Raw genomic sequence first — 288358 nt, forward strand, 5'->3', positions numbered from 1 at the left:
AGAAAAAAAAATACGTGAGTGTCCACTACATGAAAGTAAAATACGTGTAGCAGCGGCGACCCCTCCGGAGCAGGGGCGCCGAACCCAGTAATTAGCGTTTTGTAGAACATCCAATGGATTGACAACCCTTGGACGGTGGATACCCTCCGGTTCTATGTGTCAAAACATTCCCCGGACTTTGTCTTCATATCTGAGTCGAGAATTTCCAAATCTTCAGCCGAACGACTTAGGGTGGGACTCAATTTTGATGAATGTTTGCGGTCGAACCGACAGGGCAGAGTGGAGGTTTGATTCTTGTGTGGAGGAAGGGATCCGAGGTTCATGTGGGATCCTTTTCCAAGTTTCATATTGAGGCAGAAATGAGCAATGAAGATGGGAACTAGTGGCGGTTTGTCGGTATGTATGGGAACCCAGACGTCACGCAAAGAAATTTCTCTTGGTATTTATACGAAGGGTGTACGAGCTTGGGTCAGGTCCGTTCTTGTGTGGGGGAAGATTTTAACAAGCTTCTCCTTGCTCACGAGAAGAAAGGAGGTCCCCGCTGCAATCTGAGGCAAATTGAGGCGTTCCGGAAGGCCCTTGATGACTGTGGCTTAGAAGACTTGGGGTGTTTAGGGGACCCATACACGTGGCACCGAAAACATGGGGATGACTTCCTCCGGGAGCGGCTTGATAGATGTATCACGAACTTGGAGTGGAAGGATGCCTTCCCGCTCAGGAAAGCCCACCACCTTGACTTGTGGTCATCGGACCATCGACAACTTCTTCTAGTGACGGATGACAAAAAATGCGTTACTAGAGCGTCAAAAAAGCTTATGGGCCGGAGATTCATGTTCGATGCGGCATGGTGTGACGAGGAGGTATGTCGGAGAATTGTGGAAAGGAATTGGTCCTCTCAGGTCTCGAGTGCGTTACAGAACTGTGCGACGGCCCTCTCGGATTGGGAAAAGTCCAAGTACAGGTATATGAGGGTGGAGATTGAGAGTAGCCGCAAATTACTCGAAAGGCTTACGAACTCATAGACCCCAGGTAGTGCTTCAGAAGCACTTGCAGTGGAACAGAGGCTGAACGTGTTACTGGACAAGGAGGCTGCGTATTGGAAACAGCGGAGCCGGGTTGAACTGCTGAAGAGCGGGGACCGGAACACCGGCTTCTTCCATCGTCAGACGTCTCAAAGACAGAAGAAAAACCGAATTATGGGTATTCTTGACGAGAATCAGGTGTAGAGAGACAGTTCAGAATGGATCAAGAGTGTGATTTCAAGGAACTTCGCATACATTTTCTCTTCAAGAGGTCAATGGGCTGAAGATATTCGGCTAGTCACTGATTGCGTCTCTCCAGTGATTTCCGATGATATGAACCTGCAACTTCTACGTGAGTTCACAGAGGAGGACATGAAGATGGCTTTTTTCGAGATAGAACCGTCAAAGGCTCCCGGAAGAGATGGATTCTCCGGCCTTTTTTTTCAAAAATTTTGGAAAGTAGTGGGAGAGGATGTGACGAAGACGTGCCTTGAGATCCTCAATGACGGGGTTGTTTTGGGGACTCGAATGACACCGTGATAGTCCTGATTCCGAAATGCAAGGTTCCGAAACGCATGCAAGACTATCGCCCTATTAGCCTTTGCAATGTGTTCTACAAGGCGGTGACGAAATGCATTGTGAATCAGCTTAAACCTACCATGACATCGGCTATTTCAGAGAACCAAAGCGCTTTTGTGGGAGGAAGACAAATCCTTGATAATGTGACGGTTGGGTTTGAAGGGCTTCACACGATGAGGAGAGGTCGCTTCGGGAATGGCCAATGTGGAGCTCTCAAACTCAATATGTCCAAAGCGTATGACAGAGTCGAGTGGAATTACCTTGAAGCCATGATGATCAAGCTTGGATATGCTCGAAGGTAAATCGACCTTGTCATGAGATGTGTCCGATCAGTTCGGTTCTCGTACATACTTAACGGGGAAGTGCATGGAGACATCATCCCTCAACAGGGTCTCCGACAAGGCGATCCACTATCACCCTTCTTTTTCCTCTTTTGCTCCGATGGTCTCTCGGCCATCTTTGAAAGGCTGGAGAACAAGGAACAATTAAGGGAATCAGATTTGGCAACCCCGAAGTCCATATCTCTAACCTCTTCTTTTCCGATGATAGCTTGATTTTTTTCAAGGCTACGACTAAAGAAGGAAAAGAGGTTAGGAAATTTTTGGAGCTTTATGCGACGAAATCCGGTCAAATGGTCAACTACGATAAGTCGGATGTGTGGTTCGGGAAGACGGTGAAGGAACAAGTAGAGGTAAGGGAAGCCCAAGCCCTAGGGGTGAGGATCTCTACGGGACACGAGAAATATCTTGGCCTTCCTATGACTCGCTGGCGGCTTGTGTTCTTAAAGCTAGTTACTACCAAGAGTCGGATATCCTCGAAGCTTCGGAAACCTCTCACGCCTCAAGCCTTTGGAAAGGCCTCTTGTGGGGTCGAGATGTCATTGACCAGGGCTCGAGATGGCGCCTTGGTACCGGAGAGTATGTGGAACCTCGGCAGGGAAGGTGGATCCCACGTCCAGATGATTTCAAGCTAATGTTTGACACACTCATGTCCAAGGGAACGAGAGTGAAAGACCTGAAAATGGACAATAGGCAGTGAGACATTGAACTCCTCCGGAGATGGTCCTTGGCGGAGGACATGAGAGAGATTCTTAAGATCCCCGACGTGCTGGAAGGGCGAGGATTGGATGAGTTAATTTGGAATTTCGCCGAAGATGGAGAATATTTTGTGAAAAGTGGGTACAGAGTGGCGAGCAGTACACGGACGGACGGCGAATCCTCAAACTCGAGAACTACGACGAATTGATGGATTTGCATGTGGCGCCTAAAAGTTTGGCCAAAAATTCGCATTTTCCAGTGAAAAGTAGCTCGGGAATGGATTCCGACGAATGGGAACTTGGCGCGTCGAAAGATTGCGGTGGAGCCACGCTGCCCTAGATGTGGGGCGGATACCGAATCGACTTTCCACGCTATTTGGAGCTGCCGGAAGATTTCTTACTGTGGAAAAGCACGGGTTGGTGGAAGGATATCAAATCAAGCTTTGTCGGCGATAGACTAGCCTTCCTTATAGACATGAAGACGAAGCTATGTGGAGAGGCGAAGTGTTCGTGGTCTTAATGTGGAGCGCGTGGAATAGGCGGAACGACTACATTCATTCAGGGCGGGATCGGAAACTGGTGGACCTCATCAACTGGTTTACCCAATAGCTGGACGAATTCAGAATTGCCTCCCCGAGCAAAATGGGCTCCTCCGGAGCCTGGATTTGTGGCGATCTCCTGTTGGAATAGATCTAGGGTTTAAGAAAAAGTTTAACGCTTCGTTAAGCGGCGGAATTTTAAAAAATTTATTTTCAAGTAAAAACAGTTTTTTACTAACCTAGACAAAGAGCAAGTACATGTAATTAAAAACTATTATGAGCTAAGATGTTTACTAACCTTTCTTGAAGCTTGAACCTTGAAGAAGCTTTTGGAAAGTTTGCAACGCTCGTCTCCCCTCGCAGCACGTCTCTCTTTCTTTCCACGGCACCTCGAGCAACCACGAAAGTTTATATCACTAAATCACTCGAAATAAAGGAATTAGTGAGTGGGCACTTTTAAACACTACGATTTAAGAACGAGTATTGAAGTCGCAGAGCTAAACACTAGGTCGAATGAGGACCTAGGTGCCAAGACAAAAAATCGAAAATAAACTAGAGAGAGAGAGAGAGAGAGGGGCGGCAACCACAAGTTCTAGAGAGAGAGGCTCTCAATCTCTAACTTATGTGGAATGAGAAAAATGAGAAGAATGAGGCTCCTATTTATAGGAGAGGTCTTACCTTCAATAAGGTAGTTTCCTCTTCTATAGAATATCACATATTCATGAGCCAATTTCTTCTTTTCCTCTATGACATACTCGGCCAAGGTAGGCTTCATTAAGCCTTGGATTTGTTTCCTTTTTGTTCCTTGCCTTGCTTTTTTCTCAACTTGGGCGCCTACCTCATTTCCCTTAGAGGAAATTTGTTTCCTCTTTTTCTTTTGGCAAGTATCTTCATACATTTATGCACAAAATATTCTCTCTATCTCTTGGGTATGTTGGGCGCCTATCTCATTCAAGAAAGGTCTTCTAGAAGCTTTTCCACTTGTTCATGACAACATGAAAAAGGCCCATTAAGAATTTTCAATAAAATTCTTATGAAATGAAATTAATACACAAGGCCCAATAATCAAGTCATGGCCGAGTGACATTAAGTCATCAAATGAACTTGTCAAAAAATTATTGACATTCATTTCACCTTTTGTCTCAAAAGACAAAAATACCCTTTTGACTATTTTCGTTCTTGTTTTGACTTAGCTTCCAGTTTAACTATTCATACTCGATGTGATTCGTGACAGTGACCTCATGGACCCAAATGAACAAAGCTTGAGCTAAACACTTGGACTCAAAAGTTCACAAACCTTTTCCAAGTTTAGCTTAATGCCAACTGACTCCACTAAAGAGTTGACACTGAAAATCTCTCGGTTCAAATGAATTTATTTTCTACTCAAGAATTCAACCTAATTATGATGAGCGGATCCACTGAATATTATCTATGTTTACCCTTCATGAATGTCATCAGCTAGTCGGGATTTACTAAATTACCATTTTACCCTTCTAGCTGTTATTTTCTCAACTCTTTTGTCGCTTGTGAATAAGTTAGAAACAATGTATTGACAAGGAGCTAACAAGTCACATTGTTTCATCCAAAAGAGTCAGGACTCAATTTGGACACTGGCCAGTTCATTTATTCACACTCCAAGGAACAAAGCATGAGGTGACATACATTGCATTTCAGCAATCTTGTACATGAATTCCATATCTATGAGAACTTCACAAAGTTACTCATGACATTCTCACAACTTAGTACTTCACCAATAGGCCATGTTCGGAATCACATAGTGAGTCCGAACTCTGACTTTCTCAAATGAGAATACTAAGGTATGAAATGGCATGTCTCATTTCAGGATTAAGGTAAGCATGATGCAATTCATACATAGTGACTTCGAGACATAAGAGGTTAAATGGTTTGTTCTTATCTTGTCTCTAGAAGTGCACTGCTCAATTCAGTACCTTCGGAAGATACCTAGAAGAACTATAGAGTCTCCAACTCTCAATGCCTCATAACCAGACATCATAGATTCTTCTAACAATCATACTGAGGTCAATAGTCTTTTGACCTTTAGATTGCGAATATATCGTTTTAAGCAAACTACGAAGAGTTTGTTCATGCAAATCTACATTTGTCTCTTCGTAAGTTGTTAAGTTTGTTTATGGACTAAAAGACTAAGGTTTTATCATAAAGCTTCAAACAAAGAAAGAATGAATGAACGTTTCAACTTTATTATTAAATGAATAGGCAATTACAAGCAAGAGTATTCATGAGACTTTATTACATCCAATGTACAAAATAAAGACTACAACTCTTCTTGTGGGCACCATTGACAACAAACTCCCACTTGACTCAAAGAAGGTGTGTGTAGTCCTTCATGCCTAATCCCTCACGATGTTGGTCGAAGACCTTGTTCGCTAGGGCCTTGGTGAATGGATCTGTGAGGTTGTCCACCGTTGAGATCTTCTTCACTTCCACATCTCTGCGCTGCACGATCTCTCGAATCAAATGGTATTTCCTCTCAATATGCTTAGAGCGCTTATGGCTTCTAGGTTCCTTTGAGTTAGCGACAGCCCCACTATTATCACAATAAAGGGTCATGGGCTCGTCGACGTTTGGAACAACTTCCAAATACTTAAGGAATTTTCTAAGCCATACTGCCTCTTTGGATGCTTCACAAGCAGCCACATATTCTGCTTCCATTGTGGAGTCAGCAATGCAAGATTGCTTAATACTTCTCCACACAACAGGTTAGCATGAACGCTCGTTTTCTTGAGGAGGACTTTATGAAAGATGTAAAACCTAGAAGCAAAATTGTGCTTGAAGAAAAGTTGGGTGAAGATGCTTCTACCTCATTTGTAAGAACTATTCTTACCCCAGCTGAAACATAACCTAACTCATCAAAATCTCGTCAGGTAATACTTCGACGTAGTGGGAGGGCTTCTCAAAAGCCTGAAAGGTACATGTCTTACGGAGATACTCTCGTAGCCGTCTCTGACATGGATAACCCTGTTTCCTACAGCCAAGCAATGGATGATTCTGAATCAAACCTTTGGCTTGACGCCATGAAAGTTAAAATGCACTCGATGTACGTCAACAAAGTCTGGAAACTTGTAGACCTTCCCGAAGGGATTGTACCCGTAGGGTGTAAATGGATATACAAGAAGAAAAGAGGTCCGGATGAGAACGTCGAGACGTTCAAAGCACGACTAGTGGCTAAGGGTTATACCCAAAAGGAAGGTATTGACTATAAGGATACCTTCTCGCCAGTCGCGATGCTTAAATCCATGCGCATACTTCTATATATTGCTGCAGCTCTCGACTATGAGATCTGGCAAATGGATGTTAAGACTGCCTTTCTGAATGGCAATCTTGGCAGCGCATTTATATGGCTCAACCAGACGGTTTCATTGAAGGAAGGTTTGTGAGTTGCCTAAGTCCATTTATGGATTAAAGCAAGCATCTAGGTCATGGAATATTAGATTCGATGTAACTGTGAAAAGCTTCGGTTTTGAGCAGCCGATAGATGAGCCTTGTGTTTACAAGTTAATGCACAAGGGCAAGATTATGTTTCTCGTATTGTATGTCGATAATATATTACTCATAGGTAATGGCGTGGGTAAGTTATCTGATGTTAAAATCTGGCTAGCAAAGCAATTCGATATGAATGATTTAGGAGAAGCCGCGTACATTCTGGGGATTCAGCTCTTTCAAGATCGGAAGAACCGGACTCTATCGCTCTCTCAAGCATCTTATATTGATAAGGTGATGGATCGTTTCTCGATGCAAGATTCCAAGAAGGGCCAAACACCCTTTAGGCATGGAGTCTCACTCTCTTAGGACCAGTTTCCCAAGACTGCACAACAGATTGAGCACATGAGAAAGATTACTTATGTCTCAGTCGTAGGAAGTCTCATGTATGCTATGATTTGTACTAGACCAGATATATATGCATTGCAGTTGGCGTAGTAAGCCGTTTTCAATCAAACCATGGACTCGAGCACTGGATTGCTGTTAAGCATGCTCTTAAGTATCTTCGGAGAACTAGGAACTTGATGCTAACATATTCAGGTACTGACCTGACTATGACGGGATATAATGACTCCGACTTTCACGCGGATAAGGATTCCAAGAAATCCACTTCAGGATCTGTGTTCATCCTAAATGGTGGATCTGTTGTTTGGAGGAGTATCAAGCAATCTTGCATTTCTGACTCCACAATGGTAGTAGAATATGTGGCTGCTTGTGAAGCATCCAAAGAGGCTGTATGGCTTAGAAAATTCCTTAAGTATTTGGAAGTCGTTCCAAAAGTCGACGAGCCTATGACACTTTATTGTGATAACAGTGTGGCAGTCGCTAACTCAAAGGAACCTCGAAGCCATAAGCACTCTAAGCATATTGAGAAGAAATACCATTTGATTCGAGAGATCGTGCAGCGCGGAGATGTGGAGGTGAAGAAGATCTCAACGGTGGACAACCAGGCAGATGCATTCACCAAGGCTTTAGCCAACAAGGTCTATGAGTCAAGTGGGAGTTTGTTGGCATTGGTGCCAACAAGAAGAGTAGTAGTTATAATTTATATACATTTGATGTAATAAAGTCTCACGAAGACTCTTGCTTGTAACTGCTGAATAATTAATAAAGAGTTGAAACTTTCATTCATTCTACCTTGTTTGTTTGAAGCTTTATGAAAAACCGTAGTCTTTAGTCCTTAAAAAAACCTAACAACAAATGAAGAGTCAAATATAGATTTGCATGAACAAACTCTTCATGGTTTGCTTAAAACAGTATATTCGCAATCGAAAGATCAAAGGGCTATTGATCTCAGTATGATTTTTAGGAGAACCTATGATGTCTGGTTATGAGACATAGAGAGTTGGAGACTTATCTTTTGAAGATACTGAATTGACCAGTGCACTTCTAGAGACATAGTACGAAAAAACCATTTAACCTCTTCTGTCTCAAAGTCACTATGTATGAATTGCATCATGCTTACCTCAATCTTGAAATTAGACATGTCATTTCATAGCTTACGTACTCTCATTTGAGAAAGTCAGAGTTCTAGATTCACTATGTGATATAGACAAGACCTATTGATGAAGTACTAAGTTATGAAGATGTCATGAACAACTTTGTGAAGATCTCATAGATATAGAATTTATGTACAAGATTGCTGAAATGCAATGTATATCACCGCATGCTTTGTTCCTTGGAATGTGAATAAATGAACTGGCCAGTGTCCAAATTGAGTCAAGACTCTTTTAGATGAATCAATGTGAATTGTTAGCTCATCGTCAATACATTGTTCCTAACTTATTCACAAGTGACAAAGGAGTTGAGAAAATAACAACTAGAAAGGTAAAATGGTTATTTTATAAATCTCATCTAGTTGATGATATTCATGAAGGGTAAACATAGATAATATTCAATGGATCCACTCATCACAATTAAGTAGAATTTTGAGTAGAAAACACATTCATTTAAACCGTGAGATTTTCAGTGTCAACTCTTTAGTGGAGTCAGTTGACATTAACCGTGAACTTGGAAAAGGTTTGTGAACTTTTGTGTCCAAACATGCTATCTCAAGCTTTGTTGATTTGGATCCATGAGGTCACTACCACTAGTCATTAGAGTAGGATTTGTTAAACTAGTAGCTAAGTCAAAACAAGTTCAAGTGTTGAACTAGACGAATTTAACGAAAATTGTCTAAAGGGTAATTTTGTCCATAAGGACAATAAGATATGGTATAAATGTCAAAATAAGATTTTGGAAATTTTCATATGATGACAATGTAAATTGATCCACATGGCCATAAATGAGAATTGGGCCTTGAGGATTGAATTTCATTTTATGGAATTTTATGTGAAAATTCTACATGGGTTTTTCTTATATTTTCATGAGCAAATAAAGAAACATCTAAAATCCCGTTCTAGATGTTCAATTTCGTGGCCTTTCATATAGAGAAAGAGAAAATTTATTTTGTGCATTGATGCATGAAGATACTTGCCAAAAAGAAAAAGAGGAAACAAATTTATGGCACATGCCATATTGATATTGGACATCCAAGACTAGGAAAAGGAAAACAAATTTTCAACCTTGGTATTTTGATAGGAATGGGAAATAAAGATTGTGCTCATGAATATGTGATATTTAATAGAACAGATGAAACTACCTCTTCAAGGCAATTCCTCCTCCTATAAATACCACATCTTATTCACAATGTTGAATACACAAGTTTTTGAGATTGAGAGCTTCTGTCTCTAGAATTTGGCCACCCACCCTCTCCCTCTCTCTCTCTCTCTCTTCTTGCTCTTTTATTTTGGCACCTAGGTCCTCATTAGAACTAGCGTTTTGTATTAGCTCTTTGACTCTAAGATTAGTTAATAGTGCTCACACACTAAATCTTTTCTAAATTCGAAGACTCTGGTGCTAGAAACTTTCGTGGTTGCTCAGGTTTAAGAAGACACGAAGGAGACAAGCTAAGTGGGGAGACGAGCGATTCAACCTTTCCAAAGGCTTTTCAACGCTCAAGATTCTAACGAGGTTGGTACCGAGTGAAAAATCTTTATAGTTATTAATTCTAAATTATATGTTCATGCACTTTGTCTAGGTAGTAAAATCGTTTTACGTGTTTTAAAGAATTTTTTATATTCCGCCACTTGCTAGAAGCGATAAATTATTCTTAATCCTAGATCTATTCCAGCACTTTGCCTCACTTCTTGCTAGCTTAGCGTCTATGTTGTTATTTGTATGGCTCAATAGGCAAAAAATCGTTCAAAGTATCGAGAGGATATAAGTTTTTAATACTATTAAATACATGAGATATTTAAGTAATAAACAAATAAATATATAAAATAGCATTTGTTTAAATTTACCATACATACATGGGTGATATCTAGAAATGATACTTTATTGATAGGTTTGTTGGATCCTCTATGGTATGGTTTTAAGTTTCACAAAATATTTGCATAGTTGTTTAAGACAGTGTACAACAAGAAATATAAGGCTTTGGGTTAAACAAGTCACACATGATCCTTCCGGCCTGAATTAAACTAAAAATATTCTGTTTGTAGTTTAGATATCTCATGAATGATATGATCGGATTCCGATTTCGGATCTACCATATTCGTAAAATATTTCATTGTTACCCTTTTCAAAACTCACCGAGGGTTTTTTTTATGCTATGCCTTGCTTGGATTTTAATCTCACACATATCGACTTATTTTTGAACTAGTCTCTCTGCTCTGGAGATCTTCATCGATAATTGGTTTAAGGAACTGATTGCTACTAATGTGTTTTATTTGTACAGAGTTTTGTAAGTAACATGTAATTTCCGTTTATCGTTTAGTCAATCTTTGCGAGAGGATTACCTTGAAATGAGAAGGAGTCTCTGATCTATACAGACCGATTTCCTTTCACCAGAAGATCAAAAGAGACTGTAATTTGAGAGAGAGTATGCAAATATGAGTCCTTATACCTTTGACTGGTTATTATTGGATTGTTTTAACACCACCGGTCGTATCAATTTCACTGACAATGTCTTTTGTCGCTGAGCATGGTTGACAATTAATTGTGTCCTTCTTGTTTTTCTTCTTGTTTGGTTACTTGATTAATCGATCTTGCATAAGTAGTTACTTGTTCAACTAGTCGTCAAAACCAATAGTTGAATGACATTACTTGTTTAGTAATTTCAGTAGAGGTTATCAAGCCAAATTAACTTTCTGATAGAAAAAAAAAACACTTTACTCTTTAATTATAGCAGTTACCCTTTAAAAGAAGAAAACCAAACTCATGGGTCTAGTGTAACAAAATTCGGTACATCAGCCATAAACAACGCAATCTCTAAATATGGGAAAAAGTCATTTACGTGCGTGTTCTCGCAGTAAAACATACTTGATAAATATTATGGTAGATATACATAGATAACTTATAGATGCACTAATAATATTTGGCTTTAGAAGGAAGTGGCAAAGGTTGAAATCCATAACGAAGAGTAGCTTCCAAAACGTTGTGGAATTCAGAGACATTGGAATAGTTGGGGTTGATGATCTCCCCACACTCGTGCTCATTCCAACCTTCCAATCTATGCACTATTCCGGCTATACGCCATGCACTCATCGCCCTTCTCGGCAACCAATTCTGTCACGTATACACGTATAAATATACATTACATGTCAAACAAAATTGTATGCATGTTCCAAGTGAAAATGTATTATGTTTCATACCTCGCAAGCATGAACATTCTCAAGCGATTTCGGAGTCAATAATGCAGGCGTGAAGTGGTAAAAGCAGTCTTTCCGCAGTTTAATTGGTGGAAATTGGGAGAATGGAATAAAAATTGTTCCTTTGGCAGCTTTTTCTTGTTCTTCATGGGTCAGCCCATCTCCAACTAACCAAATCTGCATGGAGTGATTGTAGATGTGATCTCTTAATATAACCCTTTAATTTAGTTATTAATTATATGAAATGCCCTTGTATATATGTTATTGATTCGAATATAGATGCCTGTTTTTTTTTTTTTTTTGCCTACATTGTAATCAGAGTAGGTTTTCGAGAGAACCAGATTCGGCGTCGAATTGTTCAATGATTTTTTAAGCTTCACATACTCGTCATTGCACACAGTTGCCACCTAAATAAGATCAAGTATTGTTCAAGTCGATTGATCAGTCTATTACTTTAATAATATACCTACATACACATCAAATGAATAAATCAACTAAAATATATAGAATAAAATTACCCGAATACCCTTGTGACACAAAGCAGACACAACAGCATAAGCAACCTTAGAAAGTTTGCCTCGAAATAGAACTTGTGTTTCTTCTGTTGGTATGCTGTTCATAATTACAGCCACAGCGAGAGTTGAACCATCGACGATCTTAACGTTCAGATTAGGGTGTCTCTTCACATAAAGCCCACCATTGCAATTTAGTTCCTCACTCTGCAAAATTAATTTGAGCGTACGTATATATATATATTATTTATATAATAGCCATCTCACAGCGCCTGACACATATTTTTTAATAAAGCAGCGATATAGTCATTGACCACTAGTACAAAGTGAAGCTTCACACACGACAAGTTTCAGACGTGGACTAGCTCCCTTTTTTATATAGCCACTAAAATTATTAAATGGGGTTAAAGCGGCTATATAGCCAAATAGAATTTAAATTTTTGCAAAATAGCCATAATTTGCCAATTATTAGCAAATTAGCCCAAGTAAGATTAATCTAGGCTGGATTAAATTTAATCCCAACGAACTGTAAAGACAGAATGTAAGCTTTATGAAGACTGGATTAAAATTAATCGAGACAAGATTAAAAGTCATAGTACTCTCAATTGGCTATTTTGTTATACCTAATGGAACTATATATTGCTATTTTGCAAAAATCATAGTTTTGAATTGACTACGGGGAACATTAAAACACAAAATAAACTATAGAAAATAAAAATCTACAACTTACTTGGTTTAGGAGACCTAAGCTTATGACTCTAATGCCTTTCTCTTCAGCGTCAAGTATGGCTTTCTCAATCAAGCTGTTTATAGACGTGTTTTCCCATTCCAACATGTACTGCAAGAAAGAAAAAAAAATACATTAAGAGATACTCCCTTTTTATTTTTTTTAATGTTAGCGAATTTCCAACGAATACCAAATGTACAAAACACACATTTTTAAAATATGAAATAATGCTATACGATTATAACCTGGATCTTGTACTTGGGGACAGACCATGTCTGTAATTTAAGATTTTTAAAACGATGTCTCTCGACTACAAAGGTTTTCTTTGAAATCCACGTCAGCATGATGGACCAGAGAGTGAGAGGCCACATGAGCCAGAGATACCACGCGGAGGCGTAAGGCTTGGAGGCAAAATCAGCAAAGCCGAATTGTAAATGGTAAATGGACTCAGGCGTTGTGAGGTGCGTGAGATGAACCACGTCAGGCACTTCCTCCCCTCTCTTCACACACGCTTCGTACGATGAATCACACGATATGTCCATTGTTCCGTATATGAAATCGTATATTGGCATGAACAAACTATAATTCGTTCTGAATTGAGTGTGGTGTAACGAATGAAACCTGAATTCAAACATATATATAGGTCATTAAAACTTTATAATGTAAGGATCTTTAATCTAAATATTGGACTTATATGTTAAATAATTATATATTGTAGATTATCAACAAAGATTGTCTGTTCAAAACGATTGATACGATTTATGAATGGTTAGATTTTGTATAAACACTATGGATTCTGTTTTTGTGATGACCGCTTACAATAAAAAGCTCGCTATGTTAGTTTAATGATTGCCTGTGAATAAAATTGGTCCCTAAGTTACATGCAGCAAGTATCTACTTTTGATATCAAATAATCACAGTAAAACGGGAGAGAAACAAATGGACTCTCTATGATATATTTGTTGATCTAGATCAAATGATATGGACTCTTTTATTTAATTTAGTTTTAATCTCGTAGATGTTCTGACATGATTAGTTCTTAGTGTCATCAAAATATTACGATGCAAGACGACCCCTATTTGCTCGAGAAATAAATACAGAAAATTGAGAACTTACGTGGGCGTATACATAAGGTATTTGAGTGGAGGGAAAATAGAGAAAAGCCATTTGGGGAAAAACTCGAAATTGCAGTGACCCAAGTTATTCATTACATCAATGAAGGTGATATATCCAGCAAATGATGCGATTGAGGCCGTTCCTGTGAACAATGTTGTTATTATCGGAATTGCAAAAAGGATGGAGTACGAGATGTGCTCTGCAAATGGATGAATCACAGCTGCCAATAAATGGATCAAACATTAATAAGTTCAACGCAAATAGGAATAACAGAAAAAAAATACATAAAAAAAACAAAAACAAAAAAACATAAGTGAGTTATGTGATCACAAAGGAAAGAGTGATGAAATGTGTAACTATTTTAGTGTAACTGCCAGTTGGAAATATATGCAACCCAGCTAGATCCAAATATTTCGTTATCATTTTGTAAAACATACTATTTTTCGTGTCTATTATAATTTGGACTTTTATATGTGTATATAATTTGGACTTATATATGTTTTTATATGTATATATATACAGTTTATATATATATATATATATATATATATATATATATATATGTAGTTATGACAGATATATTGCATCAAACAAATTTAGCTGATTATTCCATGATAATTGTTTTAGAATGATCAAAATCATTTTAAGAAAAGAATAGAATTCTTATCGTAAAAGACAATTGCTGATTTTTAAATTTAAATTATAATCATGTCTTACATAGTAAGATTGAAGATATATTTATAAAGAACTTTAGAGAGGAGTTTATCATCAATGTTTATTTAAGTTAGTCTGAACAATTTCTATAAATTAAATTAGTATTTCGTCTTTGACTCATCATTCAATTAAAAAAAAAAAAAAAACCGTATAACTCGTTATTTAAACCGTCATTTTTAATAAAATTAGTACTACTGTGAAGAACTCAATGCTTCGATTATTTTGAGACTAATGAAGCTATTTATGGTTTGTGTATAATGTTTATTTAACGTCAAATATACACTTATCTATTTTAATTTGAAGAATTTTTTTTCAACGTGTACATTTAAGTTTAAAACTTTATCTATTTTTTAACAAATATTCTAAAATGTTAATTAACCCACTTAACATCTATTTATCTAGTGGATATCGACATACATGTCGATCGCACAACTTTATTTTTGATGAAATTGTTGTGCATTTGGTTAAAATAAATGTAAATCTGTAATTACAGCAGTTACAACAATAGGAGGGGCTGTAAAAGCCCAAGTAGTAGTAGAAGTAAAGTTTAGAGCATATTTAGCCAGTAAATGTGCTGGATTGTTGTTAGCTCTAGGACACAAGGAAAATGAGCAAGAAGAGAAAGAGGCAACAAGATTGCGGATATAATCAGTGACAAGGCCCATATCAGTCGTCGCATAGCTTTAGAAAAGTTTGAGAACACTCTGTTTATAGTTAAAATAATTTGGGTTATTAAGTTATATAGTCACACGGTTATAGTGAATTGGGATATAGCACACTTCGTTAATTTCTTGTAAATAGCCAAGTTAACTTATTAACAGATTAATAAAATACTTATTTAATCTAGTCAAACATATAAAAAAAAAGGTAGTTAATATGCTGCCACGTATGCAAGTTGGCTATTAACAAAGTATTTACTAAAGGTTGGCTAATTTACAATTCCTATAGTTTAGATACCTTAAGTAGCCACTTTTTTGTAATAATTTTTTATTTCTCGTTTTCCATTTAGACTTAGAAGATAAAATAGAGAGATGGATTCAAACTATACCACCACCCCCCCCCCCAAAAAAAAAAACTATCCCTTCTAATTTGTGGACATTTGGAAAGATGGAAAATAAAAAATTGAGTAAATTACAAATATAACATTTATTACTATGATTTTTTCATATAAGTATAATGATAATATAGTAATTTTAGAACAATAAACAACAATCATTCCACTATTTCTATTTATATCAAACATCAAAAAAATAGATTCAATTTTTTCCTCACATTATACCAATCAACTTTTTAAAATTTATAATTCATCACTTTCATTTATGTTCTCTTTTATCATAGTTAATGCATCCACTCATTTTTCCTTCCTTCCTAACAAACAAATTAAGCTGTAAGAATGGAGGAGTGACGATTTTTATGTGGGTGTCAGTTCTGAAATCCAGTTATTTGTACAAGCATGATAGATAGAGTCTCATTGTTGCTTCAAATTGTGTCACACTCCCTGAAAACTGGCCACACTAGAGAGATTTTTCTTTCTTTGCTATTACTTTGTATATTCAGATATATGGTATCCCATTGTAAAAACATAAAATAGTATTATCTGGTTGGCGTAAGTATGTGGGAAAACCTCAAATTAAATTGAGATAAAACTCTAGTTTAGTTTTCGAAGAATAATTTAGATGCATAGAGGAGGTGATTCAAGTGGGATAACACATTTTTCAGGGTCTTGTCTATGAGATTTCAACGAATTAAGAATCGCGTACCCAAGGTGACCTCAAAATCAATTAGGAGGAAGAAAGTGAAGACTTCATGTTGGAGAAGCGGAGGGGGAACCCAAGTAACGTGGTGGCGGACCTTCAAAAAATTAGCATTTTTGGCGAAATCATAGATATAAAGAAGACAAGTAAAACCTCGTTAAGGTCTTTAGCCCACTGAGGAAGTGAGCAGATCGCGACGTTGCATTCCAAGCACACCGATGGGGACCCAGTGATAGAGGATGGAGAAGAACGATGATTGAATTCATGCAGAAATCTCTATGTCACCCGTTTGTTCTACGGTAATCGATGAGACATGCAATCTTTATATAAACTCTTGGCGAGCCTTGCGGGCCAAGATCGCCCAGCGATGATTGGACACCTCTATAATGTCCTAGGAATCCTCAATCCTTGGACATTTGGAACACTCTACTTTCATATACGGGTCAACATGGACTGCAAATTATCTTTTTGTTGAGACAAAGATGCCTAGTGGGATGACAGAGGGTATCCAAGTGGGGCATGGATTGGATTTTTTTTTTCAATGTTGATCACGTGGGCATGATATTTGATCAATTTACTTGTTGGTCCACTCTCTCTTTTTCTTATGGGACGACTCATCGAGGATACACATGGTGTTGGTTGGAGGTTTGTTGGTCATTAACGTGAACTTAGCGGTGTCACAAGGATAGCAATCGTGGGTGCTCCTCTACATGCTTCAATTTATGCATTCCGGACACCGGGTTTGTAGAGGTTATTCCATTAGAAGATGTAGAATTAATAGTGAGAATAGTGGCTGTGATGCTAGGTATTATATATTCATAGAGGATTTGTTACTTGAAATTATTGTGTTTAGATCATTGTCCTCTTCTTCTCAAGACGCGAGGACAAGAGGCGGTTAATGTAACAAAGGACATAGTAAGAGCTATGAGGTTCTTGTTTGAGGAAGCATGATGACAAAGTTGGATGCAATCATATAAGATTATGGGGGAGGCTAGGGCTTGGGTGGAAATCGATATTTCAAGGTTTAGATTTATGGAGAGGGATTAGACAAATGTAGTTTAGGACGTTGAGTTTGAGGTTGTGAATGACTTTGAGTTTTGTTTCGTGAAAGGCTCATAACTTGAAGAAAAATTTGTAGTTTTTCATAATGAGTCCAGAATGGAAGCTTGTAGAGGCATAAGATCTATTTGAATTCTTTAAATGAGAAATATTAGTGCTATTTGAAAGCAAGGAAGTCAAGTAACTTAGATGAGGTGTGGCAAAGATAATTCTAGATTATTCCACTAGATTGTGTCAACGCGGAATAAGAAGCATCACAATGACGTGCTAATACATGATGATGAGGTTTAGAGTGAAGGTCATGCGAGATAGCAAAGGTAGTCCCAACCTATTTTAGAATGATATTTACCTTTGATTGTCCCTTGGTCGAGGCGATGAAGGATGCCACAATAGTTATCCACATCCGGATCATGAACGTCATGATCATACTTCTTCTCCAATCTTTTTCTAGTGAGGATGTTCAATAGACAATCTTCGTGATGGATCCTTTGAAATCTCCTAAGATGGATAGGTAGTTGGCCTTATTCTATCAACGTAATTGCACTATATGTTCAGACAATCAACTGTCATTGGTGTATATGTGGATATCCTAAATGGAGAGAGCACGTTTAATGATATCGACGACACATTATAACTCTCATTTGAAAGGGACGAAGAGGGAACGCGTGAGAGACTTAGACTAATTAATCTATGAGCCCTCATTTCTTTATTGATAAGCTAAAGCATACTATAGATAGGACTAGTCATTTAAGATAGGCAATGTACATTTAATAGAGAGAGTTTGATCACAAATAACGTGATTGGATTTTTGGGTATCCACACCAAGCGCCGACAAAGATTCGGTGAAGGGAAAATATATCGCATTGAAACTGACACATACAACCGTACTATCGGGTATAGTGAGCTTATCTGAGAATAATGATTAAAAAGTTGGGTTTATAGAGGCATGAGTGTCAAAGATGATGCGACTTTTTACATCAGTAAGGTTATCCTTCAACACTAATAGGTCCGTATGGGGGCATGTCAAACCCAACGAACACTACGTAAATAACCCTCTCTCCATATTCATATTCTTGTTATACATTGAGCGTCTTTCTAGCCTCCAACGAATGGTGGAAAGTCGGGGAGCTTTGGCTAGGATTCATTTTCGGCGTTCAATTTTTTAGTCTGTCTTCTATTCGATGCATATGATAGTTTAGTCATCTTCAATGCTACTGAGGAGGAGTGCGAGGTCATGTGAAATTATTTACAAACTTATTCTAAGGGGTCCGGATAGATTGTGAAGTTCCCCAAATTAAACCTTGATGATTCGTGCAAGAAATATCAACACTTATTTTATGGTAGGCAAGAGCCGGCCGATACTACATCCCATGCGATGTGGAGTTGCTCTTGAGCTCATAAAATGTGCTACATAATAGGCTCCATGTCTCAAATTCTACGCAGAGGACCAGTCTAGCCTTACATACACCGTGATTGCAGGTCTAACGGTACGTGATGCTAAATTTTTATAATCTTTGTCTCGCATACATGGAACATTAAAAATTGTGTAATGATGAGAAGTAAGAATCAGACTCTTGATGAGTTTAGTGAACCAAAAACACACAATAAGCGAGAACTGGAACATGATACGAGCCAATCAATTTGGCCACCACCACCTCCTGATAACGTTGCGTTGAGTGTATATGCTCCCTTGATCTTTGAAACTAAATCGACGAGTTAAGGAGGGATTACAATGTGGGGTGGTATTATATCGATTTTAGTTTATAAGACGGGGTTTCTTAATGTAGTAAGTCTAGGCGACAACGATTAAGAAATACATCAAGGAGGCCAGCCACGGGTTAGAGACGTGTCCAGATTCAATTGGTTTGTGTTGGAGTCTTCATCAAACACAATAGCAGAGAGGGGTGTTTTGATAGGAACAATATTCAAAATATTATTGCTCTTTGTGCATCTTTTGATTGGCGATCGAGTTTTGTGTCAATCCTAGAGTTTGTAATGTTGTAACCCATGTTTTAGCTAAATTTGCGGTGCTGTTCCACCATGCGCTGAGGAGGCTAGCATTCAAGACTACTCTGTTATCCGTCGATGATCTAATAAAAAGGATACTCCTATTGATTTTAATAACAAATAAAGAAGTAAAAAACATTCTCTACAAAATTGGATTTTTTAAAATAACCAGAACATAGTTAATTATTTTCTCAAAGTTGAATGAATGCAAAAAGGCGAAGTCCGTCAACTCAATCAGTTATTAAAGTTAACCTTTGATAAAAGTAGCCACGTAGAATAAATTAATGAAATGAACTAGTAATCATTTTTATTATAAGCTATACATATAGTAAGCTTATTATTATGCGTTGAAAAAGTGTAAGTAGTAGACAAGTAGTGATTATATATCTCACATATTAGATAATACAGAGGGTAGGACTTACAAGTGATTGGCTCGGTGACAATGGAGGAATGATGATGAGAGTGATAGCGAGAGTAGAGAAAATGATGATGAAGTGCTCTGTGCAGCCAATAGTATAGAAACTCCACTACACTTGCGTGTAGAAGGGCCGTTATGATCACGCCATCTGTCCTCCACAGCGGCAAATTATTACCCCCAGGTAAAATTTGGCTTCCCACATAGAATAATATTCCGTTAAATAATATTTGGTCGTCCCTGATAAGAGAGTTACAGTTTCGGAACGTTAATTTAAATATATTGAATAAGAATATCTCTAGTTAAGTATATTCAAGTGAGTTTAATTACCGTTTGAGGTATTCTACATGGATTTATAACTAATATGATAATTTTGTAATACTTTTCTAGTAACGTTTTCCATGTGTAGCAGTCTCTTATGCCAAAACAACAAGAAATGTAACATTTTTTTTCTTAAAAACATGTAAGCTTGCTAATCCTAATAAAATATGTATATTTTAATTTTACAAAACAAGAATAACATTTGAATGTCAATAACCCATATAAATCACCTCATATCATAAACAAACTACAGAAAAGAAAAATTATGTTATATAAAATGACTAAAGAAGTGAATCATTTCAAAGTTGACTTGATCGTCTTCGAATGAAAAGTTGATTTCGTTAATTATTGGGCGTTCGATCGAATCTTAGGTTTTGACCCTAAGAATTTTGTCTCAAAGTATGAAGGTCGATTTTTACACCAACGTTGACTATTTTAGTGTAAGAAAAAATTATGCAAGATGTCACATCATGTTACACAACATGCATCTTTGCTGGTGACAACACATCACACAAGATAAAATTTCATCTAATATGTTGGATATTATTGTAGATTTATTTCCTCGAAATATCTTCATTGATTATCGTCTGCGCGTTGCATAAGGAAACTTCATATAAGACATATAAGCAACCCATTGTGGTTATTCTTTACACATTGTTTATTTTGAGCTTCAGTGAGTGTTAAATTTGGAAACTCTGACATTGAGTTTGCTCATTAAATTATATCTTGTTATATTTCACTTACTCGTAGAGATTGAATTTGTAAACCCTAAATGAGTATTGATGGATCGTTAATTAAGAAATGACTAACACTTTGGGAAAGTTTTTGAATGTTAATAAGAGGATTTATGATCGATACATGTCAAAAGAGTCTGGAATTTATGGCAGATTGTGATAACAAAGTCGAAAATTAACATATACCTAGTGAATTCTGAGTGAAAACTGCCCAATAAAAAAGATTTATCATTCTAGTTGACTCTCACAATGCTCAGTATGAGATTGGCACGTGAGAGTCTCATATCACTAAGATATGAACTTCGTGTGTAGGTTTATAATCTCTTGGACACCCTCTCATTAACAGCTATCTTTTGGGGATGAGTTCTACCCAAAGGATTGTAATAATAATGATGCATGTGATAAGAGTCTGAAATTTATGGCAGATTAGGATACCAAAGTCGGAAATATGAGCCTAGTGAATTTCTTGTGGAAACTACCCAATTAAAAAGACTCAAGATTGTAACCCAACTACAATTTTTTATTCGACGAATTAATAACCAATTGAGAAACCTTCCTCAACCCATTGATTCGCTTGAGAATACCGGATCTTGGGAATCAATTTCGGGTCTTTATAAGAACACTCGAATCTACAGCTAAAACTCAAAGGTTATTAATATTTCATTCTCATTCATCCCCTTTATAAGACACACAAGCGACACTTATATAGTGCATCAACAAAAACCCTAATACCAACGACTGTAGTCTTTTTTTTCTAAAACAAACGACATAGAACTTAAAAACAATGAAAAGACGAACGAAAGATAGAACATCGATTCTGCTTTGATCCTCTGTTGGGCTGAGCTTTTCCCTACACCTTGTAGCCTTCGTTCGGAGCTTAAATTCGATATGCTGAACGCACAAATCAGACACCTGAGTCAAAAGATGCTGCTTGTTGGAGCTAAGCCTTGACGAGTTCGATTACGGGTGTCTACATATCAATGATGCAACTTGAAAGGGTTTGGAATTTATGACAGCTTGGGATGGTAAAATAGGAACTTAATATGGGCGTAGTGAATTTCGAGTGAAAGCGGCATCATTTAAGGCATCAAATCAGCACTTTACTATTCTACGTTGTTTCCTTTAATTTATATAATTTTTAGCTTTAATGTTGTTTAATTCTCAAATTTTATTATGGGTTTAATTCTCTTTATTTGTTTCTTTTTTGAGGTTGTAATTAAATTTCAAAGTACTATAAATATCTATATGAAGATTTTGATTAATGAAAAAAAGAGTTCTCTAAAAAATCATTGTTTTTCTGTTTTCTCTGTGAATCAATGAGTTCAAGATACCCTTAATTTGGTATTCATTATCTATCGAATCAAAAGGTTTTAGGAAAAATCATTGAATGATATTCATGCGCGAATTAACGGTTGTAGTTGTTTATCCTTTCCATCACCTCTAGCTTCATCATCCTAGCTTCAGAGCGAGCAACTTGTCACACATCTTGTTTCATTCTTTTGTGTGACATCTTGTATAAAAGAACCGATTTTCACATTTTATTGTGGATACGTAATTATTTAATTTATTATTTTTTTTATTAAAATATTAAGCGCTCAAAATTTAAAATTTTCATTTGGAACTTAGCTCTTAACAATTTTTGCATTAGAATATTTTAAGCAGGTGGTTGAGCGTACTTTTGGAATTTCCCAATACACGTTTATAAATATTTATAACTACTTGTTGAGTATAATATGGTAATAACGAAAATTAAATAAATATATTGAAAGATATTTTTTCATATTAGGCTAGTGATCAAAATATCTCTGACATGATAGGTATATCGTCTATTTGAGCTAAAAAGAAAAAAAAAATCTATATGCAATAGTTAATAATGATTGATTCAATATGATGACAAGACTAACCAATTTCTTTCTCTATCGACTTGGTCGAACTCAAGACCTTTGTCGAGGATTCGGTTATTTCCTTTGGCCGTTCGATAACGAGAAAGGCTGATCCAAAGTTGGTTGTGAATCGCTCTCCAAATCAGAATTGGTAATATGAGCAACGACGAAAAATCTCTCTCGTCTGGATTATCAATCATTCTGAATGATGTGTATGTCGTCTTTATAATCCAAGGCGTCAATACCACATACTGCAGTAATAAAATTACAGAAGGAGAAAAAAAGCACATTAACTTATGCTCAGTTACAGAATAATTGCTAGTATAATATGGAAAATCAGCCCTAGGATTAACCAATTTAATACGGGAGAAAACATTTCTAATTGCCTGATTAGACTTAGGACCACATCATTTTTAGAAAGCAAAGAGTCGCTGTAAATACAATAATGTCTCATTTTTTGGTACGTGAAATTTGAAACCATGTGCTAAAATGTTGCAACGTATATACGTATTTTGTTGTTAACATTATTTATTTAATAACTATTATAGTAACAAAATCTCGTAGCTATGGGGACTAAACGGCTGTAAGCTCCAGTGTGATGATTTAATTTTAATTAAACTAATGCAAAAAAATTAATAATTCAAAATACTATCAATTAAGTCTTAGTAAAAGTTGTAATTGTTGATGCAGTACAACAGAAGACATGCTGACAATCGATGAAAAATCGACACGATGACAAATGGACAAGCTAAATGATAATTTTTCATCCTATAAGTCAAATGACTATATAACTAAAAGACATTTTTAAACAAAAAATTAGTCAATTTTAAATGAGTTCTTAAATTTATCACTCATTTTTTCCTTCTCATTTTGTATAGTTCATTTATGTTCAATTATATATATATATATATATATATATATATATATATATATACAGGCACGAAGCCAGCTATAATTGAGGGGGGCTAAAGCCTCCCCTCAATTTTTTTTTTTTTTTTTTTTTTTTGCATTTTTTACCTACTTTTCATTTTTTTTTACAATTATTTACCCTTAAAATTTACAAATTAGCCCCCCCTGAATTCGTTTATACAAATCCCCCCCCCCCCCCTAAATGGAAATCCTGGCTTCGTCCCTGTTTCTCAACTTATCTTCAGTTCTACAAGTTTTTTTTTTTTAAATTTTCTTCAAATGATTTATATTAGATTTTCTTACAGCATATCTGTTTTAATTTGTATATATAACTTAGTATTTTTATAAATGCTAATTAAGTGTAAATAATTTGATACAAGATGAGTAATCGAATCTACAAGCGTGCTCTTTCATTTTAGAATTTGTATTGAAGTTATTAGATATAGGTTTATGATCGAGCCTTTTGTAAATCCCTGCAAATCAACTATAATTTATCTATTATAAAATAGTAGCATATAGGAGTAGCGAGCCGTGGTTGAGTATTTTGCTACTCAAAATAATTAATTATACATCTGTTTTCACATGTATCACCCTATATAATATATTGAAATTTGATCATTTGTAGAAATAAAACACTTGTTTGGAGGGATATATAAAACTAATTTACGTGAAATAGATTATAAGTATGCAATGTACACTGACCGTGACCTAGATTGTGTGAGTGCATATGCTAATTCGTTCTGGAATAAAGTACATTCTAGATTTGAATATATTATTAGAATATTTAAAGAGGCTGGAAAAAGAATTACCTTAAATCTTCCGAGTGGCTTCCATGGCCATTCGGTTAGAATGCCCGGCTTAGTAGCCATTGAAAGTCTCTTACTTTTTAGCTTTGAAATGTGTAAGCGTATACGCCTAGAGAAATCAATTGCCTTTCAAGGTCTTCTATACATATATATACACTCATGTTTGCATTGACATGTGAAATCGTGTCTCAAATCTTATTAAAAATCTTTGAACACGTGGCAGTTTCACCTAATGGCATTTTGCCATTAATGAAAATGACCAACCAAAACTATCATCAACCATTAATATTCCTCATCAATGCCAAAAAAAAAAAAAAAAAAATGCCCGGCACATAAAGCATATAGTCCATCAAAGGCCATTTTAATCCGGATATATTTCCTCAAATGTTTTTACTCGTCTTTATTTATTCACCTCAACCGCTTTTCTTGTACTGCATTTAATACTACGGTCCTTTTTACCACAAATATTATCCTCATTATTTTTTATTTGTTTTGTTTCTTAAAACACAATTGTTCCGTTGGCGGATAAAATAGTTACTCAACATTTATTAGCTTTTACTTCGTTTAAACTCGTGGACGGTAGACTTGTTACTAGCATACATTAGCTTTTACTTCGTTTAAGCTTACTCTATTGCTAATAGTTGTACACATGATCTTTGCGTGGGCATGCTCTACTCGATTTGGACACAATACGATTTTGGAAGATTTTATAGTTGGAATATCACTATTCACGCGTCTATAAAATCGGTGTATGTTATTTGTGTGATGTAATATATATTATCCATCTGTTGTTGGGTAAACTGAAGGGTTTCGTCATATTCTTTACATGGTAAAAGATTTCTTAGAAATATTGTTGGGGAAAAAAAAAGATGGAGGATTTTTATTATCAAATTATGTGGCTGATGAATGACAAATATTTAACTGTACAGCAGATTAGTATTTCTCCTAGCGAGGAGTATAAAACTTATAACTTAGGTGAATTAGAAATGACTCGATGTGTGTTGAATTTTTTTTTAAATGTGAATGGAAATAGATGTGTTGCGAAGGAAATGCATATGCTCTGAGCAAAAAAAAAAAGAAAAAAAAAAAGAAATACATATACAAAAGTACCACATGGAAGATATACGTGGATTTTGTAGCGGATTTTAATATTTAACTTGCCCAAGGGTTCACGTTTCCACGAGTGACCCAATTTTGTAGAGCGGCTAGGATAACATTTTAAAACATTTATGTTAGAAATATCCTTTGGGCAGATATGTTAATAACAGAGAATTAAAATCGTGCCTTTAATGTCGTTCTACATGTTTTGAGTGTTTGAATGGTGCTAAATAGTTGTAACATCCGAATACCAATACCCCTAAATGGTGTGAGAAAAAAGGTTCTTGGTTTGGCAATATAAGACAGCCTTGTCTCTCGTTCAAAGAACACCAACCAAAATTCATTTTCTTTTCTTACCGTGGTGGTAATTATGACACGTGGTTCTAGTTCGTTGGAGGCATATGTTCCGGTGCATCGCTTGTCTCACCAGTCATTGTATCTTTCAAGCAATTCCTTGTCATTTCCAAGCAGCTCGTGGAAGATCAGTATCGCTTAAGAAGCTCGTCTAGTGAGCCTCGACGTCCTTTTCTTGTTTCCATTATGATTTCAATATAAAATTTTGGTTTATTAAAAAAGAGTTATCTCATAAAATATAATATACTTTTTATTTGGATGTATAATGGCTAGTATTCTTTTATTTTCTTAATATTTGGAAATTATCTTCACATAATTTGAGCAGTATTTTCCAATTTTCCAACAATCATAAAGCAATATATAGTTTTTGGACAATTTGCATTTTGGAAGATTATTTTTTGCTTTATACTAATTGTTTGGTCCTTTTGTAGATATGTAGAATAACATCCGAACGTCAGTGTGACTCCTGAAGGGAATCCTCAGACTGTGGTGACCATTTTTATCGATGTGATTTTGTGACAAATATCAGTGACGGTATCAATGGCAACAATGGCAAAAGTCTTCACTCGTGACCGTGCGGTCTTATTCTTCTGGAATTATTTTCTCTCCGCATGAAATGTGGTCCCTGTTCATTCGTCAGTAAATTTCTCGTGAATAACATATGCTTTGATAAATTTTGATACATAGAATTGTGTTCGTTTTATTTTATTTAACTTTGCTATTTTACATTTTTACTCTCTAACGATTGAATGTGCAATGATAATTGATGATGCAAAAGTTTTGGAACACGTGTTCGTCTCAGTTTCACTGCTTTTCAAACGTAGGTACCAATGAAAAAGAACCATACTGATTGGGTTTCAATGAAAACACCCGACATTCAAGTCAATATATGGGAATTCAATATCGGGTTTTAGGTAAATGATGATACTGAAATTCTGAGACAATAACAAATGAGGTTTGGAGAGAATTAATTGCTCGTTATATATATATATATAAATATATATATATATATATATATATATATATATATATATATTGTTGACCTGTAAAATTAGTACAACAATATCACACGAAAATACACAGACTTCGAGTACGAGGACTCCTAGTACAGAGATGATTTAGGCAAGACTTTCTCTTTATATAGACGAATCTAATACAAGAGAGCAGTGTTTTCTAGAGGTTCAAAGTGAAAGAAAGTAAGTAAAAAAAGTCCTCTTTTGTTATGTGCCGCAAGCTCCTATTTATACTTGTCTGGTGTAGCTTTGTGGTTGCGGGCTCTGACGGTTATTCTGGGGAACGTGGGGTGATCAATCCCACGTTCTAGACGGTTTTTGGGTAACTGCTGATTCTTTCTTGCTGAGGTGGACGGTTACTAATCTTTGCATGATTTCTGAACCGTCAAGGTGTGCGTTTAAGTATTTGAAACATGTTTTCTTTTGGTTTGACTAGTCTTTGACCTACGGTCTTCTCTTCTCTCCGAAGTTCTGATCGGTAGGTTTCGTTCTTACCTTATGAACGGGTCGTTCCTTTTCAATGTTTAACTCGTAGGTCTATTTTACCTGAGTTCGGTGCTGGATTTTGTATTCTGCTCGGGGTTCCGACTACCCTACTCGGTGTCTAACTACTTTATCCCGTAACAGCCGCCCTCCAGTTTCTTAGTATTTTTAGCAAAAATGGTAAGGAACTATTTCGGTTTAATTGATTACCGCGTTCATCTTTGCTTGTTCATCTCGGGATGACCCGAGTAGAATTCTATATTCTTTTCTTTTTTGCAGGGTATCGTACGACGTCGTTTGTCTCTGGTACTGTTGAATCATCGCGTCCTTTCGCTTCGACGGTCAGATATGTTTGGCTTCTTGGACAAACTTAATCCCAGCCGTTCGTGTGGTCTTTATATAAGGCCTTTTCTGAAATTTTGACTTCATTTTGCCTTTCGTCTCAAATTTCACTCTCAGAGCGTTCTCGGCTTGACCTGCCTATTCAGATTGTGCTTCTCAGTTCTCTTTTTCTGCTCAGACCTTCCGACCTTCAATTTGTGGGTAAGGTTTCTTTATCCTTAACCCGATAGATAGATATATATATATATATATATATATATATATATATATATATTTGTTTTAAATTCGTTACTCGGTGGTCTATACTTTCTTTTACTTCTCGTATTCGGACCCTCCGGACTTTAGGGATCATAGTTTCTCAACTTCTTTAGGGCTATGGGAGGACTCGCGCGTCCTGACCTGAGTTTCAACCCCCGTGTCGTTCGGCGATCGGAGCCCGACCCCGATAATGTTATCTTGTCGGATGGGACCACGTTCCCTTTTCTCAAGAGCCGAGTTTGGTACCATCTCCCAGAGATCGGATGGGACCGTCCCGTAATTGCTTATGAAGAATCATGCGTGTATCCTAGATCTGGGTCCGAGAGGGTTGATATCGAGGCAAGGATTTTTGATTCGTCTTCCCTGTCGTGTAGGGATACTATGGTTTTGGAGATATCATCTTCGTCCGCTTCTTTGAGGGGGAGCGAGTCGGAATCTCGTGATACGACGAGCCTTTCTCTTTCGCAAGACCGAGGAGAGGGCTATTCTCAAGGCACTCCGGGTCCGAGCGGGAGGACATTTGGGGTCGATCTCCCGGAAGAAGAGGATGAGGCCTTGGTTTTTGAACGGAAAGAGGGCCAGTTTTCGGCCAAGGTTTGGACTTCTCGGGTTACCGAAAAATATATACAAGAACTGAGGGAGGAATTTGAGATAGCAGAAGGAATTATCATCTCGGCACCTTTAGAAAATGAGAGGGCTGATCAGCCTCCTTCCGGGAAGATAGCGTTCAACAAGGCTATCTTGAACGTGATCGGAGGATTACCGATGCATCCTCTTATCTCTCAGTTCGTTTCTGACCTGGGTTGTTCTCCTACTCAGCTCGTCCCCAATGTGTATAAGATTTTTTGTTGGGATGGCTGTGCTATGGGCGAAAGTTTACGATCGCCCCGTCACTTTACAAGATTTTTCGCAATATTATTCGTTTAAGTCGGCTCCCGGGCGACATAGTTATTATTATGCTCGGGCCCATGATGACCAATCTAGGGTGGTTACCCGTCTTCCTTCCAGCCAGAAAAATATGAAGGATTACTTCTTTTGGGTTGAAGGGAACGCCTCTTACGAAAGGTGCCCCATAAGAGCTTCGTTCTCGGAACTGGGTGTGACTCTGGTTCAAAATTCTTATTTGATAAACTGGACCAGATTTTTTGTTCTGGTTTCCTCATATGTTTTATGTTTGGTTCCAGAGTCCCTTCCACAGTATCCCGAGGACGAGCGACCACTCCACTCAGAGATCTTTGATATTTCGGAGGCTGATCGGTCGACGTTTGTGTTGTCGGACCCAGACTTACTCGATCAATACTATTATTATCCCTACTCGAGTGAGCATTCTATTCGTCTCTTATCAAATCGCATATGTTCCAATCTTTTCTCGTTCTTACTTTTTGTTTCTTAATAGAGATTGCACAGATGGCGAAGAAGAGACCCGCTCCCGAACAGGTTCCTTCTAACCCGAAATGTACTAAGGCTTCCAAGACTTCGGATGCTAGTAAGCGGGCGACCGCGTCTGCTTCAAAGGTTTCGGAACTTTCGAGCTCTTCTCCGGTGAAAAGCCTGAGCGAACCTTCTTCTGCATCCGACCACCTGACTCCGATCGTTACCTTCCTTCACGAGCATCTTCCTGCCAAGAAGGTCCAAGCGGTTCTCGGGTCTGAGCCTTTAGAGAGGCTTAACCAGGTCACCGACTCCATGGTTTCGGTACGCTTTTATTCACCTAGTCGGTATCTCTTTTCTTTCCTTGACAAATTTTGTAACTGACCTTTTTGATTACCACAGAGTTTCGTTGGTGTGGTCGGCCTTGTCGGACTACTAGGCTCCGAGCTCAGCTCTTTGAGACAACGAAACGATCGTTTTCTCAAGGAGAGGGATGCGGCCAGGGACGAGACGGTGAAGATCCGATCGGAGCTTACGCGGAAATTCCAAGCAGATCTTGAGGCTGCTCGTTTAGCAAAGGTGGAAGAGTACAAAGCTTCCGAGGACTATCGCAACATGCGCGATGACCTTTATACCGCCGGAATAAACGAAGCCGTTCGGATCCTCGGTCCGAAGAATCCTACTCTGGATACAACGGATCTTGATGAGGATTCGGAGTCAAGAGCTAGTGACGACGTGGATGGAGGAGGCGACCAGGAGTAGAATTTTATTTTCTTTCGCATTCTAATTTCTGTTCACCCGCTCGGGTTTTGAACAATTGATCCGTGGTCGGATCTTTTATTATGTAATTTTTGTTAACCCGCTCGGGTTTTGAACAATTGATCCTTGGTCGGATCTGTTATTTATGTTAATTTATCTGTGTTTCTGACTTTGGCAAAAATAGAGTAAAACGTATTTCTGAATTTTGGCAAAATAAAGTATAACTAGGCATATTTCAAATTTTAAGTTTTCTAAACATCTGTTTGCTAATTATCCTGCCGCCTAGTTTATTTAGCCGTAAATTATAAAAATCATGTGATTTAACACCAAGTAGAGAAACGCAAGATAAATAACTTCTGGAAATCACAAGTACGTGCGACCAAGCCGCTTTTTGAAATTGCAAACACAATATATGCGACCAAGCCGCTTTTTGAATGTTTAAAAATTAAAACTTAAACGTAAAATCGGCGAAGGTGCTCGGCATTCCAAGGGTTTTTCTCCATATCACCGTTCAACTGTTGTAGTCGGTATGCCCCGTTTCCGAAGTCTTCTCGGATGATGTAGGGTCCTTCCCAGTTTGCGTTGAAGGCTCCCTCCTGGTGGATTTTGGTGTGGAGAAAAACTCTTCTGAGGACTTTGTCGCCGACTTTGAATGATCTTGGTCGGACTTTCCTGTTGAAATACCGAGTAGCTTTTTGTTGGTTAGCGAGATTTCTTAATCTGACTATTTCTCTTTTTTCTTCTAGCAAGTCTAGGCTAATTTTTAGAATGTCGTTGTTTACCTCTGTCGAGTAGTTTTCTCTTCTCACTATTGGTATCATGACCTCGGTCGGGATAACCGCGTCGGAACCGTATGCGAGGGAGAAAGGCGTTTCGCCAGTTGCGGACTTCTTGGAGCATATCCACCCACTCTGACTTCTGGTCGCGTAACTTCGTTTTTAGGCCGTGTTTTATTGTTTTGTTGACGGCTTCCACCAATCCGTTGGACTATGGTCTGACTGGAGTAGAAAAAACCTTGTTAATGCCATATTTTTCACAAAAACTTTTGAAGGAATCGCAGTCAAACTGAGTTCCGTGGTTGGATACAATTTTGACTGGTATTCCAAACCGAGTAATAATATTTTTCCATACAAATTTCTCAATTGCATGAGTGTTATTTTATTTAAGGGCTCGGCTTCAACCCATTTTGAAAAATAGTCGATGGCTACAATCGCGTACCTGCATCCACTTCGGCATGTTGGCAAAGCTCCGATCAAATCTATTCCCCATTCTGCGAATGGGATCGGGCATGGGAGGGAGATGAGTGGATTAGGAGGAAGCCTCGGGATGTTAGAGAACTTCTGGCATTTGACGCATTTTTGTGTCATGTGTCGAGCGTCGGCTTTTAGCGTTGGCCAGTAGAGTCCTTGCCGGATGATCTTTTGTGCCAATGCTTCGCATCCGATGTGACTTCCGCATATCCCTTCATGGATTTCTTTGAGAGTGTATTCCGCTTCGTCTTCATCTAGACATTTGAGGAGAGCCTGAGAAAATCCTCTTTTGTAGAGATTTTGGCCTTCTAGGAAATACCGAGCAGCTCTGAACTTCAAGCTTCTAGCCTCATTTTTATCTTCGGGTAGAGCTCCGTGCTGCAAGTATTCCCTGATCGGAGTTTGCCTAATCTTGATGACTGGGATTGACTCCGAGTCGGATCCTTGGGTGGCAAGCTTCGCTAATGCGTCGGCCTCTTCGTTCATGGCTCTGAGGACTTGGGTGATTTCGCAAAGTTCGAATTCGCTTGCCAGGTTTCTGGCTTTCTCGGCATATAGCGACATCTTTTCGCCTTTTGCATGAAATTCAAATTGGGAAATCAACTCGTCTGTACGTGAATTCGGCAATGAAGTCTGCTACTGCCTGTCCTTTGATTGCTGGTCGGGGGCTGAAGCGTATATCATATTGTGTCAGCTCGATCGACCATTTCATTAGCCTTCCGGACACATCAGGTTTTTGCAGCACCTGGCGTAGCAGGAAATTGGTAAGGACTGTAATCGGATGTGCGAGGAAATAGTGTTTCAGCTTCCGAGAAGCGGTGATGAGGGCGAAGGCTAGCTTTTCGAGTTCCGGGTATCTCCCTTCCGCCTCGTTGAGACGTCGCGAAGTATAATAAACCAGGACTTGGTGCTTTCCCTCATTCTTGATTAACGCTGAACTCACTGCATGCTCCGTTACGGCTAAGTAAATTTCAAGGGGCTCTCCTTCCTGTACTTTTCTTAAAGTAGGAGGCCATGCCAAGTGCTCTTTTAGAGACTCGAAACTCTCATTGCATTGCTTGGTCCATTCAAATTCCTTGGAGCCTCTGAGCGCATTAAAGAAGTGAATACTCCGATCGGTTGACCTCAAAATAAAATGGCTTAATGCAGCTATGCACCCTATCAACTTTTGCACTTCTTTTATGTTCTGTGGTGGTGTCATGTTCCATAAGGCTGTGATCTTCTATGGATTTACTTCGATGCCTCGTTCATGAACGATGAAACCTAAGAATTTACGATTTACTAATCTTTGATATGTTGCTCCAGCATTTTTTAACCCAAAGGGCATTACTGTGTAGCAGTATAGTCCTCGGTCAGTTATAAATGCCGTGTGATCCTGGTCGGGACCATACATAGGGATTTGATCGTAGCCAGAGTAGGCATCCATGAAGCTTAAAATTTCATGGCCTGCTGTGGCGTCTACTAACTTATCTATCCTCGGCATAGGGAAACTATCTTTTGGGCAAGCCTTGTTCAGATCCGTAAAATCCACACAAGTTCTCCATTTCCCGTTAGGTTTCTTGACCAGGACGGGATTGGCTACCCATTTTGGATATTTAGTTTCTTTTATTGATCCGTTAGAAATTAGCTTATCTACTTCTTCTTTTAAGGCTATATACCTTTCGGAATTTAAAGCCCTTCTCTTTTGTCTAATAGGTTTTTCTTTAGGATCTATATTTAACCTATGACACGCTATTTGAGGATCTATCCCCGTCATGTCGGACTGTGACCAGGCAAATATGTCTAAGCTATTAGACAAGAGAGTACTTAAATTATTTTTGGTACCTGATTCAAGATATTTTCCAATCTTGAGCTTCTTCTCAGGTTGTTTTGGATCCGGAGTGACTTCCTCGACTTCATCTCCTGGGCCAATCTCTTCTCGGCTCGGAAGGCGTGGGTCGAAATCCGAGTCGATCATCATAACTTTGTGGACATCTTTGTCCTGACTCTCTTTGAGGTAATTTGCGTAACAGCTTCTTGCGATAGCCTGTGTACCGACTACTTCACCTACCCCGTGCTCGGTAGGAAACTTCATTTTCAAATATTCCACAGAAGCGATAGCCCCGAGGGACTGCAAGGTTGGCCTGCCAATGATCGCGTTGAACGAAGATTTTCCGGGGACAACCACCCACGTTGTGTTAGTGGTTTTACTCCTCGGGCTCTCTCCTACAGTTATTGGGAGTGGGACTACTCCCTTAGGCTGAATTGAGTCTCCTGTGAAACCATAGAGATTTTCAGGAGAAGGAGCTAATGCGTCTTGCTTAAGACCCATTTTGTTGAATGTGTCTTCATAGAGCACGTCGACGGCACTCCCAGTGTCCACCAATATTCGGTGTACATTCCTGTTTCCGATAAGAGCTGATATAACCAGTGGATCGTTGTGAGGAAACATCACCCACCGAGCATCTTCTGCTGTAAAGGTGATAGGCTCCGAGCTAGGTTTGGCTATCTTGATAGGCCTTTGTTCGGCTGTAAACAAGATTTGTCGGGGTCCCGCGTAGGCCTCTCTCACACAGCTCTTTTGAGCGCTCCTTGAAGTTCCTCCCACATGTGGTCCTCCGACTATGAGCGAGATTTCAGCATATGCCTCACCTTTTTGATTCTCTTGATCCCCGTGCTCGGCCTTGAATTTCTTCAGCGCTCCTCTTCGGATCAGAGCTTCTATAGCTTCTTTGAGGTTGAAGCAATCAGCAGTGCGATGACCGATGTCCGCGTGGAAAGCACAATATTTTGTTTTATCTCTCTTTGAGATATCTTTCTTGATCGGCCTTGGCTTAGGGAACTCTTCTTTGTCCTGTGTAAGACTAAATATCTCCTCTATCGGGGCATTGAGTTTATGATATTTATCAAACTTACTGGAAAAAGGCTTCAGAGGTCCTGCTCCAGACCGGCTCTTCTTCGGTGGGCGGTTATCTTCAGAATGTCGCTCCCTGCGCTCTTCTCGGTAGCTCTTTGGTGGCTTTGCTTTTCTTGCCGCCAGCCTCGCTTCCTCCGCGTTGATATATTTCTGAGCTCTTTTCAGGAAATCGTTGTAGTCCCTTGGACTAGTCTTCTGAAGTGACCACCAGAACTCCGATTCTGTTCGGACGCCGGAGGAGATCCCGAAGAGCTTAAAGTCTTCATTCAGATCGTCCACCTGAAGAGCTTGCTCCGAGTAGCGATTAATAAAGTCTTTCAATGATTCGTCATGGGCTTGTCTCACCGCTAGCAGCCTTTCTTTGGGAGTTTTCCACGAGCTGGAGCCGACAAACTGTTCCATGAATTTTCTGGATAACTGCTTCCAGGATCCTATGGAGTTTGGCTTTAGTTTTCTATACCACCTTTTGGCTGAGCCAGTCAGAGTGATAGAGAATGCTCTGCACATAACTTCTGGTCCTGCCCCTTGCAACAGCATCCAAGAAGAAAAAATGTCTAGATGGTCTCCTGGGTCGGTCTTTCCATCGTATACTGGGATGCTTGGCATCCTGAAACGATCAGGCAACGGGTGTTCTAACACGCGTGCTGTGAAAGGGGAGACATCTTCTCCAACTTTCGGGATAGACTCCTTCTGACCTCGGGCCACCTCTTCGATTCGATTCGATTCGCGCGGTCTTCAGTTTCCGAGCTTACCATGCTATTTCTGAAAGTGTTTGAATGACCTTTGTCCATAGTAGGCTGGTACCGATCAGGAATCTTTTCCTGACTAGACTGCTCTTTCTCAGATTCAGAGTCATCTTCCATTCTTTCATACCGATCTTTAGCATGTTTCCGAGATTTCTTAACCTGTGGATCCTGCCCAATGGGTTCTTTCCCTGATCGGTGTGAGGGTTCTTCATCTGGGATCACTACCGCGCTTCGCAGTGTGACTTTCTTCGCTTGCAGCCTTCTCTTCAGCTCCCTGTTATTCGCCTCTAAGACCGAAAGACGCTCTTGCATCTGTCTGAATTTTTCTTCGAGACTAGGTTCCGGGAGAAGTTCAGCTATTTCTTCCAGGGTGAGAGGCAAATTGCGATTGTGATGTTCTATCTCCGTCTCCTGGTTGGGGACAGTGATCGGGGTAGATGAACTAGCCATATTCTTCAGCTGTTTCCCCTCCTTCTAGCGCCAACTGTTGACCTGTAAAATTAGTACAACAATATCTCACGAAAATACACAGACTCCGAGTACGAGGACTCCGAGTACATAGATGATTCAGGCAAGACTTTCTCTTTATATAGACGAATCTAATACAAGAGAGCTGTGTTTTCTAGAGGTTCAAAGTGAAAGAAAGTAAGTAAAAAAAAGTCCTCTTTTGTTCTGTGCCGCAAGCTCCTATTTATACTTGTCTGGTATAGCTTTGTGGTTGCGGGCTTTGACGGTTATTCTGGGGAATGTGGGGTGATCAATCCCACGTTCTAGACGGTTTTTGGGTAACTGCTGATTCCTTCTCGCTGAGGTGGACGGTTACTAATCTTTGCACGATTTTTAAACCGTCAAGGTGTGCGTTTAAGTATTTGAAACATGTTTTCTTCTGGTTTGACTAGTCTTTGACCTACGGTCTTCTCTTCTCTCCGAAGTTCTGATCGGTAGGTTTCGTTCTTACCTTATAAACGGGTCGTTCATTTTCAATGTTTAACTCTTAGGTCTATTTTACCTGAGTTCGGTGCTGGATTTTGTATTCTGCTCGGGGTTCCGATTACCCTACTCGGTGTCTAACTACTTTATCCCGTAACATATATATATATATATATATATATATATATATATATATATATATATATATATATATAACCTAATATCACACGAGACACAAATTAAAGTACGCGCATATTGTCCATATCTGCTGGGTGGCGTGATATGGTTGAGAATTAAATGTAGATATATTTTTGTTGTTTTCTTTTTCTCAAACGATGCAGATATATAATTACATTCTGCTATTTCTACCTAACTAATCGATCTATTTGTGGCTTGGATTTCTAGCCAGCGGAGGGGGCAACGGTTTTCCAGAATGTGGTCTCACAAACGAGCTTTTGTTGCCATGAGGTCGGTGGAAGCAAAGTTTGTCAATGTTTGTAGGCTTAAGAACTCTTAGGATTTTGGGCTAATTCAAATCGCGTCTACAACAACATACCGATGAGTTCAAAGGCTTAGCTGGATAACAACTATTTGAGTCAATTCATACATAAACACACACACACACACACACACACATATATATATATATATATATATATATATATATATATATATATTTTATTTCCACACGTTTAGTACTTTACGATTTTTATTGTTTATGGTTTCATGTTTGACTAAATAGTCGCTATTTTGAAATAAATTTACTTAAATAAACAATTTAAAAACATACAAATATATTTAATTAAATTTGTTAACTATCTTCGTTTATATGTTAGTTTTATTGCATAGTTTAAATTTATATTTCGAGAATCACATCCATATATAATTATAGATTTGCAAATTTAAGTTTTTTTTTTTATGTTGTTGAATATATAGATCTGCTGTGGGGCCGGTTGCTAGTGACATCTAATATAAATGCAGAAGCCTAGACTCTAGAGTCGTTCTAAATATTGAATCTTAATATTCATTATGGCAGGAGATTACAACCAGCAGACTTGATTCTTTGGTTCTTGTTAATCCGATGAACGGTTCTTTATTGTCATTTCATTTACTTACGTTAGGCGTCCATTCGATCGAACTGTTCAGGGATATTAGAGTGTGGATGTCATTTCGCTCAAAAGGACTGTCTCTCTACGATTGTCGTTTATATTCCTATTCTAATGTCGTTTGCATACGTGTCTAAGTTTGTTATGTCAATTTAGCACATTTTCATTCACACCGAGTATAAGAACTTCATAGTTGTAATATGCTTCGTGTGAATGAAGTATTATGTTTCTTCTTGAGCCAAACACTTTCTTCGTTTAATATGGGGTCAAAGCCTCTTTCGTTTTTCACTGCTCGGAGATCTTCGTCTTCTTCGATCTAAAAATCTCTTTTTCCAATAGGTGATCTTCGTCTTTCTGATCTCTATAAATAATCATATATAATGCTTCTCAATTCATTTATTTGTCTCATCCAATTGCATCGAATCGTGATACAAACAACTACATCCACTATGAAAAATGTTGCATTTGGATGTGACTTTTATCGCATCTAAAAGTTATTTGGATGCGACAAAATTCGCATCTAATACCTCGTTAATGAATGAAAAATGAGGAATTTTTTGGCACGACTGTTGTCCCTGAAATTGAACAATTATTTAAAACTTCGGGCGGTTCGACCCAAGGCCGGACCCAGTGGCCGCACCCGAGCAAAGTGGGAGATACTCGAAAGTTAGAGTGTCGCTCCTCTAGCTCAAGAACGTTCCAATAAGCAGCTTGAAGGCATAACACTCGGAGCATTTCAATACATGAGAAATATTTTCGCTTAAAATTAGGGATGACTCAAAGAGCATGGTCAATCATGTCAAATATTTATCCTATCATATCATCACTTCATCCATAATTTAGGTAATGAGCGCATTATAACAACTGGAATAAATACGGGATCTGTCACGCAAATGTTGCAATAATTTTGACTATATGGCTAAACAATAATTTTGCACCAACTCGAGTCAGTGGTATACACAAGATAAATGTTATGATTTTGTAATATGGAAAGATTTAATATTATATTCAATCGAAAAGTAAATATATCTCGTACAAAATAAGATACTTCATGACTGACTTTATAGCAAAATTTTCGATGTTATAATAAATTAAATAAGGCCCCTAGAGAGAGGTTGCCATTGTGTGGTTTTCATGCGGATTAAAAATCTTGTCGAAAAGTCTCGACGGGATATCATTGATATTTAATTTTTTATCAAGATATTTTTATAAAATCTCGCGAGATCTAGCGGATATATCATCCAAAATATTGTTTTTTCACAAACGTAGTTCATAGTAGTCAGAATTCGCTCATATAATGGGAACTGATGAAACATTCTTAGGAAGCTTTTTCCATCAATGGAGTGCTTCCTAACTTTAGAGCGCTTCGCAACTCGCTCATCTTGTTCATTTTCTTCCTCAATATTGTATAGGATGTCACCAATATCTTGCTCGACATCTTAACAAGAGACTCATCAGCAAGAGTCTTCTTCACTGCTTTCTTCTTCTTCTCTATATCTTCTTACGCTTCTCAATAACCTCATTGTTTGTGGGCACCAAATAAGAAAACACATCATCATCCTTAGAAACAACTTTCGTCTTCTCCAAGGAGTTCTTAATAGAAACAACAACAATATCACAAGGTGCCTCTACATAATTCACTTCTCAACAACACTCTTCGCAACACAATGTGCAGAAGGAGGATGGACATCCTTCTCGACATTACGATTAGTAGGTTGAGAAATGGCATAAACCACATTCACTATAAGAGGATCAGTGTCATCCAAAGGAGACTCAAGATTACCTGAGTCCTTGATCACGTCTTCAACATTCCAAGACCTATTACCTAGATCTTTTTCAACATCACCTCTAGCAGCCTTATCATATTTCTTCTCTTCATCATCATCACCGGAATTAGAGAGAGTAGGAACATAACTATCTCAAACAATCACAAGGGGCACTTCAATCGAAGAGATGTTGAATCGATCCATAGTGGGGGCAGAAGGGTTCTCATCTTCAGTCAAAATAGACGAAAGCATAATTTCGTCTTCAGAGGAGACGTTGCGAGGCACGTAACCATTGATATCTGCCATAGAAATGGCCACATTCTTCAGTTTCATCATTATTTTCTAAGTGAAGAGTTTTCCTTTACGAGTGGGAATTACCTTAGGCGAGGCACCTCCGGATTGACCATCGGCCCTTCTACCAGAGGTCATTCTCCATAACATTGCATCTAATCTTCTAAAACAATTAGCTGTTCTACAAGTTGCTTAACCTAAAACTTGAACAACCATCTTAACAGCGTTAGTTAATTTCAATTTGTATTAAAGACGGTCACTCTATCATATTGAGTTTCCTGGAATTTTACTAGCGTATGTTGCTTGATAAGACAAACACGAAAGAAGAATACAATATATGACGTCCTCCTTCGTTGGAGTGATCCAACCATGCATATTGGAAAGCGAGGATGAAGGCGTTTCTGAAGGCCATCGATGGAGTGCCTGGCAGGCTGTTGATTAGGGATGGAAGCCCCCTACCATCGTTATTGAGAGCGAAGTTGTTGCATTGAATATTGACAAGTGGACAGATGTGCATCGCAGAGACGCCAACGTGAACTCTAAGGCAATGAACACTAATTTCTATGTTGTGGATGAAAATGTTAGATTGCTAAGGAAGCATGAAACATCCTCACTGTTACTCACCAAGGTACCAAAAATTTCAGAGAAAAATGCATTCGTCAACTTACTACTCTGCTTGAGAATATTTCTATGAAAGATGAGGAGACTATAGCAGAGTACAGTGCTACAATTTATGATATCTCCAATGAATCTTATTCTCTTGGAGAGATAATTGACAATGCTAGGTTGGTAAGCAAAGTGCTCAGAACTCTTCCAGAAAGGTTCTCCATGAAGGCTCTTGCCATAGAAGATACTCACGATATGACTTCCATGAAGCTTAATGAGTTGTTGGGATCTCTCAGAACATATGAGATGAATCTCAAGGAGAAAGAACAAAAGTCAGATAAGAAGCCAAAAGGAATCGCATTGAAGACTAAAGCTGCTCCAGAAGAAGAAAATGAATTCTTAGATCATATGGCATTTCTTGCGAGAAACTTTGGGAAATTCATGAGGAAGGTGAGGCAGACGAACGACGATTAAGGGCACTAGTATACGTCTGGCTCTCCGAACATAAGAGAACGAAACGTCCAAAAGAAGACTCGTGGTGGAAAAGAAAGCAACAACAACTAGCGAGACAAGACCAAGAGGATTCAGTGCCACGAATGTGAAGGTTTTGGGCATATAGCTACTGAGTGTGCTTACACTATATAAAAAAAAGAACACCATCTCATTTGTTGCAATCTGGAATGAAAGTGATTCAAAGTTCAGTATGGTTGAGGAAGATATGAGCTTCATAGCTCTTACTGTGGCGACATGCAAAAAAATTTGATGCTGACTTATGGAGCAGTGACTTATGGAGCAGTGATGATGATATTGAAGTAACTGATGAAGAGATAGTCAAGAACTACCACCTGCTGAACGAAAAGTGGCTTGTCGTTCTCGACCATAACAAGATGCTTAATCAGAACATTATTGGGCTAGAGTTTGAGAAGAATGAAATGGAAAAGAAAATTCTTGAGCTCTCCACTTAGATTGAACAACTTGTTACCACAGTTGAGAACTTAAAGAAACAAGTAAAGAGTAAACATAAGAGTTTCTCAAAATTGAATCAACTCAAGAAAAATGTGAAGATGCTGCATGCGACTATGTAAAGAAGGCTTTCAAGGTTCATATCTCAAGCATTCTTCTCACTCTAGAAGAAAGAAAAAGTGGATTTGTCACTATTGCAATCGCCCCGGTCACATCTAACCCTACTGTTTTAGGTATCTTGCAGATATCCGATTTAACAAAATAGAGAAGCGTGTGTTTGCCAAGCCAACTACTTCTATCTATCGTGAATGGAGAGACAAGAAGCAGGTGATGTGTTTTGCGGCATACAGTTCTACTTCCCATGTAGAGGAACGAAGCTGGTGTTGTCAATGGTGCCCACAAGAAGAGTAGTAGTGTCTATTTATGTACATTTGATGTCATATAGTCTTACGAAGACTCTTGCTTGTAATTGCCTATTCATTCATTAATAAAGTTGAAACGTTCATTCATTCTTTCTTTGTTTGAAGCTTTATGATAAAACCTTAGTCTTTTAGTCCATAAACAAACTAAACAACTTACGAAGAGACAAATGTAGATTTGCATGAACAAACTCTTCGTAGTTTGCTTAAAACGATATATTCGCAATCTTAGGGTCAAAGGACTATTGACCTCAGTACGATTGTTAGAAGAATCTATGATGTCTGGTTATAAGGCATTGAGAGTTGGAGACTCTATAGTTCTTCTAGGTATCTTCCGAAGGTACTGAATTGACCAGTGCACTTCTAGAGACAATATAAGAACAAACCATTTAACCTCTTATGTCTCGAAGTCACTATGTATGAATTGCATCATGCTTACCTTAATCCTGAAATGAGACATGCCATTTCACACCTTAGTATTCTCATTTGAGAAAGTCAAAGTTCGGACTCACTATGTGATTCCGAACAAGGCCTATTGGTGAAGTACTAAGTTGTGAGTCTGTCATGAGTAACTTTGTGAAGTTCTCATAGATATGGAATTCATGTACAAGATTGCTGAAATGCAATGTATGTCACCTCATGCTTTGTTCCTTGGAGTGTGAATAAATGAACTGGCCAGTGTCCAAATTGAGTCCTGACTCTTTTGGATGAAACAATGTGACTTGTTAGCTCCTCGTCGATACATTGTTTCTAACTTATTCACAAGCGACAAAGGAGTTGAGGAAATAACAGCTAGAAGGGTAAAATGGTAATTTAGTAAATCCCGACTGGCTGATGACATTCATGAAGGGTAAACATAGATAATATTCAGTGGATCCGCTCATCATAATTAGGTCGAATTCTTGAGTAGAAAATAAATTCATTTGAACCGAGAGATTTTCAGTGTCAGCTCTTTAGTGGAGTCAGTTGGCATTAAGCTAAACTTGGAAAAGGTTTGTGAACTTTTGAGTCCAAGTGTTTAGCTCAAGCTTTGTTCATTTGGGTCCATGAGGTCACTGTCACGAATCACATCGATAGGAATAGTTAAACTGGAAGCTAAGTCAAAACAAGAACGAAAATTGTCAAAAGGGTAATTTTGTCTTTTGAGACATATGATGAAATGAATGTCAATAAATTTTTTTGACAAGTTCATTTGATGACTTAATGTCACTCGGCCATAACTTGATTATTGGGCCTCGTGAATTAATTTCATTTCATAAGAATTTTATTGAAAATTCTTAATGGGCCTTTTTCATGTTGTCATGAACAAGTGGAAAAGCTTCTAGAAGGCCTTTCTAGATAAGTTATAGGCGCCCAAATACCCTAGAAACAAGAGAGAATATTTTGTGCATAAATGTATGAAGATACTTGCCAAAAGAAAAAGAGGAAACAAATTTCCTCTAAGGGAAATAAGAGGTAGGCGCCCAACACAAGTAAGATGCAAGGCAAGGAACAAAAAAGGAAACAAATCCAAGGCTTTATGAAGCCCACCTTGGCCGAGTGCATCATAGAGGAAAAGAGGAAATTGGCTCATGAATATGTGATATTCTATAGAAGAGGAAACTACCTTATTGAAGGTAAGACCTCTCCTATAAATAGGAGCCTCATTCTTCTCATTTTTCTCATTCCACATAAGTTAGAGATTGAGAGCTTCTCTCTCTAGAACTTGTGGTTGCCGCCCCTCTCTCTCTCTCTCTAGTTTATTTTCGATTTTTCTTGTTTTGGCACCTAGGTCCTCACTCGACCTAGTGTTTAGCTCTGCGACTTCAAGACTTGTTCTTAAGTCGTAGTGTTTAAAAGTGCCCACTCACTAATTCCTTTATTTCGAGTGATTTAGTGATAGAAACTTTCGTGGTTGCTCGAGGTGCCGAGGAAAGAAAGAGAGACGTGCTGCGAGGGGAGACGAGCGTTGCAAACTTTCTAAGAGCTTCTCAAAGATCAAGCTTCAAGAAAGGTTAGTAAACTTCTTAGCTCATATTAGTTTTTAATTACATGTACTTGCTCTTTGTCTAGGTTAGTAAAAACTGTTTTTACTTGTAAAGAAAATTTTAAAATTCCGCCGCTTCCCGAAGCGTTTAATCTTTTTCTTAAACCCTAGATCAATTCCAACAAATGGTATCAGAGCTATGGTCAAAGAGATACATGTACATGTTTTTAAAATTATGAGCTTGAAAATCATTTTCGGAACTTTACTAATTTTGTGACAAGTTAGAATTGTAATCTTAGATTTTTTTTAATTTATTGCTCATGTCTTTAAATTAAAAAGCATGTTGATTTTCTATGATTTTGGGATGTTTTTAAAACACATTAGAATCAGTTCTAAAAGTTTTTAATTTTTTATATTGAAAAACGTGTTTTAAAGGTTTGAGAAATTTCGAGTAAAATTTTGTGACTAGTTTTGATATCTTGCTAGTTTCTTATTTTTACTTGAATCGTTTTATGCTTGTTGTTATTTCTTTTATTCTATGTTATTACCCTGCTAATAAAACACAAATAAAAGCATTAAACAACATCTTAAAACGTTCCGTTACACTCGATTCTTTTTCGCACCTAAAAAGGACCAAGCTTTAATTTATTTCTTTTTCTTCGAGCTGGAGTAAACCCGCATTAAAAGTGGCATAACTCTCTGCTCAAAAATTAAAATTTAATGATTCTTGAATCAAATTAAAGCTCTGTCTGTCCTCTGTCCAATGCCATCGTTCGGCTCAAAAGGACATCGGAGCCGCCAGATATGGTGATTTTACTCCGAGGTCCGCGGCTGTCTGAAACTCCAGTTTTTTAGAAATCCGGATTTTCAAACCCCACTACCATGAGTTATAGAACTCTAATGAGAAAATTTTCTTGAGCAAAAATGTTTTTCATATGATTATAAACATGATGTGTAAGATTAAAATGTTTTGATTTTTGAAAGTTTAATTGAAATTGAATTTTTACAAAACTAGTTTGAATTTTGAAAAACCGTTTTCACTTTCAAACTTGAAAATATTTTGTCATCCAAATCAAATAAATTTTCAAAATGTTTTCAAAACTATATCTATATCACATATGTTCAAAATCTATATGCTCTTGAAAATTTGAGTGGGAGGTCTCCTTGTAGACAAGCCGAAAAATAAAAAGATGTGTAATCTCAAACTTTCAAGTGTTCGAGTGAGTTGAAGTTCACACTTCCCTCACGCACTTTCCCGAAATAGAAAATAGGAAAAGATCGAGTATGTACCTTGTGGCTTTATGCACTAATACTGCTCTGAACATGTCGATCTAGGATTCTCTTCTAGTTGTCCGCTCTGTCGCTCTCTAACTAGGAAATTTGTTTCCGAACTTAAAAGAGTCGATGAACCAACTCCAAAAACTAAGTGGGAGGGTTATACTTGTTGTTTGTAACCCACGATCCCCAACACTAATGAAAAGTGCAAGTGTCGCCGGACTAAGAGTCTCCCTCGTGGCCCTCTCTTAAATGAGAGTACTCAAGGGCGCTTTGCTCTGATCATTGCTCAATGAGCTACGTCCGAGAGTGAGACGATGATGACAAGACCTCCCCTCGGCGGATTGTTTTTCAAAGTCAATCTTTTGGACTAAGTGGTTGGTTACACACTTAGACTCAATCCCTAGTAATCCTCCCTCGAGGCCCTGAGAAAGGATGTGAGTGATCAAACCAATTTACAAGGTGGCTAGTCAAAATTGATGTATTGACATCTTGGCTATGCATTAATGATGAGTCATTTACTTATGAAAGGAGACTCGTTGCGGCCTTCCCTCGAAGGAGTAAAGTGTCATTTCATTCATAACACCTTTGGATTTTATAAAGTCTTAAACAAACTTAAATCCTAAACCAAAGACTAATCATAAACTTGTTTCAACTTTTATAGGCAATATGTCTCCCAACTCTCTCTCTGTCATTCTTTCCTCGAACAAACTCGAAAACGAAAACTACATAGACTCGAAACGTAACCTCGACATAATACCTACCGTTAACAAGCACAAATGGGTACTCACCACCCCATGTCCTCTTCTGACGAATGATGATTCAACTCAAGAGGACAATGACGCCTTAGCGGCTTGGCTTCGATCCGATGAGATTGTGAGGTGCTATATCTTGGCATCTATGAACAATATGCTGAAAGAGCAACAGCGTGACTTCGAGACTGCCGCTGACATGCTCTACATTCTCCTTGAGATGTTTGGAGGGCAAAGGCGTCAAACAAGGCTACAAGCAGTCCGACAGTTTATGAACTGTCATATGCAGGCTAGGACTCCTGTTGGAGACTTTATGATATTGATCATTAGTCATCTGAGTAAAATGGAAATCCTAGGATCTGAGATTGATAGGAAGAATGTCATAGATGTGATCTTAGAAACTCTCCCCACATCTCTTGATACCTTCAAGATGAACTACTCCATTAACAAGCTAGAGTACACTGTTACTAAGCTTATGGAGGAACTTCACACTGCTGTAGGTTTCACTAAGAGAAAGAGGAATCAAGGAGAGGCACATGCTACTGAGCAAAAAGCCTATGCCTCTGGAACTGTGAAGAGACCTTACAAGGCCGATAAAAAGAACTGTCCCGCCTATCTCAAAGCAAAGGAACATAGTATTGTACTAGTTACCGAAGCATGCTTAGTAGCTGATAATGTATCATCGTGGATTATTGACTCCGCTGCTACTAACCATATTTGTTGTTCCTTGAATGGTTTCAAGAAAACCAAAAGCTTAGAGGAAGGCGAGTTTTGTTTCAAATGGGGTGATGGGAGCCTGGTGTCTGCAAAGGCTGTGGGATCCGTGACGCTGTCTTTTGAAGACCGCACTTTCAACTTGAATAATGTTTATTTTGTTCCTACCTTTGGGAAGAACTTAATATCCGTTGCTCGTCTTCGTGAGCAAGATTATTGTTTAAAGTTCATTAAGAATGGAATTCGTATTTCGTTTCCTGATAATTCTTTTGTCACTGATGCATGTATGAAGAATGCTCTTTTCTACATCTATCCCACTCAACCTTCTTTTTTAGACACAGAAATAGATAATGATCTAATTAGGGAGCCAAAGAGGATCAAACTTTCTGAATCCTCCGATCTAACAAAATCAACACACCTATGGTACTTAAGACTTGGTCATATCAGTCTAGAAAGGATTAAGAGACTTGTGAGGGATGGTCCACTCCAAGCCTCTGCAATAGGTTCACTACCTACTTGTGAATCCTGCATAGAAGGAAAAATGACTAAGCGACCTTTCTCTGATAAAGGTCGAAGAGCCACTGAGTTGCTGGAACTAATACATTCTGATGTATGTGGTCCGCTCAGCCAACAGGCACGTGGAGGATACGAATACTTCATTACCTTCACTGATGATTACTCACGATATGGGTTTGTCTATTTGCTCAAACACAAATCCGAGACCTTTAACGTATTTAAGGTCTTTAGGGCTTTAGTGGAAAAGCAAACTGGCAAAGTGATCAAAACCCTTTGATCTGATCGAGGTGGTGAATACATGTCTGGAGAGTTCGATGACTTTCTTAAAGAAGAGGGTATCGCTTCTCAGCTTACCGCACCTGGCACACCTCAACAAAACGGAGTTTCAGAGAGAAGAAACCGAACTCTTATGGAGATGGTTAGATCGATGATGAGTTACTCATCACTCCCGCTTTCCTTTTGGGGATATGCCCTCGAAACAGCCACTTACATTCTGAACCAAGTTCCGTCTAAAACGGTTCCTGGTACTCCTTATGAAAGATGGACTGGCCGTAAAGTAAGTTTGGGCCACATCCGAATTTGGGGTTGCCCTGCACATGTGCTAAGGCAAAAGACTAGCAAGTTGGCTAGTAGGTCAGAATTGTGCCTGTTTGTGGGATATCCAAAGGAAACCAAAGGTTTCATTTTCTATAGTCCCGAGGACGATAAGACTTTCGTTAGCACGAATGCTCGTTTCCTTGAGGAGGACTTCATGAAGGATGCGAAACCTAGAAGCAAAATTGTGCTTGAAGAAAAGTTGGGTGAGGAAGCTTCTACCTCATCTGTAAGAACTGTTCTTACCCCAACTGAAACACAACCTAACTCATCAGAATCTCGTCAAGTAGTACTTCGACGTAGTGGGAGGGATACTCAAAAGCCTGACAGGTACATGTCTTATGGAGACTCTCTTGTAGCCGTCTCCGACATGGATGACCCTGTTTCCTATAGCCAAGCGATGGCTTGTTCTGAATCAAACCTTTGGCTTGACGCCATGAAAGTTGAAATGCACTCGATGTATGTCAACAATGTCTGGAAACTTGTAGACCTTCCTGAAGGGATTAAACCCGTAGGGTGTAAGTGGATATACAAGAAGAAAAGGGGTCCTGATGGGAACGTTGAGATGTTCAAAGCACGACTTGTGGCGAAGGGTTATACCCAACAAGAAGGGATTGACTATGAAGAAACCTTCTCGCCAGTCACGATGCTTAAATCCATCCGCATACTCCTATCCATAGCTGCAGCTCTCGACTATGAGATCTGGCAAATGGATGTCAAGACAACCTTTCTGAATGGCAATCTTGACGAGCGCATTTACATGGCTCAACCAGACGGTTTCGTGGATAAAGGTCAAGAGACCAAGGTTTGTGAGTTGCTTAAATCCATTTATGGACTAAAGCAAGCATCTAGGTCATGGAATATTAGATTCGATGAAACTGTAAAAAGCTTTGGCTTTGAACAGTCGATAGATGAGCCTTGTGTTTACAAGTTAATACACGAAGGTAAAGTTGTGTTTCTGGTGCTATATGTCGATGATATACTACTCATTGGTAATGACGTGGGTAAGTTATCTGAGGTTAAGGTCTGGCTGGCAAAGCAATTCGATATGAAGGATCTAGGAGAAGCCGCATACATTCTGGGAATCCAAATCTTTTGAGATAGGAAAAACCGGACCCTGTCGCTCTCTCAAGCATCTTATATTGATAAGGTGATGGATCGCTTCTCGATGCAAGACTGCAAGAGGGGTCAAACACCCTTTAGGCATGGAGTTTCACTCTCTAAGGACCAGTCTCCCAAGACTGCACAAGAGATTGAAGATATGAGGAAGATTCCTTACGCCTCTGCCGTAGGAAGCCTCATGTATGCCATGCTTTGCACTAGACCTGACATCTGTTTCGCCGTTGGCGTAGTTAGTCGTTTCCAATCCAACCCTGGACCCGAGCACTGGATTGATGTTAAGCATGTTCTTAAGTATCTTCGAAGAACTAGGAACTTGATGCTTACATACTCAGGTACTGACCTGACTATGACGGGATATACCGACTCCGATTTTCAAGCGGATAAGGATTCCAGGAAATCCACTTCGGGATCTGTGTTCATCCTTAATGGTGGAGCTGTTGTGTGGAGAAGTATTAAGCAATCTTGCATTGCTGACTCCACAATGGAAGCAGAATATGTGGCTGCTTGTGAAGCATCCAAAGAGGCTGTATGGCTTAGAAAATTCCTTAAGTATTTGGAAGTTGTTCCAAACGTCGACGAGCCCATAACCCTTTATTGTGATAATAGTGGGGCTGTCGCTAACTCAAAGGAACCTAGAAGCCATAAGCGCTCTAAGCATATTGAGAGGAAATACCATTTGATTCGAGAGATCGCGTAACGCGGAGACGTGGAGGTAAAGTAGATCTCTGACAGATCCATTCACCAAGGCCCTAGCGAACATGGTCTTCGATCAACTTCGAGAGGGATTAGGCATGTAGGACTACTCACATCTTCTTTGAGTCAAGTGGGAGTTTGTTGTCAATGGTGCCCACAAGAAGAGTAGTAGTGTCTATTTATGTACATTTGATGTCATATAGTCTTACGAAGACTCTTGCTTGTAATTGCCTATTCATTCATTAATAAAGTTGAAACGTTCATTCATTCTTTCTTTGTTTGAAGCTTTATGATAAAACCTTAGTCTTTTAGTCCATAAACAAACTAAACAACTTACGAAGAGACAAATGTAGATTTGCATGAACAAACTCTTCGTAGTTTGCTTAAAACGATATATTCGCAATCTAAAGGTCAAAGGACTATTGACCTCAGTATGATTGTTAGAAGAATCTATGATGTCTGGTTATGAGGCATTGAGAGTTGGAGACTCTATAGTTCTTCTAGGTATCTTCCGAAGGTACTGAATTGAGCAGTGCACTTCTAGAGACAAGATAAGAACAAACCATTTAACCTCTTATGTCTCGAAGTCACTATGTATGAATTGCATCATGCTTACCTTAATCCTGAAATGAGACATGCCATTTCACACCTTAGTATTCTCATTTGAGAAAGTCAGAGTTCGGACTCACTATGTGATTCCGAACATGGCCTATTGGTGAAGTAATAAGTTGTGAGAATGTCATGAGTAACTTTGTGAAGTTCTCATAGATATGGAATTCATGTACAAGATTGCTGAAATGCAATGTATGTCACCTCATGCTTTGTTCCTTGGAGTGTGAATAAATGAACTGGCCAGTGTCCAAATTGAGTCCTGACTCTTTTGGATGAAACAATGTGACTTGTTAGCTCCTCGTCGATACATTGTTTCTAACTTATTCACAAGCGACAAAGGAGTTGAGGAAATAACAGCTAGAAGGGTAAAATGGTAATTTAGTAAATCCCGACTGGCTGATGACATTCATGAAGGGTAAACATAGATAATATTCAGTGGATCCGCTCATCATAATTAGGTCGAATTCTTGAGTAGAAAATTAATTCATTTGAACCGAGAGATTTTCAGTGTCAGCTCTTTAGTGAAGTCAGTTGGCATTAAGCTAAACTTGGAAAAGGTTTGTGAACTTTTGAGTCCAAGTGTTTAGCTCAAGCTTTGTTCATTTGGGTCCATGAGGTCACTGTCACGAATCACATCGATAGGAATAGTTAAACTGGAAGCTAAGTCAAAACAAGAACGAAAATTGTCAAAAGGGTAATTTTGTCTTTTGAGACATATGATGAAATGAATGTCAATAAATTTTTTTGACAAGTTCATTTGATGACTTAATGTCACTCGGCCATAACTTGATTATTGGGCCTCATGAATTAATTTCATTTCATAAGAATTTTATTGAAAATTCTTAATGGGCCTTTTTCATGTTGTCATGAACAAGTGGAAAAGCTTCTAGAAGGCCTTTCTAGATAAGTTATAGGCGCCCAAATACCCTAGAAACAAGAGAGAATATTTTGTGCATAAATGTATGAAGATACTTGCCAAAAGAAAAAGAGGAAACAAATTTCCTCTAAGGGAAATAAGAGGTAGGCACCCAACACAAGTAAGATGCAAGGCAAGGAACAAAAAAGGAAACAAATCCAAGGCTTAATGAAGCCCACCTTGGCCGAGTGCATCATAGAGGAAAAGAGGAAATTGGCTCATGAATATGTGATATTCTATAGAAGAGGAAACTACCTTATTGAAGGTAAGACCTCTCCTATAAATAGGAGCCTCATTCTTCTCATTTTTCTCATTCCACATAAGTTAGAGATTGAGAGCTTCTCTCTCTAGAACTTGTGGTTGCCGCCCCCCTCTCTCTCTCTCTAGTTTATTTTCGATTTTTCTTGTTTTGGCACCTAGGTCCTCACTCGACCTAGTGTTTAGCTCGGCGACTTCAAGACTTGTTCTTAAGTCGTAGTGTTTAAAAGTGCCCACTCACTAATTCCTTTATTTCGAGTGATTTAGTGATAGAAACTTTCGTGGTTGCTCGAGGTGCCGAGGAAAGAAAGAGAGACGTGCTGCGAGGGGAGACGAGCGTTGCAAACTTTCTAAGAGCTTCTCAAAGATCAAGCTTCAAGAAAGGTTAGTAAACTTCTTAGCTCATATTAGTTTTTAATTACATGTACTTGCTCTTTGTCTAGGTTAGTAAAAACTGTTTTTACTTGTAAAGAAAATTTTAAAATTCCGCCGCTTCCCGAAGCGTTTAATCTTTTTCTTAAACCCTAGATCAATTCCAACAGCTGGTACTTCTCGGGACCATGCTCGGCTTGGAAAAGAAGAATTATGATACGGAGATGGCGAGGTTTGACTTGATGGACTTGAAAATCAAGACCTCCTTACACTTGAGAGAACAAGGGAACGTGTGGTACAGACCGCCAACAGCGTACACCTTGACCTTTGAGCAGAGGAAGCGGTTTACTGATTTTCTCCAATCTGTCGAATTCCCAGACGGCCTCGCTGGAAATTTGAAAAAAAACGGGACTGCTGACGGGAAGCTCACACGTTTGGAGTCACACGATTGTCACGTGATCTTGCAGAGGTTGGCTGATGGTATTCGCCCTTTTGTATGAAAACCTATACATAAGACGACCTCCATGCTTTGCAAATTTTTCAAGTTGATAAGTTCTAGAATCTTGAGAGTGGAAGATCTCGAAAAAGCACAAGATTCAATCATTGAGATCTTGTGCAAGCTTGAGATGATATTCCCGTCTGCTTATTTCACGTTCATGGTTCACGTGGCAATTCATCTACCAGATGAAGCATTGTATGGCAGTTCGGTGCATATGCGATGGATGTACCCAATTGAAAGATACCTTGGGACGTTAAAACATTTTGTCAAAAATAGAGCTAGGCCAGAAGGCTCTATTGCGGAAGCTTACGTTATAGAAGAATTTATGACATTCGGTGCAAGGTATCTCGAAGACAAAAACTGTCGATGAAGTTCAACTGCGAGAGCTTTACGTTTTTCTGTCCGAGAAGTGTGTACCTGATGGGATGATGAAACCGATAGTTTTAGACGATGACCAAAAAGAGAAGGCGGAGTGGTACATTTATACCAATTTTCCTGAAGTGGATTTGTATGTTCGATTCATTTAAATCTCTAAGTGATCTCATTGATTTACATATAACTGAGTAAGGTTCCCAGTGTGGAACTCATACAAAGGAACTCTCTAGTGGGCACTGAAGATGTTGATATCGAAGCAATACATAGAAAATAATTCAAAATTTGGTTTGTGAAAAAGGTAAAAGCTAATTTCATTTATTGAAAGCAGACTAAAAAAGCTAATGAAATTTCATTTGCTTTATTTCGTATCCAGATTTATGATATGAAAGTTAGTGGTTCCGACGTGTCCGAAGAGCTTTACGCATTTTCTGCTGGTTCCTTGCAAATCACTCATCAGTATCCGAGCTGCTTTGTTAATGGCGTGAAGTTCATCACTCGTCATCATGATAATCAACGAATCACTAAAAACATCGATGTTTGTGTGCCCGTGAATGAGTATAATTTCTACGATCGAATGGAAGACGTCATCGTGCTGAACTATAGACATAACTATGAGGTCGTACTATTCAAATGCATATGGAGCGACGAGTTCTTATACCGCTAAAGAGTGGTTTACAGAGGAGCCGTACATACTCGCGACTCAGGCGAAGCAAGTCTTTTACATCCAAGATCTCGTTAAGGGTAGCGAATGAAAAATCGTTTAGGAATGCAATCATCGAGGGATATGGGACATTCCTGAAGTTGACCCGACCATCTCAGCCTTGGTCCCGTTGATAATAGCATTGTCAAACATCGAGCGTCTTAATCATTGACACGAAACCGCTACGGCCGAGCTAGTTACTATTATTGACGATGATGAAGAAGTCGATGAAGAAATGTGGCATGTGTCATTTTTTAGGGAGAAGATGTTGATGTCGATATAGAAGGGGATACTAACATGTCGCACCCAATATATTGGCGGGAAGCGTATTATATACGATATGTCGTACCTAATACTCTACCGGGAAGAGTATTATGTGCGACATGTCGCACCTAATACTCGTCTTCCCTCCATTTTTTAGATTTTCTACTGCCAAATAGGTGCGACTTTGGGTACGACATGTCGCACCGAAAGGTTTCGCACTTAATATGTGACACTATTAGGTGCGACATGTCGCACCCGAAACCTTTAACGACAGAATTTTGGGTGCGATAATATTGCACCTAAAATCGCACCCGAAGAACTTTGGAGTGCGATATTTTGGCATTAGGTGCGATATTTTGTCGCACTTGATGCCTATATATGTAGTAGTGAGCGGGAGGACATTTATCTTTAAGTATCCCGAGTCTTGAACAGTTTTTTATAATTTGTCTTGAACAACTTTACAATTGTTTTGCCGAAATTAAAACTATGTCATAGATGATCTAACAATACGATTTTTAAACATCACTTAAAGTTGCAGACACCATGTTCTGCTTTATTTATTTATTTATTATTATTTGCACATTCATAGGCGGTAATGTGTCAAAATTGTTCACACTATCCTATTTTCTTAATGTTTCCACTATTTTATGCCGGCGTGATATCTAGGTCTTTATCCTTCAGTGACTATGTCTCTTAAGATTTATGTTTCTTGTGAATTTTATCTTCCTGCTTTTATCATGGAAGAGCCTTCTTTGCCATCAAAGTATTATCACTACTACAAAATACCCTTTTAGAGTCGCTCAAAAAGCGACGCGTTAAATTTTGGACGTCGCTTTTTGAGCGACGCGTATGCTAGTGACACCCAAAGTATGGGCGTCTCTTATGACCGAGCGAGGCTTCACGTAAGCACGACGTCAGAAAAAGCGACGTCTAAAGTCTAGCTAAACTACTAGTAACATAACATATTGATACCTATATCGAAAATACAAAAAATCATCATTTTATATTCTCTAGTGACACACAATTTTCAAGCGACGCTCAATATAATGTGTACAAAAAAAAAAATGAAATATGAAAAAAAACTTACTTGGAAGCTAAAACGGGCGGCAGCGGCGACGAGTGAAAACCGTAAAGGCGACCACAAGCTAATGAGGGGCTGAAAATATATAACAACAATTTAATAAAAAAAAATTGAAAAAAACAAATAACAACAAACCGATGGGACGGCGGCAAATAACAACAAATCTACATCCTTCACACCGGCTACGAACAAAATCAATACAAAAAACTAAGATTCTTTACTCATAACATTTTGAAATCAACCAAAAAAAAAAACTTAAAAAACCCTAGAAATAATCTCTTACCCGTGAGCCACGAATGAAAACGTTCACCAAGACCGCGACGCCGGTTGGAGTAAAGTTGGTGGAGATGTGTGGAAGTCGGTCCCTCGGTCGGTGGAGATGTGTGGTGGAGGTGGGTTTTAATGGATTTTTTCTGCTTTTTGGAGAGAATATATCGAAGAAGATGAAGATATGTAAACTTCTGTGAGATTAATTGGGAATTCGGCGTTTTAAAAAAACAAAAACCCTTGGCGTCGCTCGCTTTTTGAGCGACGCCAGGCCACGTGTCTTGCGCGTCGCTCAGGCACCTGGTGTCGCTCAGAAAGCGAGCGACGCCACACGACACGTGGCCTGGCATCGCTCAAAAAGCGAGCGACGCCCCACGACGTGTGGCGTCGTTCGATGGCCTTTATTTTACTATTTTTCCAGTCAACCGAGCTCCAAAAAATTATTTCGTACGTCGCTTTAAAATGTACTCGACGTAAATATAGCGATTTTTAATAGGTATTTTGTAGTAGTGTATGCCTTAATTTATCTTTCTTTTTCGTGTTTGACGGTCATCTCCTAAGTCACCACATCTCGAATAACCTCTTTGAATTGAATGCTTGAGATATATGTATTCGCAATCCTGTAGGGAAGTCACTTTTGAGATTTAACCTCATAATCGGACCTTGTAACTTGGTCACTTAACACTCCATATCTGTACATTTCGCATCAAACTAGATGATGAGTAGATTGAGTTTTGGCTTTATGAGTTATACAATGTGCTTTAATTTTTAGTATACTCAGTCCATGGAAAGATCAAGGGCTCAAATTTGTTGACAAATGTTCCTCTTCTAAAGCCAATAAGAAGATGTCTTATGCTCCTGCTAGGCCATCTAAGTCAAAATTAAGTACATGAAAAGGGACGTTCTTGTAACAAAGGAAAATATGAATTCAAAGAATATTGGAAAATTTTAAGAAAACAAGCTGGACAACCGCACAAGATTATATTTTAGTGAAAGTTTGAAAACCAATCAAAAAAATAATTTTCTACTTGGCAGAGCTTGAAAACAACATTATGCTGGTGAAGTATCAAAACTCATATGCTTTGATACGGCCCGAGACTGTGATCTCGTGATGGGAACCGTGTTTTCAGAGCATGCGAGTGATGTATGTGTGATTAGGGGTGGCAATTTGGTCCGGACACGAAACACGAAACGGTTACGACACGATTTAAAGCGGATTTGGATCTTAATAAATGGGTCGGTTCTTAATTGGATCGAACACGCTAACACGATTAAATAATGGTTTAAAACGACACGATTACGGTAACACGATAAAAAACCGATTAATACGATTATTAAATGGTCGACACGAAACACGATTACGACCCGCACGAATATGATCCAACTAACACGATTACGAGTAATAACACGATTACGATCCATTTAAACACGATTAATATTATATATGTAAAATTATAAATTTATAACTATAAACATAAAATTATAATTATAAACATAAAATTGATATTAGAAAATATGATATAATAAAATAAAGTATATTCGTATAAATATCAATTCACGTATGATAATATATAGTCTATAGTTTACCAATTGACTTAACCCGAGCAATAAGAATCAAAATTCATATCGAGCAATCAAAATTACTATAATATCATAATAACGTATTAAATTCAATTTTATTTTATTTCAGTTTTAATTCAATTCATATCGAACAATCACGATTCACAATCACAATGACTATAGTTTCATAATAATGTATCATATTCAATTTTATTGAATTTCAATTCAATTAAAGTCATATTGAAAAATAACAATTTAAAATTGACTATCACAATAACTATTATCTCATAACAACGTATCATATTCAATTTTATTTTATCTCAATTCAATTTATATCCGAACAATTTCAATTCACAATCACAATAACTATCATCTCATAATAATTTATCTTATTCAATTTTATTGGATTTCAATTCAATTCATATTGAAAAATCACAATTTAAAATTGACAGTCACAATAACTATAGTCTCATAATAACGTATCATATTTAATTTTGTTTTATTTCAATTCAATTCAATTCATACCGAACCCTTACAATTCACAATCACAATAACTATCATCTCATAATAACATATCATATTCAATTTTATTTGATTTTAATTCAATTCAATTCACAATCATAATAACTATCATCTCATAATAACGTATCATATTCAATGTTATTTTATTTTATTTTAATTCAATTCAATACACAATCACAATAACTATCATCTCACAATAACGTATCATATTCAATTTATTTGATTTCAATTTACAATCACAATAACTATAGTCTCGTAATAACGTATCATATTCAATTTTATTTGATTTCAATTTAATTCAATTCATATCGAGGAATCACAATTTAAATTTAACTATCACAATAACTATAGTCTCATAATAACATATCGTATTCAATTTTATTTGATTTCAATTATAGTAAAATGACTTATTACCTCCATTTGCTTTCAAATTCAATATCTAATTTTTATCCAAATAAAACATTCCCTCCATAATATTCCCTCCATATTCTCCATAACATTAGACTAATATTTAGATTTGATATCCCTCCATAAAATTCCCTCCATATTCTCCATGAAACTATAAATAATTAGACTAATATTTAGATTTGATATCCCTCCATAACATTCCCTCCATATTCTCCTTAAAATTTCAACTACCTATTTTGTTTACTTTTACCCTTCATTATTTTCCCTCTTTTTTTTTTTTGATATTTTGCCAAATTTTGTGTGTGAAAAAATAGGAGAAGAATAAAGGAAAAACAAAAGTATTAGTTAGCCACGTGACTCAGTATCGATGTATCGGAAGTTAGTGTAAAAAGAAAAAGGACAATTCTAATCTTATGACTAATATGTTTTTTATTATTATATCGCATTTAATTGAGTCCGAATGTCTAAACACGGTTAAAACACGATTAAATACCCATTTAACACGACTATTAAACGGTTTAATTTAAACGGTTATGGATCTGTAAAAAAAATAAACGGTCGAATTTGGATCTAGATTTCAAACACGATTAATAAATGGTCGGATTTGGTTCTAGCAATTATTTATGCAAACACGATTAACACGACACGATTACGACACGAACACGAAATTGCCATCCCTATGTGTGATATGTGCGTGGACAGTGTTTGTGCGCTTATTTTCTTTTACCGAAAACCAAGTTTTTCCTCTTTTGAGAAAGACTAAGTTTATTTGATTCAAAACTGATTTTCTCATTAACTTAAGGTTTCTTAAATAGACCTAGGTTTACAACTTAATGGGTCGGGCCCAAATCATAAATCTAGTCACATAATAAAACTCTAAACTTAATTAATTAACTTAAATTCGTAATAATAAAAACAAATAATAAAAAAATCTAATTGGAAGATTTAAAACACTAATTCATAATTTAAAAGTCTTAATTTTTTTTATTTATAATCATAAATAACTAAATACTAACTAAGTACGTATCATTACTCTCATCCTCCTCTTTGAACTGGTCCTCAAGATCAAGCTTTGGTTAAGAGTGGTAATCTACCCTCCTTGCCTTCCAGTGCCTCGGGCTCTTCCCACTTCTCATAAAGCTCAACAAGGAACTGCCTCTTGTAGCGACGATCGGGAGTGAAAAATTTGTCACAGTGGAAACAAAGTCCTTTAGCGCGTTGATCAACCATTTCTTGGTCGCTGATCTTCTTGATCGTTTGTGGATCACCATGATCATTTCCATCCACTAGATTCCTCTCCGCTTCGAACCCACATGTACCCACTTATCCCAACGAACGAGCCCCCTACGTCAGAAATCCACCAAACATTTTTTTCTCCGCTATCGCTTGGCAGCTTTAGTTCAGATTTGTGAGCCAAATTCATGACCATGTAGAGTAACAGGTGTTTGGTATTTGGCCTCTCGACAGATACTATCCGATAATCCCGCCCAAAAATTCCAAATCTGCGAGCTCTTGACCATTTTCATCGTACGCTACAAACAAGCTTTGAATTCGACGCAATATAACTCGACCGTTCCCACTTGACGAAAGAATGTGAGTTCACCTATTGGATTGATGCTCGTAGGAAGACCAAAATGGTGAATACATTTCTTTGGAAAACTCGTGTTGGAATAGATCTAAGATTAAGAATAATTTATCGCTTCTTGTAAGCGGCGGAAAATAAAAATTCTTTAAAACATGTAAAACGATTTTACTACCTAGACAAAGTGCATGAACATGTAATCTAAAATAAAAATATAATGAGTTTTCACCTAATACCGACCTCGCTTGAAGCTTGAGCGTTGAGAAGCTTGTGGATTGGTTGAATCGCTCATCTCCCCACTTAGCTTGTATCCTTCGTGTCTTCTTGAATCCGAGCAACCACGATAGTTTCTACCACTAGAGTCTTCGAGCTTGGAAAGGATTTAGTGTGTGAGCACTATTAAATACAATGACCTAAGAACTAGTCTTAGAGCCAAAGAATTAATACAAAACTCTAGGTCTAATAAGGACCTAGGTGCCAAAACAAAAAAGAGAGAAGCAGAGAGGGAGAGAGGGGCACGGCCAAGGTAGAGAGAGAAAGGCTCACAAAAAATGTGGTGTTTCAACATTGTGAGTGTGGTGTGATATTTATCGGAGAAGGAATTGCCTTGAATCAACGCAAAAGATGCAATAACCTCTTTCCTATCATAATAATACCAAGGATGGAAATTTGTTTCCCTTTTCTCTCTTGGACGTGTACAACAATAGCTATGTGCTATAAATTTGTTTCCTCTTTTCGTTTTGGCAAGTATCTTCATACATCAATGCAAAAAATAACTTCCCTCTTTCTTTATTTGATGGAGGCCACGAAATTATCATCTAGAACATGCTTCTATATGTTTCTTTATTTGTTCAAAACAATACAAGAAAAGCCCATGTAGAATTTTCACATAAAATTCCATAAAATAAAATTCAATCCTCAAGGCCCAAATCTATCTTTTGGTCGTGTGAATAATTCACATTATCATTATATGATAATGTCCAAAATCTTATTTTGACATTTATACCATCTTATGTCCTAATGGACAAAATTACCCTTTTAGACAATCTTAGTAAAATTCGTCTAGTTCAACACTTGAACTTGTTTTGATTTAGCTATTAGTTTAACAAATCCTACTCTAATGACTTGTGGTAATGACCTCATGGATCCAAATAAACAAAGCTTGAGTTAGCATACTTGGACATAAAAGTTCACAAACCTTTTCCAAGTTCTAGCTTAATGTTAACTGACTCCACTAAAGAGTTGACACTGAAAATCTCTCGGTTCAAATGAATATAATTTCTACCAAAATTTTTACTTAATTGTGATGAGTGGATTCATTGAAACTAGATGGGATTTATTAATTTAACATTTTACCCATTCTAGTTGTTATTTCCTTAACTCCTTTGTCACTTGTGAATAAGTTAGGAACAATGTATTGACGAGGAGCTAACAATTCACATTGATTCATCCAAGAGAGTCATGACTCAATTTGGAAACTGACCAGTTCATCTATTCACATTCCAAGGTTCAAAGCATGAGGTGATATACATTGCATTTCAGCAATCTTGTACATGAATTCCATATTTATGAGATCTTCAGAAAGTTGTTCATGACATCTTCATAACTTAGTACTTCATCAATAGGTCTAGTCTATATCATATAGTGAATCTAGAACTCTGACTTTCTCAAATGAGAGTATGTAAGCTATGGAGTGACATGTCTCATTTCAGGATTGAGGTAAGCATGATGCAATTCATACAGCCATACAGCCTCTTTGGATGCTTCACAAGCAGCCACATATTCTACTTCCATTGTGGAGTCAGCAATGCAAGATTGTTTGATACTCCTCCAAACAACAGATCCACCATTCAGGATGAACACATATCCTGAAGTGGATTTCCTGGAACCCTTATCCGCTTGAAAATCGGAGTCGGTATATCCTGTCATAGTCAGGTCAGTACCTGAATATGTAAGCATCAAGTTGCCAGTTCTCTGAAGATACTTAAGAACATTCTTAACAGCAATCCAGTGCTCGGGTCCAGGGTTAAATTGAAAACGGCTTACTACGCCAACTGCGAAGCAGATATCTGGTCTTGTACAAATCATAACATACATGAGACTTCATACAGCTGAGGCGTAAGGAATCTTTCTCATGTCCTCAATCTCTTGTGCAGTCTTGGGAGACTGGTCCTTAGAGAGTGAGACTCCATGCCTAAAGGGTGTTTGGCCCTTCTTGGAGCTTGCATCGAGAAGTGATCCATCACCTTATCAATATAAGATGCTTGAGAGAGCGACAGGGTCCGGTTTTTCCGATCTCGAAATATTTGGATCCCCAGAATGTACGCGGCTTCTCCTAGATCCTTCACATCGAATTGCTTTGCTAACCAGACCTTAACCTCATATAATTTACCCACATCGTTACCTATGAGTAATATATCATTGACATATTGTTGTCGGCCCGTCTCGGACCGACAAGGGCAAGAGCGTCACTTCAACCCACGTGACTGGCGCGAGGACTCCAACGGCGAAACCTTGCCTCGGCCGTTGACCAGCCCAAACCATTGGCCAACCCAAGGCTCAGCCGGCCAAAGGCCGGCCTACTGTTCAGCCGGCCCAAGGCTCAGTCGGCCAACGGCCGGCCCAAAGCTCAGCCGGCCATGGCCGACCCAAGGGTTCGGCCGGCCAATGGCCGACCCAAGGAAATCATAGCATACATGAGGCTTCCTACGGCAGAGGCGTAAGGAATTTTCCTCATGTTTTCAATCTCTTGTGCAGTCTTGGGAGACTGGTCCTTAGAGAGTGAGACTCCATGCCTAAAGGGTGTTAGGCCCTTCTTGGAGTCTTGCATCGAGAAGCGATCCATCACCTTATCAATATAAGATACTTGAGAGAGCGATAGAGTGTACGTGGCTTCTCCTAGACCCTTAATATCGAATTGCTTTGCTAGCCAGATTTTAACCTTTGCTAACTTACCCACGTCATTACCTATGAGTAATATATCATCGACATACAATACTAGAAACACAATCTTGCCCTCATGCATTAACTCATAGTCGAGAGCTGCAGCAATGGATAGAAGTATAGGGATGGATTTAAGCATCGCGACTTGCGAGAAGGTATCTTTATAGTCAATACCTTCCTTTTGCGTATAACCCTTAGCCACTAGTCGTGTTTTGAACATCTCAACGTTTCCATCCGGACCCTTTTTCTTCTTGTATATCCACTTACACCCTACGGGTTTAATCCCTTCGGGAAGGTCTACAAGTTTCCAGACTTTGTTGACGTACATCGAATGCATTTCAACATTCATGGCATCAAGCCAAGGTTTGATTCAGATCCATCCATTGCTTAGCTGTAGAAAACAGGGTCATCCATGTCAGAGACGACTACGAGAGTATCTCCGTAAGACATGTACCTTTCATGCTTTTGAGAAGCCCTCCCACTATGTCAAAGTACTACCTGAGGAGATTCTGGTTAGTTAGGTTGTGTTTCAGTTGGGGTAAGAACTGTTTTTATAGATGAGGTAGAAGCATCCTCACCCAACTTTTCTTCAAGCATAATTTTGCTTCTAGGTCTTACATCTTTCATAAAGTCATCCTCAAGGAAACAAGCCTTCGTGCTAACAAACATTTTGTTGTCCTTGGGACTATAGAATGTGAAATCTTTGGTTTCCTTCGGATATCCAACAAATAGACATAATTTTGACCTACTAGCCAACTTGCTAGTCTTTTGCCTTAGCACATGTGCAGGGCAACCCCAAATACTGATGTGGTATAGATTTACTTTACGCCCAGTCCATCGTTCATAACGAGTACCAAGAACCGTTCATAGAGAGTTTGGTTCCTTCTCTCTGACACTCCGTTTTGCTGAGGTGTGGCAGGTGCTGTAAGCTGAGAAGCGATACCTTCTTCTTTAAGAAAGTCATCGAACTCTCCAGAAATATACTCACCACCTCGATCGGATCGAAGGGTTTTGATCAGTTTGCCAGTTTGCTTTTCCACTAAAGCCCGAAAGACCTTAAATACGTCAAAGGTCTCGGATTTTTGTTTGAACAGATAGGCAAAACCGTATCTCGAGTAATCATCAGTGAAGGGAACGAAGTATTCATATCCTCCATGTGCCTGTGTACTGAGCGGACCACATGCATCAGAATGTACGAGTTCCAACAATTCAGCGGCTCTTCGACCCTTAGCAGAGAAAGGTCGTTTAGTCATTTTTCCTTCTATACAAGATTCACGAGTAGGCAATGAACCTATTGCAGAGGCTTAGAGTGGACCATCCCTCACAAGTCTCTTAATCCTGTCTAGACTGATATGACCAAGTCTTAAGTTCCAGAAATATGTTGATTTTATTAGATCGGAGGAATCAGAAAGTTTGATCCTCTTTGGCTCCCTAACTAGATCCTTATCTATTTCAGTGTCTAAAAAGCGAAGGTTGCATGGGATAAATGTAAAAGAGAGCATTCTTCATACATGCATCAGTGACACAAGAATCATTGGAAATAGAAATTCCAATTCCATTCTTAATAAACTTTAAACAATAATCTTGCTCACAAAGACGAACAACAGATATCAAGTTTTTCCCGAAGGAAGGAACAAAATAAACATTATTCAAATTTAAAGCTCGATCTTCAAAAGATAGCGTCATTGCTCCCACGGCCTTTGCTGATACCAAGCTCCCATCATCCCATCTGAAGGAGAAGTCACCTTCCTCTAAGCTTTTGCTTTTTCCTGAAACCAGTCAATGAACAACAAATATGGTAGTAGCAGTGGAGTCAAGAATCCACGTTGATACATTATCAGCTACTAAGCATGCTTTGGTAATAAGTACAATACCTTTTTCCTTTGTTTTGAGGTAGGCATGACAGTTCCTGCGCCAGTGTCCGGGTTCATGGCAGTGGTGGTATTTGTCGTTAGACTTTTCCATCTTGATTGCTTGGGGCTTCTTCTTCTCTTGAACATTGCCTTGGTTCTTCTTCTCCACCTTGTGAGGTCTCTTCTTAGATCCAGAGGTGGAGGCTTTGTGCTCAATAGCATGTACATATCCTTGGTTCTTCTTTCTCTTAGTGAGACCTTCATTAGTGTGAAGCTCCTTCATTATCTCGGTAACAGTGTACTCTAGCTTGTTCATAGAGTAATTCTGCTTGAAGGTATCGAAAGATTCGAGGAGAGTTTCCAAGATCATATCTATTTTAGTCTCTCCATAAATCTCCGATCCTAGGATTTCCATTTCATTCAGATAACTAATGATCAGCATTATATGGTCTCTGACAGGAGTCCCAACCTTCATACGACAGTTCATAAACTGTCAGACTGCTTGTTGTCTGGCCTAACGCCCTTTCCCTCCAAACATCTCATGGAGATTATAAAGCATGTCAGCGGCTGTCTCAATGTCATGATATGCTACTGCTGGAGCACATTGTTCATAGATGCTCAGATATAGCACCTCGCAATCTCATCGGAGCGGAGCCAGGCTGCCAAGGCATCCTTGTCCTCTTGAGTCGAATCATCATTTGTTTGAGGAGGACACGGGGTGGTGAGTACCAACTTGTGCTTGTCAACGGTAAGGACAATGTCGAGGTTACATTTCCAATCAACGTAGTTTTTGCCTTTGAGTTTGTTTGAGGAAGGGATGGTTGAGAGACATCTTGCTGAAATTAAGTTGAAACTAGTTTATGATTAGTCTTTTTGTTTAGGATTTAAGTTTGTTTAATTTTTTAGGATGAACAAGACAAAAGAAATCCAAAGATGTTATGAACAAAATGATACTTTACTCCTTCGAGGGAACGCCGAAAAGAGTCTACTTTCATAAGTAAATGGCTCATCATTAATGCATAGCCAAGATGTCAATACATCAGTGCTTGACTAGCCACCTTGTAAAAAAGTTTGATCACTCATATCCTTTCACAGGGCCTCGAGGGAGGATTACTAGGGATTGAGTCTAAGTGTGTAACCAACCACTTAGTCAATTAGATCTACTTTGAAAAATAATCCACCGAGGGGAGGCCTTGTCTCATCGTTTCACTCTCGGACGTAGCTCTTCTAGCAATGATCAGAGCAAAGCACCGTTGCATACTCTCATTTAAGAGAGGACCACGAGGGTTGCACTCTTCATTAGTGTTGGGGATCGTGGGTTGCAAACAACAAGTATAACCCTCCTACATAGTTTTTAGAGTTGGCACATTGTTTGTTATATGTTCGGAAATATGTTTCCTAGTGTATAGAGAGATAGAGTCGAATTTTAGAAATTGAATCTTAGACACTACTACAAATTCAATTTCCTGATCCGGAAGGGTATTAGGTGCGACATGTCGCACCTAAATGTCGCACCTAAACTCATATTAGGTGCGACATGTCGCACCGGATACCCATCCAGATAACTAAATATTTCGCTGAAGTTAAGTGGTATTCGGTGCGACACTATCGCACCGGATATGATTTCGTCGCACCTAATACCTTTAGGTCCAACTTTTGTCGCACCTAATACCTTTAGGTGCGACGAGTGTCACACCTAAAGGTTTCAAAATTTAAAACGGTCTGAAAAATCCCCCCAAAAATTTTTCGCTGTGTGATTTCATATTCGGTACGACGCCGGGTGCGACGGCGTCGCACCGAATAAGTTTAGGGTATTATAAATACTCGAGCCCTCTTCTTTCTCGCCCGATTTCAGTCTCTCTCTCTGAAACTCCCTTTCTCTCTCTCTCTCTCTCTGCAACTCTCTCTCCGGCGACCTCGGCCCAGCCCACTCGCCCAACCCTGTCGGCCCAACCTCCTCGCCTCAGCCCCCTCTAACCCTGCTCTCCATCCTCCTCCGGCGACCCCTCCTCGGCCGATTCCAGTAAGCCCTTCTCCCTCTCTCTATATCTCTTTCTCACCATCTCTCTCAATCTCACTCTATCTCTTCGACAAGCGTCGCGGCGTAACCCTCTCATCGGCCCGCCCTTCGGCCCAGCCCCATCGGCCTCCTCGATCTCCCCTCGGCCCGCCGAACCCTCCCTTGGTCCGACGGACGTCCCAACCCATCGGCCTACCCCTCCCTTCGGCCCCCTCGATCTCTCATCAGCCCGCCCCTCCCCTCGACCCAGCTTTCCCTCCCTCGACCCGATGGACGTCCCAGCCCCTCGGCCCGCCCCTCCCATCGGCCCCCTCGATCTCCCCTCGGCTCGTCCCTCCCCTTGGCCCGCCCAACCCTCCCCTCGGCCCGACAGATGTCCCAGCCCCCGGCCCAACCCTCCTCGACCCATCCCCGCTCGTAGCCGCCCGAAGCAGCGAGTCTAGCCCGTCCCCGACCTCGCCGCAGCCGGCCCTCGACCACGCCGCAGCCCAATGTAAGTCTCACTCTCTCTCACTCTCTTTCTCACTCTCTCTCACTCTCTTTCTCACTCTCTCACTCTTTCCCCGCAGCCCCGCGTCGTCGTAGCTCTCTGCCTTGCGACTCCTCTTCGTCTCAGCGTCGCCTCGGTGAAGGTTAGTTGTTATTTGTAATTAGTAACATTTTTAGATTATTTAATGTGTAATATGTTATAAAATTAAATAGTAACATGTTAGAGTAGTTAAATTAAATTAAAATTAACTTATATGTTTAGTTTTATTATAAATATGTAACATGTTAGATCAGATTAATTAAGTTAAAAGTAACATATTAAAGTAATTAGTAACATGTATAGTGTAATTTAAAGTAATTGTAACATGTTTTGTTTAATTTGAATGCAATTTGTAAAAATTTGGTTAATTATTTAGTAACATGTTTAGTTAGATTAATTAGTAATATATATAAATATGTTTTAAAATGAATTAGTAATATGTTAAATTTAATTTAAATTTATTGAAAATTTATTGCAGCTGAGCCACGGAGGCTCGGTTTAGTATTTAATATATTAATAGGATAGTCCTAGTTGGATTTATATGTGTTTTTTTTTTTAATTACAGATTTTGGTTAGTCATTATTATAGGGGAAACTCTGCCAAATTTTTGATAGAATAAAACGTATTTGTCAAAAATTAACTCTTTCGATAACATATTTTAACGAAATTAACTAATTTTTCAAAATTGGTTAACTCGTTGATGAAATCAGTAGTGAATTTGTATAGAATAACGTATTCTAATAATTCTGTTTTATAACTAATACATGTCTTTCACATTTTCTCTTTCACTCTTATGAATTCGCTCTCGACTCTTTCAAATCCTAACGATTTATTTTTTCATCTCAATTTCATTACAAAATGAATCCTAACGATTCATATATCTCTCAATTTCCTAACAATTCACTCTTACAAAATGTATTCTAACGATTCATTTTTACCTCTCAATTTCCCCTTTCATTCAGTGGAATGTCAAATCCAAGTAGAGATTGGATTGCCTAGAACAACCGGTTGAGTTTGCTAGTATAAAACATGGGTTAACGAGTTTATCCGCCTTACAAGCAGACTCCCAAACGAAAATGGTCAATATCGTTGTCCTTGTAAGTCTTGCAATAACGTGAGATGGCACGACATCGGGGTCGTAAAGAATCACCTTTTGAACAAGGGGTTTACCTCGAGATACACCGAATGGTATCATCACGGCAAACGTCATGTGCTTACCCAAGTAGAAGATGCCAGCAAAACTAACTAGAGAGAATTCATTGGATTGCACGATGCTCTCCATGATATAATGGATCACGAGGACTTCGACGACTTTGCAGATCTGACCCCGAGCGAAGTGCGTGCAGAGGAGCAAGTGGAAGACTTATTCATCGAGTTGGAAGCGGAATTGTACCCTGGATGCAAGGAGTTTTCATCTTTGTCATTCCTGGTTTAGTTGATGCACATCAAAGTCACGAACCACTGGACGAACAAGTCATTCATAGAGTTGTTGTAGCTCTTGAGGATGTCTCATCCAATTGGTAACCAAATTCCAGAAAAACACTACGAGGCCAAGGCGAAGTTGAAGCATTTTGGCATGGGATACGAGATGATCGACGCGTGCATCAACGATTGTGTATTATTTTGAAAAGATCTCGAGAAAGCTGAAGTGTGCCCAGTTTGCAATGAGAGCAGATGGAAGCGAACCAAGAAGAATATATCACAAAAGATATTGCGATACTTTCCCTTGAAAGATCGATTGAAGCGATTGTACGCTTCTCGACACACGTCATTTGAGATGCAATGGCACGAACGTGATCGCGTCAGGGAAGAAGGGGTTTTGCGACATCTTACTGATGGTTCGACGTTGAAGATTCTAGACGAGAGATACCCAAATTTTGCTGCACAGCCTCGCAACGTACGGTTGGGACTAGCTTCTGATGGGCTCAACCCGTTTGGGAAAATGAGTCTAGCGTACAGTATGTGGTTCGTGGTATTAACTGCATACAACTTGCCGCCTTGGTTGTGCATGAAAAATGATTACCTGATGCTAGCGCTTCTGATACCTAGGCCGAGCTCACATAGAAAAGACATGGACGTGTTCTTACAGCCAGTTGTTGAAGAGCTGAGGAATTGTGGGATACTAGGTTCCAAGTGCGAGATGGGGCGAACGATGAAGTGTTTCGATTGCGTGCCGCGCTTCTATGGATGATAAATGAATTTCCAACTCGATCGTATTTGTCGGGATGGACTGGACAAGGGTATCTTGTGTGCCCCACGTGCAACCTCGAGACGCCATCTATGAAAGTCAGAAACAGGATCATCTACTATGACCATCGTCGATTCTTACCTACGCCTCACTGATTGAGGAAAGGCACTTATCACTACGTAGATCGCCACAAGAAATGTGGTAAACCTATCAAGTTAACTCCGCAAGACATACTCGATCAGTTGACTAGTGTTTCTTGCACGAAAACTGGCAAACATGCCGGTAAACGAAAACGTGCTGAGTGCGAATTGAATTGGACCAAAAAGAGTATCTTCTATGAGTTGTCTTACTGGTCAGAGTTGGAGTTGAAGCACAACATGGACGTTATGCATATAGAGAAGAACATGTGTGAGAATCATCTCGGGACGATGCTAAGCTTGGAAAAAGAAGAACTATGATATGGAGAAGTCGAGATTTGACTTGATGGACTGGAAAATCAAGACTTCTCTGTAGTTGAGACAACATAGGAATGGGTGGTACAAACCGCCAGCAGCGTACACGTTAACCCTTGAGCAGAGACAGCAGTTTACCGAGTTCCTCCAATTTTCCAAATTCCCAGACGGGCTCACTGGAAATTTGAAGAAAAATGTGACTGCTGAAGCGAAGCTCACAGGTTTGAAGTTCCATGATTTTCACGTGATCTTCCAGAGGATGTTAGCAGATGGTATTCGCCCTTTTGTGCCAAAACCGATACAGGAGATGATCTCTGAGCTTTGTAACTTTTCAAGTTGATAAGTTCTAGAACCCTGAGAATGGAAGATCTTGAAAAAGCGCAAGATTCCGTCATTGAGATCTTGTGTAAGCTTGAGATGATATTCCCGCCAGCTTTTATCACGATCATGGTTCACGTGACATTTCATCTACCAGATGAAGCGTTGCGTGGCAGTCTGGTACATATGCGATGGATGTACCCAATTGAGAGATACCTTGGGACGTTAAAACATTTTGTCAAAAATAGAGCTAGGCCAGAAGGCTATATTGCGGAAGCTTACGTTGTAGAAGAAGGTCTAACGTTCGTTGCAAGGTATCTCGAAGACAAGAAAACTGTCGATGAAGTTTAAGTGCGAGAGCTTTATGTTTTTCGGTCCGAAAATTGTGCCTTACGAGATGATGAAGCCGATAGTTTTAAAAGACGACCTGAAACAGAAGGCAGAGTGGTACATTTATACCATTTGTCCAGAAGTCGATCTGTATTTGATGTAAGTGTTCAGTTCATTTAAATATGTACATTACCTCATTGATTTACATCTAATTACGTAACGTTAACAGTGAGCATTTTAAACTTATTCAAAATAACTCTAAAGCGGGAACTGAAGATTCTGATATCGAAGCAATGCATAGAAAAGAATTCAAAATTTGATTTGCGAAAAAGGTAAAATGAATGAAGTCATTTGCTGAAAGCATACTAAAAATGCTAATGACATTTTTCATTTGCTTTGTTTCGTATCTAGATTTATGACATAAAAGTTAGTGGTTCCGACGTGTCCAAAGAGCTTTACGCATTGTCTGCCGAGTCCTTGCAAATCGCTCATCAATATCCGAGCTGCTTTGTGAATGGCGTGAAGTTAATCGCTCGTCATCGTGATAACCAACGAATCACCCAGAACAACGGTGTTTTTGTGCCCGTAAACGAGTACAAATTTTACGATCGAATGGAAGACGTCATCCTGCTGAACTATAGACATAACTGTCATGTCGTATTGTTCAAATGCATATGGTATGGTGACAAGTATAATGTAGGGCGTATAGTGCACGTTGATAAGACCACCGGAGCAATGAGTTCGTATACCGCCAAAGAGTGGTTTCCAAAAGAGCCGTATATACTCGCGAATTAGGTGAAGCAAGTGTTTTATATCCAAGATCTCGTTAAGGGTCGCGAATGGGAAATCATTCAGGAATGCAATCATCGAGGGATATGGAACATTCCTGAAGTTGACCCAACGACTTGAGCCTCGATTTCGTTGACAATAGAATTATCAAACATCGACCGTCTTAATCATCGACATAAAACCGCTACGGCCGAGCTTGTTACTCTTGTTGACGATGATGAAGAAGTGGATGAAGAAGATGAGCCATGCGCCGTTTTTTAGGGAGACGATGTTGATGTTGATACTAACATTACAACGAGTGACGACGATGAATGACTAACACCATGCAATAACCACGGTCGAATACTAATTAAATAATAAATACTAACTACAATTCATTTCGCAGGATGTCAACTTCTTCAGGTCAGGACCCATCAGGAGGAGATCGTGATCCCCCGCATGTGCCGAGGAGGAAGCAGAGACCAACGACTGGCCTCGTTTCCGCGAGAGCTGGTGTTGGGACTTCTGGAACAGACATAGTTCGTTACGATCAGACACAGTAGGCGTTCTTCCAAGACGTCAGGGAGGAAAACCCATTGATCGGGACGTTCCAAAACCGCATAGAAAACCTGATCAAGAGTACCATTCCCGTCGACCTCCCTGACTGGAATCACGTGTCTGCTCAGAGTGTGGCGGCTATTATGGGCACGATTCACAACGAGTACCGCTTCGTGTACGCTCATCCTGACACTGGCAAGCTTGAGTCAGCAAATCCTATTCCCAGCGAGATTGATATGGCTATCATTCGCGATGCGAAGAGGATGCGCCGTGGCCAAAAGTTGAGATTGTCGCAGCTCTTCTTCAAGACGTTTTACGGGAGTAAGGATCTCGGTAGAAACAAAACTCCCGAGGGCTATAACCAAGAAGCCTGGTTGAAGGCAATAGAGACGTTCGACATGCCGGAGCATAGGGTATGAGTTGAATTTTTATTTGAATTTCTTATTATTGAATTTAATTAATTTATGTCTCGCATGCGAAGTCTCTCCGCAACCGGGAAAATTCAAAGATGAAGAAGAAGAAGGCGAGACAAGGGTCGCTTAGTTTTTTTTATCACCGCTCGAAGAACGTAAGTCGCTTAATATTAACTTGCAATATATATGTGATTCTTATTTTAACATTGAAAAATTACAACGAAAGGAAGATGAGAGTATGGGCTCGGCTTTGGCGATATGGTCAGAAAAACACCATGACGCTAAGGGATCATGGACAACGGACTTCGCGAAGTCGCAAGTTGTAAGTTACTTGTTTTATTTACTATATTCAATTACTTAAATTATTCTTATCTGATAATTTTTTGTTGTTTGCTTTGTGAAGGATCAAGTCACCGCCATGACAATAGATATTTTGCGACAAGCGCAGGAGCAAAACACCGTGATCTCCCAAGAAGATGCAGAGGAGTATGCGATGCACGGAGTTTTGGGGGTACACAGAGACTAGGAAGTCGGGATAGGGCCTTCAATCCCAAGATCATCGCTGGGTGTGGCCCAAGCGCTAGATAGAGGTTCGTCAAGTTCGTCATCTCGGACCGATCCATTGGTTAGCGAGATGCGAGCTGAGATGGACACCCAACAAGCCGAGCTGCATCAGATGCGGCAACAGATCGCCTTCATCACCCCGTCTCAGATGCACCACCATCCTCCCATGACTCCCCAACCTCAGCCTGCACCGCAACCAGGTGGCATAGATCAGCAGACGCTAGATTCTACGCCTAATTCTATGTATTTTTCTTGCGAGACCGTCCTTACGGAAGCGGCGGAATGAGCGGCAGTGCGTCAGGCAGCGGCGAACGAGGACGAGGAAGCGGTTCCCGAAGTTCTTGCAACTTATTTGGTAGAGGAAATTCTACTATCGATAAGTTGTATAGGAAAAAAAATTAGGAATTGACTTTTTCGTTTTTATTAGACTGGATTTGTATGTTTAATTTACATAAGAATTCTATTTTCATAATATTATTTCTAATTTATAATTTTGTTAATTAATTTTTATTTAATAATAGATTAATTTTTATTTGAATTTCTAATATATAAATTTGTAATTTTTTTTAAATGAAAATAACATATTGGGTGCGACATGTCGCACCTAATATAATGGCGGAAAACTTATTTGGTGCGACATGTCGCACCCAATATGTTGGCAGGAAGCTTATTCGGTGTGACATGTCGAACCAAATAGGCTTCTTGCCATTATATTCGGTGCGACATGTCGTACCCAATATAAAATCACCCGTCAATTTCAAGAATTTTGGCAGCAAAATAGGTGCGAAATGTCGCACCTAAAAGTGTTGCATTTAATGTGGACACTTTTAGGTGCGACATGTTGCACCTAATACCTTTAGCGACGGACTATTAGGTGCGACAATTTCGCACCTAAAGTCGCACCTAATAAACTATTAGGTGCGACTTTTGAGGCATTTAGTGCGACAATCGTCGCATCGGATGCCTCGATTTGTTCTAGTGAGATCGATATTTTTCAAGGGAGAGCAGTGTTAATGCACAAAGACACAAGGTACATACTCAGACATTTCCTACTTTCTACAAGGGAAAGTGTGTGAGAAAAGATTTAACTTTTAACTCACTTGAACACTTGAAGTTTGAGATTACACATCTTCTTGCCAACTATTCTTCGAGTAGACCTCCCACTTAAATTTTCAAGAGCAATAATTTTTTAACATAAGTGATATAGATATAGTTTTGAAAACAGTTTGAAAAACATATTTGATTTGGATGACAAAACATTTTCGAGTTTAAAAATGAAAACAATTTTTCAAAATTGAAATTAGTTTATAAAATCTCAATTTCAAGTAAATATTCAAAATATCAAAAAATTTCAATCTTACACATTATGTTTATTGTACTTAAAAAAAAATTCGGAAATTTTTTCAATCGAGTTCTAGAACTCTCGGAATGGGATCCGGAATCCAATATTTCAAAAAATTTGGAATCTCAGACAGCGAGCACCTCGGAGTAAAAACGTCGTAGACGGCGGCTCCAATGTCGAATTGAACTAATTCTGAATGATTTCGAAAGTAGACTCGCAGGCCTTTAATTTGGTTCAAGATCCATTTAAATGCAACTTCCAAGCAAAGAGATGCACTCATTTTACCGAGAGGTATTCTTAAGCTCAATTAATTTTGGACAGAAATTCGGCCGATGACAAAAGTACAAGAGAATTAGGTGTAATGAAATGTTTTATTTAGTTGTTAAGTCTTATTGATCTGTTTTATTAACAAGGTAATAATATAGCAAAAAGAAAATAATAACAACAAAAAACAAGCGAGTAAATAAATAAAGCAAGCAAGATAATATTACTTTTTCATGAAATTACCCGAAATTGTCAAACTTTTCAAAACACGATTTTTATTATGCAAAAATTAAAAAAATTTAGAACTGATTCTAATATGTTTCAATAGCACCCCAATAGTGTAGAAAATCACCATGCATTTTAATATAAAGGCCCGAGCAATAAATTAAAAAAACAATACAAAAACAATTCTAGCAAATGCATTACCCGAGTAAAATTAAGAACAATTTTCATACTCATAGTGTAAATTACATGCACATGCTTAAAATTTGATCATAGCTCTGATACCATTTTTTGGAATAGATCTGGGATTAAGAATAATTTAGAGAAATTGCCTCATTTGCCACCAATTTCATAACATTTTCTCACTTTCCACCAAAAGACTAATATGGCCCAAAATACCACCATCTATGTCAACAATGTTGACATCTATTTTTGCCCTACACTATTAGATGTCAACATTGTTGACATAGATGTCAACATTGTTGACATATCGGTGGCATTTTGGGCCAAATTATTCTTTTGGTGGAAAGTGGGAAAATGTTATGAAATTGGTGGCAAATGGGGCAATTTCTCAATAATTTATCGCTTCTTGTAAGCGGCGGAAAATAAAAAATTCTAAACATGTTAAACGATTTTACTACCTAGACAAAGTGCATGAACATGTAATCTAAAATAAAACTATAATGAGTTTTCACAAGGTACGAACCTCGCTTGAAGCTTGAGCGTTGAAAAGCTTGTGGATTGGTTGAATCGCTCATCTCCCCACTTAGCTTGTCTCCTTCATGTTTTCTTGAATCCGAGCAACCACGATAGTTTCTACCACTAGAGTCTTCGAGCGTGGAAAGGATTTAGTGTGTGGGTACTATTAAACACAATGACCTAAGAACTAGTCTTAGAGCCAAAGAGCTAATACAAAACGCAGGTCTAATGAGGACCTAGGTGCCAAAACAAAAGAGAGAGAAGAAGAGAGGGAGAGAGGGGCACGGCCAAAGTAGACTGAGAAAGGCTCACCAAAAAACTTGTTTCAACATTGTGAATGTGGTGTGGTATTTATAGGAGAATGAATTGCCTTGAATCAATGCAAAAGATGCAATTACCTCTTTTTCTATTATGGCTGAATGTCACATATTCATGAGCACAATATGTGTTTCTCATTCCTATCATAATAATACCAAGCCTAGAAATTTGTTTCCCATTCCTCTTTTTCTTTTCCTCTTTTTGGCAAGTATCTTCATACATCAATGCACAAAATAACTTCCCTCTTTCTTTATTTGATGGAGGCCATGAAATTTTCATCTAGAACATGCTTCTAGATGTTTCTTTATTTGTTCAAGACAATACAAGAAAAGCTCATGTAGAATTTTCACATAAAATTCCCGTAACGCGTAATTAAACTATGATGGAATCTATTATTATTATTATTTATTATTATTATTATTATTATTATTATTATTATTATTATTATTATTATTATTATTATTATTATTATCATCCTTATTAATTTGTTTTGCAGTGAAATATCCACCGACGCGCTCCAGCGATTATAAAGTGTCCAAATTAATTAATGGTGACTAATTATGCTTATAAATAAAATTTTAATTTTAATAGATATGTGTATATATATTATGTCTATACATGTGTGGATATAATATTATAACTTCTTTTACATACATAACATATTTTTTTTTATTTTGACATAATTCAAAATTTTCTTAAATGATTTTGTTTTCTCTTCTCCGATGTGTAATGTGAATGTACTTGATAGTTGTCAATAGTTGGTTTCTCAAACACTACTCTCAATAATATTTTTTCCTTGCTAGTTCGGTAAAAAAATGTTAGAGGAAATTACGGTGGTGTTGAAATGTTGACAAATTTATACACATATTCATACTGATTTGAGTTCTCAATTCTTCCGTGGCCATAAATATTTGACAAAAGTATACCTCTATACACACTAGCCTCATTATCAATAGGCCATGTTACACTTTGCATGATATATATATATATATATATATATATATATATATACATTGGTATATATATATCTATACACATTGGTATATATATATATATACATTGGTATATAAACGCATATAGAAAGTTTTCGACTAAACAAAGCTTCTCTCCATAATCTCTACTGTTTTTCTCTCTTTTCTACTGAAGTAAATATTGGTAAATACACTCACTTGCTTTTCCTTATTTATTTTGATATCATCTCATGCACGCTACTCAAGTGGCCACTATATACCACACTTTCTTTATCTCTCTCTTTCTATGTATTTGCATATAGTACTATATATCAACAATAATTTAGATAGCATATACATACATGTGTATATATATATATATACATATATATATATATATATTTGAATAAGAGTTATTTTGTAGTCTGTTTGTTTATATACACGATTTTTTTCTAAATTCAAAAGTATTTTATTTTTTTGGAACTATTTAGTTTAAATACTAAATTAATTCCATAAAGTTACAGACGTGTGATTTATAATTATATTACGTGGAATTATTTATAAAGTCATACATATTTTATAATTATGTTACTAATAACAAACCATACAATAATTATAGAAAATTTCGGGGCACATATATCGTGAGCGGTCGGAGGAGACTTTCACGTTATTAACATCTATCGAGGTAAGTAAACCTTACTTACTTGCATTAGTTAATAGATTTAATTTATGTATGATTATGTGTTTGTGTGAGTTATCTATTATATGCTTGATTGATTGATATATGTCATGATAGAATATTACATATGAAATTTAGGTCTCAAGCATAGCATATCATGATAAAGTGTTCAAAACTCATGAATCCAAAGTTTTTAAGGAATAAAGGAATAAAACACTCATAATGATATGAAAATGGTTTTCATAATGTAAAAGGTGTGTGTTTATGTCTGGAGGGCGCAATTGCAAGGGGAGCGGAGTACCGGCGTACCCACCGACTGAAAATGTTTTTAATGAAATGAATGACTATGCTAGGGAAGGTCCCTTATTTTCCTATTCATGATGGGGACAATGAGCCCGTTTCGACGGGAGTATTGAGTGGTGTACGATTTCATGGTTTAATTCGTACTCTTCTCCCTCTAGCATAGAACAATGGATCCAATAAAGGTTTAACAGGTTCTTTAACCACGGTTCATTGGTACCAAAAGCGTAGGCACACACCGAGCGCTCGAATCAAAGAGAAAGATTTAAATAAACGCAATGAAAAAAAATTAGAGTTATCGGTTTCATTTTTTGTCATGTCATCATTCACGTGCATGAGGTTTACTTACTGAGCTTTATAGCTCACCCCTTTTTCCCTAACTCTTTTTTCAGGAGACGAGTAGTTGGGTACCAAACGAAGACGATGAGACGACTTGCGACATGGCTAGTGGCAAATATAAATTTTGTTATCTATTTTAGTACTAATTATGACCTTCTAATCTAACTCTATGTTTTAAATTTCCGCACTCACTCTACTATGTTTGAGAATGTATAATTATTGTCCTTTTATTTTCTAGACTTCTAATAGTTGAATATTAGCATTTTGAAATAAATAAATAAATAAATAAGTATTATGTTTTTTTTTTTAAATTATGATTTTGAATTTTAAACGGTATTTTAAGTTTCATTAAAATATTAAATAAAAGTACGCGCTACAATTCCGTAAAATGAAATTCAATCCTTAAGGCCCAAATCTATCTTATGTCCTAATGAACAAAATTCCCCTTTAGACAATCTTCGTAAAATTCGTCTAGTTCAACACTTGAACTTGTTTTGACTTAGCTACTAGTTTAACAAATCCTACTCTAATGACTTGTGGTAGTGACCTCATGGATCCAAATGAACAAAGCTTGAGCTAGTATACTTGGACACAAAAGTTCACAAACTTTTTCCAAGTTCTAGCTTAATGTTTAACTGACTCCAATAAAGAGTTGACACTGAAAATCTCTCGATTCAAATGAATAAATTTCTACTCAAAATTCTAGTTAATTGTGATGAGTGGATCCATTGAATATTATCTATGTTTACCCTTCATGAATATCATCAACTAGATGAGATTTATAACATTAGCATTTTACCCTTCTAGTTGTTATTTCCTCAACTCCTTTGTCATTTGTGAATAAGTTAGAAACAATGTATTGACAATGAACTAACAAGTCACATTGATTCATCCTAAAGATTCATGACTCAATTTGGACACTGGCCAATTCATTTATTCACATTCCAAGGAACAAAGCATGAGGTGATATACATTGCATTTAAGCAATCTTGTACATGAATTCCATATCTATGAGATCTTCAGAAAGTTGTTCATGACATCTTCATAACTTAGTACTTCATCAATAGGTCTAGTCTATATCACATAGTGAATCTAGAACTCTGACTTTCTCAAATGAGAGTATGTTTGCTATGAAGTGACATGTCTTATTTCAGGATTGAGGTAAGCATGATGCAATTCATACATAGAGACTTTGAGACAGAAAAGGTTAAAGGTTTGTTCTTACATTGTCTATAGAAGTGCACTTGTCAATTCAGTATCTTCATAAGATACCTAGGAAGAACTATAGAGTCTCCAACTCTCTATGTCTCATAATCAGACATTATAGGTTCTCCTATCAATCATACTGAGATCAATAGCCATTTGATCCTTAGATTGTGAATATACTGTTTTAAGCAAACCATGAAGACTTGTTCATGCAAATATGTATTTGACTCTTCATTGGTTGTTAGGTTTTCTTAAGGACTAAAGACAAAGCTTTATCATAAAGCTTCAAACAAACACAGAAGAATGAATGAAAGTTTCAACTCTTTATTAATTATTTAGCAGTTACAAGCAAGAGCCTTTGTGAGACTTTATTATACCAAATTCATATAAGCAACAACTACTACTCTTCTCGTGGGCATCAATGCCAACAACTCGGCCCAAGGATAGTTTGCGATCCATCAACCGTCGAAGCGTGCAAAACAACTCGGCGGCTGGTCACGCAAACAGAAATCCAACCTGTTTACGATCTTTAGTCATTCCCTGATCCTTGAACAAGTCGTTGGGCTTCTATAACCGCTCAGTGGGATTACTTATCCCGTCATAGTACGAGAAGTCCAACCTTCTTTGTCGAGACTCCCTGGGATTCGATTAGAAGTATTTAATATGCTCGACCAACTACTCTTCACCCTTTCCTTTAAATATAAATCTCCCCGAAAACACTCTCTAATCCCCCGATTCTACCATTTAATTTGAAAATCCTAATTTAGGGTTCCTTTTCTATCTTTCAGCTCCAATCCTCTAATCCAGCCAACTTCTAACTCCAGTGCTGCCATTTCGACCACAACCGCCGCCCCTTGCTCTGCTGCCTCGTAACTCTCCACCGTCGCTGCCCCTCGACCCACGTCCGAGTCCTCCATTCTAAGTCCCGCAAGAATCGTAGAGGGTGGAATGAAAACCTAGAGTCGCATCGTATTGTCCATAGCCTTAGGTGTCACCTCGCTCGTCGCCTTGGTTGATCATCATAGCTGAGACTTTGTACCCCTACCGCTGTCCTCTGACAGACGGGATCTTCAAATCACTGGAAATCACGAGCGGACAACGCGATTTCCTTCCACGTTGGTGCCGCGTTCTCGAGCATAGATGCTGCATGTCCCAACGTTCCATCGTTTAGACCGATTCCAACGACTTCCATCTTCTTCGCTCGCGGTTTTTCCAGATTCGCATTAATTGCTTCAACTCGTTTTTTTCCAAATTCTCTTGGTGGGTTCAGAGCTCCTCTGTGAACGCCTTACAAGCAACCGCCTAAGCTCCTCCGCTACCGCCGCGTTCTTCGCTGCTTGAGCTTCTGTTGCTGCCGCGTTCGTTGCCGCTTGTGCCTCCATATACTGCCTCATTTCTGCCATAAACTCCTCCATCGTTACTCTTGTCTCAAGATTTTGCTCAAATACCAAAATTGATACGCCCTGGACTCTGATCTCGTGATGGGAGCCGCGTTTTCAGAGCATGCGAGTGATGTGCATGTGATATGTGCGTGAATAGTGTTTATGCGCTTATTCTTTCACCAAAAACTTAGTCTTTTCTCTTTTGACATCAATACTTCCGCGGAATTCCACGTTTTCAAATTACGTTGACATCAATACCATTTATTATCCTAATATTTTAATCTGAAAAAAAAGCTTGTGGTTGTTATCATGGCTTATTCTTTTTAAATTATTTGAAAGAAAAACTAATGCAAACAATATGATCGTATTGCAAAAGTTCAAATCACTGAAATCCATCAAGCCAGGTTTTAATTTAGTTATTTCACTGTACACATATAAATAAATCGACAAGATACGTGTCACTAATCCATAACACATGATTATTAGTTTTGCCAAGCTATTCTTTAACTGATCATTATATATATAATGATATATTTATGAAGTAGAGTTTGGTAGAGGCTTGAAACCATGGCGCAGAGTTGATTCCCAGACTCTGTTGAAATGGAAGGAATCGGAACTGTTGATCATCTCATTCCCACGTTCATTCTCACACTCCAACCTTCTAAAGCATGCACTATTCCCGCTACACGGCTAGCACTCGGTAACCGATTCTACAATAATATCACTCATTTCAGGCAAGTATATATGTAGTGAAGAGGATTTGAGTCAAGGCGAAGCAAAAATATAAAGTAAAAACAAGAATTATAAGTTTCTGACAAAACATAATAATTAACATTTTGAAAATCTGTATATCAGGCATCTAGTAATAGAATAATGGCCTTTTATATATGTAAACATTCATTAGAATTAGTTGGTTAATTGATAACTGTTTAAAATTTCAACTCCTGAGAACATTAGGAAAGTGACTGATAAATATATGTTAAGACCCTATTGGGCTATTTCAATTAAAAACAATAATTTCTTAAAGTCAGAGGAAATTTGTTTCAATCGAAGTTGATTTATATTTCAAATTTAACAAATCCATCAAAATTTGAAGATTTGTTATATATCTAACCATTTCTAAATTACAAGATCATTTGTAAATTACAAGTAAATAGTCATTATGATGTGATGATGTGTGTTTATATTTTTTTAGTATTTCATTTGTGCTTATGAGTCTAATGATTTATTTATAATTATTAATGATTATTTATAATTATTAACGTTATTTTTTATTTTGTTAATAAAATCTCATGACTAATTACATAAATTTTATCAAAAATTGATTATATAGCGAAACTCGAGTTTTCATATGGCTATATATATCTAGCAAGCCATATTTTAATGTGTTATCTTTCTAGTAGTTTATGAAATTGTTAAACACTCTCATATATTTAGTATGAATTAGGTCTTTTTTTTTTTTGAGATAGTAGCTCTTACACTTGTTGGATGGTCATATTTGGCCCTTAATTCTTCTTTTTAGGCATTAATCCTCTTAAACGACTGGACTTGGGCAACTATATATAACACCTATTTTTTCGTACTTCAACAAAATATTATATATATATATATATCTATATATATATATATATCTATATATATATATATATATATATCATAGACATAATTAATTGGAATACGTATTTGTGTAGTACCCCTTATTATTTCCTGAAAGTTTGTTTCATAAAAATTAATATACCTGTAAAACTGTGTAATAAAAAGCCTCATTTTATTAGCATATATTTTGTGTAAATTGACCGATACTGTTAAAAATAATACTTATAATTGTTAAAAGTTTAAAACATATATTTTTTGTTGTTGACAAATATCAACAAAAACTTCATAGGGACTAAAAATGCAAAAAGTTTTTACGTTGTAAATGGTTATTTTTCTTGATATTTTTTTTTATGCTTTTAACTTTTTTTTTAGAAATTATTCACTGTTTTGGGCTCTCTATTTAACTCTATATATTGTTTAAAATTTTATTTATAAAAAAAATAAGTATTCACCGTTTAATAAAAATACTGTTTTTAAAAAATTTAAAATAATCAATATTTTGAAAATATTATACTTAGAAAACATTAGTTATGTAATTTCCCCAATAAATTACGAATCAAAGTGCGGTTCTCTTACAAGTTAAAAGACTACTGGTGATAAACAAGAAGTTATAAAGTTTAAACTTATAAATGATCCTGTATTTCTGTAGTCCTTCTAGTTTCTTTTTCCAAACTTTGTCTATTAACCACCTTCTTTCATTTTCAAGAATTTCTGGTATGACAAAGTTTTATTTTATTAACAAAATTTAGTCCACAAGATCCGTCGTAAATTAGATGATTAAAGAGTAAGTTAAATTTATTTTTAATTAATTAATTGACAGCAGTTTTTTTTTTATATATAAAATAGAACTTGAACTATTTTTTAAGAGGAGGGGAACTATTGGCCTAATTTCAACTTTAACTTTTTATTTAGTTATATATATATATATTTACTATCATTTTCTTTATTATTTACAATTTTATTATTCTACTATTTACATTGTTAAAAATCAAGCGGTATTTGTTGAAATTTTAAGATATTCATGAAAATAATATCTTCGAACGAGATACTTATGTAAACATGTATATATAATGGTTGTTTTCTTCAAAGAAAAACTTGTTAATTTTTTTAGAACGATGATAAATAATATTTTTTTCAAATTAAAAAAATTAAAGCGTCACTAATGCATACCTCACAAGCATGTATGTTCTCGAGAGACTTGGGAGCCAACATGGCTGGGGCATCGTGATAAAGGCAGTCCACGCAATTTCTTCAGTGGGAATTGAGAAAACGGAACAAATAGTGTTCCTTTTGATGCTTTTAATTGTTCCTCCTCGGTCACTCCATCTCCAACTATCCAAATCTGCATAAAGTTTTGATTATTATTATCTATACACGTAAAATTAGTTAAGTTATTGAAGAATTTGTTGCAATTAACTAATTTGTTAGTTTATTTTAAAATTATAGTAAGTTTAAAATACCAACGGTATACTTCGGTTATACCACTAAATACCGATTTATTGTCGGTATTTTTTTTTTAATTTTAACTACAATAAATTACATTTTTACTATGGTCGTGGACTATGTTTAAAATTATTATTACATGCCCAATTAATTGCATTCAAGCATTCACTTGTATATACGATCTTATTTTGTGCACGCGTACATAAGTGACCAAAATTCTTTATGCATATGTGTGTACGATATTCATTGTGGACACAATTTTTTTTTTGCTTTTACTTTATAAATAAATACATAAAAAAATACAAATATCTATGTATATTTATTAGACATGTTTCTATATATTATATTCATTTTAAAAAATAAATATTATATTTATATATTTTTTTAAGATATTATTCGCTATATCCGTAGGTAAACAATATATCAGTTATATATCATCACTATTATCGGTAACCGCTATGTATACTTTTATAAGATACCAATCGATATATCAGTTAGCACTAGTCAATATATCGCTAAAATCATAACTTTTGTATCGATATCGGTATCTTAATCATTGATTATAGCCAAAATTTTATTTTATTAAGAAAATAATCAATTAGACCGAAGTAAATTAAATAACTAAAACAGTTAATTTAATTCAATTAATTTAATTTACTTCGCCATGGTGAACTGGTTTCTTAATAAAATTATATTTTAATTATTTTTTAAAAAGAATGTGGATTATAGGCCAAATTGTTCCTAAATTATTTCATACAAAAATGTCATTAATTTTACAAGTTGAAATATTAACTGACCTGATTTGAGTAACTTTTGGAGATAATCATATTACTTTTGAAATTATCCGGCAGAAAGTCTTTAAGCCTCATATATTCATCCTCAAATGCCGTAGTCACCTAAAGTACAGGAATTTAACATCAATGTCTCACGAGTCACGATATATATAATATGATCAACCTAGCAATTTTAGCCTTAAATTTGTTTGACTCTAATAGGCTTTTGGGAATATGTATTTCTTATTGCTCATTTCATTGCCGAGAGAAGCATGAATATATACATGATGGAGATCAAATTGATCCTTATCAACTTCTGGAAGATGACAACTTTCTATTCCTAGCTCTAATTGACAGCTCCTGCACTAATTGAAAGTACATAAAATCTCTAATTATCTCATAAGAATAAAAAATACACTAAATTACATATATGAGCAGATAACTTTAAAATCTCGTAGAAGACTAGTTTGACATTTTTCGCATTCCCCTCAAACTAAGTGATAGACATTTGTTAATCCAAGCACGGAAGTAAGCCTGTTGAAAATTGGACGTCAAAAAGTGCATACAATGTTTTCGCAATCCCCTCAAACTAGGTAATAGATATTTGTTAAGCCAAACACGGAGGTAAGCCTATTGAAAAATATACGTGAAAAATTGTATTCACTGTTTTCTTTTCTTGATCTCTCTGAGTGATGTTAAGATAAGTCAATCAATACTAGACAATTTACCAAACAAGAAACAAGGAATTAGTAACCCAGTTCCGCCAATCGTGCCTACAGCCGGAGAGATGATACTCGCGGTGGAAAGAGAACTTCACTAACTGATAGAATAAGTACAGTAGCGGATAACCCTGAATGATCACATTTTCCTAAACTCCAAGACTACCCTTGTGAATTCTAACTCAAGCTTCTCTTGTGTTTAAACTCCCCTTACTTTCCACTTAGATCACTCACCAAGTGATTGATCAATGCTGATAAAAGTGCATGAACCAGCCACGATGTTATTTGTTCTTGTTAGAACCCTCTGCTATCTGTAGTGGATAAGTTAGGTCAGGGGTTACTGGAGAGGCATAAATCAACTCTTGGATTCGAACCAAGAGTAGAAGCATCGGGAGTCACGTCCCAAGTCATCTTTATAAAATCCTTAACGAGAACAAAAGAGAAACGTTAATTCTATCGGGGTTTATCTTGAGATGCTCTCCTGTAGTAGAATAAATGTGTACTAAATGTGTTGTAGAGTACACGAACCTTAATTGAAAGGTTGTCACTGGTACCCATAAGTCCTTGAGTTGTGTGTGGCAGACCAATGCGGTCTGTATGGCGATGAGTACTCGAAACCAAGGATCGAAATACCGTTACCGTTACCGTTCCGAGCCTTCGAATTTACTGGTAACCCCCCGTACCGTAAAGGAATACCGGGGGAAGCGAGAAAAAAAAAGGAAACCGGTACCGTTGAACTTACCGTTACCGTAGAGGAATACCGTTAAATACCGTATTTACCGAGGGAAATTCAGAAAAGAAATATACAAAAAAACATACAAAGTACGTAGGATAAAATTCATAAAATTAAAAATAGTGTAGAATATTTCAACACAATACGAAATTACAAACACAACAAAAAGTAAGTTTAATAACCAAAATGATAAAGTTCAACACAATCCACCAAATACTATTGTTCAACAAATTCAACATAGGAGGGATACAAATGACTACTCAAAGCGACCGTATGCAGCGGTCATACAGTAATCATACCAAGTCATATAATGAGCATATGCACTAAAGTACTTGTTCAAGTGATAGTCGTACTCATAGTGAGATGAACCAACAAACATGGAGTGGAGGGGATAACCTGGAACTGGTTGCACTGTTTCGGGAGCGTAACTTGATGCATAGGAGTCCTGGTAGTTGTAACTGGAAGATCTGTCATCATAAGATGACTCTGTGCCTTGAGGACCAATTGTTACCGATCCGAAGTTGTAGGACAAGTCATCAACGTCATTGCTAGACGTAAATGACATGGCATCATTCATACCTCCGCCCTGACCTCCGCGCACGTATCCTGAATCAAAAAAGACAGGGTGATGAAGACGATCGAAATCTTCTTGCGATGGTGCGTATCCGAGTTGAGCACCGCCGACATCACCAAATGAGGTGCCTCCAGCAGTAAAGGATCCCCCAGACCGATAGGAACCTCCATCACCTCCCCCTGATCCACCATCACCTGCACCTCCACCTGCTCCGCTTGATCTACGGCTTGAACCTCCGCCATCTGAATCCGAACTGTCTCCGGATCCGCGTTGAGGTTGGACGTCCTCGTTCAGCACTCAATCCGGATCAACTCCATGCTCTCGAGCCGCTTCAGCTACTGCCGGATCCGGGTTCTGGTTGACGTCGTCCATGTGAACTTCGTCAATCCAGCGGAGCATTTCGTCGTCTCCCTCATTGTCATTCCCCGAGCGTTCGAAAGCTCATTTGATGATATCCAAAGGATCCATCGGGTTGAGGTTGTTGTCGTGAATCGGAGTTGCTTCACGGAGCTGCAACTTCATGTTGTACGAGCAGAAAACAAGCTTCTCGAGTCTGCTGTACACTAGACGGTTCCTTTGTTTTGTGTGGACGAGGGCAAATGTACTCCAATTCCTCTCACAAGCGGAGGCGGATGAAGTTTGTGACAAAATTCGAATGGCCAACGTCTGTAAAGTCGGGGTCCAATTTCCGTAAAGCGCCCACCACTCACCTGCAATCATGTGAAATAAATCATATCATGTAATTTCTTACCATTCCATGACATAGTTAATGCATACAATTCATCTCACAAGCTTACTTGCACAAAGGGTGCCTCGTGCCGAAACATCACTTCTTTGTGAGAAGTCCCCTCGAGCGTCTCAAAATGCGATTAACTGTAATTAGAAAATCAAATCAGACTCATATATTCAGAATGTGATATAACTTGTAACAATTTATAGTTTTATACCTCTCTCCCAAGAGTTGACCTATCAAGATCCGGATGCAAGAAGTCGAAAACCTTTGTGACAGCGGCCATGTGAGTATTGTTCATGGTTATATCGGGGTTAAACAATAACTTTGGATTTAGGAAGAAAGCTGCAATGTGTAGTGGATGTTCCATTTGAGTACTCCATCTGTGGTTAACGATGTCGACACCCCATTTCTTCCCACTCATCGCTTCCAACTTCTTTTTCATCTCGTGGAAGACGTAGAATAGTAATCCCATCGTGGGATGCACCTCAGAGTCCACTAATCGAAGAGTAGTGTACATCGGCTCGAATATGGCACATACTTCGTCCACCAAATGCCAGAATCTGGGATTTAAACATGTCTCGGATATGGATGTACCTGTAGGAGTTGCACTCAATGTGGAATCATCCCACCATTGACTACTAAACATCGTCCTCAACACAGCTCTCTTCTCTCGGAGACTTCTGAGAGCTAGATAGTTCGTGGCAAATCTTGTTGCGTCGGGACGGATGATTTCACCTGGGGATGTCTCCCGTAACTTGGACAACACAGTGCCGTGGTTGTAGATGAACTTAGTCGCATCCCTCGCAGCTTTGATAGTTTGCTTAACACTATCTCTCTTCCCAATATCTTCAAACATCAGATCTAGACAATGTGCGGCGCAAGGTGTCCAGTACACATGGTACTTGCGTTGTAATTTCAACCCGGCACTCCTGTAGTTCGAACCGTTGTCGATCACAACTTGGACGACATTCTGTTTTCCGATTTCTTTGAGCGCTGACCTCAATATTCCATAGATGTACTCCCCTGTTTTCGTATGGTTTGATGCATCAACGGACTTTAAGAACACCGTCGCACCAGCACAATAAACCATAATGTTTATGATGCTCAGTCTGATCGGCCCCGTCCAACCATCAGTGAGTATGGTGCAGCCGTATTTTACCCACCGCTTCTTTTGTTCTTCAAGGTAGTTCTCCGCGTCTGTAACCTCCATATCGAGGTACTTGTCATACGGAGTTGGTATAGGAACGCCTGGACCTGCAATATGCCAATATACATCATGTTAACGTTTCAAGAACACATGCGATTCGACAATATGAAAATAAAATTACTTATCACGAATTGAGGATTACCCAGGTCTTGAGCGGACGCTATCATGTTTTTGAACTCATGCGAGGAGGCCTTACTCGCCGGCACATGTTGGTGAACAAAGAATTTTGTTATGTGTCTTCCGAGCCACGTTTGTTGTCAATGGTGCCCACAAGAAGAGTAGTAGTGTCTATTTATGTACATTTGATGTCATATAGTCTTACGAAGACTCTTGCTTGTAATTGCTTATTCATTAATAATAAAGTTGAAACGTTCATTCAATCTTCCTTGTCTGAAGCTTTATGATAAAACCATAGTCTTTTAGTCCATAAACAAACTTAACAACTTACGAAGACACAAATGTAGATTTGCATGAACAAACTCTTCGTAGTTTGCTTAAAACGATATATTCGCAATCTTAGTGTCAAAGGACTATTGACCTCAGTATGATTGTTAGAAGAATCTATGATGTCTGGTTATGAGGCATTGAGAGTTGGGAACTCTATAGTTCTTCTAGGTATCTTCCGAAGGTACTGAATTGACCAGTGCACTTCTAGAGACAATATAAGAACAAACCATTTAACCTCTTATGTCTCGAAGTCACTATGTATGAATTGCGTCATGCTTACCTTAATCCTGAAATGAGACATGGCGTTTCACACCTTAGTATTCTCATTTGAGAAAGTCAAAGTTCGGACTCACTATGTGATTCCGAACAAGGCCTATTGGTGAAGTACTAAGTTGTGAGTCTGTCATGAGTAACTTTGTGAAGTTCTCATAGATATGGAATTCATGTACAAGATTGCTGAAATGCAATGTATGTCACCTCATGCTTTGTTCCTTGGAGTGTGAATAAATGAACTGGCCAGTGTCCAAATTGAGTCCTGACTCTTTTGGATGAAACAATGTGACTTGTTAGCTCCTCGTCGATACATTGTTTCTAACTTATTCACAAGCGACAAAGGAGTTGAGGAAATAACAGCTAGAAGGGTAAAATGGTAATTTAGTAAATCCCGATTAGCTGATGACATTCATGAAGGGTAAACATAGATAATATTCAGTGGATCCGCTCATCATAATTAGGTCGAATTCTTGAGTAGAAAACAAATTCATTTGAACCGAGAGATTTTCAGTGTCAGCTCTTTAGTGGAGTCAGTTGGCATTAAGCTAAACTTGGAAAAGGTTTGTGAACTTTTGAGTCCAAGTGTTTAGCTCAAGCTTTGTTCATTTGGGTCCATGGGGTCACTGTCACGAATCACATCGATAGGAATTGTTAAACTGGAAGCTAAGTCAAAACAAGAACGAAAATTGTCGAAAGGGTATTTTTGTCTTTTGAGACATAAGGATGAAATGGATGTCAATAAATTTTGACCAAGTTCATTTGATGACTTAATATCACTCGGCCATAACTTGATTATTGGGCCTTGTGAATTAATTTCATTTCATAAGAATTTCATTGAAAATTCTTAATGAGCTTTTCTCATGTTGCCATGAACAAATGAAGAAGCTTCTAGAAGCTCCTTCTAGATGAGAGATGGGCGCCCAAAATACCAAAGAGAAAGAGATTATTTTGTGCATAAATGTATTTAGATACTTGCCAAAAGAAAAAGAGGAAACAAATTTCCTCCAAGAGGAAAGTGGGAATCGGCCAAGTGAGAGACAAGGCAAGGCCTTGAACAAAATTGGAAACAAATCAAGGCTTCTAGAAGCCTTGAGTTGGCCGAGTGTCTCAAATGGAAAAAAGAGGAAATTGCTCATGAATATGTGATATTCTATAGAAGAGGAAACTACCTTATTGAAGGTGAGACCTCTCCTATAAATAGGAGCCTAATTTCCTCACATTTCATTCATCCAAGTTTAAGAGATTTGAGAGATTCTCTCTCTAGAACTTGGCCGAAAATCCTCTCTCTCTCTAGTTTATTTTCGATATTTTCTTGTCTTGGCACCTAGGTCCTCACTCGACCTAGTGTTTAGCTCTGCGACTTCGAGACTCGTTCTTAAGTCGTAGCGTTTAAAATTGCCCACTCACTGATTCCTTCTTTTCGAGTGATTTAGTGATAGAAACTTTCGTGGTTGCTCGAGGTGCCGAGGAAAGAAAGAGAGACGTGCTGCGAGGGGAGATGAGCGTTGCGAACTTTCCAAAAGCTTCTTCAAAGTTCAAGCTTCAAGAAAGGTTAGTAAACTTCTAGCTCATATTGGTTTTAATTACATGTACTTGCACTTGTCTAGGTTAGTAAAAACTGTTTTACTAGTAAAAGAAATTTTTTAAAATTCCGCCGCTTACCGAAGCGTTAATTATTTTCTCAAACCTTAAATCGATTCCAACAAATGGTATCAGAGCTATGGTCAAAGATTAGCATGTACATGTTTTTAAAATTATGAGCTTGAAAATCGTTTTCGAAAGTTTACTAATTTTGTGACAAGTTAGAATTGTAATCTTAGATTTTTTTTAATTTAATGCTCTTGCCTTTAAATTAAAAAGCATGTTGATTTTCTATGAGTTTGGGATGTTTTTAAAACACATTAGAATCAGTTCTAAAAGTTTTTAATTTTTTATATTGAAAAACGTGTTTTAAAGGTTTGAGAAATTTCGAGTAAAATTTTGTGACTAGTTTTGATATCTTGCTAGTTTCTTATTTTTACTTGAATCGTTTTATGCATGTTGTTATTTCTTTTATTCTATGTTATTACCCTGCTAATAAAACACATATAAAAGCTTTAAACAACATCTTAAAACGTTCCGTTACACTTGATTCTTTTTCGCACCTAAAAAGGACCAAAGTTTTAATTTATTTCTTTTTCTTTGAGCTGGAGTAAACCCGCATTAAAAGTGGCATAACTCTCTGCTCAGAAATCTAAATTTAATGATTCTTGAATCAAATTAAAGCTCTGTCTGTCCTCTGTCCAATTCCACCGGTTTCGGCTCAAAAGGACATCGGAGCCGCCAGATATGGCGATTTTACTCCGAGGTGCGCGGCTGTCTGAAACTCCAGTTTTTTAGAAATCCGGATTTTCAAACCCCACTACCATGAGTTATAGAACTCTAATGAGAAAATTTTCTTGAGCAAAAATGTTTTTCATATGATTATAAACATGATGTGTAAGATTAAAATGTTTTGATTTTTGAAAGTTTAATTGAAATTGAATTTTTACAAAACTAGTTTGAATTTTGAAAAACCGTTTTCACTTTCAAACTTGAAAATATTTTGTCATCCAAATCAAATAAATTTTCAAAATGTTTTCAAAACTATATCTATATCACATATGTTCAAAATCTATATGCTCTTGAAAATTTGAGTGGGAGGTCTCCTTGTAGACAAGCCGAAAAATAAAAGGATGTGTAATCTCAAACTTTCAAGTGTTCGAGTGAGTTGAAGTTCACACTTCCCTCACGCACTTTCCCGAAATAGAAAATAGGAAAAGATCGAGTATGTCCCTTGTGCCTTTATGCACTAATACTGCTCTGAACATGTCGATCTAGGATTCTCTTCTAGTTGTCCGCTCTGTCGCTCTCTAACTAGGAAATTTGTTTCCGAAATTATAAGAGTCGATGAACCAACTCCAAAAACTAAGTGGGAGGGTTATATTCGTTGTTTGTAACCCGCGATCCCCAACACTAGTGAAAGATGCAATAACGTGGGACTAAGAGCCGCTCTTGCGACCCTCACTTAAATGTGAGTACTCCAAGGCGTTATTGCTTCGATCATTGCTCAATGAGGTACGTCCGAGAGTGATGCAATGATGACAAGGCCTCCCCTTGGGGGATTGTTTTTCAAAGCTGATCTTTTGGACTAAGTGGTTGGTTGCACACTTAGGCTCAATCCCTAGTATCCTCCCTTGAGGCTCTGCGAAAGGATGTGAGTGATCAAACCAATTTAAAAGGTGGCTAGTCAAAATAGATGTATTGACATCTTGGCTTAGAATTAATGATGTGTCATTTACTTATAAATGGAGATTTTTTGCGGCCTTCTCTTGAGGGAGTAAATTATCGTTTGGTTTATAACACCTTTGGTTTTTACAAAAGTCTTAATAAAACTTAAATCCTAAACCAAAGACTAATCATAAACTTGTTTCAACTTATATAGGCAATATGTCTCTCAACCCTCTCTCTACAATTCTTTCCTCGAATAAACTCGAAGGCGACAATTACGTCGACTGGAAACGTAACCTCGACATAATACCTACCGTTAACAAGCACAAATGGGTACTCACCACCCCGTGTCCTCCTCTGACGAATGATGATTCAACTCAAGAGGACAATGACGCCTTAGCGGCCTGGCTTCGATCCGATGAGATTGTGAGGTGCTATATCTTGGCATCTATGAACAATGTGCTGAAAGAGCAACATCGTGACTTCGAGACTGTCGCTGACATGCTCTACAATCTCCTTGAGATGTTTGGAGGGCAAAGGCGTCAAACAAGGCTACAAGCAGTCCGACAGTTTATGAACTGTCATATGCAGGCTAGGACTCCTATTGGAGACTTTATGATATTGATCATTAGTCATCTGAGTAAAATGGAAATCCTAGGATCTGAGATTGATGGGAAGAATATCATAGATATGATCTTAGAAACTCTCCCCGCATCTCTTGATACCTCCAAGATGAATTACTTCATAAACAAGCTAGAGTACACTGTTACCAAGCTTATGAAGGAATTTCACACTGCTGAAGGTCTCACTAAGAGAAAGAGGAGTCAAGGAGAGGCACATGCTACTGAGCAAAAAGCCTCCGCCTCTGGAACTGTGAAGAGACCTCACAAGGCCGATAAAAAGAACTGTCCTGCCAATCTCAAAGCAAAGGAACATAGTATTGTACTAGTTACCGAAGCATGCTTAGTAGCTGATAATGTATCAACGTGGATTCTTGACTCCGCTGCTACTAACCATATTTGTTGCTCCTTGAATGGTTTCAAGAAAACCAAAAGCTTAGAGGAAGGCGAGTTCTGTTTCAAATGGGGTGATGGGAGCCTGGTGTCTGCAAAGGCTGTGGGATCCGTGACGCTGTCTTTTGAAGACCGCACTTTAAACTTGAATAATGTATATTTTGTTCCTACCTTTGGGAAGAACTTAATATCCGTTGCTCGTCTTCGTGAGCAAGATTATTGTTTAAAGTTCATTAAGAATGGAATTCGTATTTCGTTTCCTGATAATTCTTTTGTCACTGATGCATGTATGAAGAATGCTCTTTTCTACATCTATCCCACCCAACCTTCTCTTTTAGACACCGAAATAGATAATAATCTAATTAGGGAGCCAAAGAGGATCAAACTTTCTGAATCCTCCGATCTATCAAAATCAACACACCTATGGCACTTAAGACTTGGTCATATCAGTCTAGAAAGGATTAAGAGACTTGTGAGGGATGGTCCACTCCAAGCCTCTGCAATAGGTTCACTACCTACTTGTGAATCCTGCATAGAAGGAAAAATGACTAAGCGACCTTTCTCTGATAAAGGTCGAAGAGCCACTGAGTTGCTGGAACTAATACATTCTGATGTATGTGGTCCGCTCAGCCAACAGGCACATGGAGGATACGAATACTTCGTTACCTTCACTGATGATTACTCACGATATGGGTTTGTCTATTTGCTCAAACACAAATCCGAGACCTTTAACGTATTTAAGGTCTTTAGGGCTTTAGTGGAAAAGCAAACTGGCAAAGTGATCAAAACCCTTCGATCTGATCGAGGTGGTGAGTATATGTCTGGAGAGTTCGATGACTTTCTTAAAGAAGAAGGTATCGCTTCTCAGCTTACCGCACCTGGCACACCTCAACAAAACGGAGTGTCAGAGAGAAGAAACCGAACTCGTATGGAAATGGTTAGATCGATGATGAGTTACTCATCACTCCCGCTTTCCTTTTGGGGATATGCCCTCGAAACAGCCGCTTACATTCTGAACCAAGTTCCATCTAAAACGGTTCCTGGTACTCCTTATGAACGATGGACTGGCCGTAAAGTGAATCTTAGCCGCATCCGAATTTGGGGTTGCCCTGCACACGTGTTGAGGCAAAAGACTAGCAAGTTGGCTAGTAGGTCAGAATTGTGCCTGTTTGTAGGATATCCGAAGGAAACCAAAGGTTTTACTTTCTATTGTCCCGAGGACGATAAGACTTTCGTTAGCACGAATGCTCGTTTCCTTGAGGAGGACTTTATGAAGGATGCGAAACCTAGAAGCAAAATTGTGCTTGAAGAAAAGTTGGGTGAGGAAGCTTCTACCTCATCTGTAAGAACTGTTCTTACCCCAACTGAAACACAACCTAACTCATCAGAATCTCGTCAAGTAGTACTTAGACGTAGTGGGAGGGCTACTCATAAGCCTGACAGGTACATGTCTTATGGAGACTCTCTTGTAGCCGTCTCCGACATGGATGACCCTGTTTCCTATAGCCAAGCGATGGCTTGTTCTGAATCAAACCTTTGGCTTGACGCCATGAAAGTTGAAATGCACTCGATGTATGTCAACAAAGTCTGGAAACTTGTAGACCTTCCTGAAGGGATTAAACCCGTAGGGTGTAAGTGGATATACAAGAAGAAAAGGGGTCCTGATGGGAACGTCAAGACGTTCAAAGCACGATTTGTGGCGAAGGGTTATACCCAACAAGAAGGGATTGACTATGAAGAAACCTTCTCGCTAGTCGCGATGCTTAAATCCATCCGCATACTCCTATCCATAGCTGCAGCTCTCGACTATGAGATCTGGCAAATGGATGTCAAGACAGCCTTTCTGAATGGCAATCTTGACGAGCGCATTTACATGGCTCAACCAGACGGTTTCGTGGATAAAGGTCAAGAGACCAAGGTTTGTGAGTTGCTTAAATCCATTTATGGACTAAAGCAAGCATCTAGGTCATGGAATATTAGATTCGATGAAACTGTAAAGAGCTTTGGCTTTGAACAGTCAATAGATGAGCCTTGTGTTTACAAGTTAATACACGAAGGTAAAGTTGTGTTTCTGGTACTATATGTCGATGATATACTTCTCATTGGTAATGACGTGGGTAAGTTATCTGAGGTTAAGGTCTGGCTAGCAAAGCAATTCGATATGAAGGATCTAGGAGAAGCCGCGTACATTCTGGGAATCCAAATCTTTCGAGATAGGAAAAACCGGACCCTATCGCTCTCTCAAGCATCTTATATTGATAAGGTGATGGATCGCTTCTCGATGCAAGACTGCAAGAGGGGTCAAACACCCTTTAGGCATGGAGTTTCACTCTCTAAGGACCAGTCTCCCAAGACTGCACAAGAGATTGAAGACATGAGGAAGATTCCTTACGCCTCTGCCGTAGGAAGCCTCATGTATGCTATGCTTTGCACTAGACCTGATATATGTTTCGCCGTTGGCGTAGTTAGTCGTTTCCAATCCAACCCTGGACCCGAGCACTGGATTGCTGTTAAGCATGTTCTTAAGTATCTTCGAAGAACTAGGAACTTGATGCTTACATACTCAGGTACTGACCTGACTATGACGGGATATACCGACTCCGATTTTCAAGCGGATAAGGATTCCAGGAAATCCACTTCGGGATCTGTGTTCATCCTTAATGGTGGAGCTGTTGTGTGGAGAAGTATTAAGCAATCTTGCATTGCTGACTCCACAATGGAAGCAGAATATGTGGCTGCTTGTGAAGCATCCAAAGAGGCTGTATGGCTTAGAAAATTCCTTAAGTATTTGGAAGTTGTTCCAAACGTCGACGAGCCCATGACCCTTTATTGTGATAATAGTGGGGCTGTCGCTAACTCAAAGGAACCTCGAAGCCATAAGCGCTCTAAGCATATTGAGAGGAAATACCATTTGATTCGAGAGATCGCACAACGCGGAGACGTGGAGGTGAAGTAGATCTCTGGCAGATCCATTCACCAAGGCCCTAGCGAACATGGTCTTCGACCAACTTCGAGAGGGATTAGGCATGTAGGACTACTCACATCTTCTTTGAGTCAAGTGGGAGTTTGTTGTCAATGGTGCCCACAAGAAGAGTAGTAGTGTCTATTTATGTACATTTGATGTCATATAGTCTTACGAAGACTCTTGCTTGTAATTGCTTATTCATTAATAATAAAGTTGAAACGTTCATTCAATCTTCCTTGTCTGAAGCTTTATGATAAAACCATAGTCTTTTAGTCCATAAACAAACTTAACAACTTACGAAGAGACAAATGTAGATTTGCATGAACAAACTCTTCGTAGTTTGCTTAAAACGATATATTCGCAATCTTAGGGTCAAAGGACTATTGACCTCAGTATGATTGTTAGAAGAATCTATGATGTCTGGTTATGAGGCATTGAGAGTTGGGAACTCTATAGTTCTTCTAGGTATCTTCCGAAGGTACTGAATTGACCAGTGCACTTCTAGAGACAATATAAGAACAAACCATTTAACCTCTTATGTCTCGAAGTCACTATGTATGAATTGCGTCATGCTTACCTTAATCCTGAAATGAGACATGGCATTTCACACCTTAGTATTCTCATTTGAGAAAGTCAAAGTTCGGACTCACTATGTGATTCCGAACAAGGCCTATTGGTGAAGTACTAAGTTGTGAGTCTGTCATGAGTAACTTTGTGAAGTTCTCATAGATATGGAATTCATGTACAAGATTGCTGAAATGCAATGTATGTCACCTCATGCTTTGTTCCTTGGAGTGTGAATAAATGAACTGGCCAGTGTCCAAATTGAGTCCTGACTCTTTTGGATGAAACAATGTGACTTGTTAGCTCCTCGTCAATACATTGTTTCTAACTTATTCACAAGCGACAAAGGAGTTGAGGAAATAACAGCTAGAAGGGTAAAATGGTAATTTAGTAAATCCCGACTAGCTGATGACATTCATGAAGGGTAAACATAGATAATATTCAGTGGATCCGCTCATCATAATTAGGTCGAATTCTTGAGTAGAAAACAAATTCATTTGAACCGAGAGATTTTCAGTGTCAGCTCTTTAGTGGAGTCAGTTGGCATTAAGCTAAACTTGGAAAAGGTTTGTGAACTTTTGAGTCCAAGTGTTTAGCTCAAGCTTTGTTCATTTGGGTCCATGGGGTCATTGTCACGAATCACATCGATAGGAATTGTTAAACTGGAAGCTAAGTCAAAACAAGAACGAAAATTGTGGAAATGGTATTTTTGTCTTTTGAGACATAAGGATGAAATGGATGTCAATAAATTTTGACAAGTTCATTTGATGACTTAATATCACTCGGCCATAACTTGATTATTGGGCCTTATGAATTAATTTCATTTCATAAGAATTTCATTGAAAATTCTTAATGAGCTTTTCTCATGTTGCCATGAACAAATGAAGAAGCTTCTAGAAGCTCCTTCTAGATGAGAGATGGGCGCCCAAAATACCAAAGAGAAAGAGATTATTTTGTGCATAAATGTATTTAGATACTTGCCAAAAGAAAAAGAGGAAACAAATTTCGTCCAAGAGGAAAGTGGGAATCGGCCAAGTGAGAAACAAGGCAAGGCCTTGAACAAAATTGGAAACAAATCAAGGCTTCTAGAAGCCTTGAGTTGGCCGAGTGTCTCAAAGGGAAAAAAGAGGAAATTGCTCATGAATATGTGATATTCTATAGAAGAGGAAACTACCTTATTGAAGGTGAGACCTCTCCTATAAATAGGAGCCTAATTTCCTCACATTTCATTCATCCAAGTTTAAGAGATTTGAGAGACTCTCTCTCTAGAACTTGGCCGAAAATCCTCTCTCTCTCTCTAGTTTATTTTCGATATTTTCTTGTCTTGGCACCTAGGTCCTCACTCGACCTAGTGTTTAGCTCTGCGACTTCGAGACTCGTTCTTAAGTCGTAGCGTTTAAAATTGCCCACTCACTGATTCCTTCTTTTCGAGTGATTTAGTGATAGAAACTTTCGTGGTTGCTCGAGGTGCCGAGGAAAGAAAGAGAGACGTGCTGCGAGGGGAGATGAGTGTTGCGAACTTTCCAAAAGCTTCTTCAAAGTTCAAGCTTCAAGAAAGGTTAGTAAACTTCTAGCTCATATTGGTTTTAATTACATGTACTTGCACTTGTCTAGGTTAGTAAAAACTGTTTTACTAGTAAAAGAAAATTTTTAAAATTCCGCCGCTTACCGAAGCGTTAATTATTTTCTCAAACCCTAGATCGATTCCAACAACGTTCTCTTCTTCGGATCCACGATCTCATCAATTTTTGTTTGCTTCGCACTCGCTGACTTATATAATGACGGAGCAGCTGGTGGAGATTTTGCCGTAGAACCACTGCCGGGCCCCGACATCATCCGAGCCTCCCATTCCGTCTGCGCCGCCTCTTGTCTTGACCTCTTCATAACTGCTCGTAATTGCGCTTCGTAGTCTTCTTCGTTTGATTCTTCCACGGCAACATTTTTAGTCAATGTCGTGCGAAGCGTAGATTCCAACGACTGTTTGTTCTTCTTTTTTACGACATTGCCTTGAAGTAAACTTTTCATCTCTGTTTTCACTTCAGGAGGGACTTTCTCACAGAATTTGACACTCCTCGTTGGGTCTACATGGGCTAGGTGGTTTTTCACTCTCGTGATGCCGCCACCTCCCATAATGTGCTCGCAAAATATGCACTGGTGGCGGCTACTTTTTCCGGGTATAGGTGTGCAATACTTCCTAGCTGGGTCGGGGGCCGACATTCTTGCAACTTGTAATCTACAAATGAAAAAATAACATTTACAAAATATCACAAAATTATCAAATAATACGGATTAAATCCAAAAAAATTACAAACATCAACACAAAATTTCTAAAATTAAAAACAAGTCACAAAATTTCTTCATAAATCAATAAACAAGTTCATCATAACCTTAATCATCACTAACTAATCACAACATTATCAAATAATTCGGATTAAATCCAAAAAAATTACAAACATCAACACAAAATTTCTAAAATTAAAAACAAGTCACAAATTTCTTCATAATTCAATAAACAAGTTCATCATAACCTTAATCATCACTAACTAATCACAAAATTATCAAATAATTCGGATTAAATCCAAAAAAATTACAAACATCAACACAAAATTTCTAAAATTAAAAACAAGTCACAAAATTTCTTCATAAATCAATAAACCACTTCATCATAACCTTAATCATCACTAAATAATAATAAAAAATTACCAAATAATTCGGATTAATTACAAAAAATTAGAATCATGAACACAAACCTTAAATCAACACTACATTTAAGTTCACAACTATCAATTTATACTTAATCTTAAAAAATTATCAAGAAATTTCAAGTTTTAAACTCAAAATCATCAAAAAATAAAATTTGGCCGGGAAGTGGACCGGGAAAGGGATTACCGGCGGGATCTGGGAAGATTTGGCCTTCGGCGCGTCGGGAACTGGGCGAGACGGCGGGATCCGGTCGGGAAGCTGGCAAATCTGGTCTAGGTCGCGGCGGGTTTTGAGCTCCTTCTTCCCGTCCCAAACGATGATATTTTTAGGTAAACCGGGTATTTATACCCGGTTTTGTTTTTTTTAATTGGACCGGACCGGGAAGTGGGTTCCTACCCGAATCCCGGTCCGATTCCCCTGGAACCACCGGAAACTTTCGGTTTTGGTGGTTCCGGTGGCGGGGAGCTCCAAAAAGCGGGAACCGGACCGGTTCCCGTCCGGTTCCCCCGGTATTTAAATCCTTGCTCAAAACTAGGGAGGACTTAACAGTACGGGCAGACGCTTGGAGAGAACCCAATAACAATGGACAAACACTTGGAGCCAACCCGATGACGATGGGCAAACTCTTGGAGGGATCCTATTCAGCAGTGAGCAGCCGCTCTAAGTGAACTCATTGTCGTGCCAAGGCGGCACACTTGTGCCAGTGCCAGATGAAGATGGTCAAACTAGTGGATCCCATACCATCTTAAAACACTCAAGCCGTCGTAAGACCACTGCTCGAGGTCTGAGGCTGGCTTTTTGTCATTCGGAACGTAGTAGTAGAGGATGTTGTAAAATCCTACTTGGAAGCAAGTATGTAAGTATAGTGTGACTTCACGCGTCAGTCATGCTCTAGCATTAGATTCTAGCTCTCATATTGCATACTTATGTACTTGTTTGAACGTCACATGAAATTTAGCTTTTTTCTAGATATACTCCTACTTACTGAGTCATTTAACTAATAGCTTTATGACCCTTAGTAATGTAGATAAGGGAAAAGCTCGTAAGCATGAAGCGGAGTTGAAGACCGATACCTAGCGCGCATCGCCTTGATCTATGGGCTACGTGGTCAGACAAACCAGGGATTAGTTTTATTTGTTAAAGCATTCCGGAACGTATATGTATATGAGTCGCTATAAGACTCTAAGCTTTATTCAAAGCGAAAAAAATTCTCCGGATTTTCAGTAAACTACTTTAATATATATAAACCTTCCGTGCTACTATCATTAATATGTGTTTATATTATGAGTAATGTATGATTTTGGGTCGGTCAGTTGCGGCTCATGGGTGAGCTATTGCTCACGGGTCGTGACATCCGAATCATCTTGCCAGTTGTATACTCTTTTTCCCTCTAAAGTTTGAGACACAGAGTATGAAATGCCTTGAAAGCATCTGACTTTTCTCGAAGAAAATAAATCCAGGTATATCTAGAAAAATCATCAACCCACACAAGGATGTGTAATTCTTGCTCGCAATTCACCCAACCTGCATGGGACCCATGAGATCCATGTGAATGAGTCTCAGAACCCTGCTGGTGGTGACATAGTGCACAAGCGTGTCATAAGCTATAGTTTGTTTGCCAAAAAAGACAAGCTCCAAATATTTTTCGTGTTGTGATCTTCAAGTCAGGAGGACCCCGAACTGCCTCCTTGGAAACAATCTTGGACATGCTTCTCTGATTCAGGTGCCCAAGTCTTATGTTTCAAAGATTTGTGACATCTTCTCTGCTTACAAGTAGTGGAAGGAGAGGAAGAATGAGCATTCCATAAGTAGCATTTTTCAGGGGATCTAATTCCCTCTATCATGACTAAGTAGTCGTTGCTAACAATAGAACAACCACTCTTAGAGAAATTGACAAGCATGCCTTAATCATAAACTTGGCTGATGCTAATAAGATAAGAAGTTAGACCTTCAACTAGAAGAACATTAATAAGAGCAGGGAAACCTATGACATTAAGTTGACCTTTACTAATCGTAGTTCCTTGTGCTCCATCTCCGAAGGTAACATGACTTTTCATACAAGATTTCACATTGCTCAGATAAGACTTATCACTAGCCATGTGACGAAAGCAGTCACTGTCAAAATACTAATCTTCTATGGCCATAGCCTTCATAGAAATATAAGCAAATTGTGCATGATGATCAGCACTAGCTCTTCACTCCCTATTAACCATCGTGGAAGGGGAATCGCTGGTCTTCTCTCATAGATCAATCTTCACACAAGGAGTGTGCCTCTGAGCACAAGGCAAGAATTCCATGGGTCTTTAGACCTGTGCCTTTCTCTCCAAGTGCTTACCATAGCGTTTGTAGCAATATGGATGAAGGTGTCCCCATTTTCCGCAATGGTGACACCTCCACTTGGGTATTACGTTGTAGAGATCATCCTGATAGCTTGATGTTGGTAACCTTGGCAATACCATTTTCTGAGATATCCTTTCTTTAGGCTTTGCAGGAGAGACAAATACAGTCTTTTAAGGAGCTTTGAAAGATGAGTGAAATCCAGTATGTCATTCAGATTAGAAGTACTTGAATTACACATTTGAACGGGCTTTTTCATAGCAGCAAGATCAAATGTCAGTTTGGTAACCTATTTCTTCAAGTCAGTATTGATTTCCAACAGGTTGGCCTTCTCAGTGAGAAGAGTTTCAATCCTCTTTTTCAATGAATCATATGAATTTCTCTTAATTTAAGCAATATTTTCCAACATATGAGCCTAAACATCTTCTAGTTCTTCGATCTTCTATTTTTGTTTCATGGAAACATTAGACTCATCTGCCTATTTGACAAAGAGATGTCTGTAAGCTTCTTGTAAGGCTTCATCGTCGAGTTAATCACTTTTTGGAAAAACAACATGAGCATGATAAGAGGAGCTAGACATAGATCCAATAGTAGCATTAGCAACAGATCCATCAGATATAGATTGAACTGTCTCATAAATTTTCACAGAAATGCTACAAAGTTGTTAACATGAGACTCTTCTTCTCCACTGTTAGAATAAGTATCGTTATCACTAAGAGTGATATTTTAGTTCTTTTGATGCTTCTTCAAATAGAAAGACATACGACCTTGATGTGACCAAAGCCTTCACAGTCTCGGCACTGGATCTTTTTGCCCTTGTTCTATTGACTCTGGCCATGATCATCTCTTCCTTTCCTAACATCATTCTCAGGCTTGTTCCTTGGCCTGCTAATAGGCTATCCATTGTTATTGATCACATTTTCTCAAACCTTCTCATGAAATTGTAGAAAAATTTAGCAAGAATAGCTAAGGACTCATCAAAGAATCATTCGAACCATCAATATACTAAGACGTAGAGTCAAAATTTGTTGCATTCAAGCCAATGAGCTCATCCACTTTCATCTTCGGAGTATCGTGAACTTCATCAATAATGGTGAACTTGATCTTGAATCTTTGTGGTAAAGAACGAAAAATCTTCATTACTAGTTTAGCATTTTACATAGGTTTACCAAGGGAGTGTGATTCTTTTTAGAGATAGAGGACACGAACATCGAAGACATTTATGGTCTCCTTCTTCAACATATTCAAATTTTTAAACTCAATGGTTATCGGTTGAAGACGAGAGTTCTTCACTTTGTATGTGCCTTCGAAGGAAGTTTTCATAATTTCCCACGCTTCATTTGCACTCACAAAAATGTTGATTAGCCTGAAAAAATTCTTATCCACTTCATTGTAGATAGCATTTAGTGTTTTTGATTTGCCAAGACCGGCTTCATCATCATTAGGATCCTAATCTTTTTCAGTCTTTGTTATAGAGGTAGTCATCTTCAAGAAGTTCTGTAGAAGGGCTCCAGCCATTAACAACAATTTTCAATGTATTATGTTCAGTAGACTTGATGAAACACTCATTTTGGCTTTCCACTAGCCGTAGTTAGAGCCATCAAGCAAAGGAGCGCGACTCACATTTGCAACTTCCCTGAAAGCATCCATCTCAACGAAAACAATAAAATACCAAAGAAGACACCCTAGATGTGCATGGTGCCCGCTCTTATACTAATTGAAAAAGTGTATTCATTGTCTTCTAGATGTCTCTAAGTATTGTAAAGACAAGCTTGATTTACCAAATTAAAATGATAATAAAAACTGTAAATTAAGAGACAAGGAATTGTAACCCATTTTGGTCAATCGTTCCTATTTCTGGAGGGATGATACTCTCAATGAAAACTGAACTTCACTAACTAGAATAATAAGTATAGTACCGGGCAACCCTTAATGATCACCTTTTAGGTTTTCTAAACTTCAAGACTACCCTTGTGAATCCTAACTCATCACCTCTCTAGCTGAGAGTCCTTTGCTAGGGTTTCCCAATGTAACCATTGAAGCCTCATTGCTCGATAACAAATACAGAGGTAGAACAGACAGAAGCACTCTACTGAATATCCAAGTCATTGATCCTGACTATCCATCTGTGAAACTTTATAACACATGTCACATCACAGATGTTCTAACAACGCACGAAACATCAATTTTGCCAAATTACAAAAACAACAAATCCATAGTAACGACATGTCGGAGAAAGGTTTCGTGAGGATATCAGCAACTTATAGGTGAGATGGGACATAATGGAGGATGACTTCTTTTCCTTGTATTTTTTGTAAATGAAATGTCGAGCAATCTCAACACGCTTTGTCTTATCATGTTGAATTGGATTTATTGTAATTTCTAGCGCTGATTGATTGTCACACATCATTTTCACCAGACCTGCGACTTGTCCTTTTAGTTCCCCAAGCAATCCTCAGCCAAGGTTGCTTCGTATATTCCTTCGCTAATGCACGAAACTCGGCATCCGCAATACTTCGTGCCACAACTTGTTGCTTCTTACTTCTCCATGTCACTAGGTTTCCATACACAAATGAAGAATACCCTGAAGTAGATCTTCTATCAATAGGACAACCTACCCAATTCGCATCTGTGTAGAACTCTATAGACTGATTTGTAGTGTTCCTGAATATCAACCCATTGATCGGTCTTCAAGTATCGGAGAATACGATTCACAACTCTCATGTGTTCCATAGAAGGATTGCCCCAAAAATTGGCTTACATTACTCACTACATGGCTTATATCTTGACGTGTGTGAGTAAGATAGATAAGTCTTCCCACAAAGCTTTGAATTCCTTCTTTTGATCTTGCTACTTATAACCAAGAAAATATCTAACGTATCCCAAATCTTTGATTTCAAACTCTCGAGCGCTTTTAATCGTTTCATCTCTCCTTCATGATTCCCTGTAAGAACAATGCTGTTGATGTACACCATTAGAAAAACAACCCTTCCATCATCAAAGTTCTTGAAGAAGAGAGTATGATCTGCAAGGATCGAGAATAATCATCATGTTTAAATACCTTGGTAAATCTCTCAAACCAAGCACGGGGTGATTGCTTAATCCCGTAGATTGATTTCCTCAATTTGCATTCCTTCCCATTTGTTTCATTTTATTCAAAACCAGCCGGAACATCCATGTATACTTCTCTACCAAGATTCCCGTTTAGAAAGTCATTTTTCACATCAAGTTAAAACAATGGCCAATCTTGTTTCACTGCAAGAGAGATGAGTACACGAATTGGGTAGAGTTTGGCTACTAAAGCGAATGTCTCTTCGTAGTCAATGTCGTATGTCTATGAAAAACCTCGAGCCACCAATATAGCTTTGTAACGATCCAAACTTCCATCTGGATTTTGTTTCACAGAAAATAGCCATTTACAACTCATTGTTCTCTTAGCAGGTGGAAAAGATGCAAGGACCCATGTATAATTCTTTTCTCGAGCTTTGTACTCTTCAAAAGTTACTGCCTGCCATTTTGAATGTCAAGTTCTTCATAAACCGTATGCGGAATGGAAATCTGGTCTATTACAGTGACAAATGCCCTAAAACTTGTATATAAGTTTACATAGGAAATGTGTTTCAGCAACGAATGTTCAGTAGAAGAATGACTCAAGCCCGACTAGGCTTTGAGTGAGGTGCCTCTCGCCCGACTAGGGTGAAACTGTGCAAATTGATGAGACGCAGTGCGATCAATCAGGAAAATACGACATAATAAAAATATGACGGTGCACCAAAGACGTCCCTAATGACGCACTCAAAGCCGCGTTGCACGGCGCACCTAAACCGTCATAAACGACGAACCTTAAGATGCTCCTAACGGCACACCTAAAATGCCTCTAACGGCGTACCTAATCCGCCATTCACGGAGCACCTTAAGACGCCCCTAATGGCGTACTTAAGAAGTCCCTAACAACGCACAGTAAGACATCCCTAACGACGCACCAAAGCCATCCCTAATGGCACACCTAAGCCACCATGCACACTGCACCTTATAACGGCCCTAATGGGCTCACCTAATATGCCCGTAATGGGGCACTTAAGCAACCATACACGGTGTTGTCGTACGGAAATGAACAACTATTAAAAACCTCGGGCGGTTCGATCCAAGGCCGGACCAAGTGATCGTACCCAGGCCAAGAGTGTGAAGTCGATAGTCTCGAGCTAGGTTTTTCTCCGATCAATCCGCCTCTCGGGAGAGGTAGGGGGTGAGGAGGAGGAGTGACCGTGCCTTGGTTGTCGGCTGCCTACGTACCCGTGCGTGGGATCAGGTCAGAACGTAGTTCAGGCGTGTGTAACGCAGTATGAGGCGTGGAACCTCGGTGGAGAAGCGTGCTCGACAAAGGAGACGGGGCGCGAGGAGTCCTCGGCAGCGTCTCAGAACCTCGGAGATCGCGTACGCGTCTAGCGTGTTAGACGCGCGAGGGGGACTCTAGTCGAGAACCCTAGGGCCGTGCTTGAGCACCGGAGAACGTTCGGTCAGAGGGAGCGACGTCCGGGAAGTTCCCGTGAGTGCTTCGAGACCTCTGAGAACGAGAGAGAGAGTAGAGAGACTGCTTCATGCCAAAAATGGCATCAAGAGAAGCAGAGAAGAGCAAGAAATCGAGCGTGTCGATAGGAGATGAAGAGATCATTTTCCCCTCAATGGGATGGGGTCTATATAGGTGTTTGGGGACCCTAAGGGGGTCTTTTGTCGTCCATGTGGGACTAGGAACGCGCCTCTTTTCAAGAGGAGGCGCACAAGAGGCAGCGGCGCACAACGCGCGGCACGCGGTCTGCGCCGCTCAACGCGCAGTGCGGCATTGGCCGGGCACGGCGCGCGACCCACGGCACACGGGCAGCGCCGCTCAACGCGCGGCGCGCGGTCCTGCCGGCGCGGCACACTTCCGGGCCCGTTGAGCTCCTGTGGGCTTGGTATCTTGGTTTATGGCACGAATGTTTGTTCGACGGATAGGATTCGAATCGATGCTCGACCCGAGGAGCGAAGCTCAACTCGAGGCTCGACTCGAGGAGCGAAGCTTGACTCGAGGAGACCGACTCGAGGCTCGACTCGAGGAGATCGACTCGAGGAGCAAAGCTCGACTCGAGGAGACCGACTCAAGGTTCGACTCGAAGAGCGAGGCTCGACTCGAGGAACCGACTCAAGTCTCAACTCAAGGGGCTAAGCTCGACTCAAGGAGTCAAGAGTTCGGGCGAGGATTTGGGGGCTTGCCACTTTTCAGGACCTCCGGCTTGACCATCGGCCCTTTGAGCGACGTGCCTTCTCGGTGTCTCGGATTTTCCGAAAATGACCGACAACATTAGCCCCCCAAGTTCGTCGCTCGGGAGGTTCCCAGTGATGAACTTTTTGTTCTTCTAGTTGGGTGTTTGAGGAAAATATTTCCCATGTCCTGTCACCCGAGGAAAAATCTTTTCCCTTTGCATTATGGGTGTCCCTCCCCTTTTCTCAATTGAGAGTCCCGAGATTGATTTCTCTCTCTTGTTTCAGGGTTCTGAACATGCAGAGGACGATCTCTTCGCGGGCTTAGGGGAAATTCCTATGCACGTGGAAGAGAATCCAAGCGGAGTATAGCAGTGGCTCGAGGAAGGCGAGCTGGGCGCGACCGTGCCTGCTGCTCAGCCTCAAGAAGAGTGTGCGCCACCTGGGGGCGACACAGGTGGGGAGTTTGATCATCCCACGTCCGGGGAACCTGCCCATCGCCTGGTGATCAACTTAGTTGGCGAGGGGGTTCACGACAAAGCCTGCCTTGACGTGCCGCAGTCCAACTTGGACCCTCATGGCGTGCCGGGAGATATCGCGGACGTGGATGCGGTGACTCCACTAGAGTCGGTCCTCGAAGAGATTGACTGCGTGGACGACTTTGGTCCCGAGTCTGAAGATCCCGGAGGCGATTTGGAGACATGTCCGGGGGCCGGAGGCCTCACATCGGAGCGTCCCGAGGTACCGTCGGCGGCTGCCGCAGCTGTGCCGGAGGGCAGGGGTCCTTCCGTGGAGCCAGGGGGTTCTCAGCCCGAGACCCCTGACGCAGAGGCGTTAGTATCGGTGAGGTCGCTCGCTAGGGCGGAGTGGTATCCCGAAGAGTTCTTTGCTGCTCCCGAGGACTTCGATTGTTCGGGGGTCGATGCTTCGAGCTCGCTCACCTACCGATCATTCGTTGGTCTCAGGGAGGCATTCGCCATTCCATCGTCCGTGGCGCTTCTCCGTCCCTTACAGGGTGACCGTCCTTTCCGGCCTCGTCGTGGATTTGCCGCAGTTTCAGTCGCAAGTCTCAACTGCAGGTTGCGGCTGCCGTTTCAACCCATTGTTCAGCAGCTTCTCGCCCGTCTGGGGGTGCACGCGTGTCAGATGAGTCCGGCGTTCTACCGCATAGTGGCGATGTTCCACATGGAGTGGCATTGCCAGACTGAGCGGGTGATGACCGTGAGTGATTTTCGTAATCTCATCGCGGTCTTCCCTGCGCCCGGGCAACCCAGTTTCTTCATGGCCCGCGATCGCCGGAACACTAAGCTGATCATGGATTCAGAGAAGTATAATCGACGAGCATGGGTGTAGGTTTCGGCGGAGGCTTTTGGCGACGCGCCGCTCCGGTTCGGCCCCTTGACCGAGTTTTCTGCTGACGCGGGGGCCGATGATCTCGACTTTGTGAAGGAGATCCGGGGAATGTCGGAGGCTCGGAAGGCCGTCGAACGATTTCGCTCCCCTGAGCTGATGGCTTCCACCGGGTGGTTTCCGCCATTTCCACCTGGCCGAGGCGACAGTCAGCGGACCGAGAGTGCCCCCAGTGCTGCGTCATCTCTCTCGAGCGGTGATCTTCGAGGTATGTTGACGTTTCGCACTTTTTGCTTTTGTTTTCAGCTTAGGATTTTGACTTTGTCGCTTTTGTAGTCTCTTCGGCTAGGGCGAGGGCGAGGGCGCGATTGGCGAAGGCCTCCCGGGATCCGAAGTCGTTGGCGGCGGTCCGTTGTCGGATTGCCGCGCGAAACGGTCGGGAGAAACCCAACCTTGGTCATCCACCAGAGAACGGCCCTCGCGCTTCTTTGAAGCGGCCCTCTTCCTCGGCTCTACTAGACACGTCTTCGGACTCCAAGCGTGTGAACTCGATGGTCGACGTGGAGGCCGCGGACGTTAGGGGGGAATGTTCCCTGGGCCTCGCTCAATCCTCGATGAAGATGTGGAAGAGTATCGTGGCCAGTAGTGACGTGGAGTTCTTTTGCCACGGCGTTTCTGACGCGCAGAGAGTAAGTTTCTCTTGCCTTGTCTGTTTTTGGGCTTTGCCTTTTGCTGAATTGTCTCCTTGCCTTCTCAGGTGCTTGCTCGAGCGACCCGGGGCGAAAAGATCCTTCATGACCTCATCAGACGGATGAGCCTTGCTCAGGAGGAGCTCGCTCAAGCGAAGTCTCAGCTAGTCCGTGCCGAGCGAAGTTCTCACTCAAGGGCGGAGTTCACGAGTCTCCGCGAGCAGCTTCAAGAGGCCCGCGTGGAATTAGGAGTTACCCGCGAAAAATGCGACCGTGCTCAGTCGGCGGTGGCGAAGATGGCTGAGGAGCTAACGACGGAACGTCAAGCTCTCGAAGTGGCGACCCGATCGACGGAGGTCTTCCGGAGTGAGGCGCGGGACCTTTAACACCAGTTGGAGTCGCGCACAGAAGAAGTTGGCATTCTCCAGGGCCAGCTTACATCGAGCGAGGCTGCCCGTGTTCGAGTGGAGCGCGAGCGCGACTCCTTGGCGGAGGAGGTGGCTCGGGTTACCGAGGAGAAACCCGCGGCGGAACAGCTTGCATCCGACCTTCAAGACGACTTTGATGTCGGAGTCGAGGAGGCAAGACATGCGGCGGCGGTCGAGTGTCGGGACGCCACAGCTACCGAGAATGCTTCTCAGGGGGTCACCTTCCACTTCTTTGACTCGTTGTTCCCACCACTGGACGAGGCCGATCCTGTAGGCGGCGATCCCGCCGAGTGACATTTTTCTTTATTTTTCTTGCGCAAGTGTTTAGCGCATGCCTTCTTTTAGGTTTTCATTCAGCGCACTTGTTTTAACGCTTGCTTACTAGGATTTTTCCCTTTAGCGCACTTGTCTTAGCGCATGCTTTCTAGGATCTTGGGGCGGCTGCCCTTTTCTTTGTGAGATATTATTCATCTATTTTTATGAACGTTTTTGCACATTCATCTTTTATGGCGTGTTTAGATAGGCAAGTGTTTGTGTCAATGGTCTTGCCAATTCCTTTACCTCAGCAGGATACCTTTTCAGGTGCGCCAGCCAGTTGGACGGTTCGCGCTCTGTAAGTTTTTTCAACTGCGAGTTAGCCATGGTACGTAGGTGCCTTACGTGCGCCATGTAGGCGTCTTAATGCGCCATGTAGGCGTCTTAGGTGCGTCATGTAGGCGTCTTAGGTTGCGCCATGTAGGCGTCTTAAGTGCGCCATGTAGGCGTCTTAGGCTGCGCCATTTAGGCGTCTTAAGTGCGCCATGTAGGCGTCTTAGGTTGCGCCATGTAGGCGTCTTAAGTGCGCCATGTAGGCGTCTTAGGTTGCGCCATGTAGGCGTATTAGGTTGCGCCATGTAGGCGTCTTACGATGCGCCATGTAGGCGTCTTACGTGCGCCATGTAGGCGTCTTAGGTTGCGCCATGTAGGCGTCTTAGGTTGCGCCATGTAGGCTTCTTATGTGCGCCATGTAGGCGTCTTAGGTGCGCCATGTAGGCGTCTTAGGTTGCGCCATGTAGGCGTCTTACGTGCGCCATGTAGGCGTCTTAAGTGCGCCATGTAGGCGTCTTAGGTTGCGCCATGTAGGCGTCTTACATGCGCCATGTAGGCGTCTTAAGTGCGCCATGTAGGCGTCTTAGGTTGCGCCATGTAGGCGTCTTAGGTTGCGCCATGTAGGCGTCTTACGTGCGCCATGTAGACGTCTTAGGAGCGCCATGTAGGCATCTTAGATTGCGCCATGTAGGCGTCTTAAGTGCGCTATGTAGGCGTCTTAGGTTGCGCCATGTAGGCGTCTTACGTGCGCCATGTAGGCGTCTTAGGTGCGCCATGTAGGCGTCTTAGGTTGCGCCATGTAGGCGTCTTACGTGCGCCATGTAGGCGTCTTACGTGCGCCATGTACGCGTCTTAAGTGCGCCATGTACGCGTCTTAGGTTGTTTTTTGGTGGAGCGTGTTATTTTGAGAGTTTCCTTACCTTAGCTAGCCCCCCCAAGTTTATGGGTTATAAGTTAATTTTTGATAACTAGAAACTTGCACAAAATGAATTTTTAACGGAAAACTCGATTTTTATTACTTTTGCGAAAAACTTGCGAGAAATTTAAAATCCTAAAATATTGGCTCGTAGGCCTTATTGAAAATAGAGAATAAAAGCGATAAAAATGCGGGGAACGCTAGCTATTGGTAGTACTGCCTCAAGTGCTCCGCGTTCCACGGGTGGCGAATCGGAGTTCCGTCCGTGTGCTCGATGTAGTACATTCCGTCGTAAATGACTTTGCGGACTCTATAAGGACCTTCCCAGTTCGGGCCTAGGACGCCGGCGCCTCGAACTTGTGTGTTCTGGAACACTCGTCTGAGGACGAGGCTTTCGACGGCAAGGGTTCGCCTTTTGATCTTGGAGTTGTAGTATCTTTCGACCTTGCGCTTCTGTGCGGCGAGGCGTCTGAATGCTTCCGCTCTCTTTTCATCGATTAGATCCAACTCAAGGCGCATGGCCTCGTCGTTGTCCGCTTCGTCGAACGTATCGACTCGGAATGTGGGTATCTCTGTTTCGATTGGAACCACAGCTTCGATCCCGTACGCGAGGGAGAATGATGTTTCGCCGGTGGCGTTTCGCGCGGTTGTCCTATACGCCCATAGGATGAATGGCAATTCCTCGGCCCAGGCTCCTTTCTTGTCTTCGAGCTTCTTTTTCAGGTTGCCCTTGATAGTCTTGTTGACTGCCTCGACTTGGCCGTTGGCCTGAGGGTGACGCGGCGAGGAGAAGGTCTTGCTGATCTTCAGTTGGTCACAGATATCTCTTACTCGCGCGTTGTCGAATTGTGCTCCGTTGTCGGTCACAATCGAAGCGGGGATACCGTGCCTGCATATGATGCTTTTCCAGATGAAGTTTGTCGTGTTTGCTTCAGTTATTCTGGCAAGCGGCTCGGCCTCTACCCACTTAGTGAAGTAGTCGATGGCGATAATGGCATATTTGCATTGCCTTGGCGCTCTAGGGAGCTTACCAATGATGTCCACGCCCCACTTAGCAAAGGGACGTGGTACAACGATGCTGCTTAATGGGGTCGGAGGCTGTCGCGGAATTTCCGCGAAGCGCTGGCATTTATCGCAACGCCTTGCCCATTTGCAAGCATCTCGCTTCATGGTAGGCCAGAAATAGCCTTGCTTAAGCGCTTTGATCGCGAGGGAAGTTCCAGCGGCGTGGTTCCCACAGATGCCCTCATGAATTTCGCGGAGGACCTTGGTCGACTCAACGCTATCGAGGCACCGGAGCAGCGGCGTCGAGTAACCGCGCTTATAGAGTATGCCCTCACGGAGCGTGTATTTGGATGCTAAGGCCCTCAGCTTATCGGCTTCCTTACGGTCTTCGGGGAGTTCCCCTCTTCGTAGAAACTCGAAAATTGAGTCCATCCAAGTAGGCTGAGATGCCACCTCTATGGTCCCGACTTCGTCTCGGGAGACAGATGGCCGTGGGAGGAATTCAATGGGTACGGTCCCCAATCCGTCTTCGTCGATGTCAGATCCGAGGCGAGCAAGCGCGTCAGCCTCCGAATTTTGTTCCCTCGGGATTTGGTGAATCTCGAACCAAGAGAAGGCATCGAGTTTGGAGTTTGTCTTAGCCAGGTACGCAACCATATTAGGTTCCTTGGTGGTGTAATCTCCTTTTACCTGGTTTACGATCAATTGCGAATCGCAGTGTATTCGCGGGAGCCGAGCTTCTGTGCCAGCTCTATCCCTACAATGAGCGCCTCATATTCGGCTTCATTGTTGGAGGTCTGGAAGCCGTAGTGGAGGACGTATCGCAGCCTTTCCCCATCGGGGTTAATCAAGACTATTCCGGCGCCAACCCCCCGAGCATTAGATGCTCAGTCTACCTATAACTCCCAAATGGGACCCGTTGGGTCTATTTTCCTTTTCCGAGTTAACGCATCATCGTTTAGCTCAGTTTCTGCTCTTTCCATATCGGGAGTATAGGAGAATTCTGCCACGAAGTCGGCTAAGGCCTGACCCTTTATAGCCGTTCTTGGGTGGAACTCAATCCCGTACTCGCTCAATTCTTGGGACCAGATCGCCACGCGAGTCGATGTTCCCTTTTGAAGAGCTTTACCGATCGGATGCTCGGTTCGCACCGCGATTGGGTGAGCTTGGAAGTATGGTCGTAGCTTCTTAGCTGCCGTTACGAGAGCCAGAGAAAGTTTTTCAATCTCGGTGTAATGCGTTTCCGCATCGAGTAAGGCTTTGCTCACGTAGTAGATCGGCCATTGGACCTTGTATTCTTCGCGGACAAGGACAACACTTACAACTCTTTCAGAGACGGCGAGATATACGTATAGCGTCTCGCCTTCTCTTGGTTTAGAGAGGAATGGTGGGGACCTAAAGTAAGCCTTCATTTCTTGGAAGGCACTTTCGCATTCGTCCGTCCACTCAAAGCCGTCCGTCTTCTTTAGAGCTTTGAAGAACGGTTGACACTTGTCGGTGGCTTTAGACACGAAGCGCGTCAGAGCGGCAATCCGACCGGTCAGGCTTTGTACCTCTTTGACTCGTCTTGGCGACTTCATTTCAAGGAGTGCCTTGATTTTTTCCGGATTCGCCTCTATGCCTCGTCGGCTGACGATGTAACCGAGGAATTTGCCGGATTCAACCCCGAATACGCATTTGTTGGGGTTGAGCTTCATTTTATATCGGCGGAGGATTGTGAACATCTCCCTTTGGTCGCGTACGTGATTGGTTGCCAGTAGGCTTCTAACGAGCATGTCGTCCACGTATACTTCCATTGTCTTGCCAATTTGATCGGGGAAGACCCGATTTACCAAGCGCTGGTACGTTGCTCCCGCGTTCTTAAGGCCGAAAGGCATGACCTTGTAACAATAGAGACCTCGATCGGTGACAAAGGTCGCCTTAATTTGATCGGGCTCGTGCATTCGAATTTGGTTGTAGCCTGAATAGGCGTCCATGAAGCTTAGAAGTTCATGGCCGGCCGTGGCGTCCACCAGTTGTTCGATGCGCGGGAGTGGAAAGCAGTCCTTAGGGCAGGCTTTGTTAAGATCTTTATAGTCTATACAAATTCGCCACTTCCTGTTAGGCTTTTTCACCATTACCACGTTGGCGACCCACTTGGGATATTTAGCCTCTCGAATGAAGTTTGCGGTGAGGAGTTTCTCGACCTCTTCATTTATGGCTAGGTACCGTTCCGGGTTGAACGTTCGTCTAGCCTGCACTTTTTTGGCGACTTTTAGGTCGTCGTTCAGTCGGTGCACTATTACCTCGGGATCTATTCCGGGCATGTCTGCATGAGTCCATGCAAAAACATCCTTGAACTCCCTGAGGAAGGCAGTAAGCTAAGTTTTGATGGCGAGTGGAAGTCGGGTGCTGACCTTTACAACCTGATCAGGCTTAGATTCGTCCAGGACGATTGGCACAAGATCATCGGAGGTTTCCACCTCGAGTCTTTCGATTTCATCCCGGGGGTCAAGTTCTCCGAACTTCCTTGCATCCCTTGTGCTGCATGGGTAATCGTCTTCCAGTTGGAAGATTGTGTTGACCGCTTTTCCCGCGGATTTGTCATCAACTCCTTGCACGTAGCATATTCTGGCTTGGGATTGGTCTCCAGCCATATGCCAATTCCCTCTTCGGTGGGGAATTTCACCAGTAGGTGGTACGTGGAAGTGATTGCCCTTAGCCGGTTCAACGTTGGTCGCCCAATGATTAAGTTGTAGGGCGACTCCTGGTCAACCACTAGGAATGGGACCATGTGAACGGCCTCAATTCCTCCAGGGGTCCCAAAGGTGACCGGCAGGTCGATGATGCTCTCGGTCATAACCTTTTCTCCAGTGAACCCAAACAATGGCGTTTGGGTCGGAGTCGGACGCAGCCCCCCGAGCTTCATGCACTCTAGGGTGGACTTGAAAATTATGTCAGCAGCGCTGCCGTTATCGATGAGAATCCTTTTCACCAGGTTATTAGCCACTTTGGCTTTGACCACAATCGCTTCACTGTGCGGATGCACAACTCGCTTGGCCTCTTCATTGGTGAAATACATCGTCTCGTGAGGCACGGACGGAGGTTCTTCATACGTAAAAATGACGTGCATAGCAGCGTCTTCCTGAGCCACGGCCCTAAGGAGTTTCTTCCGTTGTCGGGCTGAATCCCCATCTTGTGGACCTCCCAATATGGTGGTTACCACGTGGAGTTGTGGATTGGCGTTGGCAGCAGCCGTGGTTCGGTCGGCAGCAGCGGCTGTTCCTCCTCCCTGACCAGACTGCTGTCTGTTCGTGGTGGGGCCTGCAGCGCTGATCATGCGTAACACGAACTCTTTCAGCTCACCCCGTTGGATCAAAGCCTCAATTTGTCTTTTAAGATTGTAGCATTCCGAGGTCAAATGACCGTATTCCCGATGGAACTCACAATATCTGGATCGATCGCGAGTTGCGGGATCCTTTTTCATTGGAGCCGGGGGTGTGAACTTGTCACGTGCCAGAGCCAGAATCCGTTCCGGCGCCGTGTTCAGCGGCGTGAACAACGAGTACCCTTTGAATTTTTCCATAAGTCGCGGCTTCTGGGGTACAGGGGGTTGGTTACTAGAAACCTGGTTCCCCTTGTTTCGCCTTTTACGAGGTTCGTTCTGCTCGTGGCTAGGTTCTTCTCGACGACGAGAGCTTTGAAAACTGCTCTTGCGGCCGTCGAGGTAATCTTCGACTCCCATGAAGGTCTTAGCTCGAGTCATTAACTCGGCCATGGTAGAAGGGACACGGCCGACGACAGACTTGAGGAAGTCACTTGTGCGCAAGCCTTCTATGATAGCGGCAATTGCATCACCGTCGTCAAAGCGGTCGACCTTGTTTGACTCTTCAGTGAATCGGGCAAGGTATCGTCTAAGAGACTCGCCACTCTCTTGCCTGATTGACCACAGGTACATCTTGGTCTTCTTTTGGACCATAGATGTAGCGAACCGTGCTAGGAACATGTCCTTCTGGTCTTTGAACGAGTGGATGCTTCCTCGCCTTAAGTTCTTGAACCACTCAAAACCGGGTCCGGCGAGGGTCAAACTAAAAGCTTGGCACATGGCGCCAGGAGAAACACCCTGCATCGTCATCCAGGTTTCATAGTGCTGGATGTGGTAAGCAGGATCTGCTTTCCCATCATAGGGAGTGAGGTTCATGAGCTTGAAATTCCTCGTACAAACCTCAGCCAGTATCTGAGTCGTGAAAGGCGATGAATTCTCCTCAACGACCCCATAGGCGCTTCCACCTATTCCGTATTCTCGGAGATCTCGTACCTCATTTCAAAGGTTATGGATCATAGTGACCACATCGAGACCGGTCGTTGGAGTAACCCCTTGTTCGGGAGGAGTCACCTGCAGCCTCTCGTTAGACCCTTGACCTGCGCGGCGGTTCCCGGTAGTTGGGGCTGCCAGCGGGATATTGGGTCTAGAGCTTAGTCACTCTCTCAGATCATTGCCACGCCCAATGCGTTGAGCAGTGAGGCGGTCCCTAAGGTCAGGGCTGGTCGTACGGAGGCGCAGGCTTCGTCTACGACGGCGCGCTCTCCGTGTGCCCTGACTTTCCGCAACATTCTCCCTCGGACCTAGTCAGTCGAGAGCTGAACGTCCGGAATTCCCCTCTTGAGAAGCTGCCAGCGCATCGCCTGTTCGGGGTAAAGGATTCGACGGACCGGCTTCAAACACGGCGGGGAGTCCCCCGTCCTTCGTGAGAGAAGTCTCGATATCCTCCGACTCACCAGTACCCTCGTAATCAGGGTCGCGGTCGCGGCTTTCCTCGTTGAGGTTCTCAGGATCCCCGTTGGGGATTACCATGTCACGTACAGGTTACTTCGCAGCCAGTCGGCTGTGGTACCTTGCGTTCCTCGCCTTCAGTCGGCGGATACTCTCCTCTAACTCCATGATGCGGTTGTCCCTGCTATCAGGAGATGGAGATGGTGAGCGGGTCGAGTTCTCTTCGTGGAGTGACTCTTCGTCACCATGCGCTCGGGAGCGCAAGAAGTATTTCTTGGTCCGAGTGACGTTTTCGGGGTTGTTCACGCCCTCAGAACGTACGGGTGGTTGGCTACTCATCGTTTCTCAAGTTCGAGAAAGTTGAGTTCGCAGAAGAAAAGAAGAAGATGAACAGAATGGATTTCGGGCTGAATAGGTCGGGAAGTCCCCTCATTCTAGCGCCAAAATGTTGTCGCACGAAAATGAACAACTATTAAATACCTCGGGCGGTTCGATCCAAGGTCGGACCAAGTGATCGCACCCGGGCCAAGAGTGTGAACTCGATAGTCTCGAGCTAGGTTTTTCTCCGATCAACCTGCCTCTCGGGAGAGGTAGGGGGTGAGGAGGAGGAGTGACCGTGCCTTGGCTGTCGGCTGCCTACGTACCCGCGCATGGGATCAGGTCAGAACGTAGTTCAGGCGTGTGTAACGCAGTATGAAGCGTGGAACCTCGGTGGAGAAGCGTGCTCGACGAAGGAGACGGGGCGCGAGGAGTCCTCAGCAGCGTCTCAGAACCTCGGAGATCGCGTACGCGTCTAGTGTCTTAGACGCGCGAGGGGAACTCTAGTCGAGAACCCTAGGGGCGTACTTGAGCACCGGAGAACGTTCGGTCAGAGGGAGCGACGTCCGAAAAGTTCCCGTGAGTGCTTCGGGACCTCTGAGAACGAGAGAGAGAGTAGAGAGACTGCTTCAGGCCAAAAATGGCATCAAGAGAAGCAGAGAAGAGCAAGAAATCCAGCGTGTCGATAGGAGATGAAGAGATCATTTTCCCCTCAATGGGAGGGGGTTTATATAGGTGTTTGGGGACCCTAAGGGGGTCCTTTGTCGTCCATGTGGGACTAGGAACGCGCCCCTTTTCAAGAGGAGGCGCACAAGAGGCAGCGGCGCACAACGCGCAGCGCGCGATTCGCGGCGCGCGACCCGCGGCGCGCGGTCTGCGCCGCTCAGCGCGCGGCGTGGCCGGCGCGGCACGCGACCCGCGGCTCGCGGGCAGCGCCGCTCAACGCGCGGCGCGCGGTCCTGCCGGCGCGGCACGCTTCCGGGCTTCGTCTCTGCGGGCTTTTCGCGATCGTCTCGCTTCCGGGCCCGTTGAGCTATTGTGGGCTTAGTATCTTGGTTTATGGCACGAATGTTTGTTCGACGGATAGGACTCGAATCGATGCTCGACCCGAGGAGCGAAGCTCGACTCGAGGAGACCGACTCGAGGAGCGAAGCTTGACTCGAGGAGACCGACTCGAGGCTCGACTCGAGGAGACCGACTCGAGGAGCGAAGCTCGACTCGAGGAGACCGACTCAAGGTTCGACTCGAAGAGCGAGGCTCGACTCGAGGAACCGACTCAAGTCTCAACTCGAGGGGCTAAGCTCGACTCAAGAAGTCAAGAGTTCGGGCGAGGATTTGGGGGCTCGCCGCTTTTCAGGACCTCCGGCTTGACCATCGGCCCTTTGAGCGACGTGCCTTCTCGGTGTCTCGGATTTTCCGAAAACGACCGACAACACACGGCGCACCTTATGCCACCCTTAACAGTGCACATAAATCGTCCCTTGTGATATGCCAAGATCGTCTCTCATGACACATTCTTAAGGTGACCTCCGAAGATCCAACAACAAATTTTTTAGAGGATGACACATTAAAAACAAATGGAAGTCGATTTGACTTTATCTCATGTATTGTATCCACCGTATAAACTCGAGGGGAAATGTTATACGTTTTTCCCGGGCCTCCTAAGAAACAAGACGAATCATTAAAAAAACACTTTCAGTCAGACCCGATGGGCTTTTGAGATACGAAATGACGTTTAGCCACCATGTTTCTAGGTAGCTCGGCCGTTCGATCACTTGGCCATCAGGTCACTCAGCCACCAGACTGGTCGACCATCCGGTCACTCAGCCACCAGACTACTCGGCCACCACGACGACCCCGAGGGTTCCTTGAATCCCTAAAAGCATGTCTATGGGTTTTATAAATAGGGACCTCGACCCATAAGTTAGCTAATCCTTTTTTGAGTCTTGAAACGCTATTGAGTCTCTGACACGCTCTTTTCACTCATCTTTGACCTCAAAACAACCCAAACACATTCTTCTCACCTCAATTCTCCTAATGTTGACCGTTGGAGAGGTAACAGAGGCAACCCCTCTGTTTCCCCTTTGTAGTTCACATTTCGGCTCCTTTTTTAGGGTACTCTTGAGGATGTGGGAAGCCATTCATAGCTAGGAAAGAATTCGAAATACCGAGTTCGGGAGGTTTAGGCTCGAGAACGATCACTTGGTCTTACCTCGGGTCTAACCGCGCGAGTCTCATAAATCGTTGTTCGAAAACGAGCGACAACAATATACATATATCACTACTACAAATTTGGTTTTCTGATGCGCATGACTATCGGGTGCGACAAGTCGCATCTAAATGACTTTCAGATGCGACTAGTCGCACCTGATTGTCGACAGAGAAACAAAAAAAAAATCGCTGAAATTGAGTTTGATTTTGACTATCCGGTGCGAGTTGTCGCACCTGATAGTTTAACAAACTATCAAGTCCGACATAGTCGCATCGGATAGTTCAAATTTTTTCAGAAATTTAAATCTCCCCCTCATTTTTTCGTCCAGTTATATGACATGGCATTCTGATTTAATTTATTTTCAAATATCATCAGGTGCGACTAGTCGCACCTAATGCTTTATTGGATGCGACCTATCGCATCGAAAAGAGTTATCAGGTGCGACGATGTCGCACCTTTTCTGTAGGTTTTTATATAAAACCAAATCGCCTGCAGTTCGTCTTCTTCATAATCAGCGCCGATTTTCTCCAAAAAAAAAATTTCTCCCGCTCATTTTTACTCTGCTCCGGCCTCTCCACCACCACAACCACCTCCACGAACCTCCACAACCACCAACTCCTCCACAGCCACCTCAAAATCTCTGCCTCACACTCTCTCCGACCGGCCGCTCACTCTCTCCGACCTCTCACTCTCCGGCTCTCTCTCTGCCTCACTCTTACTCTCTCCGTCAGGTCATCGTTAGCTCTTCCGGCCGAGCTTCCGACCACCGCGGCGGAGTTCTCCGATCTCACTCTCCTCATCACTGATCTCTGCCTCACTCACTCTCTCTCTCTCTCTCTCTCTCTCTCTCTCTCTCTCTCTCTCTCTCTCACTCACTCACTCACTCACTCACACTGTCTCATTCTCTCAAACGTGCTCAGTCTCGATAGCCTCGGCGTCTCTGCCCCGACAGCCCCGCTGCCTCGACGCGTGCTCAGCCTCGGCGTCGCTGCAATCCCGGTAAGCTATCTCTCACTGCCTCTCTCTCTCTCTCTCTCATTTTGATTGTATTTTTTTTAATTTATTGAACGTAAATTATCAAATTTTATGAATTTAATATTAGAATTTCTATTAAATTATTTATATAATTATTCTAATTAATATTATATAATTATTATTATTAAAATTATTTAATTAATTTAACAAGAAAATATTGATTCTAATAGAATCTTTTATATGCTGATTCTATTAGAATCAGCATTTTTAAAAGAAAAAAAAAACTACAGATAATCAGATGCGACTAGTCGCATCTGATACTTTCGCGGGAAAAGTATCAGATGCGACTAGTCGCATCTGATTGTACTGTAACCCTCCAAAATATTAGGCGGGAAAAGTATCAGATGCAACTAGTCGCATCTGATACTATATATCCCGCTTTAATATATTATTTTGGAGTATATTTAGGTGCGACTTTTGGTGCGAGAAGTCGCACCTAAAATGTCGCACCTGATAATGATGACTTTCAGGTGCGACAAGTCGCACCTAAAATCATCAGGTGCGGATTTTCAGATGCGACTGTGTCGCATCTAAAGTCGCACCTGATGACACTTTCAAGTGCAACTTTGGCACTTTCAGGTGCGACAAAAGTCGCACCTAATGCTATATTTTGTACTAGTGTATATTAGGAATTTATTATATTTTATATTTGTATATAGAATATATATACTAGAGAAATTGGGTTAAGAGAAGTAAAACTAACATTTTATTCTAGAATGTGAGTACTTTGAAAATTTCTGCCAACGACACTTGGCTTTGAGAAATATCACCAATTAAGTATATAGAGGAGAAAGATGATGAATTTATATTTTTAATAATGAATTTAAAAATATTTACCTGGATGCCTTTTTGACACAAAGCGAGGGCAACGTAATAAGCCACCTTGGTGATACTACCTCTATATAACACTCGAGTTGTTGTTTCTGGGATATTGTTTAAAGGGTTATTAAGTTATATAACCACACATATATAGTGGATTGAGATATAGCTCACCTTTAGTTAATTTCTTGTAAATAACCAAGTAAACTTATTAACAGATTAATAAAAGACTTATTTAACACAGCCAAACATATATTTTAGGTAGTTAATAGGCTGCCACATATGCAAGTTGGCTATTTACAAAGTATTTACCAAAGGTTGGTTAATTTACAATTTTTATAGTTTAGGTGGCTTACGTAGCCAATTTTTTGTTGTTTAAAACTATAGCCACAGAAAGACATGAGCCATCCACAATTTTTACCTTCAGATCAGGATATCTTTTAACATACAGTCCACCATAAGCATTTAAATCATCGCTATGCAAATTCGTAAAGTCAATTGTATGACATATATATGTATATATATATATATATATATACATCCTGTTTTTCTTATTTTATTTCGTTTTTTGCACCAGAACCTCTTAAACTTTTTAGATAGTTTAATTATTTTCGTTTAACTTCATTTTATTTATTTGTAAAAGATTGGTTGATATTTTCAGCAACTAAAAAACTGCTTTCACTACTATATAACTGAGATTCTACAACGCTTAAAAATAGTTGTAAAATGATTCTATAATACTTAACTGTTAGAGTTTTAGAATATTAGTTGTAGAATCCAACATTTGTATTAGTTATTTTTAAAGTTGATAGCTATTTTTATGCGTGTTTTAGTAATATCCATAATTATGTCACAAGATACAGTTCACAAAATAAAAGTACAATTTTCAATAGAGTTTTACATGTAGTTTTTTTTATTTCAACTAAAAGTTAGTTGTATGACTAAAATATATATCAGAGTCAACGTGTCATTAGTGTTGTATAAAGTCTAGGTGATGTGTTATTCAGGTTGCATTCATGTCTTATAATTTTCCTCAATAATGTATATAACTCGATTGTATTATTTTATTAGCTAATGAGAATTTTCCTTTTTCTTGATCAATCACTTGTTCTTGATTTATCTCAATCTCATTTATATTATGGTTTAATAGGAATCTACAGCAATAGATCTATCGATCTTTTTTCTTGAGGTACTATTCAAGTGCTTGTTATGATTTGTCATCGGCTTAATTTTCTCTTGACTTATTACCGATATGGTAGCTCACATAAGTTCACCATTGGAGAATGCATTCTCAGGCACTTAATAACAAGTGCAGACTGCAGTCTACCATTGGCGATCCTATGAGCCCTTACAGTCTTCGTCATTTTCACATCCCTGATATCTAGTGCTCGTTCCTAAGTTGTTGAATGGAGATAAGTGCAACTCTTGGTGACAATCAATGTTGATTGCCTAGTCTATTAAGAACAAGTTAGTGTTCATAGATAGTTTAATTCTCAAGCCTTCTATTAATGATGTTCATTTGTTGAATTTAAATTTAGGGATAAGAAACAAAATATTATGATTACATGGCTATTTAATTATGTTACAAGAGATACATTTTCTGCTTCAAAGATTTGAAAATGATCTCCAAGAGAGATTTTTGGTAGAGCAATGGGCTAAAAATCTTTCACTTACATACATAATTTTTTAATCTACTCCAAGATCAAAAGAGAATTGCTTTGTATTTCTTGAAGTTTAAGAAAATATGTGAAAAGCTCTATACTTTTTGTCCAAATTTCAGTTGTAGGAATTTTAATTCTAGTAAAGTGAAAAATCTCAATTTATTTCTTCATACAGAATATGTCATGCAGTTTACGATAGAATTGAAGGAAAACTTTTGAAGCTAGGTGTTACTGATGTATTCTGATACGCCCTAGATCGCGAACTCGTCAAGATCTTCGATCACCGGAGCACCTGCAACTAATTCCCACCTGTAACAGTACAATCAGCCTCAAGCTCCGCTTGGGTATATCATATAGAATATAGGTGTTTGTATATAGAATATAGGTGTTTGTATTGTAAGAGACGGATATGTGTATTTGGGACGGGAAATGAATGGAAATCTTTTATTGAATGGTTAACTGAGATTACAAAGGGAACGATACACACGAGCCTTTCGAGAGGACTCGTTCTCTCCAAATGAACAAACTAACAAATCTTACAATTTTCTGGATAAAACTCAACAACCATATTACAATCCCTTAAGTAGTAACTCGTAGACTCGGACTTGACTTCCGTCTCGACCACGTCACCGATCACGCGCGCCTCCGGTACGTGGCTCATACCGGAGGCCTAACAATACCGCCCCGCCAAACTTCCACCTTGTCCTCAAGGTGAAAGTCGGGAAATTGCTCATGGATGACGTCGAAATCCTCCCACGAAGCCTCGAACTCTTCAAGTCCACGCCACTTGATCAACACTTCAATCTCGCCCGCTTGTCCCACAGCTTTCGGCCGAATCCCGAGAAGCCTTTCCGGTTCCACGATCAACTCTAACTCATCGGTGAGCTCGGCCGGAAGCGCGTCCGCTGGCTGCGCCGGTCCGATTGCACGACGGAGCTGCGACACATGAAAAACCGGGTGGATTGACGTGGTCTCGGGAAGAGCGAGGCGATAGGCGACCGCACCGACTTTGCCGACCACCTCAAACGGCCCATAGAAGCGAGCTGCGAGCTTCTCGTAATGACGACGAGCCAACGACCGTTGACGATACGGTCGAATCTTCAAGTACACCTTATCCCCTATCATGAAGGACTCATCCCGACGGTGTCGATCCGCTTGCGTCTTCATCTTTTGACGAGCCCGGAGTAGGTGCATCTTGAGATCATCGAGGATGTAATCGCGGTCGACGAGTTCTCGGTCCACCTCGGCCACCACGGCCGAACTCCGCATGTATCGAAGGACCGGTGGAGGGTCTCGACCATAAAGGGCTCGAAACGGGGTACATTTGGTCGCCGAATGGGACGCGGTGTTGTACGAATACTCGGCCCACGAAAGCCAACGGGCCCAAGTACGGGGCTGCCCGGACGCGAAACACCGGAGATACGTCTCCAAACACCGGTTTACCACCTCCGTTTGGCCATCGGTTTGAGGGTGGTACGGGGTACTCCGCTTCAACCCCACGCCTTGGAGTCGAAAAAGTTCCGACCAAAAATGGCTCATGAAGATGCGATCCCGATCCGACACAATCTCACGTGGGAGCCCATGTAAGCGAATCACTTCCCGAACAAAAATCGCCGCCACCGTTGTTGCCGAGAACGGTGCTTCAACCCGACAAAATGGGCATATTTACTAAGCCGGTCCACCACGACTAAGATTGAGTCAAACCCCCCGGACTTCGGCAACCCTTCAATGAAATCCATTGACACCGCATCCCACACATCTCCGGGGATCGGTAGTGGTTGAAGCAACCCCGCCGGTGACATCGCCATTGTCTTGTTTTGTTGACATATGGCGCATTGTCAAACAAACTCGGCGATGTCATTTTTCATTCCGGTCCAATATAGCTCCGCCGAAATCCGTTGGTAAGTCTTTGTTTCGCCCGCATGACCTCCCAAAGGCGAGCAATGGAAGTCCTTCATAACTTCCGTGAGTAACTTCGAGCTTTTTGGAAGCACGAGCCTTCCTTTGTAGCGAACCAAATCCTCATCCACGGTGAACCCACTCGGAATCTCTTCTCCGTTCGCCACGGCTTGCTTGAGGTGACATAGGAACTCATCCGAGTCCAATTCCTTCTTAAGGTCCTCCCAATGAGTCCACACCGGAACCTTTATGGCTTGAAATTCAACTCCACCCGAGACCCGTGAAAGAGCATCGGCCACGCGATTGCTTGCTCCAGTGCGGTATTTCACATCGAAGGTAAAACCCATCTATTTCCATACCCAATTTTGGTACTCGGCTCCGACCACCCGTTGCTCAAGAAGAAACTTGAGACTTTGTTGATCGGTGCGAACGGTGAATTTGCGGCCGAGGAGATACGGTCGCCACTTCGTCACGGCGAACACGATGGCCATCAACTCTTTCTCGTAGATAGATTTCAAGCGAGCTTGGACCCCGAGTGTTTGGCTAAAGAACGCGATGGGACGGTCGTGTTGGAGTAGAACCGCCCCTAGCCCGAAGCCGGACGCGTCCGTATCGACCGTGAAGTCTTGCGAGAAGTCGGGGAGAGCGAGGACCGGAACCCGTGTCATGGCCACCTTGAGGGCTTCAAATGCCGAATCCGCTTCGTCCGTCCACCGAAAGGCATTTTTCTTCAATTGCTCGGTGAGTGGCCATGCAATTCGAGCATATCCCTCTACGAACTTCCGATAATAGCCGGTGAGACCGAGGAATCCTCTCAAGTCTTTCACGGTTCTCGGCTTCGGCCATTCTACCATGGCTTGAATCTTCTCCGGGTCGGCTTCGACCCCGTCGCCGGTGACGATATGACCGAGATACGCTACCCGATCTTTCTCGAACTCGCACTTTCCCCGGTTCGCGTAGAGCTTGTTCTCACGTAACACTCGTAGAGCGGTAGCCAAGTGCTCCCGGTGCGCCTCCGGACTCGGACTATACACCAATATATCGTCGAAGAAGACCAAGATGAATTTCCTCAAATACGGCCGGAAGAGGTCGTTCATGAGGGATTGAAACGTTGCCGGGGCGTTGGTGAGGCCGAAAGGCATCACTAGGAACTCGTAGTGCCCGTCGTGGGTTCGGAACGCCGTCTTCGGCACATCTTCCTCTTTCATCCGGATTTGGTGGTATCCGGACTTGAGATCTAGCTTCGAGAACACCTTGGCGCCGTGGAGCTCGTCCAAAAGCTCGTCGATAACCGGTATCGGGTACTTGTGCGGCACCGTTATTTTGTTGAGTGCGCGGTAGTCAATGCAAAACCTCCACGATCCGTCCTTCTTCTTCACCAAAAGGACCGGACTTGCGAACGGACTTTTGCTCACTCGAATCACCCCGGCGGCGAGCATCTCCGATACGAGCCGGACCATCTCGTCCTTTTGATCATGTGGGTAACGATACGGCCTTACGCTCACCGGAGCGCTTCCTTCGTGGAGCACGCTCGAATGCTCATGATTGCGCCCGGGTGGTAGAGTCTTCGGCATCTCGAACACATCTTGAAACTCTTTCAACATGGCCGGTGTTTCGGTCTCCTTGTATGCCTCTAGAGAATTTGACAAGTGGTTAAGCTCTATCAAAAACCCGGATACTTCTTTCCTAATCGTCTTCATCATGCACTTCAAAGACACGAGTGATCGACCGAGCGAGGGGTCGCCTTTCAACGTAACCCGCTCTTTCCCCATCATAAACTTCGTGACTTGAGTTTTCCAATTCGTATTCACGAATCCAAGTGTTTCCAACCATTGGATCCCCAAGGTGAGATCGGTGCTCCCCAACGGAAGCGGAAGAAAACTCTCCACAACGTTCAACCCTTGTAGAATCACATGTACCCCTTGACACACGCCTTGACTTTGAACGGGTTCCCCGGATCCCAACGCGATCCCATAAGGCGTCGTCTTTGTCACCGGAAGCTTGCAATGATTCATCACCTCTCGAGACACAAAGTTATGGGTTGCCCCGGGGTCTAAGAGGCACACTACTTCTTCCCCGTTGATGACCGCCCTCATTTTGAACGTTCGGGGACTTGTAAAACCCATCACCGAATTCAAGGAAACTTTCACGCGCTCAACTTCGGCCACCTCTAGAGTTGGAGCCATCTCTTCCTCGGCATCGTGAAATTCCGTGTCGCTATCCTCATCGATCTCCCCAACCAAAAGAACACTCAACTCTTTACGTTTACACCTATGGCCCGGATTCCATTTCTCGTCACATCGGTAGCAAAGTCCCTTCTCTCGTTTCTTTTGTACCTCGGCTTCCGTCAACCTTCGCGTTTCATTACCGACACGGTGGTCTTGTGTCCCTCCGTTTCCCGGGTTGCCGTTAGCTTTCACGCCCTCGGTCGCCGGAACGATCGGTCGGCCATTCCACGGCGGTCGTGATTGACTCCCTTGTCCGTGGCCGCGGTATCCTCGGGCTCGGTTCTTGTTGTCGAGTAGTTGGGCTAGCTCCATCGCTCGTCCCAAACTTGTAGGCTCGAAGCAACGTAACTCGAGTTTTATATCCTCCTTGAGCCCTTCTAAGTACTTGCCCATTGCGAACGCATCGGGCATCGGGTCCAAGGGCTCCGACAACTCCATGAACCGTCGAGTGTATTTGGTTACGCTCGTCTCTTGCACAAGCGCACTCCATTGCTCGTGTAATGACCCTCCAAAACCCGTTCGGAAATGGCGTAGAAGCCGGATCTTCATTTCTTCCCACGAGCCGAATCTTCGCGTCTTGTTCTCCCAACAGTACCAATTATACGCGTCCCATTCGAATGGCCACACGGCATGTTCAACCTTCTCTTCGTTAGCGAGAACATAGTAATCGAAATAACGCTCGACTTTGGAAACCCAAACATCGGGGTTCGGTCCATCAAAAACGGGTAATTCCACGCGTCGAGTTCGAAACTCACCTCTCGGCCGTGGTGGCGGCTCGCCATACCTTCCGTAGTCCGCTCCGTAGCGTGGTTGCATCGCCGGAGGAAAGTCCTCTTCAAATCGGTAATCCTCGGCCCTTTCGTCACGCGGCCATGGTTCAACGGGTCCGTGACCATCCCTCGCCGCCCGTCTCCACGGGTTCTCCGCGCGTGGACCCTCGTTCCGGCGTTCTTGACCCCCCACCCAGTCCTGGAATGCCTTGGAAGTGAGCCCGGTGAGCCCGATCATCACGCCAAACTTCTCTCGTCGCCGGCTCAACTCCTCCGAACTGCAGATCTTCTCCGGCCGCCGCGCCACCTCTCCTTGGGTCTCCTCCGACCGGCGCGCCTCCGAGTCTCCACTCTCCTCCCGCCGGCGCACCTCCCAGCTGTAGATCGTCACACGCCTCGTCCTCACGATTCCTAGATCTAGATCTAGGAATCGCGCCGCCAGATCTGATGAATTCGCTCGTGCTCGCCTGGTTCTGCGCTTCCCAGCCCTCACCGGTCACGATCTCCTTCCCTCGCGCCACCACCCGATCCGGTGCGCCTCGTTCCCAGCCTTCGCCGGCCATCGGCTCCTTCGCGCGGACCCCCGATCGTTCCAATGTGGCTCGATCGCGACCTTCTCTCTCCGGCGCGGCTCGATCGCCGGTCTCCAACTCCGGCGGACTGGTGTGATTGGCTTGTAGAACCCGCTCCACGAGTTTTGTGAGTTGAGCGAATCTCTCGTCTGAAACGCGTTGGATCTCGTCGAATCTCGCCGTGACCTCGTTCCTCATCTCTTGTTGAGCCTTTTGCACCTCTTGATTCGCGTTCTGGATCTGGTCTCGGATCGCTCCGATTTCCCCTTCCACGGCTTCGATTCTCGTCGTATTGTTCTTCGTCGCCGCCATTGGATCGTGACTGCTCTGATACCAACTTGATACGCCCTAGGTCGCGAACTCGTCAAGATCTTCGATCACCGGAGCACCTGCAACTAATTCCCACCTGTAACAGTACAATCATATAGAATATAGGTGTTTGTATATAGAATATAGGTGTTTGTATTGTAAGAGACGGATATGTGTATTTGGGATGGGAAATGAATGGAAATCTTTTATTGAATGGTTAACTGAGATTACAAAGGGAACGATACACACGAGCCTTTCGAGAGGACTCGTTCTCTCCAAATGAACAAACTAACAAATCTTACAATTTTATGGATAAAACTCAACAACCATATTACAATCCCTTAAGTAGTAACTCGTAGACTCCGACTTGACTTCCGTCTCGACCACGTCACCGATCACGCGCGCCTCCGGTACGTGGCTCGTACCGGAGGCCTAACATATTCACGGCCCTAAATCAATAACGTACTCTCTCTTGTTTCTAGAAAGAGAAGTAGCGATAAATTGGTTATGATCTAAACATGACTTCTGACTAATCTAGTGTTCTTATAATGAATTTTAAAGAAGATATATAAAAGAAGCCTTTGAAGAAAGAAACTATATGGATACCCACCAAGTGTGAAGATGAAGGTCTAAGCCCGTTAGTGGATACCTTTACATCAACTTCTCCACTAGTTATATCTTCATTTTCCTCATTGCAGTGTCAACAATTGATAAGCATGGTATCATATTCCTAACTTCTTCCACAATCTAGCTAAATTCTTCTTTTGTAGGAGATGCTCGTAACTTCATTGAAATTTTCAAGTCTTTCAAGAGCTTGAGACTACTGATAAACTCTAATGTCATACTGCCTAACTATGTCACTATCCCATTTCATTCTTGTGGTGATGCCAGAATTAGTCCTAATTTGTTGTTGAAGGATATTCTTCTTGTGCATGATTTCAAAAATTTATATATGTAAGTGCACTCACCACTTCCTCATATGTGACAGATATCTTTTCAATAAAGGCTTCATAATTCAAGATATCACTTAAAGAATGTGGGTAGAAAGGGTAAGAGACTTCATGATCTCTATGCTTTCACTAAGGTTGAAGATAGATTCAACCACTACTACAAATGATGGATTATACAATCCACTTTCTACAACGCTTAACATAAGAGTTGTAGAAACTAGGGATTCTACAACGCTTAACATAAGCGTTGTAGAAACTTAGTGTTTCTACAACGCTTATGACTAAGCGTTGTAGAATCCAGGTGTTTCTACAACGCTTTTGGATAAGCGTTGTAGAATCTGGGTGATTCTACAACGCTTTTGTAAAGCGTTGTAGAAGAACTTAAATTTCAGATTTCCCACAACGTTAACACTATCCGTTGTAGAACCGTCGCCGCGGCACCATGTGATTTTCGCCGCGGCGAAAACTTTCTACAACGCAAGTTCAAAGCGTTGTAGAAGGATGGACCTCGCCGCGGCACGATTTAAACCTCGCCGCGGCAAAGCATTCTACAACGCTTTTTATAAGCGTTGTAGAAAGGAGTCACCGCGGCGATGGTCATCTCTCGCCGCGGCGAGATTATGTCGCCGCGGCTGGAAATATACTCCGCCGCGGCGAGAAGGATACCGTGGCCTAGCAGTTTTTTATGAAACTTCCTCGCCGCGGCGATGAAGGACTCCCGCCGCGGCGAGAGGATCCTACAACGGTTAGAATATCCGTTGTAGGATCTTCTCGCCGCGGCGAAGACATATTCTCGCCGCGGCGAGATGTTTGAAAATATTTAAAAATTACACAATGGATTCTAACCGTTGTAGAAGCTTCTACAACGCTTAATAATCCGTTGTAGAAGCTTAGTTTCTACAACGGATAATTAAGCGTTGTAGAAAGCTGTTGGATTCTACAACGGATTTTTAAGCGTTGTAGAAGCTTCTACAACGCAGGACTCTACAACGCTTAAGAAGCGTTGTAGAATCATTCTACAACTGTTTTTAAGCGTTGTAGAATCCTATTTTTATAGTAGTGAACAAACTGGAGTTCATCATCAACAGAGTCTCGTCGTAGATCTAGCTTGATAGGTTTGGCCGTGTCTCTTTGAATAATTTTGAATGTCAGAAGATTACTAAAGATTTTTTTTTCTTCAAATAATTAGCCTAAAAGTTGTTGTATTTTCCATTGAGAAAAGCACCGTAGATTACCCTTTCCTAGTTCTAACAATGCTGCTGATAAACCCTTTGATTTGATCTATATGTATGGAATCCATATCATGTCGAATCTTATATGTGACGCATATTGTCTGACTCTAGTTGAATTCAAACCAGATTTAGTAGGAGTTTTATGATGAAGTTAAAATCTTATGTTGGTAGTTTGATAACTAGTGTTATGTAATCTTATATTTCATTTAGATATTACATAACCAAGCTTTACCCCAAAGCTAGAGCTCATGTTTTCATTTGCTATCCACTAGGTGTTGATAATGGCTACATATTGATTGACATTGTGATAGACAAGTTTTTTTTATCTAATGAGATGATATATTCCATGATACAATATTTCCTCTTCACAGTTCTGAGTATCCAGACTTGTTTATTAATCCTATCCCCAATCTTATCGTGCATCATCGTCACCAACGAGTCTTCATTATCTTGATAAAATTGTTTCAATGGTTTTATCCACTCCTTCCCCATAAACAATGTCTTCAAGCTCTTGCAGCCAATGTTACGAGATTTATGGGTCACGTTTTAGAAATTATGTGCACCCGCATATGCAAGCGTTATGCGTCGACCCATCTTGCAGTCCTAGCCATTGCTTATTAGCGATCTCGTAGCCATGGCAAGTGTTTGACATTTTTTAGTTAAGATTTGTAAGTTGCTTTTAGCAACTAAGTAGGCTAGCAACTAAGTAGGCTTATTGCCTATGCCTTTGGCACAGAACCGTTGTGTGGTTCAAGTACTTATTTCCGAGCGAGAATGTTGCCTTGGCAAGCGTACCACATATTTGGGTTGAGACAAATTAGTTTTTCTTGGAGATAATATGTGCGCCGTGTGTAGCATTTTTGGAGCGTCGTGTATGGAGTCTTTGATGCATCATAAGAGATATCTTTTGTGCGTCGTGGGGGAAGGCTTTGCTACGTCTAGAGGGATATGTTTGGTACGTCGCAAGGGACGAGATGGCTTTGGTGCGTCACGAGTTACGGCTTTGGTGCAATGTGAGAGACGGCTTGGATGCGTCATGAAGGACTACGACTTTGAGTTTTCCGCGCGGGCGTCTTTCTTGCGTCGTGAAAGACGGCTTAAGTGCGTCGCGAGGGATGACTTTGGTGCATCATGAGAGAAGGATTACATGCGTCGCGAGGGGCGGATTTGAGTTTGCCGTCTGGAGGTCTTTGGTGCTTCGTGCAAGATGGGTTAGGTGCATCGCGAGGGATGGCTTTGGTGCGTTGTGAGAGATGGCTTGGATGCGTCATGAGAGACAACTTAGATCTATCGTGAGGGACGATTTAGGTGAAACACGAACGGCTTAGGTGTGTCACATGAGACAACTTTGTTGCATCGTGAGAGATAGCTTAGATCCGTAGCGAGGGATAGCTTAGGTGTGTTTCGCAAGATGGCTTAGGTGTGTCGCGAGGGACAGCTCTGGTGCATCGTCAAAGACAGGTTGATGCATTGTGAGAGACGGCTTTAAGTGCGCCGCGTGAAAGTATTTAGCGCACCGTGTATGACGGCTTGTTTTGTTGGGTCTTCAGAGTTGCTAGTCTCCTTTTGCCTTGTGTTGCGTACCATGTCACTAGCCCCCCAGGTGATCCGTGTTCTTACAATTTGCATTAGTATATATATGCAAAATTACTTTTGATTTCTCGTGTTGTTGATGTCTTACAAAATGGTGCCTCGTAGAGGATGGCCCGTGTTTATATTTTTTTTGGCAGCCTTGCCGCAAACTTTTTGGTTGCAACATACTCTTGACTGCGCTTGATCGCGGATCATGGTTCCAATCCCCTTCTCGGCCTAGAATTTCACCATCGAATGCTAAGTGTACGTGATTTCCTTGAATCTGTTCAGCCTGTGTCGACCAATTACGGCGTTGTAGGCCAATGGTTGGTCTACCACCAGGGATTGGATCATGTGGATAATCTCGATACCTCCGGGCATCCTGAAGGTGAATGGAAAGCTTATGGTACCTTTTGTCATCACTCTCTCACGGGTGAACCCAAAGAATGCCGTTTGGATTGGATTCGGGCCCCCTGAGTTTCATCCGCTCTATAGTGGTCTTGTATAGTAAATCATTTGAGCTACCATTGTCGATGAAGATTCTCTTCACCAACTTGTCGGTCACTTTAGCGTTGATGAAAATCGCATCATTATGAGGGTTGACGATTTGCATCACCTCTTCGTTGGTGATATACATCATGTCGTAAGGCACAAATAGAGGTTCCTCATGAGTAAGGTTCATATGCTCGGCAGCGCCGTGTTATGAGGTAGCCCTTAAGTAATTCTTTCATTGTCAGAATGAGTCGCCAAATTTGGGTCCACCGAGTATGGTGTTTATGACATTGAGCTTAGCGTTCATAGCATCACCGATCATGGTCATTGCTCCGCTTCCTTGGTCGGATTGTGGCCTACTCGAGGAGGGATCGGGAGTTTCAATCATCCGCAAGATGAACTCCTTGAGTTCTCCATACTAGATCAGGGCCTCAATTTTCTTTTTGAGTTGGAAGCGTGCAAAGGTCAGACGACCGTAATTTTGATGGAACTTGCAGTATTTTCTCTTGTCGCGAGTTATTGAATCCTTTTTAAGGAGTGTTGGGACTGTGAACTTATCACGAGCCAAGGTCAGGATATGTTTTGGTAGTACGTTCAGTGGAGTGAACGTGGAGTATTTTTTGAAACTATTTGCAAGTTGCGGCCTCTGATTCATGGATGGCTGATAGTTGGCCTCAAAACCTTTGTTTCTCTTCTTGCAAGAATCAGTGTACTCGTCTTTGTGTTCTCATCGATGGCGAGAATTTTGCTCATAGCCTTTGCGCCCGTCGAGGTAATTTTTAACTGCCATATAGGTCTTGGCTCATGCCATTAGCTCGGCCATGCTTGTCGGGCTACGGCCGACAATGGACTTCAAGAAGTCGCTAGTGTCCAATTATTCGATAATTGCGGCTATTGCCTCTCCATCGTCAAATCGGTCGACTTTGTTTGAATCTTAAGTAAATCGAGTGATATACTTTCTTGGAACAAAATTACATCTTGGTTTTCACTTGGACCATAGATGTAGCAAAGCAGGCTAGGAATATGTCCTACCAGTCCTTGAATGATTGGATGCTCCACGGTCTTAAACTCATGAATCACTCAAAGCCAGGTCCAGAGAGTGTGGTCCAAAAAGTCTGGCACATGGCCCCAGGTGTCACTCCTTGCATTGAAATTTAGGTCTCATATTGTAGTATGTGGTAGGTTGGTAATCCATGTCGTCTTAGGGTGTAAGGTTAGGGAGCTTGAAATTTTTCATTGCTAGTATGGAGCAAAATTTTCGCTTTATTTCCCCCTCCACCATATTCTCGCATGTCACGAATCTTGTTTTGGAGATTGTGGATCATCGTGACGACATCGATGCCAGTGGTCAGAGTAACCCCTTGTTTAGGAGGAGCTATTTGTCGCCTTTCGTTCGACCATTGGTCTGTATGACGATTCCCATTCTTGGGCGTATTAGGAGGAGCATTACGATGAATTTAAGAGACTCTGTCAGATCTTCACCGCGCGCGTTCGTTGGGTTGTTAAGCGACCTTCATATCTTGATTTGTGGCCCGGAGGTGTGGGCTTCATCTTGGGCGGCTTGCCCTTCGTGCACCCTGACTATCCACGACAGGCTCCTTGACAAAGTCTATCAATGGCCGAGCGTCGAGAGTTCCCTTCTTGAGAAGCAACATGGGTGTTTGTAGGTTTAGGCTTGAGATTCAATGGTATGGCATCCTTTATGCCGGGGAGTCCCCCTCGTCTTCAACAAGAGATGTATGGTGTCATCAAAATCCTCGAAAGCCTTGTTAATCAGGATCTTCATCATGATCCCCATCATTGAGGTTCAGAGGTTCCTCATTAGAGTACCCTTCTACTTTCAAAGGTCGGCTCGAGGCCAGGTGTCCATGAAGCCTTACGTTCATCGCCCTTAGTTGGCAGATATTCTCATATATCTTGTTCATACGGGCATCCCGTGCATTCCAAGTTTGAGATGGGAGCAAGTCGAGCTCTCCTTTGGGAGCAACTCTTCGTCACCACGTGCTTGAGAGCGTGCGGGTTGTTGATTGCTCATATTTTCTCATGTTTGAGAAAAGCTTGCTTTCTAAAAGAAAAAAGAAGAAGATTGTGTGGAAAGGATTTATGGTTGTTAAGTCGGGAAGTCTTCTCCTTCTAGCACCAAAATATTATCACTGAAAATTGAACAACGATTGAAGACTTCGGGTTGTTCGACCCAAGGCCAGAAAAAGTGGTCGCACCCGAGCTGGGTATGCAGAACTTGAAAGTCATGAGTGTCACTCTTCTATATCGAAGATGTCATTCGTTTGTCAAGGTGACCTGAGAAGAAGAAGAAGAAGAAGAAGAAGAAGAAGAAGAAGAAGAAGAAGAAGAAGAAGAAGAAGAAGAAGAAGAAGAAGAAGAAGAAGAAGAAGAAGAAAATAGCTAAAAGGGCGCAGATGGGGTGCCTCTGGCATGCTCTCTGACACTCAACATTAGTCTGATTACTATGAATGTGGTCGAGACATCAATATTCATTGAAAATAGTTTAGAAGATTTCTGATCGATTCAGAAGAAAATGTGTGCGGAGAGTCCTTGACAATGTTTCAAAACTTTGGATCGAATAGTTTCTGTTTGAAAAAATTTACCTCTTCTCCTCCACTGAGGATGGGTGTTTATAAGTGTGGGAGGACTCAAGAAAGCCCTAAAAGCTAGGGGCTTCGGTCCGTGCGAAGGTATGTTTGATTCTGGCCTGTTTCAAGTGGGCTTTTTCTCCTTCATGGCCCAAGCTGGGCTTTTCCGTGGCTTGGACTGATGAGCTTTCGACGTGGAATTCCTCTCAAGACAAGAAGAATTTATTATTTCCGATTTTTCAAACATAAAAAACAACTTTCATTTCTTTCGTATAATAGAAATTCCTTCAATTCCTTATAAAGCATCAACTGATGAGAATATTTCTTTTATCAATCCATCCTCTGTTCTTGGTTTCTCTCAAGCTTATTGATATTAATTCTAGCAAACATTAGTTATGTGTTCCGATTTTTTTTTCCGTAGAAAAATGGACAAAAATATTACAGGGGCCAAAGATGTGCAAAACCAAGAATTTAATGGGTTGAATGCAGATAAAAGAGTTTAAAAACCTTTAAGTATAGTGGTAATTGCTTCTGATGGTTGTTTTTTGTATTTTACCACATACATAACAAATGTTAAAGTTTTCTACAAAAATCGGTTTTTTAACTTGTAAACAGTCATTTTTTCATAACTTTTCTTAATGTTTACAACTTTTTCTTAGAGATTTGTTAGCATATAGCCGGTTTATAAATAGGAGATTAAAATACTAGCTAGACTAATATTTTATTTAGAGGAACAGTCCACGTTCATTAGAATTCCCCAAAATATTCCTTACCCCCAAATTCACATTCACAGTGACAAGAACGTCACCAAGAACAAGATCTCGATTACTTGACGGTCTCCAAATGTATTTCTTCTCCGACGGCTTTCTCCGCCTCAGAAACTCCGAATAAGAATCGACATCGGATTTCCTATCCCCGAGCTCCTTGGCCTTCCTGATCACGCTCTTGATGTCGTGCTGGCCATGGAAGCTCTCCGCGATGGACTCCCACTGCCCGGGCTTCCCCGTCGGATTCTTCACCAAACAGAGCTTCAAACATGGCGTCTCTTTCTTCTTCGGCTTCGTTGCAAGGTCAGCTTCAACATCGCTCTGCGTTTCATCGACTCTCTCTGCCGACGAAGGTTTCTCTCCAAACGCAATTCATTTCTCGTCGAATCAACACCATTCGAACGTAAGACAGTTTGTTTCAATTTATTTTAATAATTAATTTGATTGATTATTTTCCCTTGCGGCAGAGGCGGCGACAGAGGAGGATGAGGATGCGGCGGCGTGTTGTGGAACTTCGACGAGTTTCTTTCGCTTCCACGGTGGCGATTATTGTTGTGGTGGTGGTGATTATTGTTGTGGCTGTTATTCCCGTAATGGTGGTTGTTGTTGTTGTACCGAGGTCTGCTTCTAATGGCGGTCTCGGAATCGTACGTAGTCATGGTTGTTGTCATAATATTAGCTCCTCTTAGATCTAGACCTCTCCATTGTCGCTAGGGTTTCTTTCTCTCGTTTTCCAGGGAATCAATCGAATCGTAGAACCATGTTACATCTCAGTTCAAGAAAGGGAAAAATCGAGATTCGGCAATTTTGAGTCCTTTGTTCAGATCTCTGAGTCTAGGTTGGTCCATGTCTTTCCGGTCTCAAGAAATTTTGTTCGATAGCTCTGTGCTTTTGCACTAATTTTGGATACTTTGACACCAATTAGTATACATTGTATCGATTTTATCTAAATAAATTGGTTTTATGTTGAAAAATAGAATTGTAATGTTGTATATATCGTAGGTATTTGGTTCTAAATAAATCGGATTTACTGTTATATTTATCATATAAACGAATGATTTACTCAATGGTTATTATGATTTACTGTCGGATTTACTGTCCTCGATAGTTCACGGAAATAATTAGTAAATCGTATTTACTGTTAGATTAACTAGTCACCATCTCTGATACTTTTCATGTTAGATTAACTAGAAAATGTTATGGTTAATTTGTAAATGTACCTAATAAGATTTATTGTCGTTCTTGTTATGGTTAATAAGATTTACTGTTGTTCTTGTTACGGTAAATAAGATTTACTATTGTTCTTGTCACGGTAAATAAGATTTACTATTGTTCTTGTCACGGTAAATAAGATTTACTATTGTTCTTATTACGGTAAATAAGATTTACTATTGTTCTTGCTACGGTAAATAAGATTTATTGTTGTTCTTGTTACTGTAAATAAGATTTACTGTTGTTCTTGTTACGGTAAATAAGATTTATTGTTTTCTTGTTACGGTAAATAAGATTTACTATTGCTCTTGCTACAGTAAATAAGATTTACTGTTATTCTTGTTACGACAAATAAAAATTTATTGTAGTTTTTGTTATTGTTAATTAGATTTACTAATTTTTTTTGTTATGGATGATATTATTTACTATGATAGTACATAACACTAAACTAAGGGTATTATTGGAATATTAAAATGTTGTCATGATAAATTAGTTATTTTCCTAAATATATTAATAGTTGGACTATAATTTTAAAGTAGTAGTATTGTTTTAGCTAGTTGTTTAGCCGACCCTTTGTCTTGTCTTGTTTATTGTTTTGTGATCTATTTAAATTTAAAACCATTTGTTAAATAGAAGCCTATACAAACATAAAGGTTTCTAAGTCTATGATACGTGCGGTGGGTTTGGAAGTGAAGAACAGTTAGGCTCGTTATTAGTCCTTTTGAAGAATGATTTAGCTCTAGTAGTTACGATTTTTCATTATTTCCTTAAGAAATTATTTGGCATATTAACGTTTAAAAAATATTTCACACATATCATAAAGAAGTTTTTAATCCCGTGGATGCTGAATCAATTTTTCTATATGTTTATGGCATTTTTTGTTTTCGTTTATGGTGTCCTTGATTTTTAATAGTATTAAAAACATCATTTGGAATGAAGATTGTACACTTTAAATTTAAAAATCAATATTTTCATTTTTAAATTATTTTTGTAGTCTGGCTGATATGAGATATTAATACCTGGAAGAGTTATGCAAAGAATAGATTGATCAGTAAGCTGATCACACACGCACACAAATATTCTAAATTTTGATCAGTAAGGTGAGCACTTGCCTGATTTAAAAGTCCTAGACTTATTACTTTAACTTTTCTGTCCTCGGCTTCAAATATGGCTTCCTCAATTAATCTGTTGATTGATTTGAAGTTCTCTGCTCGCAAAATGTACTACCACAACAACATATTATAAAAACAGATGTCATATTTATTTTTGTTAATCCATAACATAGTTAATAAGTGACAATGGGTCTCTAACTTTTATCCTGGTGCCTCCACGTGGCGCCTCCAGGAGGCGACACGTGGCGGCACCAGGGGCCGACACGTGGCTTTTTTTTTTTTTTTTTTCCTTTTTTTAGGGAGCCTTCCGGTTTGTTTTTTTTTTTTTTTTTTTTTTTTTTTTTTCCAATTTTGAATTTTTTTTCCCTTCCAAATATCAATATATTTTGTATAATTTTTTTATGTATATTATAATCATAATTACCAATACTATATCAATAACATATATTATCATTTTTTTTCCCGATCTTTAATTTTTTTTCCCCTCTCTCATCAATATATTTTGTATATATTTTTATTTCAACTTGAATCCTGATGTCGCCAGGCAACGACACGTGGAATCCATTTTTTTTCCCTTCCGATTTTGATTTTTTTTACTTCCGATTTTGATTTTTTTATTTCCAATTTGATTTTTTTTATATTTTTTATGTATATTATAATCATAATTATTAATAATATATTATACTATATCAATAACATATATTATCATTTATTTTTTTCCGACCTTGTAATTTTTTTCCCACTCTCATCAATATATTTTGTATATATATTTTTTTCGAACTTGAATCTTGGTCCGCCAGGCAGCGACACATTGAAGCCATTTTTTTTTCTTTCCAATTTTGTTTTTTTTTTTTCCGATTTTGATTTTTTTTTCTTTCCAATTTTGATTTTTTTTTCCCTTCCAAACATCAATATATTTTGTATGTTTTTTTTTTATGTATATTATAATCATAATACTAATACTATATTATACTATATCAATAACATATGTTATCGTTTATTTTTTTTCCCGACCTTTAATTTTTTTCCCCTGTCTCATCAATATATTTTGTATATATTTTTATTTCAACTTGAATTCTGGTGCCGCTAGGCAGCGACACGTGGAACCATTTTTTTTTCCCTTCCGGTTTTGATTCTTTTTTTACTTCCGATTTTGAATTTTTTTTTTCCTTCTTTCATAAATATATTTTGTATAATTTTTGTATGTATATTAATTTTTTTCCTCCCTCTGTTATCAATATATTTTGTATAATTTTTTTATGTATATTATATTTAATACAATTAAAAGTCTAAACTTACTTTATTTTACTTATTTTTCTTTTTAATTTTTTTTTTTTTAAATATTGCTGACTCGCGCGTAGCGCGTTTTTTCAACTAGTATGACTATATAAATTGTAACGCAATACGAATGAACAAAAAACAAAAGAATGCTTACGTGTCTTGTGTACTTAGGAATAACCCATGTTTGCAATTGCAATTTGATATTTTTCAAACGATGTCTCTCTCAACCAGAAAGTTGCAGCCATAAATCCAAATTATCATTATTGACCACAATGTCAAAGGCCAAATCAACCATAAGTACCATGTTGAAGCATAAGGTTTTGAAGCTAAATCGGAAAATCCAAATTGAAGAGAGTAGATTGAATCAAACGTTGTCAAATGAGTCAGATGTATGGCGTCTGGGAATTCTTCTTTTTCTCTTTAAAGAAGATTTGTAGGCATATTCGGATGATTCATCCATCGTTCCAAAAATAAAATCGTATAATGGCATAAACAATGAATAATTTGTTCGAAACTGAGTATGATGTAAAGAGTGAAACCTGCCAAAGTATATTACAAAGAGGTATTGATTTTGTGAGAAACTAATAAAAGTAAGGGTGATGTAGCTAAATAGTCAATTTAAAGTTATGAATTTGTAAAATAATTAGGATAAATTACAAGAATACCCCCTGAATTCAAGGGTCGGTAACGAACTGCCCCCTAAACTCGAAAAAGTCACAAAAAATCACCTGAACTCTCGTTCCGTTAAAGTATTGCCCCTTCTGTCAAAAATATTCCGTTAAAATGAGCACATGACTCTCACGTGATTATTATTTGAAGGGAAAATTAATAGTATTGCTTAAATAATTAATCTCATCGAATCCTGGGCCGCCGGAGAGTGCGAGCTCGTTCACTGCGCTTCTGGAGCTCCCGCCGACTCAGGCGGTGGAGCTCTTCTCCACGACAGAGCTCCGGCTCCGGCGAATTTCCCGCGCGAAGTCGAGTTTCTCCGACGGAAGCCATATTGCCACTCGTTCGGATCTAGCCTGGCGTTCCTTTCCGATCCAGCGCTAATCGAGCGCGCGGCGATGTTCTCGAAGTACACCAGCGAGTGCTCTCCGGAAACGACGAACTCGGTGCCGTCGAATTCGAGCGCCATCCTTGAGTTTAGGGGCAATACTTTATCAGAACGAGAGTTCAGGTGATTTTTTGTGACTTTTTCGAGTTTAGGGGGCAGTTCGTTACCGACCCTTGAGTTCAGGGGGGCATGAGTGTAATTTATTAATGTTTGTCTTAATTGAGTAAAATAGCCAAAATGTGCAGCAATCTGATTTCAAAAAAAAAATTTGACCCCAAGATTAACTTTTTTGAAAGTGATCAATTGCTTATAATAATCGTCAAGAATTTTAATCTTGACTGTTAAAAAAAATTTGAAAACGTAAATTTAGCTATTTGCTGAAAAGTCGAAACTTTGACTATTTTGTTACAATAAGTTTCAAATGGCTATTTTGTACAATTTTTCCTAAAATTAATGGCAAAAACTAATTGTTCAAAAGTTTTACAGGTCTTGTAGCGGAATAATTGAATTATCCTGTGAAATGTAAATACTTTTATCCTTTAGGATGAGCAAATAATACTTAAACTAATAATTTTACAGAATTCTAGCTATTCCTCTTCATCAAAATATCATAATTTTTTTTTTATATATAATCTTAAAATAAAAAAATTTAACACATTTACAAACTTGAATGACTGACGCATATACAAAATAAAAAGTTTACTGAAAACAAATCTTGAGCTAAGAATAATAATTTGTTGAGCTTTTACTTACTTGTTATTTCTTGTTAGATTGTAACTTTATTAGTCTATGTATAAAATGAACGATTAATAAAGCTTAATAATCTCAAGGTTATAGACTTCATATAAAAATCATACAGTTTCCTATTCATATATTAATCCTTTGTCTCTCTTTCACATCGGAAATTCCTTGTTGCCATTATCTCTTTGATGAAGAGATGTCAAAGAATAAGGACATTTTTTTTTTAAACAAACTAAAATATTATAGAATTCTGTTTTGCACACAAATTTAAACTAGAGAGTACCTTGCCCCGCTTAATTGTTTAAGGACTACTTGTGTTAAAAAAATCAATTTTCCTATAATATGAAAAGTAATAATTGTTATGCAAAAAAAATTGAAACCTAATTTCGTTTTCAATCATATTAAAGCCATTTGATGTATAAATTGAAACAAATGTATATATAAGACATGATTCAAGAAAACTTACGTGGGAGTGTACATGAAATACTTGAGAGGTGGAAAAATTGTGAAGAGCCATTCGGGAATAAACTCAAAGTTGCAGTGACCCAAGTAGTTCATAAAATCAATGTAGTTGACATAGCCATAAACCGAAGTTAAAGAGGCTGTGTTGGTAAAAAATGTTGTCACTAGAGGAATCATAAAAAGAACGTAATAGGACACTAGCTCCGCAAAAGGATGAATCACAGCTGCAAAATTGAATAAAAAAAACAAAAATCCAAAAGATTACTGAAATTTCTTCAGATTAGCACAGAATATAATCACTATGCTGCAGATTAACTAATGTAGATTTTTTTAAGGTGTTTTAACTAATATAGATGACCGATAAGATGAGTATATATCCTCACCCCTCGAATAAACAGATAAGTTTGAGTTTACCAAAAAAAAAAAATATGACGACTCTTAACCATGTTGTAATGCTTTTATCACAATGAAATGTGAATCGCCTAGATAAAATGTTAACAATATATAAATTATAATAGGAAAAAGTGTTTTGTTTCCTCTAGTGAAAGTTGGTCATTGAGCTGCAAGAGAACAGAGTTTTTTCCTGTTAAAAATTCAGTTTGTGCACACTACTTTTCTTGAAGGAAAAAAAACATGACTTAGCATGACCACTTCCTTCTAGAGGGACGAATGTAGAAAACAATGCATGTATAGGTTCAAAGATTATTCATTGTAAATTTTTTTTAAATATTTTATTGATGATATACTCTAATTAAGAAGATTGAAAATATTTAAAAAAAAATAAAGAAAATATATGTAAAAATTTTATTTATTAATTACCACGCTAAATACAACTAAACAAATTTTTTCTGTACGACTGTGCATGATCCAGTCCAATCTAAAATCGCTAAAAAAAAAATTAAATCGGACCGGTCTAAACGGTTTAAAAAAATTAAACCGAACTCACTAGTACAATTAATAGCATCAGGTGCGACAAAAGTCGCACCTGAAAGCATCAGTGTCGCACCTGAAAGTATCATCAGGTGCGACTTTAGATGCGACAAAGTCGCATCTGAAAGTGCGCACCTGATGATTTTAGGTGCGACTTGTCGCACCTGAAAGTCATCACTATCGGGTGCGACATTTTAGGTGCGACTAGTCGCACCAAACGTCGCACCTAAATATCCTCCAAAATAAGTTATTAAAGCGGGAGTTATAGTATCAGATGCGACTAGTCGCATCTGATACCTTCGCGGGAAAAGTATTAGATGCGACTAGTCGCATCTGATAGTAATTCCCCGCGAAATATTTGGCGGGTTACAGTACAATCAGATGCGACTAGTCGCATCTGATACTTTTCCCGCGAAGGTATCAGATGCGACTAGTCGCATCTGATTGTCTGTAGTTATTTTTTTTAAAATGCTGATTCTAATAGAATCAGCCTATTAAATATATAAAAATTATAATTTAAAAAATTAATTAAATAATTTTTTTGTTAAATTAAATAAATAATTTGAATAATGTTAATTAGAATAATTATATAAATAATTTAATAGAAATTCTAATATTAAATTCATAAAATTTGATAATTTACGTTCAATAAATTAAAAAAATTACAATTTATTCTTTTTGTTTCCCTTTTTCATTCGAAGTCTGGCAATTCTGGAATTCGCGGCCTCCTCTTCCGCCAGATCTTGCTCGTGCGCCTTGGCGCCTTGGTGGCGTCTGATCAGCATTTGGCATTGAAGCGGATGGCGGCGTCTGAACATTCGGCATTGAAGCGGATGCCGGCGTCTGAACATTCGGCATTGAAGCTGATGGCGGCGTCGTCCCAGGGTGCATCATCGCGGGGGATGTCTGCATGGGAGACGGATGCTGCTGTGTGTAGACAAAGAACTGTCGCTGAAACGCCTCCATCTGAGCTTGTTGTGCGGCCAACGTTGCTTGTAGCTCGCTAATCACTGGATCTGGAACGCGCGTCGATGAAGAACCTGAGGACGAGCTGTCGTCATGAGCCTGAGCCAAGAGATACGAGGATCTCGGGATCGAGGGACCTATCCCGACATACCAATCTCGACGTTGCCCGAGAATAGTATCCATCGCGTACTGCTCCGCCTGGTCTATGTCAAACGTTTGGCCTGACTCCGCTGCTTGTCGCTGCATATCCTCGACTTGAGTCATAATTCGCGCCTTCAAACATATGTTAAAAAAATTATTAAGATTATCGAAACTTGATTATTAAGTAATTAACACAAGTAACTTACAAATGCTTGTTGCGCCCAAGCTGTCGTCCAATTGCCTTGATCATCTTGATGTTTTTTCTCCCACGTGTTTAACGCCGAGGCCAAAGTCCCATCTTCCCTACTCTGCAGTTCTTATGAAAATATAAGTAATGTATTTATTGCAAAAAAAATATTACAAAATTAGAATAAACTTACGTTCAAATGTCGATGAGCCAAAAAAGAAATCGACCCTTGTGTGGACTTCGTTTTCTTGTTCTTTGAATTGTCTCTGTTGCGAGTAGACTTTTTCTGCACATATTAAATTGCGTTATAATTCGATTTCATAGAAGATAACATAATTTTTTGAATTATACATTACCTTCCAATCGTCAGTTGCGAACTCCTCTATCACCTTCTCTCAATCGTCTTTTTGATATCCTTTTGGGATTTCTTTCTTGGCGACATTCATTTGCCCACAACATTTTCCTAAGAAAGTCCCTGATAATCTAGACTTTTGGTTGCGCCTCATACGCTTTGCATCGCGAATGATAGTCTGGTCAATCTGATGACGATAGCAATCCGCCGGAAGCAGCTCCTCGGTCTCATCATCCTTGTACACGAAAGTGTACTCGGAATGAAGTGCGCTCAGAATATTGCCCAACATCTGGGGCGTCACTTCGTTCCAATCACGAAGTGTGACCGGGATATGGACTTTCACCAAAGCGCCGACGCGGTTGTTGAATACTCCTACCTTTTTAATTGTTTTTCTTACGTCCTGGTAGAAAGTTTGGTCGATTGGGTCATACCTAACAACTTTCGCACCGGGCACCCCAAGCGCTGCTTTTGCCGAAGTAGACCCGGTTGTTGGTCCCCTTGTTTTCTTAGGACCTTGGGAACCCGGTGTCTCTAGCGGAGACTCATCTCCACCTGCTCCTGAACGGTGTAGCGGAGACTCATCTCCACCTGCTCCACCTGCATCTGACATCCTGTAAGATGTGAACAATATTAGTTTTCTGTTTAAAAAAAACGTGGACGGCATCACGGATTTTATTATTAACAAACCTCACATATGGCGGAGGAAAACCGTGGTTACATTATATAGTAAATAAACATACAAAAAATTAGCTCAGCCCTAAACCGAACCTCTGTGGTTCGATCACAACATTTATAAATGAAAAATCGAAATAAACAAAATATCACAAACTAGAAAAACATGTCACAAACTATTTTTCTTATTTAAACTTACAATTTCATTTCATGTTAAATAAACTAAAACTAATCACAAATTCATTAACTTAATTTTAACCTAAATTTCATTTTATATTAAACATGTCACAAAACATCAAAACATGTCACAAAACATTGTAATTAATTACAATTTCTTTACAATTACAATTAACATACTAATCAAAATTAAATTAAAGAACCTAAACATATTACTAACTATGTAATTAAAATTTACAATGATTAACTACAATTATATTAACTAACATTTACATTTACATACTAACACTTAACATTCTAAATAATTACTTACTAACATATCTATTTAATTAACTAACATTTACATACTAATTTCTTATTTAAACTTACAATTTCATTTCATGTTAAATAAACTAAAACTAATCACAAATTCATTAACTTAATTTTAACCTAAATTTCATTTTATATTAAACATGTCACAAAACATCAAAACATGTCACAAAACATTGTAATTAATTACAATTTCTTTACAATTACAATTAACATACTAATCAAAATTAAATTAAAGAACCTAAACATATTACTAACTATGTAATTAAAATTTACAATGATTAACTACAATTATATTAACTAACATTTACATTTACATACTAACACTTAACATTCTAAATAATTACTTACTAACATATCTATTCAATTAACTAACATTTACATACTAATTAACTAACTAACTAACATTTTATATCAACTAACCTAATTAACTAAACTAACTAAACTAACAACACAAACAATTTTTTTTTTTAAAAAAGGCTAGACTTACTTGGACAGCTCGGGACAACAGGGGACGGCTCGGTGAAACGGCGGAGGAGGGATCGAGGCAGCGACGGTTCGGTGCAGCGGGGAGAGAGACTCGTCGAGGACAGGGACTCGTCGAAACAGCAGGGACGCGCGAGGCAGCTCGGGACAGCAGCTTGACGAGGCTGAGCACGGGACAACGCATCAGTTCAGTCAAAGGGAAAATAAGAGAGAGAGAGAGAGAGAGAGAGAGAGAGGCAGTGAGAGATAGCTTACCGGGATTGCAGTGACACCGAGGCTGAGCACGCGTCGAGGCAGCGGGGCTGTCGGGGCAGAGACGCCGAGGCTGTCGAGGTCGGAGAGAGTGAGCCGGAGAGTGAGAGGTGAGGCAGAGAGAGAGCCGGGGAGTGAGAGGTCAGAGAGAGTGAGACTGAGGCAGAGAGAGAGCCGGAGAGAGTGAGGCAGAGAGAGAGCCGGAGAGAGAGAGTGAGGCAGAGAGAGAGCCGGAGAGTGGGAGTGAGCCGGAGAGTGAGAGGTCGGAGAGAGTGAGCTCGTGGCTGCGGGCAGCGAGTCTGGTGTGGAGAGTCAGAGCGTGGCGTTCGAGACTTGTCCGGCCACCTTTTCACGAAGCGTGGCTGGTGGCGCGCGCGGCTTGGTGGAGGAGCTGCTGGCCGAGCGCAAGCAAGAAGGAGAAGAGACGTGGTGGCAGCGCGCGCGGCTTGGCGGAGGAGCTGCTGGCCGCCGATCGAAGCTCGGCTTGACGGAGGAGCTGCTGCCGGCGGAGCGTGGCTGGTGTCGCAGATGAGGCAGAGAGAGAGACGCGGCGGAGGTGGTGGAAAGGGCGGAGCGCGGCGGAGGTCAGAGAGAGAGAGAGGGTTTTTTTTTGAAGTGCAGGGCGTTTTTTTTTAACACAGAGGGGTTTGAGCGGCTGGAGAAGAAAGGATCGCAACCTGGGTTTTTAAACAAAACCCTAATAATCAGGTGCGACAGAATCGCACCTGATTATTCTTCAGGTGCGACTAGTCGCACGTGATTATAATAATAAAAAAAAAATTCATTCGCCACGTCAGATTAATGAAATAAAAGAGGGGGAGATGAGGCCCACTCAAAAATTTAAAACTATCTGATGCGACATAGTCGCACCTGAAAGTTTCAACATATTTTCAGGTGCGACTAGTCGCATCGGATTGTCAAAATCAAAAGACAATTTGAGCGAATTTTTTCGGCTTCTGATTGACTATCAGATGCGACTAGTCGCACCTGAAAGTTATTTAGATGCGACTTTTAGATGCGACTAGTCGCATCTGATAGTCTTGCGCATCAGAAAATCAATTTTGTAGTAGTGACTATACCAAATAAGGGGAAAAAAATACCGCCGGACCGGACGAAACCAGTTAAAACGGTCTAATCTTATATAGACCATATCAGACCGTCTTAGACCAGATTATTTTGGGTCGATTTAGACAGTTAGACCGTTTTAGACCTATTTTCATTATATTTTTTCTTAAATAATAACCAATCCGATCCACTTTTTGACCGTTTTAGACCGAACCATTGTAGACATATTAACTACACCTTACTGGGAACGTTTATGCTTATTCACAAACATCAAAGGAGTCGAAAGAAATATAAATAGAATCGTGAAATGAAAATTTTGTAATTCCCTTCTAGTTAATGATATTTATAAGTGTCTATTAGTAATTTGCCACATTTACAGTTTGACGTTGTTGAATAGCTAACGTTTCGTAAATCTTAGATAAATAGTCACTTCAATAAATTACAGACGTAAATCTGAGGTAAATAGTCACTTCAATTTATTAGGCTACGTCATCTTTATGAGTATTTACTTAAGATTTACGAAACGTTGGTTATATAGCAATTTCAAACGTTTTAGTTAGCTATTTACCTACTTTTTTGTATTTATAAAAGGTAAACATTGATGAATATTCAGTGGATCTAATGTATAAAACACACGCTATTATACTGCACGTTGCTGCAGGAAAAAAATATTTTATATTTCAATATTAAAATATATAATTTATAATTTTTGTTACTAAAATGATGATATAGTTATCTCATAAATCATATAAAAAGAAAAATTCACAAAATCAAAATCAAAATCAATTTATATATTAGATTATATCCAACAAATACATAAAATAAAATTACATAAATATATATTATTATTGAAAATTAAATTATATATTTCAAGCATAAACATTTTTTAATGACTATAATACAAAATTTTCATCTGGAATGTCATTATATTTTCCAGAGATTATCATTGAATAAAATTTATATATTCAATGGGTTATTACATTTGTTTATGGAACTGTTCTAAAAAAATTCATTAAATATTTTTTTAATACGATTTATATCTCAACAATTTTTGTTTTCTTCTTCTACACATTATTGTTTCGTTAAATCATTGTTGTTAGCTTTCGCGTATTAGGAATGGTCGAGATTCCCGACTCATGGGGTCCACAACCGGCTTCGATGCCCCAAAGACGGCAAGGGAAAAACATATTTCACAAAGAATACCTCGGAAAATATAATTTTTCATTTAAAAAAAAAAAGAATCTTCAGATTTTCTCATTTGGGCTGGAGATGGTGATCCTTATCAAGTAATTGAAGATAGATAAAACTTTGTAATTCAGATACTGATTTCCGTGTCCAACTGCTTTCAACATATAATTCCAAACTATTTTTTTTAATAATTGCAAACTAATTTTGTTGTACTTTTGTTAGTGTCTAGGGGATTACTTGATGATTTTAAACTAATTCATAGCAAACTAATTAGTCTCCTTATTATGTATTTGGTTATTTTTAGTTATTTCAAATGTGTTCTGCGTTATTTCTCGGCAGATTTGCATGAAATTGTAATGAATCTATTATATTTTTCGTGTCTATGTAGATTGTAGACTGGCCAATACATATTGTATTATCACTGGTCACGGCCTAGGAATTTACTTTGTATCTTGACGTTGTTAGCAATATTACAAATAATATTGATAGAAAATACAAGACACATGCAAGGAAACTAAAATAGAAAATAAACCGGAAATGGAAAACAGGAAAACAGCAAGGAAAGGTCGAGGCCCGTTTGCCGTTTTACTTGAAGCTTTTATCGCCCTCCCACGGATTTAGTGAGCGAAAGCCTCCCAGGATACAACGACTACTAAGACGAGCAATGCACCACAAGACTCGGCTTCGGCGAACTAGAACCCGAGCGTCAGAAGCTATCACCGGACTACAAAACAAAAACAATTTCAAAGCGAGGGAGAGAGGAGTGTTGTTCTGTGTGTACAGAATGAGAGACCCGAAGGCCTTTTATAGCTGAGCAAGCAGAGTAGGTTTCGAATTTGAACCACCTAAACGTTCAGCCATAAACTCCAATTAATACATTAATGCTCACTAACTCTGCAGGTTATGAACGTGAACAGCCTTGGAAGCTCGCTCAAAACGTCTCCATTAAGTCTCCTTTACTCCAGAATAAAGGCACGTCGTATGCATTAAACCCATGCAAACCTTTGCTAAATAAATTAATTATGGAATTAAAATAAATCGTAAGTGAACTTTGCAATAAAAAGTTAAGGATAAGCCCAAGGAGCCCAAGCCCGAGACCGAGACATTCCCGAAACCCGGGCCCGGCCCGGCTCGGCTCGGCTCGGCGGCGGCGCGCGTGTGTGTGTGTGTGCGCGCGAGGGGTTAAGAGATAACCCACACACACTCTCCTCTCTTGCACTTGCTTGACCACTAAAGAAAGAGGATGGTATATAAACACCACAACAACACACTTACCCAACCCATGTGGGACTCTTGCAATTCACTTTATTTACACAAGACTAACGTGTTCTTTAAGCATACTTTGAGCATCAATTTCTAATTCATTATAGTAATGATTTTGGCAAATAAATAATCAATCTTATACCCGACGCAACGAGGAATAAGAATACGCAAGAATTAACAAATTCCGATGAGTGGACCCCACTCAAATATTAGCCACAAATTATCCATTTACTTGTAAATAATAACTTTTATTTACACATCTTCCAACAATCCCCCACATGAATGAAATTGTGAGACGAAAATTATAAAGACACGATACGACTCAAGGTGGTGATAGATTCTACGGTTAATACCAGTATAGGATAGGTAGGTAGAGCCTTTGAACCTTCCCTCGGAAAGATATGTCATCTTTACTAACTACTCAGTAGACATGATGTCCTTGAACTGTTAGTCGTTTTGTATAAACGATAAACATATCCCCCACTGATATTTCCCTGACACAGGGTCAGTTCTCATGGTTATGTTTATTTTGGCCCTGAACATTCGCCTGGTTCTGCAAGAGTTTCTAAAGAATTAAGCCCAATTAATTCTCCTTTGAAGCGGCCCCACTTCTCTCTCACATAGGTGATTCTTTTATTAAGAGTAATCCCGCATTGCTCTTTCGGAATCTCAACAATCCAATTCACAGAATCATTAAAAGCTCTAAGCTTAACCTCGTATGGGAGTCACTGTTTTAATAGGAATAGGATCAGGGGTTACCCCCACAGTGACCTTACTTAGCCATTGACAATTAGGTTGTCCCTTTGAACCAAGATCTTGGGATCTCCAGTCATCATGGTTGGGTTTCCTTTGCCTTGGCTTTATTTTCCATGGGCTTTAGTCCCATTCCTTTAGATGTCTTCTCTACTTGGTCCCTATTTAACCCTTTGGTTAGCGGATTCGCAATGTTCTCTTTGGACCTAACATAGTCAATACTTATGACTCCAGACGAGAGAAGTTGTCTAACGGTATTATGTCGTCGACGGATATGTCTAGACTTACCATTATACATCATGTTGTCAATGGTGCCCACAAGAAGAGTAGTAGTGTCTATTTATGTACATTTGATGTCATATAGTCTTACGAAGACTCTTGCTTGTAATTGTCTATTCATTCATTAATAAAGTTGAAACGTTCATTCATTCTTTCTTTGTTTGAAGCTTTATGATAAAACCTTAGTCTTTTAGTCCATAAACAAACTTAACAACTTACGAAGAGACAAATGTAGATTTGCATGAACAAACTCTTCGTAGTTTGCTTAAAACGATATATTCGCAATCTAAGGGTCAAAGAACTATTGACCTCAGTACGATTGTTAGAAGAATCTATGATGTCTGGTTATGAGGCATTGAGAGTTGGGGACTCTATAGTTCTTCTAGGTATCTTCCGAAGGTACTGAATGGACCAGTGCACTTCTATAGACAATATAAGAACAAACCATTTAACCTCTTATGTCTCGAAGTCACTATGTATGAATTGCATCATGCTTACCTTAATCCTGAAATGAGACATTCCATTTCACACCTTAGTATTCTCATTTGAGAAAGTCAGAGTTCGGACTCACTATGTCATTCCGAACAGGGCCTATTGGTGAAATACTAAGTTGTGAGTATGTCATGAGTAACTTTGTGAAGTTCTCATAGATATGGAATTCATGTACAAGATTGCTGAAATGCAATGTATGTCACCTCATGCTTTGTTCCTTGGAGTGTGAATAAATGAACTGGCCAGTGTCCAAATTGAGTCCTGACTCTTTTGGATGAAACAATGTGACTTGTTAGCTCCTCGTCAATACATTGTTTCTAACTTATTCACAAGCGACAAAGGAGTTGAGGAAATAACAGCTAGAAGGGTAAAATGGTAATTTAGTAAATCCCGACTAGCTGATGACATTCATGAAGGGTAAACATAGATAATATTCAGTGGATCCGCTCATCATAATTAGGTCGAATTCTTGAGTAGAAAATAAATTCATTTGAACCGAGAGATTTTCAGTGTCAACTCTTTAGTGGAGTCAGTTGGCATTAAGCTAAACTTGGAAAAGGTTTGTGAACTTTTGAGTCCAAGTGTTTAGCTCAAGCTTTGTTCATTTGGGTCCATGAGGTCACTGTCACGAATCACATCGATAGGAATAGTTAAACTGAAGCTAAGTCAAAACAAGAACGAAAATTGTCAAAAGGGTATTTTTGTCTTTTGAGACATATGATGAAATGAATGTCAATAAATTTTTTGACATGGTCATTTGATGACAAGTTTCACTCGGCCAAAATAAGATTTATTGGGCCTTGTGGATTAATTTCATTTCATAAGAATTTTATTGAAAATTCTTAATGGGCTTTTCTCATGTTGTCATGAACAAATGAAGAAGCTTCTAGAAGCTCCTTCTAGATGAGAGATGGGCGCCCAAAATACCCAAGAGAAAGAGAATATTTTGTGCATAAATGTATCAAGATACTTGCCAAAAGAAAATGAGGAAACAAATTTGCATATAGATGCACATGGGATTTCGACCAAACAAGCTTAGAAAGAGCAAGGAATAAAAGAGGAAACAAATCCAAGGTGTCATTAGGGCACATGTTGGCCGTGTGACTTGGATGGGAATGGGCAATAAAGATTGCTCATAAAGGCTTGGAAAATAAGAGGAAACTACTTCTTTCCAAGGCCAACCCTTCTCCTATAAATAGGACCCTCATTCCTCTCATTCTATTCATTCAACATAAGTTAGAGATTGAGAGACTCTCTCTCTAGACATTGTTGGCCGAACTCCTCTCTCTCTCTCTTTCTAGTTTATTTTCGATTTTTCTTGTTTTGGCACCTAGGTCATCACTCGACCTAGTGTTTAGCTCTGCGACTTCGAGACTCGTTCTTAAGTCGTAGTGTTTAAAAGTGCCCACTCACTGATTCCTTCTTTTCGAGTGATTTAGTGATAGAAACTTTCGTGGTTGCTCGAGGTGCCGAGGAAAGAAAGAGAGACGTGCTGCGAGGGGAGACGAGCGTTGCAAACTTTCCAAAAGCTTCTTCAAAGTTCAAGCTTCAAGAAAGGTTAGTAAGCTTCTAGCTCATATTGGTTTTTAATTACATGTACTTGCACTTGTCTAGGTTAGTAAAAACTGTTTTACTTGTAAAAGAAAATTTTTAAAATTCCGCCGCTTACCGAAGCGTTAATTATTTTCTCAAACCCTAGATCGATTCCAACAAATGGTATCAGAGCTATGGTCAAAGATTAGCATGTACATGTTTTTAAAATTATGAGCTTGAAAATCGTTTTCGAAAGTTTACTAATTTTGTGACAAGTTAGAATTGTAATCTTAGATTTTTTTTTAATTTAATGCTCTTGTCTTTAAATTAAAAAGCATGTTGATTTTCTATGAGTTTGGGATGTTTTTAAAACACATTAGAATCAGTTCTAAAAGTTTTTTATTTTTTTATATTGAAAAACGTGTTTTAAAAGGTTTGAGAAATTTCGGTAAATTTTGTGACTAGTTACTTTGTCTTTCTAGTTTCTTTTATTTACCGTATTCGTTTTATGCTTGTTGTTATTTCTTTTATTCTATGTTATTACCCTGCTAATAAAACACAAATAAAAGCTTTAAACAACATCTTAAAACGTTCCGTTACACTCGATTCTTTTTCGCACCTAAAAGGACGAAGCTTTAATTTATTTCTTTTTTCGAGCTGGAATGTAAACCCGCATTAAAAGCGGCATAACTCTCTGCTCAGAAATCGAAATTTAATAATTTTTGAATCAAATTAAAGCTCTGTCTGTCCTGTGTCCAATGCCACTGGTTTCGGCTGAAAAGGACATCGGAGCCGCCAGATATGGCGATTTTACTCCGAGGTGCGCGGCTGTCTGAAACTCCAGTTTTTTAGAAATCCGGATTTTCAAACCCCACTACCATGAGTTAAAGAACTCTAATGAGAAAATTTTCTTGAGCAAAAATGTTTTTCATATGATTATAAACATGATGTGTAAGATTAAAATGTTTTGATTTTTGAAAGTTTAATTGAAATTGAATTTTTACAAAACTAGTTTGAATTTTGAAAAACCGTTTTCACTTTCAAACTTGAAAATATTTTGTCATCCAAATCAAATAAATTTTCAAAATGTTTTCAAAACTATATCTATATCACATATGTTCAAAATCTATATGCTCTTGAAAATTTGAGTGGGAGGTCTCCTTGTAGACAAGCCGAAAAATAAAAAGATGTGTAATCTCAAACTTTCAAGTGTTCGAGTGAGTTGAAGTTCACACTTCCCTCACGCACTTTCCCGAAATAGAAAATAGGAAAAGATCGAGTATGTACCTTATGCCTTTATGCACTAATACTGCTCTGAACATGTCGATCTAGGATTCTCTTCTAGTTGTCCGCTCTGTCGCTCTCTAACTAGGAAATTTGTTTCCGAACTTAAAAGAGTCGATGAACCAACTCCAAAAACTAAGTGGGAGGGTTATACTTGTTGTTTGTAACCCACGATCCCCAACACTAATGAAAAGTGCAAGTGTCGCCGGACTAAGAGTCACCCTCGTGGCCCTCTCTTAAATGAGAGTACTCAAGGGCGCTTTGCTCTGATCATCGCTCAATGAGCTACGTCCGAGAGTGAGACGATGATGGCAAGGCCTCCCCTTCGGGGATTGTTTTTCAAAGTTGATCTTTTGGACTAAGTGGTTGGTTTCACACTTAGGCTCAATCCCTAGTAATCCTCCCTCGAGGCCCTGCGAAAGGATGTGAGTGATCAAACCAATTTACAAGGTGGCTAGTCAAAATAGATGTATTGACATCTTGGCTTAGCATTAATGATGTGTCATTTACTTATAAAAGGAGATTTTTTGCGGCCTTCTCTTGAGGGAATAAATTATCGTTTGGTTTATAACACCTTTGGATTTTATAAAAGTCTTAATAAAACTTAAATCCTAAACCAAAGACTAATCATAAACTTGTTTCAACTTATATAGGCAATATGTCTCTCAACCATCTCTCTATCTTTCTTTCCTCAAACAAACTCGAAAACGAAAACTACGTAGATTCGAAACGTAACCTCGACATAATACCTACCGTTAACAAGCACAAATGGGTAGATCTCTGGCAGATCCATTCACCAAGGCCCTAGCGAACATGGTCTTCGACCAACTTCGAGAGGGATTAGGCATGTAGGACTACTCACATCTTCTTTTAGTCAAGTGGGAGTTTGTTGTCAATGGTGCCCACAAGAAGAGTAGTAGTGTCTATTTATGTACATTTGATGTCATATAGTCTTACGAAGACTCTTGCTTGTAATTGCCTATTCATTCATTAATAAAGTTGAAACGTTCATTTATTCTTTCTTTGTTTGAAGCTTTATGATAAAACCTTAGTCTTTTAGTCCATAAACAAACTTAACAACTTACGAAGAGACAAATGTAGATTTGCATGAACAAACTCTTCGTAGTTTGCTTAAAACGATATATTCGCAATCTTAAGGTCAAAGGACTATTAACCTCAGTATGATTGTTAGAAGAATCTATGATGTCTGGTTATGAGGCATTGAGAGTTGGGGACTCTATAGTTCTTCTAGGTATCTTCCGAAGGTACTGAATTGACCAGTGCACTTCTAGAGACAATATAAGAACAAACCATTTAACCTCTTATGTCTCGAAGTCACTATGTATGAATTGCATCATGCTTACCTTAATCCTGAAATGAGACATGCCATTTCACACCTTAGTATTCTCATTTGAGAAAGTCAGAGTTCGGACTCACTATGTCATTCCGAACATGGCCTATTGGTGAAATACTAAGTTGTGAGTATGTCATGAGTAACTTTGTGAAGTTCTCATAGATATGGAATTCATGTACAAGATTGCTGAAATGCAATGTATGTCACCTCATGCTTTGTTCCTTGGAGTGTGAATAAATGAACTGGCCAGTGTCCAAATTGAGTCCTGACTATTTTGGATGAAACAATGTGACTTGTTAGCTCCTCGTCAATACATTGTTTCTAACTTATTCACAAGCGACAAAGGAGTTGAGGAAATAACAGCTAGAAGGGTAAAATGGTAATTTAGTAAATCCCGACTAGCTGATGACATTCATGAAGGGTAGCATAGATAATATTCAGTGGATCCGCTCATTATAATTAGGTCGAATTCTTGAGTAGAAAACAAATTCATTTGAATCGAGAGATTTTCAGTGTCAGCTCTTTAGTGGAGTCAGCTGGCATTAAGCTAAACTTGGAAAAGGTTTGTGAACTTTTGAGTCCAAGTGTTTAGCTAAAGCTTTGTTCATTTGGGTCCATGACGTCACTGTCACGAATCACATCGATAGGAATAGTTAAACTGGAAGCTAAGTCAAAACAAGAACGAAAATAGTCAAAAGGGTATTTTTGTCTTTTGAGACAAAGGATGAAATGAATGTCAATAAATTTTTTGACAAGTTCATTTGATGACTTAATGTCACTCGGCCATAATATGATTAATTGGGCCTTGTGGATTAATTTCATTTCATAAGAATTTTATTGAAAATTCTTAATGGGCCTTTTTCATGTTGTCATGAACAAAATGGAAAAGCTTCTAGAAGCCCCTTCTAGAAGGTGATAGGCGCCCATAATACCCGTAGGAAGAGAGAATCTTTTGTGCATAAATGTATCAAGATACTTACCAAAAGAAAAAGAGGAAACAAATTTCCCCTAAGAGGAAACATGGTGGGCGCCCAAATGTGGTCAAGAGAGAATCAAACAAAAGAGGAAACAAATCCAAGGACTTACTTGTTTTGTCTTGGACGTGCACCTCTTTGAAGGAAAAGGGAAATTGGCTCATGAATATGTGATATTCTATAGAAGAGGAAACTACCTTATTGAAGGTGAGACCTCTCCTATAAATAGGAGCCTCATTCCACACTTTTCATTCATCCAAGTTTAAGAGATTTGAGAGACTCTCTCTCTAGAACTTTGGCCGAAAATCCTCTCTCTCTCTCTAGTTTATTTTCGATTATTTCTTGTCTTGGCACCTAGGTCCTCACTCGACCTAGTGTTTAGCTCTGCGACTTCGAGACTCGTTCTTAAGTCGTAGTGTTTAAAAGTGCCCACTCACTGATTCCTTCTTTTCGAGTGATTTAGTGATAGAAACTTTCGTGGTTGCTCGAGGTGCCGAGGAAAGGAAGAGAGACGTGCTGCGAGGGGAGACGAGCGTTGCAACTTTCCAAAAGCTTCTACAAGGTTCAAGCTTCAAGAAAGGTTAGTGAACTTCATAGCTCATATTGGTTTTTAATTACATGTACTTGCACTTGTCTAGGTTAGTAAAAACTGTTTTACTTGTAAAAGAAAATTTTTAAAATTCGGCCGCTTACCGAAGTGTTAATTATTTTCTCAAACCCTAGATCGATTCCAACATTTGTTGTCAATGGTGCCCACAAGAAGAGTTGTAGTCTTTATTTTGTACATTTGATGTAATAAAGTCTCATGAAGACTCTAGCTTGTAATTGCCTATCTATTCATTAATAAAGTTGAAACGTTCATTCAATCTTCCTTGTCTGAAGCTTTATGATAAAACCTTAGTCTTTTAGTCCATAAACAAACTTAACAACTTACGAAGAGACAAATGTAGATTTGCATGAACAAACTCTTCGTAGTTTGCTTAAAACGATATATTCGCAATCTTAGGGTCAAAGGACTATTGACCTCAGTATGATTGTTAGAAGAATCTATGATGTCTGGTTATGAGGCATTGAGAGTTGGAGACTCTATAGTTCTTCTAGGTATCTTCCGAAGGTACTGAATTGACCAGTGCACTTCTAGAGACAATATAAGAACAAACCATTTAACCTCTTATGTCTTGAAGTCACTATGTATGAATTGCATCATGCTTACCTTAATCCTGAAATGAGACATGCCATTTCACACCTTAGTATTCTCATTTGAGAAAGTCAAAGTTCGGACTCACTATGTGATTCCGAACAAGGCCTATTGGTGAAGTACTAAGTTGTGAGTCTGTCATGAGTAACTTTGTGAAGTTCTCATAGATATGGAATTCATGTACAAGATTGCTGAAATGCAATGTATGTCACCTCATGCTTTGTTCCTTGGAGTGTGAATAAATGAACTGGCCAGTGTCCAAATTGAGTCCTGACTCTTTTGGATGAAACAATGTGACTTGTTAGCTCCTCGTCAATACATTGTTTCTAACTTATTCACAAGCGACAAAGGAGTTGAGGAAATAACAGCTAGAAGGGTAAAATGGTAATTTAGTAAATCCCGACTAGCTGATGACGTTCATGAAGGGTAAACATAGATAATATTCAGTGGATCCGCTCATCATAATTAGGTCGAATTCTTGAGTAGAAAACAAATTCATTTGAACCGAGAGATTTTCAGTGTCAGCTCTTTAGTGGAGTCAGTTGACATTAAGCTAAACTTGGAAAAGGTTTGTGAACTTTTGAGTCCAAGTGTTTAGCTCAAGCTTTGTTCATTTGGGTCCATGAGGTCACTGTCACGAATCACATCGATAGGAATAGTTAAACTGGAAGCTAAGTCAAAACAAGAACGAAAATTGTCGAAAGGGTATTTTTGTCTTTTGAGACATAAGGATGAAATGGATGTCAATAAATTTTGACAAGTTCATTTGATGACTTAATGTCACTCGGCGATAATATGATTAACTGGGCCTTGTGAATTAATTTCATTTCATGAGAATTTTATTGAAAATTCTTAATGGGCCTTTCTCATGTTGTCATGAACAAATGAAGAAGCTTCTAGAAGCTCCTTCTAGAGAGACTAGGGCGCCTACCCTAATAGAGAAATAGGAGAGTTTATTTTGTGCATAAATGTATTTAGATACTTGCCAAAAGAAAAAGAGGAAACAAATTTCCTTCAAGAGGAAAGTGGGAATCGGCCAAGTGAGAGACAAGGCAAGGCCTTGAACAAAATTGGAAACAAATCAAGGGTTCTAGAAGCCTTGAGTTGGCCGAGTGTCTCAAAGGGAAAAAGAGGAAATTGCTCATGAATATGTGATATTCTATAGAAGAGGAAACTACCTTATTGAAGGTGAGACCTCTCCTATAAATAGGAGCCTCATTTCCTCACATTTCATTCATCCAAGTTTAAGAGATTTGAGAGACTATCTCTCTAGAACTTGGCCGAACTCCTCTCTCTCTCTCTTTCTAGTTTATTTTCGATTTTTCTTGTTTTGGCACCTAGGTCCTCACTCGACCTAGTGTTTAGCTCTGCGACTTCGAGACTCGTTCTTAAGTCGTAGTGTTTAAAAGTGCCCACTCACTGATTCCTTCTTTTCGAGTGATTTAGTGATAGAAACTTTCGTGGTTGCTCGAGGTGCCGAGGAAAGAAAGAGAGACGTGCTGCGAGGGGAGACGAGCGTTGCAAACTTTCCACAAGCTTCTTCAAAGTTCAAGCTTCGAGAAAGGTTAGTAAATTCTTAGCTCATATTGGTTTTTAATTACATGTACTTGCACTTGTCTAGGTTAGTAAAAACTGTTTTACTTGTAAAAGAAAATTTTTAAAATTCCGCCGCTTACCGAAGCGTTAATTATTTTCTCAAACCCTAGATCTATTCCAACAAATGGTATCAGAGCTATGGTCAAAGATTAGCATGTACATGTTTTTAAAATTATGAGCTTGAAAATCGTTTTCGAAAGTTTACTAATTTTGTGACAAGTTAGAATTGTAATCTTAGATTTTTTTTTTTAATTTAATGCTCTTGTCTTTAAATTAAAAAGCATGTTGATTTTCTATGAGTTTGGGATGTTTTTAAAACACATTAGAATCAGTTCTAAAAGTTTTTAATTTTTTATATTGAAAAACGTGTTTTAAAGGTTTGAGAAATTTCGGTAAATTTTGTGACTAGTTACTTTGTCTTTCTAGTTTCTTTTATTTACCGTAATCGTTTTATGCATGTTGTTATTTCTTTTATTCTATGTTATTACCTTGCTAATAAAACACATATAAAAGCTTTAAACAACATCTTAAAACGTTCCGTTACACTTGATTCTTTTTCGCACCTAAAAAGGACTAAAGTTTTAATTTATTTCTTTTTCTTTGAGCTGGAGTAAACCCGCATTAAAAGTGGCATAACTCTCTGCTCCGAAATCTAAATTTAATGATTCTTGAATCAAATTAAAGCTCTGTCTGTCCTCTGTCCAATTCCACCGGTTTCGGCTGAAAAGGACATCGGAGCCGCCAGATATGGCGATTTTACTCCGAGGTGCGCGGCTGTCTGAAACTCCAGTTTTTTAGAAATCCGGATTTTCAAACCCCACTACCATGAGTTATAGAACTCTAATGAGAAAACTTTCTTGAGCAAAAATGTTTTTCATATGATTATAAACATGATGTGTAAGATTAAAATGTTTTGATTTTTGAAAGTTTAATTGAAATTGAATTTTTACAAAACTAGTTTGAATTTTGAAAAACCGTTTTCACTTTCAAACTTGAAAATATTTTGTCATCCAAATCAAATAAATTTTCAAAATGTTTTCAAAACTATATCTATATCACATATGTTCAAAATCTATATGCTCTTGAAAATTTGAGTGGGAGGTCTCCTTGTAGACAAGCCGAAAAATAAAAAGATGTGTAATCTCAAACTTTCAAGTGTTCGAGTGAGTTGAAGTTCACACTTCCCTCACGCACTTTCCCGAAATAGAAAATATGAAAAGATCGAGTATGTACCTTGTGCCTTTATGCACTAATACTGCTCTGAACATGTCGATCTAGGATTCTCTTCTAGTTGTCCGCTCTGTCGCTCTCTAACTAGGAAATTTGTTTCCGAACTTATAAGAGTCGATGAACCAACTCCAAAAACTAAGTGGGAGGGTTATATTCGTTGTTTGTAACCCACGATCCCCAACACTAATGAAAGATGCAATAACGTGGGACTAAGAGCCGCTCTTGCGACCCTCACTTAAATGTGAGTACTCCAAGGCGTTATTGCTTCGATCATTGCTCAATGAGCTACGTCCGAGAGTGATGCAATGATGGCAAGGCCTCCCCTTGGGGGATTGTTTTTCAAAGCTGATATTTTGGACTAAGTGGTTGGTTGCACGCTTAGGCTCAATCCCTAGTATCCTCCCTTGAGGCTCTGCGAAAGGATGTGAGTGATCAAACCAATTTAAAAGGTGGCTAGTCAAAATAGATGTATTGACATCTTGGCTTAGCATTAATGATGTGTCATTTACTTATAAATGAAGATTTTTTGCGGCCTTCTCTTGAGGGAGTAAATTATCGTTTGGTTTATAACACCTTTGGATTTTACAAAAGTCTTAATAAAACTTAAATCCTAAACCAAAGACTAATCATAAACTTGTTTCAACTTATATAGGCAACATGTCTCGCAAACATCTCTCTATCTTTCTTTCCTCGAACAAACTCGAAAACGAAAACTACGTAGATTCGAAACGTAACCTCGACATAATACCTACCGTTAACAAGCACAAATAGGTACTCACCACCCCGTGTCCTCCTCTGACGAATGACGATTCAACTCAAGAGGACAATGACGCCTTAGCGGCCTGGCTTCGATCCGATGAGATTGTGAGGTGCTATATCTTGGCATCTATGAACAATATGCTGAAAGAGTAACATCGTGACATCGAGACTGCCGCCGAAATGCTCTACAATCTCCTTGAGATGTTTGGAGGGCAAAGGCGTCATACTAGGCTACAAGCAGTCCGACAGTTTATGAACTGTCATATGAAGGCTAGGACTCCTGTTGGAGACTTTATGATACTGATCATTAGTTTTCTGAATAGAATGGAAATCCTAGGATCTGAGATTGATGGGAAGAATATCATAGATATGATCTTAGAAACTCTCCCCGCATCTCTTGATACCTCCAAGATGAACTACTCCATAAACAAGCTAGAGTACACTGTTACCAAGCTTATGAAGGAACTTCACACTGCTGTAGGTCTCACTAAGAGAAAGAGGAATCAAGGAGAGGCACATGCTACTGAGCAAAAAGCCTCCGCCTCTGGAACTAAGAACAGACCTTACAAAGCCGATAAAAAGAACTGTCTTGCCTATCTCAAAGCAAAGGAACATAGTATTGTACTAGTTACCGAAGCATGCTTAGTAGCTGATAATGTATCAACGTAGATTCTTGACTCCGCTGCTACTAACCATATTTGTTGTTCCTTGAATGGTTTCAAGAAAACCAAAAGCTTAGAGGAAGGCGAGTTCTGTTTCAAATGGGGTGATGGGAGCCTGGTGTCCGCGAAGGCTGTGGGATCCGTGACGCTGTCTTTTGAAGACCGCACTTTAAACTTGAATAATGTTTATTTTGTTCCTACCTTTGGGAAGAACTTAATATCCGTTGCTCGTCTTCGTGAGCAAGATTATTGTTTAAAGTTCATTAAGAATGGAATTCGTATTTCGTTTCCTGATAATTCTTTTGTCACTGATGCATGTATGAAGAATGCTCTTTTTTACATCTATCCCACTCAACCTTCTCTTTTAGACACCGAAATAGATAACGATCTAATTAGGGAGCCAAAGAGGATCAAACTTTCTGAATCCTCCGATCTAACAAAATCAACATACCTCTGGCACTTAAGACTTGGTCATATCAGTCTAGATAGGATTAAGAGACTTGTGAGGGATGGTCCACTCCAAGCCTCTGCAATAGGCTCACTACCTACTTGTGAATCCTGCATAGAAGGAAAAATGACTAAGCGACCTTTCTCCGATAAGGGTCGAAGAGCCACTGAGTTGCTGGAACTAATACATTCTGATGTATGTGGTCCGCTCAACCAACAGGCACGTGGAGGATACGAATACTTCGTTACCTTCACTGATGATTACTCAAGATATGGGTTTGTCTATTTGCTTAAACACAAATCCGAGACCTTTAACGTATTTAAGGTCTTTAGGGCTTTAGTGGAAAAGCAAACTGGGAAAGTGATCAAAACCCTTCGATCTGATCGAGGTGGTGAGTATATGTCTGGAGAGTTCGATGACTTTCTTAAAGAAGAAGGTATCGCTTCTCAGCTTACCGCACCTAGCACACCTCAACAAAACGGAGTGTCAGAGAGAAGGAACCGAACTCTTGTGGAGATGGTTAGATCAATGATGAGTTACTCATCACTCCCTCCTTCCTTTTGGGGATATGCCCTCGAAAAAGCCGCATATATTCTGAACCAAGTTCCGTCCAAAACGGTTCCTGGTACTCCTTATGAACGATGGACTGGCCGTAAAGTTAATCTTGGCCGCATCCGAATTTGGGGTTGCCCTGCACACGTGCTGAGGCAAAAGACTAGCAAGTTGGCTAGTAGGTCAGAATTGTGCCTGTTTGTGGGATATCCAAAGCAAACCAAAGGTTTTACTTTCAGTAGTCCCGAGAACGATAAGACTTTCGTTAGCACGAATGCTCGTTTCCTTGAGGAGGACTTTATGAAAGATGCAAAACCTAGAAGCAAAATTGTGCTTGAAGAAAAGTTGGGTGAGGAAGCTTCTACCTCATCTGTAAGAACTGTTCTTACCCCAACTGAAACACAACCTAACTCATCAGAATCTCGTCAAGTAGTACTTAGACGTAGTGGGAGGGCTACTCAAAAGCCTGACAGGTACATGTCTTATGGAGACTCTCTTGTAGTCATCTCCGACATGGATGACCCTGTTTCCTATAGCCAAGCGATGGCTTGTTCTGAATTAAACCTTTGGCTTGACGCCATGAAAGTTGAAATGCACTCAATGTATGTCAACAAAGTCTGGAAACTTGTAGACCTTCCTGAAGGGATTAAACCCGTAGGGTGTAAGTGGATATACAAGAAGAAAAGGGGTCCTGATGGGAACGTCGAGACGTTCAAAGCACGACTTGTGGCGAAGGGTTATACCCAACAAGAAGGGATTGACTATGAAGAAACCTTCTCGCCAGTCGCAATCCTTAAATCCATCCGCATACTCCTATCCATAGCTGCAGCTCTCGACTATGAGATCTGGCAAATGGATGTCAAGACAGCCTTTCTGAATGGCAATCTTGACGAGCGCATTTACATGGCTCAACCAGACGGTTTCGTGGATAAAGGTCAAGAGACCAAGGTTTGTGAGTTGCTTAAATCCATTTATGGACTAAAGCAAGCATCTAGGTCATGGAATATTAGATTCGATGAAACTGTAAAGAGCTTCGGCTTTGAACAGTCAATAGATGAGCCTTGTGTTTACAAGTTAATACACGAAGGCAAAGTTGTGTTTCTGGTACTATATGTCGATGATATACTACTCATTGGTAATGACGTGGGTAAGTTATCTGAGGTTAAGGTCTGGCTAGCAAAGCAATTCGATATGAAGGATCTAGGAGAAGCCGCGTACATTCTGGGAATCCAAATCTTTCGAGATAGGAAAAACCGGACCCTGTCGCTCTCTCAAGCATCTTACATTGATAAGGTGATGGATCGCTTCTCGATGCAAGACTGCAAGAGGGGTCAAACACCCTTTAGGCATGGAGTTTCACTCTCTAAGGACCAGTCTCCCAAGACTGCACAAGAGATTGAAGACATGAGGAAAATTCCTTATGCCTCTGCCGTAGGAAGCCTCATGTATGCTATGCTTTGCACTAGACCTGATATATGTTTCTCCGTTGGCGTAGTTAGCCGTTTCCAATCCAACCCTGGACCCGAGCACTGGATTGCTGTTAAGCATGTTCTTAAGTATCTTCGAAAAACTAGGAACTTGATGCTTACATACTCAGGTACTGACCTAACTATGACGGGATATACCGACTCCGATTTTCAAGCGGATAAGGATTCCAGGAAATCCATTTCGGGATCTGTGTTCATCCTTAATGGTGGAGCTGTTGTGTGGAGAAGTATTAAGCAATCTTGCATTGCTGACTCCACAATGGAAGCAGAATATGTGGCTGCTTGTGAAGCATCCAAAGAGGCTGTATGGCTTAGAAAGTTCCTTAAGTATTTGGAAGTTGTTCCAAACGTCGACGAGCCCATGACCCTTTATTGTGATAATAGTGGGGCTGTCGCTAACTCAAAGGAACCTAGAAGCCATAAGCGCTCTAAGCATATTGAGAGGAAATACCATTTGATTCGAGAGATCGTGCTGCGCGGAGACGTGGAAGTGAAGAAGATCTTAACGGTGGACAACCTCGCAGATCCATTCACCAAGGCCCTAGCGAACAAGGTCTTCGACCAACATCGTGAGGGATTAGGCATGAAGGACTACACACACCTTCTTTGAGTCAAGTGGGAGTTTGTTGTCAATGGTGCCCACAAGAAGAGTTGTAGTCTTTATTTTGTACATTTGATGTAATAAAGTCTCATGAAGACTCTAGCTTGTAATTGCCTATCTATTCATTAATAAAGTTGAAACGTTCATTCAATCTTCCTTGTCTGAAGCTTTATGATAAAACCTTAGTCTTTTAGTCCATAAACAAACTTAACAACTTACGAAGAGACAAATGTAGATTTGCATGAACAAACTCTTCGTAGTTTGCTTAAAACGATATATTCGCAATCTTAGGGTCAAAGGACTATTGACCTCAGTATGATTGTTAGAAGAATCTATGATGTCTGGTTATGAGGCATTGAGAGTTGGAGACTCTATAGTTCTTCTAGGTATCTTCCGAAGGTACTGAATTGACCAGTGCACTTCTAGAGACAATATAAGAACAAACCATTTAACCTCTTATGTCTCGAAGTCACTATGTATGAATTGCATCATGATTACCTTAATCCTGAAATGAGACATGCCATTTCACACCTTAGTATTCTCATTTGAGAAAGTCAAAGTTCGGACTCACTATGTGATTCCGAACAAGGCCTATTGGTGAAGTACTAAGTTGTGAGTCTGTCATGAGTAACTTTGTGAAGTTCTCATAGATATGGAATTCATGTACAAGAATGCTGAAATGCAATGTATGTCACCTCATGCTTTGTTCCTTGGAGTGTGAATAAATGAACTGGCCAGTGTCCAAATTGAGTCCTGACTCTTTTGGATGAAACAATGTGACTTGTTAGCTCCTCGTCAATACATTGTTTCTAACTTATTCACAAGCGACAAAGGAGTTGAGGAAATAACAGCTAGAAGGGTAAAATGGTAATTTAGTAAATCCCGACTAGCTGATGACATTCATGAAGGGTAAACATAGATAATATTCAGTGGATCCGCTCATCATAATTAGGTCGAATTCTTGAGTAGAAAACAAATTCATTTGAACCGAGAGATTTTCAGTGTCAGCTCTTTAGTGGAGTCAGTTGACATTAAGCTAAACTTGAAAAAGGTTTGTGAACTTTTGAGTCCAAGTGTTTAGCTCAAGCTTTGTTCATTTGGGTCCATGAGGTCACTGTCACGAATCACATCGATAGGAATAGTTAAACTGGAAGCTAAGTCAAAACAAGAACGAAAATTGTCGAAAGGGTATTTTTGTCTTTTGAGACATAAGGATGAAATGGATGTCAATAAATTTTGACAAGTTCATTTGATGACTTAATGTCACTCGGCCATAATATGATTAACTGGGCCTTGTGAATTAATTTCATTTCATGAGAATTTTATTGAAAATTCTTAATGGGCCTTTCTCATGTTGTCATGAACAAATGAAGAAGCTTCTAGAAGCTCCTTCTAGAGAGACTTGGGCGCCTACCCTAACAGAGAAATAGGAGAGTTTATTTTGTGCATAAATGTATTTAGATACTTGCCAAAAGAAAAAGAGGAAACAAATTTCCTCCAAGAGGAAAGTGGGAATCGGCCAAGTGAGAGACAAGGCAAAGCCTTGAACAAAATTGGAAACAAATCAAGGCTTCTAGAAGCCTTGAGTTGGCCGAGTGTCTCAAAGGGAAAAAGAGGAAATTGCTCATGAATATGTGATATTCTATAGAAGAGGAAACTACCTTATTGAAGGTGAGACCTCTCCTATAAATAGGAGCCTCATTTCCTCACATTTCATTCATCCAAGTTTAAGAGATTTGAGAGACTCTCTCTCTAGAACTTGGCCGAACTCCTCTCTCTCTCTCTTTCTAGTTTATTTTCGATTTTTCTTGTTTTGGCACCTAGGTCCTCACTCGACCTAGTGTTTAGCTCTGCGACTTCGAGACTCGTTCTTAAGTCGTAGCGTTTAAAAGTGCCCACTCACTGATTCCTTCTTTTCGAGTGATTTAGTGATAGAAACTTTCGTGGTTGCTCGAGGTGCCGAGGAAAGAAAGAGAGACGTGCTGCGAGGGGAGACGAGCGTTGCAAACTTTCCACAAGCTTCTTCAAAGTTCAAGCTTCGAGAAAGGTTAGTAAATTCTTAGCTCATATTGGTTTTTAATTACATGTACTTGCACTTGTCTAGGTTAGTAAAAACTGTTTTACTTGTAAAAGAAAATTTTTAAAATTCCGCCGCTTACCGAAGCGTTAATTATTTTCTCAAACCCTAGATCGATTCCAACAAAATCACACTATGTGCTCTACCAATAGCAGATTGGTTATCACAATATACACATATTGCAGGTACGGGTCTAGTCCAATCAGGAATATCTTCTATGAAGTTCCTAAGCCATTCAGCTTCTTCGCCACATTTATCCAACGCAACAAACTCAGATTCCATCGTGGATCTAGTGATCACAGTTTGTTTGGAGGATTTCCAAGATATAGCCGCACCTCCCAGAGTGAATACATATCCACTAGTGGCTTTAGAATCTTGAATATCTGATATCCAACTCGCATCAGTGTAACCTTCAATGACCTCAGGATATCTTGTATAGTGTAGACCGTAATCACGAGTGAATCGTAGATACCTCAGCACTCTCACGATTGCTTTCCAGTGTTCAGCACTTGGATTACTCGTATATCGAGCTAGTCTACTAACAGTGTAGGCCAAATCAGGTCTCGTACAACTCATCAAGTACATGAGACTGCCTATCACTCTCGCATATTTAATTTGGGAGATGCATTCACCCTTTATTCTTAGACAAGTGTTGACTAATGTCAATAGGAGTTCTAGAGACTCCAGAATCACTCTTTCCAAACTTGTCCAGAATTTTATCAACATAGTGTGATTGATCTAGGACAATTCGATTAGTCGTACGAGTAATCTTGATCCCTAAAATTACATCAGCAAGTCCTAAATCTTTCATATCGAATCTTGAGTTCAAGATATCTTTCGTGGACTGAACCATGCGATTATTGCTACCCACAATTAGCATGTCATCAACCTATAAACATAAAATCACATAACCATTATTAGTGACTTTAATATACACACATTTATCACACTCGTTGATTTTAAATCCATTTGACATCATCACAGTGTCAAATTTCTCATGCCATTGCTTTGGGGCTTGTTTAAGGCCATAAAGCGACTTGACCAATTTACACACTTTCCTTTCATGTCCACGAGCAATACAACCGTCGGGTTGAGTCATATAAATCTCTTCTTCGAGATCTCTATTAAGGAAAACTGTTTTTACATCCATTTGATGAATTTCTAAATTTCGTAATGCAGCGAATGCAATTATCAATCTTATGGATGTTATTCGCGTCACGGGAGAATATGTATCAAAGTAGTCCAACCCTTCTTGTTGTCTATACCCTTTGATTACAAGTCTTGCTTTGTACTTATCAATAGTACCATCGACTTTCATCTTCCTCGTGAAGATCCACTTAGAACCAAGTGTTTTACTTCCAGGAGGAAGAGCAACCAACTCCCAAGTATGGTTTTGCAAGATAGAGTCTATCTCACTTCTTATGGCATCTTTCCATAAATGACCCTCAACGGAGTTTACAGCCTCCTTGTAGGTTTGAGGTGGAGCCTCTAGCATATAGGTCAGAAAATCAGAACCAAATGTTTTTTCTACCCTTGCTCGTTTGCTTTGTCTAAGTCCTTCGGACTCTATCTCGTCCTCAGACTCGTCATCATTTTCTTGAGTTATTTTCTCAATATCGTCAAGAAATTGGTTTGATGAACTGGGTACATCTTCCTTAGACTTATAAGGAAATACGTGTTCAAAGAACGAAGCGGTTTTAGATTCCATAATTGAATCTTTGTGTATATCGGGGTTTTTCGAGTCATACACAATGAATCTATATGCGTTACTATGTTGTGCATATCCAATGACGACACAATCTACAGTTTTTTGTCCTATCTTCATTTTCTTTGGAGGAGGAGCCATTACTTTGGCTAAGCACCCCCACATTCGCAAATATTTATAGGAAGGTCTCTTTCCTTTAAATAACTCAGACGGAGACTTATCCTCCTTCTTTCGGGGTATCTTGTTCAAAAGGTAATTTGCAGACAAGATTGCTTCCCCCCCACATTTCTTGGGGTAACCCAGAACTCAACAACATCGCATTCATCATCTCTTTCAGTGTGCGATTCTTTCTTTCGGCAACGCCGTTTGATTGAGGAGAATAAGGAGGAGTGACTTCGTGAATAATACCATGTTGTGCACAAAATGCCCCAAAAGGCTCAATATATTCTCCTCATCGGTCACTTCGGACCTTTTTAATTTTCTTATTAAGTTGATTCTCAACTTCTAATTTGAACATGGTAAATTTCTCAATTGCCTCATCTTTGCTCTTAAGCAAGTAAACGTAACAATATTTTGTACAGTCGTCAATAAAAGTCACAAAATATTTATTACCACCTCTTGTTGGCATGAACTTTAAATCACATAAATCGGTATGGATTAAGTCAAGAGGTTCGTTATTTCTTTCAACGTTATGGAAAGATGTTCTCGTTAATTTTGCTTCAACACAAATTTCACATTTATGTTTTGAGTCAATATTAAACTTTGGAATGCAATCCAAGTTAATTAAGTTTCTCAACGTGTCATAATTCACATGACCTAGTCTACCATGCCATAAATTAGATGACTCAATCATATAAGCGGAAGAATTATTCTTATTAATTTCATTGGCCTTGATGGCAATTACATTCATCTTGAACATCCCCTTCTTAATATAGCCTTTGCCCACATACATCCCATTCTTAGATAGTACAACCTTTTGATATTCTAAAACCATTCTAAACCCATGGTTGCACAGCACAATTCCAGAGATGAGATTCTTCCTTATATCGGGCACATAGAGCACGTTCGTGAGCTTTAACTCTTTCCCAGATGTCATCTTCAGAAGGACGTCGCCTTTTCCCTTGACGTCAGAGGTGGCAGAGTTGCCCATGAACAGCTTCTCTCCATCTTCCATCGGCTCGAAGGTGGAGAAGGAGTTTCTATCAGAGCATATGTAGCGGGTTGCTCCAGAATCCAGCCACCATTCCTTGGGGTTCGAGTCCACCATCTTCACCTCGGAGACCACAGCGACGAGGAGTTCATCATCGCCCTCCACGACATTGGCCTCCTTCTTCTTCTTTGGCTTCCTACAATCGGTAGCACGGTGACCTTCTTTGTGACAGTTTAAGCATTTGCCAACGAATTTTTGTTGATGCTTCTTCTTCTTGAACTTCCCTCCTTTTTGCCCAAGCTCACTACTACAAATTTGGTTTTCTGATGCGCATGACTATCAGGTGCGACTAGTCGCACCTAAAAGTCGCATCTAAATTACTTTCGGGTGCGACTAGTCGCACCAGATTGTCAACCCGAAGTGTTAAAAATTTCGCTAAATTTGTTGTTTGCTTTTGAGTATCGGGTGCGACTAGTCGCACCCGAAAGTCATAAAAACTATCCGGTGCGACAACGTCGCACCCCTGATAGTTTCAAAATTTTAAGCGGGCCAACTCTTCCCCCTCATTATCTCATTCAGGATTGATGTGGCATTCTGGATTATTTTTTTTTAAGATATTATCAGGTGCGACTAGTCACATCTGATAGATATTTCGGGTGCGACAATGTCGCACCTGAAAGTTAGGTTTTCTATAAAACAAAATCGTCTTCACTTCGTCTTCCTCATTTCAAAACCGCCTCTCTCTCCGAAAAAACCCTCTCTCTCTCTCTGCCACCTCCGCCACTCTCCGCCCTGTCTACCACCTCCGCCGCTTCTTTCTCTCTGCCTCATCTGCGTCACCAGTTCACTCCGCCGATTTCAAAAAAAAAACCCTCTCTCCGGCCAGTTCTGCAACTCTGCCGCGCTCCACACCCTCCGCCGTGCTCCGCCGCCGCTTCTCTCTCTCTCTTCTCCTTCTTGGTTGCGCTCGGCCAGCAGCTCCTCCACCAAGCCGCGCGCGCCACCTCCGCCGCACTCCGACGCGCTCCGCCGTCTTACTGAGTCAAGGCCGAGACATTCGTCCAAGCCGACGTGGATTCCGTCTGGAACGCTCTCACCGACTACGAGAGACTCGCCGATTTCGTTCTCAATCTCGTTTCGAGGTACGATTCTCTCTGCCTCGCTCCCTCTCTGCCTCGCTCTCTCTCTCTCTCTCAATGTTTAAACTCACAGCCTCGTTGTCCCGTGCCTCCGAACCTCGCCGTGCCCTCAGCCCCGGCCTCGCTGCCTCCGACGCACTCCGCCGCCGTAGCTCCGCCGCGCTTCGCCGTCTTCTCCGCCTCTCAACCGGTATTTCTCTCTCTCAATCCCTCTCTGCCTCTCTGCCTCGCTCCCTCTCTGCCTCGCTCTCTCTCTCTGATCAGTGTTTAAACTCACAGCCTCGTCGTCCCGTGCCTCCGGACCTCGCCGTGCGCTCAGCCCCGGTCCCGCTGCCTCCGAGTCCCAGCCACCGAGTCGTTGTCCCCGATTCCCAGCCTCCGAGCCGCTGTCCCCGGCCGGCCGTCCTAGCAGGTTAGTGTATATATTAGTATTTTTTTTTATAATCATATATTACTTAGTTAACTAGGTTAGTTAGGTTGATAAATATATATTAGTGTATAAATATATATTAGTTAGTTAGGTTAGTGTATATATAATATGTTAGTTAATATGTTAGGTTAGTTAATTAATGTGAAATATGTAAGTTAATAATAATGTGTAACTTAATTAGTATTAATTTGATAATTAATTTAACATGTTTGGAAATTTGGTTAAGTTTAATAATTCTATTAGTTTAGGTTAAAAGTTTAAATTGATTGTAAATTAGTTAGTATTAATATGATAATTTCACATGCTTAATAATGTGATTAGTTTATATTAGGTTAAAATTAAATTTTAATTGTTTTTTGACATGTTTTGATATATAGTTTGTGACATTTTTAAATTTTTTGCTTTTAATTAATTTAGATTAATTGTAAGTAAATTATTACCTAGAAATTGTAATTAGTTTAATAATTACATTTACGTTGCTTAGTTTATAATTAGTTAATTAATTTGTGATAAGTTTGTGTAGTTGATTTAACATGTAATGAAATTGTAATTTAAATAAGAAAAATAGTTTTGTGACATGCTTTGATAGTTTGTGACATGTTTTGATAGTTTGTGATATTTTGTTTATTTCGATTTTTCATTTATAAATGTTGTGATCGAACCACGGAGGTTCAGTTTAGGGCTGAGCTAATTTATAGGATAGTTCTGGATGGTTTGTGTATGTTTTTAAATAATTTTGCAGGTTTTTGGTTTGTCAGTTTAATAGGGGAAACTCTGCCGAAATTTCGGTAGAGTTTCGAATTAATTAGTTTAAAAACTCCCAACTTATTCAATCCGAGCTCAAAATAACATAGAATTCATAATCTCTCTTTCATGTTGTTCTCCGTCGTCCTTTATCAATACCTCTTCCAAACTTTCATTTCTCGCTCTCATTCAGCGAAATGTCCAATCCAAGTAGAGATTAGATCACGGAGAATAATCGGGTGACATTGCAGTTCAAAACCGGTGTTAACGAGTTTATTCGCGCTGCAAGAAGATTCCCTAACGAAAATGGCAAATATCGGTGTCCTTGCAAACCTTGCAACAACGTGAGATGGCACGACATCGAGGTTGTCAGGAATCATTTGATGAACAAGGGGTTTACCCCAGGCTACACAAAATGGTATCATCACGGCGAGCTCGAGCGTGTCGTCCTTCCTCATGAAGAAGATTCCATCGGAGGAACAGATCAGAGAGGAATATGAGGATTGCACGGTGCTGTGGAGGATATCAGGGATCACGACCTAAGAAAACAAGGGGACCAACAACCGGCTCTACTTCGGCAAAAGCAGCGCTTGGGGTACCCGGTGCGAAAGTTGTTAGGTATGACCCAATCAACCAAACTTTCTACCAGGACGTAAGGAAAACAATAAAAAAAAGGTAGGAGTATTCAACAACCGCGTCGGCGCTTTGGTGAAAGTCCATATCCCGGTCACACTTCGTAATTGGAACGAAGTGACGCCCCAGATGTTGGGCAATATTCTGAGCGCACTTCATTCCGAGTACACTTTCGTGTACAAGGATGATGAGACCGAGGAGCTGCTTCCGGCGGATTGCTATCGTCATCAGATTGACCAGACTATCATTCGCGATGCAAAGCGAATGAGGCGTAACCAAAAGTCTAGATTATCAGGGACTTTCTTAGGAAAATGTTGTGGGCAAATGAATGTCGCCAAGAAAGAAATCCCAAAAGGATATCAAAAAGACGATTGGGAGAAGGTGATAGAGGAGTTCGCAACTGACGATTGGAAGGTAATGTATAATTCAAAAAAATTATGTTATCTTCTATGAAAACGAATTATAACGCAATTTAATATGTGCAGAAAAAGTCTACTCGCAACAGAGACAATTCAAAGAACAAGAAAACGAAGTCCAAACAAGGGTCGATTTCTTTTTTGGCTCATCGACATTTGAACGTAAGTTTATTCTAATTTTGTAATATTTTTTTTGCAATAAATACATTACTCATATTTTCATAAGAACTGCAGAGTAGGGAAGATGGGACTTTGGCCTCGGCGTTAAACACGTGGGAGAAAAAACATCAAGATGATCAAGGCAATTGGACGACAGCTTGGGCGCAACAAGCATTTGTAAGTTACTTGTGTTAATTACTTAATAATCAAGTTTCGATAATCTTAATAATTTTTTTAACATATGTTTGAAGGCGTGAATTATGACTCAAGTCGAGGATATGCAGCGACAAGCAGCGGAGTCAGGCCAAACGTTTGACATAGACCAGGCGGAGCAGTACGCGATGGATACTGTTCTCGGGCAACGTCGAGATTGGTATGTCGGGATAGGTCCCTCGATCCCGAGATCCTCGTATCTCTTGGTTCAGGCTCAGGACGACAGCTCGTCCTCAGGTTCTTCATCGAGGCGCGTTCCAGATCCAGTGGTTAGCGAGCTAAAAGCAGCGTTGGCCGCACAACAAGCTGCAATGGAAGAGATGAGGCGTGAGCAACGAGTGAGATGGAGACGTTTCAGCGACAGTTCTTTGCCTATACACAGCAGCATCCGTCTCCTATGCAAACATCCCCCGCGACGCTGCACCCTGGGACGACGCCGCCATCGGCTTCAATGCCGAATGTTCAGACGCCGACATCCGCTTCAATGCCGAATGTTCAGACGCCGCCATCCGCTTCAATGCCAAATGCTGATCAGACGCCAGGTTCTGTAGAATTTCAGTGACATCGTTCGAGCGCCAGCGCACTAGGCCGCCAAGGCGCACGAGGAAGATCTGGCGGAAGAGGAGGCCGTGCATTCCAGAATTGGAAGACTTCGAGTTAAAAAGGGAAACAAACAGAATAGATTGTAATTTTTTTAATTTATTGAACGTAAATTATCAAATTTTATGAATTTAATATTAGAATTTCTATTAAATTATTTATATAATTATTCTAATTAATATTATTTAAATTATTTATTTAATTTAACAAAAAAATTATTTAATAAATTTTGAAATAATTTTTTAAATTATAATTTTTAAATAATTAATAGGCTGATTCTATTAGAATCAGCATTTTAAAAAAAAAACTACAGACAATCAGATGCGACTTGTCACATCTGATACCTTCGCGGGAAAAGTATCAGATGCGACTAGTCGCATCTGATTGTACTGTAACCCGCCAAATATTTCGCGGGGAATTACTATCAGATGCGACTAGTCGCATCTGATACTATAACTCCCGCTTTAATAACTTATTTTGGAGGATATTTAGATGCGACGTTTGGTGCGACTAGTCGCACCTAAAATGTCGCACCTGATATCATCTGGTGCGGACTTTCAGATGCGTCTTTGTCGCATCTAAAGTCGCAATTGATGACACTTTCAGGTGCGACTCTGGCACTTTCAGGTGCGACTTTTGTCGCACCTGATGCTATCAATTGTACTAGTGGCTTGTGGGCGGGTTTCTTTCCCCTCGAGCTCTCGCCATGTTCAATGACGTTGGCTTTCTCGGAGTGGATCTTGAACCTCTTGTCGGAGCCACGGTTGTCTTCTTCAATTCGGAGATGAACAACCAAGTCTTCAAAACTCATCTCCTTTCGCTTGTGCTTGAGATAGTTTTTGAAGTCCTTCCACCCCGCGGGTAGTTTCTCGATGGCAGAGGCAACTTGGAATGACTCGCTAATGGTCATCCCCTCGGCATGAATCTCGTGGATAATAAGTTGTAGCTCTTGGACTTGACTCACCACGGTCTTCGAATCCACCATTGAAAATCAAGGAAGCGGCCCACGATATACTTCTTAGAGCCCGCGTCTTCGGTTTTGTATTTCCGATTTCAGTGATTCTCAAAGCTCTTTGGAGGAGCGTTTGGAGCTATACACATTGTACAGCGAGTCATTGAGACTATTCATCACGGAATTCCGACACAAGTAGTCGGAATCCTTCCATGCGCTAAACGCCATTAGCACATCACGATCGGTTTCGTCCTCGCGAGAAGTCGGTGGATCTTCGGTCAGGAACCGCGCAAGACCGAGCGTTGTCAAGTAGAACAACATCTTTTGTTGCCAACGATTGAAGTTCAACCCTGTGAACTTCTCGGGCTTCTCGACCGGTATGACGGCGGGCACGCGTGCCACGGAACCGCTTGAACCGTTCATGGCCATCGAAGCCATTGGATGGACAAGACCCGCAGATCCATTCCCGGCCGTAGCCGCCATCGAGTCTTGACCCAAGGTCACATGAATTTGACCGAACATCATGGTCGTCGGGGTGTTCACCACAGAGGGATTCTCGGCGAGGCTCCCATCACCAGTCACATTCGTCGTATCATTCGCGTTAGTCATTTTTTCTACAAAAGAAATCAACAATTATTAGTAACCAATAAAACCAAATCCGAAAAAAAAATAGTCTGAAACTATTCTTCCTCGCAGGCGGCCTTAAAAAAAATAAAAGCTTCAAGATTGTTAGCAATATTACAAATAATATTGATAGGAAATACAAGACACATGCAAGGAAACTAAAATAGAAAATAAACCAGAAATGGAAAACAGGAAAACAGCAAGAAAAGGTCGAGGCCCGTTTGACGGTTTCCTTGAAGCTTTTATCGCCCTCCCACGGGCTCTGGATTTAGTGAGCGAAAGCCTCCCAGGATACAACGACTACTAAGACGAGCAATGCACCACAAGACTCGGCTTCGGCGAACTAGAACCCGAGCGTCAGAAGCTATCACCGGACTACAAAACAAAAACAATTTCAAAGCGAGGGAGAGAGGAGTGTTGTTCTGTGTGTACAGAATGAGAGACCCGAAGGACTTTTATAGCTGAGCAAGCAGAGTAGGTTTCGAATTTGAACCACCTAAACGTTCAGCCATAAACTCCAATTAATACATTAATGCTCACTAACTCTGCAGGTTATGAACGTGAACAGCCTTGGAAGCTCGCTCAAAACGTCTCCATTAAGTCTCCTTTACTCCGGAATAAAGGCACGTCGTATGCATTAAACCCATGCAAACCTTTGCTAAATAAATTAATTATGGAATTAAAATAAATCGTAAGTGAACTTTGCAATAAAAAGTTAAGGATAAGCCCAAGGAGCCCAAGCCCGAGACCGAGACATTCCCGAAACCCGGCCCGGCTCGGCGGCGGCGCGCGTGTGTGTGCGCGCGTGAGGGGTTAAGAGATAACCCACACACACTCTCTTCTCTTGCACTTGCTTGACCACTAAAGAAAGAGGATGGTATATAAACACCACAACAACACACTTACACAACCCATGTGGGACTCTTGCAATTCACTTTATTTACACATGACTAATGTGTTCTTTAAGCATACTTTGAGCATCAATTTCTAATTCATTATAGTAATGATTTTGGCAAATAAATAATCAATCTTATACCCGACGCAACGAGGAATAAGAATACGCAAGAATTAACAAATTCCGATGAGTGGACCCCACTCAAATATTAGCCACAAATCATCCATTTACTTGTAAATAATAACTTTTATTTACACATCTTCCAAGAGACGTTTCACAATAAATTTATTTGGAACAAAAAAATCAAACATGATGAGTTAGGGTTGTCGAGTGATTACCTGATGTTGATGGCGGAATAAGATGCTAATTTAGTTAAACAATACTGGACATATTATTATGCATAATGGATATTTGGTGGTGTATATTGGCATTGGCGGTCTATGTGCATGCTTGTATTTATATAACTTTGTTTATAGAGACATGAAAAATTCACGAATGTTCGGGAGGAATCAAGGGATAACATTGGTAATGTTATTCGTGTATGAGCAGTGGCGGACTTACGTTGTTTATTTTTTAACTACTTAAAATGTACTTAGTATTGGATGGTTAGTATTGAAGAAGTGATATTTAATTTGGTTTTGATATTTCAGATGACGAAAAGAACAATCGATATGTTCTTCAAGATAGAGCCGGCCCAAAAGGGGGGGGGGGGGGGGGGGGGCGGTTTTGAAACAAATAAAAGCCCACTATGCACAATAACATTTTTGGGCTGTTCTGAAACAAATAAAAGCCCACTATGCACAATAACGAACAGCCACATGCGATTTTTTTTTCCCAAAGCAATTATTTGTTGGTGCGATTCAAGTCTGGTGCGATTTTCAAGCCTTCTAACGTTAATATTATTAAATGCATTATTATTGAAATCTCAAACCTTATTTTTTTAACCGTTATTCTTTCCTATATATACATCATTCTACCAAATATTAACTAGCAATAGACCCTGCACACCAAAGTTTTTCAGGAAGAGCATTTTCATCAAGTTATTTCTTATTGCTATTAGCTAAATATTGTATTGTTATTTCTTATTGTTATTTACTATTATTGTTTTCAGGTTTATTAGAGAAAGAGAGATAAAGAAATCAAGCTATTTCCATCAAGCTATTTTCGGGTTTTATCTTTCTTTAACTCTTTTTATTTTTAATATTATTTTGCTTTTTATATGTTTTGTTTTTTGTTTTTTTTTTTGTCTTTGTTGTGTTTTTTTTTTCAATATATTAGTAATTAGTATTAGTCGATATGTCGAGTAGGAAATACCTATCGTGATATGAAAAAAAACAAAAAAAAATTAAAAATAGAAAATTTTGTTAAATCTCAAAAAGGAGCAATTGAAAATTTTGTTTTATGCAATAAAAAAGATCAAGCAAATTCAAGTAAACAATCGAATGAAGGAATAAATGATGAGGTACTAGGCGATAACAATGATCCAATAGTAGAAAATACACAACAAATTGAGAATACATTAGATGATAATGAAAATCAAGAAAATAACGATGACATGAGTCGTATTTACGATCCGGGAAGATGGAAAAATTTAGATAGCAATTCAAAAATTCTAGTAATATAGAAAGGTCCAATACGAGAAAGTGATATAAAGTTTCCCAAAGATGAAAACTCTAGACACTTTGCGATTTCTCATTATGTAAGAAACTTGTCAAATGGGGAGAAACATGATAGGAGATGGTTAGTTTATTCTAAAGATTTTGACAAAGTGTATTGTTTTTGTTGCAAACTATTTAGTGTTAAACAATGTATGAGTCAACTAGGAAATGAAGGAACTAGAGATTGAAAACACCTTAGTTACAAGTTGAAGAGACACGAGACAAGCAATGAACATTTGATTAATATGAGTGCTTGGTTTGATTTTGAGGTAGGCTTGTCTAAGAATAAAACAATCGACAAAGATGTCCAAGAAAAAATTAATAAAGAGAAGGAACATTGGAAGAATGTCTTGGTAAGAATCATAGCCATTGTGAAAAGTCTAGCAAAAAATAATTTGGCATTACGTGGAAGTAACGAAAAAATTCATCAAGAGAACAATGGAAATTTTTTGAGCTTAATTGAAATGGTTAGTGAATTTGACCCAATCATGAAAGAGCATATCCGTCGTATTCAAAATGGTGAAATTCATAATCATTACTTAGGACATAATATTCAAAATGAATTGATTCAATTATTAGCAAAAGAGGTGAAAAATACAATTTTGAAAAAAATAAAAGAAGCTAAATACTACTCTATTATTCTTGATTGTACTCCTGATGTAAGTCATCAAGAACAAATGACTATGATCCTAAGGTGTGTAGATATTTCTAGAAATCCTATGATGATTCAAGAATATTTTTTGGGATTTTTGAATGTTGACGACACTTCCGGAAATGGACTTTTTGATGAGCTTGTAAAAGAACTTGAATGTTTAGGGCTTGATATACAAGATGCTAGAGGTCAAGGATATGATAATGGATCTAACATGAAAGGAAAAAATCAAGAGCTGCATAAAAGATTATTAGATATAAATCCTAGAGCATTATATACCCCTTGTGGTTGTCATAGTCTTAATCTAGTAATTTGTGATGTTGCAAACTCTTGCGTTAGGGCCGTATCTTTTTTTGGAGTTCTTCAACAAATTTATACTTTATTTTCTTCTTCTCCCAAACGATGGAAAATTTTGAAAAATAATATATCTACTCTTACAGTCAAGTCACTATCACAAACTCGTTGGGAAAGTCGTATAGAAAGTGTTAAAGCAATTAAATTTCAAGCTCCTAAAATTCGAGATGCTTTATTTGAGTTGGAAGAAACAAGTGAAGATCCAAAAATAAAGAGTGAATCTAAATGTCTAGCAATATATGAATTGGAGGATTTTGAATTTTGCTAGGTATGACTATTTGGTATGATATTTTGTTTGTTGTCAATTCGGTTAGCAAAAACTTTCAAAGTTAAGATATTCATATTGATGATGCTATAGATCAACTAAAAGGTCTTTTTTCATTTTTTGAAAATTATCGTGAAAAAGGATTGAATCTGCTTTGACTTCGGCAAAAGAAATTGCAATTGATATGAATATAGATCCTATATTTCGTGAGAAAATAGTTATTCGTAGAACAAAGCATTTTGAAGAAAATAATGTTGATGATAACATAAGATCTCCCGAAAAGTTATTTAGGGTTGAGTATTTTCTTTTTATGGTAGATCAAGTGATAACTTCTCTTAGAACTAGATTTGAACAATATCAATATTTGAAAATCTATTTGGTTTTTTGTTTAACTTTAAAAAATTAAAGCTTTTAGATGAAGATACTTTGAAAAAATGTTGTTTAAATCTTGAATGTTTTTTAAGGTGTGATGGAAATTCCGATCTACATGGCTTGGATTTATTTTCTGAATTACAAGTTTTAAGGGAAGTTTTTCAAAAAGATGATAGTAACTCGATGGAAATACTTAACTATATTAAGCACATTGATTCTTTTCTTAATGCTTATGTTGTTTATAGAATAATGTTGACTATTCCTGTTTCCGTTGCTTCCGCAGAGAGAAGTTTTTCGAAGTTGAAGTTGATAAAGTCTTATTTGAGATCATCCATGTGCCAAGAAAGACTTAGCGGGCTTGCTATTTTGTCAGTCGAAAAAGAGTTACTAGACAAACTTGATTATAAGGATTTAATTTCTGAATTTGCATCTCGAAAAGCAAGAAAAGTGGATTTTGTGTAATTTTCTTACCTTTTTATTTTGTTATTTTTTTTTAATAATTAAATTGAATGGTCTTGTTATTTTATATTTTATATTTTGTTTAATGATAAATTTATAACATATTATATTTTTAAATTAATTTAAATATAATTGTAAAAGGCCCCGTTTTTTTCAATCGCCCAAGGCCCAAAATTTCGTTGAGCCGGCCCTGCTTCAAGAGACAAAGTGCAACAAATGAAGTACAAGTTGATGAAATAAATTTTCAATGTGAGGATCATGTTTCAGAATTACAAAGAAATAAAAATAAAGTTGAAGATGAACTTGAGTTTGATATCAAGAAATTGGAACGAGATCCAGGAAAACGACGATAAATATGCACATATCCAGCCCATTTGCGCAGCGAGGTACGAAGATCTTACATTAAATACGGTCCATATCAGCCAAAAGAAGAAGAATATCCAAAAACAGGGTAAACACATTTAAGAAGTTTTCAAGAGTCTTGGTATAAGCTTGGTCCAACATGGTTAGAATATTCTCCCAAAGAAAATGCCGTGTTTTGTCTTCCTTGTTTCTTATTTAAAAAAGATAGTGGGAATTCTGGAAACAATGCTTTCACGGTTGATGGATTTCGAGGATGGAAAAAGGTGAAAAACGGAAAGAATTGTTCTCTTTTGTTACATATTGGAAACAATTTGAATTCATGTCACAGAAATGCCGTGAGAGCTTGTGAAGCTCTTATGGACCAATCATCTCATATAGCAAATAGACTTGAGAAAGTTGCATCGCAAAATATTATGGATAATCGACTTCGTTTGAAAACTTCAATTGATGCAGTAAGATTTCTCGCATGTCAATGATCTCCTCTTAGAGGCCATGATAAATCTGAAACATCATCAAATCGTGGAATGTTTTTAGAGTTGAGAAGCTTGATACAACGATATAATTATTAAGTAGATGATGTTATAAAGAAAGCCCCACGAAATGCCTTGTACACGGGACCGAAAATACAAAAACATATTTTACATGTCTTGGGCAATAAAGTGAGGAATTACATTCGTGAAGAGATAGGTAATGCAAAGTACTGTCTATTGGTTGACGAAGCTAGAGATGAATCTCAAAAAGAGCAGATGTCTATTGTTCTGAGATTCGTTGACAAAGATGGTTATTTTTACAAGAGCGTTTTTTTGGATTGGTTCACGTCAAAGACATAAAAGCATCGACTTTGAAAGAAGGTATTCTTCGTTTCTTTCTCAATATAATCTCAACGTTATACTTAGTATGGTCTTATATGCGTTTTTTTTATGTAGGTATTTTTTCAGTTTTAGCTCAATACAATCTCGATGTTAAGTCTATTAGAGGGCAAGGTTACGATGGTGCAAGTAACATGCGTGGTGAGTTCAACGGTTTGCAAGCGTTGGTGTCAAAGGCATGTCCTCAAGCTTACTATGTCCATTGTTTTGCTCATCATTTGCAATTGGCATTAGTTGCTGCAGCTAAGGACGTTAACCATGTCCACCACTTTTTTAACAAGCTGAGTTTTATCATCAATGTTGTCGGTGCATCATGTAAGAGAAATGACCAACTGAAGGCGGCTCATGCATCGAATGTCGAATTTTTACTTGGTACCGGGGAGCTAGAAAGTGGAAGTGGCCTAAATCAGATCAGTTCTCTATCGCGACCAGGTGATACCCGTTGGAGTTCTCATTTGAAGTCAATTTACAGTTTGCCCACGATGTATAGTGCCACTTGTGAAGTTTTATTGGGAATAATTAATGGACAAGATCCTAATAACCAAAAAGTTGATGCAGAAATAGCGTATGAGAATTTGACTTCGATTGTATAGCGACTCGAAGTTTTAAGATTAATTTTGTAAATTAAGTTAATCAAAGGACGAGAAAATTATGTAAATTAAATTTCTAAGAAGTATTTCCAATATTTTTGGATTTGGGATGATAATTTTATCGAATTAATTTTAAATATATCAAGGTAAGGAGAAATCTCGGAATAAAATAAAGGATTTATCGAGTTCGTTTCGTATAATAAATTATTTTCCGAGGAGATATTCCGGAATTTAATTTAAGAAAATAAATTCTCAAGGACGAGAATTAATTCCGAGAAACCTTGAATATATTTGAATTAATCGAGAACGAACGAGAAAATTCTCGGTTTGAATCATTTAATTAAAAGTTCGATCGGTTATTGTTGAAGTCACAAAATTTTGTGACAAGGACGTGATTGTAAGGTTTTCTGGAATCAATTGAAATAAAAAGCTTGAGTTGGGGTTGGTTTACAAGCGGTGGAGTTAAGAGGGATTTATTTGCAGGAATTTGAAGAAATTCTTCTACACTCTTCTTCTCCTTTTTCTTTTTCTCTTCTTCGATACTTTTCTTCTTCTTCTCCTCATTGCCGCTCGTCACCTGCAAGAAAACAGAAAAAAAAAAAAACAAAAAACAAAAAAAAAACAAAAAAAAAAACAAAAAAAAACAAACAAACAAACAAACAACATCCAACAACCAAGAACAACTCTCGGCCGATCCTCATCTTCATCTCATTTTCTTCTTCTTCGCTTGTCTTCATCCTCGCGCGCGCGCCACCAGCTCCAAGACAGAGCTTCACCGCGCCGTGGCCGAGAAGAAAACGCCGCACGCTGTCAAAGACACCGGACCGAGAACGAGCACCGTGACCGAGAAAGGAAGTGCCGATGAGTTGAATCTCATGAAAATTGGTAAGAAATCGAAACCCAAAACTTGATTTCGTGATTTAGGGTTTGTAATCCGAAATTGGGGATTTTGATTTTTCTTGTTTGATTTCGTGAATTGATGAGTCTTGGTTGTTGTTGGAGATTGATTTGAGATGGGTTGTTGAGATTTGTGGATTTTTGGACTTGGTCGTGAGTGTATTTCTTGGCCGTGTGATGTATGTTTTGAAATTCAGATGTTTGGGTGATTAATGATTTGAGAATGATTAAGTATGGTTTGTTAGCTCGGGTTCGCAGTGATGATTAGAATTGTGACATGTTAACGTGTTTTGTCGCTTTGTTGTGAGTTTTACTTGTCGAGGTCTAGACTCGAGATAGGCGGGCTACGCAGAGCCCACAACGACTGTTCGGGGCGGCGAGGACGAGGTCGGGAAATGACGGAGCTACGCGCAAGCATCGACGAGGTGAAGCCGAGACAGGGTGAATAACGGCGTTCGGTTTTGGCTCAATGACTCGCGGAGCGTCTGTTTAGATTTAGTGAAATTATTTTGACGTTTTTATGTAGTTATGACGTTTAAGATTATTGTATTCAAATCGTGCCAAGTTAGTACGTTAATATGTTTTACTTTAAGGAGCATCTCGATGTAAGTTGTAAAGAGAAAAAAAAATATGGATTATTCGTTATTATGATTAGGCTCGTTTAAGGTTTTCGGGAGTTAAGACTCGATTGTGAATTAAGGTTGGATTTCTCAGTTACTCGAGCTTAGTAATAATAAAGTTTGATTACGTTCTTTTGAATTCGAAAAGGAAGAAACGATACGTGTTTCACTAGAGTTATTCTCAAATTTCGTTATAGAAATGAGATTATATTCGGAAAAGGAAGAACGAGGTTTGCTTATTAGAATTATTCTCGGGTTTTGAGATTGATCGTAGTTTTTCGTTCGAGTTTACACGTTCTCGTATCGTTTGAAGTTTTGTTCCGATGATATGTCTTTGGGTTCTACGATTCTTTTAAATCATACGTTTGAGTTTGAAGTTATGCCGCTTTTAATGCGGGTTTACATTCCAGCTCGAAAAAAGAAATAAATTAAAGCTTCGTCCTTTTAGGTGCGAAAAAGAATCGAGTGTAACGGAACGTTTTAAGATGTTGTTTAAAGCTTTTATTTGTGTTTTATTAGCAAGGTAATAACAAGGCATAAAAGAAATAACAACATGCATAAAACGATTCAAGTAAATAAACGAAACTAGCAAGAAAATAAAACTAGTCACAAAATTTACTCGAAAATTCTCAAACCTTTAAAACACGTTTTTCAATATAAAAAATTAAAAACTTTTAGAACTGATTCTAATGTGTTTTAACATCATCCCAAACTCATAGAAAATCAACATGGTTTTTAATTTAAAGGCATGAGCAATAAATTTAAAAAAATCTAAGATTACAATTCTAACTTGTCACAAAATTAGTAAACTTTCGAAAACGATTTTCAAGCTCATAATTTAAAAACATGCACATGCATTCCTTTGACCATAGCTCTGATACCATTTGTTGGAATCGATCTAGGGTTTGAGAAAAAGTTTAACGCTTCGTTAAGCGGCGGAATTTTAAAAATTTTCTTTTTAAGTAAAACTAGTTTTTACTAACCTAGACAAGAGCATGTGCATGTAAATAAAAACTAATATGAGCTATTAAAGTTACTAACCTTTTTGATGCTTGAACGTTGATGAGCCTTTGGAAGGTTGGCAACGTTCGTCTCCCCTCGCAGCACGTCTCTCTTTTCTTTCCTCGGGAACTCGAGCAACCACGATAGTTTCTATCACTAAATCACTCGAAAAGAAGGAATCAGTGAGTGAGCACTTTTAAACACTACGACTTAAGAACAAGTCTTGAAGTCGCAGAGCTAAACGCTAGGTCGAGTGAGGACCTAGGTGCCAAGACAAGAAAAAAATCGAAAATAAACTAGAGAGAGAGAGAAGAGGACTTCGGCCAAGTTCTAGAGAGAGAGTCTCTCAAATCTCTTAAACTTGGATGAATGAATTGTGAGGAAATGAGGCTCCTATTTATAGGAGAGGTCTCACCTTCAATAAGGTAGTTTCCTCTTCTATGGAATATCACATATTCATGAGCAAAATAACCCTTATTTCCCATTCCTCTTAGGCGCCCAAGGCAGCCTTCTAGAAGGCTAGGATTTGTTTCCTTTTTTGTTCCTTGGCTTGCCTATTAGTCTCTTGGCCGATTCCCTTGTGCATCTAATATGCAAATTTGTTTCCTCTTTTTCTTTTGGCAAGTATCTAAATACATTTATGCACAAAATAATTTCTCTTTCTTGGGTATTATGGGCGCCCAACATGTCTAGAAAAAGGCTTCTAGAATTTTCTTCACTTGTTCAAGACAACATAAGAAAAGGCCCATTTAGAATTTTCAATAAAATTCTTATGAAATGAAATTAATTCACAAGGCCCAATGATCAAGTCATGGCCGAGTGAAACATGTCATAAAATGACCTTGTCAAAAAAATTTATTGACATTCATTTCATCCTTTGTCTCAAAAGACAAAAATACCCTTTTGACTATTTTCGTTCTTGTTTTGGCTTAGCTTCCAGTTTAACTATTCCTATCGATGTGATTCGTGACAGTGACCTCATGGACCCAAATGAACAAAGCTTTAGCTAAACACTTGGACTCAAAAGTTCACAAACCTTTTCCAAGTTTAGCTTAATGCCAACTGACTCCACTAAAGAGCTGACACTGAAAATCTCTCGGTTCAAATGAATTTCTTTTCTACTCAAGAATTCGACCTAATTATGATGAGCGGATCCACTGAATATTATCTATGTTTACCCTTCATGAATGTCATCAGCTAGTCGGGATTTACTAAATTACCATTTTACCCTTCTAGCTGTTATTTCCTCAACTCCTTTGTCGCTTGTGAATAAGTTAGAAACAATGTATTGACGAGGAGCTAACAAGTCACATTGTTTCATCCAAAAGAGTCAGGACTCAATTTGGACACTGGCCAGTTCATTTATTCACACTCCAAGGAACAAAGCATGAGGTGACATACATTGCATTTCAGCAATCTTGTACATGAATTCCATATCTATGAGAACTTCACAAAGTTACTCATGACAGACTCACAACTTAGTACTTCACCAATAGGCCTTGTTCGGAATCACATAGTGAGTCCGAACTTTGACTTTCTCAAATGAGAATACTAAGGTGTGAAATGGCATGTCTCATTTCAGGATTAAGGTAAGCATGATGCAATTCATACATAGTGACTTCGAGACATAAGAGGTTAAATGGTTTGTTCTTATATTGTCTCTAGAAGTGCACTGGCCAATTCAGTATCTTCGGAAGATACCTAGAAGAACTATAGAGTCCCAAACTCTCAATGCCTCATAACCAGACATCATAGATTCTTCTAACAATCATACTGAGGTCAATAGTCCTTTGACCCTAAGATTGCGAATATATCGTTTTAAGCAAACTACGAAGAGTTTGTTCATGCAAATCTACATTTGTCTCTTCGTAAGTTGTTAAGTTTGTTTATGGACTAAAAGACTAAGGTTTTATCATAAAGCTTCAAACAAAGAAAGAATGAATGAACGTTTCAACTTTATTAATGAATAAGCAATTACAAGCAAGAGTCTCCGTAAGACTTTATGACATCAAATGTACATAAATAGACACTACTACGCTTCTTGTGGGCACCATTGACAACACCTATATCCTGGACAAGCCGGTTTCACACACACATGTTTACGGTGCGGAGAATGCACCTTGCTCTGATCAGAGGACTGCCACGGGTTAAGTTGGCAGGCGGCTCAGGAGATAGTACACGTTGTAGAAATATCTAGGGACACATTTAAATTTCTGTCATTTATATTTCTGCAATTTACTTTTCTGCAAGGTATACTTGTACGTGTATGGTGATTTACACGTGACAAGAGTAGTATTATTATAAAGTAAATATTATTTTCGAAAATCTTTTTAAAAATCAAACCATTACTATAACACCTACTGAGCCTCAGGCTCACCCCTATTTTCCTCAAATTTTTCTTATAATCAGGATGTGAGAAGGAGAAAGGTTAGGAAGACCTCGGGATTAAGTGTGGTCGAGAGTTTGAAGGTTTTCACTGGATAGATTATCAAGTATCGAAGGTTGGTTTTATTTTCGTTTTCTTTCTTTTATCTTTGGACTTGTAAAGTAAATAACTGAGTATGCACTGTGGGTTAGTTTTGTAAAGTTTATTAGTGTTTCATTTTATACAATAATCACACCCCACTTTTCCCGGGGCGTGACAGATTGAGTTTGTTTTCATCTTGCATATTATGAAAGCAATTTTAGAGATCTCAGATAGACTATGTCAAGCTTTGCAACTTCAAGCCCAAGATATTTTAAATGCAATGTCACTTGTTTCCGCTACAAAACATACAATGCAGAAGCTAAGAGATGATGGATGGGAGCCGATAGTTCAAGATGTTCATACTTTTCGCGAAATGGTGTGTCTAGAATTTCGAGACTTGACTGCCAAATATGTTCCTAGAAGGGGACAACCTCGTCGTAAAAGAAATGATGATACTCTAGAGCATTATTACAAATTTGATATCTATTTTGCTGCGATAGATTGTCAACGGGAAGAAATTAATTACAGATTCAGTGATAATACTATGGAATTGATTAGTCTGAGTACATCATTAGATCCCAAAGAGATGCGTACAACATTCAGAATCGATGATATTTGCAAGCTTGTGCAAAAATTTTACCCAAGAGACTTTGACGCTTACGAAATGCTACAATTACGCTCGGACTTGGTAGGATTTGATTATTATCGAGGGCTTCCAGAATTTATGGAGTTGATTACACTTTCCGATCTATGTCGTTGGATGAAATTAACCGGCAAAGCTGAATCATATCCCCTTCTTTATAGAGTGATAACTCTTATCTTGACACTTCCCGTTTCTACTGCTACAACTGAGCGTTCTCTTTCATCTATGAGTATAATCAAGAATGCACGCCGCAATAGGATGGAAGATGATTTCTTGTGTGATAGTCTGCTTGTGTATATCGAGAAAGAGATCGCTATGAGATTTAGTCTTGATGAACTTGCCGACGATTTTCGTGATATGGCAGAAAGACACTCTCAATTTTGAATCTTTGTTGCTCAGGTTTGTTTTCTAAATTAGCTAGTTACTAATTATTCTCTTTTGGTATATTGTTACGTGGATGTTATAAATTTCTAATATTTTGTTTTCATCGTCGTGTTACAGGATAACTAATATATTGAGATTTTGTGAAAACCGAACGAATACATGCGTATTTCAGGTTCAGTTAGACTTATTTTGTGGATTCATAATGACAGAAAAAAATGTATATCTTTTGTGGATTTGATGATAAAAAAAAATAATAAAAAAAGCATAAGATAATGTATATTTTTGTGGATTTGATTACAAAAAAAAAAAAATTGCCCCCCTCATTGTGAAGTTCTGGATCCCCCACTGTGTATGAGGTATTTTTTTACTATTAATTATATGAGTGGCATTGTTAATATAAATTTTATTTCTAGAGATATCTAGGTGGTTTGAAAATTCACCACAATTTTAAGAAAGTTCCGGAAGAATCAAGGGGATGGCAACATTGATAACTTTATTAGTGTATGATCTGATGCTCTTAGAGCATCTTTAATGGTTTATGGCTTAACAAATTTAGGGATTTGCTTGTAAATATTAAAAATGCTTAGCTAGTTGCTTATGTTTTACATATTGGCTATTGATTTGGCTAAGCAAATTAGCTTTATAGAGCTAGTTGTTTAACTATTTAGCTCTAGAAAAATCTATGTGGCAAATGGAGCTAATACATTTAGCTAAACCATTAAAGATGCTCTAAATGGGTTTTTTTCTTGATTTCTTTCACAGGTTGATGTCAAGTCAATATATATATATATATATATATATATATATATATATATATATATATATACACGTATTTATAGACAAAAGCAGAGTGAGGCTGCAGAAGAGTCAGTATATGCACAAAAATCTACAATTGTAACCGAGAAGAGTGTATAAGTATCTGAAAATTTCGTTGTCAGTTTCATAATTTCGAAGACTTTAAATGATTATTTTATAAAAAAAACTTGACTTTAAAGGATTATTAGTAATTTCAAAATATTAAATGGATTTCCGATACGTAATATCCTAGAGAGGCTACCTCCTCTTTTTTATATATAAATAGCAGAATCGTAAATTTATGTAAGTAAAAGGACAAAAATGATATTTTACATATAAATTCAATAGTGTTTATGCACTGGATGAACAGTAAAAGGGGTTCATATATATATATATATATATATATATATATATATATATAATAATAATAATATAAATTGAGCTTTTGAATCAAACGCTTTAGTATTAAGCCTTGTTGATATGATTCCATAAGGTCTTTGCATCTGATCAAAGAATTAAGCATGTTGAACTATCTAAATTGGAATCAAGTTCAAATGTTGAATTTAGTTCATATTGAATTACAAAATTCACTAAGTTTAAAACTCGTTTTACACTAAATTTCAAATCGTCAAGATTTGATTTTAAAGTTTATTTTACAACGATAAATGAAATTAATGTGATCTGTTATAATTAATATTATGCCCATGAATATTAATAAGGTAAAATACAAGTTTAGTATTGGATTTTTCACATGTCATTTTCTTATTTTTGAACTATTTAATCAAGATTACTGAAATATAAAATTATGGTTCGTTTATAACTATATCACACTGATTGAAGCTTGGCCGTGCATGCCATATGTGGAAAAATGATCTCAGGCAATAATGAATAAATACACATTTTTTTTTTCTTTATTGATAATTAAAATGACTTAAAGGTATGCTTTATGGTCATTGGTTGAATTCCTTACGCCAAGGATACAGGTTTTAGTGTCAGAGTCAAAGATTTTCGGGCATGTTAAGGCGGTGGCTTTGACTCTATAATTGATAGATCCAATGATACATCTAGGGGTGGCAATTCGGGTTACGTGTCGTGTTCGTATCGTGTCTTATTCGTTTTCATGTATTTTTTGACAGACTCAGACACGACCCATTTATTAATCGTGTCTAGCAGCAAAACCCAAACACGACCCACTATTTTTTTATCAAACCCAGACCCAACCCACTAAGACTCATTTATTAATCGTGTCTCAATGGACCATGTAACCCAAGAACCCACTTAGACCCACAGACCCATTTAGACCACTAAACTCATTTGAACACGCGAATCGGTTTAGGCCCTTAGACGTGTTTACTTCAAAATATTGAAATTCTCTAAATCATATTAAATAACAAAATAGTCAGAATAAGTAATTAATAAAAATACTCTATATAATCAACTAAGCGATCAACATAATATTTTTTACTACAAAAGAGAAGTTCAAACACAATCCATTGGGTCTTTATCGTGTTTACCCATTAACAACCCATTTAATATTCGTGTCTAATTGGGTCCCAATGAGTTGTCGTGTTCGTGTCGTGTTCACCCGTTATTTAATCGTGTTCGACACGGATGGATCCAGATCTATTTTAGGTCGACCCAAACCCATTTACACCGTGTCGTAACCGTGTCATGTCTCGTGTACGGTTCCAAATTTCCACCCCTAGATACATCTACACGGTTTGAAAGGGCTACATATAGACAACATATCTCGGACATCAAACAAAACACTCACTTGAATTATTTTGTAAGGCAGTCCGCCAAAAACACTAATTTTTCTTTGTTTAGTATCGCCAATGTTTAAATTATCGATACCGATATCCATACCGAGGTTTTGATTTTACGGATATATTGAATATCGACGGATATATCGATGGATATTCTATAACAATTTTAATATCGACTACCGATTATATCGGTGATATACCGATGATATATCGATTACCGACGGATATATCGACAAAAATCTTATAACAAAATACAATTGAAAATACCCGATATATATATACATATATATGTCTCCAAATAATTATCATATGTTACTAATTCTTAATATGCACTCAAATATTATTTATAATTAATTAATGATAAAATTTATATTTTTAAAAAATTATTACAAATAAAAGTATGATTAATTATTTTAGTAATAAAATCAAGGGTTATTAAGTTATATAGTCACACGGTTATAGTGAATTGAGATATAGCCCACCTTTAGTTAATTTCTTGTTAATAGCAAAGTTAACTTATTAACAGATTAGTAAAAGACTTATTTAATCCAGCCAAACATGTAAAAAAGGTAGTTAATAGGTTGTCACGTATGCAAGTGGCTATTTACAAAATATTTACCAAAGGTAGGCTAATTTACAATTCATATAGTTTAGGTGGCTTACGTAGCCAATTTTTTGTAAAATAAACTTACATCTATATGTGTATATAATATAAAATGTATATATAATATATACATTTATATTCTTGTTATATCTATATATATTTATATATATGTATATATAATATATATATATATATGCAGGGCCGGCCCTACAGTTAAGCGGGCTAAGCCATCGCTAAAGGCCCATAAAATTTGAGAAAAATAAAGGCCCCAAACTTTTGTTGTTGGTGGTGGTTAATAGGCCTCAATTTTGTTCAGAGACCCATCTTACTGTCTTTGTTGTTGGCCCATTTGTTGGACAATAAGGCCCAAACATCCAAAAAAAAAAAAAATCGATACCGTCATCAAACTTTCAATTGGAAATTATAGAAAGACAAAATCTCATTTCTAGTCTTACATAGATCAGGAATCCTTGTCACAAGCTAAAATTAATCAACGGTCACGATCTATTATGAAAACTCACTTTAACGTTGATAGTCATTTATTATGTATATCAAATACCCATCAGTACATTCTTTCCAAAAAATAAAAATTACCAATCAGTACGATACACAGTCTTATACCGTAGAGGCGTAGACCACATAATTATTTTTCTGCCACCTAATCTTTTTTTTCTTTTCTAAATAATCTCTCTCTCTCTCTCTCTCTCTCTCTCTCTCTCTCTCTCTCTCTCTCCACGTGACGTACATATTTAATTTAATCTCTCTCTCTCTCTCTCTCTCTACATTTTCTCACTACAATTCATTTAACCAATATGAGAAAAGTAAAAGAGTAAAAGACAATTATTCATTGATTCCGGTCATTCTTCATTGATATTTTAGATTTTCTCTTTCTAGTTAGATTATTTGAAGCTTTTGTTTTTTTTTTAAGTTATAGTAGACAATTACTTCTTTTATTTTTATGTGTGTTGATTTGCATTTTAGAACATAGAAAAATCATGTTTAATTTTTTAAAAAAAATATTAGTGGCAAAATTTAAATATATAAAGATTTTACATAGTAACCATATGAATATGAATGATGAGTTTATAAATATTTGTGATCGTCCTCTTTTAGCTTTATGAAAATGATGCACTTTCTTAATAGTTTTTAAAAATATTTAATATATCCATGTTTTGTTTTAAAGCCTAATTTTTTCTTTCGCTTAAGGCCTCATTATATGTTGGGCCGGCCATGTATATATGTGTTAACTTCTTGCTGCTATGTGTACTATTAAAAAATATATATATAAATATAATAAATATATATATATATATATGATGAGTAAGTGTATAAAAGTAAAACATGCTGAGAAAAATTTTTATGTACTTTCTTTAGACTTTTGAAGATACTTAGTGACTATTCTGGCTTTCATATACTATATAAATACAAAAGGATTGCCATTTCTCCTCTCATCAGAGCCTTTCTTTGGCTATTGGGCCTGCGCATTTTTTGCGGGCCTGTGAGAACAGTTAATTTTTTTTTTGGAACGGTATTTTAACGATATTTTCTAGGTTTGGTGTTCAAATTCGAAATATCGCGATATTTTCATTTTATTGTCGATATTTGAACGAGTTTTCATAGAACAAATATTTTTTTTCAGAACGGTATTTTAACGATATTTTCTAGGTTTGGTGTTCAAATTCGAAATATCGCGATATTTTCATTTTATTGTCGATATTTGAACGAGTTTTCATAAAACGAAACGATTTACAATGTTTTTTTTTACCGAGCAGCGATATATCGCCGATATCTCCTGAGATATCGGCGATATTTTGAACATTGGTACGAAATAGCCGAGAGTCCTTGTGATCAATACCATTTAGTATATCCATATTTACATATATGTTTTATCATTTAGTCAATTTTTAATATTTTTTGGTAAATAGTCATGATTCATTATTTACACACGTAAAATTTACTAAAATACTCTATCACACTTCCCGCCCAATGGCATTATACAATAGTAATTAAAGTGGCTATTAATTCGAGCAGTTATAAATGACTATTTACAATTAAATACGCCCATCTAATGTGGCTATTTACCAAAAACTTATCAAATGATGATTATTTACCAAAAATTTAACAAATGTTAGCTAGTTAATAAACGTTCAAGTTTATGCTGGCTAACTAGCTAATTATTTGTTTATTTTTAGTCACTTAATTAACTTGTGCCCACACACAAATCATAGACAAACACGTTCTTTGTGTTTACTTGTAACTACTACAAAGTTCAAGCACGCTTCAAGAGATTGTTTATTGCATTACATATCATATGCATCATTTTTTAGGTTCATGTTATTTCCACCAAAAGTATTATAGGAAATTGACCTAGCTTATTTACTAGATAAGCTATAGATATATGCTATATATGGCTTAGTGAGAATCGGATGTTGAAGTGCACAAATTGTGCCTATATAGAGGTTTGATAGATCAAACAAAACACCCTCTTTTTTTACTTTGAGGTGAAGTTTGTTATCACGTTTGTTGGCTATGTTTTTTATTTGGAAAAACAGTTTCAAGATGACATATGTTGAGCCGATTTCTCGTCCCAACAATCTATACAAAGGTTATTTAGATGTGGCTTCATATATTTATTTTTGAGAGGGAAGGGTCTCAGAATCCGATTATGAAGATTAGACCGGGATCTGAAGGAAACTTATAAATGATATAAGATATATAGAAGAAACAGGCGAAAGAAGATTTCTTTATTGATACTCGAACGTAAACAATACGAAATAAAAGGGAATGAGCAGAAGATCTAAACAATAATAGCAAGTCGAGATACAATTATATGTGCTTCTTTTTTAGAAAATCAGTAGTCATAAAATGAAGGTGGAGCGGGCTTTTATAGCTAACTTGCCGATCTTCTTTCCTTTTTAGATATTCCCACGTGCACGAGCAGAACCGGTCTTCAGTCCACTAGTCTCGGATTCACCCTTATCTTTAGGCGATTTGACCATTTCCTCGAGGAGGCGGATCGCGCAAACCACTTGGCGGGACCGTCTAGGATCGTCCATGGGCCTGGGTCAAACTGGGCTTAAGTCCTATGCAAGGAATCCCTTGCTATCGTCTTGGGCTGAGCTCGCCTGCGCTTGGGACTTCTGGGCCGAACTGGGCTTTTAGTCGAACTGGCCCAACTCGCGAGGAGGGGGCGAAATCCTACTCCCACAACATACATCATGTTCTTATCATCTTCAAAAATCATCGTTTGTTTGGACAGATCCGATTCTGTTAGTATTTTACGCATGTATGATTTATTGTTTGATTCGCTTCCGATATCTTCTCTACCGAATTAGAATTGAGGCGCTTTACGAGGAATCCTAGCAAGACATCGTGGATAGGGTTTATCCATATAGGAGTCTTGTTACACCTTCTATGTCTTCCAGAGAGTATCATGCAAAAACTCGTTTCTTTGTGAGTATTATTGTATTCTATTTTGGTTCATCAACGCATACCTTTGCGAGTGACAGATTAGAGTTTGTGTTTCGTGATATACAAAAGATCACGTATTGTTATAAACCTTGATAAAATAAATAAATAAAAAACAAAACAAAAAAAAAACTTGAGTGGTTAAGTGGAAGTGATGGAATCTCGGATTCAAGGGGAGTCTGAGTTTAAAATTCACGGATAGTCTTAAAAAATGGTACTAAAAAATTGATAATTCAGTTAAGATCGTAGTGTATTGATTCTATTATTGACTAGTGTTGTCGGTCGTTTTCGGAAAACCCGAGACGCCAAGAAGGCACGTCGCTCAAAGGGCCGATGGTCAGGCCGGAGGTCCTGAAGAGCGGCAAATCTTCAAGCCCTCGCCCAAACTCCTGACTCCTCGAGTCGAGCTTCGCTCCTCGAGTCGAGCCTTGAGTCAATCTCCTCGAGTCGAGCTTCGCTCCTCGAGTCGAGCCTTGAATGGTTCCTCGAGTCGAGCCTTTAATTGTTCCTCGAGTCGAGCCTCGAGTCATTTTCGAGTCGAGCCTCAAGTCATCCTCGAGTCACTCCTCGAATCAAATCGCTAGTCGCTCTCGTCGGGCCGAGCCTTGCTCCTCGAATCGAGTCACTCTCGTCAAGTAGAAAGCTTCATATTTCACGTGAGAAGAATGACATTCGAAGGCCCGCAAGAACCCGGCCAAGATGAGCCATCCATCACGCACACAGCGCGCTACGCCGGCCGGCCGTGCAGCAGACGGCGCGCCGCGCCATACAGGCGCGCGCCGCGCGCTCCATGCGCCGCGCGACCTGCGCCGCGCCTGGTGACCCTCGCGCCGCGCCCGGTGACACGCGCGCCGCGCCCCTTGCGCCGCGCGCCGCGCGCCGTGCGCTTCCACTTGATGGCATGCGCGATCCTAGTCCCACATGGACGAAAAAGGGACCTTCTAAGGCTCCCAAACACCTATAAATACCCTCTCTCATTGAGGGGAAAAGCCATCCCAAAATATCCAATAATTCTCTTCATCTCTTATCGACACGCTCGATTTCTCTGCTTCTCTGGATGCCACATTTGGCCTGAAGCAGGTTCTCTTCTCTCTCCCTCGTTCTCAAAGGTCCCGAAGCACTCACGGGAACTTCCCGGACGTCGCTCCCTTTGACCGAACGTTCTCCGGTGCTCAAGCACACCCCTAGGGTTCTCAACTAGAGCTACCCTTGCGCGTCTAACACGCTAGACGCGTACGCGATCTCCGAAGTTCTGAGACGCTGCCGAGGACTCCTCGCGCCCCGTTTCCTTCGTCGAGCACGCCTCTTTGCCAAGGCTCCACGCCTCATACTGCGTCACGCACGCTTGAACTACGTTCTGACCTGATCCCACGCACGGGTACGTAGGCAGCCGACAACCAAGGCACGGTCACTCATCCTCCTCACCCCCTACCTCTCCCGAGAGGCGGGTTGATCGGAGAGAACCCTAGCTCGAGACTATCGAGTTCACACTCTTGGCCCGGGTGCGATCACTTGGTCCGGCCTTGGATCGAACCGCCCGTGGTTTTAAATAGTTGTTCATTTTCGTGCGACAACATTTTGGCGCTAGAAGGAGGGGACTTCCCGACTTATTCAGCCCGAAATCCCTTCTATTCATCTTCTTCTTTTCTTCTGCGAACTCAACCTTCTCGAACTTGAGAGACGATGAGTAGCCAACCACCCGTACGTTCTGAGGGCGCAAACAACCCCGAAAACGTCGCTAAGACCAAGAAATACTTCTTGCGCTCCCGAGCGCATGGTGACGAAGAGTCGCTCCATGCCTCCCAACCTAAGACGCCTACATGGCGCACGTAAGTCGCGTAAAGGCGCAGCCCGTAAGACGCCTACATGGCGCAACCTAAGACGCCTACATGGCGCACGTAAGTCGCGTAAAGGCGCAGCCCGTAAGACGCCTACATGGCGCAACCTAAGACGCCTACATGGCGCACGTAAGTCGCGTAAAGGCGCAGCCCGTAAGACGCCTAAATGGCGCAACCTAAGACGCCTACATGGCGCGCGTAAGTCGCGTAAAGGCGCAGCCCGTAAGACGCCTACATGGCGCACGTAAGTCGCGTAAAGGCGCAGCCCGTAAGACGCCTACATGGCGCAACTTAAGACGCCTACATGGCGCACGTAAGTCGCGTAAAGGCGCAGCCCGTAAGACGCCTACATGGCGCAACCTAAGACGCCTACATGGCGCACGTAAGTCGCGTAAAGGCGCAGCCCGTAAGACGCCTACATGGCGCAACCTAAGACGCCTACATGGCGCACGTAAGTCGCGTAAAGGCGCAGCCCGTAAGACGCCTACATGGCGCACGTAAGTCGCGTAAAGGCGCAGCCCGTAAGACGCCTACATGGCGCAACTTAAGACGCCTACATGGCGCACATAAGTCGCGTAAAGGCGCAACCCGTAAGACGCCTACATGGCGCAACCTAAGACGCCTACATGGCGCAACCTAAGACGCCTACATGGCGCACGTAAGTCGCGTAAAGGCGCAGCCCGTAAGACGCCTACATGGCGCAACTTAAGACGCCTACATGGCGCACGTAAGTCGCGTAAAGGCGCAGCCCGTAAGACGCCTACATGGCGCAACCTAAGACGCCTACATGGCGCACGTAAGTCGCGTAAAGGCGCAGCCCGTAAGACGCCTACATGGCGCAACCTAAGACGCCTACATGGCGCACGTAAGTCGCGTAAAGGCGCAGCCCGTAAGACGCCTACATGGCGCAACCTAAGACGCCTACATGGCGCACGTAAGTCGCTTACATGGCGCAACCCAAGATGCCTACATGGCGCGATTTGAGACGCCCACGTGGCACAATCCGGCACACGTAAGACACCTACGTAGCATGGCTGACTCGCAGTTGAAAATACTTAAGAACGCAAACCGTCCAAGTGACTGGCGTGTTTGAAAAAGTATCCTGCCGAGATAAAAGGATGGACAAAATCATTGACACAAACAAGTGACCGTCCGTGCATGCCATAGAAGATAAATGTGCGAAAACATTCATAAAAATAAATGAATAACTCCTCATAAAAGAAAGGGGCAACTGCCTCAAAACCGAGAAAGCATGCGCTAAGACAAGTGCGCTAAAGGGAAATATCCTAGTAAGCAAGCGCTAAGACAAGTGCGCTGAACGGAAAAACCTAAAAAGCACGCGCTAAAACATTTGCGCAGGAAAAATAAAGAAAGAAAACGGTCACTCGGCGAGATCGTCGCCCACAGGGTCGGCCCCGTCGAGTGGCGGGAAAAGCGAGTCGAAGAAGTCGAAGGTGACCCCCCGAGAAACATTCTCGGCAGCTGTGGCGTCCCGACACTCCACCGCCGCTGCGTGCCTTGCCTCCTCGACTCCGACATCAAAGTCGTCCTGAAGGTCGGACGCAAGCTGCTCCGCCGCGGCTTTCTCCTCGGCGACCCGAACCACCTCCTCCGCCAAGGAGTCGCGCTTACGCTCCGCACGAACACGGGCAGCCTCACTCGATGTAAGCTGGCCCTGAAGAATGCCAACTTCTTCTGTGCGCGATTCCAACTGACGTCGAAGGTCCCGCGCTTCGCTCCGGAAGACCTCCGTCGACCGAGTCGCCACTTCAAGGGCTTGACGTTCCGTCGTTAGCTCCTCAGCCATCTTCGCCACCGCCGCCTGAGCACGGTCGCACTTGCCGCGGGTAACTCCCAATTCCACGCGAGCCTCCTGAAGCTGCTCACGGAGACTCGCAAACTCCGCCTTTGAGTGAGAACCTCGCTCGGCGTGGGCCAGCTGAGACTTCGCTTGAGCAAGCTCCTCCTGGGCGCGACTCATCCGCCTAATGAGGTCGTGAAGGATCTTCTCGCCCCGGGTCGCTCGAGCAAGCACCTGAGAAGGCAAAAAGACAGTTTAGCAAAAGACAGATTCATCGCAAACGAGGCAAGGGAAACTCACTCTCTGTGCATCGGTAACGCCGTGACGAAAGAACTCTACGTCACTGCTGGCCACAACGCTCTTCCACATCTTCATCGAAGATTGAGCAAGGCCCAGGGAACATTCCCCCCTAACCTCCGCGGCCTCCACGTCGACCATCGAGTTCACACGCTTAGAGTCCGAAGACGTGTCTGGCAAAGCCGAGGAGGAAGGTCGCTTCAGAGAAGCGCGAGGACCGTTCTCCGCCCGATGATCGGTATCGAGCCTTTCCCGTCCATCCCGCGCAGCAATCCGACGACGAACCGCCGCCAACGACTTCGGGTCTCGAGAAGCCTTCGCTAGACGAGCCCGAGCCCTCGCCCTAGCCGAGGAGACTGCAAAAGTGACAAAGTCAAAACCCTGAGCTAAAAACAAAAGCAAGAAGTACGAAACGTCAACATACCTTGAGGATCGCCGCTCGAGAGAGATGATGCGGCACTCGGGGCACCCTCGGTCCGCTGAGGAAACGGCGGGAACAACCCAGTGGAAGCCATCAGCTCAGGAGAACGAAATCGTTCAACGGCTTTCCGAGCCTCCGACATTCCCCGGATCTCCTTCACAAAGTCGAGATCGTCGGCCCCCTCGTTAGCGGGAAACTCGGACAAGGGGCCGAACCGGAGCGGCGCGTCACCAAAAGCCTCCGCCGAGACCCACACCCACGGTCGTCGATTGTACTTCTCTGAATCGATGATCAGCTTAGTATTCCGTCGATCGCGGGCCACAAAGAAACTGGGTTGCCCGGGCGCAGGGAAGACCGCGATGAGATTGCGAAAATCGCTCACGGTCATCACCCGCTCGGTCTGGCAATGCCACTCCATATGGCACATCGCCACTATGCGGTAGAATGCCGAGCTCATCTGACATGCGTGCACCCCCAGACGGGCGAGAAGCTGCTGGACGATGGGTTGAAACGGCAGCCGCAGCCCGCAGTTAAGACTCGCAACTGAAACTGCGGCAAAACCACGACGAGGCCGGAAAGGACGGTCGTCTTTTAAGGGACGGAGAAGTGCCACGGACGACGGAATGGCAAAAGCCTCCCGGAGACCGACGAATGTCCGGTAGGTGAGCGTGCTCGAAGCATCGACCCCCGAACAATCGAAGTCCTCGGGAGCAGCAAGGCCCTCCTCGGGATATCACTCCGTCCTAGCGAGCGACCTCGCCGATACCAACGCCTCTGCGTCAGGGGTCCCGGGCTGAGGACCCCCTGACTCCACGGAAGGGCCCCTGCCCTCCGACACAGCCACGGCAGCCGCCGGCGGCACCTCGGGACACTCCGACGCGAGGCCTTCGGCCCCCGGACATGCCTCTGACTCACCTCCGGGATCTTCAGACTCGGGACCAAAGTCGTCCACGCAGTCTATCTCGTCGAGAACCGACTCTAGCGGAGTCACCGCATCCGCATCCGTAACATCTCCCGGCACGCCTTGAAAGCCCAAGTCAGGCTGCGGCACGTCGAGGCGGACTTTGCCGCGGACCCCCCCGCCAACTAAGTTGATCACGAGGCGAGGGGCAGGCTCCCCGGACGCGGGACGATCAAACTCCCCACCTGTACCGCGCCCAGTTGGCGCGCACTCTTCGAGAGGCTGAGCAGCGGGCACAGTCGCACCCAGCTCGCCTTCCTCCAACCACTGCTCTACTCCGCTTGGATTTTCTTCCACGTGCAAAGGAACTTCCCTTAAACCCGCGAAGAGATCATCCTCTGCGTGTTCAGAACCCTGAAACAAGAGAGAGAAATCAATCTCGGGACTCTCAACTGAGAAAAGGGGAGGGACACTCATAATGCAAGCGTAAAAAAGAAAACAAGCGTAGAGAAAAGAGAAGAAATAAAGTGAGGAATAAAGGGAAGGGGGGGGGGTCTATTTATAGACTTCTAGGGGGGTAGGAGTCGAAATCCTACTCCCACAAGGGTCAAATTCGGAGTAGAAACTCCAAAAAGTCGGAGTTCTCCCGCGCGAAGCGAACCAGCCCCGCGCACGGGGCGCGCCGCGCGCCAAGCCCGCGCGCCGCGCGAGTCCTGCAGCACAGACCGTGCGCCGCGCCGTCCAGGGCGCGCACCGCGCGGCCCCCTGAAAAAAAAAAAAAAAAAAAAAAAGAAGAAAGAAAAAAGAGAAGAGGAAAAAATTTTCCTCGGGGCCACAAGGCACGGGAAACATTTTCCTCAAACACCCAACTAGAAGAACAAAAAGTTCATCGCTGGGACGCCTCCCGAACGACGAACTTGGGGGGCTAATGTTGTCGGTCGTTTTCGGAAAACCCGAGACGCCAAGAAGGCACGTCGCTCAAAGGGCCGATGGTCAGGCCGGAGGTCCTGAAGAGCGGCAAATCTTCAAGCCCTCGCCCAAACTCCTGACTCCTCGAGTCGAGCTTCGCTCCTCGAGTCGAGCCTTGAGTCAATCTCCTCGAGTCGAGCTTCGCTCCTCGAGTCGAGCCTTGAATGGTTCTTCGAGTCGAGCCTTTAATTGTTCCTCGAGTCGAGCCTCAAGTCATCCTCGAGTCACTCCTCGAATCAAGTCGCTAGTCGCTCTCGTCGGGCCGAGCCTTGCTCCTCGAATCGAGTCACTCTCGTCAAGTAGAAAGCTTCATATTTCACGTGAGAAGAATGACATTCGAAGGCCCGCAAGAACCCGGCCAAGACGAGCCATCCATCACGCACACAGCGCGCTACACCGGCCGGCCGTGCAGCAGACGGCGCGCCGCGCCATACAGGCGCGCGCCGCGCGCTCCATGCGCCGCGCGACCTGCGCCGCGCCTGGTGACCCTCGCGCCGCGCCCGGTGACACGCGCGCCGCGCCCCTTGCGCCGCACGCAGCGCGCCGCGCGTTGTGCGCCGCTCTTTGTGCGCCGCGCGCGCCGTGCGCTTCCACTTGATGGCATGCGTGATCCTAGTCCCACATGGACGAAAAAGGGACCTTCTAAGGCTCCCAAACACCTATAAATACCCTCTCTCATTGAGGGGAAAAGCCATCCCAAAATATCCAATAATTCTCTTCATCTCTTATCGACACGCTCGATTTCTCTGCTTCTCTGGATGCCACATTTGGCCTGAAGCAAGTTCTCTTCTCTCTCCCTCGTTCTCAAAGGTCCCGAAGCACTCACGGGAACTTCCCGGACGTCGCTCCCTTTGACCGAACGTTCTCCGGTGCTCAAGCACGCCCCTAGGGTTCTCAACTAGAGCTACCCTTGCGCGTCTAACACGCTAGACGCGTACGCGATCTCCGAAGTTCTGAGACGCTGCCGAGGACTCCTCGCGCCCCGTTTCCTTCGTCGAGCACGCCTCTTCGCCAAGGCTCCACGCCTCATACTGCGTCACGCACGCTTGAACTACGTTCTGACCTGATCCCACGCACGGGTACGTAGGCAGCCGACAACCAAGGCACGGTCACTCATCCTCCTCGCCCCCTACCTCTCCCGAGAGGCGGGTTGATCGGAGAGAACCCTAGCTCGAGACTATCGAATTCACACTCTTGGCCCGGGTGCGATCACTTGGTCCGGCCTTGGATCGAACCGCCCGAGGTTTTAAATAGTTGTTCATTTTCGTGCGACAACAACTAGTGAATTTCCTTTTCTATCAGAAATATCATACCTTCAGATGTAGGCATCGTAGCCGAACTATATTATCAATCTTGTATCTCTTTACTAGACTGCATTTATCCTGATGTATTAAATTGGTAAAATCTATTTTGTCATATATTTTGTTAATAACAACTTAAAAGACATTATAGATACATAAGTTTAAGCTAATTTGAAAGAAAAAAAATCAGAAGAAGCTAATTGAAAAAAAAAAAAAAAATCAGGGAGTCTAACTTGTAAATTTTTAGGGTAGTTTTTTTTTTTAAAAAAAAAAAAATTTAAAGGGGTCACTTGACCCCCTGAACCTTATGTAAATCTGTCACTGGCCACACTATCACCACCTTATAATCGAGATATTGTCAATGTAGCAGGATCAGACTTAAATCAGCTCCTTTGTCAAATTAATCCCTAATCTTAATCTCCCAATGATTATTTTAAGAGATCCGTAACTAACTAGGCCACTTTAAACATGTGATTTTAGATCTAGCATACGTTTGACAATTTTTAGGATATAGTCAAATGGCTTATGTGGTAATAATTAAGGTCTGATGTGCCCTTATTTATTGGCAAATTCGTCACTTTTTCTCTCCTATTTTTTTTTCAAATAATTTATTTGCATCAAAACTTCAAAAATCCGTATATTTCTCATACGAACTCGAAATTAAGTGATTTCAGATCCTACAAATTCGTGGCGTCGAGATCTTCAAAAATAGACCCATTGTGTTTGATGAAAAAAATATGTTTAATGCATCATATTTACGTTTCCATTTATTTTTTGTTATAATTTCAAAAAATTTCAATTATTCCATATTTAAGGTAGTAACGTGATTTTTCTACATCTATGATATTAAACATGATTTTTCATCAAACACAATGGATCTATTTTTGAAGATCTCGGCGTCACGAATCCGTAGGATTTGGAATCACTCAATTTCGAGTTCATAAGAGATAAATATGATTTTTTGAAGTTTTTATGTAAAAATGTGTAGGAAAAATATGAGAGAGAAAATGACGAATTTTTTAATAAATAAGGGTAAATCAGACTTTAATTATTGTCACATAAACCTGTTGACTATTTTCCTAAAAGTTGTGAAACGTAGGCTAAAAACAAATTTCATAGTTTCATTTTGATTATTTTGGTGCAGTGCCCGCTTACCATATTTAAGACATATGTCATCCGACTAACTTTAATAAAAAAAAAATATGTACTAGATATTGAAAATAACTATGTAGATATATATAAACTTATACTTTAAATTACCAACTAATGCTTGTAGACAGAATCTGAAAATAACTATGAGAAAGATACCTGTGACTGGCTCAGTGACAATTGAAGAATGGTGGTGAGAGTGGTAGCGAGAGTAGAGAAAATGGTGGTGAAGTGATCTGTCGAGCCAGTAGTACAAGAACTCGACTACACCCGTGTGCAAAAGAACCGCTATGATCACATCTGTCCTCCACAGCGGTCGCTTCGAGGCTCGAGTAAACATTTGGTTTATCATGTAGAACATTATTCCATTCAAAATTATTTGGTCATCCCTGTCAGTGTTAATTAAAAAGAAAAGTAACATACATGCATCATGAAAAGACAAAAAAAAAAAAAAAAAAACTATGTGTACTTTTTTCACATATAGTAAAAAAAAAAACTACGACGTTTCAGAAATTAAAACAAAAATTTCAAAATGAATATTTAAATTTTTATAAGTTTTATCAGTGTATTTATACGCAAGCCGAGATCTGTGTAAAATAGAACTCTTAGGCGGACATCGTCAACCATTCTTTAATCATCAAATACAACGTGGTTTTTTTTACCAATTTCTTTCTCTGTCTACGGTTAGCAATATTATTGTAATATTGACATAAATAAAAGACAAAATGCATGCAAGGAAAAATACACGTAAAAAGATTACAACGCAACCGGCTAAACCTTAAAAACCGGAAAACACAACGGAAATGAAAAAGTCGAGGCCCGTTGGACGGTCTCCTTGAAGCTTTTTATCGCCCTCCCACGGGTGCTGGATTTCGTGAGCGAAAGCCTCCCAGGATACAACGACTACAAGACGAGCAATGCACCACACGACTCGGCTTCGGTGAACTAGAACCTGTGAGAAAACTACCACCACGACAAACCAAAAGAATACTTTATGTGGAAGAAGTGAGCTCGGGAACAGTGGGGAAAATAAATGGAATTCTCGTATATCTCTGTGTCTTTTGAATGAGAGCTGAAGCCTCTTTATATAGGCCAAGGCTAGGCTATGTTGGTTTGAAGTTCAAAACGTCCAGCCTTAAAGGCATTTAACGCAGGTTATTACAACCATTTAACACAACGTTCTGAATTCAAACCAAACGAACAGACCAACGTTTTTCAGCCTTAATGGCATTATTATACAGCAATAATGCGCATTTAAAGCTCAAAAACCATTGAATTAAAGCACACAAACCGTTGGCTTTAATTCTCAAACGTACAGTTCGTCACTTCGTCTGGTCGAGCTCGTCCAGTCGCGCTCGTCCAGTCGACCTAGAATGACTTCGTCACCACTTTGTCTGGTCGAGCTCGTCCAGTCGAGCTGGAATGACTTCGTCACTTCGAGTACGTTGGCCTCGCCCTGTCGAGCTGGAATGACTTCGTCACTTCGTCCAGTCGACCTAGCCCAGTCGAGCTGGAATGACTTCGTCATTTCGTCCATTCGACCTCGCCCAGTCGAACTGGAACTTCGTCCAGTCGACTTCGCCCAGTCGAGCTGGAACTTCGTCCAGTCGACTTCGCCCAGTCGAGCTGGAACCAGTCGACCTCGTCACTTTCTCATTCACCTTAGGTCCGATTTTGGCAAGGTATCACTTGGAATTATCCAATTCCGATGAGTGGATCTCACTCAAATTGTTGCCACAAAATCAACCATTTACGTGTTAATAAATAATATTTATTAACTTTATTCCAACAATCCCCCACATGAATGAAATAGAGACGACAATAATAAAGACACGACTCGATGTGGTGATAGATTCTACGGTCAATACCAGTATAAGATAGGTAGGCAAAGCCTTTGAACCTTCCCTCGGAAAGATATGCCACCTTTACTGACTACTCAGTAGACACGTTGTCCTTGAACTGTTAGCCGTTTTGTATAAACGATACACATATCCCCCACTGATATTTTCCAGACACAGGTTCAGTTCTCATGGTTATGTTCATTTTGGCCCTGAACATCAGCCTGGTTCTGCAAGAGTTTCTAAAGAATTAAGCCCAATTAATTCTCCTTCGAAGCGGCCCTACTTCTCTCTCACATAGGTGATTCTTTTATCAAGAGTAATCCCGCATTACTCATTCGGAATCTCAACAATCCGATTTCACAGAATCATTAAAAGCTCTAAGCTTAACCTCGTACGGGATTCACTATTTTAATATAGGAATAGGACTTGGTGTTTTCCCCCACAGTGACCTCACATAGCCTTTGACAATTAGGTTGTCCCTTTGAACCAAGATCTTGGGATCTCCAGTCATCATGGTTGGGTTTCCTTTGCCTTGGCTTTATTTGCCATGGGCTTTAGCCCCATTCCTTTGGATGTCTTCTCTACTTGGTCCCTATTTAACCCTTTGGTTAGCCGATCCGCAATATTCTCTTTGGACCTAACATAGTCAATACTAATGACTCCAGATGAGAGAAGTTGTCTAATGGTATTATGTCTTCGATGGATATGTCTAGACTTACCATTATACATCACATTATGTGCCCTACCAATAGCAGATTGGTTATCACAATATACACATATTGCAGGCATAGGTTTTGTCCAATTAGGAATATCCTCCACAAAGTTCCTTAGCCATTCGGCTTCTTCCCCACATTTATCCAATGCAACAATCTCAGATTCCATCGTGGATCTCGTTATCACAGTTTGTTTGGAGGATTTCCAAGATATGGCCGCACCTCCCAGAGTGAATACATAACCACTCGTGGCTTTCGAATCTTGAATATCAGATATCCAACTTGCATCAGTGTAACCTTCAATTACTTCAGGATATCTCGTGTAGTGTAGACCATAATCACGAGTGAATCGTAGATACCTTAATACTCTTACGATTGCTTTCCAGTGTTCAGCACTTGGATTACTCGTATATCGAGCTAGTCTACTTACGGTGTAGGCTAGATCCGGTCTCGTGCAACTCATCAAGTACATGAGACTGCCTATCACTCTAGCATATTCAATTTGAGAGATGCTTTCACCTTTATTCTTAGACAAGTGTTGACTAATGTCTATGGGAGTTCTCGAGACTCCAGAATCGTCCTTTCCAAATTTGTCTAGAATTTTATCAACGTAGTGTGTTTGATCCAGTACAATCCCATTGGGTGTTCGGGTAATCTTGATCCCGAGAATTACATCAGCAATTCCCAGATCTTTCATATCGAACCTTGAGTTCAATATATCTTTTGTGGATTGGACCATACGATCATTACTCCCCACTATGACCATGTCATCTACATATAAACACAGAATCACATATCCATGTTCAGAGGTTTTAATGTACACACATTTGTCACACTCGTTGATCTTAAATCCATTCGACATCATAACGTTGTCGAATTTCTCATGCCATTGCTTTGGGGCTTGTTTAAGGCCATAAAGCGACTTGACTAGTTTACAGACTTTCTTTTCTTGTCCAGGTGCAATACAACCCTCAGGTTGATTCATATATATCTCTTCTTCGAGATCTCCATTAAGAAAGGCTGTTTTTACATCCATTTGATGAATTTCAAGATTGCGTAATGCAGCAACTGCAATTATCAATCTAATAGAAGTTATTCTCGTCACTGGAGAATAAGTATCAAAGTAATCAGCACCCTCTTGTTGTTTATACCCTTTTATTACCAGTCGTGCCTTATATTTATCAATTGAGTCATCGACTTTCATCTTCCTCGTAAAGATCCACTTAGATCCAAGTGTTTTACTTCCAGGAGGAAGATCAACCAACTCCCAAGTATGATTTTCCATGATAGAGTCTATTTCACTTCTTATGGCTTCTTTCCATAAGTGACCCTCAACAGAGTTCACGGCCTCTTTATAATTTAGAGGTGGAGCCTCCAGCATATAGGTGAAAAAAATCAGAACCAAATGATTTTTCTACCCTCGCTCGCTTGCTTCGTCTAAGTCCCTCGGACTCTATCTCTTCTTCGGACTCTTCATCATTATCTTGAGTTATTTCCTCAATATCCTCAAGAAAATGGTTTGATGAACTTGGTTCATCTTCCTTAGACTTATAAGGAAATACATGTTCAAAGAACGAAGCATTTTTAGATTCCATAATCGAATCGTTGTGTATATCGGGGTTTTTCGAGTCATACACAAGGAATCTATATGCATTACTATGGTGTGAGTACCCAATGAAGATACAATCTACAGTTTTTGGTCCTATCTTCATTTTCTTTGGAGCGGGAGCCATTACTTTGGCCAAGCACCCCCACATTCGTAAGTATTTATAGGAAGATCTCTTTCCTATAAATAGCTCAGACGGAGACTTATCCTCCTTCTTTCGGGGTATCTTGTTCAGAAGATAATTTGCAGACAAGATCGCTTCCCCCCACATTTCTTGGGGTAACCCAGAACTTAACAACATCGCATTCATCATCTCCTTGAGAGTGCGATTCTTACGTTCGGCCACGCCGTTTGATTGAGGAGAATAAGGTGGAGTGACTTCGTGAATAATTCCATGTTGTGCACAAAAAGCACCAAATGGTTCAACATATTCACCTCCTCGATCACTTCGCACTTTCTTAATCTTCTTATTAAGTTGATTCTCAACTTCCAATTTGTATATAGAAAATTTATCAATTGCTTCATCTTTGCTTTTAAGCAAATATACGTAACAATATTCTGTACAATCATTAATAAAAGTCACAAAATATTTATTACCACCTCTCGTGGGCATGAACTTTAAATCACATAAATCAGTATGGATTAAGTCGAGAGATTCATTACTTCTTTCAACACTATGAAAGGATGTTCTCATGAGTTTTGCTTCAACACAAATTTCACATTTATGATTTGAGTCAATATTAAACTTTGGAATACACTCCAAATTAATCAATTTCCTCAGTGTGTCATAATTTACATGACCTAGTCTACCATGCCATAAATTAGACGACTCAATCATATAAGCGGAAGAAGAACTTTTATTCATATCTTTTGCCTTGATGGCCATTACATTCATTTTGACCATGCCATTCTTGACATAGCCCTTGCCCACATACATGTCATTCTTAGACAATACAAGTTTTTGAGACTCTAAAACCATCCTAAAACCATGGTTATCCAGCACAGTCCCAGAGATAAGATTCTTCCGCATATCAGGCATGTAGAGAACTTTGGTGAGCTTCATCTCCTTCCCAGAGGTCATCTTCAAGAAGACTTCACATTCCCCCCTTGACTTCAGAGGTGGCAGAGTTGCCCATGAACAACTTTTCTCCATCTCCTAGCAGCTCAAGGGTGGAGAAGGAGTTCTTGTCAGCGCAGATGTGGCGGGTAGCTCCAGTGTCCAGCCACCACTCATTCGGGTTCGAGTCAATCATGTTGACCTCGGAGACCACAGCGACGAGGAGGTCATTATCATCCTCCACGACATTGGCCTCCTTCTTCTTTTTCTTTGGCTTTCTACAATCGGCAGCTCGGTGACCGACTTAGTTGCAATTGAAGCATTTACCAACAATCTTTTGTTGGTACTTCTTCTTGAACGTCCCTCCCTTTACACCAAGCTGGTAGGCGTGCTTCTTCCCCTTCGAGTTCTCGCCATGTTCGACGACATTGGCTCGCTCGGAGACGGTTCTTAGTCTTTTATCGGATCCACGGTTGTCTTCCTCGATTCGGAGGCGCACAACCAAATCTTCAAGACTCATCTCATTTCGCTTGTGCTTGAGGTAGTTCTTGAACTCCTTCCACCCAGGTGGCAATTTCTCAATTACGAAGGCAACTTGGAAAGACTCGCTAATGGTCATTCCCTCGGCTTGAATCTCGTGGAAAATGAGTTGAAGCTCTTGCACTTGACTCACCACGGTCTTCGTGTCCACCATTTTGTACTCTAGGAAGCGACCCACAATGTACTTCTTAGAGCCCGCATCCTCGGTTTTGTACTTTCGATCCAACGAATCCCAAAGCTCTTTAGACGAGGCTTTAGAGCTATACACGTTGTATAAAGAGTCGGCGAGACAATTTAACACGTGGTTTCGACATAGGTAGTCGGATTCGTTCCACCTCACATAGGCCCTAAGCACTTGTGGGTCGACTTCACCCTCATGAGGTGGCCGGAGGATCTTCGGTCAAAAACCGAGCAAGTCCTATGGTTGTCAAAAAGAAAACCATCTTTTGTTGCCAACGTTTGAAGTTGAGCCCGTCAAACTTCCCAGGCCTCTCGGCCGGCATCACCGTGGGAGGCCCTTGAGCCACACCCATGTTCGGACCATCTAGGCCCAAACCTGCCATCGGTTGAACAAGACCCATTTGTTTTATGATTGATTTTGGTAAAGTTGTTTTGAAATAGTAATATTCATGCAAATTTCTTGATTATAAAATCATCAAAAGAGGTCTACATGTATATTTGATTTATATCGGACTCGTGTATATCTGTAAATGGAAGATGATATATAATCGTAATTTGTACGAACGAGTTATGTTTTCAATTTCAATATTTCTTGGTAGACAACATATAACAATTTGAATCAAGTGGGAATATTACTTTTTTCTGGCTAAATCCATGTTATCAACAAACAATTAACTTGAAGCCAATAAAATAAAAAAAAATAAAAAAATTAATGTAAAATTTTCTATATAACAATTAATTAATGCTTTTCGATTATAACTTCAATTTTCAATCTGCAACTTTTATCTTCATGCATATATATATATATATATATATATATATATATATATATATATATATATATATAGAGAGAGAGAGAGAGAGAGAGAGAGAGAGAGAGAGATGAAATTTATATATTTTGATTACTGTGGTGACTTGTATAGTTTTGATAATTATCATATCATGCATATCATGAACATAGCAGAAATATGTTAATTGTATACTTGAATTTGATTGCATTTTGGGAAATACGTCAATTTGCAAAGTCTTTGATTGCGTACGTACCTTGAAGCTTCCGAGAGGCTTCCATGGCCAATCAGTAAGGATACCAGGCTTCGTAGCCATTGACGTTTTTAATATAATTTTGGTCGTATTGCTCTTGGAATTGTAGAGTATGTATTTCAGATCAAACCTTTTCCTTATATATAGATAAGCTTAAGCCAATGCATAAAAGGCTATTTATGCCCACATAATGTTTTGGGGACCGGTCGTGGTAAATTTTTCTCTCTCATATACAGGGCCGGCCCAAACCCTATAATACTAATAAAAATTTAAATTTTCAAGGTAAAAAATGTAAATTTTTTAGAAAATGAACTAAAAGTGTAAATTTTTAAGTAAAAAAAATGTAAATTTTCTTAAAAATAGACAAAAAGTGTAAAATAATTTTTTTGGGGCCCAAGGCACAAGCCTTGCCCGCCTTAGGTCAGGGCCGGCCTTGCTCCTATATACCTTTACACGCACCCGCTATCCATTTCTTAATTTTCATCTTATAGATTTTTTACACCCATTAAACGTTATTATTTTCTGTTAATTTGACGAAACTAGGAGTAAAAAAAGCGTAATGGACTTTTTTGGACGTTTTTTTTAAAAGGTCAACAATAAGACCTATGAATTTAATTCTATTTATGTAATTACCATTACACCTTTATTTATTTTCTAATTTTTTAAAAAGAAAATCTAAAAAAAAAACCTTACTCTCATCTCTTTCATTTCCGTCCCTCCTTTCTTTCACTCATCTCGTCCATTGTCGTCTCATCTCCTCCATTGTCGTCGTGTCTCATCTCTCTGGCGTCTAGATCTCCGTGTGTCTGGATCTCCGCTGGCATCCCTCGTCTCTCTCTACTTTGCGCCGTCCATCGTCTCACTTCCATGGCCACACAATGTTTTCGCCGCCGTCTCTCTCTGCCCATGGGGTCATAGCGTCCCCGCCATCTATTCCGACGCAGCAAGCTACTACATTGGCACTCTCTTCGCTCTTTATTCCGGTGAGCTCCCACATACTTTAGTCATTTCGTTACAGTGTTTGTGACCGACGTTGTCAAGAAAGATTCACTATGACCCCATATTTTGTGGCAACATAGTCACGAAACTAAATTATGCAGTGACAACATAGTGACGAAATTAGATTATGCAGTGACAACATAGTCACGAAACTAAATTATGCATTAACAACATAGTCACGAATCTAGATTATGGAGTGACAACATAGTCACGAATCTAAATTATGCAGTGACAATATAGTCACTCCTTGTTCTTCTCTTTGGACCAAGCATCATGGCATCGGGTGAGTATTGGTACAAAGTATGAGTTGGTCGTCGTAAACGGCTTTCGGACATTTCCATACTTCCCCTTCTTTCTCAAGTAGTAGAAAATGACCTCTATATACTGCAAAAGAACAAAAAAATTGGTAACATAATTCGTGACAAATTCACAGTATTCAGTGACAATATGCTCACAAAATAATTATGTTCACTTCGTGTCAACATTGTCACCAGATTCTTATGTTCATGTCGTGACAACAACAGTTTCTGGTGACAATGTTGTCACGTAGTAAATATTAACAGAACACAAATGTAGTTGATTATTGCGTATGTAGAATAACAAGCGAGAAGTTCAGAAATCCAAGTGAATTCAGAAATCCAAGTTCAGAAATTCATTGTCATGAAATACAGAATTTATTACATGAAGTTCAAAAAACTAAATAAAAAAATATGTCACAACATAGCTACAAAAAAACAAGTTTTATTTTTTACATACACACAACAAAAAAATAATCCGAAGTGGTGATTATCATCCTTGGCTCTAAAAAAAACCTGGTTGAGTGGACGTACCTCTCCCGTAAGCAACTCAACCGGGGTCCATAACGCGTAAAACCAAGTCTTTGATGTAATCTCAACCACCGTGAACTGGAACGAGAAACATAATTCTTCTTCGGGTGACTTGTACTTCACAATCTTGAAAAATAACAAGTATTGAGTTCCCATTTTTTATTTATTTAAAATGAACAGACAATATATGTTAGAAGGATAAAGATACTCACGCTGTTTTGTGATTCGATTTAAGACCAGCTTTAATCCATTTAGCCATTGCATTCAGATCATCCTCGGAAGCCTCGTCTTTATAGAAGGACAGTGGATAGACTGACGGTGGCCGTAGTAGTCGTGTGAACCTCGTAACCACAGCCAGCGCGAGTGTCGGGGCGTAGACAACTAGTGGCCTCCTCTGGCGAGAAGGTTTTTCATCCGATGATGAAATCATAATGACCTTCCCAGCATTCTTCAACAATGAGGAACATACCTCATCAACCGCCTCGGGACGTGGCATAAGCATTTTAGATTCTTGGGTCTCTTCGGCTCAGGTCTGGTCCTCGCCGCCATTAGCATGGGTCTAGTTCCCGTATTTTTCTTTTCGCCCTTCATCTTCAGGACCTCCCCAACCATCTTCGTCGTCTTCACCATCATCTTTTTCTTCTATAGATCATCTTCTTTACATTTTTCTCCATCATTCTACTAATTTTCTTCAGTGTTCTCGGCTTCATCGTCGTTGTTCAAATCCGATTCATTTGATTTGTTCTCATCTACTTGTTCATTATCCTTGTTCTCTTCTTCTTCTCCCTGTTTCTCTTCGAATCCACGTCGTTCATAGGAACTTTTGTCATCTAGTCCTTGACAGTCCCATCATTCCTGTCTTCTTCTTCTTTATTCTATTCTTCCATATTCTCTTCTTCCTTCTCCTTCACCTCATCTTCATGGTTCTGGAGGTTGATAAAATCATCTTCCTGGTTTTCTTGTTGCTTTTCCACAACCTCTTTCAAGGTTTTTGAAATGGCTCGCATTTCTATGGACAACTGTTTCTTCCACTCCACAAACTCATATCTTAAATGTTTCAGATCTATTTCAATGGCAGATAAGCGAATCTGCAATGTACACAAATAATTTTGTATTAATGAGAATAGATTCACAAAATGAAGTCATTTTGGAAGAAAAAACTCACGAAATAAAGTATTTGCGTGATAGTTAAGTCACGAAATCAAGTATATTCGTGACATTAAAGTCAAAAATCAAGTATATTCGTGATATTAAAGTCACGAAATCAAATATATTCGTGACAATAACGTCACAAAATCACGTATTGTGATAATAAAGTAACGAAATAAAAAATTTTTGTGATAATAAAGTCACGAAACAACTACAATTTGTGACTTTCACGTCACGACATACTTTGTTGTCATGAAACTAATTAAACTATAAGAAAAATTAGTCACGAAAACATTACCTTGGTTGCTGATGTAGGACGTCCATAAACTTTTTTCTTCTTCCCTTTCTTCTCAGAGGGGCTCAAACAGCCAACGCAGACTCGATCTCACCACCAGTTTACTTGAATTCGATCTAGAAAACAGATTAATGTGAATTAGTAAAAAGTAGAAGTTAATTAAATGTGCATGTTCTTATCAATCATATTCATACCTCTTGAAATCGAAGTTTTTGGAGTTGGAACTCCAAGACCTTCCCTGGTTTAATAGCCCAACTCCTCATCGATGGCGTTGCATGGGCATCAAGTAAACTAGCGAAGTCTAGGGCCACGAATCGTGGTATGCACTCGTAGCTCCAAATTTGGAGTGGGAGCACAAAACCCAATAAGTGGAGTTTAGGGTTCTTTCCATCTTTGATGGTCTTGGCCTCGCTCACAAAGCCCTTCACAGACTCCAGAAAGAAGTCCCACGTGACAATTCCCCATGGGTAATTGTTGAAAACCACCGGGTCGTCCACCATTTTTATGTAGCTATCGCAGGGCAGGTTGACGGTCTTCTCGACCGCAAGGATTATGTTGTAGGGAAAGTGTAGGAGAAGTAAGCTCACTCTCCTCTCATATGACCACATCTTGCTGGTCTCAATGACTGCAGCAATGTTCGCCCTTTTTCGGCCAAGTGCACCATTGCAAAAGGTATCTTGGTATAGCCCTCCCTCAACCATATTGGCGTATCGTGGCTGCTCTCTGTAGTCGTCACTGAATCTTAATCCTGTTATTAAAGAAAAGTGCTCTTTAGTGAACTCGTGGGGTCTCCCACCAATCTCCATGACTAGAGATGCATTCGATGGACCGGCCCCAACATAAAATCCCGATCTTAAAACTAAGTGTTATTCAGGATGATTTTGTAATACTAGGCATGTACAGGAACTGCCCAAAACACGTTTTCCTGAATAGCTCTTTTTGGTTCGAGGTCATGCCCGTATCCTTCTCGATCGCGTCCAAGTTTCCATGGAAGTTAAATGAATAACCTTCATGTATGTCTTCTTCTTTTATCTTGCATATGGAACCCTAAAAATTAGAACATTAAACACATAAAAGTTATAACATTAAACACGTATATGATTCAAAATATATACACTTTCAGTTTCGTGATAACACTGTCAAGAAACTCATGAAGTTCGTGACAGTGTTATCACAAAATTTATTGTTTAGTGACAGTCAAGTCACGCAACTCATGAAGTTTGTGACATTATTGTCAAGAAACCACGAAGTTTCATGACACAATTGTCACGAACTTCATGAGTTTCATGACACGAGTCTCACGAAATTTATGGTTTAGTGATAGTCAAGTCACGAAACTCATGAAGTTCGTGACACAATTGTCACAAAACCACACTTTTGTGACACAATTTTCACAAACTTCATGGGTTTCGTGACAATCAAGTCACGAAACCCAATGGTTTCGTGACACAACTGTCACGTAACCCGTGAAGTTCTTGACATCAATGTCACGAAACACATTGAGTTCATGACAATTGTGTCAAGAAACTTCATGGGTTTCATGACAATTATGTCGCGAATCTTTTTCGGTTTCGTGACACTAAAGTCACGAATCCCATGAAGTTTCGTGATATAATTGTCACGGAAACCATAAAGTTTGTGAATTCTTGTCTCAAAACCCATTGTCTTCGTGACAGTTTTGTCTCGAATTCACTTGATACCTAAACAATGTATGTCACGAAATAACATCCTACATCTACAAAAAAAAAATGCACAAAACTAATCAAAACAATGCACAGAACCTTCATCTAATATGCGGAAGCCTAAACAAATCTAATTTTTACAAAATCCACACAAAATCCAAACAGAATCCACACAAAATCCCCACAAAATCCCCAATAACATCAAAAGCGTTCATTTTTGTTACGATTTCAAGAACCATTGTCACAAAAAGCATCAATACTACATCTAATTGATCAAACTAACAGTTTCATCAAACACAAAATAAACATGCAAACCCAAAAGTTTTCATTTTTGTCACGAAATCAAAATTTAAGCAACCAAAAAACCATGATGAATTCCAAGAGTAAAAATACTCACATGTGAGGTCTCTCGGATTTGCAAGGCGCTAGGATGAATTCATTCGAAAGAGGACGAGTCAGACGCCTCAGGCTCCTCAATTTTCTGGCACTTCCCAGAAAGTTTCTTCGGCGGTGCAATAACCTTCCGCTTCTTCTTCGCCCCGGCGTTTAAATTCTTCGTTGGTCGCTCTACTTCTCGACCAAGAACGCGTCAAAACTTACGCGCAGACTCCAACGCAGGGATGCATGCTTCACTGGTTGAATTTCGGTGGATGTTTAAGGAAGGCTCCTCTTTTAGGGTTAGGGTTAGGGTTATGATTAGGAATTTTTGGAGGACGTTTGGACGGTGGACTACACTTTGTCCTCATCTCAAATGGGCGAAGAAATGAGAGTGACGAAATGAAGAAAATGGATGCTTTAAAATGAGAATGGACGGTTTTTTAGTTTGGTTTCTGTCTTTCTTTCATCTATCGAGTGAAAGCAAGTGACGGTTTTAGAAGAAATGAAAGCAAGTGATGGTTTTAGAGAAACTGACTCCAGGCAAGAGATGAAAGGAAGTTGGTGTTGGAATCGATCTAGGGTTTAAGAGAAAGTTTAACGCTTCGATAAGCGGCGGAATTTTAAAAAATTTCTTTTACAAGTAAAACAGTTTTTACTAACCCAGACAAAGAGCAAGCACATGTAAATAAAAACTAATATGAGCATTTAAAGATTACTAACCTTTTTAGAAGCTTGAACGTTGAGAAGCTTTTGGAAAAGGTTACAACGTTCGTCTCCTCTCGCAGCACGTCTCTCTTCCTTCCTCGGCAACTCGAGCAACCACGAAAGTTTCTATCACTAAATCACTCGAGATAAAAAGGAATTAGTGTGTGGGCACTTTTAAACACTACGACTTAAGAACGAGTCTTGAAGTCGAAGAGCTACACTCTAGGTCAAATGAGGACCTAGGTGCCAAAAAAATAAAAACGAAATTGAATAGAGAGAGAGAGAGGAGAGGGGCGGCCAAGTCTAGAGAGAGAAGCTCTCAATCTCTAAAACTTTGGATGAATGAAATGTGTGGAATGAGGCTCCTATTTATAGGAGATGTTTCACCTTCAATAAGGTATTTTCCTCTTCTATAGAATATCACATATTCATGAGCCAATTTCCCCTTTTCTTTCATGAGGCACACGGCCAAGAGGATCCAAGCAAGTCCTTGGATTTGTTTCCTCTTTTATTTGCTTTTCCCTTGACCCATGTGGCCGAATTCCCTCTTGCCTCTTTGAGGAAATTTGTTTCCTCTTTTTCTTTTGGCAAGTATATCTTTATACATTCATGCACAAAATATTCTCTCTTTCTTTGGGTATGTTAGGCGCCTATTTCACTCTAGAAGGAGCTTCTAGAAGCTTCTTCATTTGTTCATGACAACATGAGAAAGGCCCATTAAGAATTTTCAATAAAATTCTTATGAAATGAAATTAATCCACAAGGCCCAATTAATCTAATTTGGCCGAGTGACATCAAGTCATCAAATGACCTTGTCAAAAAAATTATTGACATTCATTTCATCATATGTCCAAAAGGACAAAAATACCCTTTTGACAATTTTCGTAAAACTTGTCTCGTTTTTGTTTTGACTTAGCTTCTAGTTTAACTATTCATACTCGATGTGATTCGTGACAGTGACCTCGTGGATCCAAATGAAAGCTTGAGCTAAACACTTGGACTCAAAAGTTCACAAACCTTTTCCAAGTTTAGCTTAATGTCAACTGACTTCACTAAAGAGTTGACACTGAAAATCTCTCGGTTCAAATGAATTTATTTTCTACTCAAGAATTCAACTAAATTATGATGAGCGGATCCACTGAATATTATCTATGTTTACCCTTCATGAATATCATCAGCTAGTCGGGATTTACAAAATTACCATTTTACCCTTCTAGCTGTTATTTCCTCAACTCATTTGTAGCTTGTGAATAAGTTAGAAACAATGTATTGACGAGGAGCTAACAAGTCACATTGTTTCATCCAAAGGAGTCAAGACTCAATTTGAACACTAGCCAGTTCATTTATTCACATTCCAAGGAACAAAGCATGAGGTGATATACATTGTATTTCAGCAATCTTGTACATGAATTCCATATCTATGAGAACTTCACAAAGTTACTCATGACATTCTCACAACTTGGTATTTCACCAATAGACCTTGTTCGGAATCACATAGTGAGTCCGAACTCTGACTTTCTCAAATGAGAATACGTAAGGTGTGAAATGACATGTCTCATTTCAGGATTAAGGTAAGCACGATGCAATTCATACGTAGTGACTTCGAGACATAAGAGGTTAAATGGTTTGTTCTTATCTTGTCTCTAGAAGTGCACTGGTCAGTTCAGTACCTTCGGAAGATACCTAGAAGAACTATAGAGTCTCCAACTCTCAATGCCTCATAACCAGACATGATAGATTCTTCTAACAATCATACAGAGGTCAATAGTCCTTTGACCCTTAGATTGCGAATATATCGTTTTAAGCAAACTACGATGAGTTTGTTCATGCAAATCTACATTTGTCTCTTCGTAAGTTGTTTAGTTTGTTTATGGACTAAAGACTAATGTTTTATCATAAAGCTTCAAACAGACAAGGAGGAATGAATGAACGTTTCAACTTTTTATTAATGAATAAGCAATTACAAGCAAGAGTCTTCATGAGACTTTATTACATCAAATGTACAATATAAAGACTACAACTCTTCTTGTGGGCACCATTGACAACAGTTGGACGGTTTTTTAGTTGGTTTCTCTCTCTCTCTCTCTCTCTCTCTCTCTCTCTCTCTCTCTCTCTCTCTCTCTCTCTCTCTCTCTCTCTCTCTCTTCTAGTTAACAGACGGGAAGGAAATGAAGAAATGAAGAGGAAGAAAATGATGTGGCGAAGGGAGAGGTAAGTAAAAGAAGACCAATAATTTTGAGCTTACGTATAAAGTGGGCTGGATTTTGTGGGCCCGTTTTGTGACTTTTTCGTGACGTATTCATTTAAATTTTAATGTTAACAGGGGTAAAATGGTAACTTCATAAATCAAATTTAATCAGGAAGTCCTATTGCTGACCTTTTTGTAAAAAAAGTCCAACAAAATAAAAACTATTTTTTTACTCCTACCAAAAGCAATTTCCCTATATAACTTTGTTTTCTGAAATTCTCCTCCGTCTCGCCGTACATTGTTTTAAAATTGATGTATGCTAATGAATACACATAAAACACTAACGATGGAAAAATTTGTTGCAACCAGTCAATCCCCTAACTTTTTTTAAGATTCTAGCCAAAAGTTTTATTTTATTAAAAAAAAAAGTCAGCATGCCAAAATAAATTAAATTAACTAATTTAATTAATTTAATTTACTTCGGCCTGGTGAATTATTTGGCTGTAAAATAATTTTTTTGTTATTTTTTAAGAAGAAGGTAGAATATTGAACTACAAACCTAATTGCATACATAAGTTATTTAACTTTCTCAATTAAAAGAGATACACCAAATATTTACACCGTCTAAGAATATTACTCTAAAGAATTAGCTATAGAACTTTTATCGACAAACAAGAGCAAAATAACCGCGCGTTGTTGCGGGTTGTGACGCTTTTAATGGTTTTCATATTGTTGATATTATTTAGTAATTGCAAGAGATATCATGATATATATATATATATATATATATATATATATTGAAATTCTGCTTAGTCACAAAGACAAGATGTCGCACACAAAGTGTTGACAATGTGTCCGACAACTTGCTTGAACACAGATAATGGATAAACAACAATCAGTGCGATAAGTAAGTGACACACAATATGGTTACCCAGTTCGGTCCAATACACCTACGTCTGGGGGCACTCTATCAGTGGAAATGATTTCACTATATAGTAGTCAATAGTACAAGCAAGGTCTTATATGATTACAACACAAAATCAAGGCCCTACAAACTATTACCACAAGTGAATACCTAGATCAGGGACTCCCCCTGAATTTAAGATCCTCCTCAATTCCACTCTTCGAGCAAACACCTATGCCCGGACGACTTCAATCTTCAAAAGCACGTGAGTCTTCAATCACGTAAACACAGAACCCAAATCACTCAAACACTCAATCTTCTCGAATAGTATTTGGTGAATAACACCGCTCTTATCAAAACACAAAGCCTCCCAATCCGCCGGTCTTGCACGTCTAGGAGCTCTAAGTATTTTGAAAAAGCGTCAAGGCTGCTAAGGGGGAAGCGCAAGGCTTTTATAGTAGTTGTACAATTCTGGAAGTGTATCTAGGGTTTCCTTACCCATTCTCGCAAGAATATCAAGCAATAAAGTCACCAACGAGGCAATCTGGCAAAACCAGAAACTTGCCAAAAATACTGTCTACGCACAGGAGGAAAGATGTCTTACCAGAAGCTGGAGCATGAAGACCGACATATTTCCATACAACTTGCACTAAAAAATAAAGCCAATTTATAACGTAACAACATATAGTTTTATTGTAAAAAAATTAATCATAATCAATAAGATCCTATAAATCTTACAGTATGAAACCTTGATTGAAATAGTTAAGATCTTCCTCCAAGCCGTACATACGACTTTCATCGAATACGGCTATAAATAGGCACAAAATTTTTGAAGAATATGAAATTTCAATGTTCCTAATTGTAGATTAAAAGTCATTGCTTACAAAATATCAACTGAATATGTATTAAAAATGTCTAAATGATGTTAAAAAATGCAGTGACAATTTGTAATTTATTAATTTCATAGGGTATTTTGATATTCAGTAAGCAGTGGCTTTCATGTAATTATAAAAAATTTAAAGCACAATTTCGTCAATTATAGACTTAAAAGTGAAATTGGTGTTTTCTTATTTATATATATATGTATGATGCTATATGCATAGCATCGTTTTTGTATGAAAAAATACAATCCAAAGCAAATATAATAATAATAATAATAATAATAATAATAATAATATGAAGACATCGAAGTCAAAAGAACACCTCGGTCAAACAAACCCAACTCCACTTCTCAAATCTAGCCCATTGGACTAAACTGCAACTAGCTAGGAGGAATTTCCCCCGGCATTACCAAACTAAATTCAAATAAGCTATGATTGACAAGTAAATCCAAATAAGATAATATATTGTCACAAATTTATAATTTCACGGGATCACTCATGGATCAAAATTAATTTATTAATTGTGGTGGCATTGATTTAAATGAGTGATAATCTTTCGAGTTTCGACCATAAATTCTCTGCATATACGATATTGGTTTAAAAGGGCCGAGTACGAAATCATCAAAAAAGAATGAGTTTACAATAAATTAAATAAAGTCCATCTATCTCTCCTTGCCTTAAATACAAAAGTTCGAACTAATTTGAAGTTTGCAAGGGCTTATACAATCCTAACATTCAGGATCTCTCTCTTATACCCTCCTGGCCCGATTTATTGAGCCTCTTGACTTATCATACACATTCACAACTCCTTAAAATAAGTCACGACTTAATCTTGATATAACTTTCATTATTCTTCTTCAAAAATTATAAATCAATGAACAAATTACATGTGTCGTAAAAAATCAAACATTATTGAGGCTCTAAACCAATGAAGAAATTGCACGTGTAAATTTGTGATAATTATCTCCCTTAGTGATATAATGACACGCGGTCACTATGGATCAAATTCATTGAGTTTGTCATCTTAATTATTGCTTGTGATTCTATACGACCAAATAAAATATTTGTCCATAGAAGAAAGTTTGGCCAATACTCTTTTTGGGTTAAGAAGTAATTTAAGTTCAAATTTGATTTGCCACTTAGTTCTAAAACACATTGTGGAAATCAATCTATCCCAGTTCAACATATTATAATACTTTGGACTAGTGTTGAGACATCATGAATCCATATGAATAAAGTTTAAGAAAAATGTCTAAACTCAAAAGTACACAAACTATTTCTGAGCATTCATTCTTGATATCACTCTTTTGAGTTTTACGTCCACAAGTAGATGTAAGATGATGAATTGACTCTATGAGTGATAAATCCTCACTAGGAGAAAAAAAAAACACTTTAAGAGGCGACAAAAATCGCTTCTAAAAGTATTTTAGAAGTAACATTAGAAGCGACAATATCGCTTCTAATAATCCACTTCAAAAAGTTTGTCGCTTTTAAAATTCGCTTCTAAAACTTAGAAGCAACATGTCATCTCTAAAATCGCTTCTACAACCTCGAAATTATCGTGGGAACCACGAAGTGGCGGGTAATATATTAGTTCTATTATTATTCCTACCATTTCGTGGGAAAATATTAGAAGTTACTTTTTGCTTCTAATATCACTTCTAGATTATTATTTTTTAAAATTTTTTCTGAATTGTTAGAATTTGCTGATTATAATTATAATATGCAAATTATATTTAATTATAAAAGAGTTATTGGCGACAAATACTCAAAATATTTTATTTGCTGCAGTTTAATATTCAATCTTTAAAACGTGCACAAGAAGTAGAAGCGATAAAATATAAAATGAAAATAGAAACTATATATTAAACATGCTCCTCTACATATATATCTAGTCTAAAGTAGTGAAGTAGTATAAAACGGAAAATACATAATTGTACAAAGGGAAAATGACACATATACTATGTGTTTTAGTAAAATGTCGAGTTTAACTTTGGTTTTCAAAAATGTCGAGTTCATACCCTCTGTTTAACTGTCCAGAATCTCCGCACACGATTTCACTCTGATCGAGCCCAATTGTCTCATATATTTTCTACAAATTACGATGTCTCCACCGCACTCATACCAATCAAACTAATTTCGAAAGTCAGAGTGCACGCCAGAGTCACCGCCTTTGCGCCATTCTAGCTTACTTTTCTCGTCTTTTTACTCTAAGGTCTCCGCGAGGAACAGAGAACGTTCTTGAGCTAAGGGAGTGAACTCGTGACTTTCGAGTTTCTACAAACCCGGCTCGGGCGCGGTCAGTTGGTCCAGCCTTGCGTCGAAGCACCAAAAATCTTCGATGTTGTCTGATTTGCAAAGACAACAATAGTTAATGTCCATCCATCCCAATTGAAGGAGAACTCTCTCCTTCCAGATCTTAAAATTGTAACATTTGAGTTCGGAGACATCACATTTCACATCAGAGTAACTAACATGTTGATTATCTGCAACTTACACAAATTAAATATGCCTGTTAAATACCAATTTGAAGGTAATAAATATATCACGTTTTACCATGTCAAACATGTTTTTACTTCATAAATCTAGAGATATAAAACTAGCCTATGGGCTACAGTTCTAATTACATTAGATTTACAACTATCATGATAAAACTTTCAAAATATGTTCATTTTCCTAATGCATATGAGTTAATCAGAAAATATAATCTGATATTTTATCCTAATTAATCATACAAATATTACAAAATTATTGTGGGTAGATTTTTTAATGTTTTATATTATTAATTAAAAAAAATTATGCGATATTAATTCTAAATATATAATCTAAATTAATTAAAGATATTGTGGTTACTCTCTGATTATCATACAAATCACTAAACAATTACTAATATTATATTGTTCTATCTACTATTTTGCTAAATGTTATATGTAAATCATTGATAATAAAAATAATCATTAAACATATTATTTCAAAAGAAATACAATAGCAACACAATGATAATTAAGACTTAATATAACATATGCATATAATCCTTCACAATGCAAATAAATCGATTAATAAGAATTAGCAGTATTTATTTTATTTCCCTCATAATATGATCATAAATCATAGACTAAATAAATAAATATGCATACTATGTGAATCAATTAACTTTAAGTGAAATTTATAGTCACTAGCCCCATCTTACACTTCTTATTAGAGGAATAGCCCAAGTTTCATTTAATTAAGGAAATAGCCCATTTTTTCTTAACAGACAATTATACCCTTCGCGAATCATTTAATTAATTAACAGACTGAATTGAGTTACGTTAATTAATTAACAGAATGTTTGGATTGGAAATTCATAAAAATCAGAACTTAAGTCAATTCCTATTCATAGCATTCAATTAATTAACCTAATTCCTAATTCAGTCACTTAGTAAATTAACTTTACTCACAAAAAAACAGAACCTAAGCTAATTCTTAATTCAACCAGTTAGTTAATTAATTAACCTAATAGAATTTAATCAGTTAATTAATTAACTGATTCGCGAATTAGCACTGAATCAACAAATAGCCCAACAATTCGAGACCAAACCAAGTTCCATATCACTTCAATTCAAACATCAAGCTTATAATTTGTAAATCCCCAATTATTCACAATCTGAAACCCTAATTCCAAATCTCTTATCTTCACTTCGTCCTCGTTGCTCTTCTTCCTCAGTCAAAGCTTGGTGAAGGAGGGAGCTCGGAATCTCCGACGTCGGAGGCCGGTCAGGTCGCGCAGAGGGTTGGAGCTCGCCGGAACTTGCGCCGGCTCGCGTCAAAGGTGCGCGTCAGGTGAGCATCGAAACAGAGCGAACATACGAGAGAGAGAGAGAGAGGAAGAAGGCGATGGCTGATCGCGCAGTCGGTGTTCGGCGCTGGTGCAAGAAAGGAGCGCTCGGTGTTCGTCGACTATACTGACGGCGACGGCGAGTCCGACGCCAGAGAAGAGAACTTCGGCGACGACGGCCTGGACATTTCGCACGAGTTTTTTTCTTTTAGAGTGAGCGTCAATGGAGGTTTCTAGGGTTTCGAGAAAATTTTGGAGAAAGAGACGGAACGGTAGACCGGTGAGATTGAGTTTGTTTAAATATGAGGGTAATTTTAGAACTGAAATATCACTTGGGCTATTCTCTTAATTCATTCAAACTTTGGCTATTCTCTTAACAAAGATGGGTTGATTGGGTTAGTAGGTTAATTCACCCTAACTTTAACATCCACATCTATTTTAATGATATTCACCGAATATAATATTTGTTAAATAGCAATTCTAGTTAAAACTTTTAAATATGTTGTAGCTTTTGGGCTACTCCAAACAAGTCTAAGCCCACTAAAGAACCATCCCAAAACAAAGCTGAATGAAAAATTGACAGCAAACAAATAAACAATAGAACTGAAGAAAACGACATATGATAAAAAATAAATTAAAAAAAAAAAAAAAAAACAACACCAAATTACACAAGGACTTTACTCCAGATGTGGAAGTGAAGACGATCTGCTAATTTGTTTATCGTTGAGACGATCACTTCCACATCCCCTATGAACAATCTAACGTATGATATGATATTTTTGCTCAATATGTTTGAAACACTTATGGCTTCAAGGTTCATGAGAGTTCACAATAGTCCAATGGTTATCACAAGTAACTGTCGTGGGCTTCACAAGCTATTGCATACATAGCTTACATGGTTGAGTCAACAATGCATGATTGCTTGATACTTTTGCAAACCACTCATCCACCATTCAGGATGACCACTGATCCTGATGTGGATTTCGTAGAATCATTATCAGCTTGGAAGTTGGAGTTGATGGTATCACAATTATGATTATCATCTATGAAATTTACTTTGTGCGTGTTTAAAAAAAATGCCCTGGTTTATACTTTTGTTTAGGCATCCTATTTTGTTAAGTTGGTTCTCTGCCTATTTGATTGATAAAAAAGTGAGGATGAAGATAATTTTTTTCAAATGGAAAGGTTGATTTCTTTTTCTTTTCTTTTTTTATTATTTTTTTTTTTTTTGTAAACCTTGGTTCCTATTACATATGGTGTGTTCTACTTGTTAATGTGGTTTTTCGAATAACATTTGCGACGTACGTATCGTGGAAGAATCCGGCTATGCACGTCGTGAGAGAGATGATTGTCTTCCTTTAATCTCAACGAAAATGATGCTATGAAGTCAAGACCCGATAATGACAACAATTTCTAAGATTCCTTAGAAAGGTTCAATCGGGACTGTGGTGGTGAAGGAGATCATTTTACTTGGTCACGAGGAGATCATGACTATGGGGACAAAAACCGGCACGAAGCCTTGTTAAAGGTAATCTTGGTGGTGACGAAGCTCTAAGTAGCTTTCTCTTGTGGAATGGGATAATTTGACTCTTTTTGTCTTTCTTTTCAAGAACGAGTGAAGTTATAGAGAATTTACGGGATGTGCATCTATAAAAGGTGAAGAGATGGAGAATAAGGTTTCGAAAAGCTATTCGAAGCCTTGAGAGGTAAGATAATATGGCATATCATTGTGAGCCTAAATTTGTGTGTAGAAAAAAATGTGAAAAAGAAGGGTGTAAGAGTGATTCTCCTCCTTTCTTAAAAAGTGTGATTCTCCTCTAATTCTAGAAAGAAAAGAAGAAGAATGCTTCTCTTTTTGTGGGCTTAGTGTAATGGAAGATGTGGGATGAGATAGGAGATGAGAGATGGAAGGTGGGAGAGAGTCTTATTGAGATAATATATCTTGGGAATGATATGTGATTGAGATCATTTGGATGAAATGTAATTTTTGTAGAGTTTTGGCAATTTGATTTTGTGCTATCCTTCACTGTGGTGAAAGAAGAGGTTTTTCTAGGATTTGTGGAGTGTTTGGATACCCTAAATTGGTGGTGGGTCCCATTTTGGGCAAGGAAAAGTTTGAGAGGGTACTTGGTGGGTTTTGGATGAATTTTGGGTGATTTGGTCGTGTGGCTGGGTCAAGGTGGTTAGGGCTGGTCTGGGTAGAGTCCAAACCCGAGAAAGCTGGTCGGGGTTGAGGCAAGGGCCGGCCGAGTTTTGGCAGCATGGTGGCCAGGAAAGCTCAAAAAGGTGGCCGGGGAAGGTCAGACTCAATATGGCTACCCAGGTTTGGGTAAGAGGGTGATAAGGAGAGGGTCTTGTCGAGAGGTTTTGATGGGTTTGGGTTAGAGGATGGCCGGGAGAGGTCGGACTGGAGAGGGCTAGACGAGTTTGGGTGAGAGGGTGACCGAGATAAGGGTTTTTTTTGTGAGTGTTCGACAATTTTGCTCGGGAGGGTAGTCAGGAGAGCTCAAACCCGAGAGGCTGGTCAGGTTTGGATGAGAAGGTGGCCATGAAAAGGGTTTGTCATGTTTGGGCAGTTGTACGACCGTGGTTTGGCAACTGTATGGCCGTGAATGGTCTTGACCGGGTTTGGGAACCTGTACTGCCTTTGGATGCGACTTTTGTTGCATAAAATGGTCAAAAATTCGCATCCATTTTGACTTTGGATTCGAAAAAAATTCGCATCCAGTGGTCCGTAGTAGCTGACCCTGGATGCAACTTTTTTTATACGACAAATCGCATCCATTGTCGCATCCACATCTACTCCGCCAAAATTTGCATATCGGTAATCAAACTCTTTGGGTATGAAAAGTCACATCCAAAGGCTTTCCTACCAAAACGCGGGAACTCTTTGGATGCGATTAATTGCATCCAATGCTCTTTCCCGCGCTTTGGCAGGTTGTTTATAGATACGACTTTGTCGCATCTATTTTATTTATTTTTTTTTAATTTATATATTGAAATATATATAAATAAGATAAATTCGAAAATATTATAAAACGAAATAGAAATTGTTTTATATAAAAATTCCATCTAAAGAAATACAATAAAAAAAGAATCGCCAATAATAAAAACATTCTAGTCGCTAACATGAAAACTACTACTTTTTACGTGATTTCTTGGCAAATAACATCTCTGCTACTCGTCCTCTTGCCTTTCTCCTTCCCCATGTGTTGCTGGTGCAGCTACTGCTTGAACGATCTCACTGTTGGCGTAGTCTGAGCCCCCGCAACTGGTGGCGTATAGTATGAGGTTGCGGTGTCATAGCCAACTAAGGCTATGGTCTCGGTCTAAGGGATTGTGTGAGCTCCCTGACCGCAGCTTGCAACTTCTGGATCGTGGTTTGATGGGACTGCACCTGAGTCTGTAACTCGTCGACCGCTGAATCGGATTGCTGACTATGGGATGAAAAAATAGACCCGACCAAAGAAAATTCCCCATAGAGATTAAGGGACCTATCTCGGTTTCTCAGTCTTGTCGCTCCCGACAACTTGGTTCATCGCTGCCTGCTCTCTGTCATCAATGCTCAGCTCTACATCTTCCCCCACTGCTTGCCATTGAATGTCGGAAATATGTGTGTTGATTCGATCATTTACACATGTGAAAAAAAAATCAATTAAGATCATCATATTATCAATAATACTTTATTAACATTGTTAAATTAATGCAAAAGTAAAACTTACATATTGGGCTTTCGTGGATGCCGTCTTCCACTACCCAGTTGTGTGTTGGTGGAAGTGCGCCCACGCCTCAAGTGCGAAGCCCAAGTTCTCATTCAGCCTCAACTGTAAGTATTAATTAAAATATATGTAACATGTTAATACTTAGTAATTATTTAAATTAAAAATTATTGAAGTTACAACTTTCATCTTCCCGACGATGAGCCAAGAAAGATATCGACCTTTGTCGGCTGAATGTCTCCTTCTTCTCATGATTTTCCTTGCTGCAGCAAAAATTTATTGCAAAACTTAAATCGAGTTAATTCGGTTCATAGAAGTTAACAAATTATTTGAAAATGTTACTAAAACTCTTCTGATTCAAATATAGCGCTCGTCTTATCCTAATCAGTCTGACTAACGCCTTTTAGTTTATTTTTTTTACAAAATCTCATTGCCTGCAAAAATTAAGTCTAAACTTTTGACTCAATTTCGACTTTGCATTACAAAAAATTTGCTTTGCATCGCGAATGATAGCTTCGTCGATATGTGATCGAAAGCAGTCTACCGCATGTACCTCGCCGGTCTCGACATCAGTGTACACAAAAGTGAACTCACTGTGGAGGCCAGTCAAAATAGCCGTCTGAGCTTCAGGCATGATTTTTAATCAAGTGAGGACGTGTGGTGGAATTTCTGAGCGGATCCATCACCCTAGGCGATTGGAGAATAACTCGATCTTTTTGTTCATTTGTCTAACGGTCTGGTAAAATGTATGGAGCTTCAGGTCGTATCCAACTACGTAAGCACCTTGTACCCATATCTTCGCTCTCTTAGAAGTTGAGCCTATTGTTGGTCCCTATTTAGTCTTTGAGCCGATAGATCCCGATGTATTTTAGGGATCCTCGCCTCCACCTGCTCTAGTGGAGGTTGACATCCTATTAAATGAAAACAATATAAAAAAAATGCTTGTTTGATCAAATTAAACAATTAAAAATAGTAATAAAATATTACTCAGCCACCATCACTCAATATAATATTAGTATCATCATCTATATCAACATCAACATCTTATCCCTAAAAAACAACACGTACTTCATCTTCTTCATTGTCGTCTATTTCGCTGTCAACATCAGTCACATGCTTAGCTTCAGCTATTTCGTGTCAATGACTCAGAAGCTAGAAGTGTGTTTGTTGTACTATCAATGGAACTTTTGTTGAAGTCGGCTCGTCAACGATAGGAATGTCCCAAATCCCTCGATGATTGCAGTCCTCAATAATTTCCCAATCGCCACCTTCGAGAAGGTCTTTTATGTAAAATATATGCTTTGTGGCTCGTTAGTGAACCACTATTTCTCCACATAAGTGCTTGTTGTTCCGCAAATCTGATCATCATGCACTCGGTTCTTCGTATTGTACTTGTCACCATACCAAATGCATTTGAATAATACGACACAACAACTATGTCTATAATACAACACGATGACGTCCTTCATCCTTCCATAGAAAATGTACTCATCCACAGGCACATAGACACCGCTCTTTGGAGTGGTTCGTTGATTATCACAATGACGAGTGATGAACTTGACGTCGTCAACCACACAGCTCGAATATTTTTAGGAAATTTGAAAGGGCCCCGCAGACAACACGTAAAGCTCGTCAAACATATTAGAGTTGTTGTCGCTGTAAATTAGACAATGATTTAAGACTTCAACTGTTCGATCAAAGGCTAGACGAAGTAGCCGCATCCGAGCCAAGTGTGATAATTTTGTAAGTCACAAATGTCGCTCCTCTAGCTCAAGAACGTTCTTTGTTTGTCACGGAGATCTGAGAATAAGAAGAAGATAAAGTAAGCTTGAAGGGCGCAAAGGCGGTGCCTCTCGCATGCACTCTGTTATGGGCCATTTTTCCTTCACAAGAAACGCTGCGGCCCAACCCAAAAAAGATGTACACGAGGTCCGGCCCAAAGGGAATCATAACAAGGCAAGGGGCCACGTCATCAGTAGTTTCATGTCTGGTGACCCCCCTGGCAGGTCCCAAGACCAGTGGGTACGTCCGGTGACCCCCTGGCAGGTCCCGTGACCCGTGGGTACGTCCAGTGACCCATTTGGCGAGTCTGGTGACCCCCCTGACATGTCCCATGACCCGTGGGCACGTCCAGTGACCCCCTTGGCGAGTCTGGTGACCCTCCTGACAGGTCCCATGACCAGCGGGTACGTCCGATGACCCCCCTGGCGAGTCCCATGACCCCCTGGCATGTCCCGTGACCCGTGGATACGTCCGGTGACCCCCTTGGTGAGTCTCATGACCCCCTGGCAGGTCCCATGACTCGTGGGTACGTCCGGTGACCCCCTTGGCGAGTCTCATGACCCCTTGACCAGTCCCGTGACCCATGGGTATGTCTGGTGACCCCCCGGCGAGACTCGTGACCCCTTGGCAGGTCCCATGACCCATGGGTACGTCTGGTGACCCTTCCCTGGCGGGTCTCATGACCCCCGACAGGTCCCGTGACCCGTGGGTACGTCCGGTGACCCCCTTGGCGAGTCTCATGACCCCCTGGCAGGTCCCAAGACTAGTGGGTACGTCCGGTGACCCCCTGGCAGGTCCCGTGTCCCGTGGGTACGTCCAGTGACCCCTTTGGCGAGTCTGGTGACCCCCCTGACATCCCATGACCTGTGGGCACGTCCGATGACCCCCTTGGCGAGTCTGGTGACCCCCCTGACAGGTCACATGACCAGCGGGTACGTCCGTTGACCCCTTGGCAGGTCCCGTGACCCGTGGGTACATCCGGTGACCCCCCTGGCAGGTCCCGTGACCCGTGGGTACGTCCGGTGACCCCCTTGGCGAGTCTCATGACCCCCTGGTAGGTCCCAAGACCAGTGGGTACGTCCGGTGACCCCCTGGCAGGTCCCATGACCCGTGGGTACGTCCGGTGACCCCATTGGCAAATCTCATGACCCCCTGACGAGTCCCGTGAACAATGGGTACGTCTGGTGAGCCCCCGGCGAGACTCATGACCCCTTGGCAGGTCCCATGACCCATGGGTACGTCTGGTGACCCTTCCCTGGCGGGTCTCATGACCCCCGGCAGGTCCCATGACCCGTGGGTACGTCTGGTGACTCCCTTGGCGAGTCCCATGACCCTGACAGGTCCCGTGACCCGTGGGTACATCCCGTAACCCCTTGGTAGGTCTCGTCCGTCCCCTTCTAAACGGGATCGTCCCTCTAATAATAGCCAAATGACGAGACTACCCCGACCTTCACAACTCTACTATAAATACCTGAGACAAACACTTGTCAAGGGTTGGCTTTTTCTCTCTCTAACTAGACTCTGCCAAAACCCCTATTCAGCTATTTCTCTCACTAGAAACACCTTTGAGACCGAAATCAAAAACAAAGAGAATCAAAGCCACTCCACTCACACATTTTTCACACAAAAACGAGGAACGATCTCCTTCCATTCTCTCTAGAGTGGGAGAGATAAGTTCACTCTCTCTCAAAACCCGAGGCCCCCGAGCCAAATTATATTCCCTCTACGATCGTGTCAAAGAGCTTGAGAAACCAATTCTCTCGTTCTTCATTCGATAAGAGGAATATCCCATTACTAATCTCACAGATTCGAAGACACGTGGCCAAGTCCGCTCACGTCACGTGTCTGTAAGTGTTAGTCCAAAAAACGGCTTAACACACTCTAACATTCAACATCAGTCTGAATTCTATGCTTAAGGTCGGCACCGATATTCATACATAATAATTTATGAGATTTGTGGCTCAATCATAGGAAACTGTGTGCGGAACCTCCTTGGCAACGTTTCAAAACTCTGGAAACGAGTATAGAGTATTTAAAAAAAGTTACCTTGATATCTCCATGGGGAGAGGTATTTATAGGAAAATGATGGATAAGGAGGCCTTCAAATTAAAGGACTGGGAGAGGCTTGTCGCGGGCAGAAGGCAAGACGTGATCGCATGCACGGCCTTCTGCAAGAAGGCACGTCGCATGGGTAGCGGACGCGAAGCATTTAGGCGCTACGTGAGGAGCTCCATGGATAAAATTTGTGAGGATCGATCACCGTGCGGTATAGGTTTTTCCCTTAGAAAGTGCACGGTTTTTTTTTTAGGAATATTGCCCACTAAAGATAATAAATAAAAATGAATGATTACTAAATTGGATAAGAAGTTTACTTTATTAGCATCATCTAATTAGTGTGTTGTTTCTGAATCAAAATCAATAACAACTATCATCCATAGCATCCGCATTAAAGTGAATCACATGTTGGGCATCTGAGTTCGGGCGGTGAGCTAAAACATGGTCGATGATTGATACAAGCCCGGATAGCTGTATCTAAAATCATATATGTGGAACACAAATGAAGGTTGATCATTTTGTAGGAGCATTCTACACTTGTGGTAAGTGCACCGCCTAGACAGACTTTGGTTGTTGATGTGTCATTAAAGTACCATTACGACACTAACCAGGGTCGCTATGATGGTCACAGTGACACTTGATCTAAATCCTGAAGTGATCATGGACTTCTAGGTCATATCGCCGGGTTCTTTGACTCATTTGTTAAAGGCTATTGAGACGTTGGGATACTTATGTCTTGGGAATCCGGAATGTGATCTGATAAAAAAGTGGTTGACAGATATAGAATTCAGCCTTCCTGAAAGAAGGTCAATGTTCACTCACTTAAGGGTTAATTCTAGAACCGATAGATTGCTAGCAGCTTCGTACGGAAGAATCTTTCGCTGGAGAATCAACGGTGCTCTGGGTATATATGTATCGAGAAAGGTATAACGGAAAAATTGACCTTACTCGATACGGGTTGAACCTGGAGGATCTTGATCACGAACTGACTAGATCAGTGGACACTCGTCACGATGAGTAAATATAATTCTATTAATAAGGAGAGTGCATTCTTGGATTACTTTGTGGAGTACTGAACAAGATTGGACGAATTGATTGAAAAGAGAAATGACTATTTCGTCTTTTAATCAGATTTGTAGGAGCTTCTATTACTAGGTCCATAGTCCCCGATTCGGCTCTGACTAAGGCAGACAAGACCTCTCTGGTAATAATAAAAATAAAGATTAATTATTATTATTACAATCTCACAGCTGTAAAAGGTATTAGCAGCATTAATTCAGAAATCTTGGTATTTGCTGAATAAAAAGTTATTTATGGTAGAATTGATTATTTATTGCTGGATCAAGTAAATAATTAATTAATTAGTTATTTATTTATTGTTTGATCAATTAAATAGATAACTAATTGGATTTGATGACGGGCCTTACACTATGTTGAAAAAGACGAATTCACTAGGTCCATGGAGCTAGTGTGGACGATTTTTCATTATTGGTATTTACCAATATTTTCTCTTTAGTTGTTTAAATAAAGGAAAGAGAATAATATTTTAAAAGGAAATAAGATATTGTCTTTTATTCTCTCTCATGATATTTAGGAGAGAATATATTTAAAAGGAAATCATATATTACCTTTTATTCTCTCACAAATAAATATTCTTTATTAAACACAAAATAATATATCTTAGATATTGATCTGATGGATGAAAGAAAAAGTATGATTCATGAGTGAGATCCAAGGGTTGATCTTAAATCATTTAAATAATGAATGAATAAAAGAAAATAAAATATACTGAGAGGTTCTGGGAATATCTCATTCCACTACTATAAATAAGGGTCTAAGTGAAAGCAAAAATCCCTCAAGCAAAAGCAAAATTTTCGTCCATCACACTAGGTTGGTCAATCCCTTGCTTCTCTCTCTCCCTCGGAATTTTGTTATTCAATTCTTAGAAAAATAAGAGAAGATCTGAAACTCCATAATCAGATCTTGTGAGATTAAATAGAGTGTGCCCACACTGTATTCTTCTTCGTCCGGAGATTACGTTTTGGAAGACTACGGTGTCATTCAAGGAGATCCAAGAGATTCAGGGATATCCCGAAGATCAGATCGTAGCTCAAAGATTGGAGAGGAATATGAGAAGAAGAAGGTGAAACCGTTTCAGAAGCTTAAGGAGAAACCCGTAAGTTTTCTGATAACTCGTCTATTTAATTCGGTTGCTTGATAATTTCTCTCATGGTCTGATACTAATTGAATAAATCTAAATCTTGTTAAATAGCCTTAATTAATTAGCTAAGTAACATAATTAATATATTCTGCATGGTTATGATGAGGTGAATAATCACCAACAGTTTTGCACGTTTGCCTTTTTGGCGCGTTAAGCTTGGAGGGTCGCATTTTAACGATCATGTGGACCCATGAATCCCATGGATGTAGCCTTTTGGCATCATGTGGGTTAGGTTCTTGCTCATGATCAATCGTGTCACCTTGGCAAGCATGCCGCGTTTTTGAATTTAAGATTTGTGAGTTGCTTTTTGCAACTAAGTGGGCTCGTGGCCTTTTCCTTTGGATGAGAACCATTGTGTGCTTCAAGTCCTTATTCTTGAGTAGGCGTGTTTCCTTGGCAAGCGTGTCGTTGTTGGCATTGGTGCCCACAAGAAGAGTAGTAGTTATAACTTATATACATTAGATGTAATAAAGTCTCACGAAGACTCTTGCTTGTAACTGCTGAATAATTAATAAAGAGTTAAAACTTTCATTCATTCTTCCTTGTTTGTTTGAAGCTTTATGATAAACCTGAGTCTTTAGTCCTTAAACAAACCTAACAACAAATGAAGAGTCAAATATAGATTTGCATGAACAAACTCTTCATGGTTTGCTTAAAACAACATATTCACAATCTAAGGATCAAAGGGCTATTGATCTCAGTATGATTGTTAGGAGAACCTATGATGTCTGGTTATGAGACATAGAGAGTTAGAGACTCTATATTTCTTCCTATGTATCTTCTGAAGATACTGAACAGACCAGTTCACTTCTAGACACAGTATAAAAACAAACCATTTAACCTCTTTTGTCTCAAAGTAGATATGTATGAATTGCATCATGCTTACCTCGATCCTGAAATGAGACATGTCATTTCATAGCTTACATACACTCATTTGAGACAGTCAGAGTTCTAGATTCCCTATGTGATATGGAATTCATGTACAAGATTGCTGAAATGCAATGTATATCACATCATGCTTTATTTCTTGGAATGTGAATAAATGAACTGGCCAGTGTCCAAATTGAGTCATGACTCTTTTGGATGAATCAATGGACTTGTTAGCTCCTCGTCTATACATTGTTTCTAACTTATTCACAAGTGACAAAGGAGTTGAGGAAATAATAACTAGAAGGGTAAAATCGTAATTTTATAAATCTCATTTAGTTGATGATATTCATGAAGGGTAAACATAGATAATATTAAATGGATTCACTCATCACAATTAAGTAGAATTTTGAGTAGAAAACATATTCATTTGAGCCGAGAGATTTTTAGTGTCAACTCTTTAGTGGAGTCAATTGACATTAAGCTAGAACTTGGAAAAGGTTTGTGAACTTTTGTGTCCAAGTATGCTAGCTCAAGCTTTGCTCATTTGGATCCATGAGGTCACTGCCACAAGTCATTAGAGTAGGATTTGTTAAACTAGTAGCTAAGTCAAAACAAGTTCAAGTGTTGAACTAGACAAATATTACGAAAATTGTCTAAAGGGTAATTTTGTCCATAAGGACATAAGATGGTGTAAATGTGAAAATAAGATTTTGGACGTTGTCATATGATGAGAATGTGAATTAAGTCCACACGGCCAAGAATAGTATTTGGTCCTTGAGGATTGAATTTCATTTTATGGAATTTTATGTGAAAATTCTACATGAGCTTTTCTCTTGTATTGTTATGAATAAATAAAGAAACATCTAGAAGCTTGTTCTAGATGAGAAATTCGTGGCCCTCCATCGAAAGAAAGAGGAAATTATTGTGTGCATTGATGTATGAAGATACTTGCCAAAAAGAAAAGAGGAAACAAATTTATAGCATCATGCTATATGTTGGACGGCCAAGAGGGGAAAAAGGGAAACAAATTTCCAACCATCGTATTATTGTGATAGGAATGGGAAATAAAGATTGTGTTCATGAATATGTGATATTCAATAGAAAAGAGGAAACTACCTCTTCAAGGCAATCCTTTTTCCTATAAATATCACACCTCATTCACAATGTTAAAACAAGTTTTTTTGGTGAGACTTTCTCTCTCTAGCATGGCCGCCCACTTCTATCTCCCTCTCTTCTTCTTGCTCTTTTGTTTTGGCACCTAGGTCCTCATTAGACCTGGCGTTTTGTATTAGCTCTTTGGCTCTAAGACTAGTTCTTGAGTCATTGTGTTTAATAGTGCCCACACACTAAATCCTTTTTAAACTCGAAGACTCTAGTGGTAGAAACTGTCGTGGTTGCTCGGATTCAAGAAGACACAAGGAGACAAGCTAAGTGGGGAGACGAGCTATTCAACATTTCCAAATGTTTCTCAACGCTCAAGCTTCAAGCGAGGTTGGTACCGAGTGAAAACTCATTATAGTTTTATTTTAGATTACATGTTCATGCATTTTGTCTAGGTAGTAAAATCGTTTTACATGTTTTAAAGAATTTTTTATATTCCGCCGCTTACTAGAAGCGATAAATTATTCTTAATCCTAAATCTATTCCAACAGTCACATCTTCCGGTTGAGCAAATTTGGTCACAATTTGTGCTAGTATTTGCGCCATGTATTGCGTCTTTAGTGCGTCGTGAAAGACGGCTTAAGTGCGATGCGTGAACGTCTTTGGTGTGTAACTCTGGACGGCTTTGGTGCCTCGTGAGTGACGGCTTTGGTATGTGCCATGTATGACGTGTTTAATCTGCCATGCTTGGCATCTTAGGTTCGTCACGAGGGACGGATTTGATGTGTCACGAAAGACGGCTTAGGTGCATCGCGAGGGACGGCTTTAGTGCATCGCGAGGGACGGCTTTAGTGCATCGTGAGAGATGGCTTACAAGTGTCGCAAGGGACGGCTTTGTATTATTGGGGCATTTCTTCGAAGTCGCTTGTCAACTCTTGCCTCGTCGTTGCGTGCTATGTTACAGCTCCCTCGAGCCTTCGTTTTTATAAGATTTCTTGAAGACTTAAAAAATTTAAAGTGGATAGGATTTAAGTAAATGTTCTTAGACTTTATTTAAAAATTTTAAACAAAAATGCTAAGACTTTGTCTTGCAGGCCTTATTGAATTTTTAAAGAGAAGCAATAAAAATTGGGAGGCATGACTCACGATCACTGGTAGTGATATCGCAGGTGGTTCGCGTTCTTGCAACTTCGCATCAGTCTATGAGAAATTAATTTTGACTTCTTATCTTGTTGATGTCTTGCAGGATGATGTCTCCTAGTTGGATGCTCGCGCTCATCGCTTTTCCGGCAGCTTTGCCGTCGACTCCTTGTACGTAGCATACTCTCGCTTGTTCTTGGTCGCCATATATGGTCTCGATTCCCTTATTAGTCTGGAACTTCAACATGAGGTGATAGGTGAACTTGATTGACGTTTACTTGTTCAACGAGAGCCGACCAATTACGGCACGTAAGCTGATGGTTGGTCAACAATTAGGAAGGGGACCATGTGGATGATCTCGATGCCTCTAGGAGTTCCAAAGCTTAACGGGAGGTCGATGGAGCTTTCGGTCATAACTTGCTCTCTAATAAACCCGAGGAGTGGTGTTGGGGTCAGAGTCGGACGCAACCTCCAAGTTTCATGTGGCCCAAGGTAGTCTTGAACACGATGTCGGTTGAGCTGCCATTATCAATGAGGAACCTTTTCACCGAATTATTGGCACTTGGGCATTGACGACAATTGTGTCATTATGTTGGTGGACAACTCGCTCCGCTTCTTCGTTAGTGAAGTGCATCGTCTCGTAAGGAACGAACGGGGGTTTCTGGTATGTGAGGTTGATGTGTCCGGAAGCGCCTCCTTGTGAGATGGCCATTAAGCAATTCTTCCATTATCGGACCGAGTTTCCACATTCGGGTACACCAAGGATGGTGCTTATGGCATTAAGTTTAGCGTTTACAGTGTCATCAATTTTAAACCGTCTAAAACGGTCTAAACCGGACCGGATCGTTCTAAACAGTTTAATTCGGTTTGGTTTATTTTCTTAAATGGTCCGGTCCGAGCTAAAAAAATTTAAATCGTTCAAAATGGTCCGATCTAATTTGGAGGTCGGTTTTAGATCGGATCGGACTATACACACCCCTAATTAAATCTGGGGATTGTATGTTAATAAAATATCAGTACTTTGATTAGTTTTTCAACTTACTTGAATGTTATTTTATTCGTAATTGACAATAAAAATGGTCGTTTTTATATGGGAAGCTTTATAATCTTGAAAGTATCTCTCACCCTAACTTGCAATTTGATCTGTCAATAGAAAATGCATCGGTTCTTAGTACGGTATAAAGTGGCAATATATCTGCTCACAGACTCTTTTCAATGAACTCATTTAGTTGGAGAATTTTTCACTTTCCATAGAATTCGTGATCTTAATGTAATAACATCATTTGTAATAACATATTCTATTTCTCAAAATCTATGTGTGTGTATTTATATATGTATGTATATTTATATTTATATCAAAATAATTAGGTAAATAATCAATTAAAATGTTTAAAATTGTTATATAGTCAATGTTTCGTAAACCTTAAATAAATAGTCATAGATGAGGTGTCATAATAAATGAAAGTGACTATTACTTGAAATTTACGTCTGTAAATATATGAAAATACCTATTTACTTAATATTTACGGAACGTTGGCTATTTAACAATGTCAAATTACACATGTGATTATTTAACCCTACTAATATATACTCAAACGTTATTCTAATTCATTTTAAGCAGATGAAATATTGAAACAAGCTTAACATAACTGAAATGAAATTCCGCTATACAGGTCCAAGCCATCGGATTTTAAGTTTTTGAGGAAAAGACAAGACTAGCCTCTTTGTACCAAATGGTAAATTACACGCCCTGCTTTTTGCTGAAATACCTTATCTTCTTTCCTAAAATCTTTTTTGATTGGTCTCTCTCAGAAGATAATTTTGCTCGAGCATGATTATGAAAGCCCCATGATATTGTCTTTCTGAAGCATTCGTATTCGTTACTTCGTCTTTTTTTTCTTTCCAGTTTTCTTCTCTAAATGGCAGCTACTTCAGTGGCATATTCATGGTTCTCTCCAATTCAGTCTTTGAATCATAATCCATCTCAAAAGGTACCCCCTTTTGTTCTTGGCTTGCAATTCGCTGTATCCACTTTTGAAGTTCGCCTTTTACAAATCCATGATATTTCTATTTTCCTTCAACTTTATTATGATGTATAAAGAATTAAATTGGATATATATATATATATATATATATATTGACAAATGCAATTCACTCAACAATCGGTTACAAAACCAGTGATGGTGATGATGACAAATGCAATTCACTCAACAATCGGTTACAATCGGTAATGTTTTAGGTTTGGGGTCTTTCCATCAGAAAAGAAGAAAGATTTCACCACATTTCTGCACCAAAGATCATTAGCCACAAACGCCGCTCCGCACCATTGCAGGCTACGCTACGGGACCCAAAAGGATTCGGTCCCCCGAAAAAGAACAAGAAGAAAACCAAAAAACAGAGGAAAGTGAGCGGCGACGACGAGGATGATGATGTGGCAGAGGAAGACGAAGAGGAGGAGAGAGAAGCGGGCGTTATACCGGAGATAGTGACAAACCGGATGATGAGCCGGATAGGATTCACAGTCGGAGTCCCGCTCTTCATCGGCCTTCTCTTCTTCCCTTTCTTCTATTACCTCAAAGTCGTCCTCAAGATCGATGTCCCGAATTGGATCCCTTTCATCGTCTCCTTTGCCTTCTTCGGGACGGCTCTGCTCGGAGTGAGCTACGGGATCGTGTCAGCCAGCTGGGATCCACTGAGGGAAGGCTCTTTCTGGGGATGGAACGAGGCTCAGAGAAACTGGCCCGTGTTTTGGCAGTCGTTTCGGGGCAGGTCTAACAGCAGAAAGTAGCTATATTGAATGAATGCCCTTTCTGTCTGTATCGGCTGAGACTGAAATCAGGAAAGAGTTCAACGTACCTTGATCTCGAATTGTATGATAGCTACTTCTGATATAGCAATGGAGCCTATCGAGTGAGATTATATAACAAAGATCAAGTGTGATTTGTATGATTATATACAATTCGGGTAATAGAAGAACAAAGCCTCTCAATCTAGAAGTAAAAATGCAAAGCATTTTTTTTTCATATTGCATTTCAGAAGCGGTTACAGGATCATGGGTCGCACCTTGTTTCTGTTACATTATAAAAAAAATCCCTATCTACAAGTTGTAGCTACAAAAATGTTATTTCGAGATTATTTACGGTCATCTCAGCTGTGGGTGTGGCTGTGAGCACCTTTTGAGCTCTCCCCACCGAATAGTATCCTTGGGTGCAGAGATAATGCCAGATTGTTGTTCAACTTTCTCTATGAGAAGCTTCAGCAGAGGAACCTTTGAGAGGGTATTGCATGATCCAACCATAATTAACTTTTTCTGTACAAAGAAAGACATAAAAATTTGTTAAAACGGAAATATCCTTAGTGCTCGGGGAAGGGCAATAACAGGCAGCGAAGATGGACATCGTTAAATTCAGTACCTTGGCCCTGGTAAGAGCCACATTAATCCTATGCCAATCTCCAAGAAGTGAGGAAGTACAGTTTCTTGGATTTTCGCTAGACCTCACAAACGACACCAATATGCTGTCCTTATCCCTACCCTGTACCCGCCAAATATATATTAATAACAAAATAACTTATTAAGAAAAACATTGGAAAAAATCCCCATCGCAAGCCAAGGTATTTAAAGAGGCCGGGAAAAGAAAAATCTCTAAATTCAGTACATAACGCTCAATGCAGAAGTGCAATGATCTTGGCTATGCTATTGATGCATCATGTTTTTCTTCCAGGTTAAAAAAACTAGATTCTTAAGACACTGAATACTAGGGTCAACTTTGTTAGAATTTAGCAGTCTGAATGATGAGGTCGAATTGATAATGAACAGTCAAAAAGCTCAATCCAACCTGGTATTTGTCAATAGTGTGAATCTCCACAGATGTTGGATTCAAAGCATTATGAATGATATTCGCTTGTGAATTATAGGGTGTAATAATGCCAATATCTTCCCCAGCGACACCATTCTTGACTAATTCCCTCACGATCTGAAGAAAAATGAGGGTAAAGATTCGAATTTGATCAGATATTGTACAAACAGAAAAAAAATAATAAATAAAAAAGATGGTTAATTTGCCATGAAAAATAAACAAAACAAAATTGAACCTCGGCAACAATCTGTGCTTCCATCGGATTATTTGTGGTCTTATTATCCTTTACTTCATAAGCAGGCAATGTATCTAACATAAAATAAAATAAATTACAAGACTATAAGAAAACATTTACATGAAAACATTAGTCATATAACGGAAAATTTAAAAAAAAAAAAATTCATGACGCATTAATACCTGTATTGATAAATACAACAGATCTGTTTGGATTCAGAACCTGCAGTCATTTAAAGGGCAACCGTAAGCATTTTTATTAAGTTCAAAACTACCAAGTTCTGACATTTAACTACTCGAGTAAAATGAAAAATAAAAAAATAGCTTTTTCATGTCCTCAACTGAATACCATGCTCATGCGAGCCCACATACATTTTCACGAGTACATGTTTTAAAATAAAAAAATAAATATGAAAGACCGAGAAACATCAAGCGAACTGCCAAAAAATAAAGTCAAAGAAGGTGCTCTTCTTACCCCATCTATCCACGAAGAACCAGATTTTAAACTGGAGATATTAAGTTTAGCATGAGCTATCTCAGATGAACCACAACGCAATTTGTCTCCGTATATTAAGGAATTTGAAAGTTCCATAATGCCTTGAGACATTCGATACTGCAGTCACGCGATTTAGTAATTTAATGGTCGTAATATACACCTAAAGTTTCAAGCAAAGGGAAAAAAAAAAAAAAAAAAAACACTCTTAGAGAATGGATTAGGCTCTGAAATGTACACTAACCTGGCTTCGTAAAGCTGAAATTGCTTGAGGGTGTGCTTCTGAGAGTCTGCGAAACAAGCTTACTCCAAGGCCATTTTCTTGAGCTTCTACACTCTGAAAGAAAAAAAAAACGGAGTTCAGGATAAAATACTTTATTATTATCAATAGATTTCCTGCAGACAAAAATGGAAGATACCTGGACAAGAGGTGGCAATTGATAATGATCACCAACCAAGACAAACTTCGACGCAAACATCAACGGCCCAAGTGATACCTAAAAAGCGCATAAATTACTCGTTAGATATACAATAAATGTGCGTCATTTGGTGATGCGCCATATCAAAAGAATTTCAAACATACGAACATAGTTGCCCTGTTATCCAATAAATTGTTGCATGTGAATATACAGGAAAAAAAAAATAATGCCAAATATAAATTTGAAAAAAAATATAAATATTTTAAAGACAAGTGTGCGATGTTTAAAAAAAATTGAGACCCACATATGCAAATAAACCTATTCACTTGAGGTTAAAATTTCGAATTCATAAGTCAAAGGAATGGGGAATTTTTGCTGTGAATCACAGTAGTACGAGTTGATTTTGTGATTATTAAAATTTAAGGTATTCTTGTGTTGGCTTAAAAATCATGGAAGGTTTTCTTTTAAATAAATAACACATTTGCAGTAGTATGCCTAGAGTTCTGTGGATAGATGTGTAGCAAATCATAAATCTTTGGAAGATGTATATAGTAAAAAATTAAGCACCAGTTCTTTAAAAATAAAAAATAAAACATACTGGAAGGGTTGTTTGTCCAGCTTCATCCATTATGCATACGTCAAACCTCTTCTTAGAAAGCAAGGGATTCGTTATTCCCAGACACGTCACTGCGACCACTTTGATTTGGTTCAATTTCTCTTTAATCTCTTCAACACCTTGTAAGTTCATTGCTGCCATGGAAACATCATGAGCTCAAACAATCATATTTTTAAAGTAGCCTGGTAGACAATTGTTTACAAAATTAACCTGAGATGCAATGCCCTCGTACTTCTTCATGCACAGCTTCTTGTCTTCCAAGGCGTATGAAATCGATCCCCTATTACCTCATAAGTTAGTAATAATGATAACTTGGAGAGGTACAATCGTTTATGGATACACATTGAACAGCTTCACAATTTAAACGTTAAATGACATTGCACAAAAATACGAGCCTTTGCTGTTAACCAACAACTGACAGAACTCCAAACAGAACAGCAAATTTTTCTTTTAGCACGCACCCAATACCATGCTTATGGGGACAACATGGATTATCTCAAATTTAAGGGTATGTTTGGAACCTGGGAAATCTGAGGGAAAAAAATGAAAATCGATTGCATTTTCCTCGTGTGGTTTGGACTTTGGATTGAGGAAAATATATAACTAAAAAAGAAAAAAAAAATCTTTAAGAGAAACAAGGGACACTTTTATTAATAAATGGCAGAATATATAACTACAATTGAGATTTCATTTTCCATTGAAAAATGTGTGGAAATGAGAATCCAAGAAAGTTTACACAAAAGTGAGGTATTTTTGTTTTCTCATGTGCCACATGATAATAAGGATTTCATTATCTTTCCATCAAATTTCTTCGACTTCCAAACACAAAAGAGAATTCTGATTTTCCTACACATTTTAGTTGAAGTTTTCATTTTACAACATAAAATCCGGATTCAAAACACAACCTAGGGGAATTAACCCATGACCTCTGCCAAAGTCAGGACCTTCACATATTGCTCTACTGTTGACTGCCACAGTATATCAAATCGATTCATGGACAAACAGTGATCTTGTTAAAGTTTCATGAAAAACAAGATCGAGCACACAAATGAAATTCATTAGAAGTCCCAACCAAAATGAACATGATTAATTGTAGAAGAACCCTGACCTGAGTCTTTAATTTGATAAGTAGATTATCAACTGCAGAGTTTGTATAAGATGTAAGCAAAATTGATGCACCTCGAATCAACAGTGCGTTAACAGCATGGACCATAGTAGATGTCTTTCCCGTTCCGGGCATTCCCAGAATGAGAGCATAGTCCCTCGCAGATAGTATCTGAAAATTCAATTTTGTGGACACAAACAAATAAGTGTGGTGATCATATATCTAGTCAGGGGAAGGATTAAAAAATATATAAAAATAAAAGAACCTTAAGAATGCCTCGCCGTTGATCATCATTCAAATTCTTCTGTGACCATACATAAGATACTGCTGGGTCCTGGCTCATTATGCAGCCACTGTCGAATCTCGGAACCTGTTTTCCATTCGCAAATGTATTGAGTAGAAAAATCAAGGTAAATGTGGTTGCTAAGTTTTACCTCAAGGTCAACAATCATCTTTCTTAGATGTGTGTTCTGTGCATTTTGATGAAAAAGCTGAACTACGTTAAACCTTGAAAAAGAAGACAGACGAACTTAGAAAGGATATATTGGACAGCTCTCCAAAGAATAAATGGAAGCTATTGATATACTATTACCTCATGATTGCAAATGAAGTCGTAAACTCATCCTTGTCGATCCGCCAAACTTCTTTAAGGAGATCAGATTCATCTGAAGCTTTCCCAGGTAGCCGTAAGCGCTTTGAGAAAGAGATCTACGTGTTTGAAATGCTATTTTTTATCAAATTGGTTCATGTACATTCCAGTAACAAAAGTGCTTACAGTAGATTAAGCAGTACTAAGAAACAGTTTGTATACATGACTTTTATTTATAGACAGCAAAGGTTGTCCTTACAGAAATATGGGAGTCAGTTGAATCTCTAACAATCCCACTTGCAATGGTTAGATGGCCAGACCCTGTGCTAAGAATCTTAAGAATTAAAAAACTTACTCAGAGTTCCGAATATATAATGAACAGAAAATAGAGTAGGATTTGAGAACAATGTGTTAATAACCCTTTTTATGTGGGCAGAAGTGCTTACCGCTAGGCTAGCTAACCTCTCTTGATCACAATATGTGCATTTAAAAATTAAAAATAAATAACTAAAATACCCTAGAACAGGAAGCGCATATAATACTCATTCCTTACCACATAGTCTCCACTCTTCAAATTGTTTGTTGGTGAAGATATAGCATTCAAAGACTTCATATCAGGTGAATTTTTATCATTTGCCGCAATATTGTGATGTAAAAAACGGTAAATGAATCTGCTGTCATTAGCTACCGAACTCAGACGTTCATTCTCAAGACCAATAGTAAAAAGGCGAGCATTATCACTCCTCAGATTATGTGACTGCCAGATTTCTTTCTTCGAAAGCTAAAACGGACAAACGAATAGAATCAATAAAGATATTGACGGTCATGATGCTCGTACTTCATTGGAATATGAAAGAAATAGCGCACTATGGGTAGTGAACTAGAGAGTACAGACCTGCATCGTTTTTGCTTCCAAGTCAATCAGCCAATCCCAGTGCCTAAGAAAGACACCATGAGCATTTGTTAGGTGACGCGTATTTGAATCAAATAAATCCCCCAATCCACTGCTCTCTGCATTTCCACCGTGCACCTGCAACATTACGTGCAATGGCCGAAAATCATACCTAAACTACTCACTACTTCTTTTTCCTTGTTACCAATTAAAGTTGAAAGAGGTGTCATCAAAAATGCGCTAGATTCGGCAACATAGAGCCTTTGAAGCATGAAATTACCTTATGATAGACGGTACAAACACTAAGATGCCGGCAGACGCGGCACATTCCAAGACTCTTTACAGATACAATGAAAGAAAAATTTCATGAGACATGGAAGAGTTTCTAAAATGATGATATGTTCGAGTGGTGGTATAAACTGTCCATACCTGTAACATTGGAGGAAGTACTTGCATTGTAAATGCTTTGAATATATCCGACGCAAGTTCATTCCGGCGCATGATTATCCCGATTAGGTCAGATCTTTGAACCGTTATACCCTTCAAGAAGAGATTAAAGACCAATTAACTAGACCCCACCCAAATATACAGCGCAGATATCATAGTTGTGTTGTACACTACCTGTGTCTGATCTGACTGAAGATAATATAGAAGACCAGACTCAATGCTGATTTGATACCTGAAGAAAGCACCATCTGGAAATCAACCCCTCATATCGTGTGCCAATCAAACATTTCAGAAACATGGGTGAAAATGATATCGCGTATTCAAACCTTTCAGACATCAAAAGAGTGTATAGCATGACTTGGGCACTGTGTTCCATAGATGGCTGTTTGAAAAAATAAAAATAAAAATAATCCGCATAAATACAAGCGATACTACTTTCAACATTCCTTGCTTATGAGAAGCTATTTAGAGCAGAAAAGCAACTTGCCTGGCCATTGGGTGGTTTTCCACTTTTAAATTCTAAAGGCATAACCATTCCACTGCTTTCATATTTGTTCGACCCAACTTCAACTCTAACCGAAGCGTCAATCATGCCTTTCAAACCGTATTTTGGCGCCCACGCCATCTCCTCGATATCAGATACCTAACAGCACAAAGTTGTTAAACTTTTGAATAGTTTATTATAAAGAAAAACGATAAAGTAATGCTACTGTCAGCTAGCCTACATGTGACACTAAGTCGAGTAAAAATAAACATAGAAAATACACATTTGGCATAGAAAATAAACTAGTCTAGAGTTCAAACTCAATACTAGTACGTAAAAGTATGTAATATAGTCTTACCCGTATTGTAAAAGAGATATAGTTCACAGCTTACCATACATTTAAAATAGAAATATACAGACAGAAGATAATCATTTTTAGTTATAGAGCACACAGAACATTCCAAAAATTATACAGTACACAGAAATACACAAGAACGACTGATAAAATAAAATGACACCTTACCTCTGAAATTTTTACTTCTTTAGGTCCGATATTGGATCCAAAATCAACTATAGGGTTACCGAAGCCCTGCCATGTCATAAAACATCTAGATCAAAAACCATAATTTTCTTTAATCAAGTCAATGCATATGCACTGCATTTTTCCAAAAAAAATACACTTTTTTTTTCTAGAAACAGAGACATTTTATTGATAAGGCAAAAGCCTTTTTTTAAGAAAGGGTACACAGAGAAAAGAAAACGAACAATTACACAACAAAAAAAAAAAAAAAAAACAAGTTACAAGGCACTCGAATCGATACACACACACACATATATATATATATATTGTACTCTAATTAACTAAAGTAAAAACTGTAGGCTCCTTCAGTATAATTTCATTCTCAAAAAGGGTGAATTATTTACAGAAGATTCTTTGACGCCCCTCTCGCGATTTGTTCTTCGAGCACTTCAATTGTCGAACGAGTTCATTTCCACTTACCACAACGGTTGTCAGGTCCACAAAAGTGTCAGAAAATATGGTAAACAGAGTTTTATGGCTTCTTTTTAGGGTCAATAATAGTATCACCCTCTGGCTCTTCCGCTCTAGTAAAGAAATTTAGTTCATTCTCTTTCCGGTCTAGTGAGAGTCTGTTCAAGCGCGCTTTTAGGCTTGTATTTCCTTCTTTACCTTTCATAGAAGGGTACTTTTTAGGCTTGTTTTAAGAGACCAACACTTTCCATGTCACATAAGACGAAAGTTTCGAACAGTCAATGTTCAAGGATAGAAGTCAAATTTTCAAAACAAAAAATTCAAATAACAGAGGATTCGTACCAGCATAAGATCTACACTACGATGTATGGTAAAGAGATCAAAGGAAAATTAGATAAGAAAATATTTGCTAACTTTTGTAATTGTTTTAATAAGTACAAAAGAGAATAGCATAATGATTGAATTAAGAGACAAACCTTTAAATTCTTGAAAAGGTTCACCCAATTCAATAGTTTAGGGATGGCTTCAATCAAGGTTCGGTAAATATCTCTTTCATTTACTGCAACATCCAAAAAAACAAGGGAAAATTGAAGAGTTGAGAACATAGCTAATATCACATTTGAAAGAAAGTAATGATGAATCCAGTACAGCCAGGTACACTGACTTGAGACTCAGAGTGTTATGAGCTAGTTCCAACCTTCACAAGCATATAAACTCTCAATATTCTTCTGGAGCACCGTGTGTGCATATTCCTCCAGGTACGATATAGTAGGCCTCTCCTTCGTAAGCCCAGCCTTGAGATTAAAATAAAAATAAAAAAATCCAGATACGAGAGATGTGTCATTTGTGCGATAAAAAAAATCATATCCGAATTTGAACTTTTGGAAGGGTCTGAATGATTTAAACCTGAAAAACTTGGTGCAACAGTGTACCAATTAATGCTGCAGCGGAATTCTCATTGGATCTTAGCCTCTCGTCAAGAACAGTACGCCTTGGGCAACTGAAACTACCAGCGACCTGACAGCAAACAATTTGGAAACATGTTACTTCTGAATAAAACTATCTCAAGAGCAGAACTCATAGCATTGATCAGACAGTTACTATGATGAAATCACATGAAATGATGGTGAAAAGAAAAAAAAAAGAGTTTTAAAGTCTTATTATAGCAACTAGATTTCTTTATTACCCGCGTTCCAGACATCAATAGATCAGGGTGAACGATCACAAAATTTCTTTCATGATTTACATGACAAATTCCTTGGTCATCAAATTCCCCAATAACGTTTACACAATATCCTGGAGAAATGACACTGTAAAACCTGCAAAAGAAACATCACAAAGAGTGATGAAGGAAAGCAATCCACTGATCAACATTTTCTAAGGAAAACAAAATAGTTTTCAAGGGAAAAAAACACAGATCTTTCTCATGGTGATCAATTCTTCAAGTGATACTTAAATATATTCAAATAAATCATCAAACCATAAAAAAAAAAAAAAAAAAATCTTATTTAAAGATCTCTTTCGATAGATTGTGGGAGGGAAAGGTAAAGACCATGGTCACTTATTCCTGATCAAATTCAAATTCCTTTTTTTATCCATTTTAATGAACAGTTATTTCCTGCCAGGATAAATCATTTGGAATTAACAAGTAACAAAATATTGAGTTGTCACAAAATACAGGGCCCGCGAAATACTAGCATAATACTGAATATCTGTGATGATTCAAGACGTCCGAAATTTGGACTCAAGTATAACATTACTCAATTAAATACTTCCATCAAAGGGAAGAATAAATAAAAGGAAAGCTTATTTAGTACCACTCTTCGGACAAGTACACAGCCCTTTCTACTCCGGTTTGTTCATTCAGCAAGCGAAGAACCTGAAAACAATGGTCCCATTCAGTTGTTTCCTATTCTCTCCAAAATGTAAAATTCACAATTGCTGATCATTCTTTCTACCAACCTTAATAGGATGCTGAGCACCAGATGCGTCAACAGGTCCGCGTTTTTCAGATACCTGAGGGATGGGAGATTCAAGCATAAACAAACATATATCTCACCCTCCGTGGGAAAGCAATAAAAAATTTCCAAAGAGTACCTCCAGTACAAGAAAATAGGAATTGGACAAGGGCTTTGGGGACTCGAGGAGATTTGTCCCTTCCACTTCAGGTGCGAGATTATCTTTGATATGCAGCTCGTCAATGGGGCTATCTCGTGGATGGAATGGTGATTCCTCCGCTTTGTCAGATACTGGATCTTCAACAGAGATAACATCTTCAACCTGATCTAGGAGCTCAAGCAGTGCCTACAAGTACATAAGCGAAAGATTGTCTCTTTTTTCAATATTTAAAGGAAAAAATAATATACGGTTTCTTTTAGATTATATAAAAGTAGACTTGATAAGTTGAAGATATCACATGGCAATATGCATTTGCAACTCAATAATCACTTTGACTTTGCTCTGAAAAGTTAGATTTTCACCTTTTTGTGTTGCTTTTGTCCATGCAGATCAACAAACCCATTCTTTGAAATATCATTAGCAAGCTGCATTTAGGCAAAGCAAGGGTTTATATAGAGAAAAATCACTATACTACTCTGCATTAGGTTAAGCAAATAAATAAATAAAGATCAGAAAAAGTATCCTATTGACACTATGGTTTTCTGGCCGTAAAAGTCTACTAGAATAAGAAAAATGTATTTCGAGTTAACCAACTACAAGCACTTCTCTAAGAGGGATACTCTACATCATTGAGCCATAATTACCTTATCATGACTGAATGATGATGAAGGTGGCGTCCTAAATGGACTCGGCTCTTTTACTGCAATTGAGTCCATTACATCGGTGGAACTTCTATTCAAATCTTTAAGCTGTTCCTGATTGACCCTTTTTAACCCAACCCTGCTTCTCGACACCAATAATTTCTCGGATGTCTTCACTGTTGGGGAAGAAATCCACTTCTCAACTTTTCCCGCCTCAGCCGGAGAACTCTGCAACTTAGTCAGTCAACGCTGTTAGTTTCTCTGTCAGAATAAGAAGGCAAATAAGCAGAAGCGTAAATGAATCGATGAACCTGCCTTAGATTCTGAGCATTGAAGAATGGTCAGTGAGTTTTTCCTTGAAGACTCTGCCATCATTCTCATCATATCCGGTAACCTCTTTGAAACTGATTGTAGTCTTTCGTTCACTGGCGAGATCTTCCATGTAATCTCGTCTCCACCATCGTCTTGACTCTGCTGTATCAACTATCACCAAATTGATGTTGCACAAAATTACATTCCAATACGAAAAACATAAGAAGCCAGTAATAAGCAGTAAGGAAAAAGAGTCATTTGTGAACAACAATTCTAAAGTAAAAGGGCATAGCTTACCGATCCTGGCGAGAACTTGAAGCGTTTCAAAGACACAGACTTTGAAATCTCCGGAGACTCAACACCCAAGCCATCGCCTTTATCGACGCTCGGTCTCTTCTCCAATGTCTCGGGAGGAGTGTGCTGGGACACGATCGCCATGGCATTTTCCTTCGAACCAGGTTGGTTCTTAGGGTTCCGAGACGCCAAAGCAGCATCATCGTCGTCGTCCACGTCTATGGGCTCTTGTTCCTTAGAGAGTCGATCGGATAGGATTTTGGGGATCTGAGAAGCGTTCTGAGAGTGACGCTCGAAGAAATGTTGGATTCCAAACTTGGATTGTTGTTGGGGTTTCTTCGACGATGATGTAGAAGAGGCATTGGATTTCTTCCTAGGACGCATTGGATGTTATACAAATTAGGGCTTTTCCGCTATGCTATTCCTCTTCAGCTCCTGATTTTTGCAACTCTCGCCCTGAAAAAGTAAGAGACGGAAGGAGTTCTGATATTAAGCTTATTTTCTTTTATTTTTTATTTTGTGATTTGGGATTTCCCGCCCAAATGCTTCTATATAATTTATTTCTTTGTACACCACCCTGCTATATCGATGCAAATTTTTTTTTTTCATGTATAATGCATTTTACATCCGTGAGTAGTATTTTTTATAGTTTCAACTCATCCCTATTTTACGTCTCATTAAATAATATTTTAGATATTCTTAGAAAGATTTTTGCATGAACTAGTTATTTCAAACTTAGCGTTTAACAAAATGACCAAGATTTCACAAGTTGATGTATTTTAGTCACTTATAATGTAAAATTACTAATATATCCTTAATTATTTTCAAAATAATTAATTTAAGTTTCCAAAATTTTAATCCACTGCACTAATCTACTATTCGATAAACCAGAAGAATAATATGTCAAAAAATTAAATATTGCTTTCAATAAATTTAATCCACTATTCGATAAACCAGAAGTAGAAAACGAAGAAGATGTCAAAAAATTTAATCATGCTTTCAAAAAAAATTATCTACTCTTCGATAAATCAGAAGAAGAAAAAAAAAATGTCAAAAAATTTAATCCATTGTTCGATAAACCAGAAGAAGAAAAAGAATAAGAAGAAGATGGTGGTGATGACGGCGATTTCGAATCTGACCAGTCCAAGTCAACTCTGCCATCCAGATCGTCATGGCTCGCCTGGAAGACGAATTCTACAATATCCTTCTCGTTCACACCGCTCCGATCGAGTCTGAATCTCTCTCCGCAAACAAAGATTTATGCTCCATCATCGCTGTCGTGGACGATAGACTGAGGCTGATGAAATTTTCCGGCACGGAGACACCGGCGTGAGCTACCGACCGACGAGCAGTATTCGCGAGGTCGATCCGAGCAGCTAGGGCTTCGATAAGAGTCGTCTACACAAGCGAGAAGCGGCTTTGCGATCTGATCTTGATGGAGTTGGAGCCGACGTAGACGATACTTGCTTCATAGAGATGGTGAAAGGACCGACGATCCGACTCTTCAACTTCGCGGAGGCGGTCAGCATCAACCGCCGATCTCCGGAGAAGCTCTTCAAGATCTTCGACCTCCACGATCAGCAGTTAGGTTTTTTTTATGTCGATTGAAGTGTATGCTTTTATTTGTGTGCGGGTACTTTGGGGGTTTTGTCGAATTTTGGCTATTTTGTCTCAACTTTGAAAAGTTTGGTTATTTTACTAAACTCAAACTTTAAGATGGCGAGATAGCCGCATTGCCCTTCTTAAAATTATAGTTTTAAATCTGTAATACTTTTATATTTATTAATTTATCCAAAAAAAAAGTTATTTTGTTCATATCACCAAATACATATATATATATATATATATATATATATATATTATTTTTAGGGCCGGCTAAACAACTAGCCAAAACAACACTCCTACTTTAAAATTATAGCCCAACTATTAACATATTTAGGAAAATAGCCAATTTATCATGACAACATTCTAATATTCCAATACTACCCTTAGATTAATATTATTAATTATCATAGTAAATAATATCATCCATAACAAAAAAATTAGTAAATCTAATTAACAATAACAAAAACTACAGTAAATCTTATTTGTCGTAACAAGAACGACAGTAAATCTTATTTACCGTAACAAGAACGACAGTAAATCTTATTTACCGTAACAAGAACAATAGTAAATCTTATTTACCGTAACAAGAACAAAAGTAAATCTTATTTACCGTAACAGGGAAAGTATCATAGATGAGAATTAGTTAATCTAACTGTAAATACGATTTACTAATTATTTCCGTGAACAATTGAGGACAATAAATATAACAGTAAAAGTATCAGAGATGATGATTAATTAATCTAACAGTAAATACGATTTACTAATTATTTCCGTGAACAATCGAGAACAGTAAATCCAACAATAAATCATATTAACCATTGACAGTTAATAGTATTAAGTGTTTCAAATTCTTTGAGTTTCATTTGCAAGTTAATAGTATTTTTTCGTTGTAAATATTATGTACATTGACAGTTAATAATATTAAGTGTCAATGTAAATAATATTAACTATTAATATTTCAGAGCACTCCCTCGCGACTGCATGGAGGTCCAATGAAAATCAGGCCTTCCTCTTCACAGAGTCGAGCGAACTCGGAACTCTCCGATAAAAAAACCATAACCTGGATGAATAGCCTAATTCCAACAAAGGCAGCGAGAGAGAAAAAGTCAATTAGGAAATCATATAAACCTATCAAACACGAGAGAGAGAGAGAGAGAGATACGGCGTTGACTTGTGCGCCGGTGTGCTTGGCGGCGGCGAGAATGGCCGGCGCGGAGAGGTAGCTGAGGCGAGCCTGAGCGGGACCGATTCGAAGAGCCTCGTCGGCGGATTTGACGTGGAGAGAGTGGCGATCGGCGTTGCTGTAAACCGCGACGGTGTGGATCCCGAGGCGCGTCGCGCTCCTCATGATCCTGCAAGCGATTTCGCCTCTATTCGCCACAAGAATCTTTTCGATCCTCTTCGCCAACCCAGATGAAGAGTTCGAGAAGCGCCTTGAAAGGCGGTGCGTGAGGAGGATTCGCTCAGCGGCGAGATTGGGAACTTCGACGGCGAAGGAGAATGCGATCTGCGCGCTTCTCCGATTGTCTCAGAAGGAAGAGAACAAAGTCGTGATCGGACGATCGGGAGCGATTCCGGCGCTGGTGGACCTCCTCGTCGGCGGCGGATTTTGGGGAAAGAAAGACGCCTCGACGGCGTTGTTCTCTCTGTGCTCTGTGAAGGACAACAAGATCAGATCCGTTTAAGCCGGGATCATGAAGCCTCAGCTCGAGCTAATGGCGGATTCGGGATCAAACATGGTAGATAAATCGGCGTACATCCTGAGCGTGGTGGTTTCGGTGCCGGAAGCCAAGACGGCTCTGGTTGAAGATGACGGAATTCCAGTCCTGGTCGAGATCGTTGAGATCGGCTCTCAGAGGCAAAAAGATTTGTGGCGAGGCGAGAATAGAAAGCGTTGGGCTAGAAAGGGTAATTTTGGAATCTAAAATAATGTGGGTCATTCTCTTAATAAAACTAATAGCTTGGCTATTATTTTAATTGCCTCCATTCAAATTGGCTACTTGATTATAAATCTCTTATTTTTAATATGTACAAAAACGCATTTAATAATAATTTATTTCTTTATTACATAAAACATGTTGATTTATAGATTGAAAACAAAGTAGATAAACCAAAACATTACATTTCTTAATAATAAAAAAATATATATGGCACAACAAAATACATAAATCAAAGCATTACATTTACGAAGTTGAATATTATTCCCACAAATGATCTATAAATGTATTACATGCTAAATAGTTTTTAATTTTTTAATGTATTTTTATTTTTATTTCAATTGATTATATAGTGTGGCTTAATTGTAGTAATTATATTTTTTTTAATGTATTAGTTGTATTTGAATTGATATATTTGATGATTTATTTTCAATTAAAAATTTAAGCAATCATATTAAAAATATATACATTAGGTACAAACTTGTAACAACAAATTAAAATTAGGGTCAATTTTAGAATTATAAAAAATGTAGGTATGAATTTTTTGGAAAATGATATTTTTGGCCCCTCAACTTTGTCACCGGTAACAAGTTGGTCCCTGAACAAAACAATCTGCAGTTTTACTCCTTCGTCATTGGAATTGTATCATATTTGGTCATTATGTTACTTATGTCACCAAAATAAACGAGATTTGATCGTGTGTTTATCATGTGTTGAAAAACAATGCTATATTGGTTATAAGAGGAGAGATTATTCGAGAGATACCCATTTTGAGAGAGATTAATTACTTGCCAATGGTAGCGACAATGGCTTCATGAAAGCCAAATCGCCTCAGAAACACTGCCGAATGGACTCGAATGCTGCGAATTCACGTTATTACCAATATATTTTTTTCCCAACACATGATAGACACACGATCGAATTTCGTTTATTTTGGCGATATAAGTAACATAAGGACCAAATATAATACAATTACAATGACGAATGGGTAAAACTGCAGATTTTTTTGTTCAGGAACCAACTTGTTACTAATGACAAAGTTGAGCGGCCAAAAATATCATTTTTCATAATTTTTTTTATGCATCTATGAATAGTTATGATCTATATTTGGATCACCACTATTGTATGGAGATGCAAATATAGAGAATGCATCAAAATTTGCATCTTGATCGGAGCAAAATCTCTAAATTTTAATGCATTTTGCATCATGGCTGGAGATGGTCTAATGTTGAAAACGTGAATTCCTCATGCTGCACATCAGATTTACAATATCAGCGCAGAAGAATCTCAACTTTTGATTTAAAGAGAAAGACGGCAATTTTTTTTTTAATTATGGCAAAGTTGAGATACTCATACAAAATTTGGGGATAAACCGCTTAGGCATAGATATACTATACCGCAGGTAAATAAAAGTTTGCATATAAATTAAAAAGAAAAACTATACAAGATAGCTATATGAAATTAAATTATTAACAAAATAGTCAAAATCTTAAATTTTTAGCAGTTTTGTATGATTTATATAAATAATTTATCAATTATATGATCAAACAAATTATTGAAAATTGATGCTTATTTAGCTAAAATATCCAATACTATATATAGACATCAAAACTTATAATTCATTACATTAGCAAAACCGAACAACTATAGTGATTTAATAGAAATTTAAGTGATTGGGTTATTCATATATTTGAGATTTTTTGTCATTTGGAGTTAGTAATAACGAATCTAGACAACATAAACATGATAAACACTATGAGAAAATAATTTATATGAGAAAATTATGTATCCACTTATAGTTTATTTTGCCCCCTCTCGATAGTTTCATTCCTGCCGCATGCAGAAAACTTAGAAAGGTAGAGTAAATGCGTATCGATTATGGCGGTAAACAATAAAAGGTCTACCGAAGAGTGACTGCACTGTAATGGGTAACTCTGTCCAAGAGTAATGTTTGTAAAGTCGTTGGATGATTATGTATCAATAATCTCATGCCAAACGTGCCACACGGCCATAACTTTTTTTCTCGGCTATATGACCAACAATATAGTGATGAGCACTTGTACCACAAACCACATGCAATAAGACACTCGAGTCTATTTCTGGCCGTAGCTATCAACGCACTTTTTACCCAAAAAAATATGGGATTTAAATAACCCAATGGTTATATCATGTGGAAGTGGCAAACAAGCCGAATCCGGAGGCGTCATCGGATCAACAAAATAAATTGTAGCCTTCCAAGTCTACAAAATAACACATAATGAATATTAGTTCCGTGAATATTTCAAGCTCGGGAAATGAACAAGCCGACATGAAACTCCGGGGAATGCAATATGCCTAAAACAAGAATAAGGCTTTAAGATTGTTAGCCATATTGCTAATAATAAGCGGGAAAATAATAGACAAATTGCATAAATTAATTAAAAATAAACAGAAACGAAACTAAAAAAAAACATATGTAGACAAGGGTATAAAAAATAAACTAAAACAACCAAATCGGATATCACTAAGAAAGCGATAAAGGAAGGGAAATGGATAACACGTCGAGACTTGTTCAAAAATTTCCTTAAAGCGTTATTGCTCTCCCACCGGGTGCTGGAATAACTTGAGCAACCACCTCACAGGATACAACGACATACGAGAAGAAAAAAACCACAACTTGTTTAACTCCGGTGAACTTGAACGCATGCCTACACCAAAATAATTAGAAGAAAGAAGGAAATAATTTTCATGTTTGCTTCAGCCTTTCAGCTCTATGCTTGACTCTTTTACCTCTACCAAATGAGAATAACAACATTTGCACAATAAATCTGGTTTTAAGGCACATCAAGGTCATTAAAGTGTGTTAAAAATGTTGTTACAAATGTTGAAAACGTTCAGCATTAGTGTATGGAATAATCAGCCCATAAGTGCACTTTAACATGGTAAAAACGTCAAAATTAATGTTTTTCAACACACTTTAAACCAAGGAATCAAATGCCGTTTTCGTTGCCGTTTCGAGACTCCTGATTTACGGAAAGTCGTCATGCCGATGGAAAATCGAACGGAAAAAAATGTGAAAAAGGGCAAGTGAAATGCCGTTTTCAAATGCCATTTTCCATGGAAAACCGACGTGCCGATGGAAAACCGAACGAAAAAAATGTGGTAAAATATATTTAAAATATATACATGTAATACATACATATATTTTTTAATTTTTAAACATATATAAAAAAATACATTATGTATATAATATTTTTTGAAAATTGTATATTTATATATAATTAAATCTAGAACCACTAAATTGGCCAATTTAATAGTAAAAAAATGTAATATATTCTTTGATACAATATATATATTCTTTTACTCATCTTATATATATATACACATGTATTTAAGAGAAATGTTTAAAAAATACTCAACTATATAATAGATACACGGTTATAATATATAGGATAGAAATGTATATAATATATAGGGAGAATGAACATACTAACTCAATCAGTCCACCAATATTAGTAGAATAGTCAAAGTTTGAATAAATTAAGGGAATAGCCCAATTAATAATTGACTACCCAAATTACCCTCGCATTAAATTTACCCAACCCTAAACCTAATATTAGTTCGGGCTCGCACTAAGTTCCCGAACCGCCACTTCTGCACGATGAGCTTCCCTTCCACGAGCTCGACGTTCGTCCCAGTCACCGACCCGTCGAAGATGAAGAACTCTCCGCCGACTTCCTTGCTGATCTTCGCATTGCTGCTCGTGAAGCCTCGCCACCGATTCTCGTCCATCAGAATCTCGTAAAAGTGTGTGGCTCGGCAGCTGAACTTCTCGGTCATCGAAATCGTCTTAAAACCCTCCTTCTTCTGCTTCTTCTACGCCGTCGCCGGAGCGGCCAAGGTCGCCGGTACCTTCGCCGCCGCCGAAGCAGCAGAGCCGGCCTTCGCAGCGACCTTCCTGCTCTCGATCTCGTCCCTCACTGGACCGCCATTAGCCATGCCCTGGACATAAACCCTAACTTTCTCGGTCACGAGCTGCTCCGTAGGGGAGGTACAGATCTCGATGGCGACGACGGCTCAGATTGACTCGAAAATCGGCGGGGGGAGAAGAATCGGCGGCGGAGAGGAAATCGGCGGCGATGGAGGGGATTGAGGAGAGGCACTTTGTAAATTCGCGAATCGGTTAATTTAATTAACCTACTGGAGTGAGTTAGGTTAATTAATTAACTGATTCGTGAATGATTTGAAATTCACAAAAAATTTACAAAAATCATAACTTAAGTCAATTGATATTCAAAGCATTCAATTAATTAACCTAATTCCGAATTCAGAGGAATCGGCGGCGGAGAGGAAATCGGCGGCGATGGAGGGGATTGAGGAGAGGCACTTTGTAAATTCGCGAATCGGTTAATTTAATTAACCTACTGGAGTGAGTTAGGTTAATTACTTAACTGATTCGTGAATGATTGAAATTCACAAAAAAATTACAAAAATCATAACTTAAGTCAATTGATATTCAAAGCATTCAATTAATTAACCTAATCCCGAATTCAATCATTTAGTAAATTAACTTTACTCACAAAAAATCAGAACCTAAACCAATATTCAACCAATAAGTTAATTAATTAACCTGACTCACTCCAGTAGGTTAATTAAATTAACCAATTCGCGAATTTACCAAGGGCATTATGGTCTGAGCCGAAAATATGGGCTATTTGCTTAATAAAATGAAACTTGAGCTATTCCCCCAATAAGAATGACAAACTTGGCTAGTTACAACAAATTTCACTAATATATATATCTATATAATAAAAATAATTGAAGATACACGGTTAATATATAGGATTCCACCAACATATTATATATAATAGATCATATTATATCCTCTCCCAACAAAAACTCTATACTCTATATAATAGATAATAAAAAAAATAAAAGATAATATACATCTCTCTCTCTCTCTCTCTCTCTCTCTCTCTCTCTCTCTCTCTCTCTCTCTCTCTCTCTCTCTCTTCTTCTTCTTCTTCTTCTTCTTCTTCTTCTTCTTCCGTAACTTCTTCTTCTTCTGTAACTTAGTCGCCGAAGTCGTTTTTTTTTTCTTTTCTCTGGAAATTCGTCGACATTCGTGGAATATATGCAGGTTTTATACTACAAGTTCAACGAAATCAACCGGTCGTTTACAATGGAAACAGCATGTCGTTTCCTCAATTTTCCAACGACATAAAACGGGGAAACGACACAAAAGCTTGCCGCCGGCCGTTGAACCACCGAAATGGAATTTCCAGGCGAATTTCCTGGAAATTCGGCGACATTTTATTCCTTGCTTTAAACAACAATTTCTCATTCATCTTCGCTCTGATTTTGGCAAATAAATAACTGATTTTATACCTTTCGCAACGAGAAATAAGAATCAGTCAAAATATTTGAGTTTTGATGAATTGACCCCACTCGTAAATTTGCCACAAAATAACAAATAACTTGATATTAAATTCTCTTTAATATCAATAAACACACAATTTTCTCACACATCGAGGTGCATCATAACCTATAAGCAACACAAGCAAACAATAGACCTAGTTTTGTTTTTTTGTTTTTGTTTTTTTTTTCCTTTTTCAAAATTTACGTTACCGTGTACCCATAACTTTTGGAGATAAATTTGATAAATATGTGTAAAAACACATGTATTTGATATTTTAACCTTATTAATGTAAAAAAAAATGAAATACTGTGTATATCTTTTACTCTTAGGAAAAAAATATTACCCAAGCTAAAGCCACACTTTTTTCTTGCTGAATGGTCTATATATCACTTAAACCTGGCTTACCGGGAGTTCCCGCGCCTCCCGTCCCGCCCCCGCCCGGACTCCCGTTAATTCGCCGAACGGGAGTCCCGTCCCGTTATATAACGGGACGGAGGCGGTAAATGTCTAACGGGATCCGCGGATCCCGTTAGGCATTAAAAAAAAAAAAAAAATTTAAAAAAAAGAATTTAATAAATAAAATGAAAGGATTAAAGTGAAAAGATTTGGAATAAGTGGGTAGAAATGAAAAATATGAATGTTGTTAAATAATTAAAAATGGGTAAAAAAAACAATAAAGAAGAATGTGAAATTAAAAATGGGCCTCCTAAAAAACCTCACCGACCCCTAAAAAGGTGCGACGGCGAGGAAAAAGAGCACCCCTTTCCTCGTTAAATGTTTGAAAATGTATCCCGGACAAGGGCCGGGATATCCCTTTGTTATACACGATACTTTAACCATTTATGTTTACGTTTGCAAAATCAACTTCAAAATCGTCTAGAATATCGAAGCACATGAATGTTTCTTGTGCTCGATTTCGATGTTGAATCCAATCTTTTCCGCACGTCAATGCTTCGACCATCTCCGGTTTCAGGCTGCATCTTCTATCGTCGATGATCCGGCCCGCGCTGCTAAAAGCCGCCTCAGAGGACACAGTTGAAACTGGGATGGTGAGGATGTCTTGTGCCATAGATGACAAGATCGGAAACCTCCTCGCATTCTGCCTCCACCAAACCAAGAGGTCGATGGCTTCGTCGTCCGACCTGACCCAATCGTTCCTATCGTACTCTTGGATCTCCGGATGGGACCGTGCGTCGGTTGCGCTTGACCTCGTCTGACTTGTCCCAGCTTCTTGTTGTTGAGGAGACGGGCTGTACGCGGGCGCGTTGACGAAGACATTCGTGTATTGGTGTCTTCTCGGATATTGCGTCTGTGATTGAGAAGGTTGCGCTCGGTATTGCGGTAGAAGTTTCGCCTCGTAAACCTTGAAAAGATCAAAAAAAGCTTGCACGATCCTCGGAAGATCAAGTGCAACGTAATCTTAGTCCACAAAATGGTTTCTTATGTATTTCAAAAAAAAATTTAAACCTCCAATTTTACATCGGACGTCTAGAATGGCTCCAAAACCGTATAGTAATGGAACCTTTCCAGCCCCCCAATATTTTAAAAACTTTGCTGTCATTGCTTGAATAGAATCTTGAAAAATAGTTTCGTTTTTATTTTTATCAAGATGCACAGCTATTGCGGTCATAGTATGAAGACCGAGAAAAGAAGTGGGAGTGTAAACAGCAGAAAGATAACAAGTTTCTTTATAAAAAATGTCGAGAAAAGAAACAAATGATTCAGCCATCCTAATATCCAAATCAGATATAGCGTTTTCGCCATGTACGCTGTTAATGTAAGAAACAATAACATCGACGTAACGCTCGGATAAGAAGTTGGTCAGCATAAGAAAGGTTGAATTCCACCTAATTTTGTTATCTAGGTGAAATGTGCGTTCTTGAAGGCCGTTTAGTCTAAGCCGTCTCTTAAGCTCATCTACTCTAGAGGTTGAACTATTTATCCAACTTATGTAATTCCTAATCTTGTTTATCGAAGGGTCGTAACTAGCGGCTCCGGCTTGAACTATGAGGTTGATGATGTGGGTAGCACAACGTTGATGTATAAGGGTTTCGTCTGCGTTAAGTTTTTGGGTCAACTCCCTAATCATGGCGTTGTTGCTAGTGGCATTATCTAAGGTCACAGATATAACCCTATTGTTCAAACCCCACTCAGCTAAAACACTAACTATGATATCTAAGATGTTCTCACCAGTGTGCGAACCTTCTATCCTCCTAAACGCTATGATACGTTTGTTCAGGTTCCAATCGTCGTCTATGTTATGGACTACAACGCTCATAAAGTCCATCTTAGATTGACCGGTCCATATATCCGATGTTAAGGCTACGCTATATCTACCAGAGGATATTGAGTCTTTCATTTGTTCCTTTTCTCCTAAAAACCATTTTAGGATATCGGATCTCAAGGCTTTCCTAGACATTAGTTGTACGTTTGGAATAAAAGAACTAATGAATCTAACAAAGCCTTGAGATTCGATATGACTAAAAGATTGATCGGTTGATACAAAATATTCAACTAAATCACGTCTAAATCTTAAAGGATCGATGTTACTTACTTGGGTTGTAGAGGCTCCAGATTGTGTCCCCCCCTGACAGTGTCTGTGATGACTCCACAATAGCGACGTCCCAACTCTAGTGTTATGAGCGCTAAAGATTTTGCCACAAACGTGACATTTTCCGGCTTTTTCACCGTTGGCAACCACCTCTTCAAAGAACGTCCAGACAACAGACCTCGCTCGACGTCGTGATGCTTGTGCTTGTTGAGGTTGTTGTTGTTGTTGCGGTGGTTGTTGTTGTTGAGGTGGTTGTTGTTGTTGTTGTTCTTCTCGGGCACGTCGTCTTTGTCGGGTCTCCTCTTGTTGCTCACGTTGTCGAGGTCGTGGAACTTGAGTTCGAGGCTGAGGTGGTGGCGGTGGGACGTCTTCTTCTTCATCCTCCTCCTCCTCGTCATCATGTTGTTCATTTGGATCTTGGGTTTCGTCGTCGTCTTCTTCTTCATTTGGATTTTGGGATTGATGATAATGTTCCTCGAACACTTGAAACTCTTGAAAAGCGGCTTCGGATGGCGGTATTTGTGCTTGATATGCTTGCTCGGGATCCATTTGAGGATAATATGGCATTTGTGTGTTTGGAATTTCGGTGAATTCCGTATTGTGGAAAGTAGGAGCAACATAATTTGGATCGAAAGAGTATTGGGTGTTTGGGTCGGGGGCGTTTTGAGACAAATGCAACCAATTTTCTTCAAAACGGTGCATTCGTTCTCCTCGGGAAGCTCTTCCCCTTCGACCTCCTCGGTTGTGGGATGATGATGCCATGAGAAAATGAAAGCTTTAGAGAGTAAAATTGAGAGAGTTTGAGAGAATTAGAGAGAGAGATTGAGAGAATTTGAGAGAGTTTGAGAGAGTTTGAGAGAGTTTGAGTGAAAGGTGTGAAGAAAATGAATGAAATGGGGGGGTATTTATAGATTTTAAAAATAAGTGGGAAAAAATAAATAAATAAAAAAACCTCATTTTCGGCTCCAACGGCATAAAACCAACGTTCATATTCAAACGGCTCTTTTTTTTCGGCCGTTGGATCTTTGATCCAACGGCCGAGATTAAAAAAAAAAATAATAAAAAATAAAATAAAAAGCAACGGTCGCTAACGGGATCCGCGGATCCCGTTAGTTACAGTAACGGGACGGGACTCCCGTCCGTTACGCTTAACGGGACCTCCCGTCCCGTTACCTTCATTACCGGTAGCGGGGATTCCGTCCCGTCCCGCTACAGGCCTGCAGTTGGTCTGTAATGAGTCCACAACCATTGCGTTTGGTTTTGTTCCTGATTAAATGTCTTCAACAATAATTTCACAATTCACATGAGTTTATCAGGAAAATCAAATAGAACATTGTCATTTGCCAACGTCTATTCATTTGCAAAAATTGGATGTCGAACGAAAATAGTTGAGTGTCCGCAATTGTTGGCTCTAATATCCTTCTTCTTTTTTGTTTCTTTTTTTCTTCTGCGAAATGGGGTTGAAAATCGTATCAATAATTTGATAATGCCAATGAATTATCAAAAAAATTGATTTAGAAAATAAAAACTAATTTGAAGACCTTTTTTTTTCTTTTTCTTTTTTTTTTTTTCTGTTCAGAACGTTGAAGACCAGTTTGATTCTTAGTAAAGGCGAATTCCAGAGTCCGTGTTGTGCCAATTTGACACATGGATAAGAAAATGGAGGGTCCCGATTGATTTTATTTATTTAATAACGGAAGGGCTTACTAACGTTGTACGATCTGAAACATTTCTCTACAATATATTGGTCCATTTTTATGTGTTTACAGTAAAATGTATTTTAAATTCAACAGTTCGGATTTGTTCAACATGAAATTATCAGGACAACATTGCAGAATTCACAACAGTAAATGATCTTTAACATGATTTTATTTTTGTAATAAAAAGATTTGGGATGATTTATTTGCATAAATAAATATAGCTATTCAGAAATTTCCAACACATATTCATTTGAGCAAAGAGTTATGAGAACATATCCTCATTAAAAATAGTCTTTAATGAAAACAGCAGATCCAGTCAAACTAACAGTTTCTAAGAATCACGCAAGACTCGTAGTTTATAACTTTATATTGATCTCACGGACCGTTTTGCACCCATTACTCACTACCAACTTGTTGGAAGTAAGCAAGTATGACTGAAAGTTTATAGAGTCACAATTCCTTCTTAGAAAGTCCATTATTATAAAATAAAATTAAAACTATGTACAAGTTTTGAAACAGCCAAACCAACTCTCTAATCTCTATAAAAGAAAAAAGTTGAAAAATTCAGACTAAGCAGCAAAGGAGGCAAATTGTAGTATTGGAAGCAGAGAAAGGAGCGCCACCGTCACAAATAGATCAATCAATGCCGAGCGTTGAGTATGGCTCAAAACCTCCCTGACAATCAGAAAAAATTCAACCAAGAAATAACTTTCTGCTCTTAACTTCATCGGAGTAAAAGTAAAAAAAACTTTGTAAATATAGCCTCTCAGATTCCCCAATGTACGTACAGACAACAGAAGAGAAAAAAGTAGGAGCTGAGCAACAGACAGGGAAGAAGTGAGATCAGTGGACTCAAGGCGACAGGCCAAAAGAAAAAGAAAAAAAAAAAACTACGGAACATTTTGAAGGCATAGAACTTCTATATTTCACCAATGTAGTATACAATTGATTTTCTTACAATGACTTAATCTATTTGCATTAGATATTATTGTTTTATACCTAGATAAATTGATACAGTAACAAGAGATCATGAATCATGAATGGAAGGAATGGAATTCAATTTGGAGTTTTACTAATACGGGTAGCATCAAATGACTTTAAAAAGGGAACACGTGAATCCAATTTTACTGAAATATGCTACTCACAGAACAGTCATCATGAACACGCCATATGGTCTCCCCGAGTAAATTTGCCACTGAGAGAACAGTGAGCTGAGGGAAATAGTTCTTCTCTGACACTGGTATGGTATTCGTTATGATCACCTCTTGAAACAATCCGCTCGACAACCTCTCTATCGCAGGAGGACTGAGAGAAGAAAACAAAGAATAATAACATTTCAAAGATTCAGTTACATAAAAAGTTAAAAAAAAATAAAAAAAAATCAACATATTATTGTGCAACACAAACAGAAAATATGCTGCTCTGCCTTCAATGTTTGGAAAAAAAAATGATTTCTTGAAAAGCCAATGCAAGTTATCAACAATCTATATTAACTGAAAGAGAAGTCTTTTTATTTTTATTTTCATTCAAACTGAAATAGAAATCATAACTTTGAAATGTAATGTTCCAGAGAAAAACAAGAAAACAATATAAATACCTGAAAACAGCATGGGTTGTGCATGCATACACTTCCCTAGCGCCTTCTTGGTGTAACAAAGCTGCACCCTTGGAAATGGTTCCTAAACACAGAAATTACAGATGTATATATTTATATATATAAATAGAAATTAAGTAACAAAGCAAAGAAGATAACGCATAGTCCTTGGAATTGGCTTTAAGAATTCTATCTGACTTGATACTTCCTAAGTTAATTTTGTCTTTCTGGCTCCGCATAAGCAGTGTGAAATAAGCGTCAAAACTAACCAGCTGTGTCAATCATATCATCCACCATTACTGCCACTTTTCCCTTCACATCACCTATCAAATTCATCACCTGCGAGATTTATTTTAACAATGCATTCGTGAAAAGGGAAGATATTTTGTTATGTAGTCAAACAAGATTTTCTCAAGAAAAAAAATGAACCAAGTTCTGGTTACTACTTATTAATATGCAATATAAATTGACACTATTACACAGAGAAACAAAAAAAAATAGAGTAAGCCCAAAACACACTGTCCCTGTGAAATTATGTATATAAGTATATTCTCGAAGTAAAAGATAACAAAACAAAGAGACTAATTGCAGCGTTACGTATCATATTGGATATGATCCCTAATATTCACGTATCATAATACTGCTACCCAGTGTTTTATACTCGTAACCAGTATGGAAATCCCAAAGATTTTCGCATACAGAGATCGAATGGAAAACTATAAACAGCAAAGCATACCAGATGAAGATATTACGAAATACCAAACCCAAGCATGTGATGATGATGAAGTTAAGACAACTAGACTAATTTTGAACAGATCATACCTCTGCAATGTTATGTCCCTGACGTCGTTTGTCCACAATAGCCAGAGGAGCATCTGATAACTTTTTGGCAAAAGCTCGTGCTCTTGCAACGCCCCCAACATCAGGTGAGACAACTACCAATTCATCAGAACAAATGGTTTTGCTCGCAAGATAATCGAGAATCACAGGCTGACAAAGCATGAGGACAAAAAATCACAACTAACTCACGAGGACAGCAGACAAGGAACATCATTTGTTTCAGACTAGAACTCCTAGACAAAGTAAAAAAAAAAAAAAAAAAAAAAAAATCTTTCCATGCACAACAAGAACTGAAGCTCTGTTACCTGACCGTACACATGGTCCACGGGTATATCAAAATAGCCCATGGATTGCCCCGAATGAAGATCGCAAGCAAGAACTCTATTTGCGCCGGCTTCTGTAATCAAATTGGCAACGAGTTTGGCGGCAATGGATTCCCGGCCTTGAGTCTAAAACAAGAAGAGAATGAGAAGGAGAAATTCCTGTATTGTATCAACCAACAAGGTGACATGTAATGAAACAAAAAGCGAACCTTTCTATCTGCCCTGGCGTATCCGAAGTAAGGGATGACAGCAGTGATGTTTTTGGCGGATGCCCTGCGACAAGCGTCGATCATGATGAGAAGCTCCATCAGATTTTCGTTGGCAGGCGGGCACGTGGGCTGCACCAGAAACACGTCGCACCCTCGCACGCTCTCCTGCAACTGAACGTATATCTCTCCATCCGCAAACCGCTTTATCTTTATCTTCCCCAGCTCTAGTCCCATGTAGCACGCAATTTCCTATCCAACACACAATTCTTCTAAATACACCCAAAACATACATGCATGGTGAAATCTCGTACAACTTCTACCTCGGAAAATGAAAGATCAACGATAGAGAAATTCAATCAGACATACTACTAGAGCGACGATTTATAAGAGGCCACGTAACAGCCTGTCTTGTAAACCTTGTTACAAAAACTCTTCTTGGAAAAATCGGAAAACAAAATTTCTACGAGCCATAGAGAAGCTCAATCAGACATGTCACAAGACTGACAATACGTAAAAGACTGTAAACTGTTATCAAGCTTATTACAAAACTTCAACCTTGGAAAATAAAATTGTAAGTTGCAGCGAGGAAGAAATTCAATTAGACACGTACAAGATTGTCAATGTATTGGAAAATTTGCACGAAAAACACTCAGAGACTCACATGAGAAAGAGCAGGGTTTGCAGTGCCGGAGAAGATTCGAAGCCGAGTGTCGCCTTTAGGGGCGACGCTCTCCAAATTTAACCTCGGCCTGAAAACGCTCGCCATCGACAGTTCTCCGCCGCCGCCGCCGCCGGGGAACGGAGCTTGGGGCTTCCCGTTCTCGAACTTCAGAGGCTCCACCGCATTACACTTCTGAAAAACCAAACCACGTGAGCCTCGAAAAAGAGCTAAAACCTCGATCCAACAGAAATGAAATATACAAGAACAGCGAGGCTTACGATGACGGCGCGGGTTCGAGAAGGGGGTTGAATCGAAGAACGCGAGGGGTTGTTTGGGAGGAGAGTGGTCCTGAGGGACGGAGAGTGAAGAAGAGACGCCATTATTACGGAAGAAAAAGCTTCGATGGCCAAGGTTGTAGGCGTCAGTCTGTTCTGGTGTGTAGTGTTGTGAGCAAATGTTTGAGCGTTGTTTCGATTTTGGGTGGAAAGGAGAGAGCGAGAGAGAGAGAGAGAGAGAGAGAGAGAGACGATTGTGGTGTTTGTAAATAAGGAAGTGTTTGGCGGGCAAATATGGTATTCACAACCTGCAACGCTTTCTTTTAAAAAAAAAAATTAAATAACTGAGCACGTCCACCTCCTAAGTAACAATAAGATAGGTAGGATAAATTACAGTATTGTCCCCTCAACTCTATGCCATGTAACGATTTACTCCCTAATTAAATGAAAATGTGCATCAGAGGACTTGAAATCCTACATTAACTTGTATCGACGGAACTCGTTACCTTTCTCGCGTTTTAAGCACGTGATGTGTGAATTTATTAGAATACCCTTATTCGAATGATTTATATAAAATTGGGGAAACAAAATTGGGGAAACAAGAGAAGAAATAAATTCGCGCGAAAGGGTTCCCAAAATCAATCAAACGATGGGCGCGATTTCAATCGAGGAAAATGAATGGGAGTCAGTCTTGGAGCAGCGAAACGTTGAATCGTTCTCAGCCCGGTACAAACGATGAAGCTCAATCCTCTGGCGAAGATCGTCGACGACCTAGCTGTCCGTGCGGACTGCCAAGCATCCAACGCACTTCGTGGACCGATGAGAATCCTGGGCGTCGATTTTTGGGTGTTCTCGATATTTGTGTTGAATGAATGTGTTTATCTTCTCAATTCATGGACTGGTGTTTTGAGTGTTTTAATTTCGCAGAAAGGGATATGTAACGGGTATGGGTTTTTAGAGTGGATCGATCCCCGGATGTGTAAGAGATCGGTTCAAGTGATACCCGGATTACTGAGGAAGAGAAACAGATTAGAGCAGGAACTCGGGCATGGGAAAGAATTTGATCTTGCTGATGGACTTAACAATGTGGGCGAATCAATGGCGAATTGGGGCAAAATAGAAGCCGATGTCAAGAACATGAAAGTTATGCTTCTCATCATAGTTGCACTACTGTTGTATGTCATTCTCTTTAAGTAAGGCTATGTTGCCCCTAAGATTTGTACAACTGTTTTGTATTGTATGATTTTTTGTTTTTTGGTGCTGAATGAATTAGAAATGGCAATTTGAAGCACTATTTTGCGGAAATGGCAAGAGATATGTTTACATACATAATAGGTCTATTTGTTGGAAAAAAAAATATTGAAATGGCTAATAAGATATCAGCCGGTCAAAATATATTGAAATGACAATTACAAGATCAAAATAGAGAAAACATTACATTAACTGTACAAAATCAACATAATAGCCTTTTAGACATATTCAAGAGGTCTATTAATCATCAAAATATACAAGTGTAGTAGACCACAAAATAGTCATCAAAAGTGTACTAGACCACAAAATAGTCATCAAAATAACACACCAAAACAACCTTTTAGAACAAGACTCTTGGCAGCAGTCCTGATCCTTTTCTTGGCCCCATTGTCATGTGAAATCTCGGGCACAAATACAATGTATACAAATCACCACATAATAACATGGTCCAGAAATAGTTAATGCTAACTTACCCTAAGGGTTTGGGAGGGCTGACTCGGTTGACTTGGAGCTTGTATGGGTTGACCCTGACTTGGAGCCTGTGTGGGTTGACCTTGACTTTGGCTTGGGTGGTGTGGTTGACTCTGACTTTTGCTTGGGTGGTGTGGTTGACTCTGACTTTGGCTTGGGTTGTTTGATTGACTCCTTTGACGTCTTTGTGAAAAATGTAATAAATATTTGGATTAGGGACCGTTTATTAAACACTCAAAGTATAAATTGGAAATCCTAGTTGCACCACGTGAGATAACCTCGTCATGTTCCACACGCCTCAACTTTTTTGGCCTTCCTGGCTCGGCTCTGTCAGGTGGTCTTGACAAGCGTGCTTTACCTGTCTTTGGTCATTGCTCTATTGGATTCATTGGAAATATTTTGTACTTGTAGGTGGCTACATACGTCTCCTTCTTGTAACATTCTGCGACGTAGTCAACAGGGTCCTCGTGCTTATGCCATATGCAAGCAATTGCATGGCCGCATGGTATACCTGTATGATACATTACACACATGAACAAATACATGAACATATACGTGAAGTCTTGTTTACAAATAAATGATCAAATACCTGATAGATCCCACCGTTTACAAGAACAAGTCTTGTTTCTCAAGTTAACCGCGTGCATCCCATCATACATGTTTTTAACTTGGTAGTCATATCCACCGGACCATTGTGCGTATACAGATGAAATGTCTTTATTTTTTTCCGAAATTTTAGAAATTCTGGGACCTATACGACCATGCCAATTTACCACAGCCAGTCTTTGCTTTGTGAATCGTTGTAGGAGATACATTCTTATTATTTCAAGCATTGATAGTATTGGTTTTTGTCTTGCAGTCAGAATAGCCCTAAATCACATAAAATAAAGTGTCACTCATTAACAGATTCGGAAACTAAAATGAAATTGAAGATAATAAATTCAATTTGACCTTGTGCCATTGAAGCATTCACACATGTTATTCAGTAACATGTCACACTTAAGTGTTGTTCTGAAACCACTTCTGGCCCAGTGACTTGTATCTTTATCAACCAGCCAGTCAAAAGCCTTGACATCCTCGGCTTTTATGAACTCCATCTCGGCATTAAATCTATCTACTGAGTAAGTCATAGTCGCTGCCATCATCTTTGTCTTCAAATATTGACCCTTGAACACCTATGATAAACATAATATATCACCAGCATTTTATGTTTCATTTTAATAGTCACATACGAACAATATTAAGTATTTAAATCAGATGAAAGTATTTAATATACCTTGGTGAAGTTACTTTGAAGATGTCTGGCACAATGTCGATGTTTTTCCATTACTGAACCCTCTTCCCACATTCCAGTCAAACCCTCTTTTAGACCTTTCTGCTTGTCGGTAATAAAAATCTAGTGGTACCCATTTTGTATGCTCAGGTCAATCTTTAGCCAGTTTAAAAACCAACTCCATGTTGTCTTCCCTTCGGATTCCACAACTGCGAATGCAATTGGGAACATGCCATTATTAGCATCAACCCCTACTGCACTCAGTAGTTGGCCTGTATGATGCCCTTTGATGTGGCACCCATCCAGACCAATGATAGGTCTACACAATCTCTTGAACAAGTATTTACCTTCAGAGTCAATTTATGTCTCAAATTCTACTGTGGATCCGGGGTTTGACCTTTTAATCTCTGCACCATTATCCCACAGAACCGCGTATTGCTGCTCGTAAGTACCTTGAATAGCTAGCTCAACATCTTTTCTTGTTCTATACGCCTTCATTCTCGAACACTCCAATACAAAATCTTTTTGTACGCGACTCATGAAATTTGCGGCTGACCAGGATTCATTGTCTTGAAACTCTTGACAGTATGTCTTCGCCAACCAAGCCGATGTTGCAAACTTGTTCTTATTTGTCTGGGCACATGTATGCTCACCTTGGTACGTCTTGATCATCCATGTTGATGACTTCCCAACCACAGATGCAAAACAGACCCACTTATATTTAGGGTCCCTACACTCTGCACGTACTCTGTTAGGGTCATTCTTTTTACTTCTTTCCCAGTCCTAATTGAGTACTCTTTAATTCCTTCCTTAAATACCTTACTGTTCGGGAACACTAAACCAAGCTTGAATTCTGGTTCCTACATGTCAGTCTCGGGTCTGAATTCAGGAAATTTTGGCAACTTCTTCTTGAAAAAGTCACGTGGCATCTTATGTTCGTCGTCGTCACTTGATGAAACGTTACACTCACCAAACTCGTCTTCATACTCACTTTCTTCAACTTCCTCAACTTCTTTAGCTTTCCCTTTATTCTGCTTCAATACATCAAGGCCAAGGTCAATAGCATCTACAACAACATCATCGTCACTCCGTTCGTATCCATTTTCTTGCTCACGGTCTTCATCATCATCAACCTGCTCTTCATCATCTCCTTGAGCATCAACCTGCTCTTATTCGTCTTCTTGAGCATTGACTTGCTCTTCACGGTCTTCTTGAGCATTGACTTGCTCTTCGCGGTCTTCTTCAGCATTGGCCTGCTCTTCACGGTCTTCTTGAGCATTGGCCTGCTCTTCACGATCTTCTTGAGCATTGACGTGCTCTTCACCCTAGATTGCTTGAACATGTTCCTTTTCTGTTTTGGTACTGGGTGCTCGCAGTAGAGGTCAATTACTCTTGTTGTTTCCATTAACTCTCCAAGACTTGTAAGCAAATCATCATCCGTGTCAACGTACTCCATCTTTTTTTTCTCATACTGCAAGTAAGAAATAGAATGCTCCAGCAGCATATCCTAAGTATTTCTTCAATATACCATTTATCATCACAATTGACATCTTATCCAAGTCACAATATTCAAAGTACAAGACTTCCCCATCAACGTATACCATCACTGACACCTTCATAGCCATAGTGCAATCGTGATGAACTTTAAAAGTAAATAGTGTCGAGGAAGGATCGGAAAGACAAAGATTCCAAGAATCATTTAAGAACCATCATTTAATAGTGTCGAGAATAATAATTTAATGTTCCAATAAGATTGAATACGACCGGGTACCACCACCACCACCACCAAAAAAACCCTTAACTCGGGACCACAACCACCACCCGACATAACCCAGACAAAACCCAGACAAAACATAAAGTTTGGGACCACCACAAACTATTATAAAATACGAAATCGGCAAAGCAATAAGCATTGGACCACCATTACATATAAATACTTACCATAGTCGATTTTGCTCCTTTCATTCTCTTCAGACCGGGCGCTCTGAACTGTTTTCTTCGCTGCCGTTTTAAGCTTCGTTTTCGCCTTGGATTTCTGGCCTCTGGTTTTCTTCTTCGCCAGGGATTTCATCTCCATGATTTGAATTTTTGTTACGAGAAAATGAAGAACTTTTTGGGGGCGGGGTATTATTTCATTATTATATCCTTATTACTTAATTATTCTATAAAATTACATAACTACCCATGACATATTTATCAAGAGACGAGTTCCGTCGATACAAGTTAACAGAAGGAGCTAATCGTTACATTGTAGGATTTCAAGTCCTCTGATGCACGTTTTCATTTATTAGGGGGTAAATCGTTACACGCCATAGAGTTGAGGGGGCAATACTGTAATTTATCCAGATAGTTATTAATTTTAGTGTATGAATTTGAAGCAAATTTTATTACTATATTTATGGATTTTAAGTAAATTTTAGTATATATATTTATTAATTTAAGTATTTTTTATTAATAAATTTATTATTAAATAGGTAAAAAAAATATCTATTGATTTTTCTGTACTTTTTAGGGTTTTACCTAGACCCACTAAAAATAAATGGGTCTGAATAAAATATAGTTTTAAAAAATTACGTGGGTAGGGTTTGGTTTTGCAAGACCTATCTAAATCATACACATTATCATCCCTAGTCTACATTCAAGACCATATTAACGCAACCCTGGCAGCTAAAAAGGTGACAAAAATTTGAAGTGCCGCAAAAGAAGTTAAGTGAAAATAGTCGAAAGTAACCGTTTTTCATAACTTTTTTTTTAATATTAGCCGTCGGATCTTCTATTTTATATAAATAATCGTTTTCAATAACAATTAAACAGATTTTAATAACAATTAATCAGATTTCAATAATTGTTGACTAGGTTTCAATAAAAGTTAATCAAATTTTAATAGTTGTTGACTATATTTCAATAATTCTTAACTAGATTTTAATAAGGGTAATTTAGCAAAATAGCCAAATCAAACCTTTAAAATTGCTAAATAGCCAAGGTTTTGTAAATACTAAGTAAATAGCCAGATATCATTTAAGACATATCTGAATTTACTAAAAAATCCAACCTTTCCCGCCCATGCACACGGTTTACTTAAAAAAAAAAAATTAAATGAGGTAGCGTGTAACGAAAAACGAGGAACATTAACTGCAATTGATTTCCGAATATCTCTCAACCATTTTCATACGCCATTAAGAAAAAAAATCAGAGTAAATATTGGCAGTTTTGAATAGGTTTTGACGTACTTTGCAGTAAATCTGAGTAAATCCGAGTTTTTAATCCTTGGTTTTGACAACAGTAATGGTTGTTAATATGTGTAGTAAATGAACTTTTATTTTTGGATTCGTGTAAGTGTTTATTTACGCATATTTACTGCATAATTTGTCGTATCCTGAACTTATAACACCAAAAAGCTTAACTGCATTATAACACCAACGCAAATTTATTCCCTAAAATAAAGGAAACATAAATTGACCAGATGACGTTCATATTATATTGGGAAACAATTCAAATAAATTCGGGAAAACATTTATACCGAAAATTCAAAAATTGTAATTCAAAATTCAAACGCACATGGGCAATTTTCGGAAATAAAAAAACCTATTATTGGGCCACGTCATCAGCCTGGCTATTTACTTAGTATTTACAAAACCTTGGCTAAATAGCAAATCATAAGGTTTGATTTGGTTATTTTGCTAATTTTTTGTTTTAATAATTGGTGATCAAATTTCAATAATTGTTGATTAAACTTTTTAAACATTAGGATATTTTTGTCCAAAAAAAGAAAAACGATTACTAGTAAAATATTTTGAAAATATAAAAAATAACACATATTTTAAGTTAGTTATGAATTATTCCAGAAATTAATTGCACTATTGGGCATGACAACTCAACGGCCAAACTTCTATAAAATAAATTAATTGATATAATATAACCCCCAAGCTTATCTTTGATATGTAAATCTTATTTTCTAACAAAATTTCACTATTTTTTCTCTTTAGGAGATTTTTTTACGAAATGTGAGCATATCGACCAAGATTAAATTACAAAACACAGGTGACATTATTGATTAAGATTACACAATTTATGATACATTCTAAAGACTTTTCAACAAAAGTATGTGTGAGATTATCACTACTTTTTTTCATCTTTATTTACTTATTTTGTGGATGTAGACGTACTTTCATACATATATATATATATATATATATATATATATATATCTATATAATATAATAAGTCACAATGGAAAATTACTATTCATAGACTATTCATCTTATTCTTAGCCAATAATATCATGCTACCTTACCTCATCTCTCTCTCTCTCTCTCTCTCTCTCTCTCTCTCTCTCTCTCTCCGTGTTCATTACAATGCACGGACTAAATGCAACCAAGAAGCAATGGATAACACGTGTCCATTATTAATTGTCCCTACTTTATGTTCAAACAAATATGTGTGATTGTCTCTATTCCAATTAAACAACAAATATATTGGATATATTGAATGGAATATTTGACCTAAAATTAAAGCTTTCCTTATGAATCTCATTTGTAAATTTATTCAATCAAATGTTTACAGTTTTGTAGCTCTTATCAAGAAAGAGGCACATAATAGAGTGGTGAAAAAAATATATGTATTTTTGGGTTAGTTTATTGCCCCCTTTTTTTTAAACTGCTCTTGGGAATGACTATGGTCACAAGAACAGATAAATGTTGGACCTTGGTAAGAAGTTAAAAGATGGGAAAATAACACATTTATACCATGTGTTTTAGTGAAATGTCGAGTTTAACTATCGGTTTTCAAAAATGTCGAGTTCATACCATCTGTTTAACTAAAATAACGAAATGATACACTCTGTTTAACTAAAATGACGAAATTATACCATAAAATGAATAGCAGCATCACAAATCTCCCTTTCATTGATATTAACTCTTATATAAGAAAAACCGAATCAAATCTAAATCAGTACCCTAACTTCCAAATTCTCAATTTTGAAATAAAAATAGTCTTAAATTGAAATTAAATAATAAAACTCATACCTCCTAATAAATGACTTCATTCCGTGTTCGAATTGTAACTCTAAATCCTGGATACTCTGTACGAATATGTGATTTTGATGACTATCAACTATCAATGTTTACCCATTTACCTCTTTCTGTGTTCTTCGCGATTAAGAGACTGCTGTTTATTTTTTAGTTTTTAAATAAATTACATATATAGCGCGAATGAATAAAGATAATTGGTGTTTATATATAAATAGTATAGTCAACGTCAATGAAAAGTCAATAAAAATAATATTCGTGACACTGTTGTCTATTTCAGGGTATAATTTCGTCATTTTAGTTAAACAGAGGGTATGAACTCGACATTTTTGAAAACCGATGGTTAAAGTCGACATTTCACTAAAACACATGGTATAAATGTGTTACTTTCCCTTAAAAGATTCACTTGACCTTCTCTTTTCATGAACATATTTTAATTATCAAATAATTGGCTGCTTAAGCCACGGAATGTGTATCAATTTATTTTTGGCCAACGTTTTGTTAATAATCCGTAAATAGCCTAATTGCTTACGTGGCTGCACATTTATGAAGGATTTTTTTTTTACAGATTTGCCCTTGTATACTCGGATTAGTAACTTATTATTTTAGGCAGTTTTTTTGTTTAAAATTTGAAAATGAATTCGGCAAGTATTTGAATTTTTGGACGTGTGGATATGGAGAAATTTCAGCGTTGACTTAACTAATTTGTTTCATTTAGGCAGGTTTTTTTTTTTTTTTTTTTTTTTTTTTTTTTTTTTTTTTAAATCAAACCGATTAGGAAAGTAGTTAACCTAGTTTTTTGAATTTTGGACGTGCGGATTTGGAAAATATTCTTCATTTATTGATATTATTTTGTTTTCCATATATTCATAATTTTAGAACGTCCAAAAATTTCTAGAATTTTTTTCAGTTTATTTACACGAATATACTGTAAATATGGTTTGTATTTACAATGAATATACTGTAAATATGTTTTGTATTTACAATGAATATATTGTAAATATACTTCTTATTTACACAAATATACTGTAAATATGTTTTCTATGAGCAACAGCAAAAAAAAAAAAAACTGTTCTTCGCGGTGTCGCAGATCCGGACCTTGGACGCAGATCGCAGAGAGGAGGATGAAGTGACGCTTTGACGGCGGTGGTGACGTGGTGGTGGTCGTGATTATTAGTGGTGGCGGCGGCCCGAAGGAGGTGCTGCCTCTCGCACAGCTTGGAGGCGGCGAGAACTATTTCACACGCATGCACGGCCAGAACCATTTATGACTGTGAAATCAACTCTCCGGTGCTCTCTGCGTCGTTTCCAGGTGTCTCCTCTCTGTCCGGCATCCTCGCGGCTGTCCTCGTTTTCTCGGCTGGAACACGCGTGGGTGGTGCTCGGTCTCGGCCATTGATGGCGTGCAAGGAATGAAAAAAAAGATAGGAGAAGGAGATGAAGGAGACGATTTTGTGGTGCGTGATGTTTAAATTCGTTTGTTAATGCATTTATGGAGTTTTAAATGCTCCCTTGATTTATGTAAGGTAGTTATGGTCGAATTTTTTCTTTCCATTTGAATTATTACGCTGAAAATAATGGGCGGGAATAACAAAGGGCAATCCCGTCCAAATTTGACTGTTAATAAATGACACTGGCTATTTACAGCATATTAACGAAATGTGGGCTAAAAAAAATGCTTATTTTCGGGAGGCCATTTAACTTAATTACCCTTTAATTATTTACTGATTACAACTACAAACACCACGTGCGAAGCACGTGTTTCAGACTACTATATATATATATATATATATATATAACTGTTTACAACTTTAAAAATACCATTTTCATGAGCACAACTTTAGACACGTTATTTCGAGGATAAGTAAAAAACACACCATATGCTTTCACTATGTAATTGTAGATTTCTTGTGATTTACTAACCTCCGTGGTATGGTCAAGGTAAAAAAACACTTAGCTTTAAGGAAAAAAAAAATATGTAACAAACTAAGCTATTATAAACTTAACGTTTGAGATATAACCAACGTTTACAAATTTTAAGAAAAATAGCCAAACAAATGAAGTGGCACTTGAATAACTCATTTGATTTTTCCATTTTGTCCTTTAAACGTTTAAAGGAGTTTTAAAACATATATATATATATATATATATATATATATATATACACGTATGTATGTATGTATATATGTATGTATGTATATACACGTCAGAGTTAAAACACTTGAGAGCTCAGCTGAACAAAATTGAATTTATATTTCACAATAAATGTGTAATTCTTCAAGACACCAAAGGATCTTGGGAAAAAAAATGTGGAACTGCACGTTTATGAATTAGAGATCTTATAGACAAAAATTTTGACAGTGAACATAGACAGGAGTCTTATTCTAACTGGAATTTAATGGAAAAAGTAAAACTCTGTCATAACTAGAACACATGAACCAACCTGTTTGTAATCTTTAGTTGCACTTGCAAAATTTGAAAAGGTTTGGCTTGAGCTGAAAATGTTGACTAGTTTCACAAGGATAATGGTATCGAAGAAATTCATACTAAGAAGGAACTCCATAAGGTATGAAAGCCGCGGCCACAAACCTACTGTCCTCGTTCAGTATATTGTAAGTTGTCATCGCATTTCTCTGTAAAAACATAAAAAATAAAAATAAAAGTAAAAACCCAAAATTACCAAGTTTTGCAGTATAGCAAATAAAGTACGAGAGGCCATTTCAATATCAAACATCTCTTATGTTTATTACGGAATTGATCAATGAAAAAAAGAATTCTTCGCAAGGACGACAAAAAAAAAAAGCTGTATTATTGTTCGTACCGTGTCAATAGCTTCTATTTTCATTCCAGTGGATCGAATGAAGCGTCGTAGTTCGGGATCAACTGGTGCTATGTTTTGCCCACATCCGATAACCAAAATCTCTGATGAGTTTTTATAGGCAACAGTCAATGTAAATATTCGAAACAAGAAAACTGAGGCTGTTAAAATGCAGTAACCAATGATGATGACTATATATATATATATATATATATATATATATATATATATATATATATGTATGTATATATGTTCAGTTTTAGAGTAGAACATTCTGACCCTATATCAAACGCTAGTTTCTTCTTATACCACCATTCATGAACTCACTTGTTTATAATATTTTTATATAAAAACTCAATAAACTAAAATAGAAGAAAATAAAGAAAGCTCTGGTAGAGCCAAAGTAAATACAAACTAACTCGTGCTCAACCAATCTCGCTAGAGATCAGTCAAAAGAAAAGAACTGAAATCCGAAACAAAAAACAGGCAGCCACAAGGCAATACAACGATAATCATCCCCCACAAAAACGGGATGTTTATCATGAGATTAAAGCTATAAACTTCCACTGATGCCAGTCCTATTTTGCCCATCTTTCTTATCGAGAATGTCTAAAGTCTGGTCATGCTTTTAAAAGGTATACGTGGTATGTGCCTCAACACAAGACTCATATTTCCGATAACACATCAACAGATTGAAAGCTAATTTCACAATTAAAATCTTGATCTAACGCTAACACTACGTACTGCTTCAAGGAAATCTCATTAAACAATATCTTTGAATTTCAAAGGAAAAGAAAAGAGCAAAGGGTCTTTTCACACACACACACACACACACACACACACAAAAATCAGCTTAATAAGTTAGTCACTTAAAGGTTTTGTCCTGAAACTTCAAGGGAAAATCTACATTCTTAGTCCAGAGTGAAGGTAATCCATAATCTTATAATGAGGCAGATTTTGAAAGCCATTAAAACTATGATATGTTTCCCCACTCTATGGTCTCTATTTAATCTTGAGTTTCCATGTTTTCCAGTTTTTCTCCAATATATTCATCCAATAGTAAGAAGGGAAAAGAAACACAAGGCAATTCGTACGGAATAGAAGTTTCACCTGGTACTGGACGCACAAGTCTGAAAATCGATAAACTGTAGCAAAACAAGAAACACAATGTGCCAAGTAATGTAAACAAACTGTTCCAATAAATAGCATAACTAAAAAAAATAAAAAAAGTTGGAGTCTTCCTGCTTATAATACGAAAACCTTTCAGAATTGATCTCTGAGAATTTGGTTGGAGACCAAGACATAATCAAATTTCCGATGCAAAGCAAGCTTCCTTCATAATCCACATCGTTAACCGTAAAGCCTGTATCTGTATACCTACCCAAAAAAAAAAAACCACGCTTAATCTAATTTCAGAGTCTCCATAATCATTAACGATCAAGGCGCGTCTCATTGGCAAAATTCTTTCAGTCCCGTATTAATTTTAATATTAAAATAAATTAATTGCGTAGGCAGGGGTAAATAAGCAGAAGGAAATACCCTTGGAAGCGAAGGTGGCCCTCGGGAATGTTGTCGAGGAGCTTGATCTGATCGTAGAGAGAGAAGGCTCGCCGGAGCGAAGGAAGATGGGTTTGCTTCTCAGACGAAGCTCTGTTATTCGGTCTCAGACTCCGTATCAGCTTCGGCAGTGACGCCACCGCTCTCCCTCTCGACATTCTTCTTCTTCTTCGTCCCTCTTTCGCTCCAGATGCTAGCTCTGCTTGGGATTTCAACCAATAAGACGCCTGAAACTACTTATTTGCCCCTTTACTATTTTTTCTACCAAAAACTCTATTATCATATGCATATTGTTTTATTTTATTTTATTTTGGAAACTTGAAAAACTAATGTCATTTAAGATCGTGGTATTTGCATCTTATGTCACAAATTGGCAATCCAATTGCAAATAAGTCACACGCAAAAATTTTAGAAAGTTTTAGCGGAAAATGAAGTAATTTTTAATGAGGTATTGTAAAAATTCAGAAGACATGGAGTAACTAATAAAAAGAATAAATGATGAGAGAGAGTAATTTGAAATTTGTACATGTGACACGAATGTAAATACGTGACACAAATGCAATTTCGACAATTTTGTGACACAAATGCAAAAATCCGACGAATTTATGACATTGACGCAAATTTCCCTTTAAGATCAGACCCGAGCAAGGCCCCCCCTCCCCAAAGAAAGGCCCATGAAAATTTGCTGTTATTAGTGTTTATATATTAAAGAGTACATACTCTTAGTGATGATAATATTATGTGGTCCATATGTTTGTTTAAATGTCTGAGAGAGTCACAGTCCCAGAGTACCACACTGCCATCTAAATGTTGTTTTGGTTTCAGATTTAAAGGGCACGGGCCAGCCATGTGGGTCCGGACCGTCCGTGTGGCACGGGACCTGCTGAGTTTTTCTCAGACGGGACCTTCAGCCCGTTCTGCGAGTCATTTTCATTAGTCGACGGAGTGAGTTTACCAGATTCTTTTATACCTTAGCGAACCGGATAATCGCGTGTCCATATTGTCTAGAAACGAGAACGATCGCATAACATTAACCTCTAAGGTTATTGGTTGGCGGAGTCCGAGGAATAAACTTATTCTGCTCCGTCTCTCCCCCGCTCGTTCGAGGTTTGTCTTTTGATTTTTCCTGTATTTTTTCCATTTTTCTTTAGAAATTCAAGGGCCCACAATTTGGTTTTTTTTTTTTTTTTTGTGCCGGCCCATGTAGGCTGGTAGATGGGAAAGATAAAGTTTCCTCTTTCTCGGCAGTGTGCGTGAGAGAGGGGGAGGGAAATAGGGAGTTTCCAATTTTTCCTTTTTCCGCCCCTTATTTAATTGACTCTCCTACCATTTGTCTTCATTCGCGCCTCTCATTCTCTTTCTCTCTCCCTTCTTCTTCTTTCACATGTGTAACTTGGATGGCTGCACATTTTTCGATGATTCTCTCGAGCTGGAATTTGATTTTTCTTTGTTTAAATAACCTTTTATTTGGAGAGTATTTAGAGTGATCCTTCAATTTCTCCTTCAGGCATGACGAGTATTCATCCTCCTTTATTCTCGGAGCTCTGGGATGTCGACCATTATGATGGCTGCATGGTGGTGAACGAAGACGACGCGGTGGAGGAGTGTTCAATCGTTGCTCCTCAAGCCGGCCTTCCTCCGACTGATCCTCCCCTGACCGGTGCTCACGGGTCAGTTGAGACCCGTCCGACTGGTGCCCCGGGGCTAGCCGACAAGACCTTGCCCGATGCACCCGAGACGGGTAACAGCCACACGTCCGATGCAACCGGGCCAATCACTGTCGGGCCGACCGGTGTCTCTAGGTCAGCCAACAATCCTTCGATGGGTGCCAAGGAGACGGTCAAAAGGTCTTTACCTGGTGAACATGGGCCGACTGGTGGCCATCCCGCCAGTTGTTGTCAATGGTGCCCACAAGAAGAGTAGTAGTGTCTATTTATGTACATTTGATGTCATATAGTCTTACGAAGACTCTTGCTTGTAATTGCTTATTCTTTAATAATAAAGTTGAAACGTTCATTCATTCTTTCTTTGTTTGAAGCTTTATGATAAAACCTTAGTCTTTTAGTCCATAAACAAACTTAACAACTTACGAAGAGACAAATGTAGATTTGCATGAACAAACTCTTCGTAGTTTGCTTAAAACGATATATTCGCAATCTTAGGGTCAAAGGACTATTGACCTCAGTACGATTGTTAGAAGAATCTATGATGTCTGGTTATGAGGCATTGAGAGTTGGAGACTCTATAGTTCTTCTAGGTATCTTTCGAAGGTACTGAATTGACCAGTGCACTTCTAGAGACAAGATAAGAACAAACCATTTAACCTCTTATGTCTCGAAGTCACTATGTATGAATTGCATCATGCTTACCTTAATCCTGAAATGAGACATGTCATTTCACACCTTAGTATTCTCATTTGAGAAAGTCAGAGTTCGGACTCACTATGTGATTCCGAACAGGGCCTATTGGTGAAGTACTAAGTTGTGAGAATGTCATGAGTAACTTTGTGAAGTTCTCATAGATATGGAATTCATGTACAAGATTGCTGAAATGCAATGTATGTCACCTCATGCTTTGTTCATTGGAGTGTGAATAAATGAACTGGCCAGTGTCCAAATTGAGTCCTGACTCTTTTGGATGAAACAATGTGACTTGTTAGCTCCTCGTCAATACATTGTTTCTGACTTATTCACAAGCGACAAAGGAGTTGAGGAAATAACAGCTAGAAGGGTAAAATGGTAATTTAGTAAATCCCGACTAGCTGATGACATTCATGAAGGGTAAACATAGATAATATTCAGTGGATCCGCTCATCATAATTAGGTTGAATTCTTGAGTAGAAAATAAATTCATTTGAACCGAGAGATTTTCAGTGTCAACTCTTTAGTGGAGTCAGTTGGCATTAAACTAAACTTGGAAAAGGTTTGTGAACTTTTGAGTCCTAGTGTTTAGCTCAAGCTTTCTTCATTTGGGTCCATGAGGTCACTGTCACGAATCACATCGAGTAGGAATAGTTAAACTGGAAGCTAAGTCAAAACAAGAACGAAAATTGTCAAAGGGGTATTTTTGTCTTTTGAGACATAGGATGAAATGAATGTCAATAAATTTTTGACAAGGTCATTTGATGACATGCATCACTCGGCCAATACTAGTCTTATTTGGCCTTGTGGATTAATTTCATTTCATAAGAATTTTATTGAAAATTCTTAATGGGCCTTTTTCATGTTGTCATGAATAAATGGAAAAGCTTCTAGAAGCCTTTTCTAGACAATATGGGCGCATACCCTATAGAGAAATAGGAGAGATTATTTTGTGCATAAATGTATCAAGATACTTGCCAAAAGGAAAAGAGGAAACAAATTTCCTCTAGAAGGAAAGCACAACTTCGGCCAAGAGAGAGACAAGGCAAGGCAAGGAACAAAAATGGAAACAAATCCAAGCCTTCTAGAAGGCATCCTTGGCCGAGCATCTCAAGTGGGAAAAGAGGTAATTGGCTCATGAATTTGTGATATTCTATAGAAGAGGAAACTACGTTATAGAAGGTGAGACCTCTCCTATAAATAGGAGCCCCTTTTCTTCACAATTCATTCATCCAAGTTTAAGAGATTTGAGAGACTCTCTCTCTAGAACTTTGGCCGAACTCCTCTCTCTCTCTCTAGTTTATTTTCGATTTTTGTCTTGGCACCTAGGTCCTCATTTGACCTAGAGTTTAGCTCTGCGACTTCAAGACTCGTTCTTAAGTCGTAGTGTTTAAAAGTGCCCACTCACTAATTCCTTTTCTCTCGAGTGATTTAGTGATAGAAACTTTCGTGGTTGCTCGAGGTGCCGAGGAAAGAAAGAGAGACGTGCTGCGAGGGGAGACGAGCGTTGCAATTTCCTAAGAGCTTCTCAAAGATCAAGCTTCAAGAAAGGTTAGTAAACTTCTTAGCTTATAATAGTTTTTAATTACATGTACTTGCTCTTTTGTCTAGGTTAGTAAAAAACCGTTTTTACTTGTAAAAGAAAATTTTTAAAATTCCGCCGCTTACCGAAGCGTTAATTATTTTCTTAAACCCTAAATCGATCCCAACAAATGGTTACAGAGCTATGGTCAAAGATATGCATGTACATGTATTTAAAAATATGAGCTTGAAAATCGTTTTCGAAAGTTTACTAATTTTGTGACAAGTTAAAATTGTTATCTTAGATTTTTTTTTAATTTATTGCTCTTGCCTTTAAATTAAATATCATGTTGATTTTCTATGAGTTTGGGATGTTTTTAAAACACATTAGAATCAGTTCTAAATTTTTTTAATTTTTGATATTGAAAAACGTGTTTTAAAGGTTTGAGAAATTTCGAGTAAAATTTTGTGACTAGTTTTCTTGTCTTACTAGTTTCTTATTTTTACTTGAATCGTTTTATGCTTGTTATTATTTCTTTTATGCCTTGTTATTACCTTGCTAATAAAACACAAATAAAAGCTTTAATAACATTCATAAAACGTTCCGTTACACTCGATTCTTTTTCGCACCTAAAAAAGGACCAAGCTTTAATTATTTCTTTTTCTTTGAGCTGGAGTAAACAAGCATTAAAAGTGGCATAACTCTCTGCTCAGAAATCTAAATTTGATGATTCTTGAATCAAATTAAAGCTCTGTCTGTCCTCTGTCCAATGCCACCGGTTTCGGGTCAAAAGGACATCGGAGCCGCCAGTTATGACGTTTTTACTCCGAGGTGCGCGGCTGTTCCGAAACTCCAGTTTTTTAGAATTCCGGATTTTCAGCCCCACTACCATGAGTTATAGAACTCTAATGAGGAAATTTTCTTGAGCAAAAATGTTTTTCATAAGATTATAAACATGATGTGTAAGATTAAAATGTTTTGATTTTTGAAAGTTTAATTGAAATTGAATTTTTACAAAACTAGTTTGAATTTTGAAAAACCGTTTTCACTTTTAAACTTGAAAATATTTTGTCATCCAAATCAAATAAGTTTTCAAAATGTTTTCAAAACTATATCTATATCACATATGTTCAAAATGTATATGCTCTTGAAAATTTGAGTGGGAAAAATAAAAAGATGTGTAATCTCAAACTTTCAAGTGTTCGAGTGAGTTGAAGTTCACACTTCCCTCACGCACTTTCCCGAAATAGAAAATAGGAAAAGATCGAGTATGTACCTTGTGCCTTTATGCACTAATACTGCTCAGAACATGTCGATCTAGGATTCTCTTCTAGTTTTCCGCTCTGTCGCTCTTTAACTAGGAAATCTGTTTCCGAACTTATAAGAGTCGATGAACCAACTCCAAAAACTAAGTGGGAGGGTTATACTTGTTGTTTGTAACCCACGATCCCCAACACTAATGAAAGAAGCAATTAACGTGGGACTAAGAGCCGCTCTTGCGACCCTCACTTAAATGGGAGTACTCCAAGGCGTTATTGCTTCGATCATTGCTCAATGAGCTACGTCCGAGAGTGAGACGATGATGGCAAGGCCTCCCCTTGGGGGATTGTTTTTCAAAGTTGACCTTTTGGACTAAGTGGTTGGTTGCACACTTAGGCTCAATCCCTAGTAATCCTCCCTTGAGGCTCTGCGAAAGGATGTGAGTGATCAAACCAATTTAAAAGGTGGCTAGTCAAAATAGATGTATTGACATCTTGGCTAAGCATTAATGATGTGTCATTTACTTATAAATGGAGATTTTTTGCGGCCCTCTCTTGAGGGAGTAAATTATCGTTTGGTTTATAACACCTTTGGATTTTATAAAAGTCTTAATAAAACTTAAATCCTAAACCAAAGACTAATCATAAACTTGTTTCAACTTATATAGGCAATATGTCTATCAACCTTCTCTAGTTCATCCTTTCCTCGAACAAACTCGAAAACAAAAACTGCGTAGATTCGAAACATAACCTCGACATAATCCTTACCAAGCACAAATGGGTACTCACCACCCCGTGTCCTCCTCAGACGAATAATGATTCAACTCAAGAGGACAAAGACGCCTTGGCGGCCTGGCTCTGCTCCGATGAGATTGTGAGGTGCTATATCTTAGCATCAATGAACAATGTGTTGCAACAACAACATCGTGACATCGAGACTACCGCCGACATGCTCGCCAATCTCCATGAGATGTTTGGAAGGCAAAGGCGTCAAGCAAGGCAAAAAGCAGTCCGACAATTTATGAACTGTCGCATGAATGCTAGGACTCCTGTTGGAGACTTTATGATATTGATCATTAGTCATCTGAGTAAAATGGAAATCCTAGGATCTGAGATTGATGGGAAGAATGTCATAGATGTGATCTTAGAAACTCTCCCCGCATCTCTTGATACCTCCAAGATGAACTACTCCACTAACAAGCTAGAGTACACTGTTACCAAACTTATGGAGGAACTTCACACTGCTGTAGGTCTCACTAAGAGAAAGAGGAATCAAGGAGAGGCACATGCTACTGAGCAAAAGGCCTCCGCCTCTGGAACTGTGAAGAGACCTCACAAGGCCGATAAAAAGAACTGTCCTGCCAATCTCAAAGCAAAGGAACATAGTATTGTACTAGTTACCGAAGCATGCTTAGTAGCTGATAATGTATCAACGTGGATTCTTGACTCCGCTGCTACTAACCATATTTGTTGTTCCTTGAATGGTTTCAAGAAAACCAAGAGCTTAGAGGAAGGCGAGTTCTGTTTCAAATGGGGTGATGGGAGCCTGGTGTCTGCAAAGGCTGTGGGATCCGTGACGCTGTCTTTTGAAGACCGCACTTTAAACTTGAATAATGTTTAATTTGTTCCTACCTTTGGGAAGAACTTAATATCCGTTGCTCGTCTTCTTGAGCAAGATTATTGTTTAAAGTTCATTAAGAATGGAATTCGTATTTCTTTTTCTAATTCTTTTATCACTGATGCATGTATGAAGAATGGTCTTTTTTACATCTATCCCACTCAACCTTCTCTTTTAAACACCGAAATAGATAACGATCTAATTAGGGAGCCAAAGAGGATCAAACTTTCTGAATCCTCCGATCTAACAAAATCAACATACCTCTGGCACTTGAGACTTGGTCATATCAGTCTAGATAGGATTAAGAGACTTGTGAGGGACGGTCCACTCCAAGCTTCTGCAATAGGTTCACTACCTACTTGTGAATCTTGCATAGAAGGAAAAATGACTAAGCGACCTTTCTCCGATAAGGGTCGAAGAGCCACTGAGTTGCTGGAACTAGTACATTCTGATGTATGTGGTCCGCTTAGCCAACATGCACGAGGAGGATACGAATACTTCGTTACCTTCACCGATGATTACTCGCGATATGGTTTTGTCTATTTTCTCAAACACAAATCCGAGACCTTTAACGTATTTAAGGTCTTTAGGGTTTTAATGGAAAAGCAAACTGGCAAAGTGATCAAAACCCTTCGATCTGATCGAGGTGGTGAGTATATGTCTGGAGAGTTCGATGACTTTCTTAAAGAAGAAGGTATCGCTTCTCAGCTTACCGCACCTGGCACACCTCAACAAAACGGAGTGTCAGAGAGAAGAAACCGAACTCTTATGGAGATGGTTAGATCAATGATGAGTTACTCATCACTCTCTCTTTCCTTTTGGGGATATGCCCTCGAAACAGCCGCTTACATTCTGAACCAAGTTCCGTCTAAAACGGTTCCTGGTACTCCTTATGAACGATGGACTGGCCGTAAAGTGAATCTTGGCCGCAACAGAATTTGGGGTTGCCCTGCACACGTGCTAAGGCAAAAGACTAGCAAGTTGGCTAGTAGATCAGAATTGTGCTTGTTTGTGGGATATCCAAAGGAAACCAAGGGTTTCATCTTCTATAGTCCCGAGGACGATAAGACTTTCGTTAGCACGAATGCTCGTTTCCTTGAGGAGGACTTTATGAAGGATGCAAAACCTAGAAGCAAAATTGTGCTTGAAGAAAAGTTGGGTGAGGAAGCTTCTACCTCATCTATAAGAACTGTTCTTACCCCAACTGAAACACAACCTAACTCATCAGAATCTCGTCAAGTAGTACTTCGACGTAGTGGGAGGGCTACTCAAAGGCCTGACAGGTACATGTCTTATGGAGACTCTCTTGTAGCCGTCTCTGACATGGATGATCCTGTTTCCTATAGCCAAGCGATGGCTTGTTCTGAATCAAACCTTTGGCTTGACGCCATGAAAGTTGAAATGCACTCGATGTATGTCAACAAAGTCTGGAAACTTGTAGACCTTGCTGAAGGGATTAAACCCGTAGGGTGTAAGTGGATATACAAGAAGAAAATGGGTCCTGATGGAAACGTCGAGACGTTCAAAGCACGACTTGTGGCGAAGGGTTATACCCAACAAGAAGGGATTGACTATGAAGAAACCTTCTCGCCAGTCGCGATGCTTAAATCCATCAGCATACTCATATCCATAGCTGCAGCTCTCGACTATGAGATCTGGCAAATGGATGTCAAGACAGCCTTTCTGAATGGCAATCTTGACGAGCGCATTTACATGGCTCAACCAGACGGTTTCGTGGAAGAAGGTCAAGATACCAAGGTTTGTGAGTTGCTTAAGTCCATTTATGGATTAAAGCAAGTATCTAGGTCATGGAATATTAGATTCGATAAAACTGTAAAGAGCTTTGGCTTCGAACAGTCAATAGATGAGCCTTGTGTTTACAAGTTAATACACGAAGGTAAAGTTGTGTTTCTGGTACTATATGTCGATGATATACTACTCATTGGTAATGACGTGGGTAAGTTATCTGAGGTTAAGGTCTGGCTGGCAAAGCGATTCGATATGAAGGATCTAGGAGAAGCCGCGTGCATTCTGGGATCCAAATCTTTCGAGATAGGAAAAACCGGACCCTGTCGCTCTCTCAAGCATCTTATATTGATAAGGTAATGGATCGCTTCTCGATGCAAGACTCCAAGAAGGGCCAAACACCCTTTAGGCATGGAGTTTCACTCTCTAAGGACCAGTCTCCCAAGACTGCACAAGAGATTGAAGACATGAGGAAAATTCCTTACGCCTCTGCCGTAGGAAGCCTCATGTATGCTATGCTTTGCACTAGACCTGACATCTGTTTCGTCGTTGGCGTAGTTAGCCGTTTCCAATCCAACCCTGGACCCGAGCACTGGATTGCTGTTAAGCATGTTCTTAAGTATCTTCGAAGAACTAGGAACTTGATGCTTACATACTCAGGTACTGACCTGACTATGACGGGATATACCGACTCCGATTTTCAAGCGGATAATGATTCCAGCAAATCCACTTCGGGATCTGTGTTCATCCTTAATGGTGGAGCTGTTGTGTGGAGAAGTATTAAGCAATCTTGCATTGCTGACTCCACAATGGAAGCAGAATATGTGGCTGCTTGTGAAGCATCCAAAGAGGCTGTATGGCTTAGAAAATTCCTTAGGTTTTTGGAAGTTGTTCCAAACGTCGACGAGCCCATGACCCTTTATTGTGATAATAGTGGGGCTGTCGCTAACTCAAAGGAACCTAGAAGCCATAAGCGCTCTAAGCATATTGAGAGGAAATACCATTTGATTCGAGAGATCGCGCAACGCGGAGACGTGGAGGTGATGTAGATCTTTGGCAGATCTATTCACCAAGGCCCTAG

At 39.3% G+C, this 288358-nt stretch overlaps 7 protein-coding genes, 2 long non-coding RNA genes and 1 pseudogene across 9 annotated transcripts; 2 read left to right on the forward strand and 8 right to left on the reverse strand.

Annotated features, from left to right (window-relative positions):
- Nucleotides 1-10939: 10939 nt before the first annotated feature.
- Nucleotides 10940-24496, reverse strand: LOC149390377 (very-long-chain aldehyde decarbonylase CER1-like). The gene is made up of 10 exons (XM_089620903.1): nt 24347-24496; nt 22650-22879; nt 19698-19930; nt 13742-13961; nt 12871-13246; nt 12629-12736; nt 11905-12105; nt 11695-11793; nt 11390-11563; nt 10940-11303 (listed from the first exon to the last, which is right to left on the reverse strand). The coding sequence occupies exons 1-10, from the start codon at nt 24404-24406 to the stop codon at nt 11103-11105; spliced, it is 1902 nt and encodes a 633-aa protein (XP_089477029.1). The 5' UTR covers nt 24407-24496; the 3' UTR covers nt 10940-11102.
- A 7374-nt stretch (nt 24497-31870) lies between these two features.
- LOC149390378 (uncharacterized) lies at nt 31871-32472 on the reverse strand. Its single transcript, XM_089619761.1, has 2 exons — nt 32017-32472; nt 31871-31939 (listed from the first exon to the last, which is right to left on the reverse strand). The coding sequence occupies exons 1-2, from the start codon at nt 32470-32472 to the stop codon at nt 31871-31873; spliced, it is 525 nt and encodes a 174-aa protein (XP_089475887.1).
- Nucleotides 32473-33023: 551 nt separating this feature from the next.
- LOC149390379 (uncharacterized) lies at nt 33024-33702 on the reverse strand. Its single transcript, XM_089619763.1, has 2 exons — nt 33157-33702; nt 33024-33053 (listed from the first exon to the last, which is right to left on the reverse strand). Exons 1-2 carry the CDS (start codon nt 33700-33702, stop codon nt 33024-33026), a joined length of 576 nt encoding a protein of 191 aa, XP_089475889.1.
- Nucleotides 33703-74903: 41201 nt separating this feature from the next.
- Nucleotides 74904-76198, forward strand: LOC149390380 (uncharacterized). The gene is made up of 3 exons (XR_016300357.1): nt 74904-74978; nt 75393-75458; nt 76145-76198. It is a non-coding gene; the product is annotated as an uncharacterized LOC149390380 (long non-coding RNA).
- A 3015-nt stretch (nt 76199-79213) lies between these two features.
- Nucleotides 79214-203330, reverse strand: LOC149390381 (very-long-chain aldehyde decarbonylase CER1-like; annotated as a pseudogene).
- LOC149390382 (uncharacterized) lies at nt 142338-143231 on the reverse strand. Its single transcript, XR_016300008.1, has 4 exons — nt 142848-143231; nt 142685-142777; nt 142511-142612; nt 142338-142436 (listed from the first exon to the last, which is right to left on the reverse strand). It is a non-coding gene; the product is annotated as an uncharacterized LOC149390382 (long non-coding RNA).
- Nucleotides 203331-237590: 34260 nt separating the features above from the next.
- On the forward strand, nt 237591-238813 carry PAM68 (PAM68-like protein (DUF3464)). The gene is made up of 2 exons (XM_089619264.1): nt 237591-237781; nt 238030-238813. Exons 1-2 carry the CDS (start codon nt 237710-237712, stop codon nt 238576-238578), a joined length of 621 nt encoding a protein of 206 aa, XP_089475390.1. The 5' UTR covers nt 237591-237709; the 3' UTR covers nt 238579-238813.
- Nucleotides 238814-238911: 98 nt separating this feature from the next.
- Nucleotides 238912-249802, reverse strand: EMB2411 (DNA replication helicase). The gene is made up of 34 exons (XM_089619263.1): nt 249286-249802; nt 248992-249159; nt 248680-248904; nt 248398-248460; nt 248015-248221; nt 247880-247933; nt 247735-247796; nt 247104-247236; nt 246824-246934; nt 246615-246711; nt 246394-246476; nt 245450-245515; nt 244930-245085; nt 244769-244824; nt 244617-244674; nt 244425-244535; nt 244276-244332; nt 243999-244133; nt 243657-243884; nt 243363-243437; nt 243107-243222; nt 242949-243021; nt 242780-242884; nt 242518-242685; nt 241620-241689; nt 241392-241543; nt 240794-240871; nt 240619-240711; nt 240357-240494; nt 240065-240104; nt 239883-239956; nt 239627-239764; nt 239204-239323; nt 238912-239100 (listed from the first exon to the last, which is right to left on the reverse strand). Exons 1-34 carry the CDS (start codon nt 249664-249666, stop codon nt 238933-238935), a joined length of 4059 nt encoding a protein of 1352 aa, XP_089475389.1. The 5' UTR covers nt 249667-249802; the 3' UTR covers nt 238912-238932.
- A 12933-nt stretch (nt 249803-262735) lies between these two features.
- Nucleotides 262736-266652, reverse strand: LOC149390385 (ribose-phosphate pyrophosphokinase 1). The gene is made up of 9 exons (XM_089621022.1): nt 266379-266652; nt 266101-266292; nt 265440-265688; nt 265213-265356; nt 264890-265057; nt 264337-264406; nt 264071-264152; nt 263619-263778; nt 262736-263148 (listed from the first exon to the last, which is right to left on the reverse strand). Exons 1-9 carry the CDS (start codon nt 266478-266480, stop codon nt 263110-263112), a joined length of 1206 nt encoding a protein of 401 aa, XP_089477148.1. The 5' UTR covers nt 266481-266652; the 3' UTR covers nt 262736-263109.
- Nucleotides 266653-276627: 9975 nt separating this feature from the next.
- On the reverse strand, nt 276628-279037 carry LOC149390386 (uncharacterized). The gene is made up of 5 exons (XM_089618619.1): nt 278755-279037; nt 278476-278592; nt 278326-278360; nt 277219-277319; nt 276628-277030 (listed from the first exon to the last, which is right to left on the reverse strand). Exons 1-5 carry the CDS (start codon nt 278928-278930, stop codon nt 276944-276946), a joined length of 516 nt encoding a protein of 171 aa, XP_089474745.1. The 5' UTR covers nt 278931-279037; the 3' UTR covers nt 276628-276943.
- Between the last annotated feature and the right edge of the window lie 9321 nt (nt 279038-288358).

This window comes from Urtica dioica, chromosome 7 (assembly GCF_054948205.1).
Source record: "Urtica dioica subsp. dioica isolate 48M chromosome 7, U.dioica_male_clone48M_v1_H2, whole genome shotgun sequence".
In the NCBI taxonomy this organism is placed as follows: domain Eukaryota; kingdom Viridiplantae; phylum Streptophyta; class Magnoliopsida; order Rosales; family Urticaceae; genus Urtica; species Urtica dioica.

Coding starts and splice junctions, on each gene's coding strand:
- LOC149390377 (XM_089620903.1), bottom strand. CDS start 24,406: ATGGCTACTAAGCCGGGCATTCTAACCGAATGGCCATGGAAGCCACTC. Junction 13,962..19,697: donor TGTCACCGAGCCAATCACTT/GTAAGTCCTACC, acceptor ATTTATTGGCAG/CTGTGATTCATCCATTTGCA. Junction 12,737..12,870: donor TCCCCAAGTACAAGATCCAG/GTTATAATCGTA, acceptor TCTTTCTTGCAG/TACATGTTGGAATGGGAAAA.
- LOC149390378 (XM_089619761.1), bottom strand. CDS start 32,472: ATGACACCACCACAGAACATAAAAGAAGTGCAAAAGTTGATAGGGTGC. Junction 31,940..32,016: donor CCAATTTCCTGCTACGCCAG/GTGCTGCAAAAA, acceptor TATACGCTTCAG/CCCCCGACCAGCAATCAAAG.
- LOC149390379 (XM_089619763.1), bottom strand. CDS start 33,702: ATGTTTCCTCACAACGATCCACTGGTTATATCAGCTCTTATCGGAAAC. Junction 33,054..33,156: donor CAGGAGATGAAGTCGAGGAA/GTCACTCCGGAT, acceptor CTAATAGCTTAG/ACATATTTGCCTGGTCACAG.
- PAM68 (XM_089619264.1), top strand. CDS start 237,710: ATGGCAGCTACTTCAGTGGCATATTCATGGTTCTCTCCAATTCAGTCT. Junction 237,782..238,029: donor ATCATAATCCATCTCAAAAG/GTACCCCCTTTT, acceptor GTAATGTTTTAG/GTTTGGGGTCTTTCCATCAG.
- EMB2411 (XM_089619263.1), bottom strand. CDS start 249,666: ATGCGTCCTAGGAAGAAATCCAATGCCTCTTCTACATCATCGTCGAAG. Junction 243,885..243,998: donor TGGAAGCAAAAACGATGCAG/GTCTGTACTCTC, acceptor TGTCCGTTTTAG/CTTTCGAAGAAAGAAATCTG. Junction 240,495..240,618: donor TTTCAGCTTTACGAAGCCAG/GTTAGTGTACAT, acceptor GCGTGACTGCAG/TATCGAATGTCTCAAGGCAT.
- LOC149390385 (XM_089621022.1), bottom strand. CDS start 266,480: ATGGCGTCTCTTCTTCACTCTCCGTCCCTCAGGACCACTCTCCTCCCA. Junction 263,779..264,070: donor ACAACCCATGCTGTTTTCAG/GTATTTATATTG, acceptor TTCTTCTCTCAG/TCCTCCTGCGATAGAGAGGT. Junction 263,149..263,618: donor GTGTTCATGATGACTGTTCT/GTGAGTAGCATA, acceptor TCTGATTGTCAG/GGAGGTTTTGAGCCATACTC.
- LOC149390386 (XM_089618619.1), bottom strand. CDS start 278,930: ATGTCGAGAGGGAGAGCGGTGGCGTCACTGCCGAAGCTGATACGGAGT. Junction 278,593..278,754: donor GGCCACCTTCGCTTCCAAGG/GTATTTCCTTCT, acceptor TTTTTTGGGTAG/GTATACAGATACAGGCTTTA. Junction 278,361..278,475: donor TCAGAGATCAATTCTGAAAG/GTTTTCGTATTA, acceptor GTTTTGCTACAG/TTTATCGATTTTCAGACTTG.